Genomic DNA, 288358 nt, shown 5'->3' with positions numbered 1-288358 from the left:
TCCCTCCAGATATCAAAGAGAAAGCAGGGCAGACAACTTTTTATTTATGTCATTGCCATTCATCTTACTCTTTTCACATGCTTCTGTTGTCTAATAGGTCAGATACTTGTTACAATATCTTCTTGTTACCATCTGCTTTCCCTCACATTTCTCCCTTCTCTTTTCTCTTCCAGTTTGTCTATGATCAATCCTATAACTTTGCCTAGAAAGTGATTTTTCTCCCTCAAAAAATGGCTGTCAGTCTTATTCTTTCTGCAATATTAATTTCAATGTAAAAGCTGAATTTTAACACTTTTTTTTCCTTTGCATTACTATCATGACAGTTCTAACCCCCTACCAAGCCAGGGACAGATTGCATACAATATAAAAGAAAAAAACATATTACTCTCTATAAAATAACATTACTCCTGTTAGATACAAAAGAACTATGAAAGTGCTCATTTCATACTTCTTATCTCATAGATTTTGTAATCTGATTAATTGGTTTTAGAGTCTATTATAACCAACACTGAGGGATATTGACACATTTGATATTATTTTGAACATCGAATTTCCAGTTCTACAAAGGCCAGTTAAAGCAATCATTACACAGTGTCCAGATTCAATTAAAACTTAAGAATATCAATTGATAAGCTTCAAAAAAAGTTTTATTTCATCACAGTTTAGAATGGATAATTATTTTTCACTTAATAGTTTTGTGGCATTAGGCATATTACTTAACCTCTTTAGGACTTCACCTCATTTGTAATGTTGGAAAAATAATAGTGCCAAACTCAAGGTTTGAGGCAAAGATTAAATAAGTTATACTGAAATGTTTAGAATTGCTTCTGACATATCATAAGCACACAGAAATGTTAATTATTATTATCATTGTCATGATCATCTATAAAGAAAAGCATCAATATAGAATATGAAAGCTTATAAGTAAAAATTATGAGAACTGGAAGGTATTTTAAATGCTGTACTTTCCTCTTCTCATGATCATATCAAAGTTACAACAAAACTACAGAATAGCCATCATTGGGAATTGCCTGGAGACTGGCTGAACAGGAGTCCTACAATTGGGGACACACAGAAGAGGCCACCTCGAGAGTGGTAGGAGGTATGAAGATACAAAACAGACTGGTCTTACACCTGTGTGTGGCAGTTGAGAACTGGGAGAAATACCTCGGCAACAGAGGTCATCCCCAAAGACTGAGGGGTTCCACTCCCACACCAGGCTTCCCAGCCTAGGGGTCCAATGCCGGGAAGATAAGTTCCCACAATTCTGTCTGTGAAAACCAGTGGAGATTGTGATGAGTGAGATGGAGGGCTGAGAAAGTCTCAGATATTCTTCTTAAGTGGCTCACACATAGATTTGCTTGCTCTGAGCTCCAGAGCTGGAGCAGCAGTTTGAAAGGCACCAGAGACAGGTGGGGAGAAACTGAGTCGTCTGACATCAGGGCAAGAGCTGAAGAGGTAGCTTTCTTCCAGACAGAAGTGCTGGCAGAGGGTATTGTTTTTTTTGTTGAGCCTTCCCCGGTCTAGCTTGCAGACCCAGGTAGGCACCATATATGAGTCTCCATTAACTTAGCAAATGCTCATCACCCTGCTCAGGTGATTCCCTGAGACCTCGTCCTTCTCAACGCATGGGCCCACCCAAGCTGCTTCCAGTGGATTTTCTATACAAATGACTAGTCTTGGGTCATGCTGTGGACTGTACTAGAATCTCTGAAAGGTTCACAAAAGCTGAAGCATTGGCAGCTAGTCTAAGTGTGCCCCATACCTCTTGCTAGGTAGCTTCAAGCCTGGCACTAACAGTAGCCAGCTCCAGTTTGTGACTTGGCCTCTTAAGGCACTTCCAAACCAAGCGTGGGTGGTAGCTATTTGTGAATTGCTTGGTGGCTTATGCCAGGTAACCCCAGGTGGAGGCACAGTTGAACTTGGCCTGAGGCAAGGCCCCTTCTAGGAAGCCCCAGCCCGTACTCCTGGAAGCTGGCTTTGGTCTGAACTGGAGCACCACTCAGGGTCACATCTGAAGATGACACACCCAAAGAGCAGACAGGGGTGCCAGAACCCTGCTAAAGTGAAGCTTGCTTTGTAGGGTCAGCCGCTGCACAATAGCTCCTCCACTGGTCACAGCCAGTCATCACAACCAATCAGCCTAAGAGTCAATTCCTCCCATTGAAGTTCAAACATCGATCAAGGCTCAACTACAACAGGAGGGCACACAAAACCCATACAGCTCTGGTGACCAGAGAAGGCTGTGCCACTGGGATCCACAGCATACCTACTACATAAGTCCACTCTACTAAGAACGGGAAACATAGCAGCTCTACATAATATATAGAAACAAACACAAGTAAGTGATCAAAATAGGAAGACAAAGAAATATGTTCCAGATGAAAAAAAAAAGAACAAAGCTCCAGAAAAATTACTAAACAAAATGTAGACAAGCAATCTACCAGTTACATAGTTTCAGACAGTTGTCATAAGGATGCTCAATGAACTTAGGGAAAGAGTAGATGAACTCAGTGAGAACTTTAACAAGAGACAGAAAATATAAAAAAGGAGATAGAAAAGACAAAAAAAAGAACCAGTCAGAAATGAAGACCACAATAACTGAAATGCAGGATATTTTAGGGGGAATTAACGTAGATTAGATGACATGGAGGATTGAATCAGTGATTTAGAAGATAAAGCAGCAGAAAATAATCAGAACAACAACAAGAATAGAGAATAAAAAAAAGGGGGGGCCTGTGGAACAACATCAGGTGTACCAACATTCACATCATAGGCGTACCAGAAGGAGAAGAGGGAGACCAAGGAATTAAAAACCTATTTCAAGATATAATGACTGCAAACTTCACTAATCTGGTGAAGGAAATACACATACAAGCTCAGGAAGTGCAGAGAGAATCCCAAACAAGATGAACTTAAAGAGGCCCACACCAAGATACATCATAGTTAAAATGCCAAAGCTTAACAGAGAATCTTAAAAGCAGCAAGAGAAATGCAGTTAGTTACCTACAGTGGAGCTCCCATAAGACAGTAAGCTGATTTCTCAACAGAAATTTTGCAAGCCAGAAGGGATGGGCAGGAAATATTCAAAGTGATGAAAAGTAAGGACCTATAACAAAGATTATTCTACCCAACAAAGCTATTGTTTAGAATCAAAAGACACATAAAGAGTTTCCAAGATAAGAGAAATCAAAAGGAGTTCATCATCACCAAGCCAGTGTTACAGAAAATGTCAGAAAGACTTCTTTAAGAAGAAAAAGGAGAACAAAATTAAAAATATGAATAATAATAAAATGGAAATAACTACATATCCAGCAACAATTACTTTAAATGCAAATGAATTAAATGCTTCAATTGAAATATAGGGTGGCTGAATAGGTAAGAAAACAATACCCTTAACATATGCTACCTATACGAGACTCACTTCAAATCAAAAGACACACATAGTCTGAAAGTAAAGGGATGGAAAAAGTTTTTTTATGAAAATTGAAACAAAAAAAATCTGGGGCAGCAATACTTATACCTGACAAAGTAGACTTTAAAACATAGACTCTAACAAGAGACAAAGAAGAACCCAGTTATCCCACTTCTGGGTATTTATCTGAAGAAACCCAAAACATTACTTTGAAGGGACATATAAATCCATATATTTGTTCACTGCAGCATTATTTACAGTAGCCAAAATATGGAGGCATCCTGGGTGTCCATCAACGGATGAATACACGTGCACACACACACACACACACACACACACACACACATAATGCAATATTACTCAGCCTTAAAAAAAAATGAAATCTTGCCATCTCCAACAAAATGGATAGACCTAGGGGGTATCGTGCTGAGTGGAGTAATTTAGAGAAAAATGTCATATGTAGACTAGAAAAAAATGATAATAAAACAAACAACAGAAACAAGTTTATAGAGAAAGAGAACATTTTGATGGTTGTCAAATTTGGGGGTGAGGGAATTGGTAAAAATGGGAAGGTAATTAAGAGCTACAAATTTGTAGTTAAAAAATAGTCATGGAGATGTAGGACATAGCATGGGGAATATAGTCAGTAGTATTTTAATAACCGTGCATGGTGTCAGATGGGTACTGGATATACTGGGGTGATCACCTCATAAAGTATATAAATGTTTAATTATTGTGTTGTTCACCTCAAACTAATATAATATTGTATGTCAACTTTAACTAAAAAACATAAAAGTATAAAAAAGGGAAAGTAGCTTAGACAGGAACAAAGATTGTGAGTAGGAAAGATGGTCGACCAGATTGCTTTGACTCTTGCGCATGATATCTTTATGCTCTCAGCTTGATCTTTTTATCTCTATTATCACTGCTGCCATCAATAGTTATTGGACCCATAAGGTATTTTATCTACTTAAATATATAATCTCTGATAAGGCTCTTGCCTTAGAATTCTGAGGGCAAGCTAATTTATTTTTATAAAACATTCGTACTATTATTTTTAATAACATGCTTGTGAAAAAAATAACAGAAAACAAAGTAGGCAAAAGTAATCATAACTATTAAACCACTATGCACATTTCTCTATACTTATCTTTCCTTCCACACAAAAATGAATATTTTTTACAAAAAAAAAAAATCAAACTATTGTATCTCTCTTTTTATTAGGTAAATTTTCATGCTTATAGAATGACTTAAGTAGAAGTCTTTGTACATACATAAAAGAAGATAGAATTTTTGGATTAGATGATCCTCTTGTTTTCCTCAGTCTGACATTCTCTATGATTGATTTTTTTAAAAGGATGATTTATTAAAGTACAGCTGCCTGAAGGCTTTAGTAGATACTTATAGAATAATTATATCTGACTACGGTTTACTTTTGCCAATCACTTTTGAATACATATTTATTGGTATGAAGAAACAGTGATTGCCCTGTTGAATACTAAGTGTACAAATATACAAAAATACTATTAATCCTGTTGCTCTGACCAAGGTGCTGAAACCAGCCCCTGAAATTGCATCTCACTGCCAAGAAGCATTAGAAAGTAGTAATTGTTTTCCATTATATTTCTAATTACATCCAAATGAGGGATATAGCAAGGTACTAAACAATTCTCAATATCCTCCTCCTCACAAAGGAAAGCAGGCTGCCATAACCAAAATTATAATTGAAGATTAAGATGAAATTCTTGCTATATCTCATTAAAAAATATTGAATGTCTGGAAAACAAGCAAGCTTCAATGACACATTTAAAAGACCATAACACAAACATATACACACAACAGAAATTACAGATAGTTATTTTCAGGATATAAGTTAATTACCCTATTCTTAATATAATTATTAAATAAGGAAGTGAATTTACAAAAATATATTGTTTTATTTTCTCACTGTTATCAATGAATTTAGGTACCAAATTTAGACAAGAAGCAATAATTCACTTCCGTATCAACGCCTATTCTCTCCCTGTTATTTCTCTTCTCTCGATTTCTATCGAAATCTTTTTTATCTCTAAAATCTCACCTCAGTATATACATCGTTTACCATTTAAGTGTAATTAAATACATTTGACATATATATCTTAAGGGAGTACAATCAACTCCATGTGAACATTCAGCTATGTCATTAACATTCATCTGTATCTCATTCACTTAGTAAACATTACACAGTAACTATCATGCCCAAGGCTATACTTTGAGGGGAAAAGGAAAAAACAAGGGAGATAAGCTTGGGGAATAAGACAAATACAAATATGCATCATACACATGATATATTCCAGAAGATAATAAAAGTAGTGGCATGTAGACTTAATATAGCAAGAGATTACATCAAGCTTGGAAGAGGAAGTTATTGGACAGTATAAATAAGGACTGAGGCAGTGGAGTTTGATCTTGGCCCAGAAGGAGTGTTAACATTTTGACTAGTGGCCATTAAAAGAATATTTGAAAGAAGAAGAAATAGTAAGAACAAAATCATGAAGAAAAAATTTAGGGTGTATGAAGTAAAGTGATGGTAAATAAAACTGGAAATTAGGTGATAATAAATATAGAGACACTTCCATTCATACAGAAAAAAATTTACTGGGCTTAGATTTATTCTTTAGAAAGCAGGGGTTCATGTAGGCTTTTAAGATAGAGAATTATCCACTTATAATTACAGTTTAGGAAGATAAATAAATGCAGTAGCAGTAAATGTAGTGGGCAATGAGGAGGAACTAGACCAATAACAGTTATGTGAATATGCTTGTATCAGCAGTAATAATAGAGAAGAAAGCCAGAAGGGACAACATTGAATTCTTAACAACTTCTCTAATATACTGCAATTCCTGTAAAGAAAATACTTATGTGCTAATTCATTATAATCACAATTTTCAAATAAACTGGAAAATATTTATTATTGTAGTTATTCATTGAACAAATGCAATGTTATTTGAGTGCGTAATCTGAGATAGTAAATTTGCTCAATTTAGGAAATAGGTATGTCTGCGATACATCCTCTTGTTCTCAAGAAGCTTATATCCTAGTTTAGAACACAGATATATAAACAGTTAAGTTACATATTACTGTACAATAGCATAGGTGAAAGACATATTGAGAGGAATTAACAATATGGTGTAGAGGAAAGGTCACAGCAATGAGAATCTAGAAGTCCGAGTTCTAATTCTCTGTCCCTTATAGTCTGGATGACCTTGTGTCCTAAATAAGGTTCTTTAGAAAACAGATTCTGATATCGAGATTTTCATCATAGTGTTCTCAAGAAGAACACATCGAGGGGGAATATGCACAAGTTTGGGAGAAGAGAAAAATTGTGTTTCAGTCAAAATGAATTCTTCAGCCAAAATCACGGGGAGTTGTAGAGCTGAGATAGCCCTTCAGAATTGAAGTAAGGGGCTGAATTTTGCACCCTGACCTTAGAAGTGGGATTAACCGTTGTTAGGGCAGATGAGGTCAATTTCTGGAGAGCTGAACAAACGAGTGCTTTGATCTTGAAAGGGATTTTGGGTGGTGCATCATTTACAGCATTTCTTACAATGTACTCCCTCCCTGCACCACTGGGAAACACTTGCCTCAATAGTAAGTTCATCCCATCTGGGAATATCTCCTACAGTATTCTGGATGAACTTTTGTCTTTTTTTCTTGGAGAAACTTAGAATAAGAATTTTAAAACTATAGTGCCCATGTAACAATTTATCTTAGGACTGCAAATGATACCTATATCTCTTGCATATTACTCATTCCAGATGCACTTAAACTGCTTTTAGCAGTCCTGCTTATCTAGGTATCTTACTTTGTAGTGTCATAAACTGTTATCTTTGTGTGGTATAAGGCCCTGGTCTCCATGATCTTCTTACCATGATGAACGGTGGCTGATGTACTTGTTTATTTACAACTGAATTAGATAGGATAATACTAAGAGATACTCCAGTGGGTCAAACAGATATCAAGCCTTTTCTTCTTATTACCATTGTGTAACAGAAGCTCATACTCATGCTGATGATTAGGACAAACTACTCATGCCAGTATTGTGATTCTTATATGTTAGTCTATTGGCATAAGAAGCCCAAATGAGTTGGCAGCAACAACAGCATAAAGTTCTATGGGACTCTGGTAGAAGTGTTCCTCTTCTAATAAGAAAACATCTAGAAAATAGAGACTGAAGCATAAATTAAGTCAATGAGTATGAGGGTAAGTGAAGCCACTCTTATCTCCCCTGCTTTGATATGGGACCCACATATTTTACCTAATGTAGGCACAATACCATAAAATGAGTCACTGATTTAGGATATAAACCGTATCCTGGAGGATAGCATATCATCCTTGCAGGTCATCATCTCCAAGTTGGTGCCTCATTTGCATCTACTCTACAAGTTGGTAGATCCTGAGTGGTTTGGGTATGTGATGAGTCGCGTGCCCATTTCCATATCTTCTTTAGTATAACATAGTTTCTTTCCTTTGAGGTGATATTATGCAGTATTCAAAATGATAGATCCCAAACTGTAAGCTCTATCTAAGGGTGGTGCTGGCCAAGGCCCTGAGGACTGGAAAGTAGGCTCGTAACTTAAATGTTTAACTACTTAAGTCACACTGAATTGCTGCCCTTTCCTGATGAAAGGAATTCAATGTAGTCATCTTGAAATCAAATAACTAATTGTTCTCCTTGAAATATGGGGCAGGGACTCTGTATCGATCTTTGTTGATGCCAGGTTAATATTAAGGAACAGCTAGAGCTAAATCAGATTTGGGTACTTGAAGACCATGTTGGTGAACCTATGTATGCATTGCCTCCAGCTCCTCCATCAAGGCTGCTCCATTTGCAAGCCCCTTGCCCTGCACTGCAGTGTTAACAGGGCCTCTCCCATGGGAGATTTTCTCTAGTGGGTATCAACATATAATAAAAAGATCTTCACTCCCATAGGGTGTTTTTGGTATGTCATCTTGTCCAGGAGCAGGGTTGGTGGACTGATTCAGAGGTTTCCACTTCATCTTCCCCATTTTAACAGCTCTGGTCCTCTGAGCCAAGAAACCAATATGAGGTTCTTTCAACAACCAAATATGTCTATTCCACGTATGCATCCAAAGATAGGAGAAATAACTTCTGGGATGTCTGCATACCCAGTAGACTCAATATCAGCTGGGCCAGAATTCCTATGATCAGATCCTCATGTGTACCCTTTGTAACAGTAGGACCTTGATAATGATTCAAGCCCTCGAGTGTTCATATCAATTTGAACTCTGTGTTCCATAGTCCTCAAAATGTTAGCATTCACATTTTCATGGTGTATGATATAGTCATAAGTCCACTGGGAGATTGGGAGAATCATAACTGTATACACATGCCATGATCTTCAAAGTCATTCTTCATGGGTACTCAGGTTCTCCATTAATCGATGAATTAATTAATGGGGTTTGAGAACTGGCTCAGATCTGGAAATTAGGAATGAGACTGAGATATTTTCTTGGAGCAGCTGCTTGCACCCTTGTTGGCTGACCATCTTTTTTTTCATAGGAACACTGTGTCCTATGAATCATTTTCATAGCTCTTGGGTTGCGCATTGACATTGGCGCTCATTATCATGCCTTCTAACTTGCTGTCATCTAGTCTCCTTTATGTTAAGCTCTTATTATTCCTACTCTTATCAGTGAGCCATTCTCAGAATCTTCTACCATCTGGCCTGAACTAGAGAGGATGGCCATCACTGAGCTTTACAAATACACTAGTTCCTCTATCATAAGCACATTGTTAATTACATTGCTAAATAGTCATGAGGGCTCTCTTTTGTAACATAATTAGTTATTGTGTTTTATGGCCTCACTTAGTAAGTCAAATCTCACATGCTCACTTTTCTAAGCATTCCTACACCATCTGCCTTAGTATTTCTGGCATTTCTGCTTCACTTAGGTGTGGGCCATCATTTATTCCAAGCTTTCAACATCCATTTTAACAGCATATTGGTGCCATATTTCAGTGTTCTTCCTAAAGTATAAATCCTATATTACTTATTCTTGCCAATTTTCTGCACCTCTTTACCCAGCACTTGTAAGATCCATTTCACTATGTATACGCAAGATATCTTCATGTATATTTTAAGAGAAGAGGTGAGATGTAAAAAAAGAGTTTATAAACAATAATCATTAATATATACCTATTGGCATTCTAGGCTAACTTGATGTTTCCCATTTACCTGAGTTCTTACAAAATGTGGACACATGAGACATGAAATTTGGCCCTATATTTCAATAATGCATCATTTCTAATGTATACAACTTTGGGCACGCGCATGAACACGCATACACACATACACACACGTTCACAAATATTACATACCTACACATCCTCCCTCATGCTGGTCCAAAGAGTAACAACAGCTTTAACCTAGGTCAAAGGAAGAGAGGGAGAGAAGTTCCAAACCTTTAATGTTTAAGTGCCCTAGTTATGCATGAATAAGAAGAGTGAATTCAATTTGCCAAGTAGGTCTGCAGACAGTACTACAAAAGATCAGAGCAATCTGGTCATGGATCACCTTTTCCATCACTGGTTCATTACCTTCCATTTTAGTTCATAGACATTACTTATTAAATTAAGCCTGGTTTATCTAAGATGAAATGGTTTGTGCTGCCAGAAATAAGGTGAGTGGAAGAAGACAGAAATTGCTAATTCAAAGTCAGAACTCTTTGAAACCTAATTTACTGAGGCCAAGTCAGAGCATCATGAAGCAAATAGTCACAAAAGAAAAACAATAATTATTGCAGAGATGAGAAATATTGTCAATATTAAAATAATTTTTAAATACGAAATAAGTAAATTGCGATTATTAAAAATCATACACAAAAATGAATACTACTGATTGATAACCTCTTCTGAGAAACTTGGTTAATTTTTTTATGATTATCAGAGTTTAGGGGTTCACATTACTACTGAACTGCAACAAAATACTGTATCTTAATTCACTCTAAGTATTCAAATATGTCTTTCATAATTTGGCATTTTATCTATCATATCATGTAGGTTATAGTCTTCTTCTTATGCCTTTTTTTTCCTCATCTCTACATTGTGGGGAAGTAAATGTTGTCTCTTCAGCATAAATCTCCCTTCAAAATTTTTTTTTTTGCATGGGTTGGTTGGAAGAATTAGTCCTCATAGAGGTTTGATAGGACACTTGAAAATAGAGGAACATTTATTTCATTAAATAAAGAAAAAGGAAGAGTGCTTTTTCAAATCTTTTAAATTTCATTTTAAGTGGCTTCATTAGAGAGAAAAAAGTATTCATGAAAGCTGTGGGAGGCTGGCATAACTAAGCTTGTCCCCATCAGTAGGATCACATATTAAGTTGCATCATTTGACATTTTCATTTCTATGGGACAAATGCGGTCTAACAGTGTACTTTAATATAATTTAATCTACATAAGTAGACATCTGTAATATACTTTAATGAGAAAAATATATATGAAAGTGCTTAGCACATTAAGCTGGTAAACAAAATACTAAGCAGAGAGCTAGAAGTGGCTACTTCACATTTAGTACCATGTAATTGAAATTAATATTTCTTTTCTGAAAATTCTTACCTTGATCTTAAAATAATGCTGTTTAATTTCAAAATTGACAGTTATTTTATATCATTTGTAACCATTAAATAAACTTTGGATTTTAGTCTAAATGTAAAACTAATAATCATTAGAAAATTCCAACCTAGCCAACAATGTGCATGTTACTTAAAAACTCTCAGATTTTATTGGATGAAAAAGTTTCTCTCCAAACAAAAGCAAACATCTGTAGTTGGAGACCTTCAACCGACTCTGTATATTCCAAAATATATTAAATGGTGATGTTATAGTTAGTTATAGTCCTCAGTAATAAAGCAAAACCTCTAACTCAGATAGCCTTCTTATTTTTGTGAGTCATTCCTGCCATTTTCAGAACAATATGTTAGAGGAATATAAATATTTACTGCTTGTCTTGAAACCACTCCATTGAAAAAGCTGTCATTTACTTGTATAACTAGGGAAGGGCACACCAGCACACAGTGGTCTGTGTGTATTCCAATGGGTGTGATCAAATGTAACAGTAAAATAAGAAGACACATTTAAGGCCAATAACTAAGTGACGTCAGAGGCTAAAATCCAGTGTCTGAGATCACTAATGTTCTTCTGAGCTGCAGCAAATAATAAAAGTAACCATTCAAAAATGATTGTCTAGCAAAGGATTGTTTTCTAGATTAGTGTGCCAATATATAACAAAGAAATATATGCCAAACATATTTCTAGACCTAGGTCACTAAATAGATTCTCATATTCCACTAGTGTCTGTGAAGTGATAAAAATGTTTAACGAGCATTCATAAAAGATTTGTAAAAAATGAGATATTAAATATATAAATTAATTAATTGATGGATTCTTTAGTGATCATGTAGCAGTTCATATGTATGCAACACTTTACTGTTTATTAAAAACTTTTAAATAGTCATACAATATAATTTGATACTTAGAGGACATATGATCGTACTGGAATATGCAGAGAATTTGGAATGAAAAGATAAAGGTTTGAGTTCTGTTTCTGAATTTTTTTCTGTTTAGATAACTTTAAACAAATGGACAATCTGAGTCTTAATTTACACATCTGTAAATAGGGTTGATAAGACTTCTATCATAAGTGTCACTACAAAAATTGAGATTGCACGTAAAATATAATGTATAAAGAAAATTCAAGTGTTATAACTTCTAATTAGAGATGAACACACTTCACTGGAAATTAAGTTACTTGATCAAAGTCCATAGCTACAAACCCAGTTTCCCAGATGTGGATTACATTATTTATAATCTTAATCATTCTTATGAACCCTTATGACACATAGTGTTCTTACACAGTTAAGTCCATTTTCCCTCAGTGAAGATATTTTATTATGAACACTGTATTTTAACATTTCAAGGTCTCAAGTTCCCCTTTTTTAACGATCCTTACAGACCTCTGAGAATCGTTCGTACTCATGAAGGAACAAAGACCAGACACACAGATTTTCTTTCACTGATTACAGAATGCATCATTAGTACAGGTAAATGTGAATGGTCAGATTCAAGAATTAGTTCTCAAGAAAATTTCTTTTCCAAACTCTATTAAAAATTAATAGGCTATTCCCTGTCCTTCTGAGCCAACATGTCTGTCCCTACTTTTAATTTAATTTCCTGGCTTTGTGCGAGCTCTTCTAATTGGTTCTCACAATCACTCAGATATTTGTGTGTACCCATTCTATATAGAATTCTATGGTAAATGCAGTGAAGTATACCAGGAGGAATTAGATTTTAGAATAGAATCTTTGCTTCTAGGGATTTGAAGGGAATAGGTAGCAGTTATCCTTTGTTAGTTTAAAAATAGCAAAAAGTACCTCTGATCCTTGAGAAGATTAAATCCTAAGCACCATTAAACTATTTTTCCTTTCCAGCTAGATTTATTTGAATATAATCAGATGTCATCACTAATAAATTTATTGATAATACTACGACAGTTTCAGTTTTTAGACTTCCTTATGTTTTTCTACAGATTGCACCCAGAAACAGCCGTTCATTCGAAGAAATCTTTCTTATGCCTCTCAAATTAAAAATCAGATTCTCCTGATTTTCTCTCTTATGGAACTCTGAACATCTTCTTTATGGCGATTTCTAGTTTGTAATATTTATTTATTGTCTCTCTCTCTTATTAGAGTGTGAGTCTTTGAGGACAGGCAAGTTTCCAATATTATTATTTTTATATTTTTGGCCCAGGTCCTATGACAATAACCAAGATATATTATTGTTTAACAACTGTGTCGAATGACTGTGTGGACCATTCGAAGTGTTTGTCTCAATGTCTCTGTTGTCATTAACATCCCTTGCATCATTCTGCTAGGAAGGGCTTCAAGTTAAATTTGGTATTTAGCTGAGAAAATGCAAACTATCTGTGCTCACTAGAGTTAAATACAGGATGGGAAAATTGGTTTAAATACCCATTTTTCACAAAAATCTTGAGGGAGAAGTTAGTCTTTGAAACTAAACAAATCCCACCATTTCTTGCATTTTTTTTTGTACTATGTTGATATCTTTCCAGTCTGATTTCATCCCAAATCTGAGCTGTAACTAAACCTACTCATACATATGGCATGCTGCTTTCTCTTTTGGTGTTGCTGGCAGAAACTTCAAACATTTTAGAGACTTGTCTCATCAGGAGGACATATGTGAATCTTTTTGTGAGGATAAAGTCTGATGGAGACAGTTAGAAATGGCATCTCAAAGCATTGTACTAGAACTAGAATTGCCCACCCTGGTTTTCAATGTAGGAAACATAAATATGGAAGTCTGGTGGTCTAGAGGATTACTTGTTCCTCTAAGTGATTCTACATTCTTTCTTATTTAAAAAAAAAAATTTGTGTTTACTTTTTTTTTTCTTTCTGAACTGCTGTGGACCTCTTCGGAATGTGCTGTTCATTTCAGCATGGATGCACTCGACAGTTTGGGCCCTGCTGGGCTGTTTTACTTCACCGCCAGGCCATTGCTTGCCAGCTTTTGTTGAGAAATAACAGGAGGTCATACATGGTGTCAAAAAAATGTTGGCATAGTTAGAGAAACAGGTATTGTATTAGTTGCAATGAATTCAGACCTACTGATGGTAGGATTAATGAAATCTGTTTCTGGCACTCATCGCAGCTTGATGAAGCTTACAATGACCATAGCTCGGACACCAGAGATGCTTACCAAGACCCCTGGCCCCTGGCCCGCTTGAGCAAGCCATATTGGTCTAAGGCACTTGAAAAGTAAGTGCATGTCTCTTGAAACATCTATGTATAAAAGAAGGGTCAAATAGAAGTGAAGAAAAATGAAGAAAGAAAAAAAGAGAGAAAGAAGAAAGTGGGGGAGGAAAAAGGAAGGAAGACAGGAAGGCAGGAAGGAAGGAAGGCGGGAAGGGAGGAAGGAAGGAAGGAAGGAAGGCAGGGAGGAAGGGAGGGAGGAAGGGAGGAAAACACAGACAAAATTATATAAAATAGCTATCTTTAGCAACTCCAAATTTAATTAAAATAAAAATTAATGTAGCCACCCTTTATTAACTGCTTTATTACAGATGAGTCAAAAGCTTTACGTGCATTAATGAATACAATCTCACAACTACACAATGATGTAGATACTAATCTCCCTTTACAGATGAGAAAGTGGGGTACTGAGAAACTAAGTAAATTGCCTAAGAGTTCACAGCTAGGAAAGGGTGAACACAGCATTGAAACTCAGAAACTCTGACTATAATCTGTATTCTTAAGCTCTGGGTATAGCTGCTTCTCTCTGCAGGTCCATCCAGACTGAATTGGTAGGCACGGTGAGTGATAAATAAGAAAGAATTTAAAAAATATGAATGAACAGAGATGTAATAGATCTCAGAAAGCAGGTGCTTTTAGGAGAATATTAGAGTGAAGGACTGTATGCACCCCATGCTTTGATATGGGCAATTGATTTTTTTTCTAACTTTTATGTGTCTTGCCAGGGAATTACAGCTTTAAGTCATCCTCCATCCAATATAAACTATCTTCCCTTCAGGCCTCCCCTTTACTTACAGGATATGAAAATTATACTGCATTAAGATATAATTTACTGCAATTCCTGAATATATGGATAGAGAGAGTGAGAGAGGGGAAATACGTGGTTATACAGAAAGGCAACGAGGATTAGAGAATCCAGGTCCACTAAATCTTAGGTTATTGTTTTTTGTTTTTGTTTTTTTTTTGTATTTTACACACAGGGAATTTAAGACTAAATAGGTTATCACAAAAACATGAAGAAAGGGAGAAACCAACATGGAAAGAGCCTCTGAGAGATGGACAGAATTTTTTTCCTTTCAGGGGGCCATAAGTAATCATTATAAAACTATATTACTTTATTTCATTTTTAATTCATCAGCACCCGATAGCCATTGCTACCTCATTTTCCTTTTTTTAGTCTTCCAGAACTTCAGGAAAATCCAGGTAGCATCTACATGTGCAAATACCTACCTGTTACACCTAAATTTACCTGTGTAACTTCTATATTGCTACTTCATTTCTCTCTTTGCCAGAACTCCAGACTAAAACTTGAATGCCTGATAGCTGTCTTACAAACCTTCAAAGATGACTCCAAAGAAGTTGATTTAAAACAGAAAATGAATAAAGACAAACTCTTGACTACACTTATGTTAATATGCTAAAGTCCCTGTCCTCTGACAGGGACCATCAGAATCCACACACGGACTAATGAATGCCATTAATAAAGGTTCAATTTCTTTTTTCCTAAAATTCTTAAACACCCTCGTAAAAAATATGAAAGAGCATTTCATTTCTGAACTGCATCTTGGTCAACACTGCTTTTGAATACTAAATTTTTAAAATGTTAAATGATTTTATTCTTTATTATGCACAAATGCTGCTAATGTGTATGTACAGAATGAATACAAAATGTGATGGTGAAATATCTTTATAAAGTTAAAATAATACACAATTTTGAGTTTAGTATGCATGATGTATAAAATATAAAATTACTTTCAAATTTTGGGGACTGGAAGACCTCATTCAAAAGTATAAAAAGTGATTTTCTTATCTCTTTTCCAGATAATCAGAATATCTCAAAATAATACCCTCATGTAATACACCTAAAACTTACTAGGTGAGGTGTGAGAGACTGTCTTCTGTATATAAAAGGCAGTTTGGGGTATTATAAAATAATTAATAGTGTATTTGAAAAGTGTTTGTATAAAATTAATGATGGGGTATATACAGAGAGATATATTTGTCTATCATCTATCTATTCATCTACCTGTCTATGTAATGGAATACTACTCAGCCATTAAAAAGAAGGAACTCTTGCTATTTACAACAACATCAATGGCCCTTGAGGGTATTATGCTAAGTGAAATAAGTCAGAGTAAATATTATATAACATATATGGAATCTAAAGAAAAAATGAATGAACGAACAAAAAAAACAAACTCACAGATACAAAGAACAGATTGGCAATTGCCAGAGGGGAAGGAGGTTGTGGGGAGGGCAAAGGGATGAAGGGATCAATTGTATAGTGTTAGATGGCAACTAGACTCATAGTGTTGATCATTATATAGTTATACAAATATCAAATTGTAGCATTATATACTTCAAATATACATAATGTATACAAATTTTACTACAATAAAACATTTTAAATAAAAACTCAAAAACACATAAAAGTACAGATAAAAAAGGAAATGAAATGTATAAAACCTAAGAATTAACTTACGTTGATTTTACTAGTCTTTATCAAATAATTCATAATTTATTAAGTAGTTTGTGTTACTTGTTTCTCATACATTGTATTTGTATTTGTTCGTAGTACCGCCTTTTCAGGATTATCCACCTTATTCTATTAGATTTACATTTCTTTTACCAATATTAAAATTGTTCATATTGTTTATTATTATAGTTATAAATACATCTACTAAAGCAAGTCTACCTTCATTATAATTTCTTTTCTAAATATTATTACTTATTTGCTTGTTTATTTCTAAAGCATCTTTTCAAGTTAAAACTTTTATTGATATTTTTATTTAAATTGCCTTAAGCTTTAAATAATTTGGAAAGATTAATAATACCTTTATAGCATTTAGTATTTTTCTATAGGTTAGAACATAATTTTTTTTTAGATTTCATTATGTAATGTGTTTTAGTTTTTTCACACTTTTAAGGTGATATTTCTAGTTTTATCTTTTTGCTAATAGTATAAACAAGTATTATTTTCTTGTCTTCTATCTGGTTATTATTTTCTAGAGCTATACAGATAACATCTGCTCTTGATATTTGTGGCTCTTAATTTTCAATATTAATACCTCTTACCTTATTGTATTACTCAGATATTGCATAACAATTTTAAAACAAAAAGGCAATAGACGGTATTCTTGTATTCATTCTGAATTTAATAAAAATGCACCTAGCTTTTTACCCATTAAGAATAAATACTGTCTACTTCTCTAAGATAAGTATCTTTATATGTTGAAGAAATTATTGTTCTTACATTTTAAATTTTTATAAGAATAGGTATTTACTGACCTTCTACCTTGATGCATTATTCAGTTTACTGCTTAATTATAGCAGTTTTTTCTGTTTAATCATTTTCCTATCAACAATTATGCCATACAAATATGACAGATTCACTTTATTCGTTTATGTCCTTTATTTATGTCTTGTATTTCTATTGACTTATTGCATTGTCTAGAAATTCCAGTACAATTCCAGAGGTGGTGAGAAGAGATATATTTTTCTTTTCCTTAAATTTAATAGGAAAGAATTCCACACTGTACCATTTAAAGTATGATACATGTATGATGTTAGCTATATTTTGTTATAGATGCTCTTCATTATATTGAGAAAATTCCTTTCTATTTTTTGTTTGTTCAAAATTTCTATCATTGGGATGATTATATTATTTTTCTTTTTTATTCTCTTGAAATGAGTTATACTGAATTATTTTAATAATAAATCAAGATTGCATTTCTGAGGAAAAACTTAATTGGTCATAATATATTGTTTTTCTATATGTTACTGAATTTAATTTGCTAATAATTTGTTGAACATTTCAGTGTCTATTTTTATGAGGAATACTGATCTTTAATTTTCCTTTTTGTAAGTGTCCTTACTAGAGTTTGGTCCAAGATTATTCTGTCTTCATAAAACAAATCTGAACATATTTCCTCCTTGCTTTTTAAGAAAGTTTACATAAGACTGGATTTGTTTCTTAAATGTTTGGTATAATTACCAGTGAAATCACCTAAGATTATAATTTCCTTTAATAGCATTTCTTTTTAAACTTATAAGTTTAATTTATTTCATAACTATGAGAATGTTCAGATATGATATTTAGCTTGGCCAGAATGCTGGACAGAATTCTAAGATAGCATTTAAGACTCTTTTTTCTGGTGTATATGCCTTGTATAATTCTCTTTCTTTGGGTGCCAGGTTGGACTTATGAATATGATAGGATTTCACTCCTGTGATTAGGTTCCTAAGCAGTTGACTTGGAGTAATGAAAAAGGATACTACTGAACCTGATCGAATTATGTTAGCACTTAAAGAGGGACTGAAACTTATCTAAAGTGAGAGATTCTCCTGTTGGTTTTGAAAAAGTAAACAGCTATGGTGGAGAAATGGCCACGTGGAAGGGAATACCGGTTGATCTCTAGGACCCGAGGCCCTTGATCTTTACACAAGTGGAGTCACCCAACAACCAGTGAACTTGGAAGAAGACCCTGGGCATCAAATGAGAACAAGGCCTCACCCATACCTAGGTTCAGCTTTGTGAGAATGTGAGCAGAGAACTTAGCTGGGCTTTACATGGACTGATAACCTACAAACTAGATAGATAGTAAACAAATGTTTAAAGACCCTAAATTTGTGGTAACTTTTTAAACAATAAAAAGCTAAAGCAGTCAATTTGGATAAGCTGTGTTTTTCAGAAAATTTTTTCATTTCTTTCAAGTTGTCAAATTTATTGACTTAAAAATGTTCATAACATCTTTTCCTTTGTCTTTTTTCTGAGTATATAATTGTAGTTCTTTCTTATCTTAATTCCCTTTATTAGTAGCTTTCTTTTGTTCTCTTCTGCTTGGATAGCCTACCTAGAGATTTATTAAATTTATTAATATTTTCAAAAAATCAGCTTTTTTATTTATTTTCTCTTTATTGTTTTCTACTATTTGTGTAATATTTTTATACTTATTTATATTGTATTTATCTTTGTTTTCATAGACTTAAATTGGAAACTTAGGGTACCGCTTTAGCACATTTTTTTCTAATGTAAGAATTTAATGCTATGAATTCCTTTTGACAATCTTGAGATCCATCTGATAAATTTTGATATGTCATGTTTTATTATAGTTTAATTTAAAATATTTTTAAATTTCTTTGTGCTTTATTTTTTTTTTTAATAATGTGTTATTTAGAGTTTGTTGTTAAATTTCCAAGTATGAGGAGCTTTTCTTGATATATTATTACAATTCATAATTTAGTTCTGTGTTCAAAAAATTATTCTATATGATTCAATCCTTTGAAATTTAATAAGACTTGTTTTATGATCTAGCCTATAGCCTACTTTCATGAATGCTACATGTGCTCTTAAATAAATATATTTAAATTTACAGCTTCTGCTGAGAATGTACAAAGCTGTAAAGAGTATCACTCCTGCCCTTACAAAAATGGCAGAGAGTTGCCAGAAAAATTTCGAATTTACATATTTCCTTAAAACTTTCAGAGAACTGATGCTTCTGGGCAAATAGCTAATCCCAAATCTAAGAAAAGACAAACTGCATGAAGTAGATTGCTGGAAAATATGCTGCCAGATCTAGTGAGAAAAATTAAGCTAAAATTGATAACATGAATTTACTAAAGGCTGCGTGTGGGCTAGCAAGGAAATATAGAACCCGTTAAAGAAAGATCACATCCACTCAAGGCTCTTCTTAACAAATCTAACTGGGTGCTCACCAAAAAATTTAGGAAGCAGGGCAAGAGACATAAAAGGCACCTCACATTGTGTAGATATAGAAGAGGGGAGAGGCAGCTGTTGCAGAGAAAGCTCAAAGCCCACCTGGATATGTCTCCCCTATATCTCCTACGGAACAAGAACCTTAAACTACTGGTCGAAGGACACCATACCTTTAAGACATTAATTAAAACCCATTGTAACTGAAATAAGAGCACAAGAATAAAAGACCTTCTCCCCTGAAGGTAAGTCAAGAATACTTACTGATCCCGGACTTCCAACTTGGAATGGGGAAGGAACACTGAGAAGAGGCTTCCCCTGAGATCCAGGGAAATAGTAGTAGCCCAAGACAGGCAAATTCAAAGTAAAGAATACTTCCAAACTTTCCTCTAGAAATATTAACACAAATTGTGTAACAAGTAAGGGTTGTCCACTCTCAGGAGAGAAACAAGAGCATAAGGGAGAACTTCATTGAAGTGCAGTACAAAAGAAAGGCATAAAGTTCAGAGCAAAGTAGAAATTGAAAAAAAAAAAAAACCCTCTGGAAAACAAGTGTCCACCTTAAATTCAAGATAACACTGGAAGAATTTGAGGTGTTGTATGAAGGTGAGCCATGGCAATAACAAAACCTAAAACCAGGCCAACTCCTTCGTAGATTGACTCAACTCCTTACAATAAAAGCCTAGGAAATGGAAAACCATGCATATTTCCAGGTATAAAAACAAGTTTCGCCGTCTCTTCTGTCCTGAAAAAGATGCCCAGCCTTAAAAAAGGAAGAAAAAACAACACACTGCTATCAGGCAGAACAAAACCAGATTTAAATACGACACAGACATTGAAACTACCATACAGACACATTAAAGTAATTATGATTAAACTAGTAAAGAGTGTAGTAGAAAAGGGTTACATGATGTATGATAAGATGTGTAATTTCACCAGTGAATAAAAACAAAAGAAAGAATAAAAAGGAAATGCTACTGAAAAAAAAATGCCAAGAGAATGAATTTCTTAAATGAATTCATCACTAGACCTGACATAGTCAAGGGAAGAATCAGTGAACTTGAAAACATGTCAAAAGAAATTACCCAAACTGAAAAACAAAGGGAAAGTTTGTTGCTTCGAGCGGAAGTTGAAGTGTTTACAGAAATGCTGTGGTTTTAATTCTTCAAGCAGGGCTTGAAATTAGATCTCCAGGAATTGAATAAGTTCAGTTTTTTGCTTTTAGCCCATTCCCCAACTACTTGGGCCACAAGTACAAACTTTTGATGTTATTAGAAGTTTCATTAGTTGCTACTTTAGAATCATTTCAATTTTGTCTGTACTTGCTTTGAAATCTTGCTCAGGACTACAACTAAATACTGAAAGATAATAAGATTTCAAAAATAAAAAAACTTTGGATCTTCTGTACCTTTACACTATGAAACTATAATACTGCTATATCTTCAGGTTGCAATGCCTTGATGAGCCTTTGGAGACTGGAAGACTGCAGCACTATAAAAGCAGCAAGAAAGCCCTTCACTCTCACTGAAACAGTATAAAATCTCCCAATAAACAAGAGCAACAAAAACTTTTCATTAAATTAAGTAAAAAGCAATAAACACAAATATTTTTAAAATATAAAAGTAAACTCAGTAAAGATAATCACAAAAGACAGAGGATGCTTTCATCCTTGGAGTCAGGTTGGAAGCAGCAGTTTGGGCAGAGAAGCTAACGCATCAGAGAAGCATAGTCTTCTTCTTAGGCAAAGAGTAATCAGCCAAACTTTTGATTAACTTGTCCTCTGCTATACCAGAATTTATTTGGGAGGAGATCCCAAAGCAAAGACAGTTCTCTCTGCTAATATATTCCCATACATAGGAAATTTGCTAAGTAAGCAGAGGTTAGAATTGACATTGGAAAACAGCAAGGAACTTGCAACTTTTTAGTCGTGCAGTTTCAAAAGGTCTTGCAGTCTTGAAGACTTGCAGTCCAAGAGCCCTGTAGTCAGTTTCAAAGTCTCCAGTCTCACAGTTTCATAGTCATATAGACTTGCAGTCTTAAGATCTCAGTCTCAAGTTTTACAAATCTTAAGATCTTGTAGTGTTATGGTGTTTTGTCATAAGTCCTGTTGGGTGAAGAGTCCTGAACTCACCTCAGATAGTTTTAGTTCATTTCAAAGAGACCGTATGACCATCAAAATTTCTAATATGGTTATTTATTAAGTCATGCCTTGTGACCTGGCATCCAACCATTAAAAAGTTATATCTATTTATAATTCCACACACACACACACACACACTCAGGCACTACATGTCTGTTTCTTAAGTTTAAAATTTAATATATCTCTTAATGTTAATTATGGTATTTCTCTATATCCTTACTCATCAATACTCTAACATTGCTCTACTCATTCTCCCTTGTGATATAATCCAGTCTCACATTTTTGATTACCAAAAATATCTAACTCAAATTCCTTTATTAAGCTCCAGAGTTGCTTGTTTACTTGATCTCTGCACTTGAATGGCATTCATACTTCAAACATTAAAAATGCAAAACTTAATTCTTCATCCACTCTCTTCCACTTTTACCCCACACTTATTTTTTCCTCTTCCTTATCACAGAGAGTGGCATTATCCAGTTTCCAGGTCTTATCCTAGATGTGACCATAATTGATAATTTTTTCTCCCTTATCCAAATAATTATTGAAAACTGTGATTTCTGCCTTGTAAACATTTTGATGCCACTTACTTCTCTTTAATCCTCCTGCCATTAATAAATCTCTGCTGCACCAGGGCCCAACCTCTGCTCCCAGAGGCCTCTGGTTTCCTTCAGGCATTGGCAGCATGGAGCAGCACATCAGGTAAGGACTGATCTAGACCCTCACCAATTTGCTGTCACTTAGATGAAGCTAAGCCCCAGGTATTTCAGGTACCACTGGGCTCCAAATGGAGGCGGTTTCTGTTCTTCAGCCAAATGGGAATGGTATTTGCTCACTAAAGGTGGCTAAGGTTTTTATCACTCAGACACGCAGAGACATGAGCTTAGGTGGTGGGGAAAGCTGAACTTTTTTTTTTTTTTTTCTTTTTTTGTCTTCACTGTGGGAGCCTCTGGTTTTATTAGACGGTCACAGGGACAGCCGAGGAGTGCGGCCTGCAGACGCGCCGCTGCGCTGCGGTGCTGGTTCCACACACACCTTCCACAGAACTCCCGCTACTGGATGCGCTCGTCGTACATGAGGTGTTGCGGGAAGGAGGCGTCCACCGGTTCCACCTCAAAGCACAGCTGGCCGTCCTCCGGCTTCTCCAGTTGAGTATATATCTACTCAGTCATTATTTCAAAAGGGGAAGTAGAAAAATATGACAACTGGAGCTAGTGCCCTGCTTTCTTCTATTTTCCTGAACGATCATCTCTGACGCCAATATTGCATACCTCTCAGCAGAACAAAACCTTAGCAAATAACAAGACTTACCATCCTAAAATAACAATGTTGCATTTTACCTGTGGTCATTTGAGTTCGCTGTTTTAGGAACTCACCCTAAGCTGCTTAACAAAGTATTCCTTCCAAAAACATATTTTATTTCCCCAGGGAGGAGCTTTGATAATTATAAATTTCTCTCTGTCTCTTGCATTTCCCACAATGTTTTATCACCCTAGAGAGATTTTCTTTACCCTTTTAGGTTGGCATAGCCCCCAAAACCTTTCTTGCTGGCCCATCCTTTTATCCAGGTCTGCCCACTGTCCTAGTCACAGCCACATTTCACACTTGGATTTTTGCAACAGCTCCCTAACTGGTCTCTGCTTCCAGTATTGCTCCATGCTCCTTTTCAATGCACCCACACCAAACACAATTTAGTTTCCACACTTCAGCCAGAAGTTCTTTAAAAATATAAATTTGATCATATTACTCCCATGCACAGACTACTATAATAATTTTCTTTTTCTCTTAGACAAAAATCTCAAGACCTACCAGGACATACATTTCCCATCTTATCTTTTGATAACTCCCCATCACACTGTATTTTCCAGATAATATGAACCCCCCCCCCCCCCATATTTAGTGTATTTTCTAACCTATGGTCTTTTTCAATGGTTGTCTTCTTCCTAGGATATTCTTACTAGATAGCAATCTCTCACTCATCATTCAGATACAAAACTAGACTTCATTTCTTTAAGGAAGTCTCTCCTACCCTTTAATATCAACTTGCAATAAGGCACTCTTCTCTGTCCTTTCAAAGCACCTGATTCTGTCACTATCATATACTTACCACATTACATTTTAATTGTTTAATTGCCTTTTATTTTCTCTTGTAGATCATAAGCTCTGTAACCAAGAGCCTAACAAGTACTCAATCAATAGATTTTGAAAAAAAAATGATCGAATATTTATGCAGAAAGCTATCACTAGGCCATGGTGTGATTCATTAACCAATTATTCAACATTAAATAAACATTTATTGAGCAAAAGTCACATGCTATGAATGTTGAGATAAAAGGAACCCTTTGAGCTCCCACTCTTGTCAAAGGTGATTTCAAGAAAAATATGAGGTAGATCTGGTCCTTAATAATAGATAGAAATACAGGGTTTAGAAGAGAGTTTTCTAAGCTTGAGGAACAGAGTCTAAGAATGGGGAAGAATGAGGAGTAGAGAAGAAAGATGTTCTTATATTGGGAAATAACTGGACACTTACCTAACGTTTATAGAGCTAGGCTGATATCAACAGGGAACAAATATCTCCCTGTACTAGTAAGCATCTGTCCTTTGAGTTGAATTGAATTTCTGTTTGATTTGACTCACCAGCCCTATTCTAATAGATAAAGCTATATAGTTGTTGCAATGTCTCATTAAAAAAGTTAACTCACAATTTTTACCACTTTTTCTAAATCTCACAGATGTGTCCTTTTCCTGCATCAGCTTTTCAACACTTTCCCTCAGACGGTATTTGTTTGATTTACCTTTCACCATGATATTTTCCCAAGTAGGATGTTTGCTAATGTATGGCGCCATCTGCTGGAGATAATTGGGAACCAGCAGCGGACTAGAACAAAGGTTGAGGCTTATTTCCTGTGGAAAGATTTGTTTCCCCCTTGCGACGGGTAGCTGTTTGTTCACATAATGGTATTAGGGAACTCTAGCAAAAGCCACTGTGAGAAGCCATGCCCTTTATTAGAGCTGTACCTGACTGACTTGGATTATAGAGTGGGAAGTGGGATGACATCCTTGCTTTCGTGTGTGCCATTAGAAATACATAGTGGACTACAATATAAGGTTTTACAAAATAAGGTCAATAAATATGGGATGCTGATAGCACTCTGACATCAACAATAATATAAAATATCGCTATATTTGGGACTGAAGTAAAAACACTTATCTGGAATCAGAAAATCTGGATTAACTGTGTGAACGTGAGCAAGTACCTTCTCTTTGTAAACCTCTAGTCCCTCATCAATTAAATGATACTGTCTCCCACCTGTCTTGGAGTGCTAGACTGGGAATAAAGTGAAATAATGCACGTGAAAATATCAGTGGAAGGCAAAACACGTAAAATGACAGGAGTAGTCATGGTTAGCTTGTGAAATTGGATTACACCTTTCAGGGCACAATTAAATCTGAGCTCTGATTTTATTGCAAGCAGGGATCACAACTGGGATGTCTTGTTGTGTTGGTAAAAATGGGGTATAAAAGGTATTGATAAGTCTCCTTGTGGTTCTGGGAAACAGACACTCCATTCCTCCAAGGATAATATTCTAATTCCCCTAACTGCCACGGTCAACAAAGTCTAGGCAATGACTCAAGAAGGAGCCTATCCTACCTGCAAAGAGGTGGAGTCACCACAGGGTGGTCAAAAACTGTATGTGTGCATTCACACCCATGGTCGATACAGCTTCATCTTCCGCCCTCACCTAATGTCCATACCCAGGACTCACAGGACAAGTTGGGTGCAGTTCCACATTCTATCTGTTAGGCCGCATTTGGACTTTGCTTTGATGACTATCTTGTTATTAAAGATCATCTGTTAACACACATTTTGCCTTTTTGAAAAGAAAGGGTTGGGGAAGTTGTGCATAGGACTCTAGAGAATAGTGTGTCTATTCATTTCCTTTTACAGATGAGAAAACTGATAACCAGAGTAAAAACAACAGAGATTTCCTCCTGATTTCACAATGAGACTGGATAAATCCCAGACATATAGAACTCCTCCAAATTGTTCTCTTTGTTTGTTTTGTTTTAAAAGTACCAGATATTGTCTTGGCTTTGTAGGTAGATCTCCTTGATCTTCACTCCCAAAATGATTCCAATGATTGAATGTCAACATCATAAAAAGATAGCATCTGATAGCAGCTATTTCCTAGCTTAAAAACAGATCATGATGTACATCAGAAGTTCCATCAGTGGTGAAACATAGAAGGTGGCTACTTGGATGTCTGCGGGAGAGAGGCAGCCTAGGAGGATAAGTCCAGTTTCATGTAATAAGGAAAGAGTAGTAAGGTGGGAAACAGGGTCCAGAGACAGGCAAATGCTGGCCACCCACATGAGTGTTTTGTGTCATGGAGATCAGGGAGGACATAACTCAGGAGATGACCAAGCACAAGAGCAGGCAGTGGCCAGGGGTCTGGGCCCAGGGTAGGCAATGGCATTCTTTTAGCTGTTAGGCAGGAAAGACAAAGTCATGGTGTCAGGAATCAAAACTAGCCACACTGATGGAAATTTGGGTTGCTTATGGAAGAGTCCTGTCCTCTTACTTCCTTTGGACTATACCAGAGAGTCTGTGGGACCCCTAAATTTGATTTTGAACTGGGAGCAACTTTTATAACTGCTGACGCCAAATAGTAATCGCAACTCTGACTGCTGACTCTGGCTTTACACTTGAATTTGTTGGGGACAGAGTTGGAATCTTGTCGAAATTTGAAGACTATTCAAGATCCTGAGGGAACCGGGGCTTCTCAGGAAGCAGGTGCAGAGAAGACTCTAGGGCTGACCATCAGCCTTCCACATTCAGGCGAACGACCCCTTAGAGGAGTACGTGGGGCAAACACACATTGAGCTGGTTCCAAAGTGAGGAAACACAGGTAGAGTGTGATACTTGGAGAATGATCTCATGTACCTTCCAGTATTCTTCAACCTTTTTGGCACCAGAAACTGATTCTCCTATGAGAATCTAATGCCTGATGATCTGAGGTGGAGCTAAGGCGGTGATGCCAGCACTGGGGAGCGGCTGCAGAAACAGATGAAGCTTCACTCACTTGCCTGATGTTCTGCTGTGTGGCCTGGTTCCTAACAGGCCACAGATAAGTATCAGTCTGTGGCCTGGGGGTTGGGGAGTCATGTTCTAGACTGCTTTTGTGACTTTCTAGTTATCATGTTCATATCTTTTTCTGAACCAAAATGTTGTAAGCAGCAGGCCAAGCGACAAGGTGGCAACTTATTTGCACTTGAAACCAGAGCTGCAAATTCAAGAAGAGAAACATCTCTCCTATATGTCTCCTTAAATCTTACCCAATACCAAAAAGGAATTCAACAGGGGTATCTGAATTTTGCTCAAAATAAACAAGTAAGGAACATCTATTGCTAAACACATAAGTCGCCACTACAAAGCAAAAGGCTGAGTAGGAACAAACACAAGGAGTTCTGGTCCTTTCCATCCTAGACAAAATTGAGAGTTATTTTTAAAGATTTTTATGAGTGATGCTCTGTCTGCATAGTTAGTTATTAACGTTGGCAGCACGCTCTGGGCCCCTCAAAGCACAGTGGATTTCTTCTGTTGTTTAAATTGTAACTTTGGGCCTTGTGTCAGACAGCAAGCCGAGGAAGATGGGGATATCTTAATAAATGAAAGGAGGTCTGAAACACTGTATAAAATTCCTCTGCTTTAACTATGCGTTTTAGAGTAGTTAATGTTTAATATTTAATGAGTGCAAATATAATTGATCATTTGATGTCTGTGTTTACTTGCAAAAATTTTAAAAGCAATCAAGTCAGCTGCCTGTCTGTTGACCCTGTGGGGTAAATGGTCCTGGTCAGCAACCTGGGAGCAGTCTAGACTCATTTCCAATAGAAACCTTCTTCTTCAGATTGTTCAGTGGCTTCTTAAAAAAACATTAAAGTTTGAGCCCTATCTGGAATCACTCACTGTTACCAGGATAACATTGTGCTTGAAGTCAGTCAGCATCTTAACAAGTATTCTAGGAGAAAAAAGATTGCCTTTTTAGAATAACTCTTGGGCACTATTACTTTTGGATTCTATTATATTCAACACACATTTACAAGAACCTATTATTGAAATGGACTATGAGAATTAAATGATAAAAATGATGTATGAAGTGCCTAGCAGAACTCTCAGAACACAGTGGCTAATATATAGTTTAAAATATAATCATTAAAGTAATAAATATTTAAGAGGAATTTTTAGAAAATTCAAGTAACATCAAAGATAATAAAATCACCAAGAAGCTCATACCACCCACACACACACACACACACACACACACACACACACACACACACATAAAAAATCCCTGTTAACATTTCCAGGAAGTTTTCCTAAGGTAATTATTATTATAATAATGATAGGTATATAAATTTTACTTTCCAACTGCTTCATGGATGCCAAGATAGTCATCCTTGAGAGATTTGGTATAAAGAATATTGAATTAAAATTAGGAGACGCAGGTTTTATTCTAATTCTACAGGGAACTAGCTTTCTGGCCTTGAGAGATAGATGCTCTCAAGACTCTGTAGTCTTCATTTTTGCCTCTATAAATGTGCAGCTAGAGCTAGACAATCGCTAATGGCCCTCTCCACTAAAAATGAAAATTAGAAACAAAAGTCATATTGTCTCTTTCTCACTGTTTTAACATCTTTATCCTAACATGTAGAGACATAGAAAAGATTAAGTAATCTATAATTTCTAAAAAACAAGAAGTAAAATTAATTCTCATACATTTACCATTTTGATTAATGATCATTTATACACAATTACAATTACATGTGCACACGTACATGTGCAGACACACACACACGAATATTCTTCATAGTACAAGTCACCAATAAGTCAAAAAGATACTTAAATTTAAGACCTAACGCAGTTTCAGCAATTAAGGAGGCTGAATTCACTTGGTCTCTTAACTTGACAGTAAAAAATTGATGAGTTGTGCCTGCTTAAGCTCTGAGCTAAGGTCAAAGCACCCTTGAAGAGACAAGAAAAAAGAATAAGTGATTTACAGATAAGGACGGTAGTCTTGGCACAAGGAGCTTTTGTTTTCTTAGCTCTCTAGTCCCTGGGAGAGGAGTGTGCCTCAGCAGGCACAAAGTGTTCCCCAAACAATGTTAGACACACGCCAAACTGGAGCACAGCCAGGTTCCAGCTACCACTCTGAATTCCTGCTTGCCACCCATGGGCACACACAAAAGGCAGGCCTAGGTTACCACAGCCTCCCAGGTAAGGACCAAAGCTGCTATTTGTCATCATTAAGTGAATGGGTCATTCTTCTTTTTCCTGTTCTCTAATCAATGGCAGTGAAACTCTCCTGGAAAAAAAGTGGGACAAAAAACAACTCAAAATTCTGGACTCAGGTAAGAGTGAACTCCCTTTCCTCACTGCTCTACATCAGGAAACAATGCCAAATTCTGCATCTTATTCTCTATGTCATCTTGAGTTATATGTTTTTCTAAATTGCTATATAAATGTTAATATAGTAATTGTTCTCCAAATATGAAAGTAATGCTTATTATTATAGATAATTTAGAAAATTAGAAGAGCCCAAGAAAGAAATTAAGAAGCTTTTATAAGCCATAGCTCAGTTATGGCCACAACCATCATTTAGTGTGTATTATTCTGTCCATTTTTATGTGTGTGATGTACATTGTGTAGCTTGTACACATAAGCAAGTAGGTGTGGAGAATTACTGTTTCTCATAATTGGTAATATGTTCTATTTAACATTTTGTATTTTTTCATTCTATGGGCATGTTTGCAGTCACTGAGCAATTATAAAATTGTAAAAATAAAATCTTTCAGAGATGTTATAAGTATTAAATAAATGTAAAACTCCAATTAGTAATCACTGATATAATCCTAATTTCACTAGAATCGAATCAACATGAAATTATTTCTCTGTTTAAAATACTAATAACTATGTAGCAAAACGACATCTGCGAAGAAAAGAAAAGAGTTTTGCTGACCATCACAGGACTAAAAATCAGTGGACTTGACGTTGGTTGATATTTCCTTCAATCTCCTTCTAAAGAGTGGGCCAGACTATACTTGAGTAGAATCCTCTCAGAGAGATATCATTAGATACTAACACAGCCCATACTATTGTGTGGCAGTTTCATCATTAGAAAATTCTATCTAAAGCCAAGATCAGATTGTGTCCTTATATCAACCCAGTGATCATAGTTCAAGGTGTTTAACAATATAAAAAGGAATCTGATTTCCTATGCTCGAGACAAATGTTCAGGCAACGTAGGACAGTAATGTTCGAACTGAAGATGTACTTCCTATATTCTGTCTAACAGAGAGGACTCATGCTCTGGATACTTTTCTTTTATTTATGCAGTTGATGGCTTCAAACTATTGACTCAGATTAGGCTCATTGTTAACAAAGAGGTCAAAGTTTCCTAAAAACAATATCAATCTTATAAGCAGTATCATAAAAAGTATATATGATAATTATCTCTATGGTACCAGGGGAAGAAAGAACATCTATTAAAAGCTCATGATTAAAACAAGGTAGAGCGCTACATGGATGTGTATCTCTAAGTCACATAAAAGATGTTGTAACATGCTCAACTCAGACCCATGGCTAAGAGGATAAGTTATCATTACTTGGTATCTGAAAGCTCTTAGAAAGTTTCAGCTGAATGAGAAAATATGGGTGACACTTTCTAGTCTAGTCTTTCATTTTATTACTTAACAACAGGTATTATCTGTATGTGCTAAGGAGTATAATTGGAGTTTTTACATATGCAGTGCTGTGTAATTATTAATTTTATTTAATCCACACAGCTATCATGCATTTTAAAATAAGGTAAGATAAGAAAGTTTATATCTAGTTATTTAACTTTAAAAATAACTTTCCCATGGCAACATAGCTGAAAAAGTGGCAGTACTGAGTTTTTGAAGTTTAATAATTTTGCAAACTAGCTGATGATACATATATGCTAGTATCTTTCACACACACACACACACACACACACACACACACACACACACACCATTCTTTTCAGTGTACTCAAACATTAAAATGACAAAGGCATATTTTCTCCTCATCTGGACTATTCTCTTGACTTTTTAAATGATCTTAACTGCAGTATCTCCTTCTTTTAATAGAGCCTATATACTCTGGTAAGACTGATCTTTTCAAAACATAGGTCTGATTATAATATTCTCTGCTTTAACAAACAAACTGGGTGGATTTTCTTTTTTTGCTTTTTTAAAAAAATACAGATTCCATTGATTAGAATTCAACTCTGTAGCTCTTCAGTCTGGCCCCACCTACATATAGTGCTGTATTCTCCATGGTTGTCACTCATGCCTCTACATTTTTCCATTCTGTCTGTAATACATTTAAATAGTGCTACTCAGCATTCTCAAATGAGGTATTAGCCTCCGCATTTTTGCTCATGCCATTCTCTTAAGGCTATTGCCACCTGTATTAATCTTTCACACTTGTCTCATATGCCATTTCCTTGGTTATATCTTTTCCATTATCTCATTCAGAAAGAATTATTCTTCCTCTCTGCTCTTACATCACTTTAATTTATGCTCCTATCATAACATGAATTTCATTCCACCTTATGAGCTCTTCAAGGTCAAGAAGTACTAAAAAGTAAGACTCTATACTAGACAAAAAATGTAAAGTAAAACAAGATTTGATGTCTACTTACTAGGAGCTAGCAATCTGGTGTGACAAGCTGTCCCCAACCTTTTTGGTACCAGGGACTAGTGCTCCAATGAGAATCTGATGCCTGATGATCTGAGGTGGAGCTGAGGAGGTGATTCTAGCGTGGGACCAGCTACAAATACAGATGAAGCTTTGCTCACTTGTCCACTGCTCATCTCCCGCTGTGTGGTCCAGTTCCTAACAGGCCACAGACCTGTTTTGGTCATCGGCCCTGAGGGTTAGAAACCCCTGTTCTAGATCCTTTATCCTCACTTTAATCAAAACAACTCTTTTTTTTATCTGCTTATTTGTTTCTACTTGTGTGATATTCTGAAGTTTCATCATAATATGTCTGAATGCTTATTTATTTTTATCTTTCTTAGGACTTGAGGGTCTTGTAAGTCTGAAGAATCATCAAATTATTCTTCAGTTCTGAAAAATTCTCAGTAGTTACCTTTCCAAAGAGTCTTTCCAAATTCTCTCAATTCTCCCTGTTTAGAAAACCTATTAAACATTAGTTGCACCTTCTCATGTCGTCTATGCATTTTGTTTCTTATATTTTTGTTTCTTTAACAGCTGTTCTGTACATGAAGTGATTTCCTCAGATCTAACTTTTAGTTTATTAACTCTCTGTTTGAAGTGCCTTAGACTCAGGCTTAGATTTCTATCCCATTAATAATCTCTCTATATTAAAGGGGCAATTAATCATTTTGCATGTGATGAAATTATTGCTATATTTTTATTTACATATACTGTTTCGTTAGTTGACACTAACGAACGTAAGTTGAAATGGGATCAATTTCAGTTATTGCATTTTGAGTAATTCCAGGTCCATGCCATGGGCTGCTGGCACACATGTTTATTCTAATTTTTTAAAGAAGATATTCACCTAGCAAAATAAAAATATCTTGTAAAATGTCAAGTATCAAGCTTAATAGATAAAAATCTAAAAACTGCCTTCAATTTACTTCTTGGTACCCTCTAATTCCCAGAGAATGAATTGAATAACCAACTATATTTATACGATTTTTCATCTTTATAAAGTTTTAGTTAATATTAAACAGCCTCAAAATTCTTACAGCTGTCACTAGTTTCTAAATTTATCAGTTACTCAAAAATGGCACAGCCAACTCCAGATGTTGATTAAATGTCCAACATAGACAAGTTTTCATTGATATCTTCTACATCAGGAAGTCTGATTGCCCAATGAAGCAGAAGAGGTGGGATTGGGCAGCTGCTAGATGGAGTATGGCGCTGCTCGTACAATATTCTGATAAGTATTCAAAACATTAAAACCCAACAAATAGACAATTTTTACAACAACGATTATGTGATATAAGAAATAACCACAGGACACAGGACATTTACATAATGGTGAAGATTTATTTGAGTTAGCACTAAAATATTTTTAAAAAGTTTCTTTCCAACAAAAGCGATATACTACTTTATCACTTTTTTCTATGCCACACCAAAGCAAATAACTTACAAATATATTAGTAGATTTTGAGATAAATAAGTTCTTATGGTATTTATTAGAATAACATTTTAAGATATTAAGATATCATTGTTTCCTGCTTATTTGTACTCAGAAGTCATTCATAGTCCCCCTTTTTTCTTTTTTAAAAAATTATTACAAATTATTAGAGTAACATTTATCAACACAATCCAATAAGTTTCAAGTGTACAATTCAACAGTATGTTGTATATATATATTGCATTGAGTGTTCACCACCTATGGTTAGTTTTTCTTCTGTCACCACATATTCGACCCCCTTTTATTCCTTTCTACCTCCCCTCTCCCCTCTTTCCTTCTGGTAACCACTAGTCTACTGTCCATGTACATAAGTCTGTTTGTTTGCCATGCTTGTTTGTTGTTTTAGACTTACATTTATATTTGAGCGATATCATGTGGTTTCCAACTTTTTCTGTCTGACTTATTTTGCTTAGGCTGATTATCTCAGATCTATCCATGTTGTCGCAAATGTCAGTATTGCATCTCTTCTTATGACTGAGTAATATTCCACTGTATGTATGTACCACAGCTTCTTTAGCCAGTCATCTATCATAAGACACTTCAGTTGCTTCCATGTCCTAGCTGTGAATAATGCTGCAATGAACATATATATTTTCAGGTGCATATATTTTTTAGATAATTGTTTTCAGGTTTTTTGGGATAAGTAACCAGAAGAGGAATTTCTGGATAATATGGTAGTTCAAATCTTATTTTTTTGAGGAAACTCCATACTGTTTTCCATAGCGGTTGTACTAACTTGCAGTCCCACTAGCAGGAGTTCCTCTTTCTCCGCACCCTCTCCAACAATCGTTATTACTTGTCCTGTTAATGATAGCCATTCTAACTGGTATGAGATGGTATCCCTTTGTGATTTCGATTTGCATTACTTCTGGACTTTCAATTCTGTTCCACTGGTCTATGTGTCTGTTCTTCTACAAATATCATGCCGTTTTGATTATTGTTGCTTTGTAGTATAATTTGAATGGTGCAGAGTGATATCTTTAGCCTTGTTCTTTTTTCTCGATATTGCTTTGGCTATTCATCACATTCCTTATGAATGTGATGATTTTTTTGTTCTATTTCTATAAAAATGCCAATGGAATTTTGATGGTGATTGTATTACATCTGTATAATACTTTGGGTAATAAGGTCATTTTAACTATGTTGATTCTTCCCATCCAAGAACTTGAAATATCTTTCTACTTCTTTGTATTGTCTTCCATTTCTTTTAGGAACGTCTTAATGTTTTCACATGCTTCATCAGGTTTATTCCTAGATATTTTATTATTTTTGTTGCAATTGCAAAAGGGATCTTTTTCATTTCTTTTTCTGACAATCCATTATTAGAGTTTAAGAATGCTATGGATTTTTCAGCATTGATTTTGAATTCTGAAACTTTACTGTATTTGTTCATTATTTCTAGAAGTATTATAGTGGAGTCTTTAGGGTTTTCTATATAGAGAATCATATTATCCACAAATACTGACAGTTTGACTTCTTCATTTTCTATTTAGATGCATTTTATTTCTTTCTCTTGCCTGATTGTGCTAAGACTTCCAATATTATACTTTGATAGCAGATAGCCTTGTCTCGTTCCTGATCTTAGAGTAAAGGTTTTTAGTTTTTCACCATTAAGTATAATGTTAGCTGCAGATTTGTCATATATGGCCTTTATTATGTTGAGGTACTTTCTTTCTCTACTTATTTTATAAAGAGTTTTAATTGTAAATGGATGCCATATTTTGTCAAAGGCTTTTTTTCATCTATTGGTATGATCATATGATTCTTATTCTTTATTTTGTTTTTGTGATGTATCACATTAATTGATTCAGGTATAACACCCCTGTGCCCCTGAGATGAAGCCTACTTGATCATGGTATATAATCTTTTTAATGTGTTGTTGTATTCAGTTCGCTAGTATCTTATTTAAGATTTTTGCATCTGTGTTCAGGAGAGATATTGGTCCGTAGTTTTTTGTGTGTGTGTATGTGTGCATGTGTGCGTGTCTGTGTGTGTGTGTGTGTGTCTGTGTCTATGTCTGTGTTATCTTTACCAGATTTTGGTATCAGAGTAATGTTGACCTGATAAAATGAGTTAGGAAGTATTGCCTCCTCTTTGATTTTTTGGAGGAGCTTGAGAAGAATAAGTATTAAAATCTTTATTTGGTAGAATTCACTGATGAAGCCATCTGGTCCTGGACTTTTACTTTTTGATAGGTTTTTGATGATTGCTTCAATTTCCATACTGCTGATTAGTCTATTTAGATTTTCCAGTTCTTCTTGATTCAATCTAGGAAGATTGCATTTTCCTAAGCACTGGTCCATTTCTTCTAGGTTATTAAAATTGGTGTTATATACTTTTTCATAGTATTCTTGTGCGATCCTTTGTATTTCTGCAGTGTCTGTCATAATTTCTCCTTTTTCATCCCTTATTTTGTTAATTTGTGTCCTTTCTCTTTTTTCTTTAGTGAGTCTAGCCAGGGTGTTGCCAATTTTATTAATCTTAAAAAACCAGCTCTTTGTTTCATTCATTTTTTTCTATTGTATTTTTGTTCTCAATTTCATTTAATTCTGCTCTAATTTTGATTATTTTTCTTCCTTCTGCTGATTTTAGGCTTCATTTGTTCTTTTTTTAGTTTTTTTTTTTAAGATGTTGTGTTAGGTTGTTTATTCGGGCTCATTTTTATTTTTCGAGAAAGGCCTGTAATGATATGAACTCCTCTTATTACCGATTTTGCTGTGTCCCAAAGTTTTGATATGCTATACTTTCATTCTCATTCACTTCTACATGTCTCTTGATGTCTCTTTTTATTTCTTCTATGACCCAATTATTCTTCAGTAGTACGTTGTTTAATTTCTATGCATTTGTGACTCTTCTCACTTTTTTTTTTTACAGTGGATCTCCAACTTCAAAGCATTATAATCGGAGGATATGTTTGGTATGATTTTAATCCTCTTACACTTGTTAGGGTTAGTTTTGTGTCCCAGAATTTCTTTGAGAATGTTCCATGTTCATTAGAGAAGAATGTTTAAGCAGCTGTTTTGGGATGAAGGCTCTGTAAATGTCAATTATATCCAGTTGGTCTTATGTGTCCTTTAAGAATGATATTTCCTTATTGATTTTCTGTTTGTATGATCTATCCATATTCAACAGTGGGATATTTAGGTACCCTATGGTGGTAGTGTTTTGGTCAATTTCTCCCTTTAGTTCTGTTAGTAATTGCTTTACATATTTCGGGGCTCCCTGATCAGGAGCATAGATATTAATAAGTGTTCTGTCTTCTTGAAATATGGTTCCCTTTATCATTGTGAAGTGTTCCTCAGGGTCTCTCCTTACCTTTTTTATCTTGAAGTTCATTTCATCTGATATAAGTACAGCTATACTTGCTTTTCTCTGAATGCCAGTTGCCTGGATTATCATTTTTCACCCTTTCACTTTCAGTCTATATTTGTCTTTGGAGCTGAGATGTGTCTCTTGAAATCAGCATATGGTTGGGTTTCATTTTTTGATTCATTCTGCAACTCCGTGGCTTTTTATTGATGAATTCAGTTCATTTATATTTAGAGTGATTATTGAATTATGAGGATTTCCTATAGCCATTTTTTCTTTTGTTTTCTGGTACTCGGTGTTTCCACTATTTCCATGTCCTTTCAAGGCCCCTTTTCAATTGGCTGCTTCTATTCTAAAGCCTAGAAAGAAATATACTCCATTTTCTTTGTTCCCTTGAAGTTAGGCATGACCATGTAACCCTATTCTGAACAATAAAATGCATGAAGAAATTTCTGGGTTAATATCTAAGAAAGTTATTTTTTCTTAATACAGACTTAACTGTTAAGATATCTTTGTTAGTTTACCTCTTAGCTCATCTGCTTTTTCTTTCTGGTAGCAGATATGATTCTGGGAGTATGGCAACCATATTATGATCATGACAATGAAAGCCAGACTACTAACAGCAGATCAGGACAGCCTAGATCCTGATGATGTTTTGAGCAGCTTTCAGTCATGAACCTATTCTGAACTTGATTGAAGGGGCGGGAGGGGAAACAACAACTCCTATCTGTTATAGCCTTTGCTAGTAATCGTTGTATTGTCATTTCCTGCCAATGTGATTATTACCAATATACGTCCCCTGCCATTTAGGTATCAGTAACATCCGCCTTCTTCTTCTCAGAGAGACATAGATCAGAAACAAACTTTCCTAGTTCAAAGGATGAACTGTTGTTAACAGCAATTTCTTCATGATGCCCCAGACCTAGGAAACACCTAGCAGTTCTGTTTATTGAGTAATTAGATCCAAACAAGTTGTAATTTATGTATCTGTGTTTTTTCCAAATGCATAAAATGTTTCACTAAGCTCCTGGAAATGGGATCCAATGTCCTAGGATATTTGGGTGCAAAATTTGGGAATCACGTTCTGTTCTGCTTTTTTAGAACAGAAAAGTAAATTTAAACATTTTAAGCTTGGTTGCCTAGAGTAAGTCAGGAGGGACCAGGTGTAAATGGTAATAAAGAAAAATTTTAAAGAGAAGAACTAATCTATATCCCAATATGGTTTTGCTTATACAAGTTTCTAGACATAAATTCATAATGGGCACATCAATTAATAAAATATATGATATGCAAATACACTAATGGTGTTAATTAGACAGGATTAATTGCCAAAGAAGATGATAGGATTCAAAATGACAATGCATACAGTTCTACAATTTACCCAGAGCAAAAGAATACAATGGAGAAACAGCATTAATATAAGGAGTTGCATCACAGCCAAAGACCTTTCAGTAAGAAGTCCTGAGAGTCCAGACAAGAGCTTCTATTGTGTGTAGGGGCTGTGTAGATGTTTTTCATCTTAGATCAGAACTGCACAGCACTTTGGGACTATAGGATCCATAATGGAGTCTTGACTGGGTTTTCTTATGCTCTGCTTGCCACATTAACATATTCTTTTTAGGTAAATGGCCTCGATGGAAAAACTCTCTGGAGGCCCCACAAAAACTGGTAAAAAATCATCAACCTATTGTTACTGATTAAACAATGCTGATAAACTGGTACAAACTATCCCCAAACTCCTCAGGCACATGATTACAAAGTGACACTATTAATAATTATATTTCATGCCTTGACCAAGGGTCAGGGTTATGCAGGCAATTCAGTAACACAGCTCAGGTCAATTATAGGTCTGCTGGAACTAACCCTCATGGTACAGTAAATAACATTTTAATTAGCAAAACAACAAACAGAAAGATTATGAACTGTAAATTACCATACGAACAATGCATCATGTAAAGTAACACTTGCTTTGCATTGTTCCATGATAATGGACAATGATGACACCACACTAATATTCACAAGCTTCAGTTAACATAGTACCATGCAAAGTGAGGACTGCCTATAGTATAATTATAAAATTATGAATGATATCTATAACCCATTAAATAAAATCAATTTCATTAAGTATGAGCATATGTTATAGTAATGTTAAATGGTTATTTAAACTTATCAAGTTTAGATTTTATTATAGTTTGACCTTTGACTCAAACTTGTATTGAATATGTTTATAGGAACATACAGAGTAAATTGATCCATTATTCTTAAATATTTATTTTATCCTTTATAAAAGAAGGATAATAATATTGTTACAATTGAAAAAGAAAATGTATTTAAAGCACTGGGCACATGGAGGATTTTTAATAAATTGTAATTTCAGGGGCAACAGTAACCTATGCAGTCACATAAGGTCCCAAGCTCAGAAGACCCCTATATTTGATCTAATGCTCTGTTGTCACTATCCTGAAAGTGTTAATAATTCCATCCATGAACTTTGAACTTGTGTTTTGTAAGTGATGTCCCAATGGAATAATGGACTATATGCAATATGAATGTACTCTTTTCCATTAATGTATAGTGTTGCTGATGCCCTGTGAGCATAGAATTCTAGAGAATCCAAAATACAGGGGAGTCCAGAGAGACTCAAAGTGTGTACAAGATTAACTTGCTATGTCTACAACTGGGTAAGAGTGGCAGTGAAAACTCCAAGAAACCATGCTTTATAATTGAACCAAAGCTTACTTCAAATTAAGAAAGATGGTAATTGTGTTCTAAGAAACATGAATGACTGAGAAACTTCATCATATTCTTTCTTACTCAGGTTCCTTTCTTGTATTAGCCAATCATTTGCACTAAAAAAATAACATAGAAAGAAAGGGAAAGATAGGACAGCCCATAGAACCTTTGCCTTTCAATCCTTCCTTGTTCATTAGTAAGCTGGAAGTACAGTGTGTTGATAAAAGGTGCAAGTATCAAGGAGTTAAAGTAAAAGCAGCTGAGTTAGCTTTATGTACCATTTCACTGTTCTGGCAAGAATGAAATACATATGCATGCACAAACTATGAAATACAAATGATGTTATTTTAGTGATTTTGGATGCAATTTAAATGCTCTTATATTTGTATTAAGGTTGGCATTTCACAATATACAATAAAATGCATACTAATAATTTAAAATTTTAATATTTCTTTACTTAAATGACATAACAGCAAATAAAAATACAACATGATAAGGAAAAAACTCTCAAAGAAAGAAAAATGCTAGTACTTTTAATGACATTTTCCCTGCTTTTTGAAAACGTTTTCATTTTGCACTCAACCCTGAAAATTATGAAGCAAACCCTGGATAATTAATATTATTGCAGCAAGTGTTCTTAATATAATAGAAACTTCATGCTTTGGATGAATGAATACTTGAATTGCTACAAACACACACACAAAAAATCATTCATTCAATTCGCACATCTCTTATTTATTTCTTGAGGGAAATTGGAAAATGGAAAATAAACAGAAATAGTGAATATTGACCCAGCTAAATGTCTGAAAGAAAAGACTACATGACTAAATGTCAATAGTTTATTTTGTAACCCAATCTGAAAGGTGGGTACTGGCTTGCAGGTATGTTCTGGGAAATGGAAACCTTGGTCATTTGATGTTTCCTTGATGATTTCAGATTTATTGTCTTTGTAAAGGCAGAATCAAGTACTTTGAAAGACTATTTCCTCATTTTGCTAGCTGACTTCGACTTTTTTACAGTGTTAATAATTTGGAGGTCAGATACAGAATGATAGTAAGGCAACATTAAAGGGAATTTGAGAAAAACTCCTATGAAAACATAAAGATATCATTCAATAAGTGTTCTTTATACATTTAAGGACCCAAATATATATTTCTCCTTGAAGTTCCTTTTTCAGAAAAAAAGAGAATATTCTAAATATGCTTTTCACCTTTATAAAACATAAATTAATAACCTAGTGTAGGTAACATTTTTCCTTACATGGCAAAAAATCTTAGATATATTGAGTAAGTACTATATTCTTTTCAATACAATTGTTAAACACATCAACTTTTTTCTAAAAGACAATTTATTTTTTATTTTTATATTTTTTGAAGAGTCGCTGAAGTTTAATCCCTATGTCATTTTGTAGATGTGGCTGGGCATTTGGCCTAGAAAACAGACGTGGACATAGTCTGGGGAGAACCTTAAAGGCATAGCAGTTTGGCCTTCAAAGGACCACTCAAGACCTCAAAACAGGGAGTAGTCTAATATAATATCTTACTGTGAAATCGAAGGAGATTTTAGAAGGTGCTCATATGAAGAGATGGGTTATACTGGTTTCTGAGAACTAGCTGAAATTATCAATCAATTCAAAAGCAAAAGTAACTCAAGTTACAAGTAAAGTAGTTACATAAATTGAATATGAATGATTTTTCACTTAGAATTCAGCTTTTAATGTCATGAAGTTATTTTGGCAGTAGCAGTGAATTTCCTTTCAATTTTGAAGATAGCACTGGTAGACTCCTCTAAAAGTTGAGGAAATTTTTATACTGCTATACTTCCCTACTTTTATAAAGATATATTCAGAGAAAAACTACTTAAAGCCAATTACATCTCCCTTTGGTGTTATCTAAGGCAAAATGCATAATTTTTCTATTTATGTTCTTTGAGCCAAGACTCCTAGTATCATAAAATATGAGTGCATTAACATTACATTTTATTTTCCTTCCTTCCTTCCTTCCTTCCTTCCTTCCTTCCTTCCTTCCTTCCTTCCTTCCTTCTTCCTTCCTTCCTTCCTTCTCTCCTCTCTCCCTCCCTCGCTTCCTCTCTTCCTTCCTTTCTTCCTTCCTTATTTGAACATAAGAGTTCAGATACTTTGGGATAGTGATTTTGATTCCTTAGGATATATACCCAAAAGTCAGATTGGATCATGTAGTCATTCTATTCTTAAGTACTTTGTGTGAACAATTTTTGCAGAAATTCCAAAAGCCTGCCACCACCTACTTCCACCAATTGCACCAACTTTTGCTATTACAACGAGTTGGGCATCATCTATAGAATTTTGTATAGGGAATCACCAGAGGCATTGAGCACCATATCAGCCCATCAAAGTGCCAGAACGTTGTCATCGCCATCTAACACTAAATCATAAAAGTAATTTTGTAATTCATTTAAGAAATGGGAGAATTCCTCTTTCCTTTTTATTAATACTCCAAATCAAATGGTAAATATCCTTATAAAGGGACAGAAAATAAGAGACAGACACAGAGAGATACAGAGGGAAAGCCATGAGAAGACGAAGATCAAGATTGGAGTGACATCTATAAGGCAAGGAACACCAAGGATTGTTGAAGTTACCAGAAGTTAGCAAAGAGGCATGGGACTGATTATCCTACACAACCTCCAGAATAAACCAACCCTGCCAACACCTTGATTTTGAACTTCCAAATTCCAGAACTATGAGAGAATTAATTTCTGCTGTTTTAAGCCACCAAGTTTGTGATAATTTATTATGATAGCCTTAGGAAACTAACACACATGACATGTTACATTTGGTAAGCACATTCAAGGGCATTATTTTCATTGACTCACAAAAGACATTTAAGAAAGGTATTGTTTTGGTTTTATAAGTAAGAAAGCAGAATCCAGAGTGATGTGTTGACTTTCTTAAGAGAGTATAGGGAGATATTTGGAGACCTAACCCAATGGAGATTCCTAGATATCTATGACCATTTGTTCACTCATCAAACATTACTGAGTCCACTCTTTGTTCCAAATATTTTGCTTTGTTTGGAGAAGAGAATGTAATGAAGATATACTTCTAGCCATCAATTTACTTGAAGTCTATGTCATGACATACAGAAAATAATGTATGTTTTGTAGAGCAGTATAGTCATGAAGAAGATATTTCCCAGTCATTTTGCAGGGGAAAATCTGGGTAATATTGTAAACTATGGTCCCAGGATATCAGGATTAAGTCAAAGAAAGAGAGAGAGAAAAAAAAGGCTAAATTGATCTTAGGTTTAACAATAATTATTATTGGAAAATGCAAATTTTTTAAATTCATAAAATGTAAAATTTTTTAACACTTTTATATAATAATCTCACTCACAATATATGAGTCAATGTAATCAAGTGATTTATTCAAAGATGAGGAGGCTGGGCTTTAATAAGTTGATAAGGCTAGGAACTGACCTTGTGTCCTTTTCCTTATATCCATATATACTGATATCAATATATTATACCAAGCTGTCAGGAAATTCCATATAGTAAATAACTTACATTTCCTTTATTTTATTTTCTATATTAATATCATAAAATCTTGCATCTCACACCCTTCCATATTAGTAATGATCACAATTATTATATCTAGTTGTGTAATTTTTTTCCTGTAGCAGGATCTAATTCATAATCACATGTTACACTTAGTTATGGTGTTTCTTTAGTTTTCCTTTATATAATAGAGTGCCTCGGTGTTCCTTACTTTTTTCTATTGGTTTGACATTTTTTGAATTATGTAAGCTGTTTTTTTTGTTTACTCATGATTAGATCCATGTTGTGCATTTGGTGGAAATATCATAAATGTGATTTTGGATACATCTCAGTACATCATGTCGGGAGACATCTAGCATCTAGCATCACGTAGCTCTTGGTTCGTTAAAACTATTTTCCATAAAGAAGAACCAGATCTCTTTGAAGAAATGCCTGATTCTAGAGCTGGGTCTGAAAATATTCATAATAATCCTGGAAAAATTTGTTATGCCAGAAGGTAATGAAGTTAAATAATCGTAATTACAGACAAAAGGACGCAAAATCGTTTTAACAGGCTCTCACTGGACAATTGTGTAAAAATTTGAGCATTTAATTAAGGAATAATAATGAGTTATAGCCTATTGATTAAAATAAGAATGCATAAGTCTATTAAACACAAACAAATAAGCAAACAATAAACAAAACAACTGTCTTTAAAGTAATATATAGAGAAGACTGGCTTTTTAAAATAAAAATTATAAGATCCAGTTTGTCTAGTTCATTTACTACTTATTCATAGCAACCGCCAAAGTGACTGACACACAGTAAGTAGTCACTACACAGTTATTCCCTATATAAGGAATTGAATGAATTGGTGATTGCCTATATGAATAACATTATTGCTGTGATTTCATTCTTAAAAAATAGTGTGACCTTGACAAAAGCATTTATTTTTTTAAGTCAAGTTACCCATGTGCAAAATAAAGACTGGTAATATCTAAATTTCTGAAAGCCAGATTGTGGATCAGATAGTCCCTTTATGTTCTTTCTATATTTTTGAGTCTGTATGTAATCCAGTTTGGTTTTCCTAAAGATACTTCATGATATGCTAAAACAATTTCCTGGGCTTTCTATTATTACAATAAAATACTCGAGACATAAATTAATGTCAAGCGGTACTTTGTGGAATGTTTATTTAGATGTAACTGAGGTACACCTGTTTCTGTGATTCGTTATATATATTTTTTATTACACTGAAAGCCTCCTTGGTATTTTACACTTGGTATTTTACATTGATTGTCAAATTCTGAACTTATATAAGTTTGGCCAGCAGTAAGATTCATATTTCATGACTTTCTTCATGCAAAATTTGGACTATAATTAAAGTTATTTATAATGAAAGATTTAGTATTACCGGAAACAGTACAAGTGCAGACATTGAAAGGCTTAAAAAGTATATTCATTTGAAGAATAGTTTTACTGATCACTCTATAAGTATGTTGACTTCTACATTGCAAGCCATTAAAAAACTCTGTATATTTTGTAAAAAATCTGCTCCCTTTATATCTTACTCAATATTAGAGAGTAAAAGGGAAAATCAGTATACTAGCAATTATTAGGCACATACAGTGTCTCACATGGTTTATTTACACTACATCTGCGAAATAGTTATTATCCACAGTTGTCAGATAAGAAAATAAAAGCTCTCAGAATGTATATAAACTGCTTATGACAATTATAGGTGGTGGAATAATCATTTGAACTCATATTTATTTGACTCTAAACAAATGATTACATCTTTCCATAAGTTAAATAAAGAGCTTTATATTTCCATAAATAGAAAAATTAAGAAAAGAACTAAAAATATTTAGAGAACAGAGAAATATAAGAAGCACGAATATTGAGTTCTTTTCTACTTGAATATTTATTTTAGACTTCAGATTCTGCCTATAATGAAGTAACAGGGACTGGATTTAACATTTACACCATTAAAAAATTTAAAAACTAGGTAATATATTAAAAATAATTTTTAAACATTGGACATTGGGCAGCACAGAACTGTGGCCTTTGAGAGAAAGGAAACAAATAAAAGTGAGCACTATGTTATAAAACTTTCTTCCCAGAGACACCTTCCAGATCATAGAGCAGAAAGAATATATTAGTCAGGATTCTCCAAGAACCAGTAGCATGTGAATATTTTTATAGAAAGAAATTTATCTTAAAGAATTGGTTTGTGCATTATGGAGACCCACAAGTCTAAAATCTGCAGTGTGGGTAGGAAGGGTGGTGACTCAAGGAAAAGCCGATATTGCAATTCAGGTCCTAAGATGAGCTGTTGCAGAATTCTTTGCTGCTAAGGGAGGGGGAGGCCAGACTTTTATTTAATCCAGGCCTTCAACTGATTAGATGATGCCCACCCACATTATGGAGAGCCATCTGCTTTACGCAGACTTCACCAATTTAAATAATTTCAACACACAATCATAAACTAAAAAATAAAAGAAAAGAAAATCTAGATAAATTTGATTTTGGCAACGTCTTCTTAAATACAACACCAAAGGCATGATACATGAAAAAAGGAATAGATAAGCTTGCCTTCAAATTTTTAAAAATTCTGCCTGTGAAAGACACAGCTAAGAGATTCTAAAGGCAAGACACAGACTGGGAAAAGATATTTGTAAATTACATATCTGATAAAGTACTGTTTTCAAATATATATATATATATACCTCTTAAATTTAATAATTAGAAAACAAACAACCTGTTTAAAAAATGAGCCTAAGACCTTACAAACACCTCAGTGAAGAAGTTCTGCAGAAGACAAATAAACATATAAAAAAATGTTCCATATCATATATCGTCGGGAGAATGCAAACTTAAACAGCAATGAGATATCACCACATACCTATTAGAATGGCCAAAATCTGGAACAAAGAAAACACCAAATGCTAGTGAGGATGTAGAGAAACAGGAACTCTCAAATATAGCTGGTGAGAATGCAAACTGGTGTAGTTTCTTTGGTTTCTTACAAAAGTAAACATTCTCTTAATACACAATTTAGCAAGTGTGCTCTTTGTATCTCCTCAGAGGAATTAAAAATGTATGTTTCCACAAAAAACCTGCACATGAATATTTTAGCAGCTTTATACATAATAGCCCTAAATGAAAGCAACCAAGATGTCCCTCAGTAGGCTAATAGATAAACTGTGGTATTTTTAAACAATGGAATATATCTTAGCATTATGAAGGAATGATTTATTAAGCTATGAAAAGACATCACTAAGTGAAAGATGCCAATTTGAAAGGCTATTTATTATATGGGTCTAACTATATGATATTCTGAAAAAGGCAAAACTATGATGCAGTAAAAATATCAGTAATTACCAGTGTTGAAGGGAAGTGATGGCTGAGTAAGCAGAGTACAGAAAATTTTTAGGTTAATGAAATTACTCTATATGATACTGTAATGGTAGATACATGTTATTATACATTTGTTTAGACCCATAGAATGTACAAAAACTAGGGTGAGTCCTAAAATAAACTATGGACTTAGGGTGATAATGATGCGTTAATGCAGCAAATGCAACAAATGTACCATTCTAATGGCAGATGTTGATAAAAGAAGAGGCTATACATGTGTGGTTGTTGTGGGTATATGAAAAATCTCTGAATATTCAATTTTGGTGTGAACCTAAACTTGTTATAAAAATAAAGTCTATTAAAATAATAGTAGTAAATAAAAATTGATCTTATCCAAAAACATCTTCACAGGAACATTCAGAATAATGTTTTACTACGTATCTAGGGATAAGTTAACATGTACAATTAACCATCACAAAGAGAAACACCAAGAAAAGTACAGCGGGAGCACTGACTTGAGAGGACAGAGATCAGAATTCAGTAAGTCCAAATTAACTGGAATTTGCAGGGCAAAGTTATAGGAAAAAGGGATCTATTCATAAAGAGTTCTAGAAATCTAGTTGAATTCTCTTGGATTCTTACTAAGATGTTCATGTCTTGGGTGAATCTTCAGAATGTTGGGAGATTAAGTGTGGCAAAGCTATGGGTAAATGGTTCCAAGAGCTTTTAAAAGGCTGGATATTGTTTATATTTCCACCATACAGAGCGAAGCACATTTATTAATCACTTAGGACATTCAATAAGGAATACAGAAAGTTGAGTCCTTTGAATTATTAGCATTATTCCTATAGTGAAGTTTATTGCATAACTGTCATGGCAAAATATATGATCAAGTCTCAAATTATCATACAAATTTAGTATCAAATAACTGAACTCTCTTATTAGAACCAATCCAGTCCTTAAGAAAACAAAACGAAATTAAAAAAAAATCCAGACATTTAGGACCATTAAGTGTACAATGTCTAGGATTCAACAAAAAGTTACTAGACATGTGAAGGAGCAGCATAATGAGACTCATGGTCAGAAAAATAGGACTCAATTGAAACAGACTCCAAAATAGGAGAATGATGGAATTAGTAGGCAAGGACTTAAATAGCTATAATTACTACATTTATGTATTCTAAAAATCATGAAGATAATTAAAAAAGAAAGAAAATATATACATAGAGAAATAAGCAAAATTATGGATCTGAAAAATAGACTCCCTAAAATCAAAATTCATGGGAATAAATTAACATTAAATTAGACATTGTCAAATAAATTTAATTAACTTGAAGGCAGGACAACGGAAACAAGATTAAAGCATAGAGATAATAAAAACTGATAAAAACAAAGAGTTTCAGTGAAGAGTGAACTGTAATTGATAATTGTATTTCCAGAAATGGTACAAACATTTGAATTAATAAACAGAAAAAGTTAAACTAGATTTTAAAAAAGCAGGACCCAATTATATTCTCTCTACAAAAAAATAATAATAATAATAATAATTAAAAAAAAGAAAAAAAACATTAAATAATAGAGTTAAAAGAAAAAGCATTAAAAAAGATATGTCATGCAAAAAATATTAAGTCAGCCATTATGATAAGTGACTTGGTACTATCTCAAAAATTAAACACAAAATTACCATATGCTGCAATAATTCTATTCCAAGATATATACCCACAAGAATTGAAAAAAGGTATTGAAATACTCACACATGAATGTACATAGCAGTGCTATTCATAGTAGTGAAAAGGTGGAAACAACCCATAAGTATATCAATTATTGAATGGACAAAAACAATGTTTTACATACAATGGAATATTATTTGGTCATAATAAAGAACAAAGTACTGATACTTACTACAACACAGGTGAGCATTATGCCAAATGAAAGAAGCTAAACACAAAAGTACCTTGTTTTCATATGATTCCATTAATTAAAATATTTAGAATAGGCACATTCTTAGAGAGAGAAGGCAGATTGGTGGTTTCCAGGGGCTAGAAGAAAATCACAGGGTGGTGGGGAGTGATGGCTTAATGGGCATGGGGCTTTATTTTTGGGTGATTAAAATGATTTTTAACTACATAGAGGTAGCAGTTGTACAATATTAGGAATGTACTAAAGGCCACTGAATTGTACACTTAAAATGATTAATTTTATGTTGTATGAATTTAACCTCAATAAAAAAAATTGTAAAAAAAAAAAGAAGAAGAAAGCTAGAGTTGCTACATTATTATCACATAAAGTAGCTCAATTTGAATGGCTTCAGAGCAATGGATAAATTATAATTTGTTCAAATACGGCCCAGTAATAGAAAATTGCTATGGATAAAGATGGTAATATCATAATGATAAACGGATTAATTCATCAAGAAGATATAACAAGGACTGTTATGAGAATGTACAATAAGATATATTGTTTCACTCTGGAAAACAGACTCAGGATCAATGAATGTGAATTATAGGAGGCAGCTTAGTGTAAATAACATAACTAATGATAAATAGTTTCAACCAATGAATTAAAGGCAACATGGCTAAATGAAAGAACATAGCCTCAAGCCTGAATTAAAATTTCAGTTCTATTACTTAGTAACATTATGACCTTGTATAATTTACTTAACTGCTCTAATCATCAATTTCTTACCTATAAAATAGTAATAATAAAACCTGCTTCCTGGTGATGTGAGAAATACTTGAAATTATGTAGTAATTATAGTAAATGTTTAATAAATATAATTATAAACTACTGGAAGGTATTGTATATTTCTACTGAAAGGTACTGGTATAAGTGAAAAATATAATACATTTCACTAGGGGAATGCAAATCAAAGTGGGGATATAATATAAAAAATAAGATTTTTTCTATTCTCTATCTCTGTTAGAGACCCAGAACCCAGATAGAGTTTGCCTTCTTTTTTCTTTCTCCTGCTTCCTGCTTCTCAAGTTGTCAGTTCTCAAGATGGCTCTAACATAAGTAAATGTCTCATAGTCAATATCACATTTTAAGTCCTTATTATCACTTCCCTGAATGATGGCGATACCTTATATCTACTCATCTCATTTCTCTAGTCTCTCCTGCTCTAAAAAACTTAACCAAGATTATATTTTAGAACCCAAGGTTTTTAATGGCTTATTATTTTTTAAGATATTTATATTAAATTTCATTAGCTACATTCGAGAGCCTTTATGATCTGTCCCCAGCCCATTATCTATGGTGGTGTCCAATACAAGCCTCCATTCTTTCCTCACTGTTATTTCCACCTGAAATGCCCTTTCCCAGCATCTCTGAACGTCCAAATTCTAAGCCAAACTCACACATTCTATTCATATCTTTTATGAAATACCTAACAAGAAATAATTTCTCCCTTCCGAATTTCCAGAGCACTTCATGTTGATCTCTCTTCTAGAATTTATATTTTCTATGTTGGATCATCATTACTGATGTACATGCTTTATCTCCCCTTCTACATTATAAGCACCATCACTAAAATGCCTATCTGACTCATCTCTGGATCTAGAAAAGTACCTTATACTTAGTGGGTATGCAATACGAATTTGATTTTATTAATTAATAAATCAATTAAACAATCAAATAAATTAAATAAATAGGATTTTTGTACCAAAAGCAATGTTGTAACTGAACCTTATAGGTCATTCAGTAGTTTCTTTCTTTTGCAATAATAGTGCATAGTATGTTCCATAGTCTCTTTCCTGTTACAGAAAACCAATAGATTTAAGACTCCAATAAACAATTAGAACTACAAATTTAGTATGTTTCTATTTTGGGGGTGAGATAATTGCCATTTCAGAAATAGTGTTAAAAACATAAGAAACTACAATTGAACCTTGAACAACATGAATTTGAACTACACAGGTCCACTTACACACATATTTTTTTTCCAATTAATATGCACTCAGTCCTTTTTATTCCAAGTTTTTTGCAACCACGATGGACTCAACCAACCATGAATTGAAAACAGTATTTTCAAAACAGTTGAAAATAGGAATATTAGTATATATAAAGAGTACTCTGTGTATAAGGATCTGGAGTGTTGAGGGCAGTCAAATAGAGTAACAGAGAATATTTCATTGAGAAAATGATATTTGAGCAAAGACAGAAAGGAAGTAATTATGAATTTATATATCTTGGAGAAGAGTATTTTAAAAGGAGAAACAGCTAGAGAAAAGGGCCGAAGTCAGAAGTGCACCTGACATGTTTAAAAAATACCCAGTATACTTTTGAGGCTGCACATAGTCAACAAGAAGGAAGAGTGGTAAGAGATAAACTTGGAAGAATAATATGGAAGTTTCTGGTAATTGCATGACCACTTAGGCCATAAAAGAACATCACTTTTATTCTGAGTGAAAGTGAAATATGGAACCATTGCAGGGGGGCAGACAAGTGGTAAGCCCTGACATTTTATAATAATCACTCAGGCTACTATGTTGAAAATGAACTGTATTTGAATAAGATGCAGGGAAAGTTAATGGCTATTGCAGTAATCTAAGCAAGAGATAATGTTCAATAGGATCAGGTTGATATTAGTGCAGGTGAAAATAAGTGGTTAACTGCGAGATATATTCTGAAGACAAAGGTAAAGAGATTTCCTTACCGAAGGAATACAGGAAATGAGATAAAGACAGAAATCAACAATCTCTATAGTGTCTTTTGCCTGATCAAATGGAGAGATGGAGTTGTTACCAACTGAGATATAGAAAGCCAAAGGTGAAGCAATTTGGGGCATAGGATTAGTAGTTCATTTGAACAGGTCAAGAATGAGATATTAATTAACCAAATAGAGATGTTGCAGACACAGTTGGATACAATAAGTCTGAACTTGGTAAACAAATTTTATAATCATCATCATAAAGGTGGTACTCATCCATGAGACCATATGATATCATTATGAGAGTGAGTGGAGATAGAGAAGATCTAGGACTGAACCTGAGGTTGCTTAACCCAATCTGTTAAAGAAGAAGCATTAGCTAACGAGACTGAGAAAGAGTGACTTATGAGCTTTAAAGAAAACCAAGATATTGAGATATGAGCATTATTAGGGAATATATAATTAACATCCTCTTTGGGAATCTTAGCATACTTTCTTGTAATTTCATGAAGATTTTCATTATAAGCAGAGAACTGTGGTTTATGTTTTACAAAAAAGAGCATGAACTATGGAGACCAAGAATCTGAGCTAAAATTAAAAAAAAAAATTACCTCTAACCCACTGTATGTGATGCTAATCAAGTTTTATATATATATATATATATACACACACACACACACACACACACACACACACATATACACACATATATATTTATATTTATATATTTTTATATATATACACATACACATATAATATCTTTATCATTCCATTTTTCATCTGTAAAATATAAATAATGGATATGTAAAATGTGTACAAATTATTTTAGCATATCTTTTTCAATGCCCCATCTACCATGAATAATTCTAGATTCCTCATACTTCAGCTCATTTGTAGTAGTAGGAAAAGTCAAATGGTTAATATCTCAGTACATGTTTTAACTTCTATGAGTACTTTCTTATTTATCAGAAGAAAATATTTTGGCTCTTTCGCCCAAAGGCTTGCATTTTTAGATTTACCTGTTTGGGCATATTATAATTGGTATAGTTTGTAACAGGACTTTCCCTTTTGTTTCAAATGGAAATCAACATACTATTGTGAAACATTCACAAACCTGAATTTCTAAATTCCTCAAAGTCTAATACACTAACATCTTGTAAATCATTGACTTTTAATAGCCTTAGTGGAGTGCTTCCCCAGGAAGACAAACATGTAAAGCACTAGTGGCATGAGATTTGAAATCTTCCTTTTATATCAATGCCCAGTGTTTTGGTGTAGTCTTATTTAATATATCCTAAAAGAGTATGTAGTGAAACTCTTTCCAAAAATACCACTCTTTATATAAAAACCTTCTCAGCTCAATCAATTAAAAATCTCTGACTCTTAGCATCATATATATATATTGTGGGTCCCAGGCCTGGCTGGTCCCAGGACTGGCTGTGCTCCAGGCTCATGGCAAGGAATAGGACCCTGCATTTAAAATGCTACATTAGTGTAGTAGTGTGCTTGTGCCTTGTAAACGTAATTCAGTTTATTGTATCATGCATATGTGGCTGAATTCCACTATTGTACTTTAATATGTATGGAGCCCATGCAGTTCCCTGGGGAGCAGAAGCAGAAGTGCATACCCTGCAATAGAAGTGCACTCTCTGCAATAAAGTTGGTGCCTGCCATTTCATTCTCACGCTGGCCCCTCGTGCATCGTTCCAACTGGGCATCTCACCACAGAAACCTTCCTTTCTCGATCAGCTTGGAGCTGATGTTATATGTAATCTGATTTTCTTAGACACACTTATTAGTGACTCAAGGATAGAGACCTGGCCTTTTGCATACATTTACCTCATATCATTTAAACTTAGTAGTTACCCTAGAATATGTGTGATTTGATAATAGCAGCATACACATTTTTTTTCCCAAGCACCATTGAATATTTATCAAGACAGACCATATCCTGGGCCATAAAACAAAACTCAATAAATGTAAAATACTTGTAATTTTTAGAGCATGTTCTCTGAACATAATGGGATCAAACAACAATAAATCAATAACGGAAGGACAATGAAGAATCTCTATACTTGGAAATAGCCTAAATATTCCATGGGACAAAGAAGAAGTCACAAAATAAATTTTAAAAATGTGTAGAACTAAAAAAAAATAAAAATACACATATCAAAATATATGAGATGCAGTTAAAGGCTCAAATCAATAATCTCAGTTCCTACCTCAAAAAATTAGAAAAGGAATAACAAAATATACCCAAAGCAAGAAGAAGGAAGAAAATAATAAGGATACAAATATAAATCAATGCAATTGAAAACAGGAAAACAAAAGAGAAAATCAATGAAACCAAAAGCTGGCTCTTTAGGGGGAAAAAAACTCAATAAAATTGATAGAGCGCTACCATAAGACTGACAAAGAAGAAAATTAGCAAAGACATAAATTACCAATATTAAGAATGAAATGAGACAGAACAAGTAGCTATTAAAAGGATAATAAGAGAATGCTACAAAAAATTTTGCACTCATAAATTCAATTTAGAAGAACTGGACAAATTCCTCAAAAACCACAAACTAATAAAATTGAATAAATACGAGTGAACCTAAATAGTCCTATTACCTTTAAGTAAATCGAATTTGTAATTTAAAACCTCTCCAAAAAGAAACCAAACCCAAATGTTTCACTGAAGAATTCTACCAAACACTTAAAAAGTTTGTATTAATTTTATACAATCTCTTCTAGATTATTAAAGAAGAGAGAACATTTTTCAACACATTCTATAAGGCTAGCATTAACATGATACTAAAACCAAATGAGGACAGTACAAAATAAGAAAGAGACAAGAAAATAAAAATCTACAGACTAATACTGCTCAAAGCCTTAGATATGAAAGCTGTCAACAAAATGTTAGAAAATTGAATCTAGCAATGTATAAAAAGAATTATACATCATAACCAAGTGGAATCTATTCCAGATATGGAAGACTGGTTCAACATTTGAAAATCAATCAATTTAATCCATTATATCAACAAGCTAAAAAAGAAAAATTAAATGACTATATCATGTGACACAGAAAAAGCCTTTTACAAAATCCAACGTTAAATCGTAATAAAAACTCTAAGCATGTTAGTAACAGAATAGAATTATCTCAATTTGACAAAAAGCATTTATCAAAACTTCTGGCTATCATCGTACCTAAAGTTGAAAGGCTGAATATTTTTCTCTAAGATCTGGAATAAGGTAAAGATGCCTACTCTCAGCACACTTATTAAATCAGAAGTTCTAGTCAGTGCAATAAGGTGTGAAAAAGAAATAAAAGGCATGCAGACAGGAAATAAAACAATAAAATTGTCTCTATTTGCATATGATACGATTGTCTACATTGAAAAGGTGAAGGACTTTTCAAAAAAATTCTAGAACTATTAAATGAGTTTAATGTTAGGATTCATGAGCAACAATAAAAATCAAGTATAGTTTTATATACTAAAAACAAACAAGTGGAAACCGAAATTAAAAACACAATATTATATATAATTGCTCCAGATAAAATGAAATTCCAAGGTATAAATTTAATAAAACATATAGAGGGTTTCTATCTTGAAAATTACAAAATGTTGAAAATAAATCAAAGATCTTCATGGATGTATGATTCATGGATTTGTGTTCATGGATTGTAACATTTGACATAGTAAAGACATCAATTTTCTCTGAATTGCTTTACAAATTTAATGCAATCCTGTAAAAAAGATGTTGAAAACATATTTGATGGATAGATACTTTATATACTGTATTTACGTGCAGATTCATATTTTATATGTACTTACAGATGTAAACTTTCACAATTTAATTCTATTATGTTATTAAATTTCTCTTCCAATTTCATACTGGTATGTTCTAAAAATTACTCAACTTTTGCTAGGTTAAAAGTGTTAGTGAAACATCACAGGATAAGTAGCCTATAGACTTGATTTCCAACTTATTGCATTAATTTTTTTTTAATTTTTCAATTACAGTTAGTATACAATAGAATATATTAGTTTCAGATGTACAACACAGTGATTAGAATTTATAAAACTTACAAAGTGATCATCCCCATAAATACAGTACCCACCTGATATTTACATAGTTATCACAATGCTACTATCTATATTCCCCATGCTATACTTAACCCTAACCCTAACCCTCATAGTTATCTAATTTAAAAAAAGTTATGGTTGATAATTTCCATGTTCTAGCTAAGAAATTTTTGTTTACTCCAAGGTCACAAAGATTTTCTTCTAAAATTTTATAATTTTAAGTTTTATATTTACATTTACCACACATCTTAAGTTAATTAATCCTTTTATAGTGCAAGGTGGATTTGAGAATTTTTTTCCATAGAAATGTTCAGTAAGTCCAGCCGTAATTGTGTAAATGACTATCCTTTTTCCACTGAACTGCCTTGGCACCCTTGGTGAAAATTAGATAACCATACGTGTATGAGTCTATCTCTGAGCTCTATATTTATTATTATTATTCCATAGGTCTATCTTTTAGCCAATATAACACTGTGGTAGATTAAAGAGATAGATTGCAATGATATAAAGTAGACTTAATCGTGTAAAAAAATACTTGATATAGGATAGAAATGACATTACAAATAAAAGAGGAATAAAAAGGAAATTTAGTAAATGATGCTAGGACAACTGTCTATGTACAGAGAAAAAATATTAAATTCATTTTTTTTCAAACCATAAAAAGTAATTTTAATTTCAAGTGGTAGAAAAAATCCTTATGTATATGTGCTACATGGTATACACACAAAGATTTTTATTGAAATAATATTTGACATAGCAAAAACAGAACCAATCAAAATGTATACCATTAGAACATATAAATAAGTTATAATTCCTAAATTTAATACTAGGCAATAGTTAGGCTTTATAGAAATCACAAATTATTGAGTAAACAGTTTTTAGAATGAAATGCATAGAGTAAAATAATAGAATTAAAAATTAAAAATACACAAAACTATATTATGTATTCTATAAAGATGTACATTTAGGTAGTAAAAGTTAACAACATTGGCTGGAAAGATTTAAATATGTCAAATTTATTTTGGTGGATACTTCTGGAAGAGATAGAGAAAGCGGTAAACAGTACTAGGATGGAACAAAAGGGATTTTAAGTTTATCCATAATGATCATTTTCTTGAATTAAAAATGTGTGTGTGTGTGCATGAAGCACTGAAATTTGTAATATTATTCTATACATATTTCTGTGACTTTTAATATTTTGTCACAGTAACTTTGTATATTTTAAAATCATAATAAGCTAATAAATTCAGATCTCATAAAATTGCAAAGCACTAAATACTGGTAAGGCATACAGCCCTTATTTAAACAAAGATTTAGGCAAAATATGTATCCATTTTCCATGAAATAATGATAAATAAATGCACTTTCAAAGCCTTTCAATCTTTTCGTTATTCCTCATTTAATTGGTAATTAAGTGAAAAACACAAGTGACCAAATTTCAAATGCCCAGAAAAAATGACGATAACAAAGTGAAGGGACCAGACGGAGGTGGGAGTGGGAATGTGCATGTGTTTCCAATGTTCCATATCAGGCTTAGCTCGTTGTTGACATTCCATAAATGTTAAACAAAAATAATAATAATGGGTACCATCTGCATGCCAAATTTAGACTGGTAGAAGCATACAGGATTGACAGCCTGAAAGGTCAGACTTCCTTTACTGATTAATCCCAACATGTACATTTTCTTAGCTCAGTTAATAGCACAGATATTCTCTCAGTCACTAAGGTAAAAAGCCACCATTATTTTTAATTGTATTCTTTCCAACATCACTCACAAATCTTTTTCAGAAACCTACCTGTCTTCAGTCTCTTCCTCTTCTAAATCATATTTAACCTTGCTGTTATTTGTTTTCATAAAAAAACAAAATGCAAATCTAGTTATATTGTTTACTTGCTCAGAAAACCTCTGATAATGCTTCATTGCTGAAAGAATAAAATCCTAATATTTTAGCTTGATATATAATACTTTTTAATGTATTGCCTCAACTCATGCTTCCAATATAATATGCTACATCCCATGAAAACCTACTCATGCATCCTGCATGCCCCACATACAAGGTTAATTGACAATTATCAAATAAAATGCCCCATGCATTTTTAAGTACTCATACTTTTTCTTCATCATGGAATGATCTTTTTCTTATCTCTACCTATTGATTCCCACCCATTTTTCAAAGCTCAACTTAAAATTAACTCCCCTGGGAGGACAGCACTGGTTCTCCCAGGGTAATTTAATTTCTCTCTCTTTTATTTCCCTTTTAACATATCATTTGTGTGTTTCACACCATATAATATTCTGTTTTATTGTAATGATTATAGCTTAAATTTATTAAACACTTATTATATCAAATGTTCTTCTAAGTTCCTTTTATTATCATATTTGTATATTAATATAAGATTATATATTAACTTGCATGATCTTCACCAAAATCCTAAAAGGTTATTACTTTACAGATGAGAGAAATAAGATATAGAGAAATCAACTAATTTGACCAGAGTTAGTAAGTGACAGAGCTGGGATCTGAACCCAAAACGACTTCTCTTAACCACTAGATTAGTGGCGAGCGACCTGTCTTGCTACTAGATTCTGAGCTACTTGAGAGTAAATGATAGCCTTATCACCATTTTACCAATTTCTACCTTCATCTCAACCCACATAAACATCCGATTCTTCACAGCACTTAACAGAGTTTTGTACAGCTGGTACAAATTAATCTATCATTTTTTTCTACTCTTCTCTTCCAGGAATGGAGACTAAGCAGGACTTGAAATTTTTTAGTTCTGGGCTATCTTCCCTACTAGGAGTAATTAATAGCTGTTTTGTACTTTGTATCCTCAAAATGGAAGCAGAACTACCCTGAAGATATATATTCTCAATATGCACAGGCAACATTTTAGAAGGCTTAGGCCTTTGAGACAATTAGGTCAAATTATCCACAAAGAAACCCTAGGAACTATATAAGAGGAGAGTATTATGGACTGGATATCTGTATTGCTCTTCCTATCTGAAATTCATATGTTGAAACCCTAGCTTCCAATGTGATGGTATTAGGTGCTGGGGCATTTGGGAGATAATTAGGTCATGAAGGTGGAGACTTCATCATAAATAGGATTACTGCTCTGTTAAGAAAAGACAGGAGAGTTTGCTTCTTTTCTCTCTGGTCTCCAACATATGAGGATACGGCCATCTGCAAATCAGGAAGAGGCCACTCACCAGACCCTCGATATGCCCTGATATTAGAATTTGTAGACTCCAGAATTGTGTTTTTTTTTGTTTGTTTGCTTGTTTAAGCTATCCAGAATATAGTAATTTTTAATAGAAGCCTCAGCTAAGGCAGAAAGAAACCTTGGAAACTGTTTAGATGTGGTCTCCCTGAAAACTGGCTGAAAAATAGCCACATGGGTTCTTTTTTTTAGATGCTATGCTCACAAGACTCGGGAAAAGTTGAGGATCCCTATGTTCCATGTAGGCATCATTATGAAGGTCATCATTCACAACACAATTCATGCGAAACCAAAGAAAACAATGACACTCATAGAAATAGCCAGACTCTTAAGACAGGTCTACATGTACCCATTTGTTAGGATCATGTAAGTGTCAGAGGGGGAAAAGAGTGCTTTAAAAATTAACAATTAACTTATTATCAATCTTAATGTGTTGGGAATATTTGGGCAATTCTAATTTAATTTAGACAAATAAGGAAATGTTGTGGAAAATTTAATATCTATTAGAACGATTGTTCAGTGAAACCAGTTTCAAAGTCAGTGTAAAATACTTAAAGGTTTATTGAGAATAGGCAACGTTTTTGTCTTATTTTTTGATAGATCTTGAAATCCATTGGTAGAGTAATAACAGTGACAATATAGTTAAATCTATCAGAACTTTGATGAAATCATGTAAGTTTATGAAATAAATAATTATAAGAAAATGAATAGGAAAGATGGGAGGGGAAGGTAGATAAGGGTAAAGGGAATCAAATATAATGTAACAGAGGAAGATGTGACTTTGGATGATGAACACACAATGCAATATATAGATGATGCATTATTGAATTGTACACTTGAAACCTATATAATTTTATTAACCAATGTCACCCTAATAAATTTAATTTAAAAAAATAGAGTATTCTTTCCTATCTTGTAAAAACCAGTTACATAAAAAAGGAAGCATTTACAACTCATTTTAAAATATTCCTATTTGACTAAATCCTAATCTCATCAATTCCTCCTACAGAAATAATGCCTAAAGAGTAAAAAGTTATATATAAAAAGGTGCCCATAACAGTATTATTTTTGATACATATTTTTTCTTCTTTTTAAAGGAATCCCTCCAACATTCCCTATAATACTAGCTCGGTGGTGATGAACTTCTTTAGCTTTTTCTTGTCTGGGAAGCTCTTTATTGGTCCTTTGATTCTAGATGATAGCTTTGCTAGATAGAGTAATCTTGGTTGTAGGTTCTAGATTTTCATCTCTTTGAATATTTTGTGCCAGGTCCTTCTAGCCTGCAAAGTTTCTGTTGAGAAATCAGCTGACTATCTTATGGGAACTCCCTTGTAGATAACATTATTTTTCTCTTGCTGCTTTTAAGACTCCCTCCTTGTAGCTAACCTTTGAGATTTTAATTATGATGTGTCATGGTGTGGACCTCTCTGGGTTTATAGTGTTTGGGACTCTCTGAACTTCCTGGGCTTCTATGTATATTTCTTGCACCAGGTTAGGGAAATTTCCCGTCATTATTTCTTCGAATATGTTTTCAATTTTGTGCTCTCTTCTCCTTCTGGTATCCCAATGATGTGAATGTTGCTACACTTGATGTTGTCCGTAAACCATCTCCATTTATTTAGATTCTTTCTTCTTGTTGCTGTTCTGATAGGGTGTCCGCCTCTACACCATCCTCTAATTGATAGCTGATATGATCCTCCGCTTTCTCTAGTCTGTTGATTCCCTCTAATGTACTCTTCATTTCAGATATTGTATTCTTCATTTCTGACTGGTTCCTTTTTATGTTTACATCTCCATTTATATTTTCTATCTTTTTGTTAAAGTTCTCACTGAGTTCACGAACTCTTCCCCTAAGTTCACTGAGCATCCTTATAACCAGTGGTTTGAAGTCTGAACCTGGTAGATTGTTTGTCTCCACTTTATTAAATTCTTTTTCTGGAACTTTGTTGGGTTCTTTCATGTGGGACATGTTTCTTTGTCTATCCGTTTTGGCTACTTCCCTATGTCTGTTTCTACGTAGTAGGCAGGGCTCCTAAGCCTCCCAGTTGTAGAAGAGTGGCTTTATGTAGTAGGTGTCCTGTGGGACCCAGTGGCACAGTCCTGGGAGGGCTTTAGCTGAAGACCAAGTTCAGCCACATCCTATGTACCTCCAAGGCCACCTAGTAAGAGTCACCAAGCAGTCCACAGATGGCTGTCACCATGGTGGGCTTATAGGTGCCTCAAGAGGCCAAGCCAGGCAGGAACTGAGACTAGCTGTTACTAGTGTGGGGTTTGGGGCTGCTTAGCCCTACAGTGCCCTCTGAGGCTAGATGCTGCTTCTCTAGGTTTTGTGAACCCTTGAGAGATTTTAGGAAAGTCTATAGCAAGAGCCAAGACAAGTCATTTGTATGGAATAAACCACTGGAAACAGGTTGAATGGATCCACAGTTGGGAGAGGCAGAGTCACAGGGGATCACCTGGGTGAAGCAATCTGTGTTATCCATGTTGATGGCAACTCAAATATGGCAATGCCTGCATTTGCACATGGGGAGGAGCTTATCAAAGGAACAATGGATACTGCTAGCACTTCTATCCAGGAGAAAACCTCCTCTCTATTCCTCACCCTGAAGCTAGACAACTCAGTGTCTCCCCATATGTCTCTGGTGCTCCTTGAGCAGCTGCCCCAACACTGGAGCTCAGAGAGAGTGAGCCCATCAGCAAGTAAGTCTGGGCATGGGCCCTTTCAGAAGAACACCTGCAATTCCCACAGCTCTCCATCTCATGAAGCCACAATCTCCACTGGTTTTGACAGCCAGGAGTTTTTATGACTTCTCTTCCTGACACTAGAATCCTGGGCTTGGAAGCCCAATGTAGGTCCAGGACCCTTCGCTGTTCAGGTTGCGGAGGGGCTCTGCCGCTAAGATGACCCTCCTGATTCTTGATCACCACACATGGTCGTGGACTGGTCATTTCACATGTCCACCCCTCCTATGGGTTCAAGATGACCTCTTATTTTTGTTCCTAGTTGTAGGGCTTCTGTTTAGTCAGACTTCAGGTGACTTTGCATGATAGTTGCTCTGCATTTACACCATCTTGGCTGGTCTATTTGTATTATTTCTACAATATTGTTTAGGCAATACATTTAGAAATGGTAAATGATGTCTAACGATCATTCAATCTATTGGCATTAAAAGTTTTTTGACCTCTATAAGGGAATGGGTATTATAAATGCTTCACTTACATTTTCTTCTATAATCCTTACAATAACCACACTTGTTGAATTTGAGATTTAGAAGAATTAAGTTAAACACATGATAAATGCCTAATCCAGTGTCAAATGTCTGATTTCAAAATTCCCACTCTTAACCCCTATTGTTCATTCTCTGGAGATGGACCAGTCCTCTCTGTGGATGTTCTACACCTCATTCAGTTTCTTGTTGGTTTCATGTTAAGATTAAATACTCAAAATAACAACCCTAAATCTGGCTGTGACCAGTCTAAGTTCTTTCAGGAGATTGCTGGCCCGGTATCAGAGATCCCAGATGGGAAACCCATACAAGCTGCATTCCTAGCCCTTCTTTGGCAGTATATTTTGAACCCAGATGGAAACTGCAAGTGAACAAAACCAAATTCAATAGCTCAAATATGCAGGATGACTCAATTCAACTTGTTATTTCAAGTTAATTTTTAAAAAGTTAAAATTAAGGGATGGATAATCATTTGATTAGAATTTTTTTCATGTCTTCTGAATAGAAAATGTACCTCTCTAATTTATAGTGACTAATTGGAAAAAGAACACTTTTTGGCATACATTTTACCTCTTTAATAAGCCACTTTCATGGGTTTTACCCTCAGTCTTTGTGTTTTCCTCTAATATAAACTATGAACTACAGGTGATAATAATATGTCCATGTAGGTTCATTGACTGTACTTGATATGCCACTCTGGTAAGGAATTTTGATATTAGCAAGGCTATTCATGTGAATGGAGGTGGGAATATATAAGTACTCTGTATTTTATTCTCAGTTTTGCTGTGAACCTAAAACTGCTCTAAAAATATAAAGAGAGAGAGAGAGAGAGAGAGAGAGAGAGAGAGAGAGAGAGAGAGAGAGAGAGAGAGAAAACAAGAGCGCGAGAGCGAGATAAAGAACCGATAGTGAAGCCAAGAGTCACAGAAGATTATTTCCAGGCCTTAAAATCTAATGTGTTGATGATCTGGTTGGTTTTCAAATTTTCTTTAGATCAATTATTTCTTTCTTCCTTCCATTTTCTCCATTTAGAATGGAAAAGTCTGTAATTCTTGTCCTATGCCTGTCCCACAATTTTATTTTGGAAGCAGATAACTTGTTTTCTAGTTTCACATGTCCACAAACAGAGTGGACTTTAGTCTCAAGATGAATAGATCGTACTCAGAGTCTCAACTATACCTGATCTTAGATAAATGTATATTGCATTAAGGAATGTGCATGAATATTTGGGGCCACAGGACAGACTGGGATATTCTGAATAATGCCCCGCAATGGTGTCCAGACCCTAATCCCCAGATCTGTGAATGTTATTTCATATGGCAAAAGAGAATTTCCAGATGTAATGTAATTAGGGATTTTGCGATTAAGAAAATATCCTGGATTATCTGTATGGGACTGATGTAACAACTAGGGTCTTTTAAAGAGGAATACAGAGGGAATCAGAACTATGGAGGTCATATGATGATGAAAGCAGAGATTGGAGTGATGCACTATGAAGAGGGGGTAAAGGAGACTGTGATAATTAATTTTGTATGTCAGCTTTGCCCAGACAATTGGTCAAACACCAATATGGATGTTAACATCGGGCATTCCTTAGATGGGATTAACATTTAAATAAGTAGGCTTTGAGTAAAGCATAGCACACACCATAATTTTTTGTTATTGTTAAATATAAAAATCTGTTTATTTCTTATTAAAATTATTGAGGTGATATTGGTTAATAAAATCACATATGTTTTAAGTGTACAATTCTATAATACATCATATGTATACTGCACTGTGTGTTCACCATTCAAAGTTAAACTTCCTTCCGTATATTTGACCCTCTTTACCCTCTGTGAACCTATCCTTTTCCCCACTCTCTCTGGTAGCCACTAATCTGCTGTCCATGTCCATGAGTTTTTGTTTGTTTTTCATGTTTGTTTTTTGCTTTTAGTTTTATATCTCACATGTAAGCGAAATTATTAAGGTAGGTCTTATCTACTTAGTTGAAGGCCTTGAGAGAAAAAGACAAAAAGACTGAAGTTGCAAAGAAAGAAGAAATTCTGCATCTACACTTCCTTCAGATCCCGGAATGTAATACCAACTCTTTCCTGGGACTCCAGCCTTCCAGCCTGCTCTGAAAATTTTTTATCTTGCCAACCTTCACAATTGAACTAATTCCTTAAAATAAATCTCTCTATTTATAGATATAAATGATATAGATATAGATATAGATATAAAGATATAGATAGATATAGATATAGATATAGATATAGATATAGATATAGATATAGATATAGATATAGATATAGATATATAGATATAGTATAGGTATAGGTATAGGTAGCCTCTAGAAACGTATTCTCCTCTAGAGCTTTCAGAAGGAACTAGAGTCAGCTGTGTTGACACATTGAATATAGCCCAGTAAATCTAACTTTGGACTTCTGGTCACCAGAATTATAAAAGGATACATTTGTTTTAAGCCACCAAGTTTATGGTAATTTGTTATAGTAGCTATAAAAGACTAATACAGGATCTTATTCTCATTTAATTAGTAAAATATTCCTGTTCTAGTATATGTTGTTTTAGATAATGTCATTTCTCTTGTTCAAATGACAAGTGTAACTGATTCAATTTATGTCTCATTATACATTATTTCAGCTATTTTACTCCAAGTTTTACTATGGAGTGTAATCCACAGCACTTCATCTCAGCTATACAGAATAAATTCACCACTCTTCCTGAGTTTCTCTTCCACTGCCCATGAAACAATGGCCAGAAAATTGTCAGCCATTCTGACATGGAGAAAATCTCAGATTTTGAGGGAGCTGAATATTTTTAACTAATAGGAATGGCAGCTTGTAGAAATTATTTCCTTCTTCTGAAATTCAGAGACAACAAATGAATACTTTTTCTACCTGGTTTCCCCAAGGTATTTATCAAGATGAATCTCTAGTTTTCCACTGTGGTTAAGAGCATGATAATTTATTCTTGGATTGGATTTCTTTCCTTTTAAATTCTCCCACTCCCACCTCTATCCCTTGGGATCACTTTCAAAAATAAATTATCTACATGGAGGTCCATATTTTATGCCAGCTTTATAGCCTAAGTTTGTTGGTAACAGAAATAACCTTGGAAAATACACAATGAGAATAAGATTCTAACACCAGAACACTCACCAATCAGATTGCTGTGATGCTGGTGGTAAGTGGGATGGTGATAACCCTTACATGCTATAGCATTATAGTGACTAAGAATTTTACCAATGGCGTATTGGAATTAGGTGCAGGTAGAAAATAAAACTTTAGCTTCTGCGGTAGTTTTAAAAGTTAACATTTAAATCACATAGGGGTTACAACAATTTGCAATTCCACCAACAGTGCATGAAGGTTCCCTTTCCTCTCCACCCTTGCCAAGAACTGTTTGTTGATTTATTGATGATAGCTATTCTGACAGGTGTGATATCTCATTGTGGTTTTAATTCATATCTTTCTAATGATTAGTGACATTGAGTATCTTTTCATATGTCTATTGGCCATTTGTATATTCTCTTTGGAGAAATCTCTATTTAGGTCCTCTGACCATTTTTTAATTGGATTTTTTTGGGTGTTTGGGGTGTTGAGTTGTATCAGTGGCCACTATAGAAGGGCTTAAAAAATTAAAAATCAAACTACCTTATGATTCAGCAATTCCACTTCCAGGTGCTTATCTAAAGAAATTCAAACACTAATTTGAAAAGATACATGCACTTCTATGTTCATTGCAGCATCATTAACGATAGTGAAGATATGAAAGCAAACTAAGTGTCCATCAATAGATGATTTGATAAAGAAGAGGTGGTACATATATACAATGGAATATCATTCAGGCATAAAAATAATGAAATCTTAAAATTTGCGACAACCTGGATGGACTTAGAAGGTATTATGCTAAGTAAAATAAGTCAAAGAGAGACAGGCAAATACTATATGACCTCATTTATATGTGGAATCTAAAGAATAAAATAAACAAAACAGAAATAGACTCATAGATACAGAGAACAAGTTTATGGTTGCCAGATGGAAGGGGAATTGGAGGGCTGGGTGAAATAGGTGAAGGGATTAAGAAGTGCAAATTGGTAGTTACGAAATAGCCATGGAGATATAAAGTACAGAGTAAGAAACATAGTCAATATTATTGTAAGAATTATGTATGGTACCAGGTGGGTACTAGATTAATTAGGTGGATCACTTTGCAAATTATATACATGTCCAACCACTATGCTGTACACCTGAAACTAATATAAAATAATAATAAATGTCAACTGTAATTGAAAAAATTTTAAAAACAATCACATGAGGCAATAGTAATTCTAAAGATGGTGATTCAACTGGCTTTTATTTACAGCTTCGAAAGCTTTAAAAAATAAAGTGACAGACCCAAGTAATTACACTTTGAAAATAAGAAGGCCTCCATAGCAACATTTAAAAAGAACTTCACCTCCTGAAGCTACAAGGCAGAGGCCCAAGATTTACTTATAAAGGTAGAAACTAATTTTATAACCTTGATAGGTGTCTTATGTCAAAGACAAGATGCTAATAGAAAAAGAATGAGACTAGAGATCTGCAATGGAGACGACTGAATGAGCTTAGAACCTTGAACCTCCGGGTTCTCCTGAGTCCTCAGGCCCAGCAGAGACAGTTTCCTTTCTCTGTAACAGAAAAGATGCCTCTCTTTTCCTTGAGTTCCTGCAAAGATGCCAGAGGCAGTTGTCTTGCAAGATCATGTTTGTTTTCCTTTTGTTACCTCTACTGTAATACACATGGTCAGCTTAGCAGGGAAATAAAGCCCCTTTGTAAGAGGAGTAGATAGGAGAGAGAGATGGAGAGAGGAAAAGAGAGAGGATCATTAAGCAAATAGGGTAAAATGTTAATGATAAATGAATATAGGTACAATTTTATGTGAATGTTCATTTTGCTGTTTTTATTTTTGCAGGTCATGGTACATTTAAAATTACTTTCAAGTAAAAATTTTTAAAGTACATATTATCCAAACTGCATTTTAAAGAAACAAGGAAAAATAAGGCTTTTCCTCAAGAGACCCCTAAATGCTGCATCTCTAAGGAGAGTAAGAGTTTGACATATATTCCTTGATTTTAGAATTTTCAGGGGGTTTTAAATCTTTTAAAGTTTACACTCAATATCCCCAAGCACATTTCAGGAATAAGTCTTAGGTGATTAGTTGGATGAGTACCTTATATCTAATAAAACCATGCCAGAGCAGGAGGTTGTGAAATTGGTATGAGCTGGTTCAAAAGTAATCCAAGTCCTTGCTTGCATTCCAAACAAGTAACATCAAAAAGAAAGCCCAAGGATCAAGTTGTTCTTTAAGCCTTTGACTTTTTTGACCCTAAAGAATAGCTAAATTTTAAGCAACAAAATCATATCCATGAAATTGAATTTTCTAAACCTTTAAAATGTAAGATGCCTTGTAAATGTCCTAAACGAATCACCCTCCAAAAGTTAGCTAAAAACTATTAGAAAACTGTTTTGATTTTTTTTTTTTAGTTTATGATATATGACAAGGAAAGCAATTTTGAAAATCTGAGACTGTTTTGTTTTTCCAACTGATGAAATATTTTCACCTGCTTCTATAATTTAATAACCAAATTACAAATAGTAAAATATTTCAAGTAATATATAATTCCATTCTATTGGAACCATTTAGAATGTTTTTTTTTTTTTTTGAATGAAATGTACTGGGATGACATTGATTAATAAAATTATATAGGTTTCAAGTGTACAATTCAATAATATATCATATATATATTGCATTGTTTTCACTACCCAAAGTTAAATTTCCTTCTGTCATCATATGTTTGATCCCTCTTAACTTTATCTTGTTCTCCTTTCCCCGCTTTCCCTCTGATACCCACTAAACTGTTGTCTGTGTCCATGAATCTCTGTTTATTTGTTTTGTTCATTTATTGCTTTCAGTTTCATATCCCACATATGAGTGAGATCATATGGTTCTCAACTTTTCTGCCTGACTTATTCAGTTTAGCATAATAATCTCAAGATCCATTCGTGTGGTCATGAATGGCAGTATTTCATTTTTTCTTATGGCTGAGTAATATTCTATTGTATATATGTACCACATCTTTTTTATCTAATCATCTATCGATAGACACTTTGGTTGTTTCCATGTCTTGGGCACCATGAATAATGCTGTAATGAACATTGGGGTGCATTATTTTTATGGATAAATGTCTTCAAACTTTGTAGGTAGATATCCAGAAGAGAGATTGCTGAGTCCTTCTTAGATATAGTAATTCTATTCTTAGAGGAACCTCCACACTGTTTTCCATAGTGGCTATGCCGATTTATTTTCCTACTATCAGTGTATAAGGGTCACTTTTTTCTCACAACCTCTCCACCACTTGCTATTACTTGTCCCCGTTGATGATATTTCTCTAATCTGACCACTGCTTCTCAGCCCCCTCACTGCAAAATCAGCATCCTACTTCTACGGTGAAAAAGAGACTTTTTTTTTTTTTTTTTTGGTGGGACAAGTCCCATCACCTTGGCATGCAAATATCCAGATATATCTTCCATTACAGACATAATAATTTCTAGGGAAACCTTAACACCATTTTTGCCTTCTTTTCACTTTCCAGAAATGATACTTTAGGACTAAAATGCTTAATCAATTAAGACCCCCATTTAAGGTGAGCTATACCAGAAAACTAACACTTCAAAGTTGTGTTAAAAATACCGGATTCCCTACCCTGGAATAGACAAACTACATTTGTCCTTCAGGTTGTATTTTCAATGCTTAAACTTTATTTTAACCCGCTAACTTTACATAAAAATAAATTGTGGCCTAGACAGGTGAGGAAATTTGTCCAAAGTAGAATTGAAATTAGTATCCAGGTATCCTGTCTCAGTCTAACATTATATGCATTACGCCTAGAAAACCATTTTTGTTCACTTTGGATTTACCCTTCTGATGACTTCAGCCTGAATGCAAGGAGGAGCTCTAATTCTTTGGGCTAATAATAATATTTGGATTATTGTCTATGTATTAATTTTAACAAAACAGGATTATTCCCATATGAAAACAAACTGGCTCTTCAGAACTGAAATTAGTTGTAACTTTTTGGTTGGTCGAGGATCTTAATTTTAGCTCAAATTTTTAACAGTGCTCTTGCTATTAAAAAAATATTTTTTTGGTACTTCAAGAATGAAATCACCCCCTTTTAAATTTAAATAAATTATCTATCTTCCCCAGTAGTCAGAAGTTGAGTGCTCCTATTTGTATACATCTCTGGTTTGGTTTGAACCCAGCACAGAAAATGGTATCAGAGAATGCACATAGAGCAAGGTGGCAGAAAGATTTTTCGGCACTCATCCCCCAAAACAGAAATATTGATTTCGACAATCATCCATACATGAGAGTAACTTGGCGAGGGCCCAGAAATCCAATAGAGCGACCCCCACACCCTGATAGAGCAAAAAGTCCAAGAATAGAAAATTTTCATATTCATATATCATTCCTCCTCCAAAGCAGCTCAGTGCCGAGAGAAAATTTTTGGCCTGTGATTTCTCCCAAGGGGGAAAGTGAGAATGTAGTCAGTGTCCAGCTTCTCCAGCCCTTGGGGGCACATCCCAAGAGATCTGCTTTTTAGTACTCCGCCTGGTCTGAAAAGACTAGGGGTAGCTAAGACCAGAGACAAACTGATGGGGATTTACAACAGCTAGGGCAAACTCAACAAAGGGACACAGTTCCAAATAACTGCCTAACTGGCAGAAGGCGATTGCATCTTCAAATGAAAAGATGACAATGCAAGACTTCAAGGAACATCAAAAAAACAAGGAAACACGATACTACCAAATGAACACAAAAGGTTTCTGTTAACCAATCACTCAAAAATGGAGATCCACAAATTGACTGATAAAAAAATACAAAATAATGGTTTTAAGTTAGCTCAGCAAGATACAGAGAATACAGATAAACAACTCAACAAAATAAGAAAAATAATACATGAACAAAACTGGAAGTTTAACAAAGAGAAGTCATAAAAAGAATCAAGCAAATTCTGGAGCTGAAGAACACAATAAATGAAATTTTAAAATGTAATAATATCAACATCAGCTTCTATCAAGCAGAAAAAGGAATTGGTAAACTTTAAGAACGATCATTTGGAATTATTAACCAGAGTTGAATAAGAAAAAAATAATAAAAAAAAAGAGTGAAAAAAATTTCACTGGATTTATGGAATACCATCAATGGAACTAATATACATATATGGGAGACCTAAAAGGAGAAGAGAGGGAGAAAGGGGCAGAAAGCTTATTAGAAGAAATAATGGCTGAAATTTTTCCAAATTTGGGGAGAGATATGGATATCCAGATTAATGAAGCTGAAAAGTCTCCAAATAGGATCAATCCAAAGTAGATTACAACACGGCACATTATAATCACATTGTCAAAAGTCACAAAAAAGGATTTTGAAAGCAGCAAAAGGAAAGTAACTCATTACATACAAAGGAAAACTCATAGAGCTATCAGGTCACTTCTCAGCAGAAACCTTGTAGGCCAAGAGAGAGAGAATGATATATTCAACACATTGGGGGGAAAACCAAAACCAAATAACAATAGCAACAAAATAATCAATGACCCTACACATCAAAAATATCAGATCCAACAAAAGCATCTTTCAAAATGAAGAAGGGATAAAGACTTTCTTAGATAAACAAAAGCTGAGGGAATTCATCACCACCAGGCTTGTCTTACAAATAATGCAAAAGGGAGACCTTCAAGTTGAAATAAACAGATGTTAATTAGAAATGGAAAACATATGAAAGTATAAAACTCCCTGGTACAGGTAAACATATAGTCACATTTAGAATACTCTAATATAATAGTGGTACACAAAATACTTTTAACCATATCATGCAAATTAAAAGACAAAAGTACTAAAAATAACTATTGCTACAATAATTTGTTAATGTATATACAATATTAATACACGTAAATTGAGGAAAAAAGATCCAATAATATGCTATCTATGAAAGACTCATTTTGGCTTTAAGGACACATAGAGGCTAATATTAAAGAGAAGGGAGAAGATGGTAATCATGCAAATGGTAACCAAAAGAGAGTAGTAGTGGCTATATTTATATCAGACATAATACACTTTAATTGAAAAACTGTCAAGAAATAAAGTCATTATGTAATGAAAAAAAGATCAATTCAATAACAATATATAGCAATTGTAAATTAATTACACTCAACAATGGAACACTTAAATATACAAGACAAATATTAACAGATAGGAAAGAAAAAGTAGATAGCATAGGCTATGCAGAAAATAGTGTCTGCCCAGACAGTAGATAGTTTTATTACCAAAACTATTTCAAGTTCTAGCTTACTTGTATAGAGGGAACCAGGAGAATATATGAGGGAGGAACTCCTGACAATGTTGGTCCAGGGTGGATGTGTTGAATGTAAGGCAGAAAAGGAGAATGTTTATAGATATAAAAGAACTCCCCCATGATTCAGGATTAAATATTATGACGAGAATGTTTAGAGATGGTCCTAAAACATTGCTAGAATAGTTCTTTAGAGTTTGGACACAACGGCACATACAGTAAATGAAATTAAGATGCAAGAACTCTTACCAGAATCTTGTGAAAAATGTGAGAAGGCATGGAGAGGTGGGCAAGTTAGAATGGATTTAATTTGTGAGACTAGAGAACCAATCACTTGCCCTGTGCTACCTGAGAAGACTGGGAGGACACACTCTTTACTAAAATAATAAGAAATACATATGTGAGGGGAGCACAGACTTTATGGAAAATACCAGTGCTGATTGTCATCTCTCAACGGAGGCTGACTTTAGAAGATGGTACATGGAGCTGAGACCCTTAGTTTCAATGGGGATGATTGAATTCGGGGATAGAAAAGGCCAGATATTGGCACTTAATCATCAAAGGTAACCTACATGTATCTAGAAGGTTAATGTGGTGACAAGGATGTCTAGAACACTAGGGATCTGAGATAATGACTAATTGACCACAGTGATGCCAAGGGTGAAATAGATGAGCTGTAACTGTATAATCAGAAAAAGTTAAATGTTGGTGAGCAGAAAACTGATGTCATCAACTGCAAAAGAAAATAGTGAACCCTTATTCAGTTTGTTTACAAGAGACAATTCTTAGAGTCTATCAGTTGAAAAGGAGGCTGAGTCTTTGGAGAAAGGACCATGCAATACCACACCATGTATATAAAATAAATATTTCCCCAATTCTTCTCTGAAAAAACCTACGGCCATTTATAAGAGTAAAACTGTTCATTGGAGAAAAAAAAAAATACCCAGATCTAGAGCAGTTATGGAATCTGAACTGACACTGGATCTAAAACAAATTTTCTGAAATGCATTCTGCCCCTCTCATTAGGATGAGGACTTATGGAAGCAAGGTAATCAATGGAATTATGGTCCAAATACGTCTTATTATGCGTGCAAGGGGTCTTTGGACACAAACTCTGGTAACTTCCTTGATGTCTGGTGTCCAACTGAGATGAATATATTTAAGAGCTGACAGAACCCTCATATTGGTTATCTTGACTGTAGAATAAATGATATTATGGTAAGAAAGTTCAAGTGAAAGCTCTTGAAATTGTCCCCTCACAACACCAACATAGTAAGTTAGCCACAATACTGCATCCCTGGAGGAATTTCAGAAGTTAGTATCATCATCAAAAATATAAAATATGCTGTGGTAGTGCTCTCCTATTCAAGTCAGCTATATAATGACTGAAATCTCAGATAAATCACGGCAGATAAGACATAAATAGGGTCACCTGATCATCTTAAAATTCTACATAATATTATGCTAGTCTATTATATTGATTCACCATGCTAATTGGACTTGGTTAGGAGAAATTTTCAAGAACTTCTGTAATTTTTCTGTGACCGTAAAATTCAAAATATATGGCTTCATAAAACTAATTACATTTCCTTTTATGTATCTAACTTTTAATCTAACCTAATATAATTTTAATGTATTTTGCAAAGTTAACTTTTTTTCTAAATTTCTAAACATTTATTCCAGACATATTATTAAACAAACAACAAGCTCTCTGTTGATTTGCAAATGTCTTCTCAAATATGTTAAATTAATGTACATTCTATTCTATTACCTATTTGTTTATTTTACACATCTATTTTACCCAGTACCATGTGTTTTAATTTATAATACATTTAAATTTATATTAATTTTACCTTTTAAAATATTCATTGATATTCTTAACTATTTGTGTTTTCAGATGATATGTATTATCTCATTTTAGAGCTTCAAGAAAAATCATAATGGATTTAGTAGTGGAATTACATCAATTTTACAAATTAATTTGGAAAAGTTGATCTCTTAATAATAATGATTAGATTTTATAATAAAGACTTTTGCACTTATTTTATATATTCCATGAATTGTTGCTATTTTGTATAAATTATACATATTTTTCATTGGTTTAATCACTAAACATTTTGTATTATTCCCTTTGTGAATATAATCTATAATAATTAATATATTTTATTTAGGAATGTCAATAAATAAAACATACCAGGAAATAAATCCTGGAAAAAAAATGTATTGCACTTTGTATGTAAATCTGAGCTTTATAAACATTAGATGTACTTTAGTGTGTGGAAAAAGAAAGAAAAAATAACAGTCCTTGATAGTGCACATAAAAACAATGGAAAAGTAACAGTATTTAGCCTGGATAGATGAGGACTTATAAGTTTCTTCTATTGGAAAGTTTTTCATGTGGACAGAATAAATATATTCGTGGTCATGAGAAATACAATTGTACCATGGAAAAAAATTTCAAGGTAACAGATGTTGAAAGTATTCTTATAATTTCAGGTAAAGATAGAATAGGCTGCCCTAAAAAGTATATAGTTTTCTTCCCGTGGTTGTGCAAAAGGAGGCTGAATCACTTGGAAAGGTATTTTTGAAAGAGATGTTAATGATATTTTTAATTTCTTCCAATTGTAATTCACTGATATTGTGGACCTTATGGTGTAGTTCATTTAGTCTTTACTTTGAAATTCTAATCCCACACACAAAAAATTATAATCTTAAAAAACATATGGTAGATTATCATTCCCGTGACTACATTGCTTCAGCTTTTAGTTCATTAGGCAATTTGTTGGCATATATAAAATTGCACCTATAATGTAGGATATCCTGTAAGGACACGGCCTTTATTTAAATTCCTTTAAGGGTCATTTTAAAGCTAATGGTTTCAGGCTTCAGCTGATGTTTTGGATTTGATTTACATTGTTAAATGCTTAAATACAATTTGGGGCAGCCAACTTTACATTCCTTTGCTTCTGAGCAGAATAAATCCCACTAGACAAAAACCGAGAAGGATGACTGATTTAACTCAGCTTTTGTGCCTTTATTTGTTGAGGAAGTCAAAAGTGCCATGGGACTGATTAAGTCAAATAAATAAGTTGGGGCTGACACTTCAGGTATTTGTTCATTTCCCTTTGTTTGGTCCCTCTTCTAAGCACTGCTAAGCCTACTGCCATGCAAAAAAAACATGATCATTTGCTGGTAAATTATAATTTTTTTGGAAACTGAGCTAACACTGGTTCCTCAAAAAAAAAAAAAAAAAAGAAATTCAAGTTTAATGTCGCACTTCTGTTTGTGTTTCGGTTGGGTGGTTTAAACGGATTGTGAATTTTGTTTTCTTCACATACAAAATCAGCTGAATCTCTTAGCCTCCAATAGAACAATTTTTATGAACACAAATAGAACAATTTTGAATCCCTTGGCACAGATTTTAAGAAAATTTTAATTTTCATAGTTATCATTAACCCATACAATCCCGAGCATCTCTCTGTGTGTTCAGTGAGTAAAATGAAACACATATCAGCTTTATTCAGTAAGATTCAAGCACTTGTTGAACTCCTACTATACTCCAGGACCAATCCTGGCTTCTAGGGAAAGAGAATAAATCTATTTTTTTTTGGTATAAATTTAGTTACAAAGTAATCGGAGATAAAAGAAAGAAGCATAATTCATTATCAATTCAAGACAAAATCTAAGTGATGCAAAAAAAGGGATTAAATGCCATAAGGTTTCCCTGATGAGAATGAGTACCTTTTATTAGGAAAGATTTTGTGAGCTCAGAAGATCAACAGGGTTTGAACCAAAAGGGGGGAAAAAATGAGGAAGAAGGATCGAGGCCCAATAATAGATAAGTAATGTGCTTTCTAAGTGAATTAAGTGCACTAATGAATTTTAAAAGGCATGTGCTTTAGTCTACTGTAAGGTGAATACTGCCCTTTACAGCAATTATTTTTATAACTAAATTAGGTCATCCATAAAGGCTTGATTTTTCAGGGATGCTGGAAGCATATATCACTATGTAAATCTCCAGAGAAGCCTGACCTAATACTGCACATAATTGAGACATTCTAACTTCCTTCAGGGAGTAAATCAGTTGATATTCAACTATTTTATTCACCTCTAATTTAAGTGTCCTGTTTCTAAATGGTAATTTGACCCAGAACATCTCTGAAATGTCTGAGACATTTAGCAAGTCCTCAAGGGGCTGTTACACCTGTGAGTCACGAAGAATTCAGAAGATAGAACAAGTTAATGACTTTTGGAAAAAGTCATTTGATGTGGTAGGATTCACTTCCAGGAAATCACTTAGCATAAAATCTAAAGGTCAGGAGGATGGAGAAGTAGCGACATGGTTGCCTAACATCATTTCTTTTAGTGATAAATAAAAAAAATTTTCTGAGTACTTAGAAGAGACGCTTTTACATTTAATATCAGAAAGGCAGTATGATATTCTTGCAGGAGGACTAGGGTTGTAATGAGGAGACCTGGAAGTCAGTTCTGGCTTTTACACAAATTTCCATTTTGGCTCTAATCATATTACTTCTCCTGGGGCTTAACTTCCTCCTGCACCTGTCCAATAATAGGTTTGGAGATCAACTTTAAGGTCATTTCAAATTCTAACAGTGTTATATTACCTTATCATGTATTTAATGTTTTCAGACATTTAAGAATGAGATTTAAAATGGAGGCCTGATTTGAGTTCACAGGCTTGAAAAGTTTAGAAGCCACCCTAGCGGTGAATTGTGCAAAACCAGATCACTATTAGAATTGCATTAGAAATGAATTTGAGGAGATCAGAAATAAATCACTTGGCCACAGACCAATGTCTAGGAATTTAGTGTTGAAAGAAACAGATAGTTTGAGGTTTTGTGTTAACTTGAGGCTCTGTTTGAAAGTCTTGAACTAGCAGCTATGTTTGCAAAATCATAGGCCTAGCTATAACTACTGGGAAATTAACTGAAGAAAGACTATAAAGTTTAAAAATAATGGAGTGACTAATTATTCTAGTTCTAATGATAAAAATTAGGTTGGTAGCATTAAAACGGCAGCCCAGAGAATGGATTCAGAAACTGGAAATATCAGGGCTAAATAAAGTAATTTAAAATATCTGGCTAACACACTCATTCTATATAGATGGAGAAACTGAGGCCCTGCAGGGATTCGTCTAAATGTAAATATAAAATAAATTGTATATATATGCAAATATGTACATTTACATTTATATACACATAATTTCTTGGCAGGGGGATTGAGAGAGAGGAAGGCAGAGGAGAGAGAGAGAGAGAAGGGAAGAGGAGGGTGAGTTCATTTTCAAAATTATCACAGAACAGAGAATCAAGAAGAATAAGAATTAAGAATTAAAGTATATCATCTTTTTAGTAAAATAAATTGAAGTCCAGTTGTGCCATGTGGCATAGCTATCATAGGGAATTGTAACAGAGCTACTTAGGCAGGCTGCCTTTCCTCAAAACTCCTTGGGCAAGTATCATTATCTATCTTCCCTTTTAAAGGGTTAAACAGCTGAACTTTAATTGGCTTAGATCTGTAGTAGACCTTCTCTGAGTTTTCTGTCAAATTTCAATAAAATTTTATAAATTTCAGCCTCAAAGAAATATCAGAGATATAAAAATATTCAAAGTACACTATTAAGGACAAGTATGGTGACAAGATGTCATTTGCTCATGTATGTATATTAAATAAGAAAGACTGAAGATATAGTACCAAAATCAGTGTTTAGCCTTAGAAAATTTCCCTTAGATAAAGGAAATTATACATAATATCTATACTATTTCTTCCTTTAAAAATTAACTGCGTATTATAATTTTAGTCCGAAAGCATAGTGTTCTGAGAGTACAATGTGCGTGTGTATGTTGAAAAATAAAATGCTCAGAGTGGTTTCTTAGAAAAGCTACTGTTTTCAGTAGGTGTCCATTGGGTTTCAGTTTTGAAGTCCACGTGGCTTTCTAGTACCTTCAGTCCAGCCTCACTCAGGAAACTGTTCACTAGCCAGAGTAGCAGAAATGTCAGGTAGAAAGCCTGTCCACAGATATGCAGATCTGACAAATGTAAAAGGTAAAGAAAAACATTTAGCCAGAGAAAAAAAATCAGAGAGGCTAGACCTTTGATTTGAATATTATTGAATATTATTATAACTGTCTAACTACTATGCTCTTCAGGAGAAACTAATATAAAACAATGTTGAATGTCAACTGTAATTGCAAATACATACATACATACATACATACATACATACATACATAATTAAATTAAAAGAATATTTTTAATCTTAATTTTTTTAGTCTAATAAACAAAGTGAGTGAAAACTAATTTAATTTTGAAAGAATATGGATAAAAAAGTTAATTCATGAGCAAAAATAATTCAAAGGAAATGTATTTTTTTCACGGATACATCTCCTGTGAAATGAAGAGTTGGTTGGACTGGACATGTGTCTAAGCCTTCTCTCAAACATTTTAATTCAGACTTTTGGGGGGCAGGGCCTTGCAACCTTTATTTTTCACAGATGATCCTGATATATGTTATATAATTGAAAACCAGGGTCCAAAGTAATGACTTGCTAGGTTAGACAGAATCACTCTTATTAAGACAGACAAAATACAAATATAATATTTACTGTCTTGACATATTTGCCCAGTTACTATTTCCCTCCTAAAGATCTGATGATTCTCCCTATAATTAATTACAGATAAGCGATCACATATTGAGTTTATTATAAAAGGCAAATTCCCCACCTCATCATGACATATGTAATTTTTTATAAGATATAATTAGCTCGCATGCAAAATATTCCAAGGAACTTGATGAGACCAGAGTATTTTATTTTTTAAAGTGAGATATCCTCAGACACTTTTGCTTACCAGTAATTATCTGGACTTTTTTTCCTTTAATATCCATAAGCCATCTGTAAATTTTTCTCTGTTCCTATTTTTTGAGCTGGATCGTAGCTCATAAATACAAATCCCTGTGTGTGTGTGTGTGTATGTGTGTGTGTGTGTGTGTGACTGTCAGCTTTGCTGTTTAGGCACCTGTTAAGCATCTCTTACTGGTCCTCACCACAAACTCCAGGTTATCCTTCAGAAGAAAGTTGGAAGGAATTAGTTCTTTAACTAATATCTTCAATATCTCTACCCATATTTACATGATTTTGTCCTCAAGGGTCTTGAAAATGAAGTCACATGTTTCAGCCAGAAGGTCACTCATAAAGACAGGCTGCCAAATCCCGGGATTGTGACAACGTGATTGCTGAGATGTCCAGGCAAGCAACAGACTCACTCTCTTTGGCTGTACATGATTCATAAGCATTAGGATTTGAACAAACTGGGCTGTGAAAATATGAGTCCTAGAGTTATATGGGTCAATTCTAGTGCTGAAATGATGGGATTTCTCAACAGACATAGAAAAATCCGGTAAAACACTTTAGATTTCTCAGCTAAATTCTATCGCAGGCCATAATTTCACTGGACTGCATTCTCCTTTTGAAGCTAAAGTAGTTTCAGTCTAAACAAGAAAGGGAACTTTCTCCCTGTGTGCACTAAGATTTCTTTCCTATTTCTTCTAACCCAGTAGGCACACATTTGTTCCGAATCACTCTTGATGTTCTTTTCTTGGACAGAAAAACTGCTCCACTTACTTTACAACATCTCCAAGAAAAGATAAAGGTAAAAAAAAAAAAATATCTCTGTCTGTAATAAACCACATTCTTAGAAAAATGATTTTATTAGGTTTAAAAATTTTTGGAGGGTAATCATTCGAAATATCAGGATATCAACATTAGCAAAATTATTATTATGATCATTGTAATTATAGTGGTAGCAGCTGCAGCAGTGTTATTAATTTTTCACAAAGCAAATAGGTTGTATTCAAGTGAATGATTCCTTCTTTTTAAGGCAAATATTGGTCGAAGGTTAAATTTAAAGGTAAGTTCACAAAGTTTTGAAGGTATTTTAATTTAAAAACTGTTGGTATTTTACTTAAAATGCTGCAAAATTGCCTATTCAAGGACAAACACCTGAAGGAGTTACTGTATCTTCCTCAAATCTTTAGTTTATTCTCAGCAAAATGTCATTATCATCATTTTCCAATGAATTTAGAAATATTTAGTAATGTGTAAATATTTTAGAAACATGCTTATTTAACAATTATAAAAATTCTGTTAGGTTGATATTATTATTCCTTGTTTACAAATGAAAATCTAAGGATGAATGACAACATGTGACTTGCCCAATATATATATTTTTGACTTGAGTGCATTTATTATGAGGAATTTATTCAAAGCAAATAAAGTTGTACAATGGGAAAAAAAGCTAAATAGCACATAACAAAATCACCAACTTTGACCTACCTGACTGACACTGAAGCTGCCAAGATCATTTATTGTACAGTCACCATATATCTCTTTAGACTCTACAGCTCTTTACAATGCAAAGGCTATTTCAATCTTAGATTGTTTTCTTTATGAACTTCATGTTTTCATTCTAGGGTAAGGAACTCTTAGATAGCAAAGTAATATCCCAGAATAAAAGAAAAATGGCAGACTTGGGACTGAAGGTGGAAGTAAGAATGCAAAACTTATATCTTGAGGAATCATAGTATGTTACTGTTGGAGGCGACTGTTCCACAGGTATTATTTATTCAAGGTCACACAGAAAGCTGTCAACAATCAGATCTCCAGACTCAATAGAGCGCTCTTTCTTTTATCCTGCTAGACAGTATAGTACTCTTTCCCATGTCCTGGTATATAAATGAGATCTGCCTGAACTCCAGGAAATAGGTTAAAAATACCCTTGCTCAGTTCAAGTTGAAATCAGAAAGTGAGCCCTTCCAGGAGAAACACTATTGGAATTGCAATCCTTTTTGACTGTATGATTTTAGAAGGGCAAGTTTCCCTTTCTATTTTTATGAAAAAAGTCATCCAAAAAATATTAGTTCTGCAATATATGATTACTAATGTAAACACATTGTTTATTGAAAATGCTGGTGCTCAAAAACACAGTCTTTAAGAGAAAGGGCTACTGTTGATTTTGCAAATAATAAGCTTGTGTGAACTGGCTATCATTTCAGTAATTGGACCATCATCATATTTACATTTCTATAATTAGTCATAATACTTGTATCAAGTTAGGTCTCTAGTTTAATGCAGTCATTATTATCAGTCAGTTAATAATAAGTTTGAATTACTCTGATATGTTTGGAAAGCATTAATTTTAAAATAATACATTTCAAAAGAAGGCCTAATCCCAATCTATCGACAATTATTGAACATCCACTTTTGGCAAGGAAAAGAGACCATGAAGAGGTGGAATGCATAAACCTCACCCTTAAAAAGCTTACAATAAAGCTGAATAAAGTGCCTTAATAATATAGAGCTCAATATATAATAATACATGATAATAAATGACATAATATATGACAGTCCAGGAGCTTAGAAAAGGGAGAGGTTGCTGCTAACAAAGGAAAGACTGAGGACACGCCACTTTCTTTAATAAAAATAAAGTTCACTATATTCAGCAATATTTTATCTATAAGAATGAATTTTAAGATTTAAGTAAGAACTTGAATGCAGGTATCTGAGTCAGTTTAATTTCATTTCCATTAACACTTAAGGTCTTATTAGCCATAAATTTCGTACGACCTCTAGGATTTTATTCTCTCACAAATCTATTTTCCTCTCTGCTTTTCTCTCAATGTTATTTTTTATCTACAGAAAGAAATTATATTCCCTTCAGTATACTACATCTGGTTTACAGAGGATATTTGGGGAACTATAAAATATTTGAATTAAAGTTTGGACTCACTGTCACTAGCTTCTTCATGTCACACCATCATTTTCTCACCTAGAAAAGCAAAGAGAAAAAAAAAGGAGCTGAGCACTTTAAAAATTGGTATTACTTCCTATAAAAGGTTTGTTCTCTTCACTGGGCAGTCATCAGTTCAACCATTTGCTTATCCTTTCTGAGGGCTAACGCCATTAACAATAGTTTAACTTTTACTAATTACAAAGGATTTTTTTTTAGGCGAGAAACCCAGCAAATGTACTGAGTGGGAGACCTCGTCTCATTTGCTAGTCGAAGTTATAGGAGTCATAATGGAGAGATTCCTAATGATTCCAGAATAATCCTTGGAGAACTTTTTCTAGTGTTAGTTGGGGTGGTAGGTCCCTTAACAAGAAAGTGAATAGACTCGCTACAAAAAGTACAGTTTTAAAGACAAAGATTACTTCTATACACTCTGTTCCACCTGCATATGCAACAAAAATCTCAGAGCTTTTTATGAAGCACACCAATTATGTGTTTAGTAGATGAGAGGCAGTAGAGCAAGCAAAGTACAGCAAAAGCACAAACTTTGAAATCAAGGGCCATCACTGCTTCTAATCAGCTAGTAAGTCACTGAGTAATTAATGTGTAGAAAGGCAGTGAAATGCAGTGGTAAGAGGATGGCTCAGGGAACCCGATATCAGCATTTCAGTCCCGGCTCCACCTCTTGTTAGCTGAGACTTTCAGAGATTACTTTACTTCTCTGTGCCTATATTTCCTCATCTAACAATTAAGACAAATAACACTATATATACAGTAGGTTTTATTAAATGTTAAATGAGTAAATACGGTTGTGTTCTTAAAGCCAGGGCCTAGCAAAAAATAAGCATTGGAGAAGTGCTTATTATTATTATTACCAGTTTATTTGACCCACACCTTCCTCATCTATAAAATGAAAGATAATACACTTACCTCATAAAATTGATATTATAACTAAAGGAATGATATAGGTAGAGCACTTAATACAATACCAGCACACAGTGGATCCACATTTTTTCTATTACTGTTGTTGTAATTATTATATAAAGCATTTATTTTATTAAAATATGATATTTTAAAATATAAATGATTGTATGATCTGTTTGAGTGTCCAGTTAAATAATATGCATGCCAATACACTCATGGTTCTTTCTGCAACTAAATCAGGTTGTGGTCATGAAAGCTCCAGGTAATTCTCTTTTCAGAGTAGCAAAGGAGCCTAAAGTATCGCTAGATAATTAAGTGCTCTTTAATAGTACAACTGGGCAAAGAAAAAAAAGTTTACCTTAGTCTCGAAAGATTGACCTCATATATGTCACCTCTCTTTTGAAGGAATGACTCTCTTGTGTGACTAATTCATCAAGGAAAGGTCAATGAAGACATTACTTTATAGTGGAAATAGGTAAGGAAGTAATACAGCAGAGAGAAAAATGTAACAACTTGGTTCATAGGAGATGCTGTTTGGATAAATCCACAGGGAAAACTCCATTTTCCTTTACTTCAGGGGGTCTTTTGGCCCTGGTAAAAGATATTTCTAGGAGTAATCTTTTTAAATTATTTTTCTCCATCAACCTTTAGCAGTAGTTTTGGTCTGCATAGAAACAAAAATGGGACAGAGGGCCAAGATAAAGTACAGTCTCATGAGTTACTTTCTGACATGTAGGCCAAAGTCTATTCCAGGTACTGGAAAGGTACATGTCCTGCCTTAGACAGAAAATATTCAAATTGAACTTAAGAGGAAGAAAGAACCAGATATTACAAATTTGGCAATCTCATCTAAAGAAATGACTCCTGCGTACAACAGGTAGCAGAACAAGAAGAAAGCAATGTATTTGTTCTGAAAGAATTTTTGCCACTTCGCTGAAGTGGATATACTTGAAACTGGATAACTTTCATTGTTTCCAGACACGCGGTCAGACAAAGAAATATAAACAGTGCATTAGGTTGTTCTAATGGATTCTCTTTCTTCTTAAATGGTGTGTCTAATCTATTCAGAGTTTCTTAAAACAACAATAAATTATCTTGGATCCACTACTTTTTAAGTTCATGCAAATGAATTAACTGCTTTAATATGATTTACTGATGACATTCAATTAGAGATATAGATTACACCCTGGCTCTTTTAAGAAAAATACCTTCTCATGTTTGTTCCATAGACACTTAATCAATACACTTTTGAATTAGAGAATAACTATTTTTTCCCAATTACGAGAAATATGCTGACATTTTCAGTGAACCATCTGGGCCTAGGTTAACTAGAAGCATATATGTATGCAAATATCAAATGTGGTATTTCCAGATAATATATTTGTAAGGGCATATTGATTAGTAGTAGCTAAAAAGATGAAAAATTTGTCTGCATGGTGTTAATAACAGATTGATATTGGCAAAAATGTTGAGCTTCATTTAGCATACTTTGTTGAGTCGAACAAAAACAAATATTAATCTTTTGGATTAATTTCACTGTGACTATGAATTCAGTTAGTTACTAGAGCATGCTTAGACCTAATCTCCCTTCCACTTCATGGTAGAAAGAAGCAAAGCTTCTTAAGTGAAGAAATTAAATTATGGTATTCCCGAAGCAATCTTCAAAGGACTTTCTTAGTACATTGGACATTCCAACATCAAACTTGCTGGTAGAAGACTTGGTTAGATTCAACCCTAGAATTTTAATACAAGCAGAATGAAAACTTACTGTCTTCTTTCCCTGAGGTAACTGGGAAATTAAGGCATCTAAATCTTACTCTCAAACTACCATTATCAACAAGAAACACAGAGGACCCCCCAGGTACCCTAAGATGACACTTTAAAAGAACTGTTTTCTCCTTTTATTGGCATTTCTTGGTTAATATTGAATGATTTAAATAATTATTTTAACATAATATTGCATATTGAATGCAGAGATCTCAAACCTTTTTACCTTCCCCCTAACCTATAACTTTTCATGTCTCTGATAAAAATTTGACATAAATAGGGAATATTTAACCTATTTCATATCAAAGTAACACAGACAACTAAATGTCATTAAAAGGAATTTATTAGCTTTCCCAGCAACATTCTTCCAAGCACAAAGATATATGCAAACATAGTCGTGTTTCATGACAGGAAGTTAAATAAATGTGAGATCGAAGAAATTATTTTTGTAATTCTTAAAGTATTTAGTCAAGAAGTCATAAAAATCTATAGCATGATGAGATTCTTTAGTACGCATGCTAGCTTGATTCCTTAATTTCTCAATTTAGAAAATCTCAGGGATCAACAATGTTGGATTAATGAAGATCACCCAGCAGAATGTCAAACAGAATTCATCTTTACAGGGCTGAGGAGAAGCCACCACACTGAAGTCTTTTCTAGAGGAAAACACAAGTGTTCTATCTTTCCAGCAATATAAGAGATGAGTGTTCCAAAAGAGAAACAAAATATGAGAAGGCATATTTCAGATGACTGAATCTTCTTAGATGAAATTAAATAAAATAAATATAAAGCCTGTTTTAACTTAAATCATAAATTAAAGATCATAAGGATGATTTAGTTAATGCTTATGGATTTCTCTGTAAGGAATATTTCGAGAGAAGGAACTATTGCATAGTCATGTTTGAATTTTCACAATATTGTAGGGACCTAGTACATGGTTAGTGTTTAGTAAATTTTTAGATTTAATCGTGTTATTTATCTTGATCTTCTATTCTTTACTATAGTATCTGACTACAATATGTACTTAAATGCTTAATTTTTTTTACTGAATAAATGATGATAATATAAACAACTACTGCGTTTCGATTCCATGTGTATCTATTGAACATTTGATGCCCAGTATCATGGTCATCCTTGGGTGTTAGTAAGTTGAAACTAATTTCAAAGACAGAATAGAACCTCCTTAGTTATCAAAGCCTGCTGCATATTTTGTTCATAATATTAGCTGTTTCAGTCTTACCCTTTCCCATCACTGAAATATGACAGAACTCCCACTTGCTCTCCATTATAGGAGGGCTTCAGCCATTTAAGTGGGTGTAGTAAATAATAGAAAGTAATTCTACCATTCCATCTTATATATAGATTGGGTCAAAGAAATGCAAGATGATAAATGAGGACCAAGTGTCTACAAACACTCTAAGATTAGGGAAATATTATGCTCGGGAGTGGAACAAACATCAGAGTCCATGCTTGGCTTCTCAAGCATGACAGAGTGTTCTTTCATGGGTGTGTTGCCTTTATGGTTGTATAGTGTAAAAGAAAAGAAGCTCCAGGTGCCAACATGACCTCCTTGCTATAGGCCCCTTTAGCAAAGCCCTCTTCACTGAGGGAAGTCTTGGGAAAGATACTGTTGATGTACATATTTACCTTTGTCTAACAGGATGTCTCAGCTATAAAAACATTTCATTGAGCAAAGACTGAAATATTTTAATGAGACATATTCATTAAAATAATATGTTTTAATTGGCTTAATATGTAATAAACACATTGAGCATCTATTATGTACTTACATAATGCTTATAATTATATGTACAATTTCTCTCTTAATTCTACTATCAATCCTACAGGATACAAGTGGAGAAATTGAGGCTTAGAGAGAAGAAATAACTTTATAGATTTAGTTAATGGTGGACTTTTTAATTGAATATTTTGAATAGCCATTTTCAGATGGTGATCCTGACTATCCTCTACACTAGTTCTCTCTTCCAACACACACACACACACACACACACACACACACACACACCACTCTTACCAGAATGATCACACTAAAGAAGAGATCTGACAATGCCTTCATTATTGTTAAAAAAAGAGAGAGTTTAGTGACCCACACTGCCACTCTTTTTTCTGCTGAATAACCATCACTAACTACCCAGTGATCATCAGAGAAAGTGCTCTGTTTTCCATTCAAAGTGCCTCATAATCTGGCCCTAACCTGAAATGGTTCCTTTTCATGTATTTCATACCTCAGCTAAACCCATCCTCCAGCATATTTTCAGCAATTTCTCACCTCAGGACTTTGTTAACGTGATTTCCTTATTTTGAAGCACTTTTCACCCAATTCTACAACTGGCATACAAACCTATTTCTCTTTAAAGACACAATTCAAATTTCATTTTATTTAAGACATCAAAGGACTGAGGGAAGATTCAAATACTTTCCTTAAGTCTTAAAAGATAAAGATAAAACCTTGAGGTGAACACTGTAAAAGTTAAAGGCAGTGGTTGATGAAGATAAAAATAAAAAATAAATAAACCAAGTTGTGCCACAGTGTACAGACAGTAAATGCTAAGAAATGAACAAATGAGTTCTGTTTGTGAGGCTGTTCTTTATCTGTCCATGTAAGACATGTATGTTGTCAATCAGTTCTTACAGCTATTATAATAGTGTTCAAATAAAGGTATACGTTCTTTGAAAACTTTCATCTCTGAAAATTTTTATTAGCTATTTCTCTTCCTTTCTCCTCCTCAGGATTTTATCTATAATTCACTAAAGTCTAAAACATCAGAGGATATAGTTCTTGTCTTTTTCCTTGCATCAACTAATTAAAGCACTATAACAACTCAAGGAAACCATTAGATACATAGAATTGTATAATAATACTTGCATATATGTCTAACACAGTTTAGTGAATAAGAATAATTTATTAAACATGCTTTTATAGCATATTTATATATGTCAAGCATTACATTGTGAAGAAAAAAATATATCAGACATTTTCTACATTATTTTAGGTCTCCCAATATAGTCAATAGTAGATGCAAAAGCCTTTTGAAAACTAAAATGTTTCATACATGGAGGGAATTATCATCATTAAAGGTTTATAGGAAATTCTCATATTAACTTTTGAAGTTAATGCCATATCAGCCTCCATATGCTTAACAACAACTTGTCCTTTAGAGCAGCTCTGTAAGTTTGCACAATAAGACCCACTGCTTGTTGGCCTCATTTGGCATGGCTTTCTTAATTTCTTATAAGTTTGCTCAGTCCCAGTGTCAATAGTGAGGTTTATCCAAAGTATATAATCAGCAACATCTCACTATTAATCAATATCTAGGCGTTTTGGCTTTTTAAAATCTTAAAATCAGTACTATTGTTTTTTATAGTTTGCCAGAGAGCTTTCTGGAGTCATAGTTAAAATGTGGATCCATTCATGCATGATTCTTCTTGAGGATAGCTTCCCACAGTGGTATTGGGAGAAGAAAGAAGTTCTTAATAGATTAAAATGAGCAAACACTGACTTCTGACTGCCCATAAAGTTGTCAATTACTATAAATTAAAACTTCGACTTTCTTCACTAGTGTCTTCACTCAGATTTAAGTGTCAACATCACAGGAGAGGTAATAGGCTAATCATTAGTGTTTCCTTTTTAATTATTAATTTAATATTAGTTTGTGGCCATCCTGGAATTGCCCCTACATACATTTACTGGAAATTGCATATTTAGAAAGCACATTTTTTTCATAGTTTTAGGAATATTTTATTTTCAAGTCCTTTTACTATTATATGGCTCACACAATAAACATTTGATTACCATGTTTTCATTTTCTGTTCCTTGCTACCCATGGTATGTTTAGACCGCTACTTCTCTCACAGCAACTGGTATGCACTCAGGAAACATAGTTTAATTTTAATGTATTAAAATAAAAATAAAAACTCTTATGAAAACAAATGTGAGCCTACTTAAGGAAGTTCATCTTCTCGAAAGTAAAAATAAAAAATGATGAGTTTTAAGGTTTGCTTTAAATTTTTGGAAAATTTTTCAGGGCTTTTTGAAGAGTTTTAAAACCATTTGAAAACCAGGGGAGATCCATAGAAGCAATATGACTTGGCTAAGGTGACTTGTCAACTTAGCGGCAAAGCCTAAGCCTCCTAATGCTGTATTAATTCACTTCACTATCTCACATCAACTGGGTCCTTAAAAACCTCACTTTTTGAATTCATAAGAGTATATGGTCTTCTGACATTTGTGGTTGAAGTGAAATGCAAACGCACAATGAAAGATATGACTTTTCAGATTCTCTAGATACTTTTTCTGACCACCTAGATATTATATGTATCTTACAAGGAACATAAAAACCTAATTGACATGAAGAGTACATATTGTACCAGAACTCTTGAGGAAGTGATTTAAGAGGAATTCTGAAGGATAATTATGCGGTAGCCACAAGTTGGTGGTAATGGGAAGAGTGATATAGGCAGAGAGGATGAGCAATATCCCTAAAGCTGGAAATCTCTTGGCATTTGTAAGTATTTGAAATAAAGCCATCATGGCTAGGGCATGATGAGGGAAGTAAAAAAAAAAAAAGAAAAAATAGTTAGATATCAGCCTATGTGGGCCTTGTGGACTATGTTGAGAATTTACATTCTACCTTTTGTTGTTATAAAACAAACAAACAAACAAAAAAACCCTTAAAATGTTTTAAGCAGGAAAGTACATATTGTAATTTTCAGAAAATATCCTTCTAAGTTCTCTATATGCATTATATGTAAAGAGTGGATAGAATGGATATGAGCTTATCAGGTAGGAAGCTACTGTGATTACCTATGAGGACATGAGTGTTTGGAGACTAGAAAGCTGACAATAAAATTGGAGAGAAATGCACACACTTAAAATTTTGCTTGTATGCAGAACCAACAGATTTAGAATGTGCTTCTCTGGTTAAAAGGATTGGAAATGTTCATCTAATGTTAGGTAATCAAATAATATTGTTTCTAACTTTGGACTGCCTTTTGTATTTCCTTCTTTATCCAAATATAGGACACTATCAGCATCTCATAAACTATCAAGGAAGCTGTTTTATAGCCTTTTTTCTGCTCTTTGGGCCACAAAAGTCTTTAGTATGGTGTCTATGGAATAAACCTCCCTTATGTCCATATCTTCACTTATCCACTCAACAGTTATGAGAACATGGACAACTCATAAAACTTCTTAAATATCACTTCCACGGGATAAGTTTAACACTCTCCATTCACCTACTCCCAACTTAATTTGCTGTAAGGCTTAATAAGGTAACATAGATAACCTAGTTTTTTTTTTTTTTTTAAACATTCTAATCACACACACCCTCCAAAAGTAAAACTACTTCGAATATATTAGAAAAATGTTTTAAGGCATTATACACACAATGAAATTGTTGGAAATGTCTTTTCTTCCAATATGACCATCCTAGGGAGAAAGACTAACATTATGCCAAGAGTCTAAGCAAGTCATTTTACTGGTAACAAGTCTACCCAAGTACATGGAGAAGTCAATCCACTTTGGGGTCCCCACTCTTAAACATGAACAGACAACTGCCAAGGGTAGGCACATATCTGAGGAAAATCTCTAACATTTAAGAAACAAAAACAAATAGAAAAAAAGGAACTTGAAAGAAATAGAGTTTTTGTGAAAAAAAAGTAAATTTAGGAAGAATTATAATCATCTTCAGAGCAATAAGAAAAAGTTATAGAAATTAAAAATATAAAATAAAAATATATAAATATAAAATATAAATATTATATGTATATAATAGCAAAAATGAGGCACTCAACAGAAAAGTAACAACAAAAACCAATTTAGGAAATGACATAAAAAGAATAGTAAGAGAAGAGGAAGAAATGGAAAATGGGAAAGAATGAAAAATCTAGAAGATTAGTTTAGGAGGTCAAACATAAATGAGAGGAGTTCTAGAAAGAGAAAAAAGAAAAAAAAGAGGAGAGTATAGTACTTATTAAAGATGATGGGAAATTTGTCTATAAATAAACATACAAATTGATATAAAATAGAAAAAATCTAAATTGAAGAACTATAAGAACATAGGATACAAAAAGAAAAATCTTAAAAGCTTTCAGAGAGGAGAAAAATTAAACTAGAAATCATAATATATAAGATTGGGATTCATAATATCTAGGGACTTCTCAATGAACAACACTGGCAGTGAGAAGAAAATTAAACAAAGCATTAAAAATTTTTAGTTAAGTAATAAAAAAATTTAAAATTTTAATTCAGACTAATTGAAAATTAAATATTTTAGTTCACAAAAAATTAACAAGAATCATTCTCAGAAAACTTCTGATTTTGTCTTCCACTGCAGTAGAGAATCAGGTGATCCAATATAGGTCACAGGTAAGAGAAATACCAGAATTATGAGGAAGGGCAATCCCAGGATAACAAACAAGAGACATAAAGAGCAACCATCCTAGATTTAAGCAATGTGACCCACAAGACACACTAATGGCTGTCACCACTAAGACACCTTCTGTTCTGGTGAGCCTGATTCAGATTTTTATCAACCTGGACCAAGTGCTGATCTACTCTATCACTTCTAGTCACTTTTGTTAACTGAAGACATTCACTCTGCTGTACTGAAATTTCCTGAGAGCTAGAAGTTGGCCATGTTGAGCTTATAAGAAAAGTAAAATAAAATCTCATTCCCCTGATATCCAGTATCCAGCTCATTTTTTAGATCTGTCATTTGCCAAACTTTGGAACTATATTTTCTAAGGCTCATTCATTGTTTTTCCTTCTGCGTTCCCCCAAAGAAACACATATACCTTCAAAGGGAAGCTGAAAATCAAACTATTACCCAGACTCTGCCTAACTTATCATCTTCTAGGATACTTGTTCTTATGACAACATGGTTCTTCTTTAGACCTATTGTGCTTTCTAATCAATTTCTATGAGACTTCATATTTATATAAAAATAATTAGAAAACAAAGAAAAATCATCGAGAAAAACAGATAAGAGATGTGAAGTAAAGTCCTTAGCATACTTACTGATATGTAGTAAGCTCTCAATAAATCACAAGTACAATTATTAAAATTTTATGTAGTCCTTCCCTTCTCTGGTATCAGTATTTTCCTGAAACACAGTTTGGGTGAAAAACCTGTTAAATAGTCATATAATGATTTGGTTATGTGGCGCATGTGCATAAAATGAACTTTCTATACTATTGTGGAGCACAACAAATTTAAAATTCCTTGAAATGTTAAGAACAGTAACAAAAACCACTCAATTATATTAATGTCCATAAATAAGTTATATGTTAATTCTAATAAAAATATTCAATGAATGATATAAATAAAGATTTAGTTCATATTCAAATAATTATGTTCATGTGCCACATATACAAATACAAACTAGATGAAAGATGTAGTAAAAAAAAAAAACTTATTCCAGTAATCAAGAGACCTTGAATCTAGTTCTGAATCTGTCACTACCTAATTAATCAAGCTTGGTAGGGTCACTTCCTTCAGGGTAGCAGATTTCTTGTGTGAAAAATTAAAACTGGACTTTGTGTTAGACTGTGCCTTGTCAACTTGACTAGAGTGGGAACTACATTTCCCTATTCCCTTTTTCTGTATGGCCAAAAAAGGAACTGGTCTGAGATTTGGAAGGTTAGAGTAAAGCAGGTACCATTACTTTTGGAAGGTTGTCTCAATCTGGCAAGGTGTTAAGCAGATGCATAGGTACCCAGTAGACCTTGGCTTATGTATATACTCTTCTATTTTGCTTATAGTTCACCTTTCCCACTGCTAGCCTTACTGCCCAGGGATTGGGCTGCAGACTCACAGAGATAGCAGGTACACCAAAGCATAACTTTCTGAGAGATGTTTTCCATTAAGTTCCCCACCAGCTTTCTCTGCTGTGGTCCTAATTCATAAACTGAAAGTGTTTGATGTCTCGGATTACCATGAAATCTTCTATTTGTCCACTAATATCAATGCTTAAGGTAGCATGATCAGAGATCTTTTCTCAGATCTTTCTGTTCTTCTCTGGACTGTCGCTTCTTTAGTTCTGCCCACATTTGGATAAGGTCTGATTCCTGTAATAAATCCCTTATTCACATAATACCTGTAGTAGCTCTGTTTCCTGGATTTATAAAATGCAATGATGAGCTCTAACGCTTCTTCAAAATCTGATGTTCTAGTATTCTCAGATCCCATTTCACATGATATTGTGTGACCTGTATATATCTCAGTAAATATCAGGAGCGGATTCAAGCTCATTTATCTGTTTCTAGCAGACAATAGGGAAGTTAAGACATATCGTAAATTTTCATGTGACTTCTCAGAACACCTACAGAGTATTCAATTCTAGGATTTCAAATATATAACCAATAAAAGGGTTTAAAACGATTGCACGTAGATTAGGCTCACCTGCATAATAGTATATATTTGGAACACGAGTCCTTGAAAAAGAAATTAAGTAAGAAATAACAAACACTCCTATTCATGTTTCTTAAGTACACAAAGATAAAAAGGAGACTAAAGATTTGTTCAGTGGCCGAAGCCACAGCTGAGCTGTCCCACCCTCAGCTCCTTCCCATTAGCCCTCCATTGTTGCAAAAGTATTTCACTTGTACCTAAAAGAGAACAATATCTCAGAAACTATTCCAAGACAATAAATCAAGAAAGCTGGTTTGTCCACATTTTTTTCTTTTCTTTTCATTCTTGAGGTAAACCTCCCACAGAGAAAGTTATATCATGCGAGGGATTCAACAAAATGAATGAAAATATATTTATGTCACTCATGGATTACTTTTTTGTGGCATAGTTCCAATCAACAGCCCTAGAGGGAAAAAAATGTGTGTGTATGTGTTGTATGGTTTCTTAATTTTGTAATTGCAGCTGCTCAAACATTTATCATTTCATGTTATAAAATAAGAAATTCACTGAAGCACAGAGAAGCAGCATATTCTTCCATCAGTTTAGCATTTGTTCCGGGATTTAAGCAAAATAAATTAAGAGTGTATGTGGTTTTCACATAAACTAATTTGACTTCTTCAAATCAATTCCAAAATTATCCTGTCTTTGCCACTTTCTTCAGCTAAAAGCATTATCAATTAATCTTTGCATGCCACATTAGTTGTAAAAGTTAATATTGGCATTATTTTACAGTTTGCAAAATGCTTTTATGTACATGAAATAGATCAGCAAAATATAGTAGGAAGACACTGGTTTTGGCATCCAAAGATCCATACCATCTGTAAAAACAGAATGGGTTTGGTGGAGGTGGATCATAGCTACTATTTTGAGCCTAGGGTTTCTTACAAAATTTCTGCAAAGCTTAAATGAGATCATACATGTGAAGGTGATTTGTGGAAGTTCTGGAATGAGACAGACAAAGGGCATTAAATCAATTTGCATTTTTACAGATTGCATTAAATAACTCACTCCAAATTAAACAGAGGTGTATCAGGGTCAGAAAGCCAAAATTTTGACTCCAAATACAATATTATTTCCACTCTCTCTCACAGCCTCTCATTCATTGGTTTTATTTTAAAGCAAAACTTGTTTTTCTTTTTGTTTTGTTTTGTTTGTTTTGTTTTTTTAATGACTACATCATTTCATGTAGAAATTTGAAAAGAAGTAACATATTTAAAATATTAAGAGATTAAGAAAAAGGAATTGGAATCCGAATTTATTGAGTTTAAATCTGAGCTTTCTCTCTCACTAGATTTGTGACTGAGTACTTTAACTTCTTTCAATATTAAGGAACTTCTCAATTTCATAGTTATTAAAATCAGGATGCAATTATCATCAATAGCATATGGCTGTTTGGAAGATTATATGAGTCAGCACATGTAAAGCACTGAGAAAAGAGTTTTAAGAAGTAGTCAATAAATGTCAGCAATTTTCATGTAAACAGCCCATAGCATTACTATGTTAATGTGACTTGCCATCAATAGGCATAACAATGTGACTAGTATCCTAGAATCCCTGAGCATTGGAGATGAGGAGAAAAGTACATGTGTGGGATAATGCTGACCTTATCACCAAAGCCTGAGCAGAACTTCTAAGAAGCTTCAGCTTCAGAATAAACAATACTATTCATTTCTAGAAAGTCCAGAATTACATTTGAATAAAGGCACGCATTACTTATTTATTCCCTTTTCAGTAAAACTGTAGGATTCTTGGAAGGGGTAGCAATGACTAGAAAATAAAAAACATACAAGATGAATTCTATTCTATATTTATAGTTCTCTAGAAGCTTAATTAATGAAAGTCCTTTGATATAATATAGCTATAGTAAATGCTGTACACCAGAAGCACAAATCCTAGAATATTATGGTGGGAAGGGAATTTAAGGTCTATCTGGCCACACCAATTCCCATCCCATTCAATAATTAACATTCCTCTCCAGCATCACCTATAAGCAATCTTCCAGCCACTACTTAATGTTTTGAAAGACAGAAAAATTCTCACTTTCCAAGGAAGTTCTCTTACCATCTAACAGTAATAGAGTTTTAGAAAGTTTTTCTTTACTTAAAACAAAATTTTGTTTCATAGCCACTTGTATTAATAGGAACCAATTCCTTGTCCAAAGAGAATAATAATATTTTCTTAACAAGTTTATATTTTATAAACAAAATACCATAAAATGTAAGTTGTTATTAGTAAGCATTATAAAATAAGCTATATTTGTGTATTGTGAAATGGTTCTGACCTCGATAGTCCTGAAAATAAATATCTGAAGTTTCTTGTCATTATCTTTTACTTTTCACACTCGATATGACCCACACCTACTCTCATTTTTGACGAAGCACAGGTCCAATTTATACCTTTCATAAATGAACCCATAGTTTAGTTTGAGTGGACATTTGTATTCTCCTGCTCAAATTCATTTCTTAATGACAAATTTGTTTCTAATTTACCCTATTCTGACCTAGGTTTTCAGCGCTGTTGGAGAAGGTCATTGAGAGAACATGATCATTTGTTGACTTGCGAGCTGGACCTAGGCAATGGGAAATTCCTTACTCCTTCTCCCTAGCCTCACTGTTCCCATAGCCAGAGCTATTTCAAGGACAAAACATTGAGAGAGTAATGTTGCTGAGGCCATCTAGATTGTATATGTGACTGAATTCCACTAAGGCCTCTACATAAAATTTTAAGGTTCTAGTGGGTAGGTGTGAGGATTTTTTCATCTTGCAGCCACTCAAGACAAGCCTTGTATACAAGTTTTCTACTTATTAAAACTGCCACCTATCAATCTGGAATAGTCTGCCCCTTTCTTAGGTCTCTCTTTGCCCTGTGTATGTGTGTATGTGTGTGTTGGGGGTGGGGGGAAGTTTTAGATTTCACCCAGGAAAATTCTGAGGTTGTGAGCCAACAATTGGTGAGCCAGTCACGAGACCAGAGAAATTGATCCTTGAGGAAAAAGGCAGACTGGGGGAAATCTCAGGCTGGCCATAGACCTATATGGGGAGAAGTGTCCCATATGCTAGATATTTGGGACTGCTATGTGAGTAGGGGGATTCCCCCAAAACACTGGCTTGTCTAATGTGTTTTTTGAGAAACTTCATATAATGCACTGTTGCAAAGAAGGGAAAGGAATGGCGGACACAGTTGGCTGTCCTTCACTATCGGCAGTTCAGTTGACCATTTCTGGCCAACTAAAGTCGGAGATCTAATGAGAAAGTTGTAAAGAGAGCCAAGGTGAGAGAAGAACATGAGCTTATTCTCTATTTTGCTGGCTTCGAAGCTAGCAGACAAGGTAGGAGAGCAAGATATTAAATTGGAGGCCTTAGCAGGGCGTTTTGCAAAGCTAGGGAGGCGCAAGCTGCCATGGATTACAGTCAGAGCACTTGTGACAAAGCCTGACAGAGATGTTAAGAGGTGGAATTCCTTGGAAAATGAGTAGAGAGCAGAAGAGGATGTTACGGTGATTGACAGTAAAATGGACAAAGCACCACATGCTGTTTGACCCCAAATACAAAGGAAAATTTTAAATAGTAATTACCTTAGACTTCTGATAAAGGAGAAGTATACCTTAAAACTCCTAGGAGAAAAACATTCTTTCTCTGTCCCTCGAAAACATAAACTTTATCATGTCTTTGAAATGTAAATACTCCAAGGAAATAACTAAACCACTACCCACAGAGACTGAAGGAAAAAGTGGTAAAAAGCGGGATTTTAAAATATAGACTGCTATAGAAGCTCCCTGTCCCCAAATCTTGCCACAGTGTCAAAAAAATTACTCATCAAGAGCAAATACAAACCTGAAAGTCTTCTCCAGAAAAATTAACGAAAAGTGTTAGCCATGTAAATTGACAACCTAAATTTGACATAATTTAGTTTCCATGGTTATTTATAAACGAGTGAGTTTTGTATTGTACCTGATTCATGATTAAAAATTTTGAATGGAAGCTATAGAATCTCTGTTTGTGTCTGTGGAAGTATGTTATGTATCTGTGATATTTTTCTACCTTCAGATGGTATTGACAAATTAATGTATAAAGGATCTCTATTTAATTGGCTTAAAATAAATGCTTATATAAATTAAGTATTCCTGAAGCTCTCAGAAATATAGAAACTAACCCAAATGTTTTCCAGGTTCACATGATCTGGGATAATCTTCAATAAATAAAAGCTAGTTTAAGTTTGTTGGCTTAATAAAAATAGATATGTCTTCAGAGTTATCAGCATTAAATTTAATGTAGGCATACGATTTTTCTTCTACCTTTATTTACTAGTCATATAAATTCATGTCATCTCTGTTCTAAAATCTGTCAGCAAGAAAAGTTGTTTAATGTCTCATGAAATTTTCAAGAGTAATCTAAACATAATTGTTAAGAACAAGTGAATTAAATAGATGTAAACAGGTATGGAAAGTTGCGAAGAGAAAGAATCTTACCTTATATAATCAAGCTGCCAAAAATTGGATGAATTTGTTATAGGACTATTTAAAGAATAAACTTTAATATCGATTGTGTACTTATATAAAACTGAAATTTAATTTTCCTTTGTCTGCTAGAAGGACAAGTTTTCTTGGACTCTCAGCCAGCTCCTGGCAAGATATTATGAAAGGGTTTTCTTTACCTTTTAAGTAATCTGCTTAGAGAACAAAGATTTTATTAGGTCTTTAATTACTTTAGAAAACTGAATCTTCTTGGTACTAAAAGAGCAAAGTTTTAGTGACAACTATATAGCCTTCTGCATTTGCCTTAAAATATTGCCACTTTAAATACATGATTAAGTATTATTTCATGAGATCTGTGATCTTATTGAATTTGAAATTTTCACAAATGTCCCAAAATTCAAATCTACATGAAATTTTTTCTATTCTCCTTAAGTGTGATTTGTTCCTCTTCTCAAGTGGAAAGCATAGTTAATTTATTTTTAATCACTCTTTTTTTTCTAATAAATGTATTTTTGGCAAAATAATTTTCTCTAGATACTGTTTTGACCATATCCTAGATATTTTCATATATGGTATTATTATATGTTCAGTAAATAGTCAACAGTTCTCATACATGGGGGTTTATTTCTGGACTCTCAATCTCAGATGACTAGTATAGCTGTTATGCGATTTAATTACTTGTAATTTTAGATTTCAATTCCGCTTTAACTAACTTTTTTCTTTTTATTTGTCTTTCTTTTTTTATATTTTTTAAGTGGATAGTCTTTGGTTATCTTTTTGACTTTAATTTTACTATTATCACATTGTGGTCAACAAACCTGTTTTTACTTTTTTAAATTCATTAAAATTTTATAAATACTTCAGGGGGTTGAAAAATGTATGCACTCTTTTTGTTGACTCTATCTTCTAGCTTAGAAATTTAGTCTTCAGTTGTTTTCATTTTGCTATTTTAGCCCATATATATATATATTTTGGTATTACAATTGTGTTTTTATTTTTAAAGTCTATTTTTTTCTTTTCAAAACAGTTTGTTTTATGAATGCAGTATACTCAAAATTTATTAAAAGTTATTAATTATGCCTGGCTTTCTTCTGGTTTCTCAGTTAACACCTTGGACTTTAGTTATTTGACTTTTGATGTACATATTTGAAGTCATGATTGACAAATATTGAGAGTAGATAAAGAAGATTTTTCTCACTTCACAAGAAATCTCTATTAGCATGAATGTATGGGCAGATCTACGAGAAGCTCTACTCGGAGGTTTATTTCTCTGGCCATTGCCAAGTCTACATCTAAAACTGGGAACCAGTGCAGCTATCCTGCAACCAGGGGGGTGGCTATGTGAAGCCATGGAGACAAAGCCAACATACTAGTTATGTCAGAATGAAAAGATAAAAAAGCCTCTAGTCCTTGATGTTATTGTTGAGAAACTAAACAAATAAGCCTGGAGATGTTTTATCTATGGGCTTTTCATTTTATGAATTAATATATATTTTTAACTTTACTATATACTAAGAGTTAGATTTTTTGTAGTTAAACCAATATCCAAATTGATACACTATCTCTTACAATCCATTTTCGTAAATTATACATCATATCATGCTACTCTTCTACCTCCATTTCTCCAATTTAGAGTAAAATCCTCTTATTTAGAATAAAATCCACACTTCTTCCTGGTTCACAAAACCTTACATGAGCTGACTGTTTCCCTCTATGGTGTACTGTCTTATCATCACCCCACTTGCCTTCTTTTGGATCCTCAAACACTATAAGGTCATTGACGTCTTAGGGCCTTTGCACTAGCTCTTCCATCTCCTAGGAATGATTTACTCCAGATCTTTATATAGCAGATTACTTCCTGTTAACTCTCAACTAAATTATCAGCTTTACAAAGAGCTCTACCATAATTATCCAAATTAGAGAAGCCACCCAGATAGTTATCTACCATATTAACTTACATTAATTATTTGCACTGTATTTATCTCAATTTGATATATCTCTTCCCTTTTTTAAATAGCCTGATTTTCCTTTTGATAGTGTAAGTTCCATAAGAACAAGGTATTTACCAACTTGCTCACTGCAGTATTCACATTACTTAGAAGAGCACCTGGCATTTAATAAGTCCTCAATAAATAGTTGTTGAATAACTGAATGAGTGTACTGTTATTTTCCAGAAATGTTTCACCACTCTAATCATCTGGTAGTACTTTCTCTAATTATATGGCTATGGATGTATTTTTTATATATTTCATCATTTCAGTAGGATTTGGGAGGGAGAGGTAGATAAATGCATATATTCGGCATTTTTAGAGGAATCAGACACAATTTTTCTAAATGTAATCATCATCTTTGAACTTTTTAGTAATGTGAACACCACTGTTCACCTTAAAGTAATATGAATTTTTGACACTTCCTAATCATCTTAATTGCTGAATATAAATAGAGTCCCAAAAGAGCATGATACATGAGGCACAAATGCAGAGGTGCCTATTTAGCCCTTCCTACTCCAGAGTTATTAATTTGCTTTAAATAAATATAAAAATAAGCAGACTCTAAAGCTTAAGTATAGACTAGAAGTAAGATATGTCAGTGAGACACCTGTCAGAATGGCTATCATTAATAAATCAAAAAACAAGTATTGGAAAGGACGCGGAGAAAACAGGACCCTCATACATTGTTGATGGGAGCGCGAATTGGTACAGACACTATGGAAAACAGTATAGGAGTTTCTCAAAAAATTAAAAACGGATATATCTTTTAACCCAGCAATTGTACTTCTGGGTATTTATTCAAAGAAAACCAAAACAGTAATTCATAAAGATCTATGCACTCCAATATTTATGGCAGCACAATTTACAATAGCCAAGATATGAAAGCAACCTAAATGCCAATCAACAGACAATTGGATAAAGAAATTATGGTTTATATATATATAGTGGAATATTACTCAGTCATTAAAAAAAGTAAAATCCTACCATTTGCAATGACATACATGGACCTAGAGGTTATTATGCCGAGTGAAATAAGTCAAACAGAGAAAGATAAATACCATATGATTTCACTTATTTGTGGAATCTAAGGAACAAAAAGAACAAACTAATCAGAAAAAGACTCATAAACATAGTGGACAATTTGGTGATGGACAGAGGGATGGGAGTTTAGGGGGCTGGCAGAATGGGGTGAAGCGTTAAAGAAGTACAAATTAGTAGTTGATAGTTAGCCATGGGGAAGTGGAGTATGACAGAAGGAGTGCAGTTAACATTAATATGATGGCTAGGTGGAGGGCCAAGGGAGGGAGGGAGCAATTAGGGGAGATCACTTTATGAACTAGGTAGATGTTTAACCGATGTACTGTATACTTGAAACTAATTTAAATAAATATATTTTTAAAAAAAGATATGTCAGTAAGAATGCAACCTGGCCCCCAAGTTTTGTTACTTGAGATGTAAGAGTACATTTTAATGATTCCCAGATTTTGTATATTATAGATCATAATATTTCTTAAATAGGAATTAACTTTCTTTTTTGCCCAATTAAGACATTTATAAATATTATCACTATTGTATAAAATAAAGAACATTAGGGAATCAAATATTGCAAATGATATATCTAAGAATAAAGGACACTCCATTAAATGAAATACTTTTAGCTTTATGAAAAATTTACTTTGTTGTTTTTATTTTTCTCACATTGCAGTGGATTAGTGAAAAATGTATTAGCCTTCAGCACTTGTTCTAAGACTAGTAAAAAATTCCTGGGACTTAAAATTCTGAAGATGTGAATTTAAGGTTCAACTCCACACTGTGTGATCATGAATAGATACTTAACTTTCTAGAGACTCCGTTTCTTTGTCTATTTCTACCTATCTATGCAGAAAAGATTGAGTACCAAATGAAATGGTCACCCTTGAAAATATTTTGTAAGCTATAAATCTCTTAAATTTAAAAATGCCTCCTGCAGATTTGAAATCTTAGCTTTCCAACACATATAACAAGAGAGTAGAATTGAAATTTAACAAGGTGCAGCCTTGGACAGAGGCACAGAGTCAAGGCACTCAAAGAAAGCATCACGATGGCCCACGACTAGAATCAGTAGATACGCTAAATGACTTCTTGGAGATTTGGAAATCTAATTCACACTTTGACAACTGTATAATTGGGTAGTATGTCAGTCTAGTGAATCAAGCCTCAAGTAGCTTAGCAATGCGTCATACTTTAAATCAACTTAATGAGGAATTTGCAGGTGTGTTCAAACCTTAATGCAACATTTTGCTTTCCTAAAGGAACCTTTCTTGTTTTGAAAAGACCTGTGTATACCATCTTTTAATAGTGAAATCACTCATCATCACTAAAATAGCTTTTGAATTTCAAAAGCTCAATTTATACCAAACTGTTAGGTAACATACTGATGATGTGATATAAGGCAGACCTACCCATAAAGCTATAAGTCAATTATCACATCTATGTTAACAGTGAGCTGGAGGAGAATAAAATCTAGGGCCAATACCCACATGTTTTAACTACTCTTTTTTAAAGAGTAGTTAAACTCCAGACTCAGTTCCAGTAAAATTTTGCCTTGAGACACTTAGGTATATCGGATCCTGTTGACACATCTCACCTTAGTCCTTAAATTTCCCCAAGTTAAGGATTTGCTATTTACCTCCCTCACTGATGACTCGTAATGCCCTCCAGTGGCCACTGGGGAAAAAGAGCCTGAAAAAAAAAGTCCTAGTTCTATCATGGACTGTGAGACTGTGAAGAGCTAACTGTATTGAGAAACTGTTACTGGGGTGTTTTGACTTAAATCAGTTTTCTTTACTTTCTTTTTTATTTGTTTCTTTTGGCAATCTATCTTTCTTAATATTTTTTACAAACATTTTTTATTTCTTGACATTATTTCTAAACATAAATTTGTATCCTCTATCAACACAATCTTGAAAGATTCTTATATGCTTAGAAAGAATTTATGGCATAACAGGCAAGCAATGGCAGCCAGTGTGAATGCTATTTTAAGCTCATATGTATCCTAGAACAAACAAGAAGATTATTTGAAGAAATTTTTATTCCTGCAGAACAAATGCCAAAACAGTATTCACAACATTCTTTTCCTAAAATATGTTGCCTAGTGACCAAATTGAATCAATTGTCAATTGATCCAGTGGGAATCTCAATGGATGGTCTGTTTGACTACCCTTTATGAGGAAGAATAACGATGAGCTTGTGAAGCTCAGTCTACCCAAGAGAAAAGAGTTGGTGGCAAAGAGAAATTAGGGAGAGTGGAATAAAAGTAATAAAGGGCTATGTTAGAAAAAATAAGAGAGCAATAGGTTCAATTTAATTTTTTGGGAAAAAAAGATTATTTTAATTTAAAAGACAGGAAGAAATAAGAAAACTTACAACAGTAGTATATGCATATATGATATTTTCCAGCTTTTGGGAAGATTGTGGGTTAGCCACACCTCAAAAGCAGAATACCAGCCTGTTTTTCTCCCTTCTGGTTGTATGCTGGACTTGTAATGCCTCCTATGAGATTACATGCATTGGGGGCCTTATGTATGGCTGGAACATAGCAAAGTCCTAATGTAATAAAAAGATTCTCTTCTATAAGGGATAGTTTGCTGAGACTGAAGCTTTGGTTTGAGGAAACCTGAAAAGGTGAAAATTGACCCACATATGCCAACCAAAACCAAAAGGGCTTAGGCATAATTTAAGCACTAATACCTATATCTAATCCCTTAAAATAAGAGGATTTAGGAATGGAGGAATGCCCTTTCTCCTTTAACGAACTCTGAATAAATGCATATTGTACATGATCTAGTCCCTAGTTATTTTTGAAAATTCATCTCTGACCATGACCTTTTCTGCCAATATACTTCCCTTTCTCTTTTATTAATATTTCAGGCATATTGAGCTACTTATAATTCACTGGATTTTATCATGGATTCTTTCCCCTGATACCTAGAGGGACTGTCATTTCCTAGTTCCATTGGGACTACTTACTCCCTTTTTAGGAAGGCTTCTTGAACTTTACAAGGAGACTTTGACTGCTTCTTTGTCCTCTCATGATACCTTGAATAACTTTTAATTTTATTAAAAAATATATATTATTCACATCATCTTATAATTGCCTGCTTACTTGCCTGTTTCAACCACATAATTATTGTAAAATTATTGACAATAAGGATTTCCTCTTGTTTTCACTTAAATCCCAAGTATCTAGCACAATGCCCAGTACAGAAGATGCTATATGAACTATAATACTATAAATAAATAAAGATGTTGTATTAAATAAGTGAAGTAGAGTTGGCATGGCCATCTTCCCTTACCTTTATCATCTTCCTCATCTTCCCTAATATTCCCTCACACCAAATACATGTCCTGGTTTTATAGCCTATCTTCAAAATTCAATTTAAGTCAATCTAAATGTCCTGGTTTCTCAAGTTAAATGAGCAGACAGAGTCTTCCACAAACCTCACCTTCTGTTACTCTGATCCAGATTAGATATGAATTTTATAATAGTTTCAAGGAAGAATGATATGTACGACTGCAAGAAGGTAGTAGCATGGGTCGAAGTTCAGTGGAAAATTCTATGGGCCCAAGGACCTGAAGCTTGCATACTCAACTACTCTCACTCTTTGCCAGTTGCCTTGACTCAATGACCAAACCTCATCAACTGTATTTCAGAAATATCGCTAGAAATTGAGCACTCTCCACCTATACTGCTATAACCTTAGTTCAAATTCTTTTCTCAATCTTGTACCTACAAGCCCTTAGTCATAAATTCTTCTGTCATTGAATCCCTTATTCCTCCTGACTGCCCACTCCATCTCATTTCCCACAATGTAGCTAGATTTATCAATTACAAAAAAATAAATAATATCAAATCATTTACTTTTCAACATTTGCATTGGATCATCTTTGCTTACTGGAAAAATAATCTACATAAGGTATCTCACAATTTGCTTCAGTAGTAAAACAGTATCAATTAATGAATAATTTGTACTAAAAATACTTAGAATTCACAGCAAGAATGTCCTGAAAATTATTTTTGAAATTGCTTTTTGCTCTAATATATTTCGCTGCCACACTGAGCACCTGTGATGTCTGATCTTTTGATAGGAGTGTACAGTTGTGAAAAAAAATTGCAATTCATTGCAGAATTAATTTTTATTTAGAACATGCAATAAAATCCATAGCAATGTCAAAGATGTTTAACAACTGTTAGGTGTTCTGCAACTTATGTTTCAGGCATCTACCACCAGGTGGAGCTAGATAAAACTTTTTTAAAAGCTATTTTACACAAACAACTTGTATTGGAAATACAAATGATGTTATTTTTCTGTTCTAAATTTTTCATTTGGGGCTGTTGCTTGGTAATTCAAGTAGATTCATCTCAGTGAAGGTGGTAGCCTGGCAGATTTGGGAAATTTCTTCATTTTGTTTTTCAATTTTCCTCAAAACTTCCTACAATTCTGGAATGTTACAATTTTAGATTTTGTATGTCAGAAATTAAGCTAAAACTTCCTTTCCTGTTGTAATAAAACAAACAAACAAACAAAACATTTCTAAGAGCAGTAACTAGTTTGTCAAAAATTTTAATCTAAATTTTTTCTGCCAGGGAGCTAGGGCTGGCCCATCCTACCAAGTTAGTACTTGAGACTGGGTCCCCAGAGAAAAAAGCTAGCGTGGTTTTCTAGCCCAGTCTGGTATCCAGGACCAGAGGAGCCAAAAGAAAGGTCTAAACTCAAGTCCTGGGAGAATTCTGAGACTTAAAGTTTATTATGCCATGTATAATTTCCATGTAAGAAAGTTAAAGTAGAGCATATGTAGGGTTTCAGTGGGAAAAAAACTGGACAATAATTAGAATAGGTAGGAAATTATATAAAGAGAATTCTAAGAGACAGGGAAATTCATATAGACATTAGTTTCAAACTCATGAATACCAAAAATTAAATTTCTCTTTGCTAGCTGGTTAAACTATTTCCCTCAAACAGAGATTGACTTCCCCAAAAGAGTGTAATAGGCTGATAGCAATGTGTTATGATGATCCACAGAAGAGAAGCTTATTGAGGGAAAAAGACCAGAGAAAGGGTGAGATTCTGGTCCCAAATCCAAATGTTGACCCACTTCTTACCAAAGGAGAGTTTGCTAAACTCTAAGAGTACTTTAGAGTTTAAAATAATTCTGCATCCACTATCTAATTTAAGACTCATTTTTTTTTGCTAATACTTATCCTGTTTTCCTACTCTATCTTTTTATTTTGAATGTTATTGAGGTATGATTGACACATAAAATCTGTATAATATATTAAATATTATGTTTTGATATATGAATACATTGTGAAATGATCACCACAATAGAGGTAATTAATATATTCATCACCTCAGTCTTTTTTCACGTGGGGAGAACACTTGAGATTTGCTCTCTTAGCAAATGTCATGTATACAGTATATTATTATTAACTATAGTCGCCATGAGTACATTAGATTGCCTGAATTTATTCATCTTATAACTGATATTTGTACCTTCTGACCAACATCTCTCCTTTGCCCCCACTCTCCATCCCCTGTAACTACCATTTTACTCTCTATTATTATGTTTGACTTTTTTTTTTTAGATTCCACATAAAAGTGAGATCATGCAAGGGAGTCTGTTTTCTAGCCCCTTTACTCTGTTCCATTGGTCTATATGTCTGTTTTTTATTTTTTACACCAGTGCGATACTGTTTTTGATGACTATAGTTTTGTATATAATGTTAAATCAGAAAGTGTGATGTTTCCAGCTTTACTCTTTTTGCTCTAACTTGCTTTTACTATTTAGAATTCTTTTATGATTCCATATGATTTTTATACTTTTTAAATTTATTTCTGTTAAAATGACATTGGAATTCTGATAGGGATTGCATTGAATCTGTAAACCACTTTGGATAGAATGGACATTTAATAATATTAAGTATTCTGATCCATGCTCAGGGAATAGTTTTCCATTTATTTGTGTCATCTTCCATTTCTTTCATTAGTCTCATAGTTTTCAATGTTCAACAGATCTTTCATTTCCTTGGTTAAATTTATTCCTCAGTATTTTATTCTTTTAGATTCTACTATAAATGAGATTTAAAAAAATTTCTTGTTTGAATAATTTATTGTTAGTGTGCAGAAATGCAACTAATGTTTGTATATTGATTTTATATCCTGCAATTTTTTTTTAAAATTAACTTCAACAGTTTTTGAAGGAGCCCTTAGGGTTTTCTATATATGAGATCATGCAATATGCAAACAGATAATTTTATGTCTACCTTCCTGATTGGAAAGACATTTCTTTTCTTGCATCATTGCTCTGGCTAGGAATTCCAGTATTATGTTGAATAAAAGTGGTGGAAGTGGGTAGCCTTGTCTTATTCTTGATCTCAGAGAAAAAGCTTTTAGCTTTTCACCATTGAATATAATGTTAGCTATTGGCTAATCATGTATAAATTTTATTATGCTGAGTACATTCCTTCTGTACTTAATTTGTTGAGAATTTTTATATAAAAGGATGTTGTATTTTGTCAAATGCTTTTACGGTCTATATTGAGATGATTGTGTGATTTTTTTTATCCATCTTTTTTTATGTATGTCACATTCGATTTGATCTCTACTCATTATCGATCTTTTCAGAGTTTTTATTTTTTCATGATTCATTCTTCGTAGGTTGGTATTCTACTTTCTATTTAATTTATTTTGGATCTGATCTTTGCTATTTCTTTTCTTCTGCTAATTTAAGGATTAGTGTGTTCCTATTTTTCTAGTGCTATAAGGTATAAAATTAGGTTGTTTATTTGAGATCTATTTTTTTCTTAATGTTGGTGTTTATAAAATTCCCTCTTAGAACTACTTTTACTGTATACCATAAATTTTGGTGTGTTGTGTTTTCATTTTCATTTGTCTTGAGATAGTTTTGATTTCTTTTTCAATTTTATCTTTGATCCATAGGTTGTTCAGGAGGGTGATGGTAATTTTCACATATTTGTAAAATTTCAAGTTTTCCTCATTATTGATTTCTAGTTTCACAACATTGTGGCCAGAAAAAGATACTTGATATGATTTTAATCATTTTAAATCTATTAAGCCTTGTTTTGCAGCCTTCATATGATCTATACTAGAGAACATTCTAGGCATACTTCAGAAGAATGTATATTCTGTTGCTGTTGGATGGAAGGTCCTGTATATGTATATTAAGATTGTTTGGTCTAAAATGTATTTCGAATCTAGTGTTTTCTTATTGATCTTCTATATGGATGATTTATTCATTGTTGAAATTGTGGTACTGAACTCTCCTACTGTTATTGTGTAGCTCTGTCTATTTCTACCTTCAGTTCTATTAATAGTCGATTTATATGTTTAGGTTCTCCAATGTTGGGTGCATATTTATTTATAACTGTTATATCCTTTTGATTAATTGACCTTTTATCATTATATAATGACTTGCTTTGTCTTTTGTTAGTTTTTGACTTAATATTTCCACTTTTGCTCTCTCTCAGTTATCATTTGTATGGAATATCTTTTTTCTATTCCTTCACTTTCAGCCTATGTGTCTCTTTGAAGTGAGTCTCTTGTAGGCTGTAGATAGTTGAGTCTTGTTTTTGTATTAATTTAGCCACTCTGTCTTTTGATTAGAGAATTTAATCCATTTATATTTTTAAAATTATTAATAGGCTTACTATTGCCATTTTGTTAATTGTTTTCTATTGCCATTTTGTTATTTGTTTTCTGGCTATTCTTCGGGTTTGTTTCGTTCCTTTCTTTTTGTCTTGCTCTTTTCTTTTGTGATTTGATTATTTCTTTAGTGGTATGTTTGATTCTTTTATCTTTATCTTTTGTGTATTTTCTACAATTTCTTGCTTTGTGGTTACCATGAGGTATAAATGAAAGAATCTTTTAATTATAACTGTTTATTTTAAGCTGATAACTTTGATTGTATACAAAACTTATTCTTTTCACTCTGCCCATTTTATGTTTTTTGAGATTACAGTTTACATATTTTTTATATTTTGTATCCACTAAGGAATTATTGTAGCTATAGTTCTTTTTAATACTTTGTTTTCTATCCTTTACACCATATTTAAAACTGAATTATATATCACCATTATAGTATCAGAGTGTTCTGAATTTGACTACATACTAAACTTTATCAGTGAGTTTTTTACTTGACTATGTTTTCATGTTATTAATTAGTGTTTTTATTTCAACTTGAAGAACTTCTTTTAGTTTTACTTATAAGGCAAGTCAAGTGGTGAAGAATTTTGTTTTGTTTAACTGGGAATATTTCTATCTTCCTCTCATTTCTGAAGGACAGCTTTTCCTAGTGACAGTTTTTTTTTTTTTTTTTGGCACTTTTTTTGGAGGTTCGTAAGTGTATATGTTTAATTTTATAATCTAAATTTTTAATTAAATTCATTGGGTGACATTGGTTAATAAAATTATATAGGTATTGAGTATAAAATTCAATAATATGTCATACCTCATTGTGTATTCACCACTCAAAGTCAAATATCCTGCTATAACCATATATTTGATCCTTTTTACCCTTATGTACCACCACCCCTTCCCTCTTTCTCTCTGGTAACCATTAAACTATTATTTATGTCTATGAGTTTTTGTTTGTTTGTCATGTTTATTGCTTTTAGTTTTATATCTCACATATGAGTAAAATCATATAGTTCTCAATTTTTTCTGTTTGACTAATTGTCCTTTAATAGATGATGGAATAAAAAAGATGTGGTACATATATACAATAGAATATTGCTCAGCCATAATAAAAGATGAAATACTGCCATTCGTGACAACATAGATGGATCATGACATCTTGAGATAATTTGCTGATAGCCTTATGAGGGTTTCCTTTTACATGGTGATTCTCTTTTCTTTTGAGCCTTTCAAAATTTCTTACTTGCCTTTGATTTTTGACGGCTTGATTATAATGTGATTTGGTGAGGTCTTGTTTGGGTTGAACCTGATCGAGGACCTTGGAACTTCTTGTACTGGATATCTATCTCTCTCCCCATATTTGGGAAATTTTTAGCTATTGTTTCTTTGAATAAATTTTCTGCTCTCTTTTTCCCTCTCTTCTCCTTCTGAGATTCCCGTGCTGTGTATATTCATCTACTTGATAGTGTCCCATCAATTACTCTTTTTTATTCTTTTTTCTTTTCATTGTTCCAATTGGATAATATTAAATGACTCATATCTGAGTTTCTTCTGCTTGATCAAGTTTGCCATTGACATTCTCTGTTGCACTTTTTAATCATTCGTTGTATTCCTCAGCTTCATTATTTGTTTGGTTCTTTTTTTCCAATTATTTCTACCTTTTTATTGAATTCCCATTTCGTTCATATATATATATATATACGAACCTGTTCGTATATATATATAATCTGTGCATTTAATTGAACAGTTGCTTCTTCCAGACTTTATGGACTGGTTTTGGCGGGGAAAAACCTTCACCTAGAGGTCAATGTGAGGGGGCAATTGATTATGGCTATGAGAAGTTGCAGGTGCATATTCACCATGTAGCTCCATCAGCTGAGTTCAGAATCTCCAAAGACTGTAATTGTCCTTGGTAGCCAAGGTTGTGGGTGTCCAATAGCAAAGAGGACTGTTGGGGTCTTTGTTAGTGAAGGCTGCTGGGGATGTCTTTTTTTTTTCCCCCATAGGGGAAGTCAAGGTCAAGGAGATTTCCTTTGGTTGGTTCATTTTGTGGGTGCACCCACATTTGCAGTGGCACCAGTGTCTGATGCATGGATGCCCATGGAATAATCAAAGAGCTGGAGTCTAGAGTATGGGCATGGATAGAGGGACTGTGGCTCTGGGGGCTGGTGCTGTGGTGGTTTAGTGGCTTTACAGTAAGGTGTCTCTGCCACAATATTGATAATAGTGTGAACCTGGAGCTGCAGCTCTGCACACACCCACATTCCAGTCCTTAGGTTTATGCTGTCACTCCATAAATGCCTGCCCTTGATGTCAGTGTTTGCAGTACAAACTCCAGGAGCACAAGTACATGTGGAGCTGCCACAGCCCTGAGGGCTGAAGCATGAGCACTACCGCTGTGGTGGTGGCTTTGGCATCTCAGGTACAGGCAATCATAGGGCAATTGTGATGCCAGGGTCTGGACCACAGGCCTGTCAGAGTGAATGTGGCTATGGAGTTAGGATCTGGAGTGAAGGTGTGTATGGAGTGGCCACAGCTCTAGACTCCAGGGTCTTTCAAAGTTTGGATTAGGAACAGGCCAGTCTTAAGGCAGACAACAGTGGTTCCTTCTTGTAGGATGCAACATTGTCACTTTCTCAGGGGAGTCAGTGCCAAAAGCTGCTGGTGTCACTGGGGTCTGTGCTATCAAACACTATTGGATACTCTTCCATCCTTCTTCTTTGGTCCCGGCCACCTCCAGATGTCTTAATTTTGCAGATCTCCCCATCAATCATTTCAGTCTCTGTTTCGTGCTCTATTATGTAGCTGCAAGTTCTTAATTGGACTCTTGAACATTCCTAAGGCTATTTTCATTTATGAATATCGTTCTAATTGTTTGTGTATGTGTCTCTGTGTGTGTTTCTGTGTCCGTGCGTATTGTGGGGAGACAAAGCTGGCATCACATACTTACTCTACCATCTTGTTGATATCACCACTACTTACTCTGTCTTTAGTTTTTGTGATTATTGGGATTGTCCTATAACTCTTACTAATTTATATGCTCCTTATTCATTCATTCATTCATTCATTTGTTTGTTTGTTTGTTTGTTTATTTTCTGCTTACTTCTAGCTGTTTCTGGCTCACAGTAGACATCTTGAATATAAAATATCCAGTGCCTAGCATACAGTAGGCACTCATAAATTTTTTTGTGTGTATAATTGGTTTGGATGAAGCATTATGATGTACAGCAAAGCATGTCCTTTAGCCTTCAGTAGCAAGAGTCATTTCTTTTAATCTCCCAAAGCTGGCTTAGCTAATATACCTGCTCCAAATGTTCACTTGCATATAGGAATAGGGAGTCTATTCCTGGAACAAACTAAATTCATAGGTTCTGTGAGGGCAATAACTTTGCCTAGGGCACCTCACTGACATTTATTCACAGAAGGAAACCACCCTAGCATCAGAATGAGCTGAGCAAGCTGTAGGTGTTACAAATTAGGACTCCGGTTGGAAAACCCACACAGCACATGCCAACAAAAAAACCCCTCACAGTTAGTCTTAAGCTAAATGCACAGATGTGTGTGGGAAATTCCTTAAATAACAGGTGTAGGTTGTAAGTTTAGACTGTGATATCTCGATTGCGTGCCATGAGGTTGTGGATAGGAAAAACAATAAAGCAGAACTGTAGGACATTTTAAGTTGGAATATGAGAGTAGAAAGAATTAAATATCCAACATTTAGAGAATATCATACTTGACACAACATTTATATAGATAGAAAGATAGAGAAGTGCGTGTGTGTGCATCACACATACACACTACCTATATTACATTATGTCCCTTTCTCTGTTCTTGGGCAGATAAAAAAAACTGGATTTATTTGAATTTTCAATGCAAAAGAAAGGGAAAAAAGCCACAAAAGTATATGAAATTGGAAATTAGGACAATGTACCTTTTTTTTTCCTTTAAGAGGAAAACTTGATAAGTAGTGTTCTATCTGAGATTAAAGATATATATGACTCTGGGAATCAAGGAGAAATAAGATCCCTGCTTCAGCATTTCTCCCTGTGCCACGGTTGATAATAAGTTCTTGCCAACCAGGCATTGTCAAATTCAGTTTCCGGCTCCCAAAAAGGTAAACATTTTCCCAAAGTCCTCAGTAAGGTTTCTTATAAACTTGAAACTGCACCTAACACCTGCTTTTTTCTGGATCCTCATGCCAGTAGACCAATAGGCAATGTAAGAGAATGACGTAGTAAGGGCACAGTCAGCCCAGATTATCAGGAGAAGTGATCTTTCTGTTACATAAGGCAGCCAGGAGAGAGTATGTTTGGAACTTCCATGTTGCTTCCAGTAATAATAGTTATTGAACAACAGTAGCAATCACAGCCCAGGAAGACAACTAAGGGCTTAGACCTCAGCAGGCAAGCAACTCAGACCAGACAACATTTTGCCCAAGGGTGAGGAAACTCTAGAATAAATAGTTGGAGAGGAGGAAAATGGTGACAAACATCAATTACAACCTCACTACTGCATCACGGACTGGAGTATATTTCAATAACTCTCTTATCTTAAATTTTAACATCTAAGTAGCATCAAGTAGTCAATATCTAGAAGACTTGGTGATAGACTGGAAAAAAGGTGAAAGCATCCTATTCTCACCAAAATAGAGACTCCATGGGAGTATGCAAGTCAGATATGATATATTATATGAGAGATCTGAGTGGTGTACTGGGTGGTCTCTGTCATACCTCATTTATGGACCATTTTAGATCCTCTTGACCCCATCTTTCTCTTGTTATGGTTATAGCTGAGTGGCTTCATAACTTCACATGTAAGATATTTGACAATACCTTGTATCATACCCACACTGTACAATTTTTTACCTCCTGCCTTAGAGCTTCCCTATCATGTTGAAAATGGGAAACTGTGGGACTCCACTTAAACCTACATACATGTGATCCAGAGGTATAAGGTATTTAACAAATTATGGGAAAGCATTTGCACAATAGAAGAAGAGAATTGAAGTAAAAATGATTCTCGTTTTCTCCCCATGAAGAGTCTCTCCTGATATAAAGTTTATATGACTTTTAAGAGGATAGTCCTTTGGGATTGAACAATCAGTCCCACTTAGTAGTGAACTACTCAATAATAGTCGTATTAGCTCTCCCTCTTTCCTTTCAACTCTCCCCTTGTCCTTCGTTGTTATGTCATAGGATACCTCTTCCTAATTAAGAAATAACATATAAGCCTTTTATATCTGTCTCAGTTTCCTGAGGAACCCAGGCTAGGACACATAGACCGTGCTTTTATTCAATTTTCACAGATAGTAATTAGCTGATGTTTCTATCTCTCCTAAAGACAGAGAGATTTAGAGCCCATAAAAGGGCTTTAACCAATGAAAAGTTTCTTCTTCAAGCATTTTAGAAAAATATGCACTAAAATTATATCTGATACAATACCAAAATAAAGTTTTCAACTAGGCTCTGACATTTCTCCTAGTTTTTAAGGCTGTTTTTCTTTCTCTATATTAAAAGAAAAATAAGACATAGGAGCACAGGTATATTGAGAAGAGGGAGAAAGGTATAAAGGTCATCTTTACCAAAAAGTACAAAGTAACTGTATAGGTGGTGGTGTATGAAACAAGGTGATTCCTTTCTGCCTGAGCTACCTGGTTAGGTGAGTTCTTGAACTAATTCAGACAAGTCTCAGACTAGATCACCATCATCATCATCATCATCATCATCATCATCATCATCGTTGTTGTCGTCATCACAATAAAAACCTATTAGGTTAATGTAGAAATAAAAGAGATTCAGTGAAAGCAAGTGTTTCATAATATGTAAATCACTATGTAGATAAAGTTACTGCTATTATAACTATTCTCAGCCTAAAGATTCTTAGCTTCTCTCTGTGGTCTTTCCAGGGAAGCAATATGAGATTAAAGGAGAGGCATGAATTTTGAGACAACTTGTGTATTTTTCTCCCCTTAGGAGTCCACTTGAGCCAGCTCCTGCTCCCACTACTTATTTGTTCCTTGCCCCTCTTCATACCTCTCTAGACAGCCTTTTCATTAAATGCTTCTCAGTTAAATACTTTAAAGGTTTTATCTGTTTCTTGCTGGCACCCTGATTAGCACTCTAAGAGTAGATGCAAGCATTTACTTGAGGCATCCTAATGTATTGATCATGGTTTATTTGCAGATATCTCAAACCTCTCTGATTAGTCTTAATACAGGAATTGAACATAGAGAACCGGGCGCTCACAAAAGTATTTAAAGTGCTAGAAGAATGGAACATAGGCTGAGGCTCTTGGAATGACCCATAACACCACAGAAATGACCTACCAAGGGAGCCAAAACCCAGGCCACAAGGTAGGTGGAGAATCAGGAAGCTGCTGACTCCACCAAAGACTTGTGTCTTATCCTATCTCCTCTACTTCCTTTTTGGTCTATATGATGTCCTTTCATTTCTCAGAGCTTCAAGTTCTTCATGAGTAGAATGAGGATAACAATAATGACTCCTATATATACTCCCCACAGAAATGTTGTGAAGATCAGTAAAATAACATTTATGAAAGCACTTTATTAACTATAAAGATCAGGATAAATGTTATTTGCTATTAATATTCTCTGCCGGTAGCTAGCCAGTTAAGGCATTTTCCTAGTTGAAGAAGAAATTCTTCCACATTATACTTGGCCAAACAAGGCACAAGTATATAATTGCCTCCTTGAGAGATCGATAATTAGGTTGAAGTAAACGCTTTATCTTCTGCAGGTTGTCAAACTGAAAAATCTTTCTACATTACCACCATGGGCTTTAAGATCACCAAAGCCTTGTGAGACATCTCTAGCTCATTAAGAATAGACATACATAGTTAGTTCTGGGCTACTTCTTCAAATACCAAATTTCTTAATAATAATAGTAATAATAATAATAATAAACTCTAACCCAGAGATGAAGTACAACTGATTTTAAGCTGAAAAATATGTAAAAATATCTTTTGAGAAAATAGTTATAGCTTCTATATATTTCAGTGTTGAATAGCTTGAAAATATGACTGATGGGGCATATGAGTGGAAACTGGAAGCACAGAAAATAGACTGGGGATTGACTAAAAGAAATGGCATGGAAACAGTGCCGCCCACATTACATTTTCCCTAAACACCCTAGAAAGTAAATTTTTCTGTAATGCCAATATACCTACTCCTCCATAGGATTCTTTTTTAAAAAAAAATCTAAAATATTACTTAAATAACTTCTCAAAAACTTAGCTTATGACTTCCAGTTTCCAGTTGCACATATAAGGAGGTTGGAAGTCACCACTCTATCCTAACAGCAAATAAAAAGATGAACAGGTTGAAAAAGTAACAATTCTTTTAAAATCCATATAAGTGAGGAAACAGGGCAAACTACTGTCCCAAAAGAGTGGGGGTATTGACAGGTATATATAGGGAGTTGTGGCTTGCCAGAGTAAAGACTCATGAATGAAAAAGCTACTCTGATAATCAGTGCCTGCATGGGAAAATCTGAACTATAGGTGATAAATTCAAGAGGCTCTGACAACTCTGAGAGTTAAAAATTTGAGAGGAACAGAGTCATCACAATATCATGGGATTTTTGTCCAGGAGCTTAACCAGGTTCTCATAGTAAATATAGGAGAAAAAACTTTTGGTGTTTCCAGCAGAGGAAAGAGGAAAGGAACCATTCTGAAATAGACCAGAACACTCTGTTTTAACAAAGCCAGCTTTCAGAGTAAATTAGTAAACCAGAACTTAACCGTCTGGGGTATTATCAGAGTCTAATTGGCCTGGGGAAGAAAATACCTATCCTGAGCCAATTCTTGCCATTGTATCCCATTTAAGAGGGGAGGAGACTGAGAAACATTTGTAAAGTTTACAGTCCAGAGGCATAGGCTAAACAAAAGACTGAGACCTAACTATAAAACTACAGAACACTTCCCTTCCCTCCATACTTTACCACCCGTAGTTTCTTTTATTTGGTACATAATGTCAAGCTACTAAGAAAAAAATTACAAGACATGCAAAACTAAAAGCAAAATACAGAATACAGACAGACAAAACAAGCGTCAGAATAAGACATGGTAGAGATGCTAGATCATCAGACCAGGAATCAAAACAACTAGCTAAGGATTCTAGTGGACGAAATGGCAGCATGCAAAACAGATCTAAAATATGAACAGACAGACAAAAATCCAAAGAAATAACCAAAAAAGAAATGCTATAGAAAAAAAAACAAAACACTGTAACAGAAATGAAGAATGCCTTTGATGAGCTTATTAGTAGATTGAACATGGCTGGGGAAAGACTTTCTAAGCTAGAAGATAGATGAATAAAATCCTCAAAAATCAATAAGTAAAGTGAATGAAAGTTGAAAAAAAGCCCAGAATATGCAAAGGCTGTTGGACAATTATAAAAGGTGTAACAAATGCATAAATGGGAATAAGAAGGAAAAAGAAGAAAGGAACATAAGAAATATTTGAAATAATAAAATGACTGACAAATTTCCCCAAATTAACGTGAAACAGCAAATCACAGAGCCAAGAAGCTCAGGGAACACTAAGTGCAATAAATGACAAAAAAATTACAGAAAATAAAAAATAAAATTAAGTGGCTAAAATAAACCAGAAGATGCAGACAAAGGGAACATCTTACTTATAAACAAAGATAAGAAATACATCTGACTTCTCTGAATCTATGCAAGGAAGGAGAAAGTAGAATGAAATATTTAAAGTGCCAAAAGGACAAAACCAGCAGCCAAGAATAAGCTAATAATAAAGCAAAGAATGAAGTAAAAGGTGTGTAGATTGGGAAAGAATACATAAAACTTTGAAAATGACATCATCACTTATGCAGAAAATATAAGAATTGACAAAAAATACCTCCTGGAACTAATAAGCTATCAGCATACAAGGTTAATAAACAAAAGTCAATTACTTTCCCACATACTAACAAGGAAGAAGCAGAATTTGAAATTAAATACTCAATATTATTTACATTAACACTTAAAAATGAAATATTTAGGCATAACTTTAACAAAATATTTATAAGATTTACTTGCGGAAACTACAAATTCTGATAAATGAAATCAAATGAACCAAATAAATGGAAAGATATTCCAAGTTCATAGATAGGATGACTTGATATTAAGATGTTAATTCTTCTCAATTTGATCTATAGATAAAAATCCAAGCAAATTATTTTATGAATTTTGACAAACTGATTCTAAAGTTTATATGGAGAGGCAGAAGACTCACCACTGAAGGAGAACAAAATTGTATAACTGATGCTTTCCAACTCTAAGACTTTCTATACAGGTACATTATTCAAAACAATGTGATATTGGTTAAAGAATAGACAAATAAATTAATGGAGCAGAATAAAGAGCACAGAAATAGATCCACATAAATACAGCCAACTGATCTTTGACAAAGAAGCAAAAGCAAAGCAATGAAGCAAAGATATTCTTTTCAACAAATGGTGCTAGAATAACTAAACATTCACACACACACACAAAAAAAATATGTCTAGACACAGAGTTTACACCATTCATAAAAGTTAACTACAAGGCAAAACTATAAAACTCCTAGAAGATAAATATGGGAAACTCTAGATGATCTTAGAGATAGTGATGAATTTTTTAGATGCAATACCAAATTCATCCCTGAAAGAATTAATTGATAAACTTGACTTCATTAATATTAAAACTTCTGCTTTGTGAACAATATCAAGAAAATGATAACACAGCCACAGACTGTATAAAATTATTTGTAAAAGAGACATCTGATAAAGGACTATATATCCAAAATATACAAAGAGCTTTTAAAACTCAATAAGAAAAAAAAAAACCTGATTAAAAAGTGAGCAAAACCCTTAAGAGATAGCTCTCCAAAAAAGATACATATATTGCTAATAAGTATACAAAAAGATGCCCATTACCATGTCATTAAAGAAATGCAAGTAAAACAACAATGACATACAACTACATATTTGTTAAAATGACAGAAATCTGGAACACTGACAATACCAAATGCTGATGAAGATGAAGAGCAACAGAAACTTTCATGTACAGCTGGTGTGAATGCAAAATGATACAGTCACTCTAAAAGACATTTTGACAGTTTCTTACAAAACTAAACATACTTTCACTATATGATACAGCAATTATGTCCCCTGTTATCCATGCAAAAGAGCTGAAAACTTATGACTACATAAAAACATGCACATGAATGTTCATAACAGCTTTATGAAGCAACCAAAATGTCCTTCAGTAGGCAAATGGGGAAATAAATTGTGGTATAGTCAGACAATAAAATATTATTAAATGCTAGAAAGAAATGCACTATAGAGGTATTGAAAATGCATGGAAGAATCTTAAATGCATATTAAAGTGAAAGAAGCCAATTCGAGAAGGTCACATACTGTATGACTTCAAGTATATGACATTCTGGAAAAGGCAAAACTGGTTACCAGGTTTACAGGGATGGAGAGGTGAATAGGCCAAGCACAGAAAAATTTTAGGGCAGTGGAAATACTCTGTGTTATATTATAATAATAGATATATGTCATTTTTCATTTTCCCAAACCCATAGAAAGTATAAGACCAAGAATGAACCTTAAGGTAAACTATGACCTTTGGATGACTTTGATGTGTCTGTGTTTTGCCATTGGTGAAAAAAAAATTCCCAATCTGTTGAATAATGTTAATAATAGGGGAGGCTCTGTATGTGTGCAGGAAGAGTTTTATGTGAAATCTCTGCACCTTCTTCTCAATTTTATTGTAAAGATAAAACTACTTTAAAAAATAGTCTTATAAATTGCCATATGTGTTTATTTTATATTTAACCACGATTCCTTTCTGGTTCTAGAATAAAGTACTGTGAGGTACAGAACAATTGGAGAAAGAGGTGCACACAGTTTTCACTCAAACTGATAATAACTTCGATATAATGAAATCTAGTAGATATTTTAAACTCTAATTTACTTGTCTTCTAAGCAGCAATCCATCTTTCTTTGGCTTTGGAATACTACATTCTCTAGTTTTTTAGCTTGTTTTTTCTACCTCTATGATGCTTTCTTTTTAATCTTCCTGATTTTTTCTATTTTTACTCAACATACAAAAGGTAGATTGAATTATGACTTAGTTTGAAGTACTCTTTCAATTTTTTCAATTCTGAATTTGACTTTTTAAGTTATCATTGAATAAGATGATTCATATTTCCATGTTACATTAACTCAGAGCTTTTTTCTGTATTCTAGAATCTTAAAACTAGCTGCCAACTAAATATTTCTACTTGGATATATCAAAGCTACCCCAAGTTCAACATGTCTAACAATAAGCTAATAATTCTTCCAACCAAATCAAAATAAAACTACAATAAAAAAACTTGATTTTTCTCACTGTTTAAATGTTCTTTATTTTGATTAAAAGTAACATCGCTCAATCAGGTGTGCAAAATAAATAGGATTTATTCTTTCGTTTATTAATTTGACCTCTTGTGTGCCTGACACCTTTTTTCGATGTTTAAAATAATGTCATTATATAAAACAGACAATGATAATTCTCACATTAGGGAAAACAATTTTCTCCCTTTACACCTATATCAATCAAGTTCTAACCCTTTTACCACCTAAGGATCTCTAAAACTGTGCACTTTGTTTTAATGTATCAGCTGCTCTAAACTATCGCCAGTTCTCATTTGTACCATTACTAAAATAGCCCTCTAATTGCTCTCTCTTCTCAATTCTTGTCCTTTCTATGACCACTCTTTTTTTTATGTGACTAGAATAATCTTTACAAAATAATAATTTTATTACGTCCTTTTCTTATTCCAAAACCCCCTTCACGGTTTTCCACTCAATCTAAAGACCAAAATACTTACTCCTATTAAGAATGCAGGTCAATTTCATTTTTTACTCCTCTTCTACAAGTTAACTCATTATTATTAATCATTGAAGTTAATTGTTGTACAGTTAGGGAAGTTGTCTCTGAATCCCTACACTAGTGATATTTAATTTCATGAAACTATGTACTTCCTCTTATAGAATGCTTGAAACAATTATAATTAAATCATAGCAAATAAAAACAAGGATGAAGGAGAATCTGCTTTCAGTAATGGTAGAATAGATGATATCAGTCTAACTATCTTGCAGATAACAATCATAAACATTGAACAAAATTAAGAAAAAACAATAGAGGTCACCGAGGAGTGATCAAAAAATAGACAAACCTGGAGGTGAGTCTATCCTTAAAAAAAGGGAAATATGCTGGGTGAATTCTGCATTAATGTAGCATTCTGCCTGATAATGCTCCAGTTTGCACATCATAGTGAAGTTAGAATGTAGGCACACAGTCAGAATTTGAAGAAAAAAGAACAATATTTTAGACTACTGGAGTGGCTGAAAAGTAAAGTGGGGAATTCTGGGAAAGAAGGATTCACGGTGGCAAAACTATAAAAATATGCATATTACTCCACCTACATTCTTTACTGACCCCTGAAATCCACATATCAGGATAGAATCCAGAGAGTCCAAAGGAAAGCAATAGTTGGAAAGACAAAAAAACTATGCAGAGATTTTACCTGCTGCAAAACAGGAATAAAGAGTTTGAACTTTGACTCAAGCCAAGTTAATAGACTGCTAAAACAAAGATCATCATGTTTTATTGGAAGATGAGAACATTTTGTGTCCCTAGAACATATTAAGAAAATGTCCTGCATAATGTAAAAAAATAATCAGATAAGTAAAGAAAAAAACATGATCAATAGTTAAAAAAAAAAAAAAACTACGAACAGACTCCAAGATGATCCAAATGTTGAATTAGCAGACAGGAATTTAAAGCAGTTATTATACTATAAGTATATTCCAGCACTTAAAAAACACAGTTATAACGAATGAACAGATGGCAAATATTGGCAGAGAAATGAGAACTTAGAAGAAAAAACTGAATGAAAATTCTAGATCTAACATTTACAAAATTTGAAATAAAATATTCACAGTATGAATTTAACAGCGGATTGAAAGTGGCAGAATAATGTATAAGTGAACTTGGAGATAGATCAATAGGAAATTTCAAGTCTGAAGAATAAAGGAAAAAATGATATAAAAAAGGAAAAGAATCTCAGTTATTTGTAAAACAATGTCAAATAGTCTAACATATATATATATATGTAATTGAAATTTCATAAAAAAGAGATAAAGGTGAATTGGATAGGAAAATATTTAAGAATAGTAATGGCTGCAATTTTCCTAAATTTGATGAAAAATACAACTTATAAATCCAAGATAAACTCAAAAGAAGTCAGCGAACCTCAATGATGATAGATACTAGGAAAGCATACATAAGTATCTCATGTTCAAACTAGTAGTAAACAAAAGATAAAGAGACAAACTTAAATGTAGACAGAGGAAAACAATCCACTACATACAGCAGAACAATACAAATACTGCTTCTCTTTGGCTGATACCATTAAAATTACTATAGCTTTATGGTACCAGTGTGAAAATTTGTAAAGGAAAATGTGTTTTAATTATAATATTTGCCACATGCTGAGAACTTTATTTTAGTTTATAGAGGTTTAATATTAATTTACAATGAGTGATTATTTACCCTAATATAAAGGCAGTATACCTTGTAATTTAGTTAAAACCTCTTGGGATCATGACCTACCATTGAATGCAACCCTGCTAGTGTTCTAACCAGTCAACTTAGAGTCCCCAAAGTGCCACTGCACTGTTCCACGTGCTCCAGGGGGCAGCAAGACTCTGGCTAAGTATCATAATTAAAAAATGAAGATTCGTTTTTAAAAATTGTAACATCTCCCTACTGGATTTTCACGTTCTATATAGTGGTTTTAATATTCTCTCTTCTGAATTCTTATCAGAAACATGAAAAATTGGAAAATGATGGAATAGCAACTACAAAAATTCTTTAACAAAATTTTATATCCAAAAATTCTACATATAAAATATCTTTCGAAATGCTGAGTGAAATAAGTCAGAAAAAGAAAGATAAATACTATATGATTTCACATATATGTGGAATCTAAGGAACAAAAAGAACAAACTAAACAAAAATAGACTCATGAATATAGAGGATATTCTGGTGACTACAAGAGGAAAAGGGAGTCGGGAGGCTGGGATAAAGGGTGAAGGGTTGAAGAGGAACAAATTAATAGTTGAAAGATTGTCACAGGGATGCAAAATGTGGCATACGGAATGTAGTCAGTAGTATTAAATGGTTATGTGTAGAGCCAGATGGGTGATAGAGTAATCAGGGTGTCATTTCATAAACCATATAAATGTCTAACCAACGCACTGTATACCTGAAACAAATTTAAAGTAAATGAATGAATGAATGAATAGAAATGAAGCAAAATTTAAAAAAAAATAGAATGAGAGAATCTTCTTCCAGTAAACATGCACTACAGTACATTGAGAAGGAAGTTTTTTAGGCTGAAGACAATATGAGAGATAATAGAACTATACCATTTCAAAGTTCTAATAATGCATTTAAAGTATGCAATATCACCTCTAAGTCCATGGTGATAAGTTAAAATTACATATTGTATGTCTCAGAGAAACCACTAAAACATAATGCCAAAAAAAAAGAAAGGATTAAAACAGAATACTAAACTTTATCTGATTACCTCAAAAGAAAAAAAAACATAAAAAAGGCACAAATAGAAAACAAATAGAAGATAAACAGATCTAGATTTAACCACATTAATAATTATACTAAAACAAAATGAATAAAATACTCCATTTAAAAGTCAGACTGGATAAAAAAGCAAGACCAGCTATACATTATAATACATATATTTAAATACATATATATTATAATACATATATTTAAATATAAAGACATATTTAGATTAAAAGTAAAAGGATAGCAAAAATATATGATATTCAAATAGCAAACATTAAAACACTGGAATGGCTGTTTCAATATCAGACAAAATTGACATCAAAAAAGAAGTATTTCCACAGATAAAGAAGGATATTTCATCATTATAAAAAGTTAAATTTATTAAGACATAATAATGCCGAATGACTAAGCATCTAATAATAGTGCTTCAAAATGCATGAACAAAAAACTGACAGAACTAAGAAATATAGTAAGTCCATAATCATTGCTGGAGGTTTAGGAAAAAAATACTCTCAACAATTGATAGAAAACCTAGACCAAAAAAAAGTCAGTAAATATATAGAAGTTTTAAACAATATCATCAAGTATATTGACTTAATTAACATTTATGGAACAACTCACCTAATAATTGCAGAAGAAACATTATTTTCGAGTACACGTAGAACATTCACCAAGACAGGCCATATGCTGAGTCATAAAGCAATACTCAATATAATTAAAATTTGAAATATTTCCAATTATGTTCTTTGATTACAAATATTAGAAAGCAGTATCAAGTTATCTAGAAAGTCTAGAAGCATTTGAAGATTTGTCAACTCACTTCTAAATGACCAATATATTGAATTCACATGGGAAATTATAAAACATTTTGAACTGAATTATAATGAAAACATAGCATATTTCGTGGGATATACTAAAATAGTGTCTAAAGGCCATTTTTGACTTTAAATGCTATTAGAAAATAATAAAGGTAACAAATCAATGACCTAAGCTTCCATCTTATGAAGATAGTAAAAATATAAATAAACCTACATAAGGTAGGGAGAAGTAAAAAAGAATGGCAATAAATCATATAGGAAAAAAAATGCAAGTATCTAGTATAGGAATAGTTGGTTGTTTGCAAAGAAAAATATAATAAACTCCTAAAAGAAATAAACAATGAAGAAGAAACCAAAAAATTACTAATATCAGGAATAAAAAAGGGATATCAACACCAATCCTAACTCACTAAAAACTAATGGAATATTATAAATAATTTTATATCAACAAATTTAAAAACAGATTAAATAGACAAATTCCTTGGTAAACATTGTTCACCAGAAATGACAAAATAAAACAGAAAATCTGCAAAGCATTAAATTTATTTAATATGTTGAGTTCATTACCAGAAGCTGTCACACAAAATTTAGACCCATATACTTTCCAGGGGTTTATTCTAACAAATAGTTATAGAAAAATGACACAAGGCTTACACAAGCTCTTTCAGGTAACAGAAAAGGAGGGGCCAAATCAATGTATTAGGAGAAGAATAACCTGTATGAGGCGAAGAATATCCTGATACTAAAACCTGATAAAGATATTACAGTAAGATATTATAGATCCTTATCCCCATTAACAAAATTTCTTAATAAAATATTATCAAATTGAACCCAGCAATACATAAGAACAATCATACATTATGATTCTTGTATGCATCTCCATCCTACCAAGTATATTGTACTTATTGGCAAGATGATCATGCATAATGATTGTCTTCTCGCGTCCAAGATCAGAAACAAAGCAAAGATGTCCACCCTCACTAATTCTATTCACTGTTGTATTAAATCTCAAGAATGTAAAGCAATAAAAACTCTCATACATTGCCTGGAGGCATATTTTCTCAAAGAGACTTGTATAGAATATTCATAGAAGATTTATTCGTAAAAGCCAAAAACTGGAAACAACCCAAAAGTTCATGATGAGTATATATTTTTTAATTGTAGTTATTCTCACAATAAAATACTGTTCAATATTTAAAAAGGAACAACTTACTGATACATTCCACAATCTGGAAGAATCTCGCAGATATTATACTGAGTGAAAAAAAATGGATACAAAAAAGTGTACTTTATCATTCTATATATGAAGTTTCAGAGATGGAAAAACTTATCTTAGAGTTAATAAAAAAGTTTCCTCTGGTGGAAGGGACAGAGAAGGAAATGCGAATTAACTGGGACGGGGCAAGAGAAAATTTTGTGAATGATGGCAATATTCTACATCTCGATTAGGGTGGTGATTATACAGGTATATAAATATATATGTATGTGTGTACATCTGTATATATACACACATATATAATGTCATCGATGTATACATATATGTGTACATTTTAATTTATGTAAATTATAACAAAATAATTTTATTTTTTATACAAAGAGAAAACACATATTGAATAGAGGATAGCAGCAGTATAAATAATCAGAAAAAATCCTTAAAGTGTTAAAGATGAACAAACCAAAACTGTCTACCTTGAATTCTACATTAAGTAAAAATATCCTTCAAAATAAAGACATTTTCAGATAAACAAAATCTGAGAGAATTTGTTTCCAGCTGACCTACACCATTAAAAACTCTTCAAAATGTTAACTGAAATTACTCAGGCTGAAAAAAAAAAAAAGAAGATACCAGATGGAACTCTGGATCAGCAGGAAGAAGTAAAGAATATCAGAACAGATAAATATATGAGTAAATATAAAATGATGTTTTAAAAAGTATTTCATTTTTATATTGTAGTTTTAAATTTAAAATACTATTAACTATTTAAAATAATATATTATGATGTATAAATACTTAAAGATATCTATTGTAATCTCTAGAGCAACAACTAAAATATAACAAAATTGTTTAGCTAAAAAGCTAAAAGAAGATGAAAATACTAAAAATGTCATTCACCGCCCCCCCACACACACACACAAAATAGGTCAGAAACAAAGACTAGAGGAATAAAGAAAAGACGGGATAAATGAAAACCTTAAATTATATTAATAATTACATTATATGAAAATGAACTAAACACTTCAATTAAAAAGCAAAAATTGTAAAACTGGATTTAAAAAAGAACCAAACATATGACCATATGCTGTTTACAAGAAACACATGTTAAACGTAAAGCATAAACAGGTTGAAAATAATAGAGTAAAAAAATTTGAAAAGATACTTTATAGAACACTAAACATAAAAAAGCTGGTGTGCTATATTAACATCAGACAAAGTAGACTTCAAAATACAAAGCATTACTAGAGATAAAGAGGGATATATTATAAAGAGAAAAAAAATCAGTTAAAGAGACATAATAATCTCAAATATCTGCCCCTAATAATAAAGAGACAGAACCCTTACTTCCTCTGGATGTTAACCTGATTGGAGACAATAATGGAAACTTCTATAACTGTAACATTAATCAGGAAGCCAAAACTTGGAACAGCAATGTGGATAGAAATCAATGCATCTATATATCCTTGTTTACAGTATGAAACCATTAGTCATATCTCACTGGGTCCTGCTTCACCTCTACATGTCTGGTTATAACTGAATCAATGCTTTTCTTTATTGGTGAAGCAAATTGTTGGCAGATTTTAGTATTTGTAATCACAGGCATTATATTTGAAACAGTGAAAAATCAACATAGAATTGCTAAATTAAGTAAATAAAATAAACATAATTTTCAAATGAGTTAGAAAATTAGTTCCTATCAGCAGATACTGAGGAATCTAAGTCTTTGAGTCATTTACTGAACAAAGCTAATACTTGGGGAAGCACAGAGCTCAGAGGAACCTACAAAATTGTTTCTCAGTTTCTTGGAAACCCTAGGCATGGAGTTATCTATTGACATCTAGCTTCAGCTATCTGCTATTAATATGCATTTGCTACTTCTGGTGAAATGGAGACATTTAAAAAAATCGAAGCACTTACAGTGTTTAAGACACCCAGGTACTCTCTACTTAGACTTGACAACTGATAACATTGTTTTATTTGCTTTACATCTCTTTTTTTTTTTCTAAAAGAAACAAAACACTACAGATAAAGTTGAACCCCTTTTCATCCTCAGTTCTATTTCTCTTCCTCCTCTCTAGAAGCAGCCACTAATATGAATATAGAGCAGAGCCTTTTCAATGTTATTACTATATATACTACATATATGCAGTAGTCCCCCCTTTCTCTGCAGGGTGTATGTTTCAAGACACGTCAGTGAGTACTTGAAACTACAGATAGTACCAAACCCCACATATACTAGGTTTCTTCTTATATATACCTACCTATGATAAAATTTAATCTCCGAATTAGGCACAATAAGAGATTAACAATAATCACTAATAGTAAAATAGAACAATTATAACAATACACTGGACTGTAATAAAAAAAATTAAGTGAATGTAGTCTCTCTTTCAAAATATCTTATTGTGCTGCACTCACCCTTCTTTACAAATTTTCCTTCTTCCAAATTTCACAGATAGAAGTTTCATTCTTACCGTAGATTTTAGCAACCTCAATGTACAATGTTTTCTAAAGCTGAGAACTTTCACTTTTTTACTTAAAGGGAGCACTTTACGGCTTCTCTTTGGCATATCTGAGTTGCCAACATCACTATTCCTGCCTTTTGGGATGATTATTAAGTAAAATAATTACTTGAACACAAGCACCGTAATACCGCTAGAGTATAACTGAGAGGGCTACTAAGTGACTAACAGCAGGGGAACGTATGCAGAGTGGAGATCTCGCGAGATGGAGCAGGCCACATGAGATTTCATGACACTGCTATTCAGAACAGTGCACAATTCAAAACTTGTGAATTGGTCATTTCTGGAAATTTCCATTTACTAATTTTGGCAGATGGGGGAAACTACTATGCGTATATCTGTATTTCCATAATACATACATTTTTCTGTATATATATATATATCTATAATTTATATATATATTTCCTGTATTTTAAATTTTTGAAGAGATTATATTTTATCAAATACCAGTATATTTAAACTTATTTCTACCATCTTAATTTGTGTTATCTCTTTATCATGCTCTTTTTGCTCTCTCCTTTTACTGCCTTCTATTGGACCGATAGAACTATCTTTTTATCTGTACTACTGATAGTTCTCTCTGTATCGATCTACTACTTTAAAAGTTATATACGTATATTTTAGTGGATTTATTATATTTTAACATATCTAAAATATTAAATTTAATTTTTCTAAAACATTAATAAAAATATTTTTATCCTTCTTCTAAAATGAGTATGTCTACTTTAACAACCATCTTCGTTATTATTTATTATTTTATTTCCACCTCATATTTCTACATACAAACAACATAATTGTTATTTTAAGATATATATTTAATATTTATGTTTATAAATATATTTATTTAATATTTTGCTCATATTTGCTTCTTGGATACTACTTCTTCTTTCTGTGTTTACTTTCTTCCCTGCTTAAGTATATTTTCTATTTATAAATTTCAGGGAGAGTGCTTTTACTTAGAATTTTTTTTGGGGGGGGCAGGGCAGGATGTCTATATAACCTCCACAGATTTGAATTTGATGTATGGTTTATCTGGATATATAATTTTAAGATGACAGTTTTATTTTTTTTCCCTTAGCACTTTGATAGCATTATTACAAAGTCAGCTAGCCTCATTTTTTTTTCTAATAAGTTCACTGACAGTCAAAACTATATTTTTAGTATTATAATCTCTATTCTTTTCTCTTTTTATATAAGGAATTGGATTTTTTTGATCACTTTGAGCTCTTTAAACACATAAACATGCTAATTTTTAAGTTTCTTTCTTACTTTTCTCTTTCCTGTTATCTCATACACATGTATTTCCCATTTGTAAGCCTATAGTCTGTCTTCCTACTTCCCATGTTTGTAAAAATATTGTCAGTGGTAAACTTCCCAGGGAGGCTGTGCACATTCTGATTGCCGGAATTTCATCTACAGAGAATTTTTATAGTCGCCTTTGCCTTGCCCCCTATGGGTAGGCTTGTTCCAATTTTTATATCATTTTTTCTACTTGTGACTCTTCCAAACAGTTCAGGTGGTATAAATTTGGGTTGCACACAGCTAGAGGACTGAGATCTCAATCACTCACTGGTGACTTGATTCATGCCTATGACCTCAGGTGCCATTGCTCAGTGGGCAGAGATTTTAGAACCCTGCACATACACAGAGCAGCACTTCTTTGGCTTCTGGTTTATACTAAGAGTTCAGCTATAGTCCTCACTGTATGCGGTGACTGAAATCTTGAGCAATTTTTGCCTGTAACATTAAAAATTCAAGCCACTATTACATATACCCTTACTCTCCCAGAGGCAACATGGCTTTAACTCTTGCTCATTGCTCTCGCTTTAGGATTATTTCTCATTTCTGGCATCTGGATATTTTCCTTTATTGCTTTATAGCCTGTCTAACTGTTTATAATTTACTTAAAGTATATTAGCCAGCATTACTATGTCTTTAGAGTAAGAGCAAGATCTTGTGCTCTATTAAGTCTGTCCTTTGCTCCAGAAGTCTGTGTATTTTTTTTCCCTCAGTCTCTGCCTCTTTTTAAATGTCTCCTTAATCAATAGACATAGCCGCTTTGAGCAGATATTTCATGCTAAGACCGCAACATATGTTAGCAGCCAGTTTATGGATTTTCTGCTCTTGGGCTAGTTAAATTAGTGAGCTCAACCTACATTATCTCTCTTAGTAAAGACAGTTGGCTGGGACTTGAAAAGATGTTAGGCCTGGTATGTACTGTTATTAACATATGTAATATACTCCATAATATGTTTCAAACTGATAAAGTGATAAATTGGCTATTACTTAAGAAATAAGAATTAGTGTCGCATAAGAGATACACAAAATTATTTTTTGAAAGGGTGAATACATCAATGAATTAATGATCTATGTTTTCATATAGGCTCTTTGTTCATTTGAATTGACTAAATGCTTCCCTATTCCTTTATTTCCTCAACTTTTAAATTGTGAGAATAAAATTGGCCCAGCCTACTTCACAGGTTGTTATAAAAACTGAATCACAAGGATATAGGGTATGTGGAAATATTTTGAAATTGTGAAATATTGTATAAATGTGATTTACTGTTGTTGCTATTATATTATAATAACATAACAGAAAGTTATATTTTGATTCACAAGACCAAGTATGTAGTGTTATTATAATATGTGATTTGTAATAACAAAATAACAAAGCTTCTGAATCATCGAGCCACTTTTTTTTTAATGACTACGGCACCTGGTCTTCCTAGGTGGTCTTCCATCCAAGTACTAACTAGGCCCGACCCCACTTAGCTTCCGAGATCAGACAAAATCAAACATGTTCAGGGTGGCATGGCTGTAGACAAGCCAGCCAGTCTTAATCATATTTCATTATCATATGTCAGTGGTTCCAAAAATATAAATAATCATTTGAGTAGTATTAACTTGAAATATTAAGAGGCAACCTGATTTGTGAAGAAAACTTATTCTTTGAAGCCAAATTTCTCTGGTTTTCAAACCCTAGCTCTACCACTTGAGAGCTTTTCAATCCTGAGTAAATTAATTTTTTCTGAATCTTGGTATATAATTTTTGAGATTTGGGTAGTTATACCAGCTTTTTCTTATCCTTAGGATGATCGAATAGCTTGATGTATGTGAGAGAGAGTAGGTAGACCTTACTAAGCTTCGTCACCCTCTTTCCGTAGCCAGTCCCCTGCTGCTTCCCAGCACAACCCTTTAGCAAATTTCAAGGTCAGAGAGATTGAAAACAACTATATAGTTGAAAGAAAATTTTTTACTCTTTTAAAGAAAAACACTGTCCTTAAACACTATTTCTAAAGTACACAGCTGTAGCTTTTTTTTTTATACAGTTTTATCAACGTAAGCCATAAGAAATATGCTTCAGGAGATGGTCAATGTCTGTGATTAATTGAATTTGATGGCCAATCACTATGGCCTTTTTCATGCAATTAATGTAATTCCCTGAGTGATTTTGAATGCAGATATCTAGCCTCGGGTTTTCCAGATGAAGGTGTGCCTGTCAAAACAATGTAGTGTGTTATAGACATGTTATTAACAATAATTCTGTTACACTCCAGAGAAAAAGCTTGTACTATTTTTATTTTGTCTATTTTAACTCTTTAAAAAAATAATGTGTTCACAAAAATATCTAATATGGTATGTCTTTGATCTACTTTTTAAAATTAGAAAGTAATAATTTCAAAATTGAAGTTTTGTACCTTTTATGTGTAAACTTTCTCTGTTCTGGGTTGTTGCTGAGTTAACAATAACTGATAAATTAATTAATTTATAACTCTGAATGAGAATGTAAAATTTCTGAATAAAATATGTCAAAAGTTCTTCTTAAGAGTAAGCAGTTTGATGAAATATAATAGGAAGCGACTTCCTTTGAAATATTTTGATTTAAAACTTTTCTTTGTTTCTCTCAAGGGCAGGTTTTGTCTTCAGACTATGTGACTTGTGTTTGAATATGGAAACTGTCATAATTGAATGAACTTTTAATTGTAGACTTTGGATAGATTTCACAAGGAAGAAAAATTTTCCCTTAATTATCTTCGGCTAATTATCTCTGCATTAATGGCCTGACTACTGTCATTCATCACATACGAAGCATAAATAGAGGGTTAGAGTGAGGAGAACAGTCCTAGACAAGGTCTTTTCTCCCCACTATCTAAGAGGGTCACTGTTTCTGTTATTGTCCTAGAAAGCCCAATAATTCTCAGGAACTTGGACTTTGATTACTAGACACAGGACTTCTGACTTTCCATCACATGAAGTCATTGTGTTAATTATGGTTCATTTATTTATGAGTTTTTCTTTTAAAGGTAAAGGGAAATTTTTTAGCTCACATGACTGAAAAGTCCAGAAATAGAAAATGGTTTAGATACTGCTGGATCCAGTAACTTAAAATAGGTATTCAGGAGTTATTTTCCTTTCACCTCTTGGCTCTTCTCTTTCTCACTGTTGCTTCATTTGCATGATCTCTTCCCACAAAGTAAAAAAGGTTTTTGCAATTTTTATTCTTTCAGTAACCTTATCAAAATATAACTTTTTTCTTTCTGGAAATCCAAGTAGTCGTCCCAACTAAATTTCTTTGGACCGATTTGAACCTTATACCTGTTATAAATTAATTAATGAAACCAGAAAAATATTACAGATTGAGTGGGCTTATATTCCCTCTTCTGGATCTAATTCTACTTCTAAAAAAGGATTCATTGAAGAGCTGGATGCTCTAAAAAATCATAATGTTATTATAATGAAAAGAAGACATGGCTACTTCTACCAAAAATAGAGAAAAATAAAGAAAAAAGGTCTTGGTTATGCATTTGTCAAGCATGTGATGTTTGAGTTGCACCTCAAGTAATGAAGAAAAATTTATAAGGTAGGTATAAGTAGTTGTAGGAGGTAGAATAGTGGGCATTTGAAGAAAAGGTGCAGAAAGATATAGAGAAAGTTAAAGAGTATAATAGTTTGGAGAAATAGGAGTAGGTTGTTGTAGCTAAATCTCATTGACTCCATGCGGTATCACTTCTGGCAGGGGCAGAGGACTTAAGACACTAGACCTTCTGAAGAGGAAGCATTTAAAAATTATACTGCACAAATTCATGGAATAGAAAAGTTAATGTTCAATAGTTAACTGAGGATGGTTTAATCATTACTTTAAAATGATTTACAAAGTGCCTACCATGTGTGAGGCCTTGGAGAATATAGAGAAACTAAGCAACAACAATAATCATGCTGTCAAGGCACTGTTAATAGAGGACTATAAAACATGTAAATAAATTATTATATACAGGGAAGGAAGTAGAGAGCTTGCTTCTTATCCCTCACACTTCTGTCAATATAGGTCAAGGGAGACCCCCCAGAATTTATTATGCTCCTGGAGAGACCTCTGACTCTCTCTAAACCCAGCACTCATAATCTTGACACCTTTTTCTTCCTAGAGAATACTGGGACAAATCTCATTATGCTCTGTCCCTGTTTGTATCAGCTATGACCACAAAACACCTACAACTCTCTTATCATCTCCAAAAAAATTTAACTCTCCTTTTCATAGGTCCCTTTATGCTCCCTCTTCCCATTTGGATCCAATCTCCCAACCATTTCTCTGTTGGGATCCATCCGATTAATTTCATCACAGGTGATACATAAATCCAAGGCTCCCAGAACACCTCATCTCCTTTGTTATAATCCAGACATGGTTCTGTTCTTCCTCTTTAATGATCTCATTCCCTTCACCTCTCCAAGCACTCCACCACTTTCACCAGGTCCTCTGGAACTCATGGTCAGTCAGCAGAATTTCTAATATTCTGTCTATTGTTTGTAAATTAGCTTTTCTTCTTACTCTGATAAAAGCTGGTTTGCCCCTGAAAATACTGTTTCTTTCCTAGCCTTCTTAGACAGTGGCTATTTTCTTCCCATACGCATCATAAAACTGGCCTGGAAGTCAAATAAGTGTCCTCCTCCTTCTTTGTAGTTGCTTCTGGACCTCCAGCCTTAAATTTCATGTATACCATGCAGATTCCCTCCTGACTGTAATTGTACACCAACCCCGGATTTCCCTGCCTCGTTTTGTGACTTTGACACTGGCTCACTGTCATTCCTTCAATAGTACTGCCTTAATTCTCAGTGACTAAAATATTCACATTGAGTATATTTTCAATACTTTAGCTACTCACATTCTTGATGTCCTCCACCCCCTCCCAGTCATTCTGTCTTCAATCAACCTTACTCTCCCAATGCCACATTCTTATCTTTAATGTTATGAGACCGAATACTTTTAATTTTTCATGATCTCAGTTTAAAGTACTAATCTCTGTCATCTCCTGCCTTTCTAAATCACTTGACCAAGTAGCCTATTCCAGCAACTTTTTGACCTTATGAAGACCTCTAATCCATTGATCTTATAATTTTCATTATTCCTAAACTACTTCATATCCTCAGTTCACTCCTTAACTGACTTAAATTACACAGTCTATCAATATATCCATTCCTTTGCAGCCATTCTCAATCTCCATCCTAGTTAAACCAATTTCCCCACCTACTCACCTCCCGTACATATGTAGCCGAATGTGTTGAAGAAAAAAACACAAGCATGTTGACTGATCTCATATCAGTTTTATGATCACAATCCTCAAGTAGACTCTAATTGCTTCCCAGAAATAACATTACTTTCTCAGGACCATTTACTTTCTTCCTAGATGACTATTTCACATCTGGCTCTTTTGTCTCAAATATCCAACATCCAATTCCTCTTTACCCATTCTCACTATAGACTGATGATCTTGACTATTGTCTGTCTCATTTAGGAAGCAATATAAGAGAACCAGAGAAGGTAGTCCTCAAATCCCTGCACTACACCTACTCACTTACCAGTTCACTTTTTTTTTTTTCCCTGCTCCAGTCAATGAAAGGGAAACTTTATTGAGGCCCCTGTACCAAGGGGTTTGGGCAGGTGGCCAACTTATGGGCTGAGGCAGCAGAGGGGCCTTATTTGATCTTCTTTTTGGGGCTAGGTTGTTGGTGCAGCCACACTTCTTCTGGCAGTTGACAGCACAGGGGATGTAGGCAGGCATAACACTTGCAGGCATATCATCTAGTCGCAGTTGTACTTCTGGGAAAGCTGGCGGAGGAAGGGCTCAATGATGCCACTCTGTAGACAAAGCACCAAGTGCAGGGAAGACTGTTTCCGGATATTATAGTCTGAGAAAATGCGGCTATTCTCCAGCTGTTTGCCTGCAAAAATTAGACGCTGCTGGTCATGTGGGATGCCCTCCTTGTCTTCGATTTTAACTTTGACGTTTTCAGTGGTATCAGTGGGCTCGACCTCGAGTATGATGATCTTGCCCATCAGAAAATTCACAAAGATCTGCATCTCTGCCAGGGAGGCTGCTCCACCGCCTCATTGAAGAGAAAGAGTGTCACTTCTCTTGATCTGAACTCTGTGATATTTAAGGAAACTTCCAACTGGGCACTAGATTCAATTCACACAGGGTCATGTTTCTCAGAATTTTTTTCTCTGTATTCTATCTTTAATTTTTTTCTCTTTACCTATCTGTCCATATGTAGCTAAATATGAGTGATGAAAAACACACAAGTATGCTAACTTAAAAAAAAACTGAATCTCTACTCTTCCCCTTTCAAGATTGCGACTCTGTTTTATCAGGTTCTTGTGCCCAAACTGAATTTATCCTTTGCTCTGCGTATACTTTTATAACTTGATCTAACAGAAAATTTTGCCAGCTCGACCTTTAAAAAAAACATAATTTGTACCCTCTTCTTATCACTTTGTTGCTAAATGCTGGTTCACATCCCAGCCATCTCTCAGTTTACTGCAGTAAACTCTCACCTCCATCCTAGTTCCCTTATAGTTTATTCTTCAAAAAATAGGCAGAGTGCCTTGATAAAGTGTAAGGAATATCATGTCACTCCTTTGCTCAGATACTTCTGATAGCACTCAGACCTGGATCACTTACATGTACCCCCTAGAACCTCTCTATCTTTATCTACCCTGTTTTATGCCTTAAGAGACTAAACTTTTTGGATTGCATCTACAAGATTTCTGGATTTCTAGATTCTGGTAGGATTTAGCAATGAGACCATTAAAGATCAATGGGCAAAAGGAGAATGAGGTCTAGGTCTTCCTCCTGCTTCTATATGATCGACCCACTTCATACAGACACACTCCTAGTTTCTCATAACCACACCTTCCCCTGGAAACTTTAGGCCTTGTATAGTAATGCTGCCCATTGCTACTAGTGCTGGGTATTATACTACCTAATTTTAAGTTTCTTAAACCTTGTGTACATGTACACATTCGTAAGAAAATTTATTAAACTACAGTTACATTTTCCAGTTCATGTATGCCATCTGTTTCCTGCTGGGACTATGGGTGATGCATTTGTCATTTCACTTGGAATAAACAGAGGGTCTCACAGTAGCCTATAAGAAAGTATGTTATTGCCATATCGCTTCAGTGCCTCTGACTTCATTTTCTATTTTTTTTTTCATATGTTCCTTGCACTCCAACCACAGAAATCTTTGATTTTTTTTTTTCTTTTTGACATCTTAGGGCCTTTACACTTAGCTATTAAGTCTGTTCATTCCTCTGTCATCTTGTTTAGGTCTTCACTCAAAAGCCATCTTGTTTGGGGGGATTTCTCTGAATACTATTTAAAATTGAAAGTCCTTTCCAAACACTCTTTATCCCATGTCTCTACTTTGTCTAAATATGCAGAATTTATCACCACATAACATGCTATGTATTTTACTTATTTATTTTCTATCTCCTTCCACTAGAATATAACCTAAGAAAAGGAAAGAATTTTATTTGTTTTATTCACTGATTGTTTTGAGTTTTTATAATAGTGCTGGGACAGAGTAGATGATCAATAAATGAAAAAAAAACTGGAAATGTTATGAGAGATTTAATAGGAAAGAAAATATTTTACATTGGCAGTACCAGAAAAAAAATGGTATTTAGACCATATGTTGAGAGTGGACATGTGAGATGAGTAAAAGGGTTTTCACAGACAGTAACAACTGAACAAAGTTATACCGATGGAAAAAAGTATTCAAGAAACAGTAGGTCTTTGAGTTGGATTGGATGTTGAGTGCACATATGGAAGCAGAAAAAAGTAAGTAGGTGAAGGTAGGGTCAGGCCAGAAAATAAGGTGTCCCAAATTCAGGGCAAAACAAACCAAAATAAATTTTATATTGTAAAAAGTGAGATGCCACAGAGTCGCTGAGACTTGAAGTGTCATGGTCAGAGTTGTATCCTAGAAAGATTGATTTGGTGGTGGTGTACACAAGAATTTGTAGAGGGGAGAATGGAGTCACTGAGGGAAAACAGAAAGCTGTTACTGGAGGTGAATCTTGAACACAGCATTGGTGATAGCATGGAGAGGAGGGCTGTAAGACATATTGTCTTGTGAGAGTTTATTGACCCAGATAGAAAAAAAATATATATTAAGTAGGGCATTTGGAAGAACTGATCTCTTAATTACCAACTGATTATGAATTAACACAGTACTTTATTTTGTTTTTCCAATGTCATCTGGATTTTAAAACAATAAACAAGCTTATTTTTTTCTGTTTAAATTCATTAGCTAGAAATACTCTATGGTACACTGTAGGTAGATAGTGTTGGTCACAGCTTAGTGTCCTGTCATTTTTAGTTTATTTAATAGCAAGCTCTCAAACAGAACATCTGCCAATGAGCATGATACTGATTTCAACATCAGCTATTATTGCAGATCGAGTGGAGCAGGAATGAGAGTCCTTAATGTGAGGGTGGTGAATAGGCCAGGCATGGCACAGCTGGGGCTCTTTCCACCCCTACTTGGCCATGGATCATCTGTCCTCAAGCAATGCCAAGGGCTAAATTTAGTGGTGCTGAATGTGGTTCTGGGAGCCCGAGGATTCAACATTGGAACTCATTTTGTACCGTGATGAGCACAAGCCTAAAACGATGCCTTTTAAAAAACATTGCATCTATAACAGAGGGGAAAGGGAAGAACGAGGCAAGGTTTTGTTACTTTGTTCACAATAATAGCAGTCATGATAATTTATTTAAAAAAGCATTAATTAGAAAACTATTCTATGCTAGCCATCATGCTAAGTGCTCAAATTAGAGATTCACTATATAGTTCTGTCTACAGACACTTACAGAATATCAGGTATAAGACATGTAAATTGAAATTTATAATTCAATAACAGAATTATTATGCAAATACAAATACAAAAGAAAGAGTATCCAATTCTGCATGAGAAAATTTTATAGGCTTGGAAACATTTGACTGAAACATAAAGCATTGAAAGAGCTCTTAGATGGAGGGGAAGAATAGTGGGCATTCCAAGCAGAACATTAGCAAAAGCATTTAGAGAATAAAAGTACATGGCATGTTCAGAAAATAGAGTTCTTAGTGTGTATATAGCTTAAATTCTTAGAATTCTAGAGAGGAAAAAGAAAAAAAGATTTTGAAAGACTTTTTGGAAGTAGGATCAACAACAGTTGGCAAGCAATTGACTCAGAATGAGTGGGCAGAGAGATCTCAGATTTGTTTTTACTTTGTGCAACTTAACTAGCATTTTTATGAGTTTAAGAAGAATCATAGTCCCTAGACATTTAACTTTAGATTACTTGGAAGGAATCATGGATTGTACCTTGAAAAATATAGGAAAGTTTTTCTTTGTTATTATTACAACAACTCCTAGAATATTAGAAAAGCACATAGTAATTAATTTTTGAATTGTATTGATGGGAGAAACAATGGCACAGTTAGTGTTTTACTCAAGGTCTCATAGTGAAAGAATTATAGTTTGGAGTAGAACTCAGGTATCCTAACTCCAGAGATGGTGCTATTTATATATTATGCAATTTCAAAACAGACTATTTTTTTTGGCACAATGAAATATGTGGACATATATCACAATAGGAAGGCTGCTCGGGGTTTGTATGGGTAAGCTAAGGACATAAAGCTGTTAAGAAGATAAAAAGGAATCTTTTTTCTTTTTTTCAATCTAATTTACAAAGTAGTGACCTTGGAACTTTAAATTAAAATTGATTTAGAGAAATTGAGGTCACCAGAGTTGAACTATGATCAGGCTCTGTGTCAACTTAATGTATCTCCTCACAGATACTGGCCTCAGACAGTAACAGAAAATAGATATGGGAGAACAGAAATTAGTCGTTAGCTTTACAATGAGAAATGGATGTTACAGGACCTAGGTCTGAACAGACAAAAGCATTGTTCATGATTTCTTGAGTAGAAGCCTTGCACCTTTTAAATGTTTTTCCAAATATTACTGGACCCTGGGTGCTGGTTTGTGTATACGTGAGGAGGGAAGAGGCTTATTTTAGCATTACTCAGTAAGTCAAGCATAGAATTATAATATTCTACAGAATGTCTAATCCAATTCCTTCCATTTGGGAGGCTCAGAAAGTCTGAGATACAGAGCAGAAATTATCTGATTATTAATATATAGCCAATTCAGTTCAAAGCTAAGATGAGAACCTGGGTGACTCCAGAAGAAGCATTTACCTGCTCATTCTTTCTCGTGTAGCGGCTGATTTTTGGAATAAATAGTCACTTTCGATCTCTTTAGAGGCAAATCCAGAATAAAAGTTCTATTTCAATACTCAAACGCCAGACCAATGTGATTAAACAGCTCCATTTATCTCATTCATCTGCAACTTTCAGAGTCTGCTTGCCTCTTTGTCCAGTAGAACACAATGAGGAGAGGAGGGAAGGGAGCGGGGGGAATAAAATGAGAGAGGAAGAGACAGCCAGAATGACAGACACAGAAATATCAGGACTGCAGATGATGTAATTCTGCCCAATTCTATAATCTTTCACCAGACAGAAGACGTCCTAGAACAAGACAGCTTTCTTTTGAGTTGCGGAACCACTACAGCAAGTTAGCATATCAGGTTAGAGATGAAGTTAGAAAGGCTAAGGACCAATCACTTTTCTTTTCTAGATGTTAATTTATTCAGCTGAAAAATACAGGGGTATTTTTTCCAGGACTCTCGGAGATAACAACATTCACGGGTGCTCAAGTCCCTTATGTAAAATGGTGTAGTATTTGCTTATAATCTACATACATCTTCCTGTATACTTTAAATCATCTCTAGATTACTCATAATACGTAATACAATGTAAATGCTAAGTAAGTTGTTGTTATACTATATTGTTTAGGGAATAATGACAAGAAAAAAGCCTGCACATGTTCAGTACAGACAACCATCATAGGCCTAACTATATAGTACACATCGGCAATAATGTAATTTTTTTCCAAAGTATTTTCTGCCATAGTTGCTTGAATCCATAGATGAGGGACTTGCAGATATGGAGGGCCAATTTAAATGGTTATCCGTGTTACAGTGCTGGCTTTAAAATATGTCCACAAATTATTTGATACTCTTCTGTTCAAGGGATAGAGCCAAATTTCCCTTCTTTTGTGTTTGGGCTGGACTTAGGGACTCATTTCTAACCCATAGAATACTGCAGAAGCAATGATATGTTACTTTGGAGACTAGGTCATAGAGGGCATGGAGACTTTCTTTTTTGTCTACGCTCTCTCTCTCCCCCTCCCTCCTTCTCCTCCTCCCTCCCTTCCTCCCTTCTCCCACCTCCTTTCTCTCTTTCTGGCATCTCTTGCTCTGGTGTAAGCCAGCTGATGTGTCATGAGAATACCCAAACAGTTCTATGGGGAGGTGCATATGGCAAGGGACCGATACTTCCTACCAACATCCATGTGCCTGCACTTACAAGTGAATCCTATATACTCAGTCAAACCTTCAGATGACCTCAGCCCTTTCTAAAAGTCTGATGTCAATCCTACGAGTAACTCTAAACAAGAATGACCCAGCTGAGTCTCTTCTAAATTTACGACCCACAGAAAATGTGAAATAGTCCATATATTTTGTTTTAAGGTACTATGGAATAATGTGTTATAATGCAACACAAATAGTTATTTTTCTACTTCTTACTCTTTCAAAGACTGATTTTTTTTTTGTAATTTTCAATCTTTAGAGTCATATGAAATTGTATTTTCTACTCCCTAATTTTTAGGTTATGAAAGATTACAGTTAAGCTATGTGATCTGAAAAGTAGTCCAGGATTCAGCAGGTTAAGAAACTTCTCTTGAACCTCATCTTTTTTCACAGCTTTCTTTTATAAAATATTATTAATAATAGTAATAAAAACAATAATAGTAATAATAATACCACTACCAAGCATGCAATTTACAGATTTTAGAGGTTCACATTTATTATATAACTTTACAACAATCCAATGAGGTAGATATTATATTATTTCCATTTTATATATGAGGAAATTGAGATCTTGAGAGCAAAAATATCTGATTAAAAGTAACACAGTAAATAAAAAAACTGGTACTCCAGTTCAAGTCTTCTGACTCCCACTTAATATTTTCCACTATGTTAAGAACACATAATAGAAATGACCATTCAGCTTTATTCCCCAAATCCTGGCACTTGCTCCACATTTTAGCTGTCCGGTCCGATATTTGAGAGTTTTTATATGTCTTCCTTCTCTCTTACATTACTGAGGTTTGCAAATGAGTGAATGGGCTTGTTTATTCTTTTATTTTTTTGGTTCCTCTTAGAGATCATATAATTGTCTTTGCCTACAGCCAAGTTGTTATACTTTAAACACTTTATCATATTTTAGATGATTGATCATCTTTATAATTTTATTGTCTATATTTTTCTCATATATCAAGTAATTTTATAATAAGATATGAAAATAAAGGACTCAAAACACAATATTTGGCAATGAGGTTTAGTTTTTCACTTTGTGAAAAAAATATTGTTTGTAGTATCAGAATTTGCTTCTACCTTTTCCCTACAAATTTATAATATGTCATCTTTGATTTTTTATTGAAATATTTGGAAATATTATAAGAATACTTAAGACAGTTTTCTTTTATACATTTAAATTATTTTCAAAGATTTAGCAGTCTAAAGTTGGCCTCAAATGTATGCACTTTTAAAAAAAATGATGTCCAATCATAGTTAAGAACCACTTGCACAAGCTGTTTCAAAACATGGTGCTAAATTATAAATTAATTGTAAGTATGTGGCACAGTTTTTGACAATAAAAACATAATAAGTTGTTGTACAGGCCTTTGTGTTTTAAAATAAAAAATAAATACATATCAGATTTTATTTATTTTGTCTTTTTCCCCAATAAAACAAAGGAGTACTAAAATTCCTATCACTTAAGAGTAGGATAAAAATAGTTCATGATCTGAATTCAGAGTTTATTTTGAATCTTTCTGCTTTTTTTCCTGAGCCCATTTCAAAGAGCCATCTTTTCATTTAAGTGTTTTGAGTTATCCAAGAGAAAAACTTCCTAAATTATTCTCTAAAGAATTTTGAGTGTGTCACTTATCTCTTTGCTACACTAAGAAATAATTTGTTTTCTTTATTCAACATCATAACTTATTAAAATAGATCATGACTTCTTGAGCACTGGTCTTCACAAACACAGAGAACTTTTCATTATGATCAAATAATACTGCACAACATTAGAGAAGTCATATAAAAATTCAAATCTTTAATACTAACAGAAAATCCAAATCATAGAGCAGACACATAGATAGATAGCAGTAGACTTCCAAACACCCGGACCAGTATTGGTCTCTTTTTTCGTCTGAGCTTTAACATATTTGGTTTGAATTCCCTATTTAGCTCTTCAGATAAATGGATCAAGTAATGCTTTCTAATGACCATGTTACATGCTCTGTTATGTTCTAAATGTCTTCAATTCTTCTGAGGTTCCTGGATATTCAAAAATTAAATGGCTCATTGGCAGATAGTTTGAGCATCACTTTCTTAGAGAACTAAACTGAAAGCACTGAATGAGAATTAACCAGCTACAGAAACTTTCCAATTTTTAAGAATGCTTCTTTTTCTACCAGAAGCTGTAATTAATATTGCGTATTCCTTCAGTTCCTTCAACAACTTTTCTTTGGGGAGCATTCATATAAGGTCAGGTCTACTCTTTTCTGTACACTTTCTTTTTTTACATAGCTACACAACTTGACACTTTGGCAAGCCAAAGTGAGTATTGGCAGCAAAGTTCTTCTCTTCCTTCATTATCAAATTATGTGACACATATCCATTTGAATGGCTCTTGCCTTTTCAGGTAATTTTAATATCACATTCTTAGACAAAGACAATGCTGTGTTCATCAATTTCTATTTCATTTCTCTCTTCCTAAGAACCCAGGAAAACTGCGTTCTGCTCTTATGACTGTATCAGTACTTATAGGTAGTTTTGGCCAATGAATTACAAGTGAGAGTAATAAGTATAATATTTAGGCTGAAGCATAGAACAGCAGGAAGCCACATATTTCATATGGCAACACTACAAAAAAAGTAAGTCCTTATTCAGGGCATGTAGCCTAAACAATATCTATGTCTTGTCATATGAAGCTACTGAAATATTGGGGTTATTTGTTAGTACAGGATAGCTTATTGATTCTAATACATATGATGATTACAATACTCCTACCAGATTTCCAGATGTCAGTGCTTGATGTTTCATATGTTAGAAATACACTCTACTAACCACTCTTCTATTCAACTGTCTCCTTGTGCTGAGGCAATTTCAGGGGCTAAACATGCCTTACATTTTCATCTATTGCCTGTAAACACTTTGTTAAAAGGATGATTCGTAGTCCTCCTTGGCTGGAGAAAATCAGAGCCTACAAGGGTAAAAGAGGAGTTAAAAAGAGATAAAAATTAATGGTTCTTAATCTTCTTTGTGCATCAGAATCAACTGGGAAGTTTATTCCTAGTGCAGATCTGCCCCACTCTAGAGATTCTCATTAAGTTAATCTTGCATAGGGTCAATGCATATGCATTTTAATATAAACCCAAAATGGATCTGATGTGGATTCATAATGGAATACACTTTAAGAAGCCATGGACTAGACTCTAATAAAGGCTTTCTCCTCTTATAACCTAAAAAAATAATATTTAAAAAAATGGAAAATGTTTGAAAGAATTCTCAAAGGTAGTAGTTTGACTTACAAAATACCTTATCTGAAATGTCAAGGGCACAGAATTAAAGTGCAAAGTCTTGACAGTACTCAGTATCTAATAACCCAGCTCCTTTGGGGGAGGGGCTTGCTCTGGGAACTTTAAGATACCCACTAAATGATTCTTAGACAAAAGTTTGAAACTATTGCCAAAGGGATTGTTTGTCCTTCTGTGCATATCTTTATGACTAGTTCAAGTTATTATTCATGACTTTCCATAAATACTAGCTCAGGAACTATTTTTTCCAACCACTTCAACTCTTCATACTAGAAGTAAATATATTATTACTAGAGTTTTTACTAGTTATAAGAGGAGATAACTGAAACTCAGTGTAAATCACAGTTGCCAAAAGATTAAATTTGTTTTTCAAGGTAAGTGGTGAACATATTTTTATTTTCCCTTAAGACAAATACAAGTTATTTATTTTGGGAGAAAATTATAGCATGAAATTAGAGTCTAGAAGACACAAAGACATGACTCTTTTTTTTTTCAATGCTCAAACAAGTGTTATAATATTCAAAAATGAAATTATGTAAAATCATAATATGACAAGGCCAAATGACACATCAGACAATTGATATGACATTTAATTAGTGGGTTTACATTAACTGCCTTTTTACTTGAAAGCATAATAGTTCAGATTAAATAGTTCCAGTTAGGTGGCTTTGTAATAGAAATACTTCTACTTGAATCTCATAGGAGTAGTTTTAGAATTGGCACTGGAGTAGGTGTACTAAGCCTAGATTAGAGACCTACCCTTATCATTAATTGGCTGAGTGTCATTAAAAAAATCACTTAACTTGAATAATATGTTCCTGTTCTATCCTTCTTTTGTGCATTTTGTTAGAGTAAAAAATAAAGTAATGCATATGAAATCAATTTTTAAGCCATGAATTTTTATGCAAATGTAAGTTTATGGAATCATAAAAGTGATTTCATTATGGGTGTGGTACTGGCCAACACCTATTAAGCAATTATAATGTGCCAGGAACCGTGCTAAGCACTTACATCCATTATAAGTTTGAATGCCCACAAAACCCAATGAGGTTAATAATATTATCCCAATTTTAGCTAGCAGGAGATTGATGTCTAGATATTGTCCATGATCAAACAAGGGAGAAGCAGGACTCATGTTCATCTCTGCTTGACCTAAAACTCGTGCTCGTATGTAAATAATATCCATTTAACCTACAATCATATCATTTCAATTATGAATATACGTGACCTATGAGGAAGTTTTTTTTTTTTTATTATTTGCTTCACCGAAATATGGCACTGAATATCATATTCAATTGCAGAATGTTGGGTCAGGGACTAATAACTTGACCTCCAAGCCTTTCTCCATATAGTAAAAATATTATCTGTTATCCTTCTAACTTCTGCAGAGCTAATGCCAAAACTATAACTTTATCCTGTTTATACTGTACTTATATTGTCATTGGAAATTGATACTGACCAAAATTTAGCTTTTGAGAACACCACAATTATCTTGCTACTCATTCATAATAAGAGGTGTTTCATTTCCATGCATCTGCCAGTAGTTCTTTCATTTATTTTTCTTCACTAAAAAATAATTAATAAATGACAAAAGTAATTTTTCAATTTTTTCAAAAATATTTAATAGTGGGGGACACTGAGCTAATAAGAAATAAGACAGATTATGGGCAAAAAATTCTCTTCCTCCTTAGGATAGGGAACAACTTTCATTACCTACAATTAACAGATTTGGCGAGAAAATGCTATCTGTCTTTCAAGTGAAAATTCTTGAGTGTATATCAGGGATCCATTAATCTCTTCAAGAAGGCATGTAACATAGAACATGGATTGCGTTCAATCATTTTCTGCTGAACATTCAGCTAAGGTGGCCTGTCATTTCCTTATAGAAGTTCCATGATGAATCATATTTACTCTGGAGGGTCTTTATTCCCTCATCGTTTTGTTTCAACAGGGAGAATCTAATAGTTTCTTGTTTTGACAGAGAAGGGATCTTCTGGTTTTCTCTCCACGAGGAGTAGTGGGATAAAACTTCAGATTTCTTTCCCATTCCACTTATTCACTATAAGTGACTGAGAGAGGCTGACACTCATTGGACTATAGCTCACTAACAACCCAGACTAATATATCAACTACCCATGTCTGGTATGGGGTTTTGCTCTTTTTATTCTGCTCTTGTTCAGGTGTAGTAGATTGTGCTTCTAAGTTTTTTACAGTAAACCCACGAGCCAGGAAAACTCAACAGAGTAGATGGAAGGCACATTATTTTCCAGCTTTTTCTCCTCTGGTGGTGTCAGGTCATATCAACCTTATTCTGAGGGTTTAGGTGTTTTCAATTTAGAGACGAAATAACATCTCCCACTATGTCCTTGGGGACATTGGTCTTCTCCAGTCTCAACATTGTCAGGGACACTTGAATATCCATTCGGACTTGTGTTCTTTAGGTGAATATTTTAGCTCTGAAATAGCAAACCAGTGGCCAACAGGCAGGCTGACTATGTGTTCATGCATTTCGGTCGATTCTTTGCTTTTTTCTTTTTCTTTTAAGTTGATGTTATCCCATAATTGAGGGGTTATATAAAAATCTAAATTTTAGATTCACCTTAAAAACTAAATAATCGGCCAATAGTGGGGCTAAATCAGTGCCAATGATCAACATGCAACTTGATAGAGGTTGCTCCTTTTTTTAAGAAATAAATACTCTTCAATTACCTACAAACCCAATCATCTCTATTAACTCTCTGACCGAGAGATCAAATGTCATATATCTCACGATTATGTTAAAATATTTAGAGCGAAGAAGCACATATCTGTACCTATGTCTCTATACATATGGGTCCGAGATAGAGGACATGTATATTATGCTTATATCTGCCCCCAGGTTTCTTTTTTTAACCTTCTGATCCTTGTAGGCACTTGAATTGACTATAATGTCTCAGAATCCTGAATGAGAAGAGATTCATGTACCAAACTCTACACTCAACAACTAACAATACTGTATTTTTCAGCTGCCAGTTCTAAAAATAAAATGAGATTTTTATATTTCTTTTGAAACATTTCCTCACTCTCTTTTGGTCCTTTCCCAGATCTCTCCTAATATACATTAGAAGGAACTAAAGAGATAGCTCAGCTTTCCTAGTACCTAAACCAAATCTTGATTTCTTGAAATGGAATACTCTTCCGATATGAATTTAAAAGCCATAAAAATTAGAAAGAAGAGAGAGGAGGTAAAAATTGGTTAGTGCAAAAGAAATCACATAAAAATATAACTTTATTGATGCTAACAACTTTAGGCAGTTTAGAAGACACCGGTTTACAGTGAGACAGAGAACACCATGTATCCCTGCATGGGTGTGTTTGGTTCTTTCAGAGAAATTATGATGTAGGCTTTTCTGTTGAGCTTAGTCCTATAGCTCCTACTAGAACCAACTCTTTTCCATAATGTTCCTTTGGGACACATATACCCTGTAAGTCTCATAGTCTGAGTACACCTGACTGGCTCATGACAAACTCAGTGAAAACACATTTATATTTTTTGCTCAGTTTTAAACCATTTGGCAAGATAGAAGATCATACTATAGGCAACTTTCACATACTGACCTTCTAGGGGCCAAGAAGAGTGTGCTCTTCTGAGGCCATTAGAGGCAATAATTCTGGATGCAGGTCCTTCGGGTCTTTTGTCTCCTAGAAATAAATAGTTTTTAAAAATCAATAAAGGGGACACAATCTGCTAGTCCATTAAAGGGTAAAAATGTCAATTACTCTCACAAGTTCATGACACAAAGAGGGCTGATAGAGATAGCAGCCACCACCCACCACTCAGTAATTATAGGATATAAAAGTCATTGTTATTGGATAAATCCGTGAAATGGTGAAGAGCAAGGGCTGACATCTGGGGAGCAGGGGTTTCCAATCTGGTGCCGTTTTGTATCCACTGAGTTTCTGACTCTTGGGGAACAAGCTTACAGAGGTGTGTCTCCCACTGGGGCTGGGTATGGATCTCTGCCCGGCTTTTGCTCCTAAGGTGGCTTTCTCCTTCACAGTAGGTGACACAGCAACGACAGGTGGCAGAGGGCTTCCCTCTGTGCTTGGACATCATGCCTGGGGCTGGAGAGGCACCTGCAGCCCTCCCTGAGCTCTGGAGTTCTGGGGGCTCTTTCAAACGATTTCTCCTCCTTTGAACATGGTCCAGACTGATGTCAGACTGGGAAGAGCAGCTCTCATTCCAGCCAGAGCTGGCACTCAGACTTCTCAGGGGAAGAGCCAACCGCAAAGCCTTCCAGAATTTAGAGCCAGAATGTTTGGACTTTTCTCCCTTCCAGCTCACAAAAGACACAGACTCCTTTAGCTGCAAGATGCCTGGGTGTGGATGCTCAAGGGGACGGTACTCAACCACAATAAGCTTGGTGGCAATGGAGTTCTGGCACATGACACCCAGTTTAAATTCCAGCATGCTGATGCTCTTTTCTGTCACATAGTCTGGGCTCAGGACAACAATCATCCTTCGGCTCCTCTGAATGAAGTCAAAAACTGCTTCCACTGTATCTACAGGAAAATGGAAAAATAGGACAATGCCTAGTGAAAACTTGTATAAGTTCCAGCTCATTATTGTCCTTCTCACAAAGCACAAGTAATGAATATAGGATCTTAGTGTTAAATACTTCACCCAGTTAAGGAATCTCATCTACATCATTTGTACCGATGATTGCAAAGTATCCACTACCTTTAAAGATGAGAAGTTAACCACCTTTAAAAGCAGCTAAATTCAGCTTTGCTTGTAAATTATTTCTTGGTTTGAAATATTATTCCTTACCACTTTATCTGGTGGGCCTAGATTTGACATCCTCAAATATTTGAAATATTTTGCAACCATTTTGATCTCACCGTAGTTTCTTCTCATCTCTAGATTAAATAATTGTGAGATATTTTATCTTATTCCCCAGGTGACATGGTATCAAATCTCTTCCCTACTTTTATCATTTTCCTCTGAATAATATTCAGTTTATATATGTGTTTCTGAAGAGTCGTATCCTGAACAGAACTGAATACAATGCTCTAGACTTGGTCTGATCAATGAAGAGCAATAGGAAACTACCATCTTCTAAGATCCATGTAGTTATATCTCTTGATACCTAAAATTTTCGAATACATCAATATTTTGTATTGACCAGAATTCATTTTCTTTTTTTCGTGTGTGTGTGTGTGTGTGTGTGTGTGCATGTATATGTGTGTGCAAGTGAAGATATGGTCTAAAAATCAATGAAAGGGGCAATAAGTAAGAATCAGTCAATTAATTAAGACTTCTGGGAAGTCATTCAGGTCTAATAATTGCTGAGGTGGAGTGGAACAGATCTGAACAGGAAAGTTCTTGAGATAAATGTAATACTTAACTCACTATTTGATTTAAGAGCTTAAACAATGTTACTTTCTGAAAGAAAATAATTCCAAATATATAAATCGCTGCTTCAATGGACTATTCTGAAAACAGGTGCTGTAGACATATCATGAGGTTAACTGCAAATGTTTTGAGAGCTAGGGTTGAAATAGTTTCTGAGGGACTTTTCAGCCTGTGAAGACAAGCTGAAAGTTTCTAGTGAAATTGATCATTATGAATTTAACAAGGAATGAAGGAGCTCTGGACTAGATCAGTTCTTCCTTATTAGTGAATTTAACATGAATTTGAGAGAAAATTGGAAGAGGCATATGCTCATTTTTAAGAATTTTTGCTTGCTTTATCAAGTGTGCATTTTAGAGAATTATTGTTTCAATCTTAAAAGCTAAATCTAAATTTGTACTATCATCAAAGCCCACGTGTGCATGCACGTATTTTGTAGACTCCTGTATTTTGTCTAGTCCTGCTCAGAATCTTATGCAGTTGCCTTTCATAAACCTGAGAATGTGAGTAGGAAGTCTACGGCTTCTCCTGCCTCGTGATAAATATGATACACTCTTAAGATAACATGGATAGTTTTTCATCAAAAGAAATTCACTCAAATTGCATGTGTGTGTGCGCGCACACGTGTGTGTGTGCGTGTGTGTTACTTCAAAATAGACATATTTGGAAAATGTATGTTCTATCCAATTAGGGAATACCACTGTTAAAAAGAAAACATTACCCTAGATCTTCTGAAAATAGAACTTGTAACTTTTAAAAATTATTAGTACCCCATCCTGAAAGTGTGGGATATGCATTTGAAAGCAGGTGATGCTAACAAAGCAGATGTGAATGATTAAATTCCAAACTCTGAGCAATAAATATAGGAGATACTTCTTAGATGAGGGTTGGGTTATCTACACCTAGGGATCTTCAGAAAGTAATTTGAAATAAGCTGCATCCTTTATGGCTTATTTAATATTTTCCATATTATCAAAACTTCATATCTAAGGATACAAATTGTAATTTTCATGCTAAAAATTTTTCGAAGAGGAATCCTAAGTGTTTTTTTGTTTGTTTGTTTGTTTTCATTCTGTTTGGCTCAAACTTCCGAGTGTGGCTGTAGAGTGATGAGACGTTTTTCTTGTGTGGTATTAATTTGGTTTTCAAGTCACAATTTTTGGTCTAGGATCTCTCAATATTCCAGAATACTCTTGCTTTTAAACGTCATAATCTCTCTGAAATTCACCTAGAAGAAAAATAGGGCTGCAATTTTCTCTTTGTTCTTTGGCTAGGTAATTAGTGTATGAAAGAGCAGTAAGGCTCTCTCTCATTCTCTCTTAAAACTTGAAGTGTAGTTAAAAAAAAAAGCGGGGGGGGGGGAGAGGGGAAGCACCTAATTTGCAAGATGAATTTGAATTCAAATATTGGTTTCTTCATTTATCTCTTTTGTATCTTAATATCTTAAAGTATGAGTTAATCCATCTATAAAATAAATTTAATGAGAGCAAATATGGGGGTTGATAAATAAATTAGAGATAATTAAATGTAAATGTCTAGCAAACACATTATAAAAAAGTATGAACTAATGTTGATTGAATTTGAATCAATTATTGATATAATGTCAAGAATCACCTTGATATATGGATTTATGAGAGTCATACATTTTAAAAGTTCTGTCTATTCAGTTGATAAAATAGGTGTTGATAAAAAATACTACTGAAAAACTTAAGCTCCTAGCCTATTGTTAAAGATACTTCATATCCTGTGGGTAGAAACAGAGAAATAAGACAGACTAGTCGTTAAATATGTCTCTCCTATCGTGGTGTGAATTTACTTGTGTCAAAGACTTAGTGACATCAGTAAATGACTGGAGAAAATATCTTGAGAGTTTTAACAAGGTCAGTCATATCCAGTTAGCTATGATGACCAAATTACTGATATTAAAACTAAATAGTCACCTCTATATTCTAGAAGTTCGTTTAATATGTTCGGGATTGAAAACAACTTCAGACTTGTCACCACTCATTAATATACTGAGCCCATATACAAAATCTCAATATGATCAATCATTTCTCTTCTTGTACACCTCTAGTAGTGGGCGTCTCCATTACTAGTGTCTCCATTAAATAGCGAAATACATTATTGCTCAACTCTGCTTTAAAGTAGCTTCCTAAATGAATAGAAACCTTTTACTTAAAGAACAGACTTATAGTCAATGAATTGAAGTGATAAGAAAAGGCTTCTATTTTGAAAAATTCTTCACTAGGAAAATTTTTGCTAATCTAACCAGTTCAGTTATAAGGACTCAATACATAATTTCGGGATAAGTGAATAGGAAAAAACAAATTAAAGTAGAAGGCTTTCCTGTCACTATAACTCAAAAAAAAATACATTTCCAAATATTTATCACTGCTATATTTGAAATTTTGTGATAGAAACACATCATTTATCTATTAACTTAAAAGCAGGGTATTAATTGATTGATCTTATTCTAAAACAACTGCCTTGGGGTTGCATTAAAGCCTATGAAAGGTAAGAGATTCCTGTAAGCTACCCAAGTTCAAGTTCCAAGTTGAAGAAAAAGGAACAAACTTTGTCTTTGTTTTAAAAGAACCTCTCTCTCTCTCTCTGGCTTTTTAACACACACACACACACACACACACAAACACACACACACACACACACAGAGTACTGGTATATCAGAGCAATCCATTTTACTTAAGTAACTCTTTTACTAATATATAAAGGAAATATTCTTGAGATGAAGTTCCAGCTTTTCTCAGATTTCTCTCAGAGAAAGAAACTTAACTAGTGTTACTTACAACATTTTTATATGTATCATTATTTTTATTCTCATATCTTATGCACAAACATAAAAATAAAGACATAAAACACATGTACAAAATAAAATTTGAAGCTGAAAATAAATGGTTTATTTTTAAAATAAACACATTTACAAATCAAATTAAAAATGGAAAATACAAAAGTTCATGGATAAAATAAAAAAGATAATTTTAAACTATTAAAACCTACAGAAAGAAAGTGGATCATTAACGAGTAGAGTAATGCTTTTGTTTCCAAATACGATGACGTGCTTGTTTATTAGAATCATAGGGAACCATCTATGTTACAACACAGAAGAGAATTACATCAATTTTATATGGTTGCATGATCAGACACTCTATATATCATGATTATCTGTTAACTTGGATGCAGAAGGTCTTCATATTGTTTATGTCAAACCACTAAGGTTCTTTTTTAACTTTAGAGACATTTGTTTTAACATTAGAGAACAATTTCTTCCTGTTCTCTAAATTATGTGCTTCCCCATTTCCCTCAAATACACTGTATTAAGCATCTTCTGGGACATAAAACAAATAACAAATATTGAAGCAAAATTCTTTTAGAATGAGACACATCATGTAAATTTGAGATGCTTTATATTTTATCATTTGAAAAAGTTCAGTACCAAAGACAGGAATATAAATAGAAAGCAAAATTAAGAAGTTTCTAGGGGCACCCAACAACATTTGGGATAAATATGGAATCAAAAGGTACAAAAGGAATGTAGTATTGGCATGAGAATGGTCCCTTGGTGATGGGACTGTCCCACATTTACCTAAAGCTCATGTAAGAATTGGTATTCAAATCTTATCTAGAGTCAGGTCTCCTCTAGTCTTGTGAGTGAAGTATTGTTAGCAGTAGTAATTGTAGTCTGAAACAAGGAACATCATTAAAAGGCTAAAACAAAAAATAGATCCAAGAATGACTCCCTAGAACACTAGGCAAGGATTCATGATTTTTTTTTCAATTTAAAATAATTGATAACTCCTATATAGAGAAACAATTTATTATGGTCTTTAATATTGATGAAGGACTCTTAAACGTAAGAGGTAGTTTCAGAATTGCTTCACAACATTCATACTACTGGATAAGGGTTTCTTTAAATTATGAATTATGGTGTTTCACAGAATACTCAGGCTCATTTATAAGTATTTTATTTCCTTTCCTTTATTTCTCAACAGTCTAAATAGAGATTTATTCCTCCAGTAGTTTGGCACTGAGATGATCATATCTGTTTTTTAAGTGCGTGTGCTCAAAACATACCAGATGATCAGGTAATGCCAGAGGACTGGCTACTACTTAGCAGTGACCATGGAAGTTCTGTTCACAACAGATGCCACTGCACCCAGATCAACTGTAGCAGTAGTGAGTTACTTACATTTATTTAGGGAAGGCAAGAATTAACGAGTTACCACTCTGTGACCTGTGAACTCACAAATAATATTAATCTGTAGAAAACACTGACACAGAAGCATTACAGTAAAGACATAAGTTAAAGACTGGACGAGAGTACCAGTGGCTTGTAATATTGTGCCAAAGACTATTTAAAGTCATATGCATGTGTGTATATATGTGTGTGTGCATGTGTATATGTATACACACATATATAATTCACATATGTGTATGTATATATACATATATAATTCATGTGTCTATATTACATATATATAATATAGGTCCACATATATATAATTTGTGTATATGAATTTACATGTATATACATATATATGTATATACACACACATATATGATATTCATCATTCTGTAAACTCTAGACTTAGTTTTTACTTTTCAAAGTCTTAAAAACAGTAACAGTTTACTTAAAACAAACAAAAACAAGTTACACTGACAATAACTTTTAGGCTGACTTGTCTGGAGTGAGTGTATTAACTGTATCAGTGAATAAAATAGGGAAAATATTAGGGATCTAATTAATTCTCTTAGAATATTAATGATAAAAGCAGCTCTCAAGGTCACTGAGTCTAATTTCCACACTTAACAGTGGGGGGTGGGGATAGAAATAAGTGAGGAGAAATCACTTTCCTAATACTCACATTAGCAAGGCTGAGATCAAAAGACAAATTGCCATACACCTTGTTCTACGCTTTTGTCACAAGCCTGAAAATGCCTTAAAAGCACTTTGCTGTTATTTAACTATTAGCACCATTAGGGGAAGCTTACTATCAGACTGAACCAAGTATGGAGCCACCTGTAAACTCTGAAAGACTGATACAAGCAAGGTATGGTAGATAGGAAAGATGGAGTGCTAAATATGGATTGATATACAGATATTCGGAAGTTTACTATTATAAAAAAATTTATGGTATATTTTTCAAGTTGACAAATATGACATTGATTACCTGAGATAGAGGACACAGGGGGTATAGTAGGAGAAAATCAATTAGAAGGAGCATTTTTAGTAATACTGCTCTGTATAGTTCTAAGTGGGGGTAGGTGTCATTGTCATGGTGTGTTTTACAGCAGAATGAGTAAAAGAGCTCATTATCCTCAGCTCAAATAAATTTAGACCCTGATTATTTTTTTAAAGATGACTAATAATAAGGGAAAAAGAAGAGTATACTTGGAAATTCATTACAGATACCTTAGCTTTAAGGCGTCTTTCAATCCACAACAAAAGGCTGCCCCATGTTAAAATTCAGAGAGAGAGAGAAGAAGGGAGAGAGGGAGGAAGGGAGGGAGGGATGGAGGGAGGGGGAGAGAGAGAGAGAGAGAGAGAGAGAGAGAGAGAGAGAGAGAGAGAGAGAGAGAGAGAGAGAGAGAGAGAGAGAAACACAGAAATGTGTAGCATGTAGGAACATGGAGAGAGGCTAGAGAAGAAATTCACCTTAACCACATCTTTGCCTGCAAAGAACAGTGACATTGGGTACTGGTGACAGACTGGTGGTCTTATCATTCTAAACCTTAGTATTGCCTGAGTAAGCAGAACAGCCAGTCAGTCATACAGTCACTCTAAATTTATCACTATGGGGAGACTTCCATAGAATTGTTTTCTGTCCATGAAACAATAAATTGGGCATAAAGAAGAGGAACTCTTCCTTCCTGGGGTTCCCTTGGATCTTTTCACCCCTTTCATTGCCTCTTTCATACATTTTTCAAGGATGAATAAGAGAGACCCTGCTCGCCACTTCTAGACCACCTGGAATTTTTCTTCACTGGCATGGCCACCTGCAGCTGCTTCCAGAACCTGCCCTGTGGATACTTGGATTTCTCCCCTTTCCATTTAATGACCGTGAGCACCGTCTTAGCCCTCTTCAGCTCTTTCACCTTCATCTCCTTCACAGCTTTGTACTGCACTAAAATGACGTTGATGTTTCCCCGAGAGGCCATGTTTTCTAGGCCAGCCTTGAGCTCCAGGAGGGCTTGGGTTCCCTGGAGCACGTAGTTGGGGCTTAGGACAACCAGGAGGCGTCTGCTTTTCTGAATGAAGCTCAAGGTCTCATCTGTGACAACTGAGAAAGAAAACACCATGGGGATTAGTGTTGGCTAAGAACTCCCCCAAAGTATGGAGCTTGAGGAGCAAGTGTAGAGAACTTAGGGGAACAGCCTGAGGATTGAGGTGAAACTTTTTACCATGAACACTTTGAACAACTTACTCTTTAGACACATTTACTCTGTTAGCTAAATGCCACTCTGCTCAGGAAGAAGAGAAACTATATGCACATATCACAACCCCAAAAGAATTTCAAACAGGCCTAAAGCCGAAACATCCTTCTATGACGTTGGTCTTCAAAAAATTATTTGGAACATTAAGGAACAAATGAATACTGAAATAAATTTCTTCAAGCCAGGTGACATGTGGTGGCCCAGCCAAAGCAGCTCCTGAGACTTTTCTCCCCAAAGATACCCATGTATCATCTTTAGTGGCAGTGAGTGTTCAAAAAGATATACATTACAGAGGCAAAAATTATAGAAATTATTATTTTTTTGAACATAGGACAGCAAGAGTAGAAACCTTCATTTTTGAAAGTCCCTTCCCGTTGTCACATACCTCTTGAGTAGAATGGTATGACTATGTCATTGGAATAAAAACTTAAAAAAAATCTAGCCAACCGAATGGTATTTTGGTTGGCATCACATTCTCAGCTCAACTCTCTATTCTGCTCTCTGCTCTGAAAGCTAAATTAATCCCTGGCTCTTTCTCCTTAATCTCCTATCATTACAATGAAGCCATGTGTTTAGGCAGCTGCTGGCTGATGTGTCTGCCTTTGCTACCAGGCAAACGCCTTCTTCAGGTCAGAAAAGAAGAGCAAGGAAAATGGAAATTCACTATAATTTTATTCTGTTGTCAAGGGCTTTGATTAGTTCTTGTCACTAAACTCTTGGGAATAATCCATCTCCTCAAGGTTGCTTATCAAATTCTGTATGATTTTTTACCTGGGGTTCAGATAACAGCCAACTCCAGAGAACGCACTAGTGTTATAGAAAGCTATTTCTTGACTTACCATACTTTCCTAAGCAGTCATTTTTCCCGTTTAATCTTCATAAGCACAGAGGCAGTGGGGAAAAACTTGCAATTAAAATAGCATGTACAACCTGGATGAGAAACCAGGAAAAAGTAATTGTGTACTTCGAGAAGTGTTGCTGGAGGCTGACCATGTGTAGGCATGGAAAAAAGACCCAGAAGCAAAGAGGACCCAGTAAGAGCAGCAGGGAGAATGAGAAGATCAAGATGTAGGAGTATGAGGTACCCCTATTGGGGGGTCTTACATTGTGATATTGTATGTCTTTATATAATTTTTCATACAGTAGATAAATATTTGTTGAATGGCTGTATAAGTGAACAAATGTATGAATAAATGATTTAAAATTTTGTCTTAAAATGAGTAGAATTTATCCTTTAACTGCATAATCAATTTACCATTTCCTTGCAAAATTATAGTGAAGGAGATATCCATTATAAGCAAGATGAACTTATGAGTAATGATTAGGAAGATAAAATAAATGATCCAGCTAATTCAAAATGCGAATAAACATTTATGTCTATTTTCTATTAGACTTAAATTGAAACTATTCTCAATTATCCATATAACATTTTGAAAAATGTGATGTGACTAATGTAAACAGGATTTTATGGGAAGAAAATTAGTTCGTTATGCTAAAGATTATAGACATCACATGCATTTCAACAGCACAAAGATTAACAGTGGGTTTAGGAATGCTATTATGTATTTATGAGACAGGCTGAAATGTGTTACAGTGTGGATCAGAAAATTAGAGATGTGCTTTTATTTTAAGACATTCAGCAATTCAAACTTATTTTTTTAAAACCTACCAGAATATACTAGACTTTGTAAAATTTTAAACTATATCTCGAAGGTGTAAGCTGATAGAAAGAAAGAAACAGACCCACAGGGAAGGAGAATTTGGTTTGCTAGAAAACAAAAGTGAAGAAAAGGAAATTACCAAATGCCAAAGGGAAATATTCTAATTATTGTCAGTGAGTAATATAAAGAAAAATTCCATGCACTCTATTCTGTAACTATTTTTTAGCAAAAATGACTCAACCTTGCTCTTTGTAAAAAATATTCTAGGCAAATTAATGCAGATTAGCTAAACTTTCTAAAAATCCAAATGTGAATAAACGGAATTTAAAGCTATGACATTTAATAGAGCTCTAATGCACTGTGCATCCAAATTTTTTTGAAATAGAATTTTTAAAGTTCACAAAGGAAAATATTTTATACCATAAACTGCACCTGCATGGTCTACATCTTACAATACAGTTTTATTCCTAGAGAATCTCTGTCTATTAAAATCAGGAATTGGACATTAAGTGTCCAAAGGCGCCACCATAGAGTTGTAGCATGATTCTTATCCACGATCCAAGGCTAAACAGCATCATTTGTACTCATATGATATACCTACTTCCCCCAGGCAGACTGTCTCGGTCAAAGATGCACAGCTTGTATCCAAATTCATTTTCCAAAACTCCTCTGAGGGTCAGTAATACAAACTCTTCTTCTTCAGCATTCCTTGCGTAGGATACATAAATATCATATTCCTTTCCATCTAGCAATGGGAACACAAGTCCAATATAAATTAGAAAAGTTTCTTGATAGTATTTGATTTTTTTTAAGTCACACTTTTGCAAATTAGAGATTCTAATTTTTTACACGTGAATTATCTGACAGATTTTAGTGTGATTTCACACCTATGAGAGGTCTCCAGGCAAAATGACTATTTTAAGGTGTAACTGCAAATATTGTCTGATGTGTCTTCATTCATCTCACTGAGTTCAGTTTTAATGGTGGAGAATAAGTGAGCATTGGTTCATTCAACTATGAGCTAACAGAATCAGAAAGCAAATAGTCAATCATAGGTGCTGGCAATTAATACTATGCAGAAAATTTCTAGTTCCTGTCCTAGTATGTCACTCACTAATAGAATTATAAATTGAGCAAATTTTTTTTGAGAAGGTCTATTTTATATCTGAAAATAACTATAATTAAAAACACATAGATTCATAAGGAGATTTTTCCCAAAGTTGTCTAGTTATAAAAACCGCCTCTCATTAATAATACAGGTTCTGTGTCTTCTTCCACAAATCTACTGAATGAAATCTTCATGGAATTGGTCTAAGAATCTGTATGTTTAAATCTTCCATTCTTGTCACCAGGAAATAGTACATTAGAACAGAGCTTCCTGAACTTTTAATGAACACATGAATCACTTAGTAATATTGTTAAAATGTAGATTCTGATTCAGAATAAGCATTTGGCTTAAGATTCTCCCTTTAATAAGCTCCCATGTGATTCTGATGCTCCTGATGGGTGGATAACCCCTAAGTACAAAGAATTATAGATAACCCTTGAGTCCAGTACAGCAGCTTTAAATCACAGTGGCTATCGAGCACTGGAAATGCAGTTAGTCTGAAGGGAGATATGCTCTAAGTATAAAATATAATACATACTGAGTTTTTAATATTTTTAGTACCAAAATCAAGACTAAAGTTTTCTATTAATATGAATTACAAGCTAAAATGATATTTTCAACATTTCGAGTTAAAATGTTATTAAAATTGTTTTCACTTTCTTTTTACTTTTCATAATATGACCACTAGAAAAATTTACATTACATGTGTGGCTTGCATTATATCTATTTGGACAGTGCCAAAGGAGACTGAATCACATATTGAGCTAAGAAAATAGAATACTATACATTAGAAAGATTTTCAATAATAAGGGCTGAAACAAGGCTAAAAGAGTCCGATTAAGTACTTCAGTTACTTCAGCTTTTTATCAAGCCAACATATTTTCTAAAGATAACGGTATAGATTTACTCACCTAAAATAGTTTCATCTGTTCCAAAATGAGCCCGGTAAAATAGGACCATCTCCAGCCAGTAAACATGGTAAACGACAATGAGAATCACCACAAGCAGGACTGTGACTCCAAAACCACATGCCAGTTCCACTGTGTATCTCGGAGTTACCACTGGAGTAAACAACAGAGAAATAATTGATTTGTGTGGTGATCAAAGTATCTTGCAAATAGCTGGATAATCCATGCAGCTGAGCCATGCAGCTAATTTATATGTATGGACAAGCAGAGGTAACATGGTAGGGGTTAAACACTATGTTTTAATACTAGACTGTGTAATATGTAGTTTTTTGTTTCCAGCAATTGGCAGAGAAGGCCCTTTTTAGCTATTAGATAATTTAAATAGACTTTGATAATATACAAATTAAAATAGAATCTTAGTATTGGAAAGGATTTAAAAGGCAATCTAATTCAATTTACAATCTGATACCTGAACATCCTCAAAAGTATTTTTGGAAAGTATAATTCCATCCCCTACTTGTCCATCTCTTGAGATAGAATCCTTACTATTGCCTGGATCAGCCCATGATTATTGGTAGAGTTTTAATTGTTGGAGCAGTCAAATGGAGCATAACTCTTAATGTGTTTCCTTCTATTAGTCTTAATTTGATTCTCTGGTCCAGTGCCATATGGAAGAAATTTAATTCCCTTTCCTTTATATTTGGAAATAAGCCTGAAAAATCTTCTTTTCATTGGGTAAAAACAGAGGCCTTCCATCAAATGCTAAGTATGCTTGGCTCTGTAAGTATCTCTAAGGTCTACAGTGGTAGGACATATATTCCAAAGACTGACTTACAATATCCAGGTACAGACAGATTTTATTATATTGTAATTTGTCTACAAGCTTACTTCTCCATTCTCTCTTTTATTCCCCACTAAAACATATATTTGCAGTCTTCTGGGTAGAGACTATGTCTTCATCTGTCCTATCCCTAGAACACCAAGAATTTGAATGAGCATTTCCAGATGTAATGTATGCTTCTGGGATATTTTTTAAAAACCTAATTCTACACAATTATCAGCAACTTCATTTGGCTGCCTTATTAGCTTGTAATAATAAAGCTTAAGAATTTGAAGAAGGAATTATGCATTAACCGGTTTGACAGTTACTTGCTGACAACTACTATTTGCTAGAAGCTGTTGGGGTTACAATGGTAGATAAGCCAGAGTCTATGTATTCTTAGGGCTAATATTCTAATGTAGGGAAATAAATAAGAAAATAAATAAATAAGACCCTAAATAAGATACATAAAAATATAATCACACCAAAGGACATCATAATAATAATTTTTAGATAATGATCAGTGCTATAAAAGAAATAAACTAGGGTAATGTGATGGAGGTGACAGACGGTTGGGGCAGGAAAGGTGTACTAAGTAGGATGGTAAGAAAAAAGCTTTTTGAGCACCTGAACACTGTAGGTAGTAAGCATTTTTGCTGAGACAAGGCGTAGAAGAATTTTGTGTATAGTTGGGCTTATTGAGATTCCCTGACTCCAAAGTCCAGAGACTTTTGCATAACACTACCATGAAGTTCCATTACTGATCATATACTAGTGGAAAAATCCCTTTTAAAACAGGTATCTTCCAAAGGGAAAATGGTAAGCAGCTTGGAGCTGCGTCTAAAGTTCTCTAATTAAATGGCAAATCACAGTTTTGAGTTCATTACCTTAAACTCAGGATAAGAACCCTGCTGCAGATATAGCCTGGAACTCACCAGTGCATGATTATCATTGGGTATTTTTGCACTCATTCCATGACTAATTGTGCTTTAAGAAAACTCCATCATAAAATGCCAGAAGCTATGTAAGTGAGGTTGTTGAGAATTTACTAAGTTCAATTTGGGTAGCTGGCATGAAAACTGCTGTGTCCTTGGTATTTGGAATACCTGTTAACAGTACACTGGGGTTTTTCCCACTGTCAACTTCATTATTTGCTCAGTTATTTTGGCTCCCTCTGGGTAGGCATTTTGTAATAAAGAGGAAGAAAATGAGGTCAGTAGACACACTTACGTGAAATGGATGTTTAAAAATATCAATAGATATCTTAATGATCAAGAGATCAATTACCCTCATAAATTTCCCTCTGCCACATTCATTTCATTACTGCCTATTTTATTTCAAGTGGGGCTTTAAAATGTTGTTTTGTGTCATACAAATTACGTGTGTTATATTTACAGATTGTATTTTTTGGGACCATTTTGATGATATCAAGATGTTCTTAATACTATTTAACTGACTGAACTCTTAAGATAAATAACCCACAAGCCTAAATTTCTGAGTGGCTTAAATTACATGCAGGAAGTACTCTAAAAAGCTTTCATATAAAGTTTTGCTGGCTTGCAGGAAAAGGGTGACCCTCAGCCCACATTTTCTGTCTGCCCCAGATGGAATGTCTGATGTTTTGGCATAAAGATTTTACTCTGATGTAATCCCAGACAAAGGGGTTTCCAATGAGAAAGAGGTGATGAAATTTGATCACTTTGGACTCCCAAACTACTTTTCTCTTTGATCTCACTGATGATCGGCTTCAGGATATAGCCAAATTTAGCCACTTGCTCTGCTGTTACTCCACGAATCAGAATTCTCTCCCTCTGTTTTGCAATTCTACAGTAATTGTCTCCAAAGCCCAAAATTCCAGCAAACCACCCATGGTGAAACCAGTCCAATACCTTAGCTCTAGTCTTTTTCCCCGTTTCAAGTTATTAGCCTACGTGCTTGTTTCTCCTTGGAAACCTAATTTAGTCTCTTCATCTTCATTATTGTTATTGGGGCCTTGCTATCCATTGAGTCTCCAAGCCAAAATGTCAGCTGCTCAGACTTTCAAGTATTCCCTGCTGTTCTTTGCTAAATTGCTGGGATTCTCCAGCAATTGATTATCATTTCTCAGATTAAAGACAAAGAGAGTGTTTTATTTAAATGATAGTAACCAAGGAACTTATCACTGAATTGACTTTCAGACCAAGTTTGTTTGGCTATCTCAGTGTGTTAAACCTTGCCCATTTTTGGACCTCAGTCTCTTAGAAGAGTAATTGGTACTGGAGTAGCTGCCTCTCCATAAAATGTAAAACAACAGTTTTTCAAAGTTGGACAACTAACTGGTAGTGCAAGAGTGTGATCTGTGAGAGAAAGGGCAAAAAAGGTAAGTCCTACAATCACCCTGGCTTATTGCCTGAAGGCACTTTTGGGACTGTGACACAGAAAAGGGGAAAACCAAAAGTTTTCAGTAGTCACTCGGAGCTAAGGAGACAGAAAGTAGAGTTCAGGACTGTTGAACTTACAGGCCTGGGAACTGTAAAAAAGAAAACTGTAAAAAAGGATCTCTAGGAATCGCAAGTATTTGGAAATATACAAAGTTTTGCATATGAAGGTTGACATTTCATAAGGTCAGGCAAATAAATAACAGCTACTAGTGAAAGAAAAATGACCAGGGAATAAACAAAAACTAGAGAGCTGGGAGCTGAACAATTCTAGTACATGCAGGGCTGGGAGACTAGTATTTGAGTTAAGACCACTCAGAGTAAAGAAACTTAGCTCTTCAAGCATTAAATAGAAATTTCAGTTAGGCTATGTCCAAAATAGCCTTAGAGAAAGTAAAGATTAGCAAGATGCTTTAAAAAAAAAAAAAAAAAAGCAAGCTGTAATGCAAGTAGATTAACTACCTGCTATAAGAAAACATTCATAAAATTCAGACAATGTAACATCCATAATGTCTAATGTAATATGAAAAACATAATATTAGACAGATGAAAAAGCAAAAAAGCAAAAAAGACTCATAATCAGAAGAAAAACTAGCCAGTAAAACAGAACCAGAATTGACAAATACAATGGAATTACCAGATAAATAGATTAAAATTAAAATTATAAATATGCTTGTTAATTTTTTCCAAAAAGACCTTGAGCATTATAAGAATAAATAGGAAATACCAATATAGATATTTTGATGAAGAAATGGAAATTCAAAAAACTGAAAAATAAAATTTTGAATTAAGAATGCTGCAGATTAGACATCAGAAAAGAAACAATCAGTGGACACTAGAAATTATCCTAAATAAAACACAGAGAAGGAAAAATGATGAAATAAAAATAATGAGAACCTAATTGATCTGTAGGACAACACTAAGTGCTATATCCTTAATTAATTGGAATACTAGAAGAAAAGGAAAGAATAAATGAATAAACGGATGGGCATACATATGTGAAGAAATAATAGCTACATTTTTTGAATTAAGTTAAAAATATAAACTGGCCAAACCAAGAAGTTACTCAATTAGCTCTGGTGGACAGACTTCTGCATCACTCCTAGATTCAATGTTATTTTAACTGTGTCGATCCTATCTATTTGATGTTAAAGATTCTAAAGAACCTGCAATAAAGTAACTTGTTTCTGTTGAACCTAGACTTTAATGATACTTGATTATACAAGCCTTTGTCAAATAATACCCAGGAAAATCTTGCAGAAATAAGAAGAGCTAACATTTATTGTGCATTTAATATATATGTATATATGCTAGTAACTGTGCTGAGAACTTTAAAATAATCTTATGAAGTAATGGTACTATTTTGCCTACTTTAAATATAGATACATTGAAGCTCAGAGAGGTGAAGTGTCTCTTTCAATGTCAGAAAATTGGGATGCACAGAAACCAGGATTTGAACATAGGCCATCTGAGTCTACAGTCTTAGTAGTATTCTTAGGAACTCACTTTGGGAAACACTGCCTTGCTCCCTGTAGTTGAGTCTTTTCTCCTTACATTGGCTTCTGAGGAGCAGAGACAACTATCTAGAACCAATCTATTAAGACCTCTTTAGAGGCATATACACTTTAGACCTTTGGTCTTTACTTTTTCAATTGTGATAAAATGTTAAGGTGAAGCTTGTGTTTTTATCAGCTTTAAAACAGGTGGACAATCTGTTGATGGCCAGAGGGGTCAGGGGTTGGGTGGGTGGGTAAAAGGGGTGAAGGGTTAAAGAAGTACAAATTAGTAGTTGATAGATCATGGGGATGGGGAGCATAGCATAGGGAATGTAGACAGTAAGGTAATGCCTATGGGTAGAGCCAGAGGTCTGACAGAGTAATCGAAGGATCATTTCATAAACTATATACATGTCTAAGCAATGTACTATATTCTTGCAAATGTAACAGTTAGGAATTAACTTTTTTCCTTACTTTTGAAATATTTTAGGCACTATCTGACACAGGGATCCAAGATAATTCTGAATGACCTGACTGCACGTGTGATAAATCATCATCACCTTTCTCTATATCATTTAAAAGCATTCTTGAAGAGGTTAATTGGGGTTCTGTGCTCAGTGAGAGAACCAAAGAAAATTTTAGATACAGTCTGTTTTAAGAGCAACAGCTTACACAAGAAAGCTTTATAATTTTTATTTCTTTTAGAAAAATAGTAATGTCAACATAGAAATCATTTTAAATCATTTTAAGTCATAGTTTAATTTTTGTTTTAGCAATTGTGCCTAATGGTATATTATAAACCTGCTTGAATATTGATACATAGTATTTAAAGTGATCATTTTAAAATTATATTTTTTGAGAACAAATATTTTCTCTTACTTAACTACTTGCATACAATTAGATGGTTGCTATTTATAATGTATCATTATTGTAGATAATGCTTCTACGAATATTGCTTGGTACATAATTCTCTTTCTTTTATTCAGAAAAAATTCTGAAAACATATAAGTTGATCATTTTTGACTCTTTCACCTTCCAGCAATGATTTCTAAAAGAATCTTTATAATTCACCAACAATATGTGACTCTATTTTATTAAATCTTTGGTAGCTTTAAATATTTTATTTATTTTTCATTTTTAATGACTGTATAGGTATGAAATTATGCCTTGTTATCATACTCATAGATTTTTTAAGCCACATTTAGGCACTAAGTTACTAAAATTATTTTGAATATGTTTACATAGCTAGAAACTTTTCCTCAATATTTTCATTCAACTTTGATTTATTACTACGTGGTAGATGTTGTGTTAAATGCTGGAGATCTTGTTTGCAATTTCTCCTTTTTTCCTCAGTCACCACAGCATTACACCGGAGTTCACAGATTCGTCCGCTGAGTGCATCCGTTACCTTTCTGTTTCACCTTGGCGGGCTGGTTAACCTCCCCTTTGGCATTTCTAGCGTGACAGACATAGTTGCGCTTGAGATCCTCAGCGGTTACTTTCTTAATACTCAGAACCTGAATTCTTTTTTCATCTTCCGTTTTGGTATAACTGACACTAGAAACATGGGAAAGAAAATTAGAGCATTAGTGAGACTCAAGGACCATGTGCTGTGTTTGAATCAGACAAGTAGACAACCAGAGAGGCCCCAGGTGAGGGCAGGTGCAATGATAAGCTTTGTTGCCTTGTGATCCAAAAGTTACAAAAGAAAAATAGCCTCTAGATTCTAATACCGTTCTTTACCATCTATATATTACGCCATCACAGCTCTCTCTTCAAAGCAAAATGGCTCCTTTACCCAAATTTATGAGGGTAGATACTATTTTGGTTTAGAAAGAAGTTTCTGAGGCCAGATCTATTTGGATTTTCATCCAAGCCTGGTTATATATATTCTTTGGGCACAGAAACTAATTTTTCTGTCTTGAGATGTTCCTTTGAAAAGGAAGAAAGCAGCAATGCCTGCACAGTGTATTACCTGTATTAATTTACTTAAGAGTTCTGAAGATTGAGTATGTTAATGCATAAGTATTAGAACAATGCTTAATAAATGTTCATGTGTGAAATTATTATTATCTCATAGTAATAGGTGAGGCATTTCAGGGATTCTCCAAGCTTAGATTTTGAACAAAGGTAGATTGTTTCAGTCAAAATGCTGAAACCTCACGATTAAATCCTAACATAAACCAGAAACTTCTCAGAGCAAGTAAACTTTGTGAAAATAAATATATCTAAATCTCAGCAAGTCAGAGACCAAATACTTTAGGTCAAAGATCAAGATTAAAAATCCCTTTGAACAACTTTGCTCAAAAGGGGAAAAAAGTACCCCTCCTATTGCAGGTTCTCCTTCTCACAAGGCTTGCTGTCAATCATGAGAACTTGATTAAGGGCTGTGATGGGTTTAGCCCAAGCTTAACTGTATTGCTCAACTGTGAATCGTGAGTTGTCTTTCAATAGCCGCAAAGAGGCACACCATGACTTTCATTATCATTCATTATTATTATGAGAATAGAAAGCACGATCTTCGGAATTCCCAAAATGATCAATAACTCTCCTCTCTACCTCCAGCCACATCTTTCATTAATTCCTTCTGCAAAAGCTGCTTCAATTTCAGGAAGTTTCTTGTGTAGCTCTACATATGTTCTGCTCCTCTGCCCTCCAGGAGGCCTTTGCACATGATGTTCCTTTTACCTGGTCCATTCTTTCAATTTCTTTACCTAGTTTATTTCTACTTATCCTTCAAATCTTTATTTAGGTACTGTATTACCTAAGAAGAATGAACTAATCCCCTAAAATTTACTGGAATCCCCAACTAAATTTTATCACAACAAGTAATACTCCCTAGCCACTGCATTTATCACATTATAGTATTGAGATTTCTGTTCTATCATTGTTTCTCCTCTAAAATCCACTTGGGGACTAAGTATCTGGCATAGTACCTGATACGAAATAGACATTTTATAATATGCGTATAAAGTCTGAGTTTATTACTAGAAAAGAAATACCTTTTGAATTCTAGAAGTTTTAGTAGCCTAAGATATATTTATACCCTAGGAATAGGGCTTAAGGTCTTAGAAGTACTTTGTCATATAGTTGATCAGCTGCTAATTTTTATTAATAGTTGCAGTGAACCAATTGCTCTCTTTACAGAGGAATCTCTTGTCTTGAAAGACTTGTATTTTCCTTCTTGCTAACCCAACCCCCTTCAAAAAATTAATATTTATTTAAAAATAAAATGACCCAGCTTGTTATTTTAAGTGTGAGGTATATTGCCACCCATCTACTTTAAAAATAAAACTTAAAGAACATGAATGTATTCAGTCAGTACTAAAAAATTATTATCAATTCTGTGACATATATGTTATGTGGATGAAGACAAGAAGGAAGACAGAAAATACATGCTTAGTGTAAGACGAGAAACTAACACAATTATCTGAGGCACAAATACTTACAAGCCCAGAATCCAGATTTGAGAAAGAGAAGAACAGGGACCTGCTGAAAAGATTTCATCTCTCCATAACCCTTTTCATTCATGTAGGATATGCATTCTATCTACTTTCGAGTAGACATAATAAATGTGTGAGCATCAGATGGAACCTGGGCCTCAGATTGCTTTGGAATGCAGCTACTAATGACTTGAAAATCTTGCAGATTTTTGTTAACAATAGGAAAACATTAAAATTTTTATTTTTCATAGGTTGCAATCTACCAGAGGGTATTAGATTGAAGCACAAGTGTTAGTCACCCTCTTGCCTGCACCAATGATACCTTTCATTAGTAGTTATGTCCATAGTGGTGTCATCTGGCTTTTTTCCATCAATGGTCCACCAAATCTCATTGCGAGAGTCCATCAGGAAAGTAAAAAAGACTTCACAGCGAATGAGTAGTTCCTCTCCTAAAAAAACAAGTTAACCTATTAGTTTGTAACCTTCGCATAGCTATATTAGTTCTACTGCGTGACAAATCAGAAGCTATAAATGTTACACATGCCTAAATCTTACTTTAAACAAATTTTCTAGTAGGCTACCATAAGGTAATGTACCATACTTCATTGCAAAACAAACAAACCGAGAAAAGAAGGACATATAAAATGACTAGTATGATCATCTTTTAATACTATGTACCTAGCTAGCTATTATGTATGTATGTATGTATGTATGTATGTATGTATGTATGTATATATGTATATGTTCTAAAATAACAGTGTTTGTTCAAAAAGGCTCTAACAACACCCTTATTAGCTCTAGACCACCACAGACTACTCTTCTTTGTTATTTCCCTCACAAAGGATGATGAAGAAATAAGATTCTCCAGATCTTTTTGGTTGTTGGCCCAGAGAAGATGGGACAATGTCATTGCTGAGAGGACTGGCTAGGCAGGCCACATCTCGAAATGCTCTTGTTATCAGTATATAGTAAATATACAAGTTTAAAGACAATTTATAAATAGAAATTCTAATTTATCCTCTGAGATGGAATATGAGGTTGGAGAACCTCTAGGCAGAAAATGATAGTAATAATAATAATAATAACAGCAGCACACTCAGTGAGAATTTTATATAATTTAATGTGCTAAATATTCACCCTTATTAGTATTCTAATTTAAACAAAATACTATGGGGTATTTTTAAAATCTTTCTTTAAATATTTTCTTTTCAATCACAGTTGGTATACAAAATTATATTAGCTTCGGGTGTACCACGTAGTGATTAGACATTTATATAACCTGTAAACTGATCAACCCAATAAATTTAGTATCCATCAATACCATAGTTATTATAATATTATTGACTATATTCCCTATGTTATACTTTATATCCCATGACTATTTTGTAACTATCAATTTATACCACTTAATCCCTCTAACCCCTTCACCTATTCTCCTAATCACCCTTCCATCTGGCAACCATCAAAATGTTCTCTATCTATGAGTTTGTTTCTGCTTTGTTTGTTCATTTATTTTGTTTTATAGATTCCACATATAAGTAAAATCATATGGTTTTCCATCTTTTTCTGTCTTGCTTATTTTACTCAGCATAATAGCCTTTAGGTCCATCTATGTTGTTGCAGATGGCAAGATGTTATTCTTTGCTTATGGCTGAGTAATATTTCATTATATATAAGTACATCTTTTTAATCCATTCATCTATTTATGGGCATTTAGGTTGCTTCCATACCTTGGCTACTGTAAATAATGCTGCAATAAACATATGAATGCACAGGTCTCTTTGAAGTAGTGTTTTGGGTTTCTTTGTGTAAATACACAGAAGTGGGATTACTGGGTCCTTGTCTCTTGTTATAACCTTTGTTGTAAAGTCTATTTTGTTGGGTATAAGTATTGCTACACCAGCTTTTTTGTTTCCATGTTCATGAAATATATTTTTCCATCCCTTTTCATCAAAAATGAGTCTCTTATAGGAAGCATATGTAAGAGTTCTGTTTTCTTATCCATTCAGCCACCCCATGTCTTTTACTGAAACATTTAATCCACTTACATTTAAAGTAATTGTTGATAGATATAGTTATTGCCATTATATTATTTATATATTTTTTATTATTATTATTTTTTTAATTTTTAAAGAAGTTCCTCTAACATTTTTTTGTAATACTGGTTTGGTGGTGATAAACTCCTTTAGCTTTTTCTTGTCTGGGAAGTTCTTTATTTGTCTTTTGAGTCTAAATGATAGCTTGGGTTTTTACTTTTCATTACTTTGAATACTTCATGCCAATCTTTTCTGGCCTGCAAAGTTTCTGTTGAGAAATCAGCTAACAGTCTATGCGCATTCCCTTGTAGGTAGCTAACTGCTTCTCTCCTGCTGCTTTTAAGATTCTCTTTGTCTTGAACATTTGGTATTTTAATTATGAGGTGTCTTGCCATAGGTCTCTTTGAGTTCATCTTGATTGGAACTCTCCGGGGCTTCTATATTTCCCCCACCAGATTAGGGAAGTTTTCTGTCAATATTTCTTCAAATATAGTTTTTTAATTCCTTGCGCTCTCTCTTCTCCTTCTGGTATCTCTATCTGATGTAAATGTTGGTATGTTTGATGGTGTCCCAGAAGCCCCTTAAATTATCCTCATTTTTTTAAAATTCTTTTTTCTTGTTGCTGTTCTAATTTGGTGTTTTCTGCTACCTTACTTTCTAAATTGCTGATTCAGTCCTCTGCTTCATCTAATCTACTGTTGATTCCCGCTAATGTACTTCTCATTGCACTTATTATATTCTTCATTTAGGACTGGTCCTTTTTATGTTTTCTTGCTCCATTTTTATGTTTCCTATCTCTTTGTTGAAGTTCTCACTGAGATCATTGACTATCTTTATAACTAGTGATCTGGTAGATTGTTTGTCTCCATTTTGTTTAATTCATTTTCTGGAATTTTGTTTTGATCTTTCATTTGGGACATATTTCTTTGTCTCCTCATTTTGGCTCCCTTCCCATGTCTATTTCTAGATATTAGGTATTTCTATGTATTCTATAAATCTATGTATTTGTATATATTTGGCTCCCTCTCTGTGTCTACTTCTATTTCTATGCTATGTCCCCCGGTCTTGGTAGAGTGGCCTTATATAGTAGATGTCTTGTGGGGACCAATGGTTCAATCTCCCTGGCCATCTGAGCCAAGTGCTCGAGGTGTGCTCCTTGTGTGGGTTATATGTGCCCTCCTACAGTAGTTGAAACTTGGTTGCTGTTTGCATGTCAGTGGGAGGGACTGACCCACAGACTGATTGGTTGTGAGGGCTAGCTGTGACAGCAGTGGAGGAGCTGTTGTGCAGGAGCTGACCCTATGGAGCAGGACATGCATTCGCAGGGCTCTAGTGCCTGCTCAGCCTGCCCTTTGGGTGTGTCATTTCTGGAAGTGGTGGGGTGTTTTTTTAGTGTGGTCTAAAGCTGGCCACTGGATATGTTGGTTCTGTGGCCTATTGGGTGTAGGCCAAGTTCAGCCATTACCTGTGCCCTTCCCAGGGCCGCATGGTATGAGCTACAAAGTGTTCTTCTGATGGTTGCCATTTGTGTTGGGCTTGAAGGTGACTGGAAGAGGCTAAGATGTGAACTGAGGCTGGCTGCTTCTAGTGCCAGGCATGGAGCTGTTTAGCAAGTGGTACAAAGCATGCTGAGGCCAGATGCTGCTTGTTCGAAGTTTGTAAACCTTTGAGAGACTTCAGGAAAGTCTGCAGTATGAGCCAAGACAGGCCAATTGTATGAAAAAAAAAAAAAAACACTGGAAGAGGCTTGGGTGGCCCCACAATTTGGGTGGGATGGGGTCTCGGGGAGTCAACAGAGTGAGGCAAATGGTGTTAACTAGGTTGATGGAGACTCAGACATGGTGTCTGCCTGTGAGTGAAGGCTGGGTGGTAGGAGGGCTAAACAAAGGAACAATGGCTTCTACCAGCACTTCTGTCTGGGAGAAAGCTGCCCCACCACTCCTTGCCCTGAAGCCAGACAATTCAGTTCCTCCCCATATGTCCTTGGCACCTTTCCAGCTACTGTCCCAGCACTGGAGCGCTCGGAGAATGGAACAAGTCTGTCGGTGAGTAAGTCCATGTGTGGGCCCTTTCAGAGGAGTACTTGTAACTCCAGCAACCCCGTCTCAGCCACAATCTGCACTGGTTTCGCAGCCAGAAGTTATGGGAACTTCTCTCCCCAGCACCGGAACCCTGGGCTGGATTGCGTAATGTGGGCCTGGGAGCCCTCTCTCCTCAGTGGAGAGTTTCTAAAGCCAAGACAGCTTATTTTTTTAACTGACATAGGTGAGTATAAGACCAGCTGGTTCCACATCTCTACCCCTCCTACCAGTCTCAAGGAAGCTTCTTCTGTATGTCTTTAGTTATAGAACTTAGTTATTAGTTCAGCTAGTCTTCAAGCGATTCTCAATGATGGTTGTTCTGTAGTTTACCTGCAATTTTTAGGTTGTCCTATGAGATTTTTGTTTGTTCGTTTGTTTTTAATTCATGTTTTACAGATGTAAAAAAAATTGAAGCTTAAAGGTATTAAATGCCATTCTTAAATCAAATTATTGATAAGTAGAAGGCGAGAATTTGACCTAGACTGACCTATTCCAGGTTGCCCAGGACAGTTCTGCTCTATGCTTGCTTTCTAGTTAGTTATTAATATTGATTGCTTTTACTTTCCAAAAGTATCTAGGTTGAGATGATAAATTATATTGTCATCCTGATTCGAACTCAGGTTTACCTTACTTAGTGGTCATATTCTATCCTCTTTTCATGGTTCTTATGCTTTCTCCTCTAATTTTCTATATCGATATGTAGAAAGATAAAATGAACATGAATTCAGCATGCTTCCATAGCCATATTATAGGGAGATGAAACGTATTTAGATGATTAATAAGAATTTACCCTGTTAGCAGGAAAAAGGGTTCACATTATGTAAAGCCACTACTAATTTGAGGAAAATTGGTCAATTTGGGGTTAGCAGAAGCCTGAGTGTATTCTTTCTGTTCTTACAAGGCAGATCACTATTTAAAACATTATCTTAACATTTTTTTTTTGGGGGGGGGGAGGAGGTATTGTTGTTCTCCATCTATGTTGATCACTGCCTTTATTACCGTTAGTACATTTTAAACAAATGTTCTTTTATACCTCTTATTGTGTTTGCAGTCAATTTATTATAAAAGATAAAATAAAGAAAATGTTAAAATTTTCTATAGTTTACACTTTAACTGTGGGAAGCTTTGAGTCAGAAAACTAATGAATTATACCTTATTTGTAATTATAAGTGATTTTTCTTTTCTAGAATGAAACATTACAAGAACTAAAAAGAGACTCAGGCAGCATAGTAAACATTTGATAGTATTCTGAATCAGGGTATACTAGTTCTATCAGTTGTTAACCTGTTATATTCACATTCCTGATTCTGAGCTCCAACTCTGACCCCTTATAGTGGAACAGAAGCTTAAAGGATCTCTTGTGTTCATGTTGTAGCCTTGAACCCCAAAACCCTGTGCAAGCTCAAATGTGCATCAATCACTAATCAAGAGAGGAAACCCACTTAGGAGAAGAAGAAGAGAGCAGCTAAGAGGGAAGCAGATAATCCCTGAGCTCCCCATGAGATCTATGAGGTACCTGGAATGCCTTAGTTTCTGACAACATCAGTTTCAATTCATATGTGTTTTTACAATAGCCCTCTCTTCTCTTGTGTTAACTTATGTGACATTCTATTCCCTGTGATTAAGAGATTTAACTGAAATTCAGAAGCACAGCTCTAATTACCTGGTTCTTTCTCATAGACCACAAGATCATTGGGTGAATAAATCTGGGGAGGCAGTGCATCTTTTGGAGAGCCTGTGAGAAAGTAAAGAACAAAGAGAGATGATGGTAAGTCATGTAGTCTTTATCTCCTATAACCCATTTCAAAAATCTTCTCTTCTGTGAAGCCTTGCCCAACTTCCTGGAATAGTTTGTCAGTTCTTCTTGAGAGGGTCCACAGTCCAATATGTTGTAAATTATAACATTTCAGTCATTTAAAACAAAGAAACAAACAACATATTGATTATCCTCCATATTTCAGGAAAAAATATTACCAGTGTTTTTGCTTTCTAAAGCTTATATGAGATAGACTTTTCATATTACACATCATAATAAACTGCTTTCATGTCTTGATCAATTGTTTTTTTTTTCTATGTATTTCTCTTCAACATTCCCAGAGTGTCTAGTATGGGATGAATAAGTAAATGGAAAATTCAAAATCACAACTGTGAGGCCAGCATGTAAGTCTACCTGATGTCTAGTTATCAGTTGAAGGTTCATTTATAAAATTCTGTATTCCTCTATTTAAAGAAAAATATCCTGAAGGAGGTTTATATTGTAATGTTTAAGAGTACAGGCTTCAAAGATTTAATGACCGGGGTGTGTTCTAATTCCAATTTGGTCACATATTAATCATACGACTCTTTTTTACTAAATCTTTGAAAAGTTAATTTTCCTCAACTCAAAGGCGAGTGTAATTAAACTCATCCCAGAGGTTCATTATAAGGATTTAATTAACTAATGCATATTAAAACATATACTACATTTAAATATACGTGTATTAGAAACAAACTCCAAGATAAATATAAGGTTAGATTATTCGTTTCACTTTTAAAGTCCATTCATGTTAGGTTCTTAATTTAGTCTGATTTTTCTTCCGAATTAGTCCCCAACTCAGCACTATTCAGAAAGCGAGCAGTAAAAGTGGAAAAGTGATTATAAAAGTGTTAGATTTGAAATTTATTTTCACTATGTTAAAGCTCCTTTTAAAGAAACCTACACACTGAATCTGGCATCTGACTTGTAGAAAAAGCTTTGAACAAAAAGTCAGAAGCCTGGGATTTAGAATCACTCTTCCACTGACTCATGGAATGTCTCTGAACAGGTTACCTTCTGTTGTTGAATCTCAGTGTTTCCATCTATTAAATGATGGAGTTTGACAAAATCTCATTCTTGGTATGCTCTCATTTTAAATACCATGAACAAAGTGGTATTTAGGGTTTCCCTCTAAATACCACCTACCCTGACACTGGTTCCCTTGGTTTTGGATTTGATAGGGGTCTGCCAACTCTGTGTAGTTGAGTACATAGAAATATATGGTTTACTTAATTTGAGTAAAATGCTTTTGGGACAATAATATTAACTACTATTCATTGAGTCTCTACTGCTTGCCTGGAACTACATTAGACTAATATGTATATTATTTCTAATATTCTCAGCTATCCTGCATATTAGGTAGTCTTAAGTCCAAGAGTACAGATAAGGAGACTGAGGCTTTGATCAAAATCATATTGTCAATAAATGGCAATAGTATAATTTCAAAACAGATCTATCTGGCACACCTTTTATTGCCCAAACTGCCTTTATTTCACTGATTCACATATTCATTCAGTAGATCTACAGTTACCGAATACCTACTATGTATGTGGAATTGCTAAAAATTCTGGGGGTAGTACAATAAACAAAAAAGATAAGCCTCTTTTCTTATAAAGTTTATATACTTGTTTGTAATAAACTATTAAGAGCCAAAACAAGATTGCTGCATTTTTGTTGTGTCCACTTAATACAAATCATGCTTACCTACCACCTTTACAGTCAGAGTCCTTGTGAGATGGAATGTACGCCCATTTTCTGGATATGTAACAACACATGTGTAATCTCCATTATTTGAAACCATGGCTATGAGAAAACTCAAGTTCATGCCTTCAGGGACCACATTATTAAAGTCTTGTATTTTATGACAGCCCTAGAAGAAATAAAAGATGTTTACTATTCAGATACATGCACAGAAAATATTCAAGCGCATGCATACATCTAATTTTGCACAGGACATATAAATATCTATGCTGCCCGCATCTTTTACAAAACTATTTTGCTCAAGTATTTGACAATATTTCTGCAAAGAGTAAATGCATTACGTTTCATTATCTTTTCTGCAAAAGAAAATTAAAAATATGAAGTGAGATATAAATTAAAAAGTACCAGCTTCCTGTCTCAGGATCCAGTGTTCGAATTCTGAAAATCTCATGTTAATGGTGAAGCAAGGTTAAAATTCTAAAAAACAACTAAGGCAGCCTGAACAACTGTTTGCTTTGCTATTTTAAAAAAGAAACAATTATTTTTCATTTTTTACATTTCCTCATAGTTTATATTAATTCAGGAATCCAGTCATTCTGCTTGACAAATTAGGCCCCAGTTTAGGTGCCTAACTATGGCATTCTTGATCACTCTGTTGAATCAGCTATTTCTCAACTTTTTGGTATTTTTCTTCTATTTATCCTATTTGTTGCAACTGGATAGCACAGACACAAGAATCTAAAAATAAAATATATTTTATGAGTCTTACCAATAGTTGAGTTTATTTTTGTTCCAATTCACAATTTCATATAACTGCTGATTTTTAAAATTTTGAGATTGAAATATTTTATTCACTATAACAAGAATCCCATTTGAATCTCTCAGCTTCACTAACTGGTTATATTATGATGATGATGATCATTTTAGAGAAAAAAATGATGTAATCATCTGTAATCAAACCATGTTGAACATCTACTTATAGAGAAACTTTATTTTTCTTTTTAAAATCAATAATTCACCTATACAAAAAATAGGTATCTCTAAGCTCCTTTAGATCTTTAAAATTCTGGGAGTCTATTACTGGCTTGTACTTTCAATTTCCTGTTTCCACATATTTAATTTTTATTCTTATATATTTAAGGTTTTCTTACTTCAATTCCCGGAGCATGTGTTTTGAAATATGACAGTTACACTAAATGACACATTTTGTAATTCTTTGTAACAGGAAATACGTCTTTTAAGAATAGCACTAAACAGTTGATTCATGGAGATGATCATCACAAAGAAGCTGATATATGCTGTTATTTTCCGAATGCAATTTATCCTGTTTTGATAAAAGTGCTTCTAAACATTTGCCACATGAGCAAAAGATTTCAACACTCTTAGGTTATTACAAAGTATAAGGCCACAAAGGTCTGTACTCTTACAATGAACTTATGTTAGATTTGATTTAAATTGATTTAGACTATCTATAGAACTCTATTTGATTTCTGTGACACCTTTCATTTAAACAGTACAAAGCTATTGTCTTTTCTCTTTTGTTAGCTTAGCTGTTCTTAAATCCCTGTTAAGTAGACAGATCAGGCTAAATATGCCCTAGTTTTACAAGTGAGACAGACAGATAAAGAGATATTCCAGATAACATAGTGCAGAGCTAAAACTCCATTTTCCATATAACTGAATAAAGGTCTTTTACTAGATTCTAAGTCAAGAATAAACACTTCTCCTCAGCAGTTAGTTGAGGCTGAAAAAATTATAATGAGACATACACTTACACATACTACATTAACCCATTTGATTTTTATTCCAAATTTAGCTAGTGTGGAAGGCTCTTATGCCCGTTTTATAGAAGAGAATATGAAGGGTCAGAAAGGTCAATTGTCAATGTTAAAGAGCCAGGCAGTGTCAGTTGGATTTTGAACCTAGATTTACCTGTTTTGAGGTCCTTGCTTTTAATCCCACCTGACACTATTGTTTTACTCCTACACATATGCCACGCCTGGGGTCAGCTCCAGTGTTAATAGTGTGATGTGGTTCTATCGCCTATCTAAGGTTGATTCTAGTAATTGGCGGTAAACTGGAAAAGCATACTTTTCAAGATGACAAGTTAGCTATTAGTACTGAATTTATAAACAGCACTTCTTAAGAATGTACTAAAGTGATCAAAAACCTTCCAAAAAGTTAAAATCCAGGACCAGATGGCTATCCTAGTGAATTCTACGAAACTTTCAAAGATGATCTGTCCTCAAAATTTTCCAAAAACTGAAGAAGAGGTAGTACTTCCTAAGTCATTTTATGAAGCCAACATTACCCTATATGATGGCACAAAAACTAGACGGGACATAGTTCCTAACTAATACGTATGCACAGTTTAGTGGAAAATTGCAACAAACACTATGAAGGGCATATAGGGGTGGGGAATGTGGGAAGAAGGTCGAACATAAAATATTTAGAAAAACTTCATAGAGAAGGGAGATGTGAACTCAATCTTAAAGGACAAGTAAAATATTAACAGCTATTAACTAGGAGGGAAGACATGGGAGAGCCACACTCTAGCCATGGGAAAGGTAAATAATTTGCCTGAACTGTCAGCATTTTGCCCTCCATGTTAGTACTTAACTTTATTATAATCATCTCTTTTCATGTTTATATCTTCCTCTAGGAGGCAAGTAGGGCTTGATGAGTACTGTATTTGCATGGCCAGCAACTTACCAAATAATACATGTGTGTAGCATTTTCAAAAATGTAAATGAGAGAAGCAAAGACACAAGACATGGAGTTGAAAGCTCATGCAGTATGATCATAAGAAGATGACTGTATAAAATATAAGGTGTGGGATGGGTGCACTGCAGGATGGGCGGGGAAAGTGGAGTAAGGATACAAAGAGTTTAATTGAGCTTTAAGGTTAGCACAGTTAGGGATATTTACTGACATTTTGAACCAAAGATTAAGTTGGTATAAAATCATACTTGTTCACAAAGTCTCATAAAAGTTCTATATACCAGCTACTTCAATGAACAAAACTAAAGTCATTCAATGTTTAAACAACAAATATTTACAAAATCCCTCCTATGTGACAAACACTGTGTTAGAAGTGGGACATATAGTAGTCAGTAAAGGCAGAAATGACCCTTATTCCTATGGAATTTTCCAGCCTGATCTAACTCATTCAATAAATTTAATCAATTTCTAAATACAAAGTGTGTTTGCTCACTTTTGTGCTGTGTGCTTGATATTCAAGAGAAAGAAAAAGAGAAGCCACTATCAGGTACAGAAAAGAGAAATGCAATCATTATAGTAACAAAGATGAGATATGAATTAAGTGCTATCAAAATAGAGAGTGGGTGACTCATTCAGCCTAATTCAGCCTCAAGGCTTTACAGATATTTGAACTGGGTTTAAGTTTAGAGAATGAATCTTGGAGCCTCAGAAGCCCTAAAACTACATGTCAAATCCTGTATATACATGTATGCATGTCTGGAATTAAAAAATGTACAGTTTGGAAAGAAAATGTGATACTTAATGACTTTACACCAAAGATTAAAAATCACTATACAGGGTAACTGGAGAGAAAGAAAAGAGATAAAGAACCAACTAAACTAAGGTGTCACACAGACCTTGGACTAACTTTTCAACATTACATGCTATGCCAAAAAGAAGGCCAAGCCTGGCACCTTTTCAGAAATGTGCTTTCCTGATGGCATTTTGTCAGAAAAAGCAAAGATTTTCCTATTTTCTGAAGAGATTTATAAACAGTGTCTGACCAATTCTAGTTAATTTCACATTGCAAATCAGAGGTAGAGGTAATATACCAATTTTAATGATTACACCAAGTACAAGGACAACCAACCTTTTGCAAACTGATCTCCAGAATGAAATCCATTCTCCTTAATAGCAATGTAGAGCATTTTGGCAGCTGTTATTAATGTATTATCCAAAACACTCAGTAATGTGGTTGCTCTGATTCTCAGAATAAAAGGGGAATTTTTCCTCTGTTTTTATAAGTATCTCTGGGGTGAGGGAAAGGGGGAATCAAATACCCAATTACAACAATGAGGAAGAGAAATAGTTCAGAAATATGAAAGTTAGAATGGCTTGCCATAATTTAAAACTCAGGTCTCTGAATAACTCTAATAATAGTAAAAATAACAACAAGATCTCACCTGCATCTTTAATGCTATTTATTCACATGTTCTCTATGTGACTAAACAGGTAACCTCCAATTTATATACATGTTGTGTTCCAGAAGTTCTTTAATAAGTTGGCTATTTGAAATTCAGTAAATCACTTACAAATGATGATTTGCTTTGTAGGCTGGTTACAAAACCTGGCTCATTCAACGAACATCTACTGAACATCAATTTAACGCACAGGATTGTTGAATTAAAACACTATGAATTCTGGGCCCTAAATGAAGAAAACCCTGGCATGCAAAAGAGAGGACGAAAGAAGAAAAGAAATGCCAAGGAGGAAAATTTAGTTCTGTCCTATTTCCTCTGTAATTCTGAAATACAATATGTTAATTTTCTATCCCCTCCAATCTTAGTTTTTCTGAGCCCCTCTCATTCCCCAGTGCCCTCTATCCACAGGTTTCCCTGTGTCCCACAGTTCAGCCTACGGCCCAATCTGTATTCAAAGACCATCTCACCCTTTAAAGTGTCCTAAGCTCCAGAAGCAAAGAGTGGACCACTCTTTCTGATTTCTGGGGAGTCTAGGCTTGAAACCAAACAGAAATGACCTGAAATCTCAGATTCTCCCATTATCAGCTAGATTCTTTTGGGTAAATGACATGTGTGTGATAATGTAACAGTATATACTTGATATAGATTGCATAGGGTTGAATTCTGGCTCCTAGCTCTGTGACCTTGGGCAAATCTCTCAACTGCTCTATCCTTTATTTATTTTTTAACAATAAAGAAAGTGAGATAATTCATTTTTAGAAAACTAAGTAAAATAATTAAAGCATTTAGAAGAATTCTTGTGCTCGACAAATGTTAGCTCTATTGTTTACCTCTCTGAATCTCTGTTTCCTAATCTGTAAAAGGATAATAATATCTACACTGAAAAATTTTGATGAATATGATATATAACATGTAAAGTACCTAGCACATTGTATTTTACTAGTAAGATGCAAGAATTGTTAGTTTCTTTTTTCTTCTTTTAATTGATCAGTTTTCATCTTTTAGCAAATAGGAAGCAAACTGCTGAAACTGATTAATGTCTATTAACCCTTATAGGGTTATTTGTATTACTAAAAGAGACTATTTCTACCACATCGAGGTAGGGAGTTCAACTGATAACAATTAAAAAAGAACTTCTCTAGGAGGGCCAAGATACCTAGGTGGATGTAGGGAGTGACCACAGAAGGTAGGAAAGGTCAGCACTGCTATACAGTGATGGATGAATGCAGCTACCAAGGACACTGATTTTGTTCTCAAGATGGCAGAACTCTTACGATAAAAGGTGTCAGTCAATTATCCAAAGACAGAGAAATAAAAGCAGCATATACCACACATCGACAGTGGCCTTTTATAATCATAGAATTGAAAGACTGGCTGGTTAGCAGTTTCTTTTAGTCATCTGTACACTGTTGGGTATCTGCCATGACAATGGTTTGACCACTTTGACTTTTTTTTCTTCATCTCCTTTCCAGGTTTTCTGCTTTAATTCACCCTATTAACATTCTCTCCAGATTTTGACCTTAGCCCTTTTCTCTTCCCACGTTATTTTGTCTTCCTAAGGGCTCCAATTGTCATACAGATGCATCCAGTTCTGTCTCCAACTTTGATTTTTCTTCTGAGCTCCAGACCCATACACATGTAGCCACTGCCTACTAGTCACTGCCACCTGGATGTCTTACAGACACCTCTAACTCAGTATGACTCTCTAAATCCTTGACTTGCTCCCTAGATCTGACCCTCCTCTCTTGTTTTATACCTTGGTTAATCGCACCTATGCTCATCTAAACAGAAAAAAGCAAAAATATAGGAATCATGGGAAATACAGAGATGGGTATGGCCTAACTTTGCTCTCAAGTAATAGTCAGTCTCAAAGAATACACACATGTAAATTTCTCCCACTTCTTAAAACCAACAATAAATTCTCTTTGGCATACCTAGCCTCAAAAGTACCAATTCAGGGCATGTCTTTTTCACCTATACCCACTCACTGCACTCCAAGATTATTTTGAAGCAAATCACAGACACTATATAATTTTATATGTGAATATTTATATGTATCTGTAAGTGACAAGACCCCTTCTGCAAGCATAAAACTATAGTGCCATTTTCACAATTTAAAAAGAAATAATAATTCATTGATATTAATATTCTATGTTTAGATATTCTTGATTTTCTAATAACTTCTTTTATAGTTTGTTTGAATAAAACATCATCTAACTAAGATTCATACATTGCAATTGGTTGTTATATATCTTAACTCAGTCTCTCTCTTTCTCTCTCTCTGTTCTCTCCTTTTCATCCCTCCCTTTTTTGGAACCATTTTATTATAAAACATAGCACGTAGAATAAAAAGACTCAAAACATATGTTTGACTTAATATTATAACCTTTGAACCACAGATTCAGTCCAAAAATAGAACATTGCTAGTCCCCTTGAAGTTCATCCATGTGCCCTATGTCAGCTCTTTTCTACCCCTAAAAGTAGCCACTATCTATACTTTCAAAGTAAAATCACTTCCTTGTTTTCATTTATAATTTTATCACCCATGTGTGCACCCTCAGACACAACAGTCTCATTCATTTTTAAATGTCTTATATGTTTCCTTTAATCTATACATTCCCACACCATGCCTTTCTTTTTCTTACAATTATCTGTTGAATAACCCAAGGCATTTAACATACAAAGTTTTCCACAGTCTGGATTTTGCTGACGGCAAACTCATGGTACAGATAATATATTACTCTGTTCTCTCTAATTCCCTCAAAATGGCAGGAGGATCCAAAGTTTTACTCAAACTTAGTTTTAATTCATTTGGCACAATTATGAATGGAATTGCTTCCTTTCATCAGAAGGAATATGTCTGGCTGTCCCTCTTCTTGTGATGATAGCTGTCGTTGATGCTTAATGCTTAGATAATATTAAGTCATTGGGGCTTGCAAAGTGATTACATACTGCTACAAAAATATACTTCCCTACACCATTTCTTAACTCAGTGTACATTTCTTAACAGAAAAGACAGAATAAATATTTACTTTTCCCTTTTATTTACTAGTTTTCAAGATAACACATTGATATCCTATCATCCAAATGTAATCAATTAAATATTTTGAAATAGCATTATGAATTTAAGAGTTTACATTTAATTCATTAAATTCAACCCATTACAATTAATATCCTTATTCAAGTTTTTCCATTTGCCAGTGGAAGTTTCTTAAAGATAGATCCTAAGTCATTTCATTACTGACTTAAACAGAGACAGATGCTAAAATATTCAATTATGATTATGGAGTTGTCTGTTCTTTTAATTCTATCAATTTTTGCTTCATGCATTTTGAAATACTGTTATTATTATTTTATTTTATGACTTCCTGATGAATTGACCTTTTTATTATTCTGAAAAGTCCTCTTTATCTCTAAAAATACCCATTGTCTTAAAGTCTACTTTGTGTGATTTTGGGGTATCCATTCTACCTAACTTATTTTCATTCATCATTTATTTTCTATTTAAATTTTTTTCTCCCTTCCATGGTCATTAATCTTAAGGCATTATCTGTTATGTTCACCTGCTATTATGTTCCTCTTAGTATAGCTTCATTTCTAAAATGACTTTCTTCTTTCTAAGCTTTTACTGAGTTTTAAAATTTCTGGACTTTTCTATTTCTTATTTATTTTTTGTCATTCTTTCTCATATCATTTCTTAATGTTTTTCAGCTCATTTTATGATATGTCTTTCTGGAATGCTTTTTTTTTTCCCCTGTAGGATATTATTCTGCTTCTTATTCTCCTTGTTCTTATAATTTTAAATGGGATTATATTTTGATTCTTTTTGCTGCTCATTTTTATATGAAACTAGCTATTTTTCTAAGCTTTATCATCTGGCAAGATGTGTAATTTCACAGAGTTCCCTCTTCAAAACTATGGTCTTGGTATTTCTTGATTCTGTTCTGCTCCTCCTCTGTTTTGTCCCTCTGGTCCTTCTCTTCCCTTCTGATCTCATTTACTTTTGATTTCACTTTCAGACATTTCTCCTCAGTGTGGATGGGTGTTTTTCAGAGCTCCAAGGCACTAGAACTACTCCAGCCCTTCAAAATTTCTTACCACAGGTCTCTTGGGCTCATTGTCTATTAGGCAGCAAAATCCTTCCAGTTTCAGCTGCTGTTCTCAAACTGGTCCACCACACTTTCTAGTGAGTTCTCATTGGCTTTTCTGGGGTTCTGTCCTCAAGGCTGTCACATACCATATTACTTATATTTACTCCCTTAACTATAAAAATTGATTTTTTATGGGTCATGTTTGTGGTTTGTCTCACTGGTTTTATTGAAAGTGATTCTTGTGGATAACTTGTCACTGAGTTTTGTTTTAAATATTCTCTAGTTTTAGCTTTGGCTTATGTGAATATTTGAAGAAATTAGAAAACTATGCTGCTGCCACAAATACTACCTTCCAACAATTTATTTTTGATTAAAAAACTTCCCAAATCCCTCAGATGTAGAAGAGACCACAGAAGGACTGCGGCCACAAATGAGGACAAACATGAAAACACTTATAAGTAACAAAATATAGTACTGATGAGTCAGGGGGTTGAAATTCACCAGATGAACAGGTAGCTTCTGATTCCATTGAGAAGTGAATAGAAGTGGGCAATAGTTCTAAAATTGTATTTCACAGAAAGTTAATAGAAATAAAGTAGTTTTAGTAGTCCAGTGAATGTTATTTAAGAAATGGTGGATTGAGGCAAAGCGTTCTCCACCACTTCCTTTAAAATGTTACAAGGTAAGGAAGCAGTAAAAGATTTGTATGAAGTCACTATGGAAGACATTAAAAAATATGATGAGAAAAATCTCAGTTTCTGCATTAACTCAACAGATAACTATTGCTATTTTAGAGAGGGTAATATGCCTTCTAGTTTGCTTACCATATACCAAGTGACGGTTGGTTTGACACTGGAAGGAAAAAAACCATCTACATTTGGACAAGTGATCTTCTGAACACCATATTCAAGAAACAGTCTATGCACTGGGACTTTCATGGGCGAATTGAAGCAGCTATCTTTTTGGACAACTTCCAGAGGAAATGCAACTTTGCTGCAATATGAGATGTTCCTGAAAAGAAAAATATGCAATGAATGGGCAGTCTCATTTGCATGTGTTTTAATGCAGTAAACATGATAAAATGAACTAAGTAATGCTATGTATTGAGACTTTATTTATACATTAAATTCATGTAAGAACTAAATATGTTATGGAGGTATTTCTTATATCAATTGACATCACAATAAAAACAGACACAATAACTACTATTGATATATTAAAATATTTATATTTTTAGAAATTCTCCTAAATATGCATATGTATGTGTATATGTATGTATGTGCATGTATGTGTGTGTGTGTGTGTGTGTATAAATTTTTTAACTTTCGACTTAAAATATTCTCAGCAGTACTCAGTGTCGGTAACTCAAAGGTAAGACTACCATATTAACTCATGGTTGATAATGGTATATAAACAGCCTTGGAAAATAAGTATGTTTTTAAACCATTTTTTTAAAAGCCTTAGCTTTTGTTTTAGTAATCTTATTTCTGGAAATTTTTTCACATGATAGAATTATTAGAAATTAAGCAAAAATTCCCTTCCAAAACATTGGAATCAAAAGAAAAGGCTACAAAACATAAGACTGTAAAGATAATCATGGTACAACCATTCAAAGTTGTATGCACCTATAAAAAAAATCAAGCATGAAAGAAAAAAAGCTAACAAACACATAAAACTTCTTAGGATTGCTGGAGAGTCATATTTATGCTTTTTAATGTCTGCATAGGTTGTTTCATCTGTCCGGAAGGCTCTTCTTCCATCACCCTACCTTTCACATGGAGGTCTTCTCTCTGCCATCCTATATGCAACCATATCTATGCACTCATTTTCTGAGCACCTTGGATATTTCTTTGAATTTTTCATAGTTTAAACAAAGACATGACCTTGTGTGATTTCTTTTATTCCTTCCATCTAGTACAGTGTTTAAACTTTCAGTAGGTGGTGAATGAATATTTGAAACTTATGTGTACATACAGAAAAAACAATAGATAAAACATAAATAATAAAACAATTTTTTAGGGAGATGGGGAAATGGGTCTATTCTTTTTATAATTTCTCTTTAAGGGATCAAAGACATAGATAGTCAATGACTCATGAATTAATTCTAAATACAATGGAAGGTGTGGGGGAATGCACATTGTATTTAGGTGGGAGGAAAGAGTGCTTAAAAATGGCTTAGGACAATGGTAATAAGCTGGAAAGGGATATTGGTAGGCATAATCTCTACTGACAAATAGCAAAAATACAACCAGTGAAATCTGGGTCAATCTGAACTTGATGCCTTAAGGACATCAGGCTTATGATTTCATGTGCTTCAGTTTAAGGTGATTCTCAGTTTAGGAATCACCTCAGGACATTGAGAAGCTTCTAGATTTTCTTTAGAGACAGATAGGTAGACAGGTAAATTAAAGGAACCATCGGGAAATTGATAAATAACACTAAAGGTATATTTAGGCCTTAACAACCATACAGCCATGTTCCTATAATGTCAACGAAGGTTATAAAAGTTTGGAGAAGAGCTCTAGTCGAGTAGTGGGGTTGCTGAGGAAAAGGAAATTGAGATACTGCAGCACTAGAATGCACAGTAGAGACCAAGGTCATCCAGAAAGCTACCGATAACCCCCTCCCAGGTATTTGCTGATGTTCATGTTGGAATAGTAATGTATTAACAACTGCCAAAGATAAAAAGGAGCTTAAAGAGCATTGAGGCTGACTTTCTCTTTGTGCAGATATAGATACCAAAGCTCTCAGACATGGACTGATTTGACTAAGGTCCACCAGCTAAGTAGTGACATAACTGGGTGGCAGCCGAGGCTTTCTGTCTTCTCATCCAGTGCTTTTTCCACTATAATCTTTTCTAACTTCTCCAATAAAGTGGTATTAGTATATAAATAATGGAAACATGAGTATTTCAGGCTCTTTGGAAGCCTCCACACCAGTCTAGAGCCCTTTAAAAACAAAACAAAACAAAACAAAACAAAACAAAACAAAACAAAACAAAACAAAACAAAACAAAAACCTCAGAAGGGCCTTCAGAGGTTACAAGGGACTCTCAAAGCCACAGTGGTCAAAATGTGTTCCTGTGATAGAGAAAAGGTCCTTCTCCACAATCATTACATAGTTTAAATTTATCAAAGCATAGTTAAAGTTCTCTATCAGAGAACTGTTAATATCCATTTATGACACCGAACATTCAGAACAAGGTCTGGGATTACTTATTGTTATGTTATGCTATTCTAAATTGGAGTATTGCTATGTTATTCAGCCCTATTGTTATGGGCTGAATTGAGACCTCTTCAAATTCATACATTGAAGACCTAACCTTCAGTACCTCAGAGTATATTTAGAGATAGGCCTTGAAAGAGCTAAGTAAGGTAAAATGAGGTCATATGGGCAGGCTCTAATTCAATATGACTGATGTTCTTATAGAAGAGATTAGGACACAGAAAACACGAAAGGGAGACCATGTGAAAACATGGAGAGAATATGACCATCTGCAAACCAAGGACAGATGAATTAAACCAGCCCTGCCTATACCTTACTCTTGGAATTCCAGCCTCCAGACTGTAAGCAAACAAATTTTTGTTATTTAAACCATCCACTCTGTGGTATTTTGTTAGGGCAGCCCTAGCAAACCAATGCACTTATTAAATAGTAGGAAACTATGTTTTAAAAAAGAGTTCATAACACAGATGGGAATTTAAAAACCCAAATAAAGCCTGAAAGCTAAAAAGGAACCTTGGGGAATAAAGCATCCAAAGAACTAAGCTTTAAAATGATTATTCTTCAGAAGGGCTTCAGTTAATTTTTTTTTTTTTTAAGAGCAAAAACAACACTAATTGGTAGTAAAATAAAAACAGGTATATTTGGAGCAAAATGCAAACTCCACATGAACTTTCAAGAAAAAAAGTAGACTTGAAAGAAATTTTGCAGTAATGATAGGGCACTTTGGATTATATTCTTAGATTCCCAGAGATATGGTTTCCATTTGCTTCTTAGGAGAATTTTGGCAGAAAAGGTTGAAAAGCATTGTTCTAGATATATTTGATGCCTCCCAAATATTCCTTCTCTTATAACAAGTATCTCAAGGCTTTGAAAGTTGACAAGAACAACAGATATGATCGTGTTGTACATCCCGCCCTGCTTATTATTTAGAGAAATAGACACCTCCAGGTGGGGCAGAAGTGTATAGGCAGTTCCCAATGTCAGGGAAGGGGGGCAAATAAGCGAGGCTATACCTTTAGACAACCTTGATATATGTCAGGGTTTGAAAAGGAACCATCTATGGAAAATGTTCTCAGGAGCACAATCATTTTCTCCTCATACCTCTCTCAGTCAAGCTCAGTTAAGCCATTGGGGTAAAGTGTAAGTAACTCTTTCTAGATGGTTCTCTTTCCTCCCCAGCTTCATAGCTCATGCATCTTCTGGATAAAAGCCTAGGAACTAAAGGGCGGCCACCAAAATTCAGGCTACCTTAACATGCAGGTATAGTTGCCCGTGTCATTGAGGAGGGTAGGCCGGAACCAGAGTACATCTTTCTCCTTACTAATGCGGTTCTCAGGGAGACGGAAGTTAATTGGTTCCTCAAGGTCCCGGTCCTGTCTAGTCCAATACCAGATTAGAGTAAGGCCAGCTGAATGGGCTGTACTGTAGTTATATTTCAAAAAGTGTTCAAAGAGCGGGCACTTGATGCGAGCTGGCTCATCTTCAAACACTTGAATCTGCCTCATGATATCTAGTCCCCAGTCATCGCAGCGTTCTGGAACAACTGAAAAAAAAAAAAAAAAGGTAGATGAGTCACCTCACATTAAAGGCCTCCATAGAACACATTTTCTTCTCAGGATACCCAGTTTTTCCCAGGACACCCCTTTCTTGGTCATCTTCAATAGCCCACTCCCTTTAATATTTGCATATAATAGGCAGTAGTATGAAGAAATGACTTTCATTCTTTATCATTTTTTGACTGAGATAGCAGTCTGATTTGATAGCCTGATCCTCCTGAACCCTATAAGGTATAGGGGAGAATCTCACATGAAAAAGAAGTCATGTGGTCTCTGATTCCTCTGGGGACACTGGAGGTTCTAAGGAGAAAACTGTAACTGCGAAGACAACCCTCCAGGATTCCCAGTTCTTCTTGAGGCTCCTGATTTTGGGGCTAAATCTGTGCTGTCCAATGGCAATATAATGTGAGCCACATACAAAATTTTAGATGTCCTAGTGGCCACATTAAAAAGGCTTTAAACAGCAGATTAAATTAATTTGTATATTTTGTTAAACTTGTTATATCCAAAACACCCCAAATACATTAAAATGAGATATTTTATTTTCATATTCTTTTTTTGTAAAGATCTTCAGAATTCAATGAGTTTTACACTTATAGCACATCTCCATTTGGGCTAGTCAGGTGTGTCTACTGGATATCAGATTAGAGAGCAGGACTGTAGCCCTCAAGAAGTCAAGAGGGTTCAGTGATGCTCACTGGAGAACAAAGGTGCTATAGTTTCTATAACTTAGAGTCAAATAAAATTTATAATGACTTTTACAATTTATTTTTTTATAATGAAAAGTAATTACTGGTCCATACAGGAAAAAAATGATAATAAATGTCTTTTTTAAAAGAGTAATATATGAATGCAGGGCTCTAGATATAACTATAGGGAAGCAAGAACAGAAGTCAAGAATGATGGAGTACTATAAAGCCCAGAACAATCATCTTAAAATAGTTTTCTTTTTTCCTTGCAATCCTAACATACATATATGAATACATATATGTATGTGTTTGTGTGTATGCGTGTATATATATGCGTATATATTTTTATCTTTGTAATATTCTCCACATTTCGGCTGACATTTAAAAATTTTCTTTATAAGTACAATTAGAAAGGATATACTTAATGTTATATTGTAAATAATGACATTTTAAAATAAAATGGTTATACCACTCTTCAATTACATCGAATGAACTAGTGATTTGCCATACACCAATATCCACCTAAAAATATGTAAACAAGCTTTCTTTTAAACACTGGTAATTCTATACCATTCTTTTGTATTAATTCCACTGTCTCCACACATAATTTTACTTTAATGAAATATATTTTTGTTTGATAGCTTTTTAAAAATTTTTCATCATTTTACTTTTCTGTGCAATATATAATACTCTGTTGAAAAGTTTTTTTCTTCTGAAATGAATTTTATTATAATTAGAAGTACACAATTTAAATAATATATATTTTCAACTTTACAAATAATTATTAAATATAAAATGTAAAATTATGTTGAAAATCATCTCTTGATAATAATCAGGATGGACTATTTTTGAAAAGAGGGGTTGGGCATTAGTTGAAAATATTTTATTTATACATAAGCACAGAGAAAATTTGTCTATAGTCAAGAACAGAAGGAGTTTAATTTTATTAAGTTTATCAATTCTTTATATTTTGTTGGAGCTACATGCACTATTCATATTTTTATCATCAAACATTATTTTAATGATCTATCACTGACATCTCTGGAAGATAGAGTTTGCAAAAACAGATCTAATTCCCACTCTTCCCTATATTCACATCCTTTACAGTTTGATGCAATGAGTCTTCTAATCAAGGAGAGTCTATTCCCATACCTTGGATCTGAGCTTTCCTAGTGACTTATGCTGACCAACAAAATGCAGCAAAAGTGATTTTGTGTCAATTCCAAGCCTTTTGCTTTTTTTTTCTTGTAACCCTGTTACCACCATGAGAACAACCCAGTGTTATGGACTGAATGTTTGTGTCCCGCCCCCCCCCCCCCCCAAATTCATGTTGAAGTCCAAACATGATAGGTTTTGGAGGTGGGGGACTTTGAGAAGTAATTAGGTCATGAAGGTGGAGCCCCTGTGGTGGGTTTACTGTCCTTATAGTCCTTATAGGAAAGGAAGGGAGAACTCGCTCTCGCGCGTGCTCTCTCTCTCTCTCTCTCTCTCTCTCTCTCTCTCTCTCTCTCAAGCTTTCCCTCTTCCATGTGAGGACATGGTAAGAAGGCGGCCCTCTGCAAACTGGGAAAAATGAAAAGTCTCTCACCAGACATCTAGTCTGTTGGCACCTTGATCTTGGACTTCTTAGCCTCTTGAACTGTTTTTTTATTTAGTCATCCACCCTTTCTATGGTATTCTGTTACAACAGCCAGAAGGGACTAAGATACCCAACTGACAGTTGGCTCACCTCCACGAACACTGCTGTCTGGCCTTTCACAGAGGACCAAAGATGCAAGAGCCTGGCCTAGATCACATGAGTCAAGCTTCTGTTAGAATTGTCCGGGACACTCATAAACTTATGAGCAAAAAATACATGTGTAACAAATAAAATGAAGTTTGTCACTGAAGTTTGTAGTTGGTTGTTAAGCAATGTTTTGGAGATAGTAGATAACTGATAGAACAGCTAATTAGAGGCTACTTTAATTTTGATAAAACAAGGAATTTGAAGCTTTATCACTTGCAAAAGGCTTTGTAAGTACATAATATATCCCTAAGTAATAATAGATTTCTGGAAAATTTAACAAACTGGTTTTTCTAAGACTAAACAAATTGCTATTATTTATAATTGTTATGCATTCATATAGAAACACTTTTCAAAATCCAACATACGGAGAAAGAACTGTGAGATCAAAATGTTGCTTATACCAATACAAACTTAGTAAAATATATTTACAAAAAAAAATTGGCAAAATATCTATCTTATCACATCGTTTAACTGTATTTTCATTAAAGCTGCAAAGTTGTGAAATTTGCTCTTTTCAGTTTTAAGAAAATTATAATCATAGTTTTTAAGATAAATATGTCAGACTAATATCTGCATATAATCTCACTCCTTTCTGAAATTCCACTTAAACTAAAATAAAGTCTCAGATATAATCCCATGTAACATCAAGAACAGGAGAAAAGGCAATAGAGACATCAAAATGGACAAAGGGTAACCAGATTAGCCCATTTAAAATGAAAAATCCTAAACCAGCAGGGTAAAGCTGGAGAGCAAATGAAGTTGCAATGCAGAATACTGAACAGACCCCAAGAGGAACTATCAGCACCAAGGTAAAATATTAATAGTGCTGTTCACATAGTATTTTTGAGTTCTCTTCCTAGGCATACTGTAAGATTTTATTTGTATGTCCCTCTGAAAAAAGGATAAGACATATGACTTACTCTGGCCAATATGATCTAGTGAGTGTCACTTGTGGTGGGTGTTTTAAGGACCGGAGTATATTTCACCATGTTGCCTTTCCTTCTGCCTTGGCAAATATGAAAGTACAGAGACTGAGACTTTCTTAGCTTAGATCTCTTGACACAGATAACATGTAGCAGAGTTAAGTTATAGAGAATAGGGATTTGCTTGCTACCAGTGTGAATAATCTATTCTCCCCTGTCAAATGCAATCAATTACCACAAGACAAAGACTTAACCAGGAGAGTGGAGAAATAAGGACAATCAGCTGAAAGCTTTGTCAAAGCTCTGCCTTTGTTCTTATCTCACTCTCCTAGCACTCAAGAGGAGTGCTTTTCTACTCAGCTCTAAGGATGAAAGCAGTTAGACCTTTACCCTCCAGGCAGAAGAATGAATAAATCTTTTATGGGAAATTTGACTAGCTTAAGAAGAAAGACCTAACACTCTTAATATCAGTGGTTCTTTAACAAATTGCAGGGCCGCACCATGCAATAGAAAAGCTTAAGGTTAAGAAGCCTTACATTCACATTTAGAATTTTCAGTCAGCTTCTAAATCACTTCTTTTTAAAAATGAACAGAAAGCCCCAGAAACAAATCTCCACCATAAAAGGTAACATCCAAAGAAACTTTAGGAAAACTAAGATTAGTAGAGGAAAAAAAAAATCTTAAAAAAAAAATCCTATCATTAGCATCCTCAGAAAAATAAGGAAACTGCTGCTCCATTCATGAAGAACAGGATGACATAACAAAGAAATATTCAAAGAAGAAAAAAAGCTCATTAAAATTAAAAATGTAACTGTAGAAAATTAAAACTTAACAAATGTGTTGTTTGAAAGTTAAAGTTGAGAATTTCCCAAAAAGTAGAATAAAAAGAAAAAAAAATGAAAAAAGACAAGAAAATTAGAAAACCAGTCCAGGACTATCAATGTCTCAATAAAAGGAGCTCCAAAAGAAATTAATTAAAAGATAATAATAGTAATAATAAAACAGAAAGAAAAGTCTCAGTTAAATAATTCAAAGGAAAAGAAATCCCAGAACTGAAAAACCCAATCTTCTAAATTAAAAGGACCTATCAATTCTTCTAGCATAGTGGATGAAAACAGACTTACATCACAAAAGTGTTTTCTTTAACTTTTAAATAAAGCTTTATTTTTAAAATTTCAAACCTATACAGAAATGTCAAACTTACAAAAAAAGAGCAGTAGAATGAGCACCTATATACCCATACCGTAGCTTTAAAAATTATCAACATTTGCTATTTTTATTTCATTTATTCTGCCCTTTTGCTTGTTTAAACTTTAATTTAAAAATGTAAATTATGAAATATTCCAAACTTACAGAAAATAATAAAATAGACGCTCAAGTTCTCACCATTCCAATAATGTGGTATTGTTTAGTGGTTTTATTTATTTATTTATTTATTATTTTTTATGGCGACATTGGTTAACAAAATCCAATAAGTTTCAGCTGTACATGTTAACAGTATGGCATGTATATACTTACACTGTGTGTTCACCTCCCATAGTTAGATTTATTTTTGTCACCACATATTTGACTGCCTTTACCCCATCTACTTTCCCCCTCCTCCCACCCCCTACTCTCTGATAACCACTAGGTTATACAAAAGTATTTTCTAGAATTAGAAAAAGAAAATATTCTGTAAATCACCAGAGAATAAGAGAGTAAAAATGGTTACATACAAAAGATCAGAAATCAGAATGGCTTTGAAACTCTCAAAAGCAAGACTGGAAACTAGAAGATAATGAAACAATTCATCTAAAGGAAAATTTCCAACCCTGAATCTAAACCCAACAAAATAATCAAGTGTGAAGGTAACATTTTCAGACACATAAAAACTAAATAATTTTATATTTCATAGGCTCTTTATCAGAAAACTTCTGCAGGATTTATGCCACCAAAATGAGAAAAGATAAAGAAGAGCAAAACATACGATCAAGGAGTAAGGATCCAATTTAAAAAAAATAGAGAGAGGAAGAGAGTCCTAGATTAACAGGAGAGCCCAGGATAATGGCTATCCATCAGGGCTTGGTGATGAAAGAGTCTTAGTAGGAAGAAGTGGAAGACTCCAAAAAAGAACAAAAAAAAAACGTAACTGATAAATTGTCGGATTAGTTAGCATTGTGGAAAATTATGCTGAAAGACAACTGAAAAATATGAAAACTGTTGCCAAAAGATATAAATTAAAGTAATCATTTGAAAAGAAGACAATAAATAACTTCAAAAATAGGATAATGGATAACATAATCACAGTTCATTAATATGTAAAGACATATTGATTGATTATTGATTTAAGCAAATATTGTAATAGTATTATGTAGAGAGGAATGGGAAAGGAAGCAAAAAGAAAAGCAGATTAAGGGAGAGAATTCTCATTTACTATAATTTAAAAAGTGAAAAAAATAATACCCAGGATTAACTAAATGAAATACAACAGTTTACACAAATTGGTTAGTAAAATCTATTGTAAATGTCAGAATAAATAAATAAAATACTAAAAAATGATGTCTCTGTGGAAGAGAACTAGAGGGAGTGAGGAAAGTTAAGGCAGAATGAATACAATTTTACTGGTATAAGCTTTTCATTATACTGGTCTTAAAATAGAAAACTTCTGTGAATAATTTGTTTTGAAAATAATTCAAATATTATTAGAAAAAAAGAAAAGAAGGAAGTGAAGAAGGAAGGAAGGATGGAAAGAAGGAAAATATCCACTATTCACTACAATTGGCAAAGTCATTCTCAGTGTCAAACCATCCTAATAATACTTACCTTCTGTTAGAAAAAAGTATCAATTTCATTTTTTAATCCAAAAATTGTAGCAATATGCATTGGCATGACAGTCATTCACTTTTGAATTATAAGATCTACTTTGAAACAGAAAGAGAGATAGATAATTGAACAGCTGTTGGAGTCTAGAACTTGATCATATTAAGTTTGTTGTCTGTATGAAGTAAGATACTACTGTCTTCTGTATTTCATAAAAATATTCTTCATGCGATTTCTAAAGGTCTTCTCTCTCTCACGAGCTCTAAAGATTTGTTCAAATTTGGATGATGGTAGAGGCAAGACTATTAAACAAAAATTATCATTCTTCCTGCAACCCCATTCTACAATATATCTCAATTGAGGTCACCCCAACTTGGACCAATAGGCCATGGTTCTGATGTTGTGACTCACTTTTAACAAGAACACTGGTAAACTGGAGAGAGAGAGAAAGCCTTTCTGGACGTTAATGGTATGTTGATTAAAGGAGACTTTTTGACACTAATAGTACAAATTGTCACTCTGTTTGGACTTAGAGATCTTTATAGCACTGGGCAATGATTAATAGTAAGATAGATGATAAGTGACGGGTAGATTTTTTTTTTTTTTTTTGGTAAGTAGGAGAATGTTGATTATAAAATGGGAGATGGAAAAAGACAGCTAATATGACATCTCAAACACAAGCATGTATTCAGATGAGACAATTTAGGAAGAAGTATGAAATAGAATTTTGGTGATCACTAGGGCAGAATGTGGCAGAGCCTGGCTACATGTTCATTAATCCTGTTTTCTCTTCCTTAGCCCATATAAAAACTACATATCCTTAGCAATTGGGCTGGGGCCATGTGATTAGGTTCTGTTGACAATGAATGTGGTCAGAAATGCTGTATAACCTCTAATTTCCAGAAAAATCTTTGATGCTTTCTCTTTCCCTTACATGGAGACTTTGAAAAAGGTAGCATCAAAAGATGAAAGAAGTGAGGCTTCCTGTCATTGCTCAGAGCAGAGATTCTCCGGAATCCCATAAGACTTTCAAGGGGTTATAACTGAACAAACAATAAACCTCTATCGTGTTAAGCCATTGTGATTTGGGGGATATTTGTTATAACAACTAGTATTGCTTATCTTGACTAATAAAGGAAAGCAGAATTTTTCTTTCATAAAATAACAATAAATCAAGAGCAGACACTTTTAAAAATAGCATTTGTTAAAAGTCCTTGCATATAAAAATTTAAATACAAATAACAAAGATTTTTGGCTTAATATCTTTTCAACCAAATTAAATGTGATACAGTTTAAAGGGGAAAAGAAATTATTATACATGCTATGCATCTTTCTTACAGAATGCTTCATGGGCCAAATAAACATATCTATAAAGAGAATCAGACCCCTTTATAATAGAGATTGAAAGTACACATATTAGAATCTATAAACATTCACAGAAATAGTATTATTATTGAGCTTTTCATTCAGGGTATTTGCCCATTTGAAACTATTTCTGTGAGCTTTTAAGTTTCTCTAGCCAGCCACTTAAGGTATTTTGTCAGAGCTTTTTAAATTATTCAATGAACTAACAAAAATAAAATCTATGGCAATAGGCTGGAGTGTCATGTAATACTAAATTAATTATATAATTCACTGCAGGCACCAGCTGAAGAAAAGACTGGGGAAAGGCTGTTATGCAAATAGATTCGTTTCCAATAACAGCAAAGGGGCAATGAATTACTGGCACAGTGAATTATATTTTTGTTTAAAACGTTCCTTCTTATCCAGTTTACTCCCCAGTGGAAGTCCTCTCTAAATTGGACCCTCAACATGGGGAACCACAAAGTCATCATTTTCCTCTGCCAAAGAAATTCTTAAGACTGAGGCTTGGTGGCACACAGGACAAATGGAAATGTGCAAAAGCCTTGCAAAACCAAGTCACTGGAAAATCCAACCCACGCTCCTGACAGCAATTAGCATTTATATAACAGGGTATACATTTTAACTAATTAATCTCGCACCACCCTCTTGGGCTTTCATGACCCATTCCCACATTACATGCCAGGAAACAGAGACAGAAAGATTAATTGACTTACTTTCGCCTGAGTGGTAGCACAAATAAAAGCTGCCTGAACATAGATCTAGGATGTTTGTCCCACATCTATGCTCACACATTCAAAACAAGATATTTGCCACAGAAAAGCTATTCATATGTTTGTATTTATTAAATATTTACTGAGAACCTGCTGTGAGCAAGGCACTGTGCTGGGCGCTAGGGCAGAGAGACATGTAGGTATAAAAACTCAGGAAGCTCAGGTAGAGAAAAAAAAAAAGACATGGTTTAAATATTGGAAGAGCTAATGTGGAATTAATTTCTATATGTAAGTATTCACCCTGTGCTACTTACTTTTCTTATCATCTTGTACAGAGTGCTTCCCTTCTTAGACTCTCACCTTCTGCAGTACTTTATATCCTTCTGCCTAGGATATAAAGTACTATAGAAACTGTGAAGTTCTATGTTCATATTAGTTACATGTATATCTTATAGTGTTGTATGAGAATGAGAGGGGCTGGCATATGGAAGGAACTCGGTGCATATTAGGTAAATCTGGGTGCTAAATCTGAATGGGTCATTGCCCATCAAGAAGTTAACCTTGGAAAAAGAAAGACACACAAAAAATTAACTAAACGAAAATACCTGGTGGAATGAATCAACTGTTAGAACGAGCTTCTGGGTTTTATAACAAAATCATAGTATTATTTTATAACATAGCGTAGCATAGCGCAGCACAACACAAGATAGGATAGGACAGACAGGGATAGGAAGGGAAGGGAAGGGAAAGGAAGGGAAGCGGAGGGGAGGGGAGGGGAGGGGATGGAAGGGGAGGAGAGGGAAGGAAGGGAAGGGGAGGGGAGGGGAAGGGAGGGAAGGGGAGGGGAGGGGAAGAATGGAGAGGGAAGGGGAGGGGAGGGACTTGAAGGCAGAGATGAAGATGGTAGTCCTTAGATTGGGTCGTGATCAGAAGCAGTCCTTTTAATATCCCACACTATAACCTAGCGTGGATGAGGCCACTTTAAAAATGGTCCCATCAGCACATTCTAGCAGTACTATCCAAGCCTAAGGGCAGAGACTAAGTCTAACAGGAGGACTTGTTTTACATCCATCCAGGTAATTTTGAAGAATTTTCTTTTTCTAGTGGTATGCGTGACTCCTCAGGAAATATTAGCATGGAATTGTAATCCAGAGAGAATTTGAGATATGAGGAAACTGGTTAGGCTGGCAAGCGACTTTGAATGAGAAGCATAAAAACAAAGAGTAAATCAACAAGTTAAGTATGGGCAAGTTCTAAGGCAAATATAGGAATGTCAGACATTAAAATTTTAGCAGGAACCTTAATAGAAAAGCACAGAGCATTAGGATTGGGCAAAACAGACATGATTCAAAAAAACTTTGATACCCACTGGCTTAATTAATTCATTTAAAAACTATATACTGAGCATCCTATCATGTACCAAGTACTAAAGCAGGTGCTCAGGATGCATTTGTGAACAAAACACAGGTCTCATGGATCTCACCTTCTAACACAAGGAGATTGACAATATGTAGTCAACATCCTAAATAAGAAAAATATAGAGCACATTGGAAGGTCAATGAGACAAAGAAAAACATAGAACCTGTTAAGAGGGATCAGGAATGAGGGATTATGAGCGTGGGAGTGTCAGGAGTAGGAAATTTTAAAGAAGGGTAAGTCCCTGAACCATTATACACCTCAGTTTCCATATTCAAAAAATGAAGCTTATAATAGTACAGAGCAGTTAGGAAAAATAAATGAGCTTAGGATATAAAGTACCATAGAAACTGAAGTTCTATCATTATTATTTTTTTATATCCTTACTAGTCAAACTGTGGTCCACAGCTCGTTATCATCATCAGCATCCCTTGGGTGTTTGTCAGAACTGCAGATTTTCAGGCCCCACCTCCTAAGTAAGTTCAACAAGATCCCTGGGTGATTCCTATGCATATTCATATTGGAGAAATATTAGTTTAAGCCCTATCATTTTGAGTCTTCTTATTTGTAGCTGATCATCATCCTAACTGATAACGTATCCTATTTCATCTGTTATAAGTGGGCTGCTGAATTATTTCTGAGGTTTCATCCACCCCATGAGTCTGCCTCTTTGATTAATATTTATATTTAAAAATATATTGCTTTTTGTTCTTCAGTAAAAAAAAATATATATATATATATGAATATAGACATTTTTTCTAGCAGTGTCTTATTAATAAACAATCAGTTTTCAAAAACATCTACAAACTACATTTCCTAGAGTATGACTTAAGTGGAAAAGTATTAACACTTAATTTTTTTTACTCAGAAAAGAGCTACTCACACAAATGTTTAGAAGATGTTGCTGAAATTTGATTGTTGTCAACTAAGCCATCAAAAGGAGAGAGAGAAGTTAGGGATGGGGGAGGAGAGCTGGAGCGGCTGTGAGCATCCATCAGAAACCCTCATGTTGCTTGTACTATTCAACAACACTGAGCTAATAACTCGACAGATGGCTTTCCTGGACCAGATAATTAGACATACCTTACTCCCACCGAAAAAAGGGAGTTTTCTTAATTCAGTAATTTGAAGAAAATATGAAACAGTAAGTGGTTGATAGGATTTGCCACATAAGGAAAGAATTCCAAATTCAGAAAGCAGGAGGAAGTAGGGGTAGAATCCACAAGCTACAGCTTCAGTTTTGCAAGGTTGTTAAGAGTTATGTCCTAGAAAAAGTTTTATTCCCAATTGTGTACTCTTCCTCCCATCCACACTGGGCATGTATCTTTATATCATCCTGCTATTTCATATCAATTAGAAAGGATAGGCCTGGCTTGTTAAAAATAATAATTTGGAGCAAGTTGTTACCAGGCAAATGTGAAAACGAAGAAAATAAAAAGGAAGAGGTGAAAAGGGAAAATAAATCCTCACGGATGAAAACAACCAGACCTATGAAGTTTAAATTCAGAACATATACCATAGCAGGTGATGCTTAAAGTTAGAAAATCCAATGACCTAAAAAGATGACTTCGAGCTGGGGTCTTTCAGAGTCTAATCACAGGACTGACACTCTAGGATCTCTGAAGTTTGTTTTTCATTCGATACCTGCTACGTGGAAGTTCCTCTCTTAGTTCATGAACATGAGTGTCATTTTCTACAAAATTTTCCTGAGAACCTAAAGAAAAACCCTGAGTTTTCTAGAGAACTGAATATTTCCCAGGTCTAGAGGGGCTGCTAAAGGTCTGTAAGCTCTTTCTTGGTCTCCATCAAGTCATTTCACAACTGGTCATTGGCGCTCCAACAAAAAGAACTGTAATCATCGTGTTAATGTCTAAGAAGAGTCCAATAGCCACCCTTCCTGCTGCTGTGCATAATAAGAAAGAACAAGGAACAGCGTCATCTAATAACCACCTAAAAAAGACTCTGTTTCTTTCATCATAGTGGCAGCGGGGGTTAGTAGGCTAAAGAATGGATTCTGGGTGTGCTGCCTCTGTACCATGGCTCCATTTTTTTCTTTAAAGAAATCACTGTAATGAGCATCCTCGTGTGGCTGAAGGGAATGATTTTCTTTGCAGGGCTATTGTGACAATAAACAAACTGGGTTATGTCAAGTGTGGCAGAGTACCCTGGGACACTCTAAGCAATCATTAGCTGGTTTTATGGTCCCCCCCACCCCCGCAAGCAGTCTTTCCCAATCCATGATTAAGATGTAAAGAACCAATTACTACTCTCATATAGTAACCAAGAAGTCTTCGCTCTCTTTATTTTCATTATTACATAATATTTATTCAGGGTCCTATGAATACTAAGGGCTATAGAAACACTATGTAGGAAAAAAAACCTGGTCTCCGACTTTGAATTTCCATTCAAGAAATAGATTATCAGCACTGGAAGTAAAGATATTTCACACCTCGTCATAGAATCCCAGAACATATGGGGCTTAGATCTAGTTGTAGCCTTCAGTTCTGGTAGGATAGCTAGTAATATCCCCATTCCACACGTAAGGAGAATGAAGCTAAGAAAAGATAAAAGTAAGGTCTGAGAGATGTGCCAACAGTATATGATGAGGGGCTGGGGGTGGGGGGACTAAACCAAGTCTCATATTCTGAAATCCCTTTCCTTAAGGAGCACACAGTTCCTATTCTCTGAAATCTTGTAATCCCAGTTCAAATCCTTATTCTGACACTTCTTAGCCCTGTGAATATGTACAAGTAAATTAAATACTCCTGTATGCCAAAGAAGGCTGGTTGGAAAATTAAATAAGAGAATGCTTTTAAAGGGCATAGCAGAGAGCTGTTTAGTAGTCCTCAGTATTATTATTACAATCTCCTCTTTCTTAATTCCAAACTCATTTTGGCCAATTTCAAATTTTAAATGGCCCCACAAATGTTGATAACATTTAACCTGTGGGGACTCACTTCTAATATAGTGTTTGAGGGTGCTAGACTACAAAAGTTTTTAAAATATTTAGAACAACCCTCTCATTTTACAAATGAAGTAACTAAGCCCAGAGAGCTAACTTGATGAATGACACAGATCTCACAAGTGGTAAACATAGAATCATTTCTTTTCAATCCAAATGTCATGTTCTTCTTACTATAACATCCCAGTAAAATATGAATTACAAATACATATCTACACAAACATCTCCAGTTGATACTGGGAATGTAAAAACTGCAACAGTACATTTCCCTTAAAAATAGAGGTTGAAATAGCTCCCCACTCCTCAAAAAGAAGGAATGAAGGAAGGAAGAAAGGGAGGGAGGAGGGCGAGGGAGGGAGGGGAAGGAAAAAAGGAAGGAAGGAAGGAAGGAAGGAAGGAAGGAAGGAAGGAAGGAAGGAAGAAAGGAATGAAGGAAGGAAGGAAGGAAGGAAAGACAAGACAAGACAAGAAAAAAAGAAAAGATAAGAAAAGAAAAAGTAAACACAGAAAGATTGGAACAGAAAACATTAATAGTGAACCATAGAAGATAACTTGGCATGTGTTCTATGTGATCAAGTCAAACAAGTATCCTTCTCCTCTCTGTTATTTTACAGGTGAAGAAGAGGATACATGGGTCTTGCTCTTGAGGCTAAAAGCAAGATGGTAGCAATGCTGCCTATAGGTGTGGCACCTGGAAAGAAGAATCCTATACCCCAGTTTCTTCATATGTAATAGTACATGAAACAAAATAAATTGCTAATAAAAGTACCTACTTTATATAATTATTGATAGGGTAAAAAAATCATTTACAAAAATATCATATGCTCAGGTGGAAGTAAGAACTTCATATAGTTTAGCTACAATCATGTGTTGATTTTTAGAGAAGACAGAATTAAGACCTAGAAAGAAAGCAAGGGAAGTGAATTGTTGTGTGTTTTTGAGTTTTTATTCCATATTATTAGAGTCAGGGACAGAAAATCTAAAATTAAGATTTGAGCTCCAAAATTTAGAAAGCAGGCTAAGCATGATTTTATTAATCAGCAAAGGCAGCTCAAGCAAACGCTTTTCCATTCAACCACATGATGGAAATTTAAAACCCTTCAGGTACTCAGTGGGTCTCCAGACCTTCCATCCCCACAACTCATTTCCCAATTGGAATGTCAGGGAGACTGATTCAGTGAAAGTACATCAGACGCCTTCAACTTTCAATTAGGAGCTATATGATTCCCCTGCCTCAAAATTTTCAGCCCTATTCTAGGCAGGACTACAAAGTCAAAGAGTGCTGTGTGAGCCTTACCAGCAACCTCCCCAGCAATTCTCAGGAAATTGCCTAGAGTAAAAGGGTGTTTGAGATCTTCATTACCTGCCAGAGGAAGAGATGCAGACTTCAATCCTGCCATTGCATTTAAGCAAAGCATCACCTGGGAAATGCCAGTGCAGTCTCGTTCAATTTTAATAATGTGTCAAGCATGTAGATTTTTCTTGAAGGCTAGTGGTGACAAGCAGAAAACAAAAGATTCCAAGAGAAAATTGGGTGAAGCAAGCATCAAAAACTGAGAGCATGAAGAATGGGCTTTGGGGAAATGTCTGGCAGTGAATGATGATGGCGTGGTAGGAAGAACTCATGAGGTGGGAGTTCTGAGTGGGTGGGTTTTCAACAGTCCAGCATCAAGAGAACAGTGATGGCTCCAAGAGGTAAATCAGGGTCTTGGGAAAATAAATGCCAAGATGAAATCATGGTCCAAGCTTTTGCATATTTCAGTCACCTATAATCCATTGTGCATCTTAGAAAACCACTATAGGTTGGAGCTGGAAGGGAGCTTACAAATCATCCAGTTCCCTGATACATTATACAGATAGTCTCTAAAACCAGAGGGGTGAAGGAATGTCTGAGTGAAAGCCTAGGTTAGTAGCAGAGGCAGGATGAAAATTTCCAGATTCCTGGTTATCTCCTCCATATCACCCATGACTTCTACCCATAAAACGCACAGAAGAGAGTATACACTACACTCACATCAAGCTTTGGTTTTCTTTCTTCCTCGTATGTCAGAGGTTGAATTTTTATACCTATAGTAATGTTCAGCTTTTTGACACACTACAGTCTTCAGGTGGAGAAAATTTGCCTCTTACATATTAATTGTTGAAGAGAAAATAGAAATTACAAACCAACCTTTCTGAACTCCAGAGTTCTAAAACACAGGAAGAAAACAGGAGAAGAAACTTTTCATATATGAAGCAAAAGCAGACACTAAAGAAATCAAATGTATGATTGCTCATATAATAACTTTGTTATTGTCAGCCCTCTTGCACATGGTACACACATTCCTTCTTTATTCAAACTCATCAGGGGGCTATACACCAATGTTCTGCCCCAGAAAATATAATTACCATAAAGTAGAAAAGTGAAATTAAGAGAAATAGGTGCTCGATCAGGAAAAGGGTCTGTGGGTTTGAAGTTATACATGAGGGCTTTTAGAAGTTTCGTGGTACAACTATAACTATCTAGGTATATATCACTGGGGTGTGTGTGTGTGTGTGTGTGTGAGAGAGAGAGAGAGAGAGAGAGAGAGAGAGAGAGAGAGAGAGAGAGAGAGAGAGAGAGAGTGTCAGCCCAGCACACTCGTCTCTGGCTTTCAGCCTCCCAATGCTATGGTTCCTTGCCTCATGGGGAGACTGATAATAAAGGTGGCTAATTAGAAACACTGCATTTTATGACTATACTCTTAAGGGAGGAAAATGTTCCAAATTCATCACTTGGGAATCCTCACCTTATTCCTCCGACCACATACCAACAAAGATTACAAATCCATAATTGTTAACAAAATCCACAGTAATTTACATTTTACATGGCGGTTTCAGACTCATCATATTCTTGGATTACAGAGGTTGGAGTGTTGCCTTACTTTAGTGTTTGGAAACAGAGACTCAGAGAGTGACTTAGGAAACTCACAGAGCTATTAGGCAGCAGAGCTCTTTCTGATTCCAAAACCAAGTCTTCTCTCAACCAATCCTCTCAGGCTCTCTAGTATCATACTCAGTCCTTTGGTTTCTGGATTGGAGACTTTGTATAGAATTCCTTCACACTGAATTCCTTCACAATTTCATTTGCACCGATCCTGCATGCTACTAAGTATCTCAAACTATGTTCTTTCCTTCTGTCCTGTTGCAAACTAGCTATTGAGCCTTTCTTTGAATATAAGGATTCTCTTCTAGACAGATATCTTTATACTTCCTTGCCACTAAATATCATTCCTGAGGTATGTCTTGTAGTATTTTCTGTGGAGAATAACAACACAGAGTCAGATGACCTGATTTCTTGTCTTAGCTCTGCCAGTTTGATCATCATCATTATTATTATAATTACCACCACTACCACCTAATGTTGAATGCTTTCATATGCCTGGTATTAAGTGTTTTATATTTATTTTCTCTTTTAATTCTAAGGATAGCTCTTTCAGATGGTTTTATTGTTGTCTCCATATAACAAATGAGGAGCATGAGCCATAGGTAAGTTAAAGTATACCCACATGATTACAGTGCTAAATTAATTGAACAAAGAGGCCATTGGACTGAGGTGAGCTACTAATTAAACAGCCTACCTGGGCATACCAAAATCTAAGCCTATAATGCTTCAAGGTCAAGACATGAAAACCTAAGGAAATCAATTATATCAATTAGGCTTTCTCAATGAATGATCCCTTAAGATTTAGCCAATTAAATAATGTCCTTGCTTTGCTTCCTCCTCTGCTCTGTAAAAGTATTGCCCTTAATTCTCATTGGCAAGCGCTCCTAACCACCTCTAGTTTGATGTTACCCAATTCCAATAGATTTTTGCTACAATAAACTCTAAGAATTTTTACTATGTCTTAGCTTATTTTTTAACAACAAGTGAGAGAGATGGATTCTAACACAGATCCGCCTCATTCCAGAGTCTGAAATTTAACACTGACTGTGGCCAAATAATTTCCCTTTTCTTGGATTTGATTTTCTCAAGAAGATAAAACAAGATGATCTCTAACCCCGTCCATCTCTAATATGACGAGATTATAATCAATATGAATTTCAAGAGTGCTTTTTCAGCCTGAATTTTAAAAATGTAAAAGCAAGCCAATTTTTTTTTTTCAGGAAAAAGAGTAAGGCAACTTTGGGTGTGTAGTAGTTAATAAGAAATGGAACAAATTAAGTGCATCTCTTTAATGAGGAAAATAAACTACTTGATTAGCAGTTCTCAGCATCAGAAGGCACATGTCACAGCCAAGAGGCAGTTGGGTAAAACACATCTGTCTGAATTAGACAGTGTCATTTTGTAGTCCTGTTTCCAATGGAGACTCCGAAGCTCTCTTCATGCTCAACTTTCCCTCACAACACCCACTTTTGAAAAGCAGAGGAGTCAAAAATGTCAACTTGTCCTCAAAGGCAGCTCCGTCAGGCGTTAGCCTCTGTCATATTAAGTATAGTCAGGCATGACTCAGCTCCTCCATCAACTGCCTGAGAAGGAGAACATTTCATGCTAGTAGAAAATTACCTTAAGCAGAACAATAGAAAGAATTTAAGGTAGACGATTAGAGCTGGATTGCTTACTCAAAATCAAATCACCCTTTTCCTATCCTAGACAGAAGAGCATAGTCATAGTCAATAGGGAAACAAAACTGCATATGCTTAAAACACATCAGATCATCCTGTCACCACCAGTTATAACTATCAGCTCCTCAGACACCTCTCCTGTCTGAGTCACAAAGAAAGGTGAACTGTGGGTTATGTCATGTCCTTCAATCATTAAACTTTCAGTGAAAACTACTACATGCAACAGTTTATAACAGGCTCCAAAGGGAGGATAAAGATACAAGAAAGACATGGTCTCTGCTCTCAAAGATCTCACTATCTATACAGGCAAACAATCACAATGCAAAGCAAAGTGAAATAAATGATAAGAGGGCAGCAGTAGCTCTTAATTCTGTGAAGGGTATGTGTATATGTGGGGGAGGGGAGAAATTAAATGAAGGCTTCACAGGAGAGATGGCATTGGATTTAAAGCCTGAAAAAATTAACAGAGTGAGTACTGACAGATACAAGGGAAGGAGTCCAGGCTGGTGGAAGACTTTAAGTAAAGGCAGGGAGGGTCAGAGAGCCATGACCAGTCCATCAGTCAGCTGCGGCTGGACCACAGGGTGTGGGATGACTGAGTTGAGACTGAAAATGGGAGACTAGGGTTACACAGGCTAAGAAATTCATACTTTATCTTGCTAGCAACTGAAAGCCACTGATGGTACTTGAAGAATGAAATGATGCATATCAGTGATAACTATGACAGAGATAAAGGCTGGACTGGGAAATATGATTGTGCCCTGAGGTTGTCTGATGAGTCTCGCACACACTTGCAACTCCATACTGTCAAGAATAGCATCTCTTTATCCATTTTTCACCTTTGCTTTTATTTATACAAACCACAAACGGAAATAAGAGACAATTATAGCATCCTGGGAGGGGAGAGGCAGTGAAGTTAATAGTTTCTGAGGCTACTCTATGGTTATTGGAGTGCAAGACTGTGGTTTGTCAAAATGAGAAAAACAATGCCCAGTGCCTGTTCCTTCTCCATGTCCCACCCCCCATCACCATAACTGATAACATATAGGGCTATAGAGGGGGCAGCCATTTGATTACAGTTTCTGAAACCTAATTGCCCGGATGTTTATTGATTCTCTCTTATGAAAGCTGTCCTCAAAGTATTTTACTAGCCAGAAGCCTCAATCAATGGCAATGCTCTGTAGAATAAAACACTGTCTATATATTCCTTATGGCATTCAGATCAATATTCATAGGGGTACAGGTGTTTTAATACCTGAGTTCTCTTTCCAACTACCTAAAGGCTCCTTGTTAACAAGACAATTGTTCTTTTCATCTTCAAGGTTCCACTTGCCTGAAAAAGTAGAAACTCTCTGTAAACAGTCTGAGCAGAGAAGACAATAGTTGTAGTTCTGATGATGCTCCTGGGAACAAGCCTTTAAAATAACTAGAAAAATTAATGGTTGGCAAAGACAAGCCACAGATGACCAAAATATATATATATATATATTAAATCACAAATCTCATAAAGGACTTATATGAAGGATATAAAGAACTCTCTAAAATGAGTAAGAAAACGAACATTTTGAAAAAGGGACAAAGTACTTTGAGACATTTTTTCAAAGAAGACATAGAGATAGTAAATAAACATATGAAAAGATGTCCCAAATCAAGTCATTAGATAAATGCAAATTAAAAGTCACACTATATACTACTGCACACTGATTAAAATGGCTAAAATTTTTCAAATGGAAAACAAGTGTTGACGAGGATATGCAGCAGCTGGAACTCTCACCCACTGATCGGAGTTCCCAATGAATTCCCAATGAAGTACAACCATTTTGGACAACAGTTTGACGTGTGCCTATTAAGTTAAACATATACTTATAATATGACCTAGCAATATCTGTTCTAATTATTTACCCTGGAGAAATTAAAATTCATGTTCAGACAAAAGTCTGTACACTGATGTTTATAGCAGCCTTCATCATAAATGCCAAAACCTGGATGCCAAATGTACTTTAACTAGTGAATGAGTGAACAAACTGTGGTAAATCAATACAATGGAATACTACTCAGCAACAAGGAATGAACTTCTGACACACTTGACAATATAGATGTATCCTAAGTTGATTTTGCTAAGTGAAAATGAAAGAAGCCCGGTTACAAATGACTTCAACCTGTATGACATTCTGGGAAAGACAGAATTATAGGAACAGAAAACAGATTTGTACTTGTTAGGGGCTTAGGGTGGAGAAAGGTTGACTCTATAGTGGAAGCAGGAGAGAAATTTGGGGTGGGATAATGGAATTTCTTAGCATTTTAATTACAGTGGTTGTTACATGGTTTGCAGGTGCCAAAATTCATAGACTTGTATACCGAAAACTGAATTTCACTATATGTAAATAAAAGAGAGAATAAAAAGTAAATAAATTTTAAAAGATCAATGGTTGTGTAGAGTAAACATCAATCCAAATAATTCCAGCCTCTTAATTAAAGATTTGGCTCTACTTCATTGAGCATTCAGCTGGCAGGGGACAGGTATTCAGTTGTGGACCCACTCTGCAATACTTTTCCCCACACATCTCCAAGTGGTCAATTCACACGAATCCTCCAAGACCTACCTTACACACCAGCCATTTAGATATGGCCAGCTGCTCTCAGTTTAAAACAATTTCCTTCACTTCTAAACCACAATAGATGTTTCTCTGGACCTCTATTGTAACACTAACCACTGTCCTTCCATAATTGATATTTGAGGTTATAGGGGATCCCCAGCTAGTTTCTGAGTTCAAAGAGAGGGTTTGGGTCTTGGTCACCCAGTACAGTACCCAGTACACACAGTTTGGTGGATATTTGTTTATATAGAGTGGAATGAAGAAACTCACTTTAAAAACGGAAATCAATAATTGCACAGAGATAAAAGTCATTGCTTCCTCAGAACTCCTGATATACACTCTCATGCTCTCCTATACAAAATAATCTCATAGTTGATGTAAAGAATGAAATTTTAGCCATTTATTATATCCATTCATTCATTGAGTATTTATTGAGCACCTAATAAATGCAAAGCCTTCTACTAGGCACTAAAGATACAAAAGTGTCTGTCCCCATAGAACTTACATTACAAAAAAGGTGACAGATATTAAGCAACTAATTAACTAGGTAAGTAACAAGTAATTACACAATTAATAACTAAGTTGCTATTGGAAGGAGTTTAATGAAAAAGAAGTATAGAATAATATGAAAGAGCAAGGATCTTACTGAGCCTGAGTGTTTGCAAAGAAGGGAGGGGCAAAACTCTCCGAAGAATTGCCTTTTGAGCTGAGTGCTGTAGAATGAAGATATGAGGGGCAAAGTTGAGAGGAAGAGTGTGTAAAGGCCCTTAGAGTAAAAAGGAAACACCATATGTGAATGTCTGAAAAGATCTTAGGGAGCTTCATTGCTAGAATCAAGAAAGAGGAAAACAAAGAGGTTGAGGTAACAGGAAAAAAGCTGAACAGAAACGGTGATATAGGCCACTGCAAGGAATTGTAAGTTTATTCCAAGAATAATAGGAAATATTTCCAAGATTTTCATCAAAGGAGAGACATAATTTAATTTATCATTTTAAATACATAATGCTGGTTGCCACATGAAGAATAAATTGGAAGAGGCAAGAGTGGGGGAGGAGCTAGTAATAAAGTTACTGCAAAAAGTCCTAGAGTAAGATGGTGTGGCTTGGACAGGTGATAGTTAATATGGAAAGAAGCTGACAGACCCACATGAAAGAAGGCCTAAGATGGACAAATGAAAAGTGCAAAGAAAAAGAAAGGCAACTTGTTTCAGAGGCTCTTGAACCTCAAACCTACAGCTTCAATTATAGAATCTGAGAGGGCTAGACTCAGAAAGAACTAAACAATTTTACAGATGAGAAAACATAGATTCAGAAAGGTTATGTAAGAAGCTCAAGGTCACCCAGCAAATTACCAACCCAAGGTATCAAGATCTTTTGTGTTCCTCGTGTTATGTCTCATTTATACTTTTTAAAGCCTAATTCAATTCTATTTTATTCTTCATTTTTAAAGCAAAAGCAGTAATGGTTCCATCAATGGGTCATGGTGAGTAACAGGGACCCTGAGACATTTAGACAAAAAGCACAGGACACCGTAAGCAGCATAAAGATAGAAAACAGGACCTATTTTGTTCACCACTGTATCCTAAAGCCTGTCTTATCAAAATATTTCAATAAGTGAATGTTCAGTGAGTGAATAAATTTTATTTTGCAATTATATTGAAAAATAATATACATCTCAACTAATTTAGAGTTACTAAAGGTAAGGAAGTGGTAGGAAATCCTGAGACCGAAAATTGGTTTTCAAGCAACCAATTTTGAAGAATATATGATACTTGCCCTTGAATTCGTAGGAAATTGATAAGTAAACTGTCCAAGTAAATTGATGAGTAAAAAATAATAACAACAAGCAAAACACATCTAGAGCAAATAAAAATTCTTTTGGGCAAAGGTTTAATGGCATTTGGAAATGTGCATTCTTGTGGGCTAACACCCAATTTTGAATGCGAAAATACCAAACCTAATCTTATAATACAGAGAACCAGCTGGTGCTTACCCATACGCTAGGTGTGTGGTGTCAGTTTTCAGGCTCATCGGACAGAGCTTCTGTTTCCTTACTTGCTTTTGCTGATTACAGAAAAACTTGAAATATATCCATAACAACTCGGTGAGGTAGGGCAGATATTATCATTTTCATTTTATAGATAAGAACAGAGAGTCATATGGAGCCTAGGTGTGACTTGAGTCTAGGATACTTTTTTCCTCTACACTATATATTATGAATTATTGAAGGCATTTTCTGACCCAGGACCTTTTCTGAGCTCCCATATCACTGAGATTTAAATTTGTTAGACTAGCAAAGAGGAAATGCTCAAATGCTCCTCTCTTGGACCACAGATTAAGAAGCTGAGTCCTGGGAAGACCTCTGAATTCACTATGATCTCTTCTTTTTTGATGCAGTGTGTTTTGCCTTAAGAAACCAGACTGTAAGGTGGCTATGTTATCATAACCAACCTGAGGCTTATCTGCTATTCAATATTTCAAAAAAGACATTTACGATGGTGCAGTCATACTTCAGAAGACAGTTTGGCAGTTCTTTGAAATATTAAACACATACCATATGACTCAGAAATTCTACTTCTAGGTATTTATCTAAGAAAAATGAAAACATATATATATATATCCATATGTACACAAATGTTCACATCATCATTTTTCATGATAGACAATAAGTGAAAACAATCTAAGTGTCCAACAATAACTAATGAATAAACAATGGAACATTGCTCAGCAATAAAAGGTAATGAAATATGGATACATGCCACAACATGGATGTATCTTAAAAACATTAAGTGAAAACATTATGCTAAGCTAGTTACAAAAAGCCACATATAATATGTTTCCATTTCTATTAAATGTCAAGAATAGGCAAATCTATAGAGATTGCCTAGGGCTGAGGGGTAGGGGAGAGTGAGTAGATGTGGATTGGCAGCTAATGAACAGAGTTTTTTTTTCAGATAATGAATATATTCTTAACTTAGAGTGTAGTAATGGATAAAAGGCTAACATGACTGGTTTCTATTGCTTTCAACACATGGAGACTTTAGAAAACATATAAAATAAATGATGTCTTTACTAATGAAAGGATTGGGATCCTCTAGGTCTGCTAAGAAAAAGAATAATGGGACTAGAAGATAAAGGCTTGAGTCTTGGTTCTTCTGTTTGCTATCTCTATGATTATGCATGAGTCATCTCAACTTTCAAAGTCTCTTCTTCCTGATCCATGATATGGGAATAATGACATACTTTGTCATTTTTCTAATGGTCAAATAATGCAAACATTTTAAAATTACAAACTACTATATGATGTCATTCACCACTATAATGATTAGTCGCTACAATGATGATATGAACTATATCTGACACAGGTAAGCCCAACATGACATATGTTTGTTGCATAGAGATATGAAGGAATACTGACAGATGAAGGAAGAAGTGCTTATTTGTTTAATGCATGTATAATCAATCACACCTACTGTCACTGAAATATTGACAGCTGGCTGGCTATACTCTGTTGCACTGTCTTCTTAAAAAATAATAATAATAAAATAAAACAAACCAGAAAATCAACAAACATGTTTAAATAAACTGATAGAGTAGGCAAGAATTAGGGGACATAGGTTCTATTCAGGCTGAGTATCCAGTATTAGCAAACTCTGAAGCAGAGAAGTGGGGACTCACTGATTTCAACCTCCAAAAATTGAGATGGCTAATGTTTATTTTCTTAACATTGCAAATATCAGCCCAATACCATAAAATACCAGCCCAATACCATCCCAATACCATAAAAATGTTTGCATATATTTTTATCTAGTATTTTAGGGTTTAATTTATTTTTATATTTAAATATTTAATTAAACTGATATTTGTTTGGGAATATGGCATAAAGCAAGAATGAAATTTTATTTTTAAGTAAATTATCCAAATGTCCTAGTATTTAAATACATCTTTTCCCACTGACTGTGGAGGCTACCTTGGGCAGCTGCCAGCTGCAGAGTTGGCTTCTTTTCTTTTCCAGATTCCTGTTTTCACTTCAATTTTGTTCTCTAAGGACTTCTTACCAACACAGCAATTCATTTTAAAAGACACTTACTTTTAAATGCATCATTTCCAGATGCTTTACAGTAAAAGGGTCATTTAAGGGACCTTGTCCACCATACTGAGAGAAACTAAAATCTTCTCCAATATATTTCCCAAATGGCAACTAGCTGAGACATTTAATAAGCTGTCAAGGATCTGCTCAAATCCTTTCAATAACTTTTTGTTGCAGTGAAAGTAAATATAACAATACTCTTACTATGCACTGGATGCTGCACATCCTCTCATCTCATGTCCCCTTCACCCTAATTCTTGCAGGTCCAGCAACATTGGCGGCATGGTCCTTATAGTTCAGGGCCTTTGCACATGCTACTCCACTGCCTTTAGTCTACTTTGCATATAGGTGGCTGTTTCTCACCTTTCAATGGGATGTACTGTGCATCAGCATAATGCCTTATAAACAATCTTCACAAAACTTTTTAATGTATTTATTTATTTCTTTTACACTGTCCTAAACCTTCCCTAAGACTGTAAGCTCCATAAGGGTATAGATCATGTCTGTCTTGTTTACCAATAAATATGGGCAAGTATAGGGTCTAGCACATACCCATTTACTACAAATTAATGAATGCAAAGTGGCTTACCCCTCTTTATACTCCTTGTGGTACGAATCTTTGCGCATAACAGGTGCCCAGAAAACATCTGCTGAGCTGGGTTTCATATGTAATTATAAAGAACCAGCCTCCATAAATGTGGAGGTTATATAGATCTTTGAACTGTTTCTTCTCAATCATAAAGGTGTGTTTTCAAAATAAAAGAGAAATACTTGTCATCCTTGTGTGATAAAAATATCATATGCTTTAAAATGGATGTTTAGCCCATGAAAACAATGATTTCCTGAAGAGGACTTGTGCATTAATCCTCAAAAAATTTTCAGGTTTTCAATTCTGGAGAGTCCACAGTGAGTGAAATAATATATGTATGTATAAAGTAGTGATAATGTCCTCAGCCCAATCTTTTGTGCACTTGCTGAATCCAGGTAATGGTTATTCTAGCTGTTTTGCTTCCACATACATACACAAAAGTGACAGCTTCTGAGAAAAATAAAACATTCCAGCTCCCTCAGAAATAAAATGGAACTTGGAGTGAAACCACCATCAAATTTCAAAATGTACACTAATCACTGCCAAAGTCTAACAGAGGAAAAAAAAAAAACTTGTATTTTTAGACTAAAAAGAATTGTCTAGAACTATGCACTACTGGGTACCAAAAAAATCTCTGAGCCACATGTAAACATTATTTGCTAAGTCTGTTAACATCTAGGAGGAGGGACAGAGCCTGCTGTAGCTGGGTAAGAACAAAAGACAGGAAGTTACAGTTAGTATCTCTAAGCCACATGGGAAGTCAAATGAGTAATGCCAAAACAACCTTGCAGCATACTAAAGTTAATAGTTTGGCACTAAACTCAAACACACTGCATCTGTACTGAGCCATCTTTCTTTTGCCCATCCCTTATCTTGTCTAGAACCGATTTTCTTCAGGAGATTTTGTATAATCTTGGGAAAATGTATATAACCTGAATAGATGCAAATGAAGTGCATGGTATATCTTTCAGGAAGCTTGAAACAAATCAACCTGACATTGTATTTGCAACATAAAAAAAAAAATCACATCCTCCTGTTTTTTTATTTGGTTGAATGTTTCTTTTCAAATGTATAATTCCATTTTATCGATTATTGACAGACTGCTTTCACTGACATATTTGGAAAGTGGAGTTTTAATTATTAAGAGTATAGTGAAAATAGCATGCATTTTAAAGTCAAACAAGTATGCGAGTTTATAACTTAATAGCTATAGTAACCTATTAGGTTAATTTAACTTTTTAATTCACTTTTCTAAATCTGGAGTTCCTCGATGGTAAAGACAGATTAAAACACCTATCTCTATATTATGGGGATGTTCAAAAATTTATGTAACACATATATATCATTCAGTTAGTGTTATTTCCTTCACATTCTTTCTTTTCTATTACACACACACAGTCCACTATAGAATTATTACCAATTTACAGAGAATCAGAGTAAAAGAGATTTAAAGCCATGCTTAGTTTCCTACGATCTTCCTTTAGTAATTAAAAAAAAATTCAATATTGCATAATGCTTCATGGCTATTATTGCAGTCATCAATTATCACTGCATTGTAGATGAGAGGAAGGGCCTTTTTAATAACAGGATATTTAGAGCAATAAAGGTGAGATAACTAAGAGCTGGCTTTAACAAAGCAACCAGGAAAAAAGACCTTGCCTTCCTTCACTTTCTTCCTGAAACCCCCTTTAGTATATCTCACTAACATTATTTCATGCAATGGGAGGAACTCCTCCAACGCTTATATCTACTAATTGCTCTATTCACAATGTCCATGATTTCAATTTTTCTCTAGACAAAGCTACATTCTCCTCCTAGGTCTCCATATAAGCTGAGTTTCTACTGAACTTCGAACAATACTCTGCTACCAGGAAAGATGTTTCACAGCTCAGTATTAATTGCAACAACAGCAGATAATTTCTGCCTTAGATCTTATGAATGCAAGGTGCAAAAGAGAAGCCAGAGTCCTATATTTTTGCCTGCTATTTTCTCTTCCTTCATTATTATGAAGGCCATGCACAGTTCTATGTCTCCACCATCTCTGTCTTACACTTCCTCCAGAATACAAGTATCCTAGCTGACAGAGCATATCCTTTGGCATGCTGATGACTCTCACAACTGGAGGTGCACTAGATATAAGGAAACCTGTAAAACCAGGGTCCCCAGCCTCCTGGCAGCGGACCAGTACCAGTCCATAGCCTGTTAGTAATCGGAATGCACAGCAGGAGGTGAGTGGTGGGCAAGCAAGTAAAGCTTCATCTGTATTTGCAGCCACTCCCTGGCACTAGCATCACCACCTCAGCACCACCTGAAATCATCAGGTGCTGGATCATTATAGGAGCACGGGTACCTGGTGCCAATAAGTTTGGGGACCACTGCTGTAAAATATTTAAAGTTTGTATTTGCTCCCATCATTTTAATACACTAGGAAGGAGGGAAAAAGTCAAAATGTCAAAAAAAAATAGAAAAAAAAATGAATTGTTCAAAAAGGATATCATTCAATGGAAAGCTCAGAAGAAATGGGGGAGTATTTAAGTATGGTACTAAAAATGTTCTTTTATGATCTGAAACAATAAATACTTGGGTTTGCATCAAATTCAGCAAGTTTCTCTGGGAACAGACTGTCTCTGTATCTCTTTCTCTTTGTCATTTCTCTTTTTTTTATTTCTATCTCTAACTCTTTTCTCTCTCTCTCCCCTTCCTGCCCTCTTTTCTCCCCATCTCCACTCCTTTTTCATTTTCCTTTTACGAGAGGTCAGTAAAAAAGTGATAAAGAGAAATTTAGAATAGAGCTGTGGATGTTAAAAAGTCTTCCATAAGAGAAATGCAATTTTCCCTAGGGAACCAGATAGATCAAAAGGTCCAAAGAAAATTAGAAAATATAAAGATAAAATAAATGCTTTCTCCCTGGAAAGTTCATTAGGCAACTTTCAGGGCAATCTGAACTCCCAAAGGATCTAAAGAAGAACAGTTAACTTGGGTGTATCAATTTAATTATTAGGTACAATGTGTTTAAATAGCCAATGAGTCTATTGTGAACGATTAAAGGTTTCTCCCCAAAGAAAAAAAGGCAAAGCTATAGTAAGTAAATAATAGTTAATAATAGTTGAAACAACAATTTGTATATCTATCTGTGTTTGCTTTAACAATAATAATCTTATATTTCAACTACAGTTCTACTGTAAGTTTAAGTAATTAGGAATCAAATAAACCCCAGAATATTATATTAATAAAGAGCTATATTTATGTAGAAAGACTACTAGTGACTAATGGATGTGCTCTCTTTCTGTTTTGTTCCTCTTGAGTAACTATATTTGTGGTGTAGATCCCACAGTTTCCAGTGAGGAAGTGATAGTTGGCAAATACTATTCACTTGGTCCCTCTTACTGGTATGGCAAGGCCAAAATTTAAAGAGAACAAAATGTTCCGACATATAAATTAACTGAAAAATGCAAACATCAGTACATCGATATACATATAAAAATGCACACTCCTGCCTACCTCAAGAAGCACTTCAAAAAAGATGAAAGTATCTTGGAAGGAAAAATAAAACAATGGATTGATGGGCAAAGAGCCTTAAACTATTATTTCAGACCTTACAAACACTGTAGGAAAGTGATATTTATTTCTCAATAATGTGCAGGTATACCAAGAGATTTGATTCCGATGGCAGGAGAAAAATTCATGAAAACAGCAGAACTCGGCCAAGTCTAGATTGTTGAGAGTGTGATTATTTCATCTTTTCTCTCATTTTCTCAGCCATCTTATATTTTCATTGTTTCTACTTCCTCTAAAACAGGTAAAGACAAAAGAAGGCAATTCTGTATCTCAGCTTTTATAGGTCTGGATAGCAGGTACTTGAAGTTGCTGACTGATGTTTCCAGATTATTGTTTAAATGTATCCATTTTCAATCTGTCCTTCAAAAATAAATGAGTAGCAGTTCTCAGTGGATTTTAAAATAAAGCAATCATTGCATTTTATGTTGAGAGTAGATATGTATTTTATTTTCTAAAAAAGTTAATTAGCTAAAAAGAAAAAAATTAAAACCAGTGGAATGAAAATGGGTGATAACCACTTGGAGTGAGTCGCTGATAATCGAGATGGTGATCTGGTTCTATAAAACTCATCTCAGTAATGCAGAAACAAATGTTCTGGGGAAAACACAGAGATAAAGGTAATTTTAAGGGCAGAGTAAATTCCTATAAACCAGACATCATCACCTAAACTATATACATGTATACATATACTATATGTATGTATATATAGTATATACTATCTACATATATTCCCTGCAAAATTAATGGTTTCTCTTAACACAGTCATGTGAACTATAAATAAGACCATTTTTCTAAACATAGAATTATGACTGTGATAATAAGAAGCTGTCATGAAGAGTTTATATTTGCAAAGTCAGCATCAGGCCAGTAAATCGTGATACCCAGATCTCTTCTCAGTCAGGCTACAGAATACATCATACCCTTGGGAAGTATAAGTAACTTAAAAATAAACATCTGTGTGTTTCAAAATACAAATGCAGCTCAAAAACAAAAAAGAAAAAAAAAAGTGAAGCTGTGTGCTCCCAAGAGGCAGCATTTAAAGGATAACAGGGTGAAATGTTATAATCCCAATGACCTTTAGGTCTAAGAATAAAATGAAACTATATTCTTCAGACATTCTTCAAATGTTTGAACTAAATTGCATAGAAACGAAGGGTGTTCAGGATGACCAGCCATGACTGAATGTCACAAGTACATCCAAATATAGTTTTTCAAAAAAAATATTCAATAACATGAGGCCACTGGGCTTGGCAACAAATTGAATCCTGATAAAAGCTAAAAGAACCATTACATTGCATTAAAAATATTACATGTCCTTACAAAAGTAAGACAAAATTTAAAAAAGAAGACAGAACTAGCCAACTATATCTAAAATACGTTAAACAAAAATATTCTCTTTCTCTGTAGGGATTCCTGTCCTCCACAGTCTGTTCCCAGCTTGCCTTTCCAGCTTGGCTCCTAAATTGCCCTTCCATTGTCCCTTCAGTCACACCTCACTATTCTGTTCTCAAATAAGAGTTGTATTTTCTCTTCCATACAGCAATTGATCTTTGATTGAGAAGTCTTCTCCAGTACTTCTCTACAGGCGAGTAACCTTCTCTGGTCTCAGGGTATTCTGGTTGTTATGTGTTTTCTCTTCTTTCTCTCAGATTTTACTGTAAGCTGCATACAATAAGAACCTTCCCTAATTACCCTGGATTCTATACTATAAGATGGTCAAACATCTAATCTTTAGAATGAAGTGAAATCACTGTATGAAACACTTGTCATCAGAAATTACTTAATTAAATAGGAAGAGCATAGGTGACATATGTCCATGAGGTCTAATAATATCCACAACGCTCATTAATAAAAACACAAGAAGGTAGAATTGGTTGGGGCTTTACTGTGATTGGTTGGTTGGTTGGTTTGGTTTGTAGGCAAGGACAAAGTGACACAGAGTGATTAGATGACTTCTTTAACGTCATTATACAACTCACAAAGTGAAACAGTCATAACTTAACCCAATGTCTCTTACTTCCTGGAAAAACACAGTGTTTTTGGTTATTATTTACTTAGTATTGTTCATTCTCAATAAGCCAAGAGATTATTTCCACCCTCTGCAAATTTCTTACAAAAAAATGGAAAAGAAATCAGAGGAGTTCACCTCCATGAGCAGAACAAAGTCCTAAAGGAACTAAAGGTAATGTGTTCTAAAGGAAAGAGTTGTGGAGTCAAGGTAGCCCTCACATCCCAGCTCTATCGGGCATGCCACCATGAGTACTGGTAGCATAGGCTCTTTGTTTCCTAATCTACAAAACAGATGTAAGAATCTCTAGCTCCTACGCCTCCCCACAGTGTTTTCTGTAAAGTTAATGATAATGTATGTGAAATCCAGCCCTACACCTAGTGCATAGTCAACTGTTTGTTGACTTTAAAATAAAAAGCTATATTCACCGATCTATGTGTGTGTGCATTTGGAGAAGAAAATACATTGGTCTCATCCTTAAGTGCTCTGTGTAGCAAAAAATTTTGATACGGCAATATTTTTCAAATTCACCATATTATATGTGGTGCAATTCTCACTCTCCAACTCAGAAATCACAAGTTCCAATATTTATTCCTGTTCTAAAGGCAGCTTTAACGGTTTGGCTTTCTAACATGCTGCCAGTAAAACACCAAAAGAGAAATGTGTGATGAGTCGAAGTTTGCTTTTGGAATTCTTGCAAAGGGGAACTTCTTTGGGTTTAGTGTTGGAAATGTTTAAGACAATAACAAGCACGAAATTGGAATATTGAGTTTTGAGCTTACATTACAGTGATTTTTCTCTTAAAAAATAATATATTCGGGGAGGGGGGATGCAAAGATACTCCTTATCTAAAAAGCACAGAAACCTATTACTGAGTGGTTCTTTAACAGCAAAACTTGTGACCCCTAGAATCAATCTTAATCTTCTTTCTAAATTGTATGTATGCTAGTAGAGTCCAAGAGAGAGTATATTTAGTAAAAATAGCATGCATCTTGGGAACTGAGGAACTAGTTGAAGTCACAGTTATGCTAAGTATTAGCTGTGGGACTTTGGCTAATTCACTTAACCACTTTGATTCTTTTTTTTCTTATCTAAAAAAAGGGTGTTAAACAGTCTGACTACTCCACGGTCTGGGTGTGAGAGTCAAATGACATAAAATATGTGAAATGCAAAGTGATTTTTCAGAAAAGAGAGCTTTATTATTACCACTATAACTAACACATTATAATTATATTATCGCTATTATAATTATCCAAGCTTTAGTCCCTTAAAAGAAAGTAGATGCCTGCTTCTGATTATTGGCTTTTATCACCACCTGAGATGAAAATTACACTCCAAGTTCCTGAGCAAATAAGGAAATCACAGTACTGCTACCAGAAAGGCTATGTTCTGGCATTGGTGGTATAGTGGTTAGAAAAGCTGCCTTCCAGAAAGACAATGTTCTGAAGTCAGAATTGTGTGGCTTGACATCCAATTTGCTGCATTTGAAACACATTGCATGGAATAAAAGTTCTTATGTTGTTAGAGCTCCTTTTTTAAATTTGGGGCTTCTATGAAGAGAAGGTGCCACATGGAAAGGCCAAGAACAACAAGACAGAACTTTTACTAATGGCATATATATATTTACAGTGCTGTGGGGTTTTCAGGCTATTTGTTTTTTGTTCCTCACATCAATTTTGTGATTCCATTAGGATGGGAACCTGAAGCAAAGGAAGAGCTTCATGAAAGACCAACAAGTCTGCAAGCATCTACATCATCGTAAGAGGCAGTACCTTGATGCATGAAAGGTTGGTTGGTCTCTCAGCATGTGCCGTGATCCCTTTTTTCCCCTAGCAGCCCAGAGCCAGTTGCCCTTTTATTTTTATCAACAACACTTCCTTTTTGTTCCTTTCCCTCCAACTAGGAAGTACATCACTGACACAGACACAATACACCTTTTCATAAGGAAGCGAATGAATATGTGCCAGATGGGCTGAGGGGATTACCACATGTTTCCTCCTCCTGTAGTGACTCAATGGGGATGGTATGAGAACTTATCTTATTCAAGAAGTCAGCTTCCCCAGCAGAATTATGAGTCACAGTTTCTGGGTAGAAAGCTCACTTTCCAACAGAATTGGGGTTGGGGGGTACTCCTTGGATGGATTACAGTAAAGGTCATTTGGATAAGCAATACTGTCAAGACTGCTGAGAAAGCACCAGCACCCACTAACTTCTGGGACTTCGCAGTTCTCTCAACAAGAGTAACACACTCGCCTCTCCTCTTTTCCTTCAAGGTGAGGCAGCACATAAAATCACACTGATGAATTACTGCTATGAATCCAAACAAGTTCCATTACAAAACTGGCCAATTAGCCAATCCGGCCAAAAAATAGATGTGAAGGAATATAGATATATGTGTGTATGAGAGAGAGAGAGAGAGAGAGAGAAAGAGAGAGAGAGAGAGAGAGAGAGAGAGAGATGGATGGAGAGAGGGAACCTATTATGTGTCTATGTGTCAATTATTTTTCACATATTTAAAAATCAAGGCATCATGGCACTGACCAGTGAAATGGGACATTCAGCTAAGCAGGGCAGATGCTTGTATAAACAGCCAATGGACCATATTATAGTGTGCCTCAGCTGAGTATCAGCCCTGGTTATAATAAATGTTTTCCTCTTTGAAGATCCCAGGGCCAACAAGATTAGAAGTTATCTACTTCTCTCAGCTTTGAGTTGACTCCATCCTAATTATACCCCTCCTTTAATGCTATTTTTGGCTTCTAATAAAACGCTTTAAGAAGCATAGCAAAACTGAAACACACCAAGAAAAGGTGAGCATGGTGGTGAGAGGGCTCGAATTCATGCCATGTGAAGAATAGATGACGGCATGTATTAGAGGACATGGTCATAGTTATATGACTACTGTTTTAACATTTCTGAAGGCCTCTCACATAGAAGTTATAACTCAATGATAATCAAAGTATAGCCCGTGGTCTTCAGGGAATTATCTATGGAAAGTTTTTTTAAATTAAAAAAAAAAAAAGTTTCCTTGCATTAAAATTGAAAACGATTGGATTATGCATTTCTATTTAAATCAAGCAGTTGAAACAAAGAAATGTAAGGAAAAGACAAGGAGACAAATTTCAGTTATGTGTACTAAAATCTTTCTAAGAATTTGGTCAGTCTGAAGACATAATGGGCTACAATCAGGTAATAACTACTTCGAGGTACCATAAAATGGTTCTGAACAGTAATTCTGGAGATGAGAGGAGACCTGAAAAGGTGGATTTTCAAGTCCCTTGTAATTCAGATTTCATGTGATCCAGGTTCATGAACATTGAGTTTGGTTATTCAAATTCAGTGAAGGCTTCGGCTGGGTCCTCTTATGAACCAAAGAAAGAATGAGCTTAATGACAGGTCCTTTATATCATATATAGAAGAAGTGAGATGGAAACTCATCATTATTTATTTGTTTTTATAAGGTCTCAATGGACTGTTACCACCAAGGCCTCTCCACCACTGGCTCAAGTGTCATTTATTTTCTCACAGGACCTGAAGCAAGGAAAAGAAGCAGAATTCTAATTGGCTTAAATGTGAAAATGATAGAAAATTTTCTATAGTAAAGCACATTCTGACCACTGCCCTAAGTGCACTGTGTCCCATGAAGACTAGAGATGTCAGTGGTTCCTCCCATTATCAACATTCTATAATTTTGTCAAATCTATGATTCTGTACTACCACAGGAGACAATGAAAATAAACAACATTAACTCATTTTCTGAAAGACTTGAGATACTACCCTACCATTCACTTACCTGAAGCATCACTTTGCAGGATCCCATAGAAGGAGAGACTCATTATACACCACAGAAGTCCCATCTTTTCAACCTAAACACAAAGATAAGGGAGTGTACTTGTTACCCTCAAGTGCATAAATAATATTTAGTGCAGAAGCATGCTGGCTATTAGCTAGAAACTATACTAAGAATTTTACTATATTAACAAATTTAATTGTCAGAACCATCCAATAAGACAGGTTTTTTTTTTTTTTAATCTCTATTTACAGATAAAGAAACTGAGAAGTTTAAATAACATAACCAAAATCCTTTGAGTAGAAAGTGGTAGAGTAATGATCAAACTCCAACAGCTTGACTCTAGAATTGTTTCTTAATCACTGAAATATAAATGCCGACTTGAAAAATACTCCTTGGATTTTTTTTCATCGGTCATATTTCTAGCAGATAAATTTCATCTTATTGTTCTTCTCAATCCCTTGATCTATTCCCAATTGGAAATATTTTATAATCTGGGCACTTTTTCCTTTTTTGAAATGAATAAAAAGTCTAGAAGTCCTAAATTCAGACGTGTTTGGAACTCTAAAATTATAGTAAAGGGAAATATATAAACTTTATGCCCTGTTGTGCCCACTCTTCTCACTGAAAAAGACAAATGATGAGGTTAGTATCCAATTTCTGTGATCTTTTGCCTTTCTATTGATAACCAGGTGAAACAGCCAACTAGCAAGAACCGTGCCCTTACATTTGGTTGTGTGATCTTTAATGCAGAGGACTGGAGATTTAACAACTCTGAAATATTTCTTTCTCTACTACCCTAGACATATCTGGCCCCTAACAAAACCTCTGTAGGGTTATAAATACTGAAACTTGGACATTACTGAGAAATTCCATACTCAAGATCTCCAATTTCTGTTCTGAATACAACAGTCATATATAAGGGCGCTTACAGAGGTTTTGGAAACTTGTCCAGATCATATTTCTAGTAAGTGACAAAGATGGAATTTATACACATGTCTGGCTAACTACAAGTCTATTATGCCATACATTAGCCTATGCCACAAGTTTCACAAGAACAGGAACCCACCAGTTTAAAAATGTCAAAGAAGTATTTGATAAATAGGGTGGCCATATAACAGCATTTAACATGGGACACTTTTAAGAGTGCTATGATGAAACAAAATGTGTAAACTGGTACTATCCAAGTGATCCATAGTATGTGGTACTTTAAAGGACAAGTTTCCAACACCTGTCATCTCTCTTGACCCCACATTATCAAAAAACTCTGGTTCATATTGTGCTTCCTTCTTTAGCATGACTATACACACATTATAGGCGAGTTTCTTATATCTTAAACAAATGATTAATCTCAGAGATAAAATGCCTCTTTCTTCTCACCATTATTCCCTTCCAATTCTTATACTATTACCTTAGGGAACATTTTTTCCCCATCAGTCATTCATTTATTCAATAAAACATGGATTGAACATTTTCTGTTTATAAGTTATTATAATATAACTGTAAGGCCTCTGGTAAGTTAGATGTAGGGCCTTCTCTAATGGCACTTCTCCCCAGTAAAGGTGATAAACTACATGCAAACCACTTCAATATCACATGCAGAGGCACTATAGGATATGAAAAGATTTATTAGACAGAAGTTCTAGTACTAGGCAGAGTCCAGCAGAGACTTAAAATGTGTACAAAAAAAATAACTGCAATATAAAGTAATCAGTAATAAAACAGTCAGAGAGGAGCAGATAAGTGTTACTGAAAATTAGCAAAAGAAAAAAGTGACTCTAGCTAAAGGAATCAAAGAAGACTAAACGAGGTGCTTGTGAACAGAACAAAGAGTGGTCTGGAAATTTAGAAGTGAGGCATAAGGAAAATGTTTGAGAGAAAGAAGCTCAATGGAAAATAATGCCCAAAGATAGGAAAAGCATGGACCATAAATAGAAAATAATCTATAAATAATTCAGTTTGGCTCAAGCACAAGGTATTAGGGAAAGAATTAGGAGATTTTGTTGGAAAGCAGGGAGTGTTATGATCAGAATATAACAAAGCCTTGAATAACAGGTTAACTTCGGATTTAAACAGCAAATAGGGAACGATTAAGGTTTCTAATTAGAGGAGTGATATGATCATCAAGTTCCGCCTTGTGGAAATCATTTTTCCAGGCACGTAGTAGATGGACTGCTACTAAATTCTGTCTTAAAATTATTTTGGCTCCTGAGTCTGTCAACACAGTAATTGTTATCCTCCTAGCTTTGTGTCATCTGTAAACTTGCTCAGCACGCTACCTATGTTCTCATCCAAGTCGTTAATAAAAATAATTAATAATTTTGCATTAAACCTCATCAGTAGAGTGCAACTAGATATTTCATTGCAGATTCAAGGCACAGTATTTTCAGCCCCAATACTATTCCTAAAGCAACACTTAGCAGACATTCTAATTAGTGTGATTGAGGACCTTAATTGATATTCTCATGAGTAACTGGATTATGCCAGAGGCAGAAAGGAGTCAAGTCACCAAGTAAAGCTAATCTAAAGATAACTTGAGTCCAAATACAAATCCAGGGTCAGTCCTGCCCTGTGATGAATTAGAATAAAGCAGACTGAAAAGAAAATTTACTGTGTAGGCTGGTTTTGACAGACTAACAGTACCAAGGTTAGTGGAGGCAGTTGGCTCATCTGAGATCTCTCCAAGAAGGCAGATTCATTTAACATTGTCTTGCATTCTGCCTCCGAATTTTATTATTGTGACTAGTAATACATTTTGGTTCTTGTTTCTTGGAGGGAGAGAGCACTGAGAATTTTCAGAGATGGAGAAACTATTAAAAAGCAAAGGAACGTGCCTAATAACACGGTTTCTTGTGGTCTGAATTACAACCTAACTTTAGATTACTATGATGGGGTTTAACAGACTTTGCCCTTGCTTCAGACGATTGGAACCTACATATAATAAATTTCCAGTCATCCTTCCCTGCATTATCCACTTCATTTATTATATGATCATGTTCATACTTTCCCTCTGAGGTATTGATACTTCTCTCATATTTAATGCTATTGTTTCCCAGTATATCAACTTGGACACTTACATCATTCAGCAAGAAGTTTCAAATATGTACTTAGTTCTATGCAATCAATAGCAATGTTAATGATGATCATTAACATGTGCTCAGTACTTTAACACAGAACCCTGCCTATGAATCTTCCTATTGTCTCCATTTTCAAGGCTTAATAAGTGTTGGGATCTCCTTATCTCTGAGTTAGCCCTGATTACTGGTTTCTCTCACTGACCCAGCAGATAACAAGCTAAAACTGAATCTGTTGCCTCAAGCCTTCATTCTGCAAGCAATATTTCAGGACTGGATTTCACCCTCAGTATCCTCATTTCACATATAGATCCATATACAAGCCACAGCTACTCTTTGAAGCCCATCAGCCTGGTTGGGGCTCGGGACTTCAGCCTGATGTTTGCCAGCACTCTTTTCCAGGAGCCTGCATTTTGTCCCCTGTAGGGTCTTGCTCCAAGCTGGATAAGCCTCCAGTAACCATGAAGCTGCTATCACCTGATTCTTTCTTGGTCAACAGATGCCCTATGCTATGATCTGACTACTAAAAAATTGGTCATTAACACCAAGACAGTGACCCTAGATGGACATGTGAGGTCAGCCCTGCAGGCACATCACTTCCTTGACTCCCGATCCCCTCCGGAGTCTCCTTTTTCCCCTCTTTAACTTACTGATAAAGTTTGAGCAGGTCTTGCACACTTATAACAAACAAGCATTTGAGAGACATATGACAAATTATTAATTGCTCCATTTTACAGAAAAGGGGCTTTTATTAAGAAATTAGAGTTGATTTCATTATCAATCCCCATCTCGTTTCTAGAGCATTTAATTTTTTTTTAATTAAATGTATTGGGGTGGCATTGATTAATAAAATTATATATGTTTCAAGTATACAATTCAATAATACATCATCTGTATATTGCATTGTGTGTTTACCACCTAAAGTCAAATCTCCTTCCATCACTATATATTTGATCCCCTTAGTTTTTTAAACCAAAAAAAGTGTTCTTGTGCAGAATATTTCAGAATACAATATTTACTGGTAAACAAAAGTTTTGGCAAAGTAACATGAAATCATGGCTCTAATTCTGGGTAGAGTGAAGTAAGCATACTCCATCCACCCTGTCTCTCTCAATGAATGCAGCTATAAACCTGGGCAGAATGTATGGAGCAACTACTTAAGGACTCCTAAAAGTATATAATGGCACATTCTTTTCAAGTACACTCACCAGGTACACTCACCAGGATAAGCCATATCACGTACCATATATCACACCTTAACACATATAAAATATTAAAAGTATATTCTCTAACTATACAATTAGACTGGAGATCAATAAAAGAAAAATAATAGGAAAATCTCCAAACACTTAGAAATTAAAGAATATATTTCTAAATAATCCATAGGTCAAAAAGGAAGTCTCAAGGGAAATTAGATAATGTTCTGAAATAAACAAAAATAAAAATACACCATACCAAAATATTTGGGATACTGTTCAATGCTTACAGGGTAATTTGTAGCATTAAAGGCTTATACTACATAAGAAGAAAGACCTTAAGTCTATAAGGTAATCTTCACCATTAAGAACTTAGAAAAAGAGAAAAATAAACCAATCAAGTAAAATGAAGAAAATAATGAAGAGGAGAGATCAAAAATAACTAAAGAAAAAAATATTAAAACCAAAAGTTGGTACTTTGAAAAGAACAATAAAATTGCTAAATCTCTACCCAGGTAAACTAAGAAGGAAAAAAAGGCACATGTCAGCAATATCAGAAATGAAAGAGGGTACATCATGACTGGGTTACACAGGCATTAAAGTGGTAATGAGGCAATACTAAAAAATTTAGGCACATAAATTCCACAGTTTAGATTAAATAAACCAACATCTTATAAACTACAATCTAACAAAGCTCACCCAAGATAAAATAAACCATCTGATTGTTTCTATTATTATTATTAAAAGAAATTAAATTTAAAATTAGAAACCTTCCAAAAAAGAAATTTCCAAGCTTCATATGGTTTAATTGGTGAATTCTATCAAGCATATAAAATATGCAAACATCATCTTGCCATAATCTCTGTAAGAAAATTAAGGAGGACAAATGAGTTACCAATTCATTTTATGAGACATTACTCTGATTCTAAAAGCTGCCATAGACACCATAAGAAAATAGACTATAGATATCCCATATCCAAGCAGAGTTTATACTAGAATGCAAGGCTGATCTTAGTAGCTGAAAAGTCAAAGTAGAAAAAACACATGATCATATCAATTGACCCAGAAAAAACATTTGACAAAATTCAACATCCATTCATAATAAAACCTCTCATCAAACTAAGAATAGAAGAGAACTTCAAATTGATGAAGAGCATCTACAAAAACCTACAGCTAACATCACATCACTTGATAAAAGACTGAATGTATTTCCATTAAGGTCAGTAGCAAGGCAAGGATATTCCTTCTTAGTACTATTTGATAGCATAGTAGAAGTCTTAATCAGATGACATAATTTTCAACATAAAAAAATCAAAGAATTTATTTTAAAAAGAACTCTAAATAAGCAAGGTCACAGAATATGTAGTTAACGCACAAAAATTTAACATACTATATACTAGCAATAAAGAATGGGAAACAATTTTTTAAAAGATGGTTTAAAATAACTAAAAAAAGAGAGAGAGAGAGAAAGAAATGCTTATTAACTAAAAGTCTAACCAAACCTATAAACAAAAGTCTAACCATACAAGATCTGTATGCTGAAATTTATAAAATGTTGATAAAAGAAATCAAACAAGACCTAAAGAAATAGAAATATGTGGTTGGCAGAATGGCCCCATGCCCTAAATCCCTGGAACCTGTTATGTTACCTTAATTAGTAAAAGGGCCTTGACAAATATAATTAAGGTTATGAAGCTTAAAATAGGGAGATTATATTGATTATTCATATGAGCCCAATCTATCACATGAGCCCTTAAAAGCAGAAAATATTCTTTGGTTAATGTCAGAGAGATGCAGCAGAAGGATAAATCAGCAAAATGCAGAGCAAGAAAAGAACTCAATAGGCCTCTGACATTTAAAGACAAATGTAGCAACATGTCAAGGACTGCAGGTAGCCTTGGACTGCTGAGAGACTCCCATTTGACAGCCAGTAAAGAAATGGGAATCTCAGGTCTTATAGCCACAGAGAATGAAATTCTGTCAACAACTTTTAAGTATATTTGTCCCTAGGGCCTCCAGAAGAGAATGCAGCCTTGCTGACACTTTAATTTTAGCCTCGTTATACCCTAAGCAGAGAACCAGATATGCCACACTGTACCTGGACTTCTGACTCACTAGAAATTGTGATATAAGTAGGTGTTGTTTTAAACTACTAAGTGTCTGGTAATTTATTACAGTAGTAATAAAAAATAATACAAGAGACATACCATATTCATGGACTGAAACACGCAGTATAGAAAAGATGTTAATTCTCCCCCAAATTAATTGATAGATTTAATGAAATTCTCATCAACTATTCAAGCGGGATTTGTTTATAGATATAGACAAGCTGATTATAAAATTGATTATAAAATTTATATGGAAAGAGAATGCTTTAAAAATTAAAATCCATTTTGAAAAAGAAGAATAAAGTTGTGGGAATCACACTACAAACAATCCAATTTTAAAATGTCAAAAATCTTAAAAAGATACTTTACCAAATAGGATAAAGTAGTGGTTTTGTTTTCCACAGTTTCAGTTAGCTGAAGTCAACCATGGTCAGAAAATATTAAATGGGAAATTCCAGAAATAAATAATTCATAAGTTTTAAGTTGCAGAGCATTCTAAATAGCATAATAAAATCTCTCATGCTCCCACTCCATTCTCCCTGCAATGAGAATCAATCATCCTTTGTCTAGACTATCCACGCTGTATATGCTACCTGCCCATTAGTCACTTAGTATCCATCTTGGTTACCCATCAATTGTCATGGTATCTCAGTGCTTGTGTTCAAGTAACCCTTATTTCACTTAATAATGGCCCCAAAGCACAAGAGTAGTGATGGTGGCAATTAAAATATGCTAAAGATAAGCCATAAAGTGCTTCCTTTAAATGAAAATGTGTGTATGTATAGAAAAAAAGAAACAACATCATATTAGGGTTTGGTACTATCCACTATTTCTAGCATCCACAGGAGGTCTTGGAACATATCCCCTGAGGATAAGGAAGGAATTACTGTATTCAGAAAGCAAATTAATAAGTGAAAAGATATTCAATATCATTAGCCGTAAGGAAAATAAAAAGTAAAACCGCAAAATTAGATACTACTACATGCCATTTGGAATGACTAAAGCAAGAAACACTAATAATAACAAGTGCCGAAGAGAATATGAGCAACTGGAACTCTCTTATTGCTGAGACTAAAAAGGGTACAGCCTCCCTGGAAAATAATTTGGCAGTTTCTTATAATGTTAAACATATTCTTACCATAGATCTAGCAATCTTACTCCTAGGTATTTACCAAAGAGAAGTGGAAACTTATTTTCACACAAAATCCTAGATGCAAATGGTTATGGCAGCTCTATTATTAATTGCCTCAAATTGGAAACAATTCAAATGTCCTTCAACAGGCAAATGGATAAACAAATCCTGGTATTTCTAAAAAACAGACTACTTTTCAGCAATACAAAACAGTGAATTGTCGACTAAAAAACAAAAACAAAAACAAAAACAAACTTGGATAAATCTCAAAAACACCACACTAAGTTGAAAAAAGCCCATCTCAATAGGTTACAGACTGTCGAATTGCACTTAAATGACTATCCCAAAACAAAACTAGAGTGACAGAGAAAAGATCAGGACCTAGAGGTAGGAGGAGGGCATGACTCTAAAGGAATAGCACAAGGGAGTCATTTGGAGGATAAAATAGCTTAGTATCCTGATGGGGGCAGTGATTAAATGAGTCTATATATGAGTTATTATTCATAAAACTGTATTTCAAAGAATTCAACTTTACTGTATGTTAATTAAAAAATATATTTTTAAAGTGGCATGATTTTTCTTTTTTAAAAGCTCCACAAATGATTTGTGAACCCTTTCAGACAGTTTAAACAAATAAAAGCTGTTTTAACCTAAATATGGTTTCTATTTTCAACATTTACTTTGAAAATAACATAGTCCTGTCGTTAAGTACTAAATGTTCCAGAAAAGTCTAGCAGTACAGGCACAGAGAGAGATCAATGAACTGTCCCAGCTTTCAGCATATTAAGCCCATGTTGCTAACCTTGATACAACAGCAGAGTCAAAGTTCATGCCAGAAAACATTAGCACAGTCCTCTTAGATATTTCCTCCCCTTTCTTACTAAACAGCTTCAAAGTGTTTGGAACTCTGAGAGGACATATATAACATAATACACCTCCTGCCATCATTAGAAGCTTGGAACAGGATGTGAGCAGATTGATTTCCTTTTGTTCTTTAATATTCTAAATAGAAACATGCTCTGTAGGGTGAGGAAAGAAATATTGTTAAGTCTCATCTTTCACAAAAGAAAACTAGAACTAGATTTTCAGTGAGATGAACTCAAACTGAACTTTGATTTCTATGTGTGTCTGTATGAACTTGGACAACCTTGGAGAAGATGAGAATATTCACGACAACCACTTAGATAAAGTTATAACCTGCCCATTGTATTGATGACTAATTTAAGATTGACATGCTATGCCAGGCATTCATGGACACTTCTTAATGAGGACAAGAAGAGTGTCTCATTGTTCCCTTTCCCTAATGGTTGAACAAGTTGATGATTAAGTAGTGTATTTAAGCATACTGAGGCATGGGTTTTGCATGGAGTGAAACCTACCTCATCGGTTGTTTGAGAGAAATGTATTTGATAATTCCTGTAGAGTAATTAGCACTGTCCAGGAACATAAGCATCTCTCAGTCAATATTGGTTATTATTAGCTCTTATTAAATGAGATAATGTATGGGTATCACTTGAGAAACTGTAGAGCAGCAGACAAATGTGAGCTACCATTAATATTATTTACAAAGAAGAGCCCAAGTTACTTGGCTCAAGTTAACCTTTGATTATTGGGAAAAACTTGCCACATCCTACATTTTGCATATACTAGTTCCAAGTTTAATGTTCTGTTCTCCAAATATTTCAGAGAAGATAGTCATGGTTGTAAGTTTTGCCTCTGTATCCTACAAAAAAGCAACGATAGCTATGATATGCTCTACAATGACTTTTAAATGTATTATTCAATTACAGTTGATATACGATATTATATTAGTTTCAGATGTACGATGTGGTGATTATACATTTATATGTCTCACAAAGTACTCACCCCTATAAGTTTAGTACTCATATGACACAATGAAACTTGAACTTGGAGAAACCATGGTCCAGAAGGTTTCCCTTTCCTACTTTTCAAATATCTCAGTCTTTAATGGAAGTAAAACTTCTGCCATATCTCACAGGGTGGTTTTCGAGAATTGAATGATGTGACACGTGGACAGAGGTTTTGTAATTATAAAGTGCTGTACTAATACAAAGCGTCATGACATTGGATTTATCATAAAATAAGCTAAGCTCTTTGTTTTGTTTTGTTTAAATTTTTAAAAAATCTGAAGGGTGCTTAACTCATAGCTTAATTACTGGCTTACCTTTGGCAATATTGACAGGGAGAGGCAAGAGTGAGACATCTAAACTCTGGTAATGTTCTATTTCTTGGTCAGATGATGGTTACATGAGGATGCATTTGTAAAAATTATTCCATCTGTACACTTAATATTTACCCACTTTACTGTTAACATGTTATGCTCGATTGAAGTTAAAGGGTGGTTTAAAACAACAGGGAAGATGTAGAAAAAGGCACAGAATAACATTATGTATAATCTTTTAAATCATAAGAGCAGTTTATAATCCAACACAGAAAGTGACAGGATGTCATCTCACAGAACTTCAAGGCTGGTGGGGAAGAATATTTATGATGAACATACCTAACATTTCTTCTAATTCATGGGCACAGTCTAAGGAAAGAGGAAGGAAGGAAAATGACCATGTCTTCATGGCCAGATGTGGTCCTGAGACAAGACAGCAGTGCTGCAGCAGAGTTGTGTGAGAACAAAGAGGAGGGAGCAGCTTACTGGGGAAATACCACCCAATGTGCCATCATATGATGTTCAGATAGGGAACTGGGTGGTATTACAACCAGCGCAGACACAAAACAGTCATATTATCTTATAGACTAAGATGTAGTCACTTCCAGTTTAGCAATTTCATTACTTTTCCCAGCATAGAAAAGTTTCTTAGCCATCTGAGGTTTTCTCCCCTTAAATTTCATGTAATGACATTGACACTAATCACCTCTCTAATTCAAAGGGATGGTCTGAAGATCATGATCCTGTCTGTAAGGCTCTCAAGAGAGAGATGCCATCTACACATTGTTAGAGAGGTCGCAGGCAACAAAATTGTGGCCAAGCTATCATAGATTTCTCCGTAAAGACTGTACCCTCTAGTTTCTGTGTCTACAGAATGAAATTTTGTTCAAATCAATAAGAACTTATTGAACCCTTCTTTCATGCACTTTAATAAAAACTTCAGTATACAGAAATAAACACAACATTTCTTTGGGAGTTTGGGAGCATAGTCAGACTTATAAACACAAGTAGATGATCAAGTACAATACAATCACATCAAAGTGCATGATGAAAACCTTCGTATCCCACAATGAGCACCTGCCAAAGGACCAAATGGCCAAACTGATTTTGGAAAGTTACATGTCACATATCTCTTTCCTGGAGATTCCCAGTGCACATTAGCATTTTAAAATATCTACCAAGTATATATTGTGGTTGCCTTGTTTTAACACTGCATTAGCTCTTTGAGCTAAAGCCCAAAGTTATTAGACCACGAATCCCTTTCTAATGTATTAAACCTCTTAGATTCCATTGGAAATAATACTGATATTGATAGTGAAAGCTCCATAGAGAAGGGAGAACCCAACCACTAATTCCTAGTTCAATCTTCAATCCATAATATGTAGATGCTTTTCAAAATCATTCAACTCCACTTGAGACTAAACTGGCTACCAGGGAAAGGAAATAAATGCTAACTTTCCAACAGTTTCAACACCCCTCTACAGTCTTTCCTGGTTCTCTCTTATCTTGCTGCTGGCTAGAAGTATACCTCTTATAGAAACTCTGGGATGGTATCTGTATCTCCCATAGAGCCCTGAGAAATTTCTGTTTTATTTAGTTTTTCTCTTTTCAACTCTTTTTTTGGACTAGGACTACAAGTTTGTGACTGTAGTACCCAACTCAATACTTTTATACAATAAATATATATAATTATAGGGATAGGTATTAGAAAGAACATCCCCCTAGGACACAGTCCACTTCTGTTTAGTTTGCTGTTGGTCACTTCTTAGCTGTGTGTCCTTGGATAATTTACTCAACCCTTGTGAACCCAAGTATTCTTATCAATAAAATAGAATAACAAATACTTACTTCATATGCTGCTTTAAAGATTAAATTAGATATTATTTATGAAAAAGTTTCATACATAGTAGAATGATGCAAATATGAAGTGCTGATGCTTTATTTTACACAGATATTCACATGCATGCTTGAATCTTTAGCAGGGCTAAAGGTCATCCGGAGGATGTAGTTTCCTCCAGGAGTGATTTAAACATGGCACTGTGCACTCTGTGACTTCTCATCAAGATCCACTGCCTAAAAAGTGAGCCTATCTTCAGAAATTAGACTTTAATGAATCCAAGCCGTCCTTGGTCTCACAACACAGTCAGTTGTCCTTTCACAAGAGCACATCCCTGTGTCATCCCCTGATGTCAGAAAAAAAATGATTAACTTGCTAGAGACCATCTATCAGACTAGAGCTTTGCCTACTCTCCTGTTCAGGGACCTGAGAGCTTCAATAGCTTCAGCTCCTCAGACCCTGCAGCACTCAATTATACAGAGAAACAGGGAGGATGAGTCTGGATCCTAGGACCGACACTTGGATTAATTCGCTGTGTAACTTTGCCTATGTACTTTATTGTCCTGGTGCCTCTGTTTCCACAACTAGTTTTATGAGGAAGAGCTAAGCCCAAAGTTAAATTAGAACTTTCACAGAAGTCTCACCGTGTAGCAGATCGACACTGCCAGTTGTGAGAAAGCACAGAGGCTTCAGGATGGCCTTTGCCTTCAGCATTTTGTCTGCTGGAGAACACAGCCCATTAAGCATCCTCCCCACCCAGAATCTTGTCCCCAAAATGCAAAGATAACATTCCAAGTCTTCCTGAGAACTCATATAAGCCCAAACTAGAGAGCTTTAAAGAAAATCATCTCTCTGTATCTAAAGTGTTAAAAGAAAATCCCCTTATGAACTAACACTAAGGAGGTCTGTGTGAGTCTATGTCCCTGTTGAGAAAATTCTATGGCTTCTTTCACTGATTTTTGGACACCAAAATCATCCTGACAGATGGCAATGTGTACCCACCAGTCCCATAGTCTGGGATATGACCTCAGTCCACAAGATCATTCTGAGTAGAGGGAAGTGGGGAGGGGCTCTGGCCACAGTTCTTTATACACGCATTTGACATTTGGTGACTTTATTGCAAATAAAGTAAGAAAATGCAATTTCCTTTTCATCAGAATGAAAAAAAGCAGGAATGTTATAATGCTATTAACTACTGATCCATAAACTACTAAAGACTCAGGAGACCCCAATTTCAACAAGTATGCCTTATTTTCACCACACAGCTACTTAGACGAGGCGCGCACACACACACACACACACACACACACACCCAGCCCCTTCACAGAGAGGTGCTCGAGCGTTGCTTAATATGAAGTTTTAAAATGCTTTGACAAGAAAATTAAGCAAGAGGGCGGAACATAACACACCCCAGGCATCCAGGAACTCAAAATCTAGTAGGGATCTCCAACGTTCAGGTTGCTAATTACAATCTTGTAGTTAAAAGCTTGTTCTTTTAGTTAAATGTCCCAATCTCTGGCTTTCTCACTTAGTACCTGTGGAGCATTGCACAAGTTACTTAATCTGTCTGTACCTTAGTATTCTCAAGTATAAAATGGGAAGAATAACCATACCTAATTCATATGTTTGCTGACAGAATTATATAATATGCATAAGAATATATTGTTATTATTACTTGTTATATTACAACAAATAAAATATTATTTATTTAACTGTACAAAAAATTTTAGTTGTGCTTGCTCATGCTATTATCAAGTATACAAATTAGTCCAAGCAACATGCTCTGAGGAGAGAATCACTTGTATGTTAACAGCGGGGGAAGGGGTTGGGACATGGTGGGTGGGGATGTGGGGGGACCCCTTGAACAAGATGGCATTGCAGCTGGATTCTGAAGACAGGTAACAAACACTGTGAAATGTAGCCATGCCTAAAGAATAAAGGTATTTAGGGCAAAATTATAATAAAACGAGCCTTGCTTTTTACCACTGAGCATAGAAAAGGAAGAAAAACTTGTTCGAAATTCTAATTAGATGAGTATTACCCTGCAGTTATGAAGTCCCTAAAACCATGGACTAGGAACAACAATTAAAAATAGGAATGTTATTCTGCACATCATTTCAAGGGCAGACACACCTTGAAGTTGCTAATCATATCAATGTACGGTGACCACATTCTGCCCTAGTAGCAATACTAGTGACTATCAGAGTCAATAGGACATTACCCAAGCAATTTGGCTGTAAAAAGCATGTATGATTATGCTGATACTTCCAGTTCAAGAATGGAAGCCTTTCTCATGAGCAAATATATATATTTAAAACATTTTGTCGTTCACAAAAATTGTTTTTTTCCTACACGCGTATATTCATTTAAACCTCTGAAGACTGTCAGAAGTTTAGTATTTAATATCAATCTCATTTTACAGAAAGAATAGTGATTTCCCCAAAGTGGCACAGTAATAAATGGTGAAACCATGTTCAAATGCAGGTATCTTGACACCAAATCTCATGATCTTTCTACTATATGCTCCCTTTCTGCTCTTTAAACATCTGTATTAAAGATACGGGGCCTCAGAAACACTTATTTTCAGAAAATACTATTTACAGAAAAAGTAGAGATTTCCCCGAAGTTCCAGACAAAATAAATAAATTGTGAAACCAGTGTTCAAACTCAGATTATCTTGAACCAAATCTCATGATCTTTCTGCTATATGCTCCCTCTCTGCTCCTGTTGTCATTACTTTAAACGTCTGTGTTAGAGACACAGGGCCACAGAAACACTATTTCCTACTGTATTCTGCTTAGGAAACAATCTCAGCATCTGTCACGTCCTAAAGGAATCCCGTGATGTTTCATGCCATTGATCTGTAGCTGTCCTCAACAACAGGATCTGAATGCCTGCTGTGGCCCTGGGAATTTTAAATAAGAAGTCAATAAGAGATGCTGGTAAGTGGTTCTGTAATTGTCTAGGGGTGGATAAAACCTTGGTGGAATAATAATCATATCAATATTCTGGCTACATGAATGATCCTGCAGTGAATTACAACAGGGTACTTCAACTCCAAAGCCTCGGGTGGCATATCTGCATAATTACTCTCACTCTGCAATAACCCCGCAGGGTCAGCAAGATCGGTATTCTGCAGCAAAATTTAATGTTTTATTATTTCAGTTCCCTTTGGTGTTTCTTCGGACTCAGGAAAATGATATAAGATGTAGGAGCTCTGTTGATACAGACAGGGTTTTAAAGAATCACCAGGTTACAAATATATCCTCACATAAATCTTGGAAGGTAGGCAGAAGATGAATGCAATACATAGTTCTAATACCCCTACTAAATGCAAGGCTCTTGATGTATTTTTTAAAATGTTATTCTTGAATTAACTTAGGCTCTCTGAAGGCCACATATTGATCCATGTTGTCCAACTTGGGCTTCTACAAAATGATTTTTAAAAAATATATTTTGGTACTGTACTTATTTTAGAGAAACATTAGGTTATTAATATTAGGTGAAAATTAGGCTAAATCTTTTTTCTACAGAATTGCTCAGTCTTTAGAATGCTAACATATGCTGTGAAACTAAATTACTTAGGAATCATTTACAGTGCTCCTCAAACTTAATTGACTTTATGAATCTTTGCTTAAAATATGTCCAAGCACTAGAATTCTTGGCACAGTTTAGAAATGCTGACTGAAATTCTTTCAGGAAACAAAAAAAGGGTTTCATCTGTATAAGGTATCGGCAATTAGACCAAGCTTTGAGAAATTTCTGTAAATTCTCTCATGGATCATATTAGAAAAAACTTCTACTGTGGTTAAGGGTCATGAATTTGAGGGAAAAAAGTGGGAAATTCCAATCAATTTTCTAATTTACTAAGCCATCTGTGACAAGTTGATGGAGAAATAGTATAATGACTAGCTAAAATGAGACATAAGACATGCTACTGGATTTAAGTATGGTAATGCTATGCTCGGCCAGTATAGCTAATTGGAGTTGATTATGATTTCACTTCTAGCATTTTGGATGCGTAAAGACTGTCATCAAATCAGATTTGATATCATAAAGAACAAGTTGGAAAACACAGGAGAGCAATTATTTCTGATTAGAAAAAGGGAGTCAGCACAGATGAGGGGACCCGAAAAATAATCCTTTCACTTCTGCGACTTTAATATATGCTAGGGAAATTAAAAGTGTATTATTTTTATTGGTCTGCCCATCTCTGAAAAAGAGAAAGATGAAAAAAGGCTGATTAAAAACTACTTGTTTTTTGCATGTAAATATTCTTTCTATCCACTGATGCTTGAAAAATAGACCAAAATCTTGTTCTCCAAAGCCAAAAGAAAAAAAAAAGTTTGCCACATCATAAATAAGAAGGTTGTAAAAGCCTTAGGAAAGTTTTGGAGGCCATAAGGGCACCTGTAAAGGCTGACTGATGACAAGGACCAAATCGATTTTCCCACACAGCACATCTTAATTGTATTTCCCTGATGTCCTTCATATGACATTCTGGATTTTTCAGGATCTGGTGGCAAAACTCCTCTATCCAATCCTTTTCTGCATCCCTCCTCCTCATATAACTTGGACTCCAGCCACAGGTGCACATACAGATGATGCTATAAATCACCCCATGCCTCCCTTCCCTTTTAATCATTCCTCTGCTTGGAATGCCCTGCATGTCCCTCTTCACGGGTACAAACACTATCCATCCTTCAAGATTTGTTTCCAAAACTATTTCCTTCATGAAACCTCCTTGCTTCTCTTGGCCAGATATAATGTATCCCTTCTCCCTACAATTTTCCCTTGGTCTCAGTAAGGTAATTCTTTACCTTGCAGTACAATTAGGTTTGTGTATGTATCTTCTCTCTTGAGATCTACCTCCGATGAATGTTTGTCTTGCAGGGTCTAGCATGAAGCCAGGCACACGGAAAGTGTTTAGTACTATGGACTGAATGACTGTGGTCTTCTGAGTAGAGTCAGTACATTATCTGGCCTGAATCTACAGGTTGTTCTTCGGTCTAGGAAAATTCATCACTCTTTCAATTGTTTTCCACACCTCTGGTCTCTCAACACTCATTTTGTATTCTGTATCATCTTCAGGGAGGTGTTTTTCACACAAATCTATCAGACTGTTTACAAGAATACCCAGAAAGTGTCATCTGCTTTGTCAGTGTAAGATTTGGTTATGCCTCATAACACATTTGCATTTATTTTGTGCATGATGACACTAAATAAGACCTCCACTGAGTTCCTGCCTAAGTGTCCACCTAGGGAACTCCTGGGACTAGCCTCAGAATATTGTTTAATTTGGATTCACAATATCCGATTCAACATTACTGCAGCCCATTATTTTTTGGCCAGGGTGAAATCCCCTGTGCATGTTGCTATTGAGAAAAAAAGGTCACTTCTTCCTAATGTATATGCTCCAGCAGATGACTGTATTTCTAACTGCCATTTCGAACCCCTCAGAAGCTCAGAGGAAGCACCCAGACTTAGAAAGGTAGAGCTAATAAGAAGTAATAGACATTCCTTTGCCCATTTCGCATTACTCCCCAAACTCTGAACTCTAGAGTTTTTAAACCTGAAGCATGATTTGTGTCAGGAGAGAGAGAGATATGATCAGGAATCAGAAGAAAGCAGAGTCAAGAGGTCATAAGCTAAGCCTGCTTTCCTAGGAGAGAACCCTAGGACATTGAACTTTGAGAACAATATTTGTTCACTTATTTAACAAATATTTTCCAAATCCCTACTATATGCTAGGTACCTTACTCAACTGAAATAATTCATGCTTTGACTTCTTTTTAAGTCTTATTTTATTTGATATTCATAACACTTATTCAGAAAGGAATATAATTTTCCTGTTTTATAAGATAAAGAAATTAGATGCACCATGGCGAAGCATCTTACTCAAGCTATTGGAACAATCAAATAGCAGAGCTTGGTTTTAAATAAGGTTCTCTGATTGCAGCAAATCATTTGCCCCAATTCTTTTATATCATTCTCCCCAATGCCCGTGGCAGGCCATAAGTAAAACATTTGAAGGAGGTGCTGTGTTTCACAAAATAACCCAAAAGATCAATTGAGAAAGATAAAGATTCACTGGAGCAAAGGTCATAGAAAATGTCGATCTACATAAGTAAAATCCCTAAATACAAGCAAAAAATATTTCACTCGAAAAGTAGTTTTTATTACTTTGAAAGTAATGGGGTGGCACAAATGAGACATGTCTAAGGATTGCACAGACTTAGATTATTTGTAATTAATGTACCATCACTTGAATTAAATGGGGGCACCACATTTAAAAGGTTTTAATGTTGTTTTCCTCAGTCGGTTTCCCAAGAAAACACCACTGTGTTTCAAATCCTGGGCAAACAGACCTCTACTTACTGCTGTAGGCAGGATATTGAAATTTCACAGGCAGTTTTTTGATAGGCAGGTTAAAATGCTAATTATGGTGGTTGCCAGAGGCTGGAGGGAATAGGAAGTTAGTGTTTAAAGCATACAGTTTCTGTTGAAATGGGAAGAAGAAAAAGTTCTGGAGATGGGCGGCAGTGACAGTTAAACAACAATGTGAACTACTTAATGCCACTTAACCGTACACTCAAAAATGACTAAAATGGTAAATTTTATGTATATTTTACCACAATAAAATTGTTTTAAATTTTAAATGTTAATAAATTTTAAAATCAGATTTAACGTGAAGGTATATGATTTGTTACACAAGGCCAAAGACAAACCTCAGCTGACTGACTCTCTGATGTCTAACAAACTCAGAAAAACTAAGACTTTAATTCTGAACTGCATTTAGTTAAACATACTAAAATACATCCTAGGCTCTGTAAAAAAAAATAAAAAAAATAGAATGTCTTTTTCAGAGACCCACAGATCATCTTTTTGAAATGTAAACATCAAGATGGGGTGATATCTCCCAGTTTCTGTGGGAAGGCAGAGGCCTAACTTCTGTGGAGCGCCTTGCTACAAGTTGCAAAATTACTTTGTCAGATCCAGCAATCCCGCTTCTGGGTATTTACCCACCCCTTCCCACAAAAAAATTGAAATCAAGATCTTGACATATCTGCACTCCATATATAGACTACATTATTATTCACAAGAGTCAGATATGGAGGAAATCTAAATGTCCATCTACAGATGAATGGATAAAGAAAATGCTGTATATACATACAATGTAATACTATACAGCCTTTGAAATAAAGGAAATTCTGCAAAATTTAACAACACAAATAAACTTTGAGGACATTATACTAAGTGGAATAACCTAGTTACTGAAAAACAAATACTGCAGGATTCCACTTATATGAGTTATATAAAGTAGTCAAATCCATTAAATCGAAGAGTACAATGGTAGTTGTCCAGGCCTGGCGAAGAGGAAAGGAAAGTTAGAAATCATTGAGCATAAAGTTTCAGTTAAGAAAGATAAATATGCTCTACAGATTTGCCCTACAACATTGTACCTATAGTTAATGATAATGAATTGTAGACTTTAAAATGTGTTAAGACTGTAGACATTATATTAAGTATTCTTACCACAATAAGATACAATTAAAAAAATAAAAACATGAGCTGCTTTTCCTTTAGATAAGGCCAATTAACTAACAGATATTCATCCCTATTACCATGTCAGGATAAACTATGTGTGACAAACGATGCTACCAAGTACTCTTACTTGAGGACAAGCTATTGTTTATCTTGAAAACATGTATGCAATGGGCTGCATGGATATATATAAGTGTGAGCTTTCTGTTTTTGCAATCTTTTAGTGGATTGCCTGTGATGTACATCACATTCTGGTTTAATGCTTATTCAATAATAAAAGTGTTTCCTTTTTTACATTTGTGGAGAGGATTGCCGGGTTGAGAGATTTTGTTTTTAATTATATTTCCCTAATACCTCCTAAACCTATAATTTTCATTACAATAAATTTTAGGAGAAAAAAAAAACTAAAACATAGATCTTAGAGAAAAAAGACTAATTCTTGTTATTACTAACTAAAGGGATAACTAGAAGAATGGGGCAAATGAACTTCTGGAAGAAAAGGAAAAATGAGTTTTAAAACAATGAGTGAGTATTGGATCTATAAAAACAAATAAATGTTTAATTGTGAATCCAGGACAGGAAGCCATTTTCCTACAGACAAGCACAAAAAGGTTTTGTAAAATGACTTCCAAAAAAAGAATTCTGTGCTTTTTTGAGGCCTTCAGTTTCAGAATGAACAGCATACAAATATTAGTTCATCAAAGATAAAAAGAATGGAAGGACAAAAGGGAAGAAAGGTAAAAAGAGACTTGCGAAGGAGGAAGGGAGGGAGGGAGAAAGACAGTGGGGTAGAGAAAAAAGAGAGAGGATAAGAGTGAGAATGTGATTGTGGGTAACAGTAACCAGAATTCACAGAAACTAGTCCCTCAATGTTCTAATAAACTTCCTGCCGTTTCTGCATATCCAGTATCTCCCAGGTTTCTCTAAACAAAAACTCATGACAATTCTGTTACATGTTTGTTAGCATTTATCCCCTTCTACCTTGAATTATAGTTATTCCTATTTATCTCATCTCTTCTATTCCCTTGTGAGCATCTTTAAAGGCTTGAAGGCCAAACAAGCTGTATTTTGTTTTTTATAATTCATTTTTTTTTTTCATCCATTGCAATGTCACTTGGGAGCACGGAACTAGAAAATAGCTTCTAAATAAATTAATAAATATAAGTAGAAAGAAGTATTCAAAAAGTTTTGTAATTTTAATAATCTAAAAGAAATGGATGAAATGGGTATCATATATTTAAGATTTAGTTTTAAAAACAGTAAAAAAATAGCCAGTGTTCACTGAGCTCATTTTTATACAGGTCAAATTATCATTTGTTTGGTGATTTATTTCATTTATAAGTATATTATTTATATATTTTTATTTTGCTTATTTTATTATTGTTATTTATTATTTTATGTACTATTTCTTTTATTTTGTATATTTATTTCAATATTTATTTTATATATTCATCTTTATTTAATTTTACTTATTAAACTTAGAATTTCTGTGAAGAATCAGGAACATCACCAGAGTTATATAATATAGAAGTGTTGATTATGAGAATAATGAGTAAAATAAGTAAGAAAACTACAAAACAAAGCGGAAGAGATTAGATGAGAAAGACAGAAGTGACAGACAATAAGGAAAATGATAATGCCAGGGAAAGAAGCAAAGATGGAGACGTTGAGGGAAAGAATTTGAAGAGAATCTATAAGAAGAGATAGAAAAAGCTCTATTGAAATTAAGCTTCTTCCTTCTCAAGTTTTCAAAAAGCAAATATAATCAACTAAAACAGTGTTATTTTCCTGAGATCGGAGGTACCAAAATCTTATTCTGGACCTTACTCTGACTTTGTGATTAGCTTTCCAATTTTTGAAACAAATAAACAATGATGCCAGTTGTATAGTTATAACCTTACTCATAAAATATCCATATAGTGTTTCCCTGTGCCTTAAATTTAATCCCTTAGACAGTGAATTCACATGAGCTTCTGAAAACTCAAATATTCCATATCATTGTTCTACTTCTCAAAGAAATGAAAGGAAGAAACAGATTTGATAAGGGGGTGAACCCTTTTGTATGAAGGTCTGTAAAACCCAACCACAGCAAAGACAGAAATAAGTCTGAAAGTTCTCTTGCTGACAGGAATCATGAATATATCTTATATTCATATATTTCCCTTGTATAACCCCTCCTCATTGAAAGCACAGGCTTTCATTTAAAAGTACACACTGAAGGGCCTCTACTGTCTGCAAAGCCATCCACCATGCCCTGCAGATACAGGATGAAGACACAGTCCCTGATCACAAGACACAGTTTATCAGAATCCACTGACACAAAAGCAATCAAGTGAGAGGCAAAATTGAATATCTGTTCTAAGACAGTGCTTCTCAAATAGCAATGTCAATAAAGATAATCTCAAGATCTGAGTACAATAGAGGTTCTGATTCAGTAAGTCTAGGACAGGACACAAAAGTCTGCATTTCTAGTCAACCTCCAGAGGCTGCTATTTTTTGCTGCTCCACAGGCCATCGGTTGAGAAGCAACCCTCTAAGTGATAAAGCATGAATAAATTATTATGGAAATCCTATGTAAGAATTATCTCTTCTAGCTGACAGGTTTAGAGAGGCTTCAGAGAGAAGACCCTGCATTTAAGGAGGTAGAGAGAAGTGTGTGTCTGTGTGGGTAGGTGGGGACCAGAGATACCGTGAAGGAGACTGGGAAAGTGAAGGAAAAAGGAGGGAAGGAAAGAGGAGAGAGAACTGCAAAAGAAGAAAATACTTTGAACAAAGATCTGAAAGTAGAAAAGTGCATCAGATATTTAGAGGACAGTAAGAAACCTGGTAAAATCACAGTATAACCTGCAGGGGAGCAGATGAAAGAGTAAAGGAATTAGGCCTGGAAGGATAAGCCAGAGGAGAAATGCTGGGGATCTTCTGTAGGTTTGACCCTTTTGGCGAGGAGGAGGGTAAAGGAGGACATCTGATCACCAAAAAGGGAGGCAAACTCCAGCTGTTAAAATAAATAATGCAGAATAAAGCATACTAGAATTTAGGTCTGGCCTGAAGTTATTCACATTTCATATTTTGATATTCATAACTAAGAACCTAAAATCGTTATTGCTCTTAATATAATTGCCACTCTGCAAATCATAGTGCATCCTCAACTGAATAATCTTTCTTCAAATGAGACTATGTAGGACTGAAACAACACATGATTTGTATTAAGGTGTCTGACATTCAGAACCCTAAAATCAAGCAGTGGCTCAGTGGAATCTCAAATCATTTCTATTTATTCTCAAAGCCTGAAAATTTCCAGAAACATTCCATAATGTAATACCCTGAAAAAAAGAAACTAAATGAGATTGTAAGAGTGTATATGGATTACAAAGCATCCTACATAGGAAAGAACAGTACAGAGTCAATGGATGGTGGTAAAGGATGGGGTACTCACAGGATGCCTAGGAAATTCAAGTAAGTAGCCAAACTCTAATAGACAGGTTCATTGCCGCTTCTGCTAATACCATTAACAGTAAAAAATAGTAAAGGTATCTATGGCACCTAAGGTAAAAGTATCAAATAAATTCTCTATCAGTATTTGTTTCTTTGTCTGAATATCAGTAAAACCTGTAAATATGGTGATACGGCTCTTGGGGATAGACTATGAGTCTCATTTAGCAAGAGGCTGCAAGTCAATTCCTTAATTAAGTCTGAAAATACTGAAAAATGTAAAAACATAAAAATCACCCATAAATACATAAATGGACAGATGTGATAAAGCAATTATTATATGATGCTAATAGTAGAAGCTAGGTAGTGGTTATGTAGGTGTTCATTATAGCATATTTTCAACTTTTCTGTATGTTTTTAAATATGCATAATAAAATGTTAGGGGAAAAATATCTATAATCTGATTACTCCCCCTTCTTAAAATTATACTAGGTAGGAAGGGAAAACATTATGTGCCTTTCATTCTTTTCAGTATTCATCAATTCCACTCCTATTGTAATTATATGTAACTACTAGATTCAGATTTTTCCATCTTTTCATATATAATTTTTTCTTTATTTCTTTACAAAAAATAGAATCATGTGTAGGTCTACAACTTGCTTCTTTTATTTAACAATATATCATTCGCATTATTCCAGATGAGTTCATATAATTACACTTCATTCCTTTGAATGGCTAAATACAATTCCATTGTCCATGGTGTGTTCAACCATTTCCCTACTGATGACATTTTGATTTTTTTAAAAAGTTGACCTTTTCATACTTATAGTGATTTTCCCTTAGTATTAATAGAAAATCCAGAGTTCCTAGCATCTACACAGAAGACCACAGTAATAACCCAAAACGACTCTAGCGTCTAAGAAATTTAACAGCTAAAAGAGGAGGAAAGTGCAACACAGAATAAAAGGCGTATAGTGATACAACAGTTGGTAACTCAAATACTAGACAGTGTCAACGATCAAGCAAATACCTGGTGGCCAACAACCAGGTATACTAGTGCTCTAAACACGACCAGAATGAGTTCTGCCTCGATCTTAAAATAAGAGTCAGTAATCTCAGAGTCTGGGGCCATTTAGTATTAGAATCTTACATATTTCAATAGGACCTGGGGATATCATTATGCACAGTAAAAAATCAAAAATAATTGATGTTAAAAATCATGGCCATGAATCACTAATTAAAAGTATAATTTCTCAGTATACTTGCTATAAGACAGCTGTGTGGTATGGAATACACTTCAGAAACACACACTGTTAAAACAGTTACAAGATCCTTGATCACAGAAGACTTAGGAAGGCCTTGGGCCAACTACCCCAGTTAACAGACAGAAAAAAAAAAGCACAAAGATAATGTGATTGATCTAAGGTCAACTGGTTGTTAAAAGTAATCAGATGCATGATCCAGGATAAGTAAATCTTATGCCTATGATTACAAAATTCATAGTTAGGAACTGAAACCTTGACTTTTCATGATGCTCTATGACTTAAAATGCACCTATCCCTGAGTATTTTCAGAGAGCTAAGGTTTTACCATAAGGGAAACTGTGATCAGAAATGCAAAGGTAGGTGACTCTAGTGGGGACCCAAGAGAGAGTTATAAGGCATTGTTTTTCTTGGAGAAGTTAGACCTTCTAAAACCTACCAAAAAGAAAGGCAATGCTGGCCAGGAATAGAGTTATACAAAAGAGAACTCACATGCAATATATTAATCATGGGGAAAATAAATCAAATATATATGTATATGTATATAAAAAAATCTCCGTACTAGCATGTTTTTCTGGTCACCAAATTCTATTATTCATAATCAGTCAACTTTGAAAATTTAGCTTGATTCTTTCACTAAAGACTCATCCTTGCTAAACAAACAAGTGGCAATATATGTGAAAGCAAATTGCACAAGGAGTCAGGAGACTTGAGTTCAAGGGTCTGTGTAACTGGACAAGGGCCTCGGGGTTGTTATGGGGAAAATGAGTGAACTGAACCCGATGATCCCTAGGCTTCCTCATGGCTATGATTCATAGTTCTAGTTAGGTCTTAGCAAACTGAAATGAGATGTATATAGGAAATTCAAATGCCACCCTGTGGTATGCAATACAGACAAAGTTTCACATATTTGCCACAAAGGCTCATTGCAACAAAGGCTTTGTGAGTCCTATTTAAAATAAATGACTTATTTTCTTAAGATCTATCCTCCACTTGGCTGCTTTTTAATTCTTTCCCCCCTTTATCTAGCTTATCAAGATGACCTCTAGAAAATCAGAAAGGGCTTAGGAAGTCAAATGATGTTATTCGGGACACTATTTGGGAAACAGGACCCCAGGAAGGAGAAGTGACTTTGATGAGGTCAATAACTCACTTGAGAAAATGTGAGACAACTTTTGATTCCCTGTTCAGATCTTTCTCTGATGAAGCCATGCTGCCTCCCATCTCTGAAAAACTATTGGAAAATGTAACTGTTTCTTAGAAATAACATACCATTTATAGGAAGAGTCATGTCTAAACAGGCAATGGTCCTGTGGCCAAGGAAGATACCAACTTGGGCCCAGGAGCAATGAGTGGGCTGCTAGAGAAGCCAAAGCTGCTGTTTTCTCATGGCTCCAGCGTACAAGTGAAATCTTAGCTAAACTACCTCCAGGCAGTGTTAGACCAGAACCCTAACAACTCCTTGCAGCTATGAAGTGTTTATTGTGCTTATTCCCTGGGGACAGAGGGGCTGACCCGACTTCAAATAACTGTGAGTTCCTGAAGCTTTCCTGTAAAAGATAAGACTTCATAGTTTGAGAAATCTAAACATGATAGATTTGAGCAAAGTATAATTAGCTATAACATTTCATTTTTTTTTTTTTAAGTATATTCAACTGGATTGGATGTTGGTAAAATCTTTGTAACTCTTGAGGGGGAAGATCACTGTATTTAATTGAAAAGCATTGTCCATTATAATTTCAGCACTGGTTGGCAAGACCGGCTGCCAGTTTGAGTATCTCTCTTTTTATTCTTTCAAATCAAAGCTATTAATCAACTGCTGTATACTTTCTATCACTGTAACATTCTCTCTTCTAAGAACAGAGGAATTGTCCCAATTCTGACATTAAATCAAAGAATTATCATTTTTGAAGAACATAGCTTTCCGATTAGTAGTAAGCCAATTTTAACAAGGAAGAAAATACTCTGTGTAGAGTCAGATGGGTGACAGAGTAATAGGGGGCTGTGGGGGAGGGGTTGTTTCATAAACTATATAAATGTCTAACCAATGTACTATATACTTGAAACTAATAATAAGAAAGAAAGAAAGAAAGACAGACGGACAGACAGACAGAAAGAAAGAAAGAAAGAGAAAGAAAATGAATAAAAATTAAAGAAAATAAGGGGAAAAAACAAGCTTTGCATTGCTGACATCCTAGCCTGCAAGCGGCTCTCCTTTGAAATGGCAAGAAGAAACTGCTCTTTTCAAAGACACTTTCTCACATGCTGCCAACTGCCGAGGGAATATTTTTCAGGGGATGTTTGTCTGGTCTAATTTGGACTTGTTTCTGGGTGTGTCTTCATTCCTCCAAGAGGTCTGCCCTGGGCAAGACTGCATTCATTAGTAATTAATTAAAAAAAAAAAAAATCCAGAGCTGGCAGCCAGTGGGAGGTTTTCCTCCACGGATGTGTACCTCCCACGTGCTCTGGTCACAGACACGACTGGGCTGGTAAGAAGGCCCGACGGATCCGTGCCAGGCCCAGCACAAGTCTTCTATTCTGATACGGAGTGCTGCCAAGTGGGAAGGAACCACATCCTTCCTCATTCTAAGTCTCCTTCTTAAATCGCTTAGTTGTTCCGACGGGGGAAGCACCGGGAGGGAGGGAGGAGGCACATCACTAGTTGGTGTTAATTATAACAAGGAGAAACCTTTGTTCTCAATATGAACTTTCTAAGTGAATTCAAGACAGAATCTCAAGGCCGGAAAGGCCCTCAAATGTCATTTTGATTCAAACTTCTTTTTCCAATGTTCAAATCTCTGTGTAACATCCTTGCCAAGTAGACGCCGAGGCCCTCTTTAAGTATTTCCAGTGAAGGTGAACTCATTACCACTTTAGTTTTCCTATAGCCCGAACTATAATAAGTGTCTCATTAAGTTGAGCTGGACTTTGATCCCTTGGAATTTCTACCTACTTGTCCTGGTTGAGGTCTTTGCTACCATGTCAGGAAAGTGCCTCTCTTCCACAGACACCTCTGGGCATTGATCCCAGTGGTTCCAGTCTTTGAAAGCAACATTTCCATGTCTCCATAGATCCCATTTTGAAAAATGACACATTAGTGCTTTTGGAAAGCATTTGTTCCCCTACTCGCCTATCCAAACTTCAAAGTCAGAAAAGCATACGAAGGAAATGAAAACCCCATTAAAAGAGGAAAATCTAGCATCAGTTCATTAAGGCACATCCTATACTGTCTAGGTTTAAATGGGAATTGAAAAAGGAGAAAAGGAAGGAATAAGAAGCCAGAAATTCCAATGGCCAGTGGGCTAGTTCACCCAAGCTGGGTTTCTAGGAAACTGTAGGACAGATCAGTGTAGTAACTAAACATCTGTTACTAGATGATCGTGTACATGTCAGCGAATTGGACAGGGCCATGGTATACAAGGCCCACCTCAGCACAGTGAAGCAAAGTACAAGATTTCAGTCTAGCTTTGGAGTCACAAAGACCTGGACTCAAATCCTCCATAGCTATGTAAATCTCAACTATGCTGTTTTAGTTTCCTTATTGGTGGACAGGTCAGTGAAGCACTTCATGGAACTGGGTATAAGGAGTTAGATAATTTTATAAAGCATCTGATACATATAATAAGTGCTCAAATTTGTTGGATATTCTGTTTGTTTATTTGTTTTGTTCTTTCTTATTACTGCAAATCTAGACTTCATCTCTCCCAAACTTTTTCCTACATACAAATACAAAGAAATAGAAAATCTGTATTTCTAGTAGGGAGAAATAAGGCAGGTTCTCACGTGGGAGAACCAGAGCAGGAGAGGCAGCATACTACAGTAGAAAGTTCACTGTGCTAGAACTCAGAAGGCCAGTTATAGACAGGTTTGGCTGGCTCTGAACAAGGCATAACCCTTTCTGGCCTCTTTGCAAAGTCAGGGGTTTAGCCTTTTGACTCTAAGGATCTAGTAATCTCAAAAAACTATTAAAAGTATTTTGTTTAATGAAAGCTAGAAAGCCTGATTTCTATATGCCTACCCCTATGCCCCTGAGCCATCTCTCTACATCAATAACTGTAACAATCTCAGACGTACCAAAGTATAGAATCTGACGTTGTCATCCCAATTTAATATGGCATAGGGATCCCTCTCAGAGGACAGAGCACTGCTGGGGTGCATTGAATGAAGGGTATAGCTTATATTCACTTGCCATTGGCTGCTGAACTCCCAGGTAGGTAATACAACACTGGCTGTAAGTGTGTGTTTTAAATAAGTTAAAACAAGTGAATGAGTTCTGCTGTGTTTTGACAGGTAGGAAGCCAGAGATATGTTTTTTGTTTGTTTGTTTGTGCTTGAAACATTAACAGAGAAGACTTATGGAGTGACCTAATTCAAAGATGTGTGGATCTCCTAGGGATGTTAAAGTACCTGCTCAGGTATGCTTTCCTCTTTACCCTGTGTTTGGATACTTTAACAGAAGGTTGTAAAAAAAAAAAAAATACTGCAAGGGGGTGAGGAATTGGACAACTGTAATACCTGGGTTATAAGGTGTCTCCTCTCTGGGTGGAAAGAGACCTTAAAGTAATGAAGTACAAAATATATGGACAGATTTAGAACAGAACACAGCATAACCAGATATGTGTCCCCAGAACATTATCAGGTGGCAGTGTTTAGAGTAAAATGAAATGGAAGGACAAGTGACAGAAAGGTGCCCACTTAATCTGCGGAACTGCAGTGAGCACTCTTGAATCATCAAGGGCTAAGTGGCCACTTGATGATTATCACAACCTCTGAGCTTCAGTTTTCTCATGTATACTAAATCAGACCAAACTGATCTTGCAGAGTTATTGTCAAATCAAATGAGATAATGGACAGGTAAGTAGTTTTCAAATTGTTAGGCACTTGAACAAACAAGGGAATACTACTATTACCACTACTATTGCCATTATTTTACTAAGTGAAATAAGTAATTCTTCATATCCTGGAGACAGGAAATTTTAAAGAACAATCACCTAAATATGCCATAATGACATTATAGTTGACAATATTAGCCACAGGTCAAATCACCTTGGCTTGATACAATGTACACTAGGACTTAATTCCCATGATAATCCTGAACGACCTCTTATGATGACCTTGAGTCACTTCCTTTGGTGAGAACAAAAGAGTACTCCAGGAATGCAAATTTTCTTTCCTGGATTATCCTTAACAGAAACTTCATTAATTGCTTCCACCTATTTCCTTTATAAACCCCAATACTTTGACTTCCAGGGCCAGATCTGTCTAAAACACAGATCTGATAATGTCACTCCCTTGCTCAAGAATATTCAGTGCTTCTCTTTGCCTTACAGGATTAAGTACAAATTCCCCCAACAGGATATCTAAGATCCTCAACAGTAGGGCCTCAGCTCACCCATTTAAAGTCTGATCTTCAATGACTCCATTGCATATATACTATCTCCCAGTAAACCTAGACTCTCCCTACAGAAGGCACAGGCTGCCTTCCTCCATTTTATGTTTTCTTCATGTTCCCTTTATTTGAGGTATCACTTGTGGCTTTTAACTGTGTCAGTTTAAACCGGAATTATGTTTTCCAGAATTCCCTTTACTATATGGTCCCCATTTAGGACTGCCCACAGGGAAATCTGCATGAGAGTTGGATGGGATAAGTGAAGCAGTAGCTGTTGCTTTGGGAAGGTCCTTCCAGTCACCTGGGTATTACATAGCTCGCACACATGACTGCTGATTTTGAGGCTCACTTCCTAGACGAGGGCAGCAGCTGCACCCATACTCCTTCAGCTCCCTTCAAATGCTCCAAGTCCCAGGCCAGGAAGGTATGAAGCTCCACGGCTAAGTGCATCAGCTCCAGCTGCAGGCCACATACATTGAAAGGTTAGATACAGTGGGAGGCAGTTCAGTGTTGAGGTTTGCCCTCATGGATTCCAGGTTACTCTCCTCTCCTTCACATCCAGTTTTCCTTCTTGACTGCCTGCCTACCACAAGCAGAGGAAACAGTCTTCCACAGATTTCTTTACCAGCAGCCTCTTAGAGTCCTTGGTTAGGGACTTGCATCTGATCTCCTAACTGTCCCCTTTTGGGGCTTTGCTTGCTCCTCAAAAGCTTCTCCCACAATGGTAGATCTAAGCCCTATGATAAATCTCATATTCCATTTCTTTATCTATACCATTTCTGCTCTTTCGATTAGACCCTAACTCATATACGACTCATCCTCACCAATCTTCTCTTCGTGCAAAACCCGTCCATCACTTCAAGACTCATTTAAATATCACTTCCTCAAAAAACCCCTTCCTGAATGACACAGCTATCTCTTCCTTTGAAACACCAGAATATTCTACTGTAAATATTCTCAAAGTTATGATATATATTCTTACACTGTTCCCAGTATTAAACAAGTTGTACTACAAACCTCTGTGTATACCTTATCTTCCGCAATGACGTAAATTTTTATTCTTCAAGGGTTGTGTTTGTGTGATTGTATTTTTATCTCCATATCTCACCACTGCCTTGCCTACAGGAGGTTCTCAGAAAATGCTTATTGCCCACAAGAGTAAACGAATTATAATGAAATATCCATGCTACCACTCTCTTTTTAATAACACAAGTAACTGAAACCCAATGCCACTGTGTAGGTATGCATGGTACAGTCCCACTTATAGGAAACTATTTCTATACTCACTTTACCTTCCATTCCCTTCCCTCGGAAAAAAAAAAAGAGCCTCTCTAGTCCAAATTCAACAGTTTATTCTTATCATACACATAGTTCTAACAAAACTCGTTAGCCTCGTCGATGGTAAATCAGAAACAGTTAATTGAATGGGGAATGGAGAGAATACTGCTAGTGTAAGACATGCTGAAAGCAATGAGAAATGGCAGACAATGAAAGAGAGAAAGACTGAAAATTCATGAAAATCAGATTACACAACTTTAAAACTATACCAGTCTGGAGCATTTAGTATATGGGTAAATGATCTCACCTCCATAAATTCTAAAGGAATTATAGTCCACTCCAACAAACTGTCCTGAATCGCCAAGGTTAAGTAGTGCCACATATTTTACGATAATCTCCTTTTAAAATTATTTTCAAAACAAAAATTTATAATGTTACATATTGAAATTTTACCTTTCAACAAATATGTAATGTCAGCTATAACTCAGGCACTGTTCCTGTGTGTGTGTGTGTGTGTGTGTGTGTGCGCGTGCGCGCGTGCATGCATGCGCGTGCGTGTATGTGTTGTGTAGATCTTTCTGCAAAAGAAACCATCAAACTTGGGAGATGTGGGAAGATAAAAGTAAAACCTTTTATCTACCCCATAAAAAAAGGAAAAGGTAATCGCAAATCAGCACATTAGTTTCTTACAAAGAAGCAAATACACACAACCAAAAAATTGGACTCAGTTCATTGGTACTAGCTTTTTCTAGGGTAAAATAAACTGTCAACTAGATTGAAGCTTCTTGCCTTCCCCACATAACCTTTGCCTTATTTCTCTGTCAAACATCTCTTCACTGCAGGGAAGTTCCCTGGAGACCCCAAAGGTGTTGCAACCCTGCACAATTTGCTTTGGAAGAAAAATGTGGCAAATGCTGTAAAGAAATACTTGATTTTATCATTATAGCCCCTCAGTCCATACATTAAGGCAACTATGGTACTTTTTAATTTTTAGTTTACAACTGAAATTTAAAATCCATACAGGGTTGCAATAAGGATTGAGTGAGATAATGAAAAGAAAGCACTCAACACCAGGCCGGGCACACATGAAACACTGGATCAATATTAGTGATTATGATTAGCAAGAGGTCTTAAACTTCAGCAAACTCTGTAAATTCACCTCATTAAGTGTTCTGCTGTTTTTGAGTCTTCTGCTGTTTTTCCTTTGTCACCCAGAATGCTCTGAGGCTATCACTGAAGTGAAAAAAACTGCCTGCAGGTATGTCGGATATTTGGAAGACAGAGACAGTGCTGTTCTACAGCATCTTTACTCCCACGTAGTTCTGTAGGATGGGCCTTTAAACCTACAGGAATGCCCTGCTGATGGCAAGGTGCCAGAATGGGTCCTGCAACAAAATTAACATCACTGATTATATGATTGGATCTTTGGTCATTTAATTTTTTAAGTTAATAAAACAAGCAAAACTAAGAAATTGCCTGAATATGTAAGTGTAAGTGAGTACTTAGGGAGGTTATCTTAGTTCAAAAAATAATTTTTAAAAAACAACTAATTATGTTACAGGCAATGTGCTAAGAACTTTATACACATACTTAATTCTAACAATAGTTCTACCCTGTACCAACAACACAGATGAGAAAAAAGGTTTAAAGATGTTGAGTAATTTTATCACATCCTAGAGATAACAAGTAGCATTACCCTACCCAGGTTGTCTCAGTCTAAAACCCATGTTTTACCACTATGGACTCATGAAATGCTATATTTTGAAAGAATAGGTCACACATTCAATCATTGATTCAATACATTTATTGAACAATTCTGTGTGTGTATTCTCTTCTGTAAAATGATAATTATAATAGTACCTGCTTCATAGTTATTTTCAGGTTTCAATAAGCTAATATTTATAAATCGTTTTAAAGATGCCAGGCACATATTATCAAGCTGCTTTTAGCTCATATTAAGATGTATGTATGTATGTATGTAAGATGTATGTATGAGACTATATATCCAGCAGTCCCTGACTTTTTGGCACTATGGACCGGTGCTCCTATGAGAATCTAATGCCTGACTATCTGAGGCGAAGCTGAGGTGGTGATGTTAGCACTGGGGAGTGACTGCAAATACAGAAGAAGCTTCCCTCAATAGCCCGCAGCTCACCTCTTGCTGTGCGGCCTGGTTCCTAACAGGCCCTGGATTGGTACCAGACCACAGGCCGGGGGTTGGGAACCCCTGATATAAATATGCATCAATAAAGATTTCATGGAGGAGTTCTACTTCTTGAAGAGTTAAGGCACTGGTTAGACTTGTAGAGCTAGAAAGAAGATGTTGATCTCATATGGAATTAAATTTGCCTTTCACATGCTCACTCTTCAGTATAGCAGATTTCAGAAAGTGATATCCAAAATCTTATAAGGAAATAGCTTTAGGTCCAATATTTTGGGGAACTGATTACATAAAACACCTACATAAAAGCTGTAAAATTTCCAGCTAAATTGAATTGAGCAACAGTGAGTGCATACATTTCCTTCCATTATTTAGTGCATTTGTAAATGAGAATGATATCATTTGAGAAAGGCAAAGAATGTGGTTTTACCTACTTTCCTTGTATTTGTTGAGACATTCTAATGAGAAAGAAAGTCTATGAATGAAACAACAATGAAATTGAATTCTTTTTTGACTGTTCTCAGGAGCCTATATGATCAGAGTAGTTTACTGGCTAATCTTATAAATAAATTCTTCTATTTTTTTCCTTCATCCATTGTTTGAAACTCCAAATATTTCAAACCTGGTCACAATCTTCTTCAGTCCTTCTAGTGACTTCCTGGTGTTTTTTTGCATAAAGTCCAAACTCCTTATGAGGGCCTGCAAGGCCAGTCTGATTTAGCCCTCTGTGTAACTTAGGAACTTATTTCCAGCCCTTCTTTCCCTCTCACCTGGCTCCTGACACCTCAGCCATGACCTCAGACCTATCCTGGTTCCTTTTCAGGCAAAAGTCACCTTTCCAGAGGTACCACCCCTGACTACCCTATTTGAAACTGTCCTTCCTCGACATCCTTCGTACCTCATTGTTATTGTTTTAGTCTCAGCCCCTTATTTCTTATCCTAAAATTATTTGTATTTCCCATTTACTTATCTGTTATCTGTTTACTCATATTTTTTTTTTGTTCTCTTTCTCAAACTATCCTTATAGCAAAGCTAACAGAAAAGAATCACTTCAACACCTCTATTTCCCAAGACAATTTTGGACAACCTCTAAATATAAATACATACAGACATGCACACACATACATATACATTTTTAATAGTCTAAATATATTTTCAATATTCTAAATACATATGCATATACATATATGTATATATGTATGTGTATATGTGTACCTATATAAAACACATTTTATTTTAATATTATGTGTGTGTGTATACACACACACACACACACATACATACATACACATATATATAACATTTGTTTGCTTGTCCAGTTCCATCTACTTCATTCTACTCCTTGGGAACATCTTTCTATACATTTATTTATTCATCATTTATTCATGATTAGGCAATTGCTATTTACTAGGCACTATTCTAGGCACCTGGGACACAGCAATGAACAAAACAAAGGTCTCTGTCATTGTAAATTTTACATTCTTGTAGGATGAACCAACGAATAAACAATAGACAGGCTAAATAAGTTGAATAATATGTGAAATCTAATAAGGTGACAATTGCTATGGAAAAAAGAAAAAGAGTAGGGGAAGTGAGATCAGGAATAGCAGGAGTAAAGATAAGAAGTAGGATGCAGGGCAATTTTATATAAAGCAATCCAAACAGCCTACACTAGAAGATACTGAGCAAAAGCTTCAAGGAGATGAAGGGGTTAGTTGTGTATTAATCAGGGCGATTGGGACAAAGAGGAAGAAGTGTGCATCATAGGAGGCCTTGAAAGGTATTTTAAAGATAGTTTATGCATGGAGTGAAATAATGTGTGGTTAATTGTGCCAGTCGCTGTTCTGGGCACTTCATATGTACTAACTTATTTGGTTTTCACAGCAACCCAATGAGTTATGCATCCTGTTTATCTCATTGTACACAGAGAAGTTAAACAACTTGTCCAAAATTACACAGATGGAGAGCCTGAATTTGAACCTATGGAAAAAGACTCTATACCACCTATAATGCACTACCTTTCAGTACAGAAAATTGTAATCCAGTGATTTTCATACATCAGTGTATAGGTCCTAGATACCCGCCTCTTTAACAGACCATCCATATGATTTGGATGCAGATGGTCCATGCACCACAATTTATCACTGATCTAATTCCTCCTCCACATGAAAGCTTTCCAGATATTTTAAGATAAATATCACTTTCACTCCCTATCCCTTACCATGCACACTGTTTGCCAAACTGGAAAAGATTTCTTTAGACCAGCTGAGGCATCTACTCCATAAACTCCCCCCTCCATCTGAGTTGCATCAAATGAGTGCTGAATGAAGAGGCAAGAATGAATATTTATTGTGTGCCTTTTAAGTGTCAGGTATTAAGTGCTAGGGACTTAATATATTTTATCTCACTTTAACCGCTCCAAGATACAGATAGAGACAGAGATAGATCTAGCTCTAGATATAGAGATATAGATACAGATATAGATATGGATATAGATGTAGATAAAGATATAGATGCCTATCCAAGAGGTAGCTAGAGCATGCTTATTATCAATTCACAGGCGAGGAAACTAAGTCTGGACCAGCTAAACAAGCCGTATCTAGGATTCAAATACAACTCTGACCCCAAAGCCAGCCAACACTTCGCTACCCATTCAATTCATTCGATCCCCAACCTCCACCTTATCTTACTCTGTAATTGAAAAACTGAAGTCTAATATTCCAGAAAAGTGCCATCCAGTGTGTATTACAATTACTATCAATTGTCCATATCATTTCTATAAGTTGAAAGAACTTCTGTATTTATTTCAGTAAGAGCCGAGCTTCTTCTGTAGGCGCTAAATTAGCTCAAAAGAAGAAAACAGAACATATTCAGTCTTAATGCTAAAATTGAAATGAAAGCCAAATATTTTACCCTTTTATTTATTTCTAAAAGATTATGGTGATTAACAGTGATAGAGCTTGCTTAATATTAAAATGTTCTCTTTTCATTTTCCAAACAATAAATGTCGGTGCACCTTACCCAGCCTTCTATTTTCTCTCATCCACCCAAACCTGGATCCTAAGAGGGTACACAGTTTGTAGGTCATGGGAATGTGACAGACTCACATCCTTAAGGACAGAAGAGGTGTCTTTATGGACCTGATCCTAGTGCAGTGCTCAGTTGTGATTCTGCCTGAGGCCAAGGAAGATGCTTGTTACTTTGGACTTATGACACCACACACACCATGATGTGCAGATGCCTCTGTGGAAAGAAGAGTATAGCTCTACTCTTAGGTTTTCATGGTATCTCTTAAGTTATTATTCTACAGGCGCAGATTCATAGAACACTGTCTCTTAGAGAACACCTTTTTCAAATTCTTTATTTCAAAGGTGAGAAAAAGGACTCTTAGAGACAGAAAGTAACTAATGCAATACCAGGGCTGATGAATTTAATGATTGAGTCAGAAAGGTAGGGTCCAAGTCCCAGCTCTACTGTTTACTGGGTGTGTGGCCAGAGCAATTATTAAGCCTCTCAGATTCAGGATGTAAAATATTGTTGCCAACATTTTTCTTGATTACCTCAGAGTTATTGCAGAAAAAAATATATATATATATATATTCATATGTATGTTCATGTGTGTATATAATAATAAGCATTTCGAGGGCTTAAAGTTCTATATACACAAAAACAAAAGCTGTTTTTTCTTGAACATAGGTTTTCTACTTTCTAATCCAATATTGATTTGGGCATGAAGCTGAATATCATTGCAGTTGTTAATCATAATAAAATTTAAAATCCTCATGCACCAGGCTCTTAACAAATGTTATGGCATATGATCGACAGCTACCAAAATCATGATAAAATGAGTTTTATTATCCCCTTTTCACAGAGGGTGAAAATAAAGCAGAGATAGACCAATTAACTTGTTCAAAGTCAAACCAGGGGGGTTAGTTCTGATGCCAAAGCCCACGATGTTACACAGTTACAGTTTTAAGTCATCATAGCACCTAAACATAACATGCTTAAGAAACTGTAATCTATGAAAAGAACTATTTCAGGTTTCAGAGCTTATAAAATGACTGGTCCTCTTTTCTGTTGCCTTTGGCATTGATTGGGAAAGAAGGAAGCCAGTGTAATCATAAGGACTTATGGGCTAGACATGCAGAAACCATAGTCATCTCCTGGATATGAACTAGACATAAAAAGTCACCTGTTCTTATATCCAACTGTATGTTAAATAATAGCTGGACTGATGTGAAATCTTCGGTGCCTTTAGAAATCTTGAAATCAAAGCTCATTGCAGCTTCCTACTTCCCTGGAAATGTCCTACTTTCTTATAGGTAATTTATTTATGACAACTGACACTGGTCTTGTTGTCAATATATACAAGTATGCACTTCAGTGTCATTCTTCACTGTGTTTGCTGCAAATCTCCCTTTATAATTAGGATAGCAATGTCTTTTTCCACCACTGAACCAGTGATGTTCAACTTTGATAGTCTGACTCCTTATCATTTGTCTGATTTTGTGACCACAAAATTAAAGGAAATCGAAGTTACGTTATTAGTCTATAGAGATAGATTTTGAGATAATTAATTATATGAAAAACATATGAGAAAACTGGAAAGCTAATACTGGGCCTACCTGACATAATATGAATCCATCATCCATTCAAACCTGTACCTTTTATGTACCAGGCACTGTGCTGGGCATGGGGCAGGGTAAATCATGCCTTCAGTTGCTTAAGTGCTAATCAGGGACTTGGGGAAGAACACAAAGGGACAAATCACTGGCCCACAGTGAAAAAAAATTACAATAGAGATAGACAATGTTATAAGGTCCTAAGGACTGGGAAGAATCAAGGAAGGATTTGAAGAACTCATTAGAGAATAAAAGAGAGGCAAAGGAGAGAGCAGCTGAGTGGTGTGATGTGAGGACACAGAAGAGGACATTTATAAATCTAGTTATGTAAGTCCTCACATTTTATGGTGTGTCTAGTAAGTTGGGTCTGGTATTGTATACCACAAGACTTTGTGCTTAGGCACACGTTGGTTCTAATTCTTACTAACTGGATAACCTTGGGCAAGTCTGTAAGTCTGTCAGAGCCTCAGTGTTCTTTCATGTATACAAGGCAGACTGTGTGTGTGTGTGTGTGTGTGTGTGTGTGTGTGTGTGTGTGTGTGTGTAGAGAGAAAGAGAGAGTATATTACTATGCTTAAATGAAATGTCAGAGCACATGCACCAGTGGATGTTGATTTCCCTTACCCTCCTTTTTTTGACTGGAGAAACAGATCTCTTGGCATACAACAATAAAGGTGTTTTCTCTTTATTCCTCTTTCCCCTTTCAGTCTTGACTTTTACAAAGAGATATGGTGATAGCATGTCAGAGTTGAAATGAATCTTACAGAAAAAAAAACAATATATCATAGCAGGAGACCCTTAGAGATCATCTAGTCCAGCTCCTTCACATTTTAGGTCCAAAAATAAGGAGACTTCACAGTCTCAGGCAAGGAAATACCAGGATCACAATGGCAAGATGGGGATGGGGCAGGTTGTCAGTCCTCATCCAGGTCCTCGATTCTAGTTCAGAGGTCTTCCTAGCTCTAAAATGAAATGCATGAGTGAGTCTCAACATTGGTACTTGCTTTGTCTTATGTGACACACTGAGTCTCAGCTCTCTCAAAAAATATACAAGATTATTGTAAGGAATGAATGAGATGATATACGTAAAACCCTCAGTTCAAACCATGAGAAAGTTCAGGAAAGGGTAGCTATTAAACTTTGATTTTCACAGTTTAACAGACTAATAAATTGAAGGAGTTGATAACAGAGGAAAGAATTCGTGTTTATTAAATGCTTCCTGTGAATAAAGTGCTGAGATGGGGACTCAAGCCTCTAAGTAAGCATCAGTGTTCCTGTGTCCTGGCTGAGACTGAGGCTCATCTGAACACAATACCTTGACTCAGGTACCAGCTAAAGTCTAAAACTCCACACTACCACAGCTGCTAGAGATAGAATAAATTCAGGCTAGAAGAAGATCTCCTAATAACCCCATCAATGTAAACGATGCATTCTTATTTTCAAAAAAGAAAAAAAAAAATCAGCAACAATAACTAACTTGATTCAACCCCTCAAAACATCAGATACCAAATGTTCTATAATCTTCCTGTTCATTGGGGTTTTTATTTCTCCCACAGAACAATTTCCAAAATGGGCAAAGAGCACAGTAGGTGGCTCTCTTTAATATTTCACGGACAAGACAAGAGTGACTCACCAGATCCTACATCTGTGTCACCGGCAAAAGCCTCAGAAAGTTGAGCAACAAATGAAACTGTATTATGTTGGAGATAACCTTAATTTATTTATTTGTGCCTTCTCCTCTGACTTCCTTCAGCCACATTCTGCTTTTCTAACTTTGTCAGGTAAAATAATGCTAACTGCCTACCTTTTAGCAAAAGCAAACATATGTTCCCAAATGCCAAAAGCAAGGAGCAAAATGTTTTTCCCAAAATTGCATTTGCAAGCTTGTATGCTTGCTGCAAAGCAGAGAAACCTGATGGCCCGTCGGGAGTCAATGGATAAATGGCCCCATTGCCTGAGCCAGAAACAGCTCTGTTCATTTTCCTACATAAGCCTGCAGCCATCAGTTTCCATAGGGAGGACGGGAACTCCAAACCAGTGATCAGTACTGCCAGCAAGTAGTGGTCCTTTCTGCAAATGCTGCCTCTTGCATACCGCTCTCTATGTTCCTACCTTTACCCATAGAATTAACGCTATGATTACTCATGCTATGATTACTCATGACATTTGCTTCTCAATCTTTTTACTACCCTATGAATTAGCATGAGGATAGTAGAGGAAAAGAAATTACTCAAAACAAGAAGAAAGACGTGACATAATTCTGAACTTTACGTCTTCATAGTACCCTACCTCCTAGGAATTGAAGATGCATTACATCACACACAGGAGAGTAGGATGGCTGCCTTAGAGATCGTGGCCTTGAAACTTCCTCTCCTGAGAATTAACTCTGCTAAACTCGACAGAGCATGTTCAAGGATTGTTCGCTTAGCAAGGAAATATCCTCCTTGGGACAGAAAGGCTACCCTGCAATCACCAGCCAAATAAGGAAAACCTAACGAATGAAGTAAATTGCTAAAGATCTCATGGAGGGGCAACAGGGTGTGACAAGAAAAGCCTTTAACTAAAAATCAAAATGTGTGAACTGTATTCCCATGGCTGAAGCTTAATAACCACGTGACCCTTGGCAACCTTGCACTTCTCTGAATCTCATTCAGTTTCCCTCTCAAAATTGAGACCACTTAAGAAGGGATGTCATTTAATGAGCACCTACTCACTATTCCATTTGATTTAATCCTCACACAAACTCTTGGGGGTCAGCTTTTATTTTTCCATTTTAGAACTGGATAAGATGCTCTAAATGGTGAAATAAATTGCTCAGTATTACCTAGCTACAAGGGAATTAGAACTGAAATTGGAATTTGACCACAAAACCTGGGCTCCTTCCACTATTAATATGCCTGCCATGCCCTTCTTTCTCTCAGGGCTTTTGCAAGTAATAAGGAAGACAATATATATGGAACACACTTTGGAAATGTTAAACACATGTATGATTTTGGTAGCAATCTGTATAAGGAGAAAAGGTATAACTGAGTATCCTTTCTTTAAAGAACTATAACCAAAAGGAATTAGCTTACAATCTCCCTTTCATCCCCTTGTTCTGACCTTACTTTGAACATTTTTCTTTTCCCCACAGTCCCCGGTCTCTCAGGCACGCGTTCAGATGTATCCTGGCCAGCTCATCACAATGCATGCACACGGAACAGGCTGATGGAAGCAAGTGATCCCATCCTCTAGAAATGCTTGGTGTGGGAGGTACCTATAAAGGGGCACCACCAAGCTCTTCCCTTCCTTCAGTATTTATTACACTCCCTCCCATGCACTCATCAATGCCACATGCAAATGCAAGGGACTGTGAAGCAGACAGCCAACTATAAATTCTGGATGCTCGATTCAGGGACTTATGGCATAGCCAAGAAGTAGCAGTAAAATATTATACTGAGTCCATCAAAATAAAATCAGTTGTCATGAGCAGGGTGAGAATATACAAGGGATGCTATTTCATTTCAAAATATAATAAAGGAAGATGAGTGTAGGCATGTGTGGGTGTTTAAATAAGGTAAGTTTGTGTCCAGAAGGGGGTAAATTTAGCAGCATCGCTAAATAATCTAAAAGGAAGGCATGAGAATTTGTTGTTTTCCTATAACAGGAAATATAAAGTTGTTTGTTTAAGACAGCAGGAATAAAAGGCTTACAACAGTCTACAGCATGGATGTAACTTTCTGTGTCTCTTCTTGTCTTCCTAACTCTCATCAAATTCAAGACTCTTTTGCCAATAAAGGATGCCTCAGATCAGAGCTTCATGAACCTGAAGCTTGACCTAAAAGCTAGTAAGGATTGGCATCACTAAGAAACATTAATTTCATATTCCAGGTCAAGCGTTCACAATTAAAGTCACATGAACACAGCATTTAGAAAACCCTAATAGAGAGCTCTTTAGACTCCAAAGGAAAAAATACCACAACATCCCAGGTTAAAAAAAAAAAAGTCACTGTAAGGTTGCACGAAATCACCTTTCTGAAAACCCACTGTCTCCAGGGTTACTAATAAGACAATATTTATGATAGTTGCCATTGATTTTAACCTGACCAGGTGCCAGGCCAGGCACTGCGCTAAACATGTTATTTGAATTATCCCACTTCATCCTCCCAACTACCCTGAGGCTTCATTGTCAGCATTATGATCGTTATTTCTTAAAGGCGCGGGGCGGGGGGAAGGGGGAGTATCAAAAAGACCAGATAACTTGCCCAAGTTCAGACTGCTAAAATGCTGCAGAGCTCAAGTCAAAACCAGGTAAATCTCCTCCTCGCCGGTTGTTAACCGGAGGATCGGTAGAGCAGAGTAGCAGAAACGCTTTGAGAGGCGCTGTGGTTCACAATTTCACAACCAGGGGGTGGAAGGCGCTGTGGTTCACAATTTCACAACCAGGGGGTGGAGGGAAGACAAGCTAGAGACAGACTCTTAAAGGAAACGACAGAAGTTTGCTTTTCATGTTTGCGATGTTTCTCTTTAACTCGGTTTCCCTGTTCTCTCCAACTACTTAAAAGTGAGAGGAGCTGTTGCTCCACGGAGGCAGCTCTTCCTAAATAAGGGGCATCGTATACCCCACAGGACCACCAGCTCGGCTTCCTTCCAGGGCTGAGAGAACTGTGAGAACCATACGAAGTCACTGGCGCCCAGGCATCCCTCACTTCTCCACTGAGTCCACCAAGAACTTCACAGACACCCTCTGAAAGGGCAGGCATCTTTCTGAGAAAGCAGGTCATGGGAGGAGGGAGCGAGGCTGCAAGCAGCCTTTACACAGGCTGTTAAAGCTCCAAGCTAGAAGCGACGTGATACAGGCTGGGACACACTGCCCTCTTCTATGCTCACAGCAGCGGTCTGGAGAAACCAAGGTGAGGGGATACCAGGAAAGATCCCTTAAAAGACTGGAAGTGGGGTGCGGCAAAGAGCAGCAGTCCCACAACTGCGTTACTTAAATCCGTTCAAAGCAAAGATGGGACTCTGGACAATGGGTTCGAGTCCTGGCTACAGCACTAACTAGCTGTGAGATCTAGCTCAGCTACTGCCTTGCTCTGTGCCTCAGTTTGCCCTTCTGGGGGCGGGGGTGGGGAGGCCGAAGGCAATGATTTGTATGAATACTTCCACCCCGAGATCCTGGGAGTCGGTGATTCCTCCGAACCCTCATTAACAAGCGAGAGACTCACCTTTCTTGGGAGGCGGAGCGGGAGCAGAGAAAGGGGCGAGAATGGACGCAGGGTCGCCCGGCACCGCTGCTTTCCCTGCGTCTGGCCAAAGCAGAGTCCCGGGAACCCTGATCCGGCCAGTCTTCCCACAATGAACCTCTTACTTTCCGCCGCACTTTCTTTTTTCCCCCTTTGGGGCTCCTCCTCCGCCGTGGCGCGATTGGTCGCCGCTCTGCGGCCCTGGCTCCACCCGCCGCCTGGGCTCGCCAGACGCCCGCGCTCCCGGCTTCCCGGAGCAGCGGCCGCGGGGCGTCACCGAGGGCGGCCCTGGCAGCAGCGAGGAGGAGCCGCGCGGGGCGGGACTGCGGACGACGCGAGGTTGCGCTCGGCCTTGTCCCCTTTGGCGCTCTGCCACCGCCTCGACTGGAGCGCGCAAGGAAAGAAGAGGATTGGTCCTGCAGCTAGGAACGCTGCCGGGCGCTCTGGAAAGCTGCGCCTCGCACTCTACACATAGACACACAAGAGCGCTCACTGCAGAATTGTGGTCTCACAGGTGAAATAGATGCTACCCCTGCCTTTTCTTCCTAGCTCTGTGTATTTAGTTATCCTGCTGCATCAAGGCTGTATATCAATTCATTCTACAAAATTTGTGCGCCTATTATGTACCAAGCACAGAGAGCGGCAGGAAGTAACGGACTGCACCTAGGTAGGTGGTCCGGATCTCCTTCTCTGCTACAAGTGACAGTCGTGGGAGCAAACAACTGGTCATAACAGCAAGACTGAATCAGTGTCTAGCACAGTGCCTGGCACAATATATATATATATACACACACACATATATACATATATATATATACATATACATACATATATATACATATGTATATATATATATATTGAATGAGGGCGGGAACGAACGAACAATCGAAATAATGTAGAACAGAATAATCTCAAAAGAATTTCCCTTTTATTCGTTCTCATTCCTCCGGATTTTTACAAGACCCCTCAGTTGCTCTCTGCCATTCTAGATGAAAGTCTGTCTAATCATCCTGAGAAATTTTATAATGGTTTTCATTAAGTCAAATCCTCTGTTCAAGAACCTTCCGTTGTTCCCTGTTGGTAGTGGCTCACATGTCTTCCTGACTGGCAAGGCCCTTCATCACCTGTCCACATTTCTGAAACTCTCTAACAAAAGCAATCTACCAAGTCGACTTGCCTCTTCATATAGGCTTTGCCCACCACCACCTCTTTGATTTTTCTTCTGCTCTTAGAGAAAGCAATTAAGGAGAAGGAGTAAAAGAAGAAAGAAGAAAAGGACCTGGGGGAACTAGCAGGTGGGAGTTAAATACTGACAGCCGTGTAAAATTCAGACACTGTCCCTACCCTCAAAGAGCTTAACACCTCAAGGCAAAATAACAGCATAATCAAAGCTGTAGAAATAAATGCTCATGTTATTTCATTTACTGATAGCATTTATGAAAAGTAACCCCAAGAGATTATTTTTCTTTGGATATCTGGCACATAGTACATGCTCACAACATTGTTACTGAACCCAAAAGGAAATAGCCAAAAGGATTTTAAAAGTTGTGTAAAGCAAATGCAATTGATGGCAAACAAGGAGTTGAAGAAGGTAGGGCATCTTTTTTTTTTTTTCTTACAGGTAACACCAAGCGTTTATATAATATGTACTTACAATATAGCAGGCACTTTGCACATATTAGCTCATTTAATTCTTACAATAATCTGTAAGATACTGTTATCATCTCCAATTTATAGATGAGATATAAAGAAGTTGTATCTTACCCAAGGCCACAAGTTTACAAGTGGAGAATACAAAATGAGAACTGAGACTGTCAATCTTCTTGCTCTTTACCATTTCACTACAATCTCACGTGCTTCCTAGAAGTTGTTCTGTGCCAGGCACATGCTGGTGATGCAGAACTGAACTAGATATAGTCTCATCCTTTGAGGGGGTACTCATACCTTAACATAGATGATACACATAGAGACAAATGATCATAGTATTATGTATTGTAATTTGAAGACAACATAAATGGTTGAGAATAAAAATTATTAGATAATCAATGCTGTATATTCACATAATAAAATATTTTCTGTGATAATTAACACATAAAGATATATCTACAAAGGGAAAAACTTAAAATATAATTAATAAGACCAGGTAAAAGTTATGGAAACACATGGATAGTAATTGAAAGGAATGTATAAAATGTTTAAAATGTTAATGTATTAAGATTATGAAAGTATAGACATACTTTTTCCTTTTTAAATTTGCTTAATGTCAAAATGTTATTGTAACAATTAAGAAAAATGTTTTAAAACTTACATACTAGACATTCAATGAAAAATTGTCACCTAAATGAATGAAGTAATAAGGCTGCAAATTCACCGGAGTCAGTGCTTAATGGTGTGATGTTGGGTGTGTAGGAGCTGCTCAATAAAATGTTTTGCAATTGATTAAAGTATTTAAGAAAGCATTATCACTCTCTTCTTCCCTCTGCTATTATCCTCCATGTCTTTTTTCATGTTATCTTTAATCATTTTGCCATAGCTATTATAATGGGGCTTTAGAATTTTGCTAGTCCCTTGAAACAGATCTAAAAAGACTTTTGTCCCTAACACTCTATAATCAAAGTATCTAATGACCTACACTTTGCCAAATGTAATGGTCAATTCTTGGTCTTCATCTTGACCTATTAGAAGCTTTAGACACAGTTGATCGATTTCTCCTTTAAACTACCTTCTTCGACTCCTTGTTTGCCATCAATTGCATCTGCGGCTCCTTTCCAGATTACTTTGTTAGATTCTTTATCTCTGTATGATCTCTGAGGGTTAGAATGTCCCAGTGCTCAATCGTTGCTATGCTTATGTTTTCTCCCTAGGGAATCTCATCCAGAGACATAGCTTTGTCAAACATCCATATGATAATGACCTGCAAATTTAAATCTACGGTCCAAACCCCAGACTACGGCCTTCTTCATAGCAATTCTTAGATGTTTCATATGCATTTCAAAGTTTACATGTTCAAAACAAACTCTTTATATCTACCCTTCACCACACCACTGCTTCCTCCGTTTTCCCAGCTTTTTAAGAAACATGACTTTTTTCCCAGTTGCTCAAGCCAAAAAGTTGAATTTATCATCAAGTCCTCTCTTTATCTCATAGCTCATATGCAATCCATCAACAGATCTTCTATTTACTCTACATTCAAAACACATCTCAAATATGACCACTATTTCTCTCTTCCACCACACCCCCCACAGTTTAGTCACTGTAATCTCTTCCCTTCAGAGTGATCCTTATAAATGGAAATTAGTCAGGCACTTCTTATATTGTTCATCTCAGGAACAAAATTTCAAATACTCATCAGGAATTCAGATACTTTGTATAAGATTCTTTCTTTGCCACCAGCATTGAAAATTTCGTTTTATCTTTTATTCATTCATTTGTTCAAAAAGATGTTGAACATTTTGCCCTATAGGGGTACCATGAAATATGCTGACATAGGCTAATGGTTGAAAGCAAGAAATTTAGAGCCAGACTGCCTGGGTTCAAGTTCAAGCTCATACTAACTATTGAAATTCAAATAGTTTGAATTTAAGTTGAAATTCTACAATATATTAATATAAAACACTAAAGTTACTTAATTGCTCTGTGCCTCACTTTCATCATCTGTAAAATAACGATAATAATATGTACATCATAAAGTTGCTGAAAGATTAAATAAGTTAATATAAGCGAAATATTTGGAGCAGAGACTGGCACATATGAAACGCTATATAAATAATAATTATTATTTTTGCTAGTAACAATATGTCATATTCTTCTGTCTAATATTCAATGATTTCTCATTATGATTTGAAAAATGTCCAAAGTCCTCACCATGGCCTTCAAGGCCCTACATGATCTGACATTGAATTACTTCTTTAGATCTCTTACTATATGCTCTTCCCTGTTAGTCTAACACAAACACATCCCCATGTGGGGCCTTTGCACTTGATGTTTCCTCTGCTTGGAAAGATCTTACCCTATCTCTTGCTCCCTCACCTCATTTGTGCCTTCACAGATATCCCTGCTGAACTGTCACCTCATTGAAGTCTTTCCTGACAACCATATCAAAGACTGCTTTTACTCTCTATCTTAATTATGTTACACTTTAATTTATTTGTTTATTGAATATCTCTTGCACTATAATGTAAGCACCATGAGGGTGATATAACGTTTTCCTAGCAACAGAAAATACCTTGCACTAGTACTCATTCAATAAATATTTGTTGAATTATGCAACTCTCATGGTTAAACTAAGGCCCAAAAATGTTAAATAACTAATTTATTGCCCTGCCTTTGATTTACATTTTTGCAGGCCAGAATAACTAGAAGAGAAGTAAAACAATAAATAACTTTCCCTGGGTAAGAACAGGGTAAAGAAAGCATAGTACAGAGATATTCTACTTTAAATTTGTAGAAGAAAGATGAATAGCCAGACTGAGCCAAAAGCAAAATTGTGAAAAGGTAAAACAGTAATTATGTCACCTTCTAAATCCTTTTATATTCACCTTTTTTATACTTCTGAGTCCTTTTTCCTTCCATTCTCACCCAACCACTGTAGCTGCTCTCTAGATGTCCATATTCCTCTCTAGTACTAATTGTGCCTTTCCCCACTCCCCTTGAAGTGCCCCATACCTCCAAGTCATGTCTCCCTCTTCCTCCTTATTGCCTACGTCCCTAATAAAAGTCCCTACCCCTCAGTTTGGTTTGGCTAGGTGGAAGAAAGCGAGCAGATAGAACAAAGTCAAGTTAAGGTAGAGATCCTTAAGATCTCAGCCCTACCTTGTCAGAGGTACGTGCTCATATGCCCAAATACTCATACTAACTATTGAAATTCAAATATTTTGAAAAAGAAAATTTAGTTATGCAATGGGAGACTTTCCTCATTTATATCCCTAGCAGACTATCCAACATGTAGCCTTGGAAGAAGAGAGGCAAAAGGGGACCTCCTGGATCCCATCCCGAACTTTGTGTGCTTGTGGGTTGAGGTGAGCCCCATGAATGAGGATTTCTCCCACATAGAGGCATCAAAGATGAATACAGTCATGCATTAGTTAAAGCAATGAAAACAGATTGTATTCAGTAGCTACTGACAGTTAAGTGAAAGAGCTGAGCTCTATTCCAATTTGTATAGATGAGATTTGGGTGTTTTAAAGGGACATTGAGGGAGAAGGGATTGTAGTGTCTCAAATGAGTCATTAAGTGAAAAACTGCAAAGGACTGGTCAATGTAAGTATGGTTGGGCCAGCTGTGTCTGCTGCGTGGGAGTTAAGATTCTATCCTCTCACAGAGACTGGGAGACAGAGGCTGTATCCTTTTTAACAATTACATCTCAAAAAGGAATGGCTCTCAGGTCCTTGAGAAAGACACTTCTGAGTTGCAAGAGGTACATAGTCACAATTGTAAGCACTTTTTTAGTAAATTCTCTAAGAAAGGAAGGTCAGAGGCCTACCGTCATATATTGACTAGAACAAATAGTAAATTTTTCTGGCAGTGTTGAGCTCCTCCAGCAAACATTTTAATGGAGGGTTGGGGTCATCACAGGCAGCTTTATCGTTCTAGAAGCTGTGCTAGAGTTCAGGCAAGTCTCTTAGAACAGGAGTTTACATGGAGTTCTTATGTGCCCATAGATCTGCAGTTCTTACAGGTCAGTAGATTCTCACAGGATACCTGTCCTGGGAGAATCAGCACCCCATTCTCCCAGTTGCTCCTCTTTCACAACTGGCTTCTCTCCCCTTAGAATGCTTGTCATCACGGTGATGCTTCTATACCACAGATGCATATCTAGATGTGTGACTAGGGTGGTAGGCAAAGACATGTTTTCCAAAAGATAGCCTGAGTTTTCTTGGTCTATGGCCTAGAGCTTCTGGATATTGTTAGAAAAGACCTAATTTTCTTTCTTTGCCTTTTCTCCTTCCAAACAGAAGATTTGAAGCAAAGGTCAGGATTTTAATAAAGTCTTGGAAGATGGTTATTATGCAATGTTGACACTTCACTACAGCAGGAAATTTAAAGACAAGAACTTACGTGCAAAAAAGGGGAAACTTACTTTTATGCTTTTAACTTGGCTTTACAAGTAGTTAACAACACATTTACCAGCTTCAGCCTCCAAAATCTAGTCTAAGTTGAAGGCATGCCCTTCTTATAGATACCATCACCTATATTATCCAATAAGCCAAACCACTGCAATAAATCAGGGCTGACTCAGTCTAAATTGGTCCCCATCTGGTGAATAACAGCCAGTCAGTGCCAGTTAAAATTATGCTAATATTTGCTCGTTCATACAGCAATATAAGAGAGCTGTGTCATTTAGCCTTTTTTTTTTTTTTTTTTCCTTTGTGGCAACAGGAAGGAAGGCCAAATGATCTCCTAGCAGTCAGGCACTTATATTATTTCTGTCAGGAAAAAAATTTTCAAATAGTCATCAGGGATTCAAATACTTTGTATAATATTCTTTTTTAGTCACCAGCATTGGAAATTTTGTTTTATCTTTTATTCATTCTTTTGTTCAAATAGATGTTGAACCTATTGGTATCCTATATGGATACTGTGAGATATGCTGACATAGGGTAGACATGGCTTTTTCATTACTGAAGGGGATGCAATAACATCTCCTCTTCAACGAACAACTATTACGTGGCGTGCCCTTCAAACATGTGTTATTTCTAAACTTTACAAGAGCCTTAAAAAGTAGACATAAATTTCCCTGCTTTTAATGGTGAAGAAATAGAATCAGAGAGGCTTATTTGGCTAAGGCCACACAGCTAGTTAATGTTGAACCCAAAAGCAAACCCCACATTTACCATTTCTAAAGGCCACAGTTTCTCATGCTACACTGAGGTCCATAATAAATTCAGATAAAGTACTCTTGGAGTACTGAGGATGGAAAATTTCTTCTATAAGAGAGGATCAAGGAAAGAAACAGAGGGTGTCACTAGTAGAGACTGGAAGGAGAGGCAGAATTAAGATTCATGGTGACAGAGGGAAGGAATGAGACACTGCAGGACAAGGGAAGAAAACTCATTTATTCATTTATCCAACTACTATTCAATAGATAAATAATATAATGGCAACGAGATGTGGTAAGTGCTTTTGAAAAGAAAGTCTGTTACTCCACGTAAGCCCAGAGGGTGTTTGCACATGATACTGAGAGGGCGGGAAGGGGAGCAGGGTGAATCCTCTGATTCTAGAAGAGAACATGTGGGAGTAATGGGAAGAAAGATATTAGAAGAAAAGGAGGGAAATGTGCTGTTGAAATTACACATTAGAGGGCAAGAATTGGAACTTATTGGCCTTTGTATCCCAGTACACTGCTTGAGATGAAAAATGTTTGAACAAGTGAATGAGTTACTGACACCTACTGAGGGCCAGGTGCTCCCTAAGCCTGGTACTTTTTACAAATATTACGTGATATTATCATCACAGCATCTATGAACTAGATATTTGTTTTTCCTGTTTAAGAGACATGAAAAATTTTGAGGCTCAGGGAGGTAATACAACTGGCCTAACATCACAAAGCTCAAAAGATATTAATCCAGGTTTTAAGGTTTGACCCTAGAACTTATAATATTTCCCACTCTCTGCCCTGTTCTAAATGCCAGGCTATGGCAGTTAGTTTTGTTACTATTTTTGTTATTATTTTAAATAAACATTTTAGGGAAGCATAATATATATACATCAAATTGCATTACTCTTATGTGTACAACATGATAAATTTTCACAAAGTAAGCACAACCATGTAACTAGTATCTAGATCAAGACAATCATATTTCTACAGGTAACAGGGTTTGTCTTCATATAGTAGTCAATATCTTCATTCCTGTTGGGGCAAACCACCACCCTCTGTGGTTTTTATTCATGCACACACTATCCATGGAACTCATGAGTTATTGACTCATAATCTGCCCGGAAAATGCATTAGTTGACATTTGATAAATTCTCTTTGGGGATCATGTGGGTCCCCTCAAGTCAGAGGTTACCTCTACTAAGCAACAGCACTAGAGGTATACCTTGGGATTATTGGACCTGGGCAAATGTGGCTACTTCTGAATCCTAAGCAACAAAAAGAAAAAACAACGATGAGACTTCTGAATCTAATTTTTTAAATAATCTGTAATGAACATGATGATTTATTGTATTTCTACAAGCGTAATCTATAAAAGTTTAAGTACTCAGAGTTAGCCCAGATATAGAAAAAGCCTGAAAAAGATTAACATGGAGCTATCCAAGAGTAAAGAGGCAGAATGGTGCTCTTAACTGATGATAAGTCACCTGGGGTCCATTCTAGGTTTGTCTGTTTGTTCTCTGAATGATCTGGACATTGCCACTTCTGTTTTCTGAGCTTCTAGTTCCCTACTTTTAAAATGATCATCAACTTACAGTATTGAACAATGGCCATTATGCTCACCATGTATCTAAATCACTTGTATAGTTTATTTTGTATTTAATAATTAGAGGTAGCGAGTCCTCTCTGTTAACCTGTGGGTTGTAAGATTTGTTTGAGATTAATCATTTCACTCCAGAAGCGATTCTAAAAATTGAAATTTGATATACAAAACAACTAGACTTGCTGATTCCTCATTTGCTTCCAGGTCTACATTTCTAAGATCATATATCACTTCAAACATACCTTTGTAAAAGTTCACAAATAGTCACTCAAACTGACTTCCAAAGAAACCACATTTAAAAACTCTGTATTTAAAATAGGTTTATCTAAAATAATGACTCCACAATTTCTAGCCTAAGAGATAATTAAATTAAAATGCATTCGGTAAAATTTGCATATTTTTAGTGGTAGACTATAACCTAAAGTCGACGGGAAGAACAATTAAGAGATTACTTGACTGTGTATGCTAATTAACCTCAAATGATCTATAAGATGATTTTCTTGTTTAAGATCTGTTTTGTTATCTGGAAAGGTTATCACCTGAAGAAAAAGATTAAAGGAATTCAAAGATTTAAACAATTAGTAAATTCGTAAAATCCAATATTGTGTTCCACAGGAAATGTGCAGTAAACTTAAAAAAAGATAAATTTCTAGTATGAAAGCTATGACAACCATTCACATTCACATTCACATAGTAGAATACAAGATGACTTCCAGCTGGGAAATAAGGGAAGGTTTTATGGAGATGATTTTTGAGATTAATCTTCAAAGATAGATAGAATTTCTCAAGAATAAAGGGCAGTAGGAGGCACTTAGATAGTAGAAACAGCAGGAACAGAGGCATAGCAGCATGAACTTGCATAGAAAGAAGACAAGGAATAAACTGTAATATCTGTTCCTGGGAATAGGTGGAGATAAGGTGGAAAGGCTAGTCTGAGACTCATTTTGATAGGCTTGGTGTGCTAAGCCATCATTTTCTAAAACCATGGGAAGCCCTTGAAAGGTGATGAGTAAAGAAGTGAGCTTCTTAAGGTCACACAGGTAATAAGAGATAGAAGAGCTGGACTGGAATTCAGATTGTGTGATTTGAAGTCTACTGGTCTTTCTACTGTCCCAAACTACTGAAGTGGGTTTGGTAGTGTCATGGGAGAATACCTATGCCCAATACACCACACTGATAGACCTGCAGACTTTTCTATGACAGTCTGAGTGTTTGGCAGTAGGATTCTTCAGAAGAGAAAAACAAGAATCGTGTTTATAATGACTTTCCCCCTGGTGGCTTTGAAGCTTCCTCCAGGGGAGAGGGCACTGGTTATTTATCACTGCAGAGCAGCAACATACAGTAGGTTGGCATTAGAAAGCACAGAAGGACATTGCATTAGAAACTTCAGAGGGAATTTAAAATTGACCGAATGCAATTACACAACTTGGAATTTGGCGAAGTTCTCAAGGTTTAATATCACAACTCACCCTGGATCCTTGTAAAGACTCCCCTGTGGTTAGAGACTTTAATTTTATTGTTCTGGTAAAATTCATGAGACAGCACTTCTCAACCTTCTCCCACAACCAGGACTCTTTACTTTATCTTCTTGGCCATGGTCCTTCCAATATGGCTTTGCTTGCTATTGCTGAAACCAAAACACTTTCATTGGCCCTGAAAGCTATTTTATTTATTGGTTCTGTTTCCAAAAGATGTATTTCCATCCATCAATATGTTCAGTTGGCCATGTAATAACATAGACTTACATTTTGGTAACCACTCAAGAGAACAACAGATTATGTAAATTCACAGCTCTGCAAATCAATTGAGAGGTACCTTGAAAAAATTTGTACAGATTGACCTTGATTTTAAATATATATATATATATCAGAAATATATATATTAATTAAAAATATATGTATATTAGAAAATATACAATCACTATATACAATCACAGGAAATGTAGCAGGAAATGGAATCTAGGGATACATTTCAAAAGTCAGATTTAATTAATGATTATGTAAACACATATGTAACTTTTTGCAATGAAGACTAAAGCATAAATAAAATATGTAGAGACAATATTACAGAGTATTTGAAATGTCATGAGACAAATATGCAAAACGCAATAATTAAATAGGCAAACATGTGATCAAACTATTAATAAATGAAAGAATGTAGTTGTGCCAAAAACATATGGAATAGTTTCAGCCTCACCGGTAATCAAAGAAATGCAAAGGTAGACAATAAGGAACATTTTTACATTTATTATTGTAAAAAAAAAATTTTTCAAACTAATTTTGTTGATGAGATTTTGAGATTACTGGTACATTGCTACATTTCAGTGATGCTAAAGTTAATAGACACAATTCTTTGAAAAAGCAATTTGGAAATTAAATTCAAGATTGTAAAAATGTTATATTCATCAAGCCAAAAATTTTAGTACTGGAAATTTATCTAAAGAAATAATTCAAACAAAGAGGAAACTGTATCCACATAGAGATTCACTGTAAAATATAATGGTAATCTGAAGTTAATATCCAGAATATATAAAGAATTCCTTTAATTCAATAATAAAAACAAATAACTTGGCTAAAAAAATGGGCAAAGGACTTGAATAGACATTTCTTCAAAGAAGATGCACAAATGACAATTGCCCAATAAACATGAAAAGAGGTACAACATCGCTAATCATTGGGAAAATGCAATTTAAAACTATAATGTCATATCACCTCACATCCATTATGTTGGGTGCTATAAAAATGAAACAAAACAAACAAACAAAAACTCAGAAAATGACAAATGTTGGTAAGGATGTGAAGAAATTGGAACCATTGAGCAGTTGGTGGAGTGTAAAATGATGCAGCCTCTGTATAAAACAGTATGATTCCTAAGAGAAATAAAAAATAAAAACAGAATTACCACATGATTCAGCAATTTTATTTTGAGGGATATACACAATAGAAAGCAGGGTCTCGAAGAGATATTTTTACACTCACGTTCATAGCAGCATTGAAATGGAAGTAACTCAAATGTCCCTCGACTAAAGAATGGATAAACAAAATATGGTATATACAGAAATGAAATATTATTCAGGCTAAAAAAGGAAGAACATTCTAGCACACGCCACAATGTAAATGAATCTTAAAGACATTTTGCTAAATGACATAAGCTACCTACAAAAAGACAAATACCGTGTGATTCTACTTACGTGAGGTATCTAGAGTACTCAAATTTATAGAGACAAAAAGTAGAATGATGGTTATTACCAGGGCTTGAGAGAAGATGATTAGTACTAGGGCTTGAGAGAAGAGGAAATGGGAGGTTATTATTTGATGGGTATAGAATTTCAGTTTTGTAGGAGAGAAAAGAGCTCTGGATATTGGTTGCATAAGAATATGAATATACATAACACAATCAAACTGTACACTTAAAAATGATTAAGATGACAAAATTTATATTATGTATATTTTACCACAATTTAAAAGAAAAAATAGAAAACCGATTTTTTTTAGAAGCTAGGAAAGTGATTTAGTGAATTTTGAAAGGTCATATGATAAAGTATGACACAGCCATTAGATATTAAAATTATACATAGTATATAAATTCTTATGATATTTACAATTTGAAAACATCTTAAGGAATATAGTCGATAATATTGTAATAACTACATGTAGTGCCAGGTGGGTGCTAGACTAATTGGGAGATCACTTCATAGATTATATAAATATATAATCACTATGCTGTACACCTGACACTAGTCTAAAATAATATTGAATGTCAACTGTAATTGAAAAATAAAAATTAAATTTAAAAATTTGAAAACAGAATTAAAAGATCATTCATGGGAATGAAATCAAATAAAATAACAAAAATAAATGAAATGTTAAGATGTTAGGACTGTATGTATATAAACTTTGTGATGTTTATTTGTACTATTCTACAATATTGTCATTTGTAAAAAAAAAAAAAAAAAAAAAAAGTTATTTCTACTCCACCAAAAAGTGGTTTCAATATTTATTCTCTGGGGGAAACTACAAACAATAAATGTTTTTCCTCCCAATAAAAAAAAATGAATAAGGAATTTATACACAGAGAAGTCACTTTAGAAATAAAAATCAAAACATGGTATTAGTTTGGATAAAAACAACAAAATAAACTAGAATTTAAATTATGAACTATAAAAATCATAAGGATACAAGGCAATAGTATTATTTAATATTTTGTTTTAGTACATCTGATTTATGATTCATTTTTAATAATAATTATTTAATTGGTCTTTTAAATGTATGGTTTTATGTGGTTAGTAATTTTTATTTGTATTTGTTCATACCTAATATTGCAAAACAATTTTCTATTGGAACATATCTTCAATTTTGTAATGGGCATCAACAGAAAAATATAATTCTTTGTAATAAATAATTTTAGAGGATGCCAATGCTAGCTTTAACTGTTTTATTAAAAAATGTACAGTGTTTTTCTTCATTAATTTATGATAACTGATTTTAAAATTCATAAACATGTCAGATGTTCCTGAGATATTATCTAACATGCCACAATTTTTCTAAATGCAAAAATGAGATAAGAGCCTTCAACCCCTTTGTGATAATTGAATATTCTGTGATGATAAATGAAAGTATATAAAAACACCATATACAAACAATTAAGATTTAAATGAATAGCTCATTGTGAAGTATGCTACTGGAGAAAAGGAGAGATGTAGAAGTAGAGATAGAGATAGAGACAGAGAAAGAGAGAGAGAGAGAGGTGAGAGAGTGAGAAAGAGAGAGAGAGAGCGAGCAAGCAGATTTGTTTCCCAATAATGTTGCTCTGTGTACACATGCAAGTGAAATCACAGAAGGCAAGGGAGGAAGGAATAAATTGCCTACCATGTTGTCTGGTACATTATATGTTAACAGAAAATAGAAGTTTCTGACCCCAACCCTGCCTTAAAACATATCTCTATAACTTGTATCCTGTCCCCCAAGGAAACTTAAGGGAACCATAGCTCATCCTAATGTTTATTCTCCGCCAAGTCTAACACAATTCCTCACATGTGGTAGGTAGTTGATAACATTTATTGATTAACACAAGCATTCGACAAACACTTTTTGTTTGAGCAACATTGCAGCTGGAAATATGTGCTTATAAAATGCTTTTCTGATTTTTTGTGAGAAGTCTGAGATACCAAATGAAGAGTGGCTGAGGAGTCAGCTCCCACGTTACTCTTTAAGAAGAGGGGAAAGGTCCTTCCTGGAATCATAATTATTACAATTCATTATGTTTATGCACTTCAACATATCGCACAAAGCAGTATCACCTTTAACTCGATCATCAAAACAATTACATAAGAAAGCTAATAACCAGGAATTACTATTCCCGTTTTAACATGAAACTTAAATTGGGTGACGTGACTTGCAAATATACAGTAAATGTCAGCCAAGGGAACTGAATCCAGGACTGCCACACTATGTCCTCTTCATGATTCTGTTGTGATGTTGGTTTGTTCTACCATAAACCCTCATACAGCTTTGCAGTCCTAGCTTTATTATTTGCCTCAATCTATGAACAACAGAGCTTTTCAGTTTCTTCATCACTAAGCTTCTGAGAGTTTAGTTTTGAGTCTCCAACTAGTATTGCATTGAGGTTGCATGACATAAGTTGACTTCCTCTAAAGAAAGACACAAAAAGACAATCTTATTAAAATTACTGTAATCATTGTTATTATGTCATATAGACTACTCCACTAATACTTTTTATACTCCATTCATATTAAATAATCATCATTTTCTGAAGTTCTTTACCTTTGAAGATCCACAACTCAGAGCTGAGGTTTTGAGAAGAAATTCAGTATAAAATGAGTGGGTGAAATTTGTCTAGTCTGCAAACTAATTAAATGAATTTGACATCTCAAGAGAGAGACTGCCAGCTTCTTATCCAGATATTGGTGACAGCAGCAGTCTGACATGAGAACAAATACCACGTGATTTGATTTCGTGGAGCCAACCTTGCTGCTATAGCAAGAGGATATCTTGTCACCTAAGAAGCCTTGGCATATTAGGCAAAGTTAAGTCATGTGGCTGCCTTTCTCATCCCATCGAAATGTCTTATATTAAGGAATGTAAATGATTATCTGGAACTGACTGACAGCACAATACAAGAATACAGAAACCACACAGTATAATCCATGTTTCTTTAATATTAGACCTGTATCCTTTCTCAGGCCCGCATCCAATCGGTCAGTTTACCATGCATCTACTATGAACAAAGTACTGTGCAAGGAACTATGGAAAAGGCTGTTCTGAACTGGACCCAACCTCTGCCCGCAACAAATTTTTAGAATTTCAGATGAGGCAAGAGTACACAAATAGGTATCACAGAAGATGGAATGAGAGCTATAAACAGTTATAGAGTACACAGGAGTTCAAAGAAGTTTTAAAAAAAAATCACTCCAATTGGTTCCATCTGGCAAACTATGTCTTCCATGTATATTCGCTGGTTTTAAACAATTCTGTTAACACCTAACATCCCACACTCTCACTTTGTATCCTATGTCAGTTCTTCCTGAATTAATTACCATCAAAAATAAAGATCTCTTTTTTTCCTTTCCTGCTCCTACTCTTCGCTTTAGTAAGAAAGGGGTTAGTTCTGCTCATCAAGAGATTTTAAATATTATCTTTTATTTTCTGTTGATGGAAATTCTGGCATCCACAGAGTTAAATTTTGAAAGGAGATAGAAAAATGAGTTGGTCCAGTTGTCTAAACTCAAGCTCATGACTTCTGACTTAGTACCATCTCTTACAAAGGACAATGGAGGAGAGACAACATCTGACAGCAAAACGTGCATCTGTTACTGAGAGTTTTAAAGGTTAGAATGCAAGTGACCTGCTTTTATATGTGAACTTCACAACGACTAGGAACAAATGTCCTGAAGAGATTAGCGGGATAAAATGACTCTTATAAACTCACCGTTTATGTATGTCAGAACAAATGGAGCAACATAAAATCATTTTTTTTTCTGAATTTCTTTGAGGTATGACAGAGAAAATTAATTTGGGACAAGAGAATAGAAAGGGAGAGTTATAAATTTGGGATGTGACAAATAAGTCATGCTTATACAATGTGCCAAGTCTGAAATAAAAAATGAACTTATTAGAAAATTCTCAGTCCTTATGAGGAAGTTTCTTCTTTTATTTACTTTGCCATTCAGGATTTTTTCTGTTTTTTTTTTTGTGTGTGTGTGTTTTGTTATTATTCTTGTTTATATTGTGTTTCTAATATCATCACTGCTATTATCATCACAGAAAAAATACACAAAAAGTAGATGTAAATTTTTTCTGAGTTATGTACAAATTAACACATAAACACTTCAAACTTCACTTTAAGCTTTAAGCCCCAGGAGGAAATTACAAGGAACCTGCTAAAATTAAACAATAGCATTTATATACATTTATTCACACACACACACACATACACACATATGTGATATGATATGTATATAGGGCAATGATAAATTTATAGTGCTGATTTTTCATATGCACACACATACACATCCTACACACACCAGACAGTACTCTTACTATATATATACACATGTACATAACTTTATATAGCACTTTGTCCATCTGTTTAAGAGGTTTCCATATATTCCCTTCAATTATAGTTAAATGTGAGCGTATTTCCCATTTAGAATCTGGGAATCCATCTCTTTATTTCTTTCCTGCACATGGTATATAGTGCCAAGAACACAGGAGGCACTTAGTAAATATTTTTTGAACTAAATTGGATTGAATGGTGAACACTACAAAAAATGAATTAAATCAATACACCGCCGATATACTGTATAACATAGGCTTAATGATACTTGGTTTAAATCTATAATCAGAACAGTTCAAGTTCTGAATTTTGGAAGTATTGTGGTATAGTAAAAAAAGGGAATATACAGGCATGAAAGTCACAGAACCTGCATGTGAATTTCATCTCTCCTACTAAGTGTCTTTGTGACTGAGGGCGATTTGTTTAATATCTCATAGGAGTACTTACCTTATTGAAGTACGAAACATCAAACTAAATAGCATGTCCAGGCAGCTTGTACATGATAAGCACTTGATGTATGTTGCTTTCTTTCCCCCTTTCTTTTATGACCAAATTTTAGCTGTTTAATATTTGGAAATAATAGCTACGTCGTGGATTTAAAATGTGTACTTCTACTACTTAAAAGAATACTAAACACTTAAAAATACCAGCACTTGGAATTATTTCAGTTATACTATCCATTATTTTATTTAGCAAACATGTATTTTCTAATGTTGTAGGTAATTGTGAAATATCCACTTACATGCAAGTGCATTAGGACTGGTGGACACCTTCTGGTAGAGCAATGATAAAGCTGGTATGTTGTTTAGGAGACTGAGGTCTAGCTTTCAGGCCTATGTGATGGTAGCAAAATCATTTCCTCATTCTCTGGACCACAATTCCTCTCTCTTTAAAAAGAAGGAGTTGTAGCATATCAAAGGGTAATTGTAAGAGTTTTTGATTCTGCACACAGAAAAAGATTCCTGTTTATTCAGATTTATGGGTAACAAGAGATGGGGGCAGGGGAGAACAGTTATTTAGCCTAGCCAAAGAGTGAATTCATTCTTTCCTCCATCTTATAAGTGTTTAAGATTGAATTGCACCCTTTTTCAAACAATCATCCCACAGCTAATAAGCATAGATATTTGATTATGCTTGTTTTGGAATTTGAATTATTATTGCCTCAAACAAGAACAGTTAATCTCAGTCTCATATTCTCTCTTTGTGCAGCTCATCCACTTTAACCATCACTGAGCATTTCCTGTGTGTCAGCTGCCTCTGTGCTATGAGCACCATACAAAATAAGACATGGTCCCTATTGTCAAGTTCTTCATAGCCTAGTGAAAGACAGAAAGAAGAATAGCTACAGAAGAATAAAATGAGTTCTTGAATTAGGTCATGAGCAGTTGGGGAGTATTTAGGAGAGCATAATTATTTTTGACTGAAGGTAGCAATGCTTAGTAATTTAAAATAAATGAACTGTGAATTTCTATACACCTTTCTAAGAATGACTGTTTTGTTAAAAAACAATAACGAAGCAAATTTAGGTCCTGCAATACAGCCCATAGAAGGTTTTATGGCAAAGTGCTGAATCCCACTCGCCATAATGAGAGAAGAATCAGATATGAGGAGGAAATTCTGACAGCTGTTCCTTGGAAAAAGTGGCTGAATCTAGGACTGGGGAAGGAAATATACAAAATGAGCCTGGAGCATCTTGTAATGCCAGAAAGCAAGAAAGTGCTAAAAAAATTTGATGGGGATATGCCAAATGGGTTGAGGAGCAACTGGAAGAGATTTCAATGACCAAAGCTGAAACAATTTGAGCAACAAAATAAATAAAGTAGTATTGGATTATAACCGAAAGTATAACATAAAATGTTCTTGAGTTTACAGTTATAAAAATAGTTGAATAAATTAATATATGGATAAGAAGAGACAAATATCTCATGCAGAAGAATTCCAAATAATTTACATAGATACTAGGCCCTCAAGAAGTTGGAGTACAACTTCCCACTCCTTAAGTTTGGACTATGCATAGTGTCTTTCTTCTAAAGATTACAATATGGTGGCGGGGGGAGGCAGGCAGAGTAACAGTATAGTGGAGAAATGTATCAAACACTATATTAGCCAGGTGATGCAGGTCAGGATCATCAGTCTAATTCATGTTGATTGCATTTGATATGAAGTGTTAAAAATGATACTTTACCTCTGTGATCTTCTCCAAAATCCATAACCTTAATCTAATCATGAGAAGAACATCAGAAAAATTCTAATAAAGGGGCATTCTACAATATATCAGACTAGTACTTTATAAAACTGTCATGATCATAAAAAACAGGATAAGTCTGAGAAACTGTCCTAGATAAATGGAGCCTAAGGAGACATGACAAGTTAATGTAATACAGTACTCTGGATGGGATTCCGAATTAAAAAAAAAAATTACTGAAAATCAAAGGTAATCTGAATAAACTATGGACTTTAGCTAATAATAATAATAATAATTAATAATAATGTTTCAGTATTGGTTCATTAATTGTGACTAATGTAGCATACTAAAGTAAGATGTTAGGAATAAGAGAAACTGCGTGCCAGGTATATAAGAACTCTCTGTATGATCTTGTCAATTTTTCTGAAAACATAAAGCTGTTTTAAAAATTAAAGCCTATTTAAAAAGTTTCACCACTTAATGGAGCTTAATAATTTGTGTAAAATAAATTATAACATATACAGTATGTCAAATAAATTAAATCTATGGAAAAGAATAAAACAGAAAAAGAGTAGAGAATGCTGGGATAGTATAATTTTATCTAGAGCCATCAGAGAAAGTCTAGTTGAGAAGGTGACATTTGAACAAAGACTGAAAAAGTGTGGAAGTGAACCACTTCAATAATTGGAGAAAGCGAGCCCAAGATGATAGAATAGCAAGTGCAAAGGCTCTGAGGTAGAAACAAACTTGTCATACTTGAGCACTAGCAAGGTGCCAGTGTGGCTGTAATAGAGAAGAAAGGGAAGTAATATATACTAGTTGGTTAGATCATGTAGGACCTTTTAACTACTGTAAGATATATATCTCTTACTGAACGTAAGATTCAAAACTGGTGGCTTTGGGTCAGCAGATTAGCATAATCGAATCTATTTTAATGAGATCTTTCTGAGTGTTGTGCAGATCTTAGACTGCAGAAGGAAAGGCTGTAGCAGGGGAGGCTTTCGTATTAATCTAGGTAAAAGATTATGCTGGTTTGGGCTAAGGATTTAAAAGTAGAGCTGATGAAAGGTGGTTGATTCTGGATACATTCTGAATGTAGAGCCAACAGATTGCTAAGTGTTCAAATAAAAGGTATGAGGAAATACTTCAGGGAATAACAACAAGAATGGTTAAATAAATCTAAGAGATTTTAAAAGGAGCAGATTTATGATGGAAGACCAGATGTTCATCACCAAGTTCCTTTTGTTCTATCTTCTAAATATATTTCACATTTGCCTTTTCGCTCTTTCAACTGCCATCCTTCTCATCAAATATCTACCATTCTTCCTTCTAGACCGTTGCCATAGCTTCCTAACCGGACTCTCTGCTTCATTCTTGTCCTACTACCAATTCTTCTCTTGCAAATGAATATGATTTTTTAAAAATGTAAATGGATCAAACTATTTCCTGCATAAAGCCCTCTCAAGGATTCCCATTCACTCACTGTAGCTAAAATCCAAATCCTCGTTTGCAACGTCAACCTCATTTCCTTTCTCACTAAACTCCAGTCACATTGGTCTTTTCTCAGTTCTTCACGGCAAGCTCTCTCCTGACTTACCCCGCTTTCCACTTTTTCACCACCTCCTACCCCAACACTGCTTCTCCCAGGGCATCTTCACAGCTGTTTCTTCTGCCTGGAATACACTTCACATGATTAGCACCTTTTTGGCCTTTGCACTTCAGGCCACAGAGAGCCCTCCTCTTTGCTCTCTATTTAAAACAAATTCTCTCTCAAACTCTCTTTCTCCTGTTATTCTGTCTCTGCAATATGTTTATTTCTTATCACTATTTGTCAGTTTAGTGCTTTTGTTTTTCTGTCTCTCTTTCCATCAAATCTATAAACTATGAAATCAGGAGCCAAATTCATTTGGCTTGATAATTTATTCCAAATGCCTGATACAGAGCCATAAGCCATATTAGGAACATAATAAATACTTGATGAATTAATATATTTATGAGATTTTTCTATTATTTTTTTCAGTACATTTATTGTGCAGATCCTTGGCCTCGGTATCACACTCTCTTACTAGATCCCAAACTGTGGAGTCCTTGGAGTTCATAGAGAAACACTGATAAAATGCTTAACCTGCAAATACTGCTTCGTAACTAGCCTCAGTGATAGAATCTCATCGAGTGGGCCTCTATTCAGCTCAAGTGGAGTAAAAATAGGCACTGCTTAGCAACGAGGATTTTGTACTGAGCTCTATTTTCTGAGAAAGGCAGAACAATGCTAGGACTAAAACAGCAAGGGGATAAAACAGTGAGGGGATTTAGGAACTGGTAAGTATATTAAACAATTAGAGAAAAGTGCCTTTGAGAAAAGGCTCCAAACAGTTGCTCCACAAAGAACCTGAACATGACATGCTAGCGATGAAAAGACCCCTTTTAATAGGAAACCTTTGCATCTCCTGAATTAGGGCATAAACTTAGGTCAGATTATAGAACACTCCTCACATAAACCAAAATAGACTCATTGCACACAAATCTTCCCTACCTCTCCTGTTTAACTTGATTCATTGTTCTTATTATCACACTTGCCAACCATGGAAGTGAAGTTAAAAACAAATTAAAAACTGGGTTTTGTTTGTTAGTTTGCAGATTTGGTTTTGATTTTTAATTCTAACATGTCAGCTGGCATATCTAAGTCTCAATTTTATTTTTGTACTCCATTTGGGTAAGTCACTGTGAGACCCATTTTTCTCAATGGTCAAGGGACGTGATTTGGAAGGGACCTCCAAAGTGTATTTTAGACCTAAAAGTAAGTGATAGAGTTATCTTATTTCTGTCCAGAGGCTAGCTTCCAGAAACAACTATTATCATCCTATTTATGATAAATGTAATGACTTCTAAAGACATAGGCTAAATAAAATAAATTTACATTTTCAGAACCAGGTACTCTCACTTGTATATCTCATTTAGTTCTCCTGACAATCTGTTTGAAAAAGGTCATGTGCATATAGAGAAAAAGTGAAAGCTCAGGAAAGCAAAATGTATAGCTCTGAATCACATAGATGTAATCTTAGTTAAGTAATACTAGTATTTTGATACCGATTGTCTGATCCCCAACATCACAGCTAAGTTTCAATACATGTTCTGTGATTGACAATAGAATTTCAATAAACATTTCTTCTTAAAAGTGAGTGCCAAGCTTCCTCAGTAGAGAGTGCTGGAGAGACATTGAAAAAGGAAGAGGCTTCCTCTGAAGACATGGATGGAGGCATGGAAGGGTTGGGGGAGATCATCAATGTGGGTGTGAGAACATCTGGTGAAGACTACTCCAGCCATGGCCCTAGAACGCGGTCTCTAGGATCTTGCAGCCTCTGCACTGTGGTAATCTTCCCACAGTCATCTGTACAGGTCCTCTATGTGAGCCCTAACCAACCTGTGGCTCAGAATGTCACACACCCAACAGTGGTTTCACCTGCAAGCATCTGCCACCTCTTGGCATGGCCTGCCTCACTCTGAAGCCATTCTGCCCTGTCTGTTCCAGGACTCCCACTGCATTCCTACATCACAGGTGGCTGATCCCCTGCAGTTCACTTGCAATCAGAGGGTTATCCACTCCAGACCATTTCGATCATCTCTGCTAGCCTGTGATTGAACCATACCTTTTTAATGAAGTCTGAAACCTCTTCTAAGTTTGCGCTCTCTTGAGTATTGCATCAGCCCCAGGGTACCATATGGAAAATTCTTAAATCTAATAGTTACTTTTTTATATGGTTAATAATTATTTATATTCATCTTTCAATGTTTAATCTAAGTGGTTTCCATTTATCTCTTGAGTAGGCCCAGATTGCTACATCAATGGAATTAAATTTGGAATATATTTCAACAGAGTATTATATTTATTAGAGAAAAGGTAAAGCTCTAATCATTAAAAAAAAATATTTCAGAGCATATCAGATTTTGGAGAATATAACTTTCAATAATTTGATCTCAGGATCACCCTAATTGACTTAATGGAGCAAGGAGGGAAGATCGTCAAAGAGAGGTCCATAACCAACCCTAAGGAAAGATTGAGGAACAATTTGGGTCATTGTAAAATGCATATTTATTTTCGATTTCAAATATCTGTCCTTTCTCCCTATATTTTTAATACTGTGAAACAATTTTAGAATTAAAAAAAATAAGGGTAGGAAATATCAATACACTTAAGATTGAAATTAACTTCTCATGATATTTGGGAAATTTTTATCTAGACAGTTCTATCTTTTAGGAGCTCATAGGGTATCCATCTCAACTTAGAAGGAAGACTCCAGTAGAGTGACACAGGACCCATCTTGTATCTAATTAGGTTCAATGTTTCTGCTACTGGATAAAAACAAAGGAATAATATTCACTATACTTTCAAATAACAGATGCTGGGAGAAATAACAAATATATAAGTATAGAAAAAAGGACAACAAAGATTCTTATAAAGCTGATGCTAAAGACACTATAATTTAACAAAGCTAAGTGAAAGCTAAGTCTTCATTAGATTTATATTTTAAAACAAGTTCCTAAAATTTTACAACTCTCCTCAAAGGAGAGAAAGTTTACTATTTTCTCAATAAAAAATTATGTGTGTTGCTTGTCTCTGCTGATTTCTCTTGTGAAAATGTAACTCTTAATGAATTTTCAGAAAGATTTATAAATGTAAAGAATGCACTCTCTTGATGTTTTCTCTTAACAGTGCCTAAGAATTAGATATGGGCTGTAACTAAACAAAACCATAAATTTGATCAGTTCAGGTTGAAAAGAAAAGCAAGTTGAATGAGTTAGAAATAAATCAAGGAAATGTCAGTTACAAAACAATTCCTTGAATGATTCAGTTTTTTAGTTTCCATGCCCACATGCATTTCTCAAGCAGTATATATAACCACAGACAATTTGAGGTGGATTTATGGAAGCTATAAGTGGACATTATCAGCTCATAAATAAAAATGAGCTACACATATGTGTACCTTAGATAAAGCCACTCTATAGAATTTACAATAATCAAGAATAATATAGTAATAAAATATATCTAATAATTATCGAGAGTATCTTATTTTTCCAAGTACTATGATAAGCACTTTACTGATCTCAGAGATTCAATAACTTGCTAAATTCATACAGCGGGAAAATTAGAGATGTTTGGTTTGAATCCTGCTGAGTCTGACTCCCAAGCCACTTTTTTTGCACTGCCAGAGATGAAAAGAGCCTGGAGATCATTCAGCCACACCCTGTTTTGTGGGAGAAAGAGATCTGAGAGGAAAAATGGCATGTATAAAATGTACCTACAGATTCAGAACTCAAACCTAAGTTTCCTGATTCCTTGTGCATTGTTTCCAACTCACAGAGCTCATAAGGAATATTAGATTCTACTTGGTGCTGCAGAGTATGTGTTTCTGAGTCTGTCCGTGTAGAGGATAGGAGAAAGCAGAGGCAGGAAGAGAGAAAATATTTGAATGAATTTAACTCAGTGTGTGGAGTTGGAAATTTTCAGATATGGATAATCAATTAAATACTTTTTTTTTTTTTTGGATGCTTGCTATGGGATAGTTACTGTACAAGGTGCTGTAGGAGAGCAATGAAACAATTAGAAATAAGTCTTCTCTTTAAAAAAATTATAGTGTCATAGAGGAAAAGTATGTTTATAAACTAATTTAATACAAGGCAGCCCTGTTTAAATCTATAAAAGATTTTTTTTTTTTTTAGAGGAATATTGCCTTGGGTAATTAACTGGTAAATTCCAGAGTATAGAGTTTAAGAGCTCAGTCTTTGGACTATATAGCCCTCTGAATTTGAATTCCAGATATTAAACTAGTCAGAGGAAGGCAGGAAAGAAGAAAGAAGGGAGGGAGACAAAATGCTATCAAGTACAAAGGAGGCATCGACTGATTCTATAAGGTAAAGAAGTCCTTTCTGTTTCCAGGAAAGTCACAGAAGGCATCTGAGCTAGGCTGGGAAGACTTTGCAGAGTTTCATGAGGTGGAATAGGATAATTTATTTAACTTCAAATCCTGTCTTATTCTAGAGTTGTAAGAAATTTTTAAAAAGCCAGTTTAAATTTGTTATTATTCCAGGAAGATTAGACTTTGGATTCTAAAGGCTAGGACAAAGATCACCAGAGTTGCAGCCTGTGGGCCGAATTTGGCCACAGATATCTTTTGATAGGTCCATAAATGTTTGTTTAGTTATTTGAAATTATTTACTAACCTTTAAAAATTAAGAAATTTTACTTTAAAAAATGATCTTTATTTTTAGCTCTGGTAGAAACAGCCATGAATGACAAAGGTCCACAAGCTATTTTTCAAGCTTTCTGAATTCTATAAGGCTTTCAGATTTCTACATAACCCTGAGGAGAGGCAAAAAAACACCCTTTGCCCCTCTAAAAACAATGACAGATAAATTTTCCTGCCAATCTTCTTGGGTAGAGGCAGATCCAGATGTGTTTGATTTAGGACAATAAACAAATGTGAGTTTGGGGGCAATGAACAAAAATTATCTTTTTCATAAGCGTTGATGGAAGTAGAAAGAAACATCTTAGGTTGTAAGAAAGGCAACAAGTCAAAATGTGTTCAGGGAAAATAAATAGGTGGAAGAATTATGTGGGGCGGGATGAGGTGGCAGTGAAAGAAAGAACAAAATGGGAGATGTGGAAAGGTAGGTGTGCTGCAGTCACATCATAAAAGTTCTTGAATGCCAAACTAAGAAGTGTCTAATAAGCTCTTTTCTCATCCTTCCTCTTTTTTTGAGAAAAAGTCTGAAAAATATATTAAACACATGAAATGATCTAAACAAAAATTAAAAGAATAACATATTCAATAATAATCATATTTGATAAGGTTTTTTCCCCATTTGCCCCTTAAGTTTTCATCCATTATCATAGTCACTAGATATTTTTAAAAATATATCTGTAATAGGGATGCAATGTAAAAAGTAATTTGGTCTCATAATCACCTCTTGGTCACATAGTGTTTTCTAGTGCTTGGCTTTACCTACTGTTTTCATACACATTATTATTTAAATCCCACAACAACCCAGTATAGGTAAAATTTTGTTTGCTACTAGATGAAGCTAAATCCCCTGTTTTGTGCCTTTATGTTCGTGCTCATTAAAGTATTCCCAATCACCACTGCAGTTCATTTATTCTTTGTGCTCTGGCCCCTATGGGTACCGAAAAGTTATACTCTACAGTACAGGGCTAACAAGAATAGACTGACCTAGAACCAGGTGTGTTAACCAAGATGAAGCAGGTGTGGAGCAGGGTAGTGAGTGACCAGCCTGTAAGTGCAAACTCTGTACTGAAGGAGGGGGAAATGGAGCATGAGTGAGAGATGCT

The 288358-nt window shown here is 34.9% G+C and overlaps 1 protein-coding gene and 2 pseudogenes across 6 annotated transcripts; all 3 read right to left on the bottom strand.

The window, feature by feature from the left end:
- Window positions 1–80656: 80656 nt before the first annotated feature.
- LOC107505912 (interleukin 1 receptor accessory protein) lies at window positions 80657–262990 on the bottom strand. Of its 6 annotated transcripts, none has more exons than XM_036218692.1 (13): window positions 262819–262928; window positions 220400–220472; window positions 186224–186518; window positions 182575–182761; window positions 173482–173647; window positions 171646–171717; window positions 166188–166314; window positions 163831–163979; window positions 157693–157842; window positions 156275–156418; window positions 146561–146712; window positions 145768–145851; window positions 80657–80677 (listed from the first exon to the last, which is right to left on the bottom strand). In XM_036218692.1, exons 2-12 carry the CDS (start codon window positions 220461–220463, stop codon window positions 145771–145773), a joined length of 1587 nt encoding a protein of 528 aa, XP_036074585.1. In that variant the 5' UTR covers window positions 220464–220472; window positions 262819–262928; the 3' UTR covers window positions 80657–80677; window positions 145768–145770. The 6 variants fall into 6 exon arrangements, with proteins under 6 accessions (XP_036074585.1, XP_015991819.1, XP_015991817.1 ...); XM_016136333.2 differs by lacking the exon at window positions 80657–80677 and adding an exon at window positions 140092–141836 and having other exon boundaries at window positions 146089–146712; XM_016136331.2 differs by lacking the exon at window positions 80657–80677 and having other exon boundaries at window positions 145376–145851.
- On the bottom strand, window positions 128824–128942 carry LOC118602013 (annotated as a pseudogene).
- Window positions 129624–134838, bottom strand: LOC107505914 (annotated as a pseudogene).
- Window positions 262991–288358: the final 25368 nt, after the last annotated feature.

The sequence above is a fragment of the Rousettus aegyptiacus genome, unplaced genomic scaffold, assembly GCF_014176215.1.
Source record: "Rousettus aegyptiacus isolate mRouAeg1 unplaced genomic scaffold, mRouAeg1.p scaffold_m13_p_4, whole genome shotgun sequence".
Taxonomy (NCBI): domain Eukaryota; kingdom Metazoa; phylum Chordata; class Mammalia; order Chiroptera; family Pteropodidae; genus Rousettus; species Rousettus aegyptiacus.
Note: the sequence above shows the minus strand (reverse complement) of the source record. Positions and strands in the feature narration are given on the sequence as shown.

Bases quoted from the DNA above. Each gene is read 5' to 3' on its own strand.
- LOC107505912 (XM_016136333.2), bottom strand. From the start codon at position 220,463: ATGGGACTTCTGTGGTGTATAATGAGTCTCTCCTTCTATGGGATCCTG. The intron at 182,762-186,223 runs GTAGCCTGAATT...TTTTCTTTTCAG, and splicing joins AACTATACCTGCATGTTAAG to GAACATCTCATATTGCAGCA. The intron at 157,843-163,830 runs GTAACGGATGCA...TGTTTACTCCAG, and splicing joins CGCCAAGGTGAAACAGAAAG to TGGTAACTCCGAGATACACA.